Source organism: Lithobates pipiens, unplaced genomic scaffold, assembly GCF_037356315.1.
Source record: "Lithobates pipiens isolate NorthernLeopardFrog02 unplaced genomic scaffold, aLitPip1_a1.2 Scaffold_30, whole genome shotgun sequence".
Classification (NCBI taxonomy): Eukaryota; Metazoa; Chordata; class Amphibia; order Anura; family Ranidae; genus Lithobates; species Lithobates pipiens.
Window position 1 is genome coordinate 27,001,273 of NW_027507791.1, and position 288,358 is coordinate 27,289,630.

At 54.7% G+C, this 288,358-nt stretch overlaps 8 protein-coding genes across 8 annotated transcripts in view; 6 read left to right on the forward strand and 2 right to left on the reverse strand.

The window, feature by feature from the left end:
* The window catches only part of RUSC1 (RUN and SH3 domain containing 1), a gene marked incomplete in the record, with an annotated part of 26,313 nt that extends 24,933 nt beyond the window's left edge, over positions 1 to 1,380 (forward strand). Inside the window, 1 exon segment of the mRNA XM_077463794.1 lies at positions 717 to 1,380. Coding sequence (XP_077319920.1) covers positions 717 to 885 — 169 coding nt within the window.
* Positions 1,381 to 15,896: 14,516 nt separating this feature from the next.
* Positions 15,897 to 130,701, reverse strand: ASH1L (ASH1 like histone lysine methyltransferase). Its single transcript, XM_077463795.1, is given in 29 exon segments — positions 15,897 to 17,701; positions 19,695 to 19,969; positions 20,064 to 20,104; positions 20,751 to 20,917; positions 21,006 to 21,178; positions 29,037 to 29,175; positions 30,551 to 30,641; positions 30,717 to 30,803; positions 31,457 to 31,705; positions 31,783 to 31,915; positions 32,918 to 32,972; positions 34,801 to 34,953; positions 35,035 to 35,183; positions 36,253 to 36,347; positions 43,912 to 44,070; positions 51,386 to 51,494; positions 52,997 to 53,143; positions 53,813 to 54,019; positions 54,099 to 54,207; positions 56,495 to 56,540; positions 56,627 to 56,700; positions 70,820 to 70,914; positions 72,461 to 72,558; positions 72,560 to 72,647; positions 80,355 to 80,997; positions 85,876 to 85,959; positions 89,075 to 92,954; positions 114,292 to 114,594; positions 130,418 to 130,701. Coding segments are annotated over 28 exon segments (7,941 nt in total). The 5' UTR covers positions 130,418 to 130,701; the 3' UTR covers positions 15,897 to 17,609.
* Positions 130,702 to 138,220: 7,519 nt separating this feature from the next.
* DAP3 (death associated protein 3) lies at positions 138,221 to 154,334 on the forward strand. The gene is made up of 13 exons (XM_077463796.1): positions 138,221 to 138,340; positions 141,884 to 141,921; positions 143,088 to 143,192; positions 145,987 to 146,088; positions 146,170 to 146,278; positions 151,348 to 151,440; positions 151,827 to 151,957; positions 152,563 to 152,643; positions 153,063 to 153,221; positions 153,305 to 153,364; positions 153,471 to 153,560; positions 153,811 to 153,928; positions 154,009 to 154,334. Exons 2-13 carry the CDS (start codon positions 141,886 to 141,888, stop codon positions 154,092 to 154,094), a joined length of 1,170 nt encoding a protein of 389 aa, XP_077319922.1. The 5' UTR covers positions 138,221 to 138,340; positions 141,884 to 141,885; the 3' UTR covers positions 154,095 to 154,334.
* Positions 154,335 to 158,493: 4,159 nt separating this feature from the next.
* Positions 158,494 to 176,784, forward strand: MSTO1 (misato mitochondrial distribution and morphology regulator 1). Its single transcript, XM_077463797.1, has 14 exons — positions 158,494 to 158,653; positions 159,577 to 159,694; positions 168,155 to 168,221; positions 168,308 to 168,368; positions 169,882 to 169,918; positions 170,375 to 170,501; positions 170,576 to 170,693; positions 170,761 to 170,895; positions 171,525 to 171,677; positions 172,024 to 172,155; positions 172,868 to 173,046; positions 173,139 to 173,243; positions 173,376 to 173,491; positions 176,479 to 176,784. The coding sequence occupies exons 1-14, from the start codon at positions 158,570 to 158,572 to the stop codon at positions 176,697 to 176,699; spliced, it is 1,653 nt and encodes a 550-aa protein (XP_077319923.1). The 5' UTR covers positions 158,494 to 158,569; the 3' UTR covers positions 176,700 to 176,784.
* Positions 176,785 to 183,600: 6,816 nt separating this feature from the next.
* Positions 183,601 to 224,626, reverse strand: LOC143942490 (GON-4-like protein). Its single transcript, XM_077463798.1, is given in 43 exon segments — positions 183,601 to 184,120; positions 194,435 to 194,485; positions 194,487 to 194,537; positions 194,723 to 194,801; positions 194,803 to 195,137; positions 195,140 to 195,183; positions 195,265 to 195,303; positions 195,306 to 195,318; positions 195,395 to 195,435; positions 195,438 to 195,507; positions 195,885 to 196,001; positions 197,440 to 197,583; positions 197,871 to 198,014; positions 198,214 to 198,411; positions 198,800 to 198,846; positions 198,849 to 198,980; positions 199,080 to 199,152; positions 199,154 to 199,321; positions 200,743 to 201,075; positions 201,077 to 201,162; positions 201,165 to 202,152; positions 202,798 to 202,914; positions 204,024 to 204,174; positions 204,257 to 204,401; positions 204,694 to 204,862; positions 205,006 to 205,035; positions 205,037 to 205,093; positions 205,173 to 205,232; positions 205,234 to 205,387; positions 205,765 to 205,865; positions 206,873 to 206,913; positions 208,020 to 208,127; positions 209,029 to 209,221; positions 209,298 to 209,462; positions 209,605 to 209,715; positions 210,286 to 210,381; positions 210,480 to 210,530; positions 211,736 to 211,786; positions 212,109 to 212,183; positions 214,774 to 214,961; positions 215,861 to 215,959; positions 221,027 to 222,957; positions 224,501 to 224,626. Coding segments are annotated over 42 exon segments (7,320 nt in total). The 5' UTR covers positions 222,888 to 222,957; positions 224,501 to 224,626; the 3' UTR covers positions 183,601 to 183,976.
* Positions 224,627 to 234,719: 10,093 nt separating this feature from the next.
* SYT11 (synaptotagmin 11) lies at positions 234,720 to 255,836 on the forward strand. Its single transcript, XM_077463799.1, has 4 exons — positions 234,720 to 234,883; positions 240,601 to 241,427; positions 244,408 to 244,531; positions 251,155 to 255,836. Exons 1-4 carry the CDS (start codon positions 234,751 to 234,753, stop codon positions 251,463 to 251,465), a joined length of 1,395 nt encoding a protein of 464 aa, XP_077319925.1. The 5' UTR covers positions 234,720 to 234,750; the 3' UTR covers positions 251,466 to 255,836.
* Positions 255,837 to 262,330: 6,494 nt separating this feature from the next.
* RIT1 (Ras like without CAAX 1) lies at positions 262,331 to 272,629 on the forward strand. The gene is made up of 5 exons (XM_077463800.1): positions 262,331 to 262,494; positions 264,346 to 264,402; positions 264,712 to 264,785; positions 265,895 to 266,086; positions 272,057 to 272,629. The coding sequence occupies exons 1-5, from the start codon at positions 262,389 to 262,391 to the stop codon at positions 272,288 to 272,290; spliced, it is 663 nt and encodes a 220-aa protein (XP_077319926.1). The 5' UTR covers positions 262,331 to 262,388; the 3' UTR covers positions 272,291 to 272,629.
* A 13,417-nt stretch (positions 272,630 to 286,046) lies between these two features.
* The window catches only part of IGSF8 (immunoglobulin superfamily member 8), a gene marked incomplete in the record, with an annotated part of 6,092 nt that continues 3,780 nt past the window's right edge, over positions 286,047 to 288,358 (forward strand). The window contains 1 exon segment of the mRNA XM_077463801.1: positions 286,047 to 286,282. Within this exon segment, the coding sequence (XP_077319927.1) occupies positions 286,222 to 286,282 (61 nt within the window).

Here is a 288,358-nt window from a genome sequence, read left to right on the forward strand (position 1 = left end):
TAGTAACTCTCAGCTCTGCTGATCCCCCTGCCCCCCGGTCCCCACTCATCTTGCACTATAGTGTTCTCATGTTGCACACCACGTGTGCCGTCTGTTATGTGCTTTGCTCCGGTCTGGACCCCGCTGACCTTCCCGCTGCTCCACACTGCACACCAGACACTCCCAGGATATACACACATGAACCGGAAGTGACTGCTGATGAAGCCTTTTTGGTTCGCTTGTTGGTATCCCAGTGCATCCTGGGATATCTCATACTTCCAAAACAAAGTGAAGGTATGGCAGAATAAAAGCTCCTCAAATGCTGCAGGCGCTGTTAGCAAGCGTTGTCATAGACTTCTATGGAGGCTTTGAAGTACCAAGAAAGTGACACGGAGGACATTTGTGTGTGACCAGGACTGTAAGAGAACCATTTGTTTTGATTGGAGGAGCTTTGATTGGCATTCGGAGTGCTTTATAGAAGCCGCATCCAATGCCACATTCTAAAGCAAATGTGAATGAGCCCTCAGAGGCATTTTTACCGCTGGCCTTCAATTCGTTGGTTTTAGTTGGGGGTTCCCCAGGACCTAAACATTATTTCAAGGGTTCCTCTGGGGGTAAAGAGGGTTGAGGAAGGCTGGTATAGCCTTGTGGGTGGAGTTCTGAGTAGTCCTTTGATGAGGTAACAGGGTGATGTCATACCTGGGCGAAGTCATGAGTCTGACCTTTTCTCTCCGCAGGTCCCTCCGCGCTCTCTGCGATCACGCCGCCTCCGGGGAAGCTCAGCTGAGCTTTAGGAAAGGAGACATCTTGCAGTTACTGGGCACGATGGATGAAGACTGGATCCGCTGCAAGCGAGGGAGCGATACGGGTCTGGTGCCGGTGGGGTACACCTCACTAATCCTGTGATTGGCGCTTCTTCCGAGGGGGCGGGACATGGAAAACCCCCCCAATTGTCTCTTATCCCGAGTCCCTTCCACAGTATTTTGCACCTCTTATTCCCCCCCCCCACCCTTGCCAATGCCTCAATATCCTTCTAGCACTATAGTAATCCACGTGTAAAAAAAGTGCAAGCTCTTCAGCCACACGTGGGCAGCCATTGCCTCTGGGAAGGAAATCCTCCTGGTGACGATGTCTTTGGAGAATGGAAGTGCCCCGGGGCAATGTATAGATAAAGAGCTCTGCGCTCTCCAGAGACCTTTCACTACAAGACGCTTGTACCTTATGGGACGTATTACGTTCTGATGGAAGTATAGAAATATATATGGAATATATGATGTGTGATGCCGTGTCCTCCTAGTCGTGGTCACATGTTCTATGATGTGATTATATAGAAGATGACCTCCTGTATTGTATGTATCACATATGGAAAATGTCTGGAGTCAATAAAAGGTGCTTGAGAAACGAGAGCGTCCTCCGAGTCTCCGGGGCGCCCCCTGGAGGAACAGGACCATCAGAGATGTATTTGCCCCCCTGGGTTGCCCTGTACTTACCTCGCGTCTCTTCAGCCTCCAAACTGATCGATTTCCCTCAATGGTTACTGAGCTCTGCGATTTGTGTCGTCATTTAGAATGCGGGAGAGACGGGAACTCACGTCAGATGATCCCTCAAGGGGCAAATACAAGTAACAAACACAATTCTAATCATTTTAACCACTTTCAGCCCCCGGACCAATTTGCTGGTCAAAGACCAGACCACTTTTTGCGATTCGGCACTGCGTCGCTATAACTGACAATTGCGCGGTCGTGCGACGTGGCTCCCAAACAAAATTGACGTCCTTTTTTTCCCACAAATAGAGCTTTCTTTTGGTGGTATTTGATCGCCCCTGTGGTTTTTATTTTTTGCGTTATAAACAAAAATAGAGCGACAATTTTGAAAAAAACGCATTATTTTTTACTTTTTGTTATAATAAATATCCCCCAAAAATATATAAAAAAACATTTTTTTCCCTCAGTTTAGGCCGATACGTATTCTTCTACATATTTTTGGTAAAAAAAATCGCAATAAGCGATTATTGATTGGTTTGCGCAAAAGTTATAGCGTTTACAAAATAGGGGATAGTTTTATAGCATTTTTATTAATAATTTTTTATTATTTTTTTTACTAGTAATGGCGGCGATCAGCGATTTTTATTGTGACTGCGACATTGTGGGGGACCCATCGGACATTTTTGACACATTTTTGGGACCATTGTCATTTATACAGTAATCACTGCTATATAAATGCAGTGATTCCTGTGTAAATGACACTGGCAGTGAAAGGGTTAACCAGTGGGTGGCAGTGTAGGGGTTAAGTGTTCCTAGGGGCGTGTTACTAACTGTGGGGGGGTTGGGCTTTCATTTAGTGTACACTGATCTCTGCTCCAATCACATGGAGCAGAGATCAGCGTCACTAGTTGCTAGGCAGAATGGGAAAATGTTGTTTATACAGCATTTCCTCCATTCGGCCGCTCCGTGAGACGATCGCGGGGATGCCCGCGGCGATCGAGTCCGCGGGTCCCGCGACCGGACTCACGGGGGTCCCGACCACCGCTGTGCCACCCCATGGCACAGCGGCAACGAATATTGGACGTACATGTACGCCAATATGCCTGCCCGTGCCATTCTGTCGACGTACATCGCCGTGCGCTGGTCGGGAAGTGGTTAAACTGAATATTCAGATATTTGGAAGACTCCATGACCGCTTCTGTTTATAGGCCAGTCATGTTTTCTATCCACAAAACCCTGAGAAGGTGATAAGTGACCCCCACGTGGCCCTCAGGCCAACTCCACCACCCCCCCCCCCCCCCCCCAATGTAGTGCACACAAGATAACTGCCTTCCATCCCCCTTTCTTTGTCTTATGTCCCATCTAATCAGCGGCTTCAGAAAGGGAAAGTACATAGATCTTCAGGGTTAGATACAATAATCTTGGACTGGGGGGGGGGTGGGGCAGTAGGTTTAGCCTTAGTTAGAATTTTGCCGGAACTTCCACTTTAAAGCTACAACCATTTGTTCCAAATGTTCTATGACTGGGTATGCTGGGTAGAGTAAGGGTTATCCTCCAGTGGCCAATGTTTTTTTGGTCAGTGTCCAGTCCTCCTGTAGGTGGTAGTATAACCTGAAGGGGGAAACTTCTCGATGGACAGGAAAGAACATTCATTTCTAGACACAGAAGTGTATCTAAGGCCAAACCTGACTGGACTGCAGGACACCGATATCTATACAGGTCTGGCTAACAGCTGCACTATGAGTGGCGTCTGGAGTCGGCGGACACTTAGTGGAGGATATCCCAGGATAGAGGCACCAAGCATTATAGAGTATATTATGGGGAAGGGGGCACCACACATACCTGGTGGAGGATATCTCAAGAAGGGGGCACCACACATACCTGCTGGAGGATATCTCAAGAAGGGGGCACCACACACACACTCAGTGGAGGATCTCTCAGAAAGGGGTCACCACACACTCTCGGTGGAGGATATCTTGGGAAGGGAACACCACACACACTCGGTGGAGGATATCTCTGGAAGGGAACAACACACACACGGAGAAGGATATCTCGGGAAGGGGACACCACATAAACTAAATGGAGGATATCTCGGGAAGGGGACACCACATAAACTAAATGGAGGATATCTCGGGAAGGGGACACCGCACACACTCGGCGGAGGATATCTCGGGAAGAGGACACCACACATACCTGGTGGAGGATATCTCAAGAAGGGGGCACCACACACACTCAGTGGAGGATCTCTCAGAAAGGGGTCACCACACACTCTCGGTGGAGGATATCTCTGGAAGGGGACACCAAACACACTTGGTGGAGGATATCTCGGGAAGGGGACACACAAATTTAATGGAGGATATCTCGGGAAGGGTATACCACGCACATACACACTCAGTGGAGGATATCTCGAGAAGGGGACACCGCACACACTTGGTGGAGGATATTTCAGGAAGGGGACACCACACACACACTCAGTGGAGGATCTCTCAGAAAGGGGTCACCACACACTCTCGGTGGAGGATATCTCTGGAAGGGGACACCAAACACACTTGGTGGAGGATATCTCGGGAAGGGGACACACAAATTTAATGGAGGATATCTCGGGAAGGGTATACCACGCACATACACACTCAGTGGAGGATATCTCGAGAAGGGGACACCGCACACACTTGGTGGAGGATATTTCGAGATAGAGAAACCACACTCGGGGGCGGATGTCCTGGTAAGGAGGCACCACACAAATTCCCATCAAATATATAGCGGGAGGATTCATCTGTGAATTACTTTGTTCCTGATGAAGTTCAGAGCTAAACTACAGAGAAGATACCTGAGGTCACCTCTAACCTCATCGCCTTGACATCGTTTTATGTTATGTTCCTTTTTTTTTTTTTTTTTTTTTTAGCACTGCACAAACTCATTAATGGTGGCTTAGCAGATAAAAAGGAATTTATGGTGGTTTATAGTCGTGGGTTCAAACCCCCTTATTGCTGTTTTTACACTCAGTGTTGGTGTGATCCAAAACTAATAGAATAAAAGACTGGCCACCCAAGTTGAGGAGATGGCTGGGAGTTAAGTGGTCCTGATGGTGAGATAGTACAGTAAGTCCATACCATTCCATTATCACTTTATAATCCCACTAGTCCTCATCCTGGATTATTAGGAGTGTGAACACACCAGAGGTAAGTGCTCAGCTATGTGAGAAGGTGCTCGGAGTTCAAGCCTTTCCTTTACCACGTGTCTCCAACCAATCAATCTCCTGGGCAAGCTCTGTGAGTTAAAACTGATTCCTTACTGCTTTATAAGTCCACCAGTCCTTGTCCTGGAGAACTTAGAAGGTAAACACACCATAGTAGTATAGCTGTGAGGTAAGTGTTCTGGATGGTGAGTTCAAACCATCCTTCTGTTGCTTTATAATTCCACCTGTTCTTGTCCTGGAGAAGTAGGAAGAGAGCCCAATGCAGTGGTGACGATGAGATGGTCTCCTGAGTTCAAACTGAATCTTTAACACTTTATAATTCCACCAGGAATTGTCCTGGAGATATAGGAGGGCAATAACCTCACGCTACATGAACAGGAGATGGCCTGAAGGTAAGTGCTTTGGTTGGTGCCCATGGTATGTGAGTTTGAATCATACCTTTAAGACCACCAGTCCTTGTCCTGGAGAAATAGGAGCTCAATGCACTGTGAATGGTGGAAAAGGCAGTAAATGCTGAGGAGGTGCCATGAGTTCATTCCCACCCCAGGATGCGCCATCTTTATTACACCCAGATCTAGGACTCCAGAAGGAGATCTCAGTACCTCATGCGTCTTTATCTGATAAATGGTCCTGCGCGGCTCCAAAACATTTCACTTGGTCCTTTGTGATGTTATCTTTCGGTAATAAAAGCTTTGGGTGACATTTCCGTAGTGTGCTGGCCAATATGTGCATTTATCGGGAGAACCCGGCACAAACCATCCTGTTTCCTGCTATGGGAGACGTAGAAATCTTATCCCTGCTATAAAGGGAGGAGAACCAAAGAACAAGCAAGGACCCTGAGAAAGGCGGTTCCTTTCATAAAAAAAGTCCAATGAGTGTACAACACATCACCCATCCTGACACCCGGGGGCGCCATTTGCTCCAATCACAACTCATCTCCATACTGAAAGCTGATTCTCCACAGACCCGAAGATCTTCCCGCACACCTCTCCTCCATCAAACATCATCCACCAATCACACGCCGACTTCCTGACGTCATTACCAATTACATTCCCATCAAATATATGGAGGGGGGATCCATTCGTGAATTATTTTCTTCCTGATGAAGATCAGAGCTGAATTAGAGAAGAAGATTCCTGCAGCTGGTGGTTTCTAGTCATGGGTTCAATCAATTTTATTGCTGGTTTCACACTGAGGATTGGAGAGATTCAGAACGAAGAAAGTAAGTTGGTAGGCTACCCGAGTGGAGAAGATGGCTGGGAGGTAAGTGCTCTGGATGGTATGGTGGCACGATACGTTTAAGCCGTTTGTTTACTAAGTTATTCCACCAGTCCTTATACTGGAGAAATAGGAAGTCAAGCTCACCATACTCTATGACGGAGTAGATGGGAGGGAAGTACTCTAGATACTGAGAAGTTACAATGAGCTTCAAACATTCATTTACCACTTTATAAGTCCACCAGTCTATGTTCTGGACAATTAAGAGGAGGGGCATCCTGCTGGTGGAGATGGCTAGGAGGTAAGTGCTCTGGATAGGCACATGGTGTTGTGAGTTCTAACCATTTATTTACCTCTTTATATTTCAACTAATCCTTGCCCTGGAGAAATAGAAGGACAAACATACAATACTATGTGAGGTAAGTGTTCTAGATAGTGAGAAGGTATGTGAGCTTGTACCATTCATTTTCCACTTTGGGAGTTCACCAATTAGTGTTCTGGAGAGATAAGATGGTGAACACCCAGCAACCTAGTAGAGAAGCACATGTCTCAGAGGTAAGTGCGCTGGCTGTTGAAAAATTTTCATGGGTTCGAACTATTGCTTTAAAATTTTGAAAATCCTTTTCACGGAGAAAGAGCAAACCCCCCAATATAAGGAGCCAATGGCCGAGAGGCAAGAGTTGAGAAAGTTCAACCCTCTTCTTCAGCACTTTGTATCTCCACCAGAAATAGCAGGACAAATAGACCATATGATATAGGAGTGGATGGTCTGGAGGTAAGTGTGCCGGATGGTGGGCACTATCTCAGAGTTCAAAACTTTTGTTTTCCTCTTTATAATTCCACCAGTCCTTGGTCTGGAGAAATAGAGTTGAGTTGAGTTGAGTTGAGTTGAGTTGAGTTGAGTTGAGTTGAGTTGAGTTGAGTTGAGTTGAGTTGAGTTGAGTTGAGTTGAGTTGAGTTGAGTTGAGTTGAGTTGAGTTGAGTTGAGTTGAGTTGAGTTGAGTTGAGTTGAGTTGAGTTGAGTTGAGTTGAGTTGAGTTGAGTTGAGTTGAGTTTTGCAGTTGGCTTTGTGGTAAGTGCTCCAGCTGCTGCACTGGCATCATGAGTTCAAACTATGCCGTTGCCTGTTTATAATTCCACTATTCTTGGTCCTGGAGAAATAAGAGGACACATGGCACAGGGAGAGGTGGAGATAGCTGAGAGTTAAGTGCACAGGGTGCTGAGAAGGTGCCAACCATTCCACCCCACTTTGTGCCATTTTTATTACACCCGAATGAAGGAGTTCTCAGCAACTGATAACCCGGCACAAACCTTCCTGCTATGGGAGACGGAAATCTTATACCCACTATAAAGGAAGGAGAACCGAAGAACAAGCTGCCTTAGGAAAGGCCATTCCTTTTACAATAGAGTCCTATGAACATTCAACACATCACCCATCATGACACCTGGGGGCGCCATCTCCTCCAATCACAACTCATCTTCATACTAAGAGATGCTTCTCCACAGACCTGAAGATCTCCCCTCTCCTACATCACACATCATCCACCAACTTCCTGCCCTCATTACCAAATACATTCCAATCAAATATATGGTGGGAGATCCATCTGTGAATTATTTTCCTCCGATCAGAACCGAATTAGAGAGAAGAAGATTCCTGCCCTGAGCTGTGACCTCATCACCTTAACGGGATTTAGTTTTTTTTTTTAAGCACCTGGACCTCGTCTCAGAAGTGGCTCAGCAGGTTAGTGGAGGAGGTTGGTGAGTTGTAGTCTTGGGTTCAATCTTCCTTATTTCTGGTTTTACATCGAGCATTGGAGAGATTCAGAACTAACAGAGTGATTGGTGGACGGCTCAATGGAAGAGATGGCTGAGAGGTAAGTTATTGGGATAGAGAGCAGAATTTTGGGAGTTCAAACTATTCCAATACTATGTTATAATCCCACCCGTCATAGCGGAGAAATAGGACAAACACTCCATACTCTGTAAGGAGCAGATGGGAGTCAAGTACTCTAGATATTGAGAAGGTAAAGGTTTCAACCGATCTTTTACAGCTTTATAATTCCATCAGTCCATGATTCTGGAGAATAAGAGTAAGCTACCTGATAGTGGAGATGGCTAGGAGGTAAGTGCTCTGGATAAAGAGGAGGTCTTGTGAGTTCAAACCATTCCTTTACTGCTTTAAAAGTCTGCCAGGCCTTATCTTGGAGAAATAAGGGGATGAGCAAATCACTGAGAGGTAAGTGCGCAGAAAGATGAGAAGGTTCTGTGAGCTCAAGACTTTCTTTTTTATAACTTCTCCAATATATGTCCTGAAGAACTAGGAGGATGAACAGCCCCCAACCAACGGTAGTAGTTGATGGCTGAGAGGTAAGTGCTCTGGATAGGAAGCAGGCTCTGTGAGTTCAAATCATTTCTTTACCACTTTATACATCCACCAGTCCTTGTCCTGGAGAAATAGGAGGACAAGCACGGCATGTCATGGCACGTAAGGAGTGTTTGGCTTGATGGTAAGTGTGCTGGCTGGTGACCAGGTGCTGTGGGTTCAAAGCTCTCCTTTACTGCTTTGTAATTCCACCAATCTTTGTCCTGGAGAAATAGAAGGACGAACACAACCTTAGGTGTGAGGAGGAGATGGCTCAGAGGACTAATAGCCCACAGTGTGTGCTGATGGTACAATGGGGCTGAGAGTTCAAATCCCTGAGTGCTCACCTAGTGACCCTGAACAGGTCGTCTCACCTCCAGTGTCCCCAGCAGTGCTGCCTGGAATAGATGGTGACACCACAGAAGGTTGTGGTGGACACCAGAAAAGGAACCTGCCAGCTGGTAATGTAGATACAACATGTGTGTGACAGGTGGTGTCTTATCAATTCAAAAGTGTCAGTTTTTTTATTGGTACATTTAAAAAAATAAAACTTGTAATTCTTACACCACCTTCTGGTGGTACTTGGACACAATCTCCTACACCTGCTGGCCCTCAGTGTTGCTGACTGGCACAGTGCTCCAGGTCACAGGCCAGGGGTCATCATGTTGTATGGCACTCTTGGTCGCGGGTCGGGGATGGCTTGGGAGGGGGAGGTGGGCCTGTTCTGGGTTGCTGGGGGATGGGGGCTTGGGGATTTGAACTCACAGCTCTGAGATCCACAGGCAGAGTTCTTACCTCAGAGCCATCTCCTCCTCCTCTCACAGATGAGTTCGTCCATCATACTTCAAAAGTTCTCTATTCAACATAAAAAAAAAATGACACATCACCATCCTCAGAAGGTAAATGTCGGGAATTGTAAGGAGAACATTATCTTGGGTCACTTACTATCTCCTCTGCGTCTAGGCAGATATGTAATAACGTCATTTTGATGCAACCAGCTCAGGCTACGTGGCCAGGCCTCAGGTACTCACATGCAGTTGGTAGCCAATGAGGGTCTAACGGCCAGAGGTGACCAAGGTCACTGTAGATGGGCAATAAGAACAGACCAGAGATTGGAGCTCCATGTGGCTCTTTTGCAAAGTAGGGGTAGTAGTTGGACGGTGGTGGGAAAGAGAACGCAACACCCTGCAGATGATATCATGACTCAGTCCCTCGATATTTACCCACTTCCATAGTAAAGCGGACAGAATCAGCCAATTCAAAGGCATTAAGTGGAAAAAAAAAATAACAAGGAAGTTCCACCGGATCAGCCTACATCAGAGCGAGTCTTCAGACACATGGCGAGCACGAAGGCAATGGCAGCGGCTCTGCATGTGAAAGGCGATCCATGGCTAACTTGTTACCAGAATAGGGACCGGAAAACACCTAATGCACAACCCAGTGTCTGAAGATGACCTCCAGTATAACCTCCAATGTCCAGTCCAGGGCTGAGGATACACTGATCTGGACAGGTGCCACCTACAGACCAGCTCTGACACTGATGGAATGAGAAATCTTGAAGGAAACTTTGAAGAAGAATCAAAGAAAAAGAAAATGGTTGGACTAATCCTAAGAAAACTATAAAACGAATCAATCAGCGCTGAACACAACACATAAGTGAAAAATTAAACAATTAATTAAAAAATGCAGCTCGAATACTATAGGTCAAAATACCAAATCCCACATTACAAAGTAAAAGCAACAGTACAGCGCATAAATAAATAATCTAAGTGAAATGAAAAAGTGACACTCTATTAGTGCATCAAAATACAAAAGTCCATAAATTTAAAGAACAATAAATGGAGCTGATGAAGTCCCGCCTACTTTCGGGGACGCAACGCGTACGGACCACGTGACCTAAGCTGTGACGTCACCCGCGGGCTGCTATACTGATCCATGCATGGACGTTGTGATACATTTGTTTTCATGCCCAGCACTCAGCACTGGAGATCAGTGCACCAGAATGTGAGTGTATCTCTTTTACTTCTGTTTTAAATAAATTTGTGGAAACAGAGAGCACTAGATTTTGTTTTTTTTTCATGTTTTTTATGGAATCATATTAAATTGAGGATACTGAAAAGGATTCCATCTTTGAGCACTACCGCTATATCTACTGAATGCTGTGAGTTACCCATGATGGGAACATGCGTTTTCTGACCTGTCTGTTAAATCAGGGGTCCATATTTTGAGGTGAGAGTCCATCTTGACTATTGGTGAAGGAATCACATCATCACTTATTTTTGTCGATTGAAGGCACATTGCACCAGTGGATCTCTTTTCTGACATCTCCATTTATTGTTCTTTAAATTTATGGACTTTTGTATTTTGATGCACTAATAGAGTGTCACTTTTTCATTTCACTTAGATAATTTATTTATGCGCTGTACTGTTACTAATCCTAAGAAAAGACATCCGTCCTCCTGGGGCACCAGCCGTATGCCGAGTAGAGGAGGGGTTTATTGTGTCTGGTAGCGGTCAAACCCCTCAGTGGGCCGCAGTAAAACCTAACGCTATAGTAATCTCAGTCAAGTGTCTCAACCCGACATTCACAGCGCAAAATCTGAAACCTTTCACAGCCCTTCCAGCCCATTACTAAAATCTCCAGATTTCCCAACATTGGGGTTTGTAAACGTGAAAATCATTTCAAGAAACAGAAGTGTAAAGGAGGCCAAACCAGGCAGGACTGAAGCACTAAGAGCCCACAGGGGTATGATACACCGGCTAGAGGGGACGTGGGCACCTGGAGGGGGCAGACACTTGGTGGAGGAGACCCCAGGAAGAAGGCACTACACACACACACTGGGGAAAATATCCCAGAAAAAGGGGGCATTATACAAACTTGGTAAAGGATATCCTAACAAGGCACCAGACACTTGGTGGAGGATATCCGTGGAAGGGGGCACCACGTATACTTAGTGGAGGACATTTCAGGAGGGGGGGGGACACCAGAAACACTTTGTGGAAGGTATCACAGGAAGGAGGCCACATATGCTTGGTGGAGGATATTGAGGGAACGATTGAGGTAATCCTGCGAAGACTCTATGCACTCTGTAGAGGATATTTCGGGAAGGGGCACCACACACACTCAGTGGAGGACACTGCAGGAAGGAGAAGACACCACAAACACTTTGTGGAAGGTATCACAGGAAGGAGGCCACATATGCTTGGTGGAGGATATTGAGGGAACGATTGAGGTAATCCTGCGAAGACTCTATGCACTCTGTAGAGGATATTTCGGGAAGGGGCACCACACACACTCAGTGGAGGACACTGCAGGAAGGAGAAGACACCACAAACACTTTGTGGAAGGTATCACAGGAAGGAGGCCACATATGCTTGGTGGAGGATATTCAGGGAACGATTGAGGTAATCCTGCGAAGACTCTATGCACTCTGTAGAGGATATTTCGGGAAGGGGCACCACACACACTCAGTGGAGGACACTGCAGGAAGGAGAAGACACCACAAACACTTTGTGGAAGGTATCACAGGAAGGAGGCCACATATGCTTGGTGGAGGATATTGAGGGAACGATTGAGGTAATCCTGCGAAGACTCTATGCACTCTGTAGAGGATATTTCGGGAAGGGGCACCACACACACTCAGTGGAGGACACTGCGGGAAGGAGAAGACACCACAAACACTTTGTGGAAGGTATCACAGGAAGGAGGCCACATATGCTTGGTGGAGGATATTCAGGGAACGATTGAGGTAATCCTGCGAAGACTCTATGCACTCTGTAGAGGATATTTCGGGAAGGGGCACCACACACACTCAGTGGAGGACACTGCAGGAAGGAGAAGACACCACAAACACTTTGTGGAAGGTATCACAGGAAGGAGGCCACATATGCTTGGTGGAGGATATTCAGGGAACGATTGAGGTAATCCTGCGAAGACTCTATGCACTCTGTAGAGGATATTTCGGGAAGGGGCACCACACACACTCAGTGGAGGACACTGCGGGAAGGAGAAGACACCACAAACACTTTGTGGAAGGTATCACAGGAAGGAGGCCACATATGCTTGGTGGAGGATATTGAGGGAACGATTGAGGTAATCCTGCGAAGACTCTATGCACTCTGTAGAGGATATTTCGGGAAGGGGCACCACACACACTCAGTGGAGGACACTGCGGGAAGGAGAAGACACCACAAACACTTTGTGGAAGGTATCACAGGAAGGAGGCCACATATGCTTGGTGGAGGATATTCAGGGAACGATTGAGGTAATCCTGCGAAGACTCTATGCACTCTGTAGAGGATATTTCGGGAAGGGGCACCACACACACTCAGTGGAGGACACTGCAGGAAGGAGAAGACACCACAAACACTTTGTGGAAGGTATCACAGGAAGGAGGCCACATATGCTTGGTGGAGGATATTGAGGGAACGATTGAGGTAATCCTGCGAAGACTCTATGCACTCTGTAGAGGATATTTCGGGAAGGGGCACCACACACACTCAGTGGAGGACACTGCAGGAAGGAGCAGACACCACAAACACTTTGTGGAAGATATCACAGGAAGGAGGCTACACATTCTTGCTGGAGGATATTCAGGGAAAGCGGAACCATTGAGGTAATCCTGTGAAGAAGACACCACACCCTTGGTGGAGGATATCACTGAAAGGAGGATACACATGCTTGGTGGAGGATATTGAGGGAAGGGGCACCACACACACACACACACACACACACACACACACACACACACAGTGGAGTATATTCCAGGAAAGGAGCGCCATACACATTCAGTGGAGAACATTACATAAAGGGAGTGGGCACCACATAACACTTTGTGGAAGATATTACAGGAAGGAGGCTACACATGCTTGGTGGATGATGTCTTGGGAAGGGGGCACCATATACACTCTGTGGAGGATATCTCGAGAAGGGGACATCACCCACTGGGTGGTGGATCTCTTGAGAAGGGGACACCACACACACTCGGTGATGGATATCTTGGGAAGGGCACACAACACACCCACACACTCGGTGGAGGATATCTCTGGAAGGGTTCTCCACACACAGTGGAGGATAATATGGCAAAGGGGTACCGATATCTCAGGAAGGGATCACCGCACACACTTGGTGGAGGATATCTCAGGAAGGGGTCACAACACAGTTGGTGGAAGATATCATTGGAAGGGGGGCACCACACAGACTCTGTGAAGGATATGGGAAGGGGGTACCGATATCTCCGGAAGGGGTCACCACACACACTTGGTGGAGGATATCATGGGAATGGGGCACCACACAGACTCTGTGAAGGATATGGGAAGGGGGGTACCGATATCTCAGGAAGGGGTCACCACACACACTTGGTGGAGGATATCATGGGAATGGGGCACCACACAGACTCGGTGGAGGCTAACATGGCAAGGGGGTACTGATATATCAAGTAGGGGTCACAACACACACTCAGTGGAGGATATCTCGCAAAGGGGTCACCACACACACTTGCTGGAGGTTATCATGGGAAGGGGGTACCACACACACTCGGTGGAAGATATCTCCGGAAGGGGTCACCACACACACACTCGGTGGATGTCTTGAGAAGGGGGCACCATATACACTGGGTGGAGGATATTTCGGGAAGGGGTCACCTCACATACTTGGTGGAGGATATCTCGGGAAGTGGACACCTCACACACGCGGTGGAGGATTTCTCGGGAAGGGGTCACCACACACACTAGGTGAATATCTCGGGAAGGGGGCACCATATACACTGGGTGGAGGATATTTCGGGAAAAGGTCACCTCACATACTTGGTGGAGGATATCTCGGGAAGTGGACACCTCACACACGCGGTGGAGGATTTCTCAGGAAGGGGACACCACACACACTAGGTGGATATCTCGGGAAGGGGACACCACACACACTGGGTGGAGGATATCTCGGGAAGTGGACACCACACACACACTTGGTGGAGGATATTTCGGGAAGGGGACACCACACATACACTCGGTGGAGGATATCTCGGGAAGGGGACACCACACACACACTTGTTGGAGGAGATCTCGGGAAGGGGGTACTACACACACATTTAGAAGATATCTAAGGAAGGAGTCACCACACCGACTCGGTGGAGGATATCATGGGAAAGGGGTACCGATATCTCAGGAAGGGGTCACCACACACACATCGTAGAAGATATCTCGGGAAGGGGGCACCTCACACACTCGGTGGATGATGTCTTGGTAAGGGGACATCACACACTGGGTGGAGGATATCTCGGGAAGGGGGCACCACACACACTCAGTGGAAGATATCTCAGGAAGGGGGCACCTCACACACTTGGTAGAGGATTTCTCGGGAAGGGGGTCACCACAAACACTCGGTGGATGATGTCTCGGGAAGGGGGACACCACACACACTTGGTGGTGGATATCTCGGGAAGGGGAAATCACACACACTGGGTGGAGGATATTTCAGGAATGGGACACCACACACACACTCGGTGGTGGATATCCTGGGAAGGGGACACCACACACACACACACACACGGTGGAGGATATCTCGGGTGGAGAATATCACGGGAAGGGGACACTAGACACACACTTGGTGGAGGATATCTCGGGAAGGGGACACAACGCACACTCGGTGGAGGATATCTCGGGAAGGGGACACCACACACACACTCGGTGGAGGATATCTCAAGAAGGGGACACCACACACACACTTGGTGGAGGATATCTCGGGAAGGGGACACCACACACACACTTGGTGAAGATATCTCGGGAAGGGGACACCACACACACTCGGTGGAGGATATCTCGGGAAGGGGACACCACACACACTCGCTTAGTGGAGGATATCTCGGGAAGGGGACACCACACACACACTTAGTGGAGGATATCTCAGGAAGGGGACACCACACACACACTTAGTGGAGGATATCTCGGGAAAGGGACACCACACACACTTAGTGGAGGATATCTCGGGAAAGGGACACCACACACACTCGGTGAGGGATATCTCGGGAAGGGGACATCACACACACTCATGGAGGATATCTCGAGAAGGGGACACCACACACACTCATGGAGGATATCTCGGGAAGGGGACACCACACACACACTTAGTGGAGGATATCTCGGGAAAGGGACATCACACACACACTTGGAGGATATCTCGGGAAAGGGACACCACACACACTCGGTGAGGGATATCTCGGGAAGGGGACACCACACACACTCTGTGAGGGATATCTCGGGAAGGGGACACCACACACACTCTGTGAGGGATATCTCGGGAAGGGGACACCACACACACTCGGTGAGGGATATCTGGCGAAGGGGACACCACAAGCACTCTGTGAGGGATATCTCGGGAAGGGGACACCACACACACTCGGTGAGGGATATCTCGGGAAGGGGACACCACACACACTCGGTGGAGGATATCTCGGGAAGGGGACACCACACACACTCACTTAGTGGAGGATATCTCGGGAAGGGGACACCACACACACTCATGGAGGATATCTCGGGAAGGGGACACCACACACACTCTGTGAGGGATGTCTCGGGAAGGGGGTCACCACAAGCATACAGGTGGCATCGGAGATGTGAGGTATTAGTGGAACAAAGGAGCAGACAAGAAGCGAGGCGTGCCGAGTAGGAAAACCAGGACTTTTTCTGTTTAATACTAGATTCTCAGGAGCTGAGACTGCAGAGTACATCCATTGCTAGAATCGGGAATACAGAGATTTACAGAGATTAACATCAAAACAATCCACTAAGGTTATGTCTTCTCCTCTCTTTGTAAAAATGAAAGAAATTAGCAGCAAATTACAGAACCCGATGGGGCCGGGCACGCCACTCTGTAGTGCTTCTAGACTGTAGAAACCTTTTTGCTTCCATTATTATTATTATCATCATTATAAAACAACAAAAATGACATTTCTACACCGGTAAGAAAAACAAAAAAACAAAACAAAAAAAAAAACCTCAGAAAACACAGGCACACACACACACGGAGGAATATATATATATATTTATATCGCTGCTCGCTCGGAATCCTGTGATTGTCAGTCGGAGCCTTGTCGTCGTCGTCTTCTCGTATAATGACTCGATTACAATAAATTCATTTCCCTTTATTATTATTATTACTTTGCCGTGAAAATGACGCGGAAGTGGGCGAGCCGCGGAAAGTATCACATACTCCACACCGGCTTAGAAGTAAGAAAATATTCAAAACACTTCTCTGGCTTTTTTTTTTTTTTTTTAATAAAATATTCTTATTATTATTTTTTTCTTCTTCTTCTTTTTTATACTGAAAGGAATTTCATAATTTTTTTTTTCTGTGTCGGGAGCTGGCGGCCGGGACGACAGAACGCGGAGCTGTATATACGTCAGACGCGGCTCCGCGGAGCCCACATGTATAGTATTGCTTTACACCCACGCTTATATACTCATGTATATATATAATATATGTATATATACACACCCCTTACTTGGCACATTATTAAACAAATCTCTTTTTTTTTTTTTTTCTTTTCTTTTTTTTTTTTTTTATAAGGACATTAAAACCGACAAAACAAAATCCTTAGGCTTTGCTTGAGTTTTGTAACCTCCGTTGGCCAGGACGTCCTTGTTCCCGGGCGCTGGGGGGGGGGGGTTATGAGGACCCTGAGGGTCCGTCTTGGGGGGATGGGGGTAGTGTGGACTCTCATCCAGGTGAGGGCGCTCTCTATTGTGTGAATTGTTCCGGTAAAGTGCCTCTTGTCCGATATTGGGGGGAAATAAATATAGGCGGATCTGATGGGATGGGTTTGGCTGAGCTGCCATAGAAGTGCCTTTTATCATCTACCCTTCCCCCGAGGGAACATGGCCGCCCTGCAATGAGGGAGCGCTCAGAGGGAGTCCAGCTTCCACCCTGTACATCCCAATTGGACGCCGAGGTTCCAGTTTGTGGTGGCACGGGTATTCCTTCATCCAATCGGGAAAGGATCCCCCCTTCCTGCGGTTCTCCGGGATGGCCGCCATGTTTTTCGGAGAGGAAAGTGCTGTTTCCGGGCAAAGTGCGTTAAAGGACTGGACAGGAGGGAGGGAGGGGGGCGCACGGATCATCATGGAAGGGCAGCAGAGACGTCCAGCGATGAGACGGGAGGAAGTGACCACACAGCACAGGAAGCCGCCATGACAGGGCCTGCAGGGCTCCGCCCACAATGCTTGCAACGCACGCACAGTGCACGATGGGCTCCGCAACGTTTTCTGCTCCTTCTGGGTGATGGTAAGTGAAGTGCTACGGCAGACAAGGAGCCCCCCGCAGGGTCCACAGCGATGTCCTGCGGCCTCCTCTATATTCCGCACACAACAGGCCCCGCCCTCACTTCCTGAAGACGCATTCGGGTAGGTTGAGCGTGCGTCTCCTCAGCTTCCTGCAGGGACCCTCCTCCAGAAGATACGTCACATCGATGGCTGTAGAGAGAGAGCAGGCATGTCAGGAACACCCAGAGTGGTCACAACCCCTCCCCCAAGACTACGGGGCCCCCCCGAGCCTGACCACCAACAATCCCCAGGGGCCACACCACTGAATCCGCACACCGGCCATCTCACCTGTACGCATTAATCCCCCCCCTTCACTCCAGTTTATATGTCAGCCCCCTCCCCTTACTCCTATATATATATATATATGTCGCTCCCCCCCTTACTCCTATATATATATATATATATATATATATATATATATGTCACCCCCCCCTTACTCCTATATATGCCACCCCCCCTCACACCTGTATATATCTCAGACCCCCCTTCACACCTGTATATATGTCAGCCCCCCCTTCACACCTGTATACATGTCAGCCCCTCCTTAACTCCTGTATATATGTCAGCCCCCTCACACCTGTATATATGTCAGCCCCCCTTAACTCCTGTATACATGTCAGCCCCCTCACACCTGTATATATGTCAGCCCCTCCTTAACTCCTGTATACATGTCAGCCCCCCCATTACTCCTGTATATATGCAAGCCCCCCCCCCTCGACCTGTATAAATGTCAGCACCCCCACTGCTATATATAGGTCAGCCCCCCCACCTGTATATATGTCAGCCCCCTCCCCTTACTCCTATATATATATGTCGCCCCCCCCCTTACTCCTATATATGTCACCCCCCCTCACACCTGTATATATGTCAGCCCCCCCTTCACACCTGTATACATGTCAGCCCCTCCTTAACTCCTGTATACATGTCAGCCCCCCCATTACTCCTGTATATATGCAAGCCCACCCCCTCTACCTGTATAAATGTCAGCACCCCCACTGCTATATATAGGTCAGCCCCCCCACCTGTATATATGTCAGCTCCCCTCACATCTGTATATATGTCAGCCCCCCCTCACACCTGTATATATGTCAGCTCCCCTCACATCTGTATATATGTCAGCCCCCCCTTCACACCTGTATATATGTCAGCTCCCCTCACATCTGTATATATGTCAGCCTCCCCACCTCTATATATATATGTCAGCCCCCCACACTCCTGTATATATGTCAGCCGCCCCCCTCACACCTGTATATATGCAAGCCCCCCCAGACCTGTATAAAATGTCAGCGCCCCTACTGCGACCCCCACCTCACTCATATATATGTCACCCCCCCTATATATCTGTCAGCCTCCCACATACACAAATTTGTAAACACACAAAGCTCTGGTCCCTCCCCTCCCAGCCCCTACTTATAAAGGAGATCCTCCTCCCTAATCCCAGCTCTCGTTTCCACAAAGCTGACCTGTTGCTGAGACACAGAGGAACTGCAGCTGATCACAGTACAGGCAGCTCACACGAGGGGTGCACATACACATAGTAGCCAGAGGTGGAAGTAAAGAGCTCGATGTCTGAACTCAATGACACAGAGCAGCAGAAACCGCGGAGATCGTTTGTGTACTGCACAACACGGCTCCCCTTCACCCGCTCCTGCCTTCTTCTGGCCCGGGCGGGCCCCTCACCCTCCAGGGCCCCTTACAATTGTATCGGCTGCCCCCCCACATGGTAGCACTGGGCACCACCCATCTGAGCAGAAATTGCCAATAAGATGAAGACGCAGCAAGTTCAGCTTGGTGAGATTCACCAACGTGCATATTATTGCATATATTGATTCTTATACATCACCCCTCCCCCTGCTGTTGCACTACCTGATCTGGAGACCCCCCCCCCACTGTATAAGGGTGCCGGCATCTCAATACTCATCCGGAATTCACCTGTGCAGGTTGCATGGAAACTCCTCCCTCCCGATCTACAGGGAAAGTGAAGAGCGGCCTCAGCCTGAGCTCCTGTCGTGCATCAGGGGGCGTGGCTTGGGGAGGAGCTCAGGGCAGAGTTTTCATACAACCTGCAGATGCCCTGATGTTGATGACATCACTTATATTGGGTCGGGTGAGAAGTGGCCTCTGATTGGTTGCCGGCACTCACCGTTCTTGCTGGGTAGTTTGTCCAGCAGGTGGAGGAGGATCCGGTTGAGCTTGTTTCTTTTGGCTTGCTGTCTCTCGAGGGAGCAGAGACGTAGCGGGGGGCTTTCACTCTCCACTGCCGCGCTATCTCCACCCTCCAGCTGCATGGAGCCCACCTCAGAGTCCTCCTGTACTGCCGGGTCATGGTTCACCATCAGCTCTTCCATTAAGGGCATGGGGTCCTCCTGCTGGAGATCCGCGTTGGGGGGTTTGGGCCGTTCTGACTTCCATGATGACCTATTGATAAACGGCACACAACGCGGGGTCTGGTAAAGGGATGTATTAGCAGGGTGAGAACATGAATGCAGATCAGTGAGGAGAGCGTGCTCACCTGCCGCCGTTCCTCTTGTAATTATCTGGCACATAGTGAGGCTGCAAAACAAGATGGAGGAGGTTTACAATGCAGGAGTCACGGGGCCCCACCCCATTCCATACCACAACCTTTCATTTCTTCAGAGGGTGCGGGGAAGAGTGAGAGCACCTGTCAGGTTTCTACTTCCTCCTGTCCCTGTGAAACCCTTACAAGAAATGAGGGTGTCACCAGGACAGGAAATCACATTGTATGAAGTTCTATCCTTCATTTCCTGTCCTAACAGGAAGTGAGGGGAACGCTCCCTGAAAGTAGTTCAAAAGGAAAGATAGAGCTGGCAACTCCGAAAATGTACAGGGATATCTTTATTGCTTACATGATGTAGAGTATACAAAAGTGCTAATGATCTCAGTTGTGATCAAGGCTACTTGCCGAAACGCGTTAGCCCCTTTTTTAAACTGTACATCATGTAAGAAATAAAGATATTCCTTTGGATTTCGGAGTTGCCAGCTCTATCTTTCCTTTTTGACTACCATCGATGGCTGGAGGACATTTGAGCCAGATCACCTGTTTTTGGATTCCATCTTTGACTCACAAGTGCTTCCCAGTTGTGAACACTGCATCTGTTTCTCCCTTCCCCGCTCCATCAGATATTTAGCCTAGAGTTCTGTCCCAACCCCCCGGTGTCGGAGGATAGGCGCTACTTACAGAGAAGTCTCTTTTCGGGGCCATCTTCTTGGAGAAGTGGTCGAAGGCGTAGCTCTTAGTGCAGACCGGGTAGCGGTTCCGGTGGATTTTGTAGAATAAGTGCGCCGATTTGTCGAGCCGGTAGTCACAGATATAAACGTCTTGCTCCTTCACTCCCTTCGGCCGGCCTGCCGAGAAGACACAGAGGGGGGTTGTAAATAGAAACCATATGATGTGCGTCCCGTACATCAGACCCCGCCATGGGGAGACACTCACCTTTGCAGTACGTATACAGGTCCAGCACGCAGCATGTCCCCACCACGGCCTCCAGCGGGATGATCTCATACAGCGGCATGCGGAAAAGCTCATTGTGGTAAAACTTGCGCGATGGCGCGTGGTGCGTCTCGTGGGGCCGAAAATAATGGTGACCGAAGGCGAATCGTTCACCCCTGTGGAGGAAGAAGAAGAACCATGATGCAGATATAGGGAGATAATGGGAAGACTTTTGCCTAGAGAGCATTCAAGGACACCGGAATTCAGATACTGTTGGGTTATACTGTCGTCTACAGGGGGATTGGTAAACTGGAAATCTGTAGGCCAGCCCCAGGAAAATGCCCCCTCCTCCCAGCATGCCTCAGTTTGTAGTAAGCATTGCCAACTGCATGAAGGCACACAGAGAGACGAGGGATCTGAGTCCCTCAATCGTCTCCAAGAAAAGGAACTTTTACCATAATAAACTTTCTTTCTGGTCCATTGATGGACACAGGAATTCAGATCCAGTATGGATGTCCAAAAGTAGTCCAAGGATGGACAACAATGACTAACAGGCCCAGAAAGGACCGGGGACCAAGCCAAGGCCCAAATCTGAACCGGATGAGGCCGAACCCCCGACCATATAGGAGAACCGCCAACATGACCAGCGAAGAACACGGAGGATCAACGTGAAGTTCAGACCAGGACACCACCACCAAGGGAGAATGGATCCAGAGAGAGGGATCCCACCATGAATCAGAACCCACCAAAAACAGGCAGGTTAACGTTTTCCCAGAACATGATGAGGTCAAGAAAAGGGGCCAAGTCCTTGGAAGGAACTAAACAAAAAGTAAACAGAAGGGAAGGACCTGAGATCCCTCAGTAAACAAGACTTGTCAAGGAAACTCCGGAATCAGAGCCGGGGTTATTATATTGTCTATGAAAAATAAAAAATATCTGCACTATGATGACAACAATAACATACAGCAGCTAAGCACTATAACCCAGATAGTAGGCACATTAGCAAATTGTTTTTCATATAATAAAATATTTTCAGAAACCATGCATTGGACTGCGTTAAATCACACTTGTTTAATAATAGAAGTAAATAGAACAAACGTGGTTAAAACATAGCCAAAGTTTGGTAACTGGAACGAACAGTCAGACAAGCCAGAAAGTCAGGAAGCCAAAGATCAGCATAGTGGAACAGTAAGCAGGATCTGGAGCCAGAAGGAATGTCAGCCAAGCAAGTCTTTAACAGGAACGCAGGAGATAATCTCTGCGATTTTGACCAAGGCGAAGACAGAGATCATCTGGACTGGACGGCTTAAGTAGGCAGGACTGATGAGCAGGATATCATCAACAGGTGAGTCACAGTGGAGAGACGGGAGCTGGCAAATAGCCGACAACTGAGAGGCCAGCTCAGAAGAAGGAAGGGCTGAGCCCAGCCCTGACAAATATTTTATGTTGGTTGAAATGGATGGACTTGTGTATGTACCACAACAGCCTCGTAGGAGTGGAATTTGACTCCCGATTCTGACAAGGAACTCAAAAATGTGATCACAAGAAGTCAAAAAGACTGAAGAGATAATAAGCACCCCTCAAAGGGGGCAGAAAATGGGATGGAGACCCAAGGATGATGACAATGCACCCTTTCCAAAGCTCGGAAGTACTACTGAGGTTAATGCAGAGTAATCCAGTTGAAGGCCGGTACAGACCATCCTGACCTCTAGCCACAGGTTTAGGAATACTCCTGATCCCCCGGGTCAAGTTCTGTCCTAGTGCCAGGATATCTGTGGAGGGGGGCTAGAATATTCTGAATGTCAATAGCCAAATGATAAGCTGGGGTCTCCAATGACAAACTTTACCCGCAAGGCCATAGGTGCACCAAAGGGTGTGGGCTCTCCTTCATGACTAGAGGTCACCTGCAGAGGAACCTGATCCCTAATTTCCTTGCAGTGAGACCAAGACTCATGGTATCTTCCAGCACAGATGCCAGGCCACCTCTCCTGAAGTAGAATGTACTCCCATTCTTCTTGGTGGGTGTCCAAGACAGTGAAACCGAGGAGATCCCTCCAGAGTGGGGCCCCACCTGTGCTGGGGTACCAGAAAGCAGTGTCAAAAATTATTGTCCACCAGGAAGAAACCTCTGAAAGGCAGAAGACTGGAAATCCAGGAGATCTCTCCAGAGTGGGGCCCCAAGGCGCAGAGGGCACCACCTGATCTGGGGTACCAGAAAGCAGTCTCGAAAATGACTGTCCACCAGGAGGAAGCCTCTGAATGGGAGAAGACGCCTTACCTGAGGAAACACACAAGGGACTCCCTGGTTCGTGACGACACACACAACGGACGGCTCAGGAACTGAACCTAGAACAGCGGAGAATAGGGCGGAGGTGGATTAGGAAGAGATAGAAGAAGGGAAGACCCCTCTATGGGAAGAGGTCCTCAATGCAGAATGATGACAGGAACAAACCTTTCCACTGAGAGTCTACTAGGATCCACAATGCCTTCTCTCTGTATTTTTGGTCCTCTGAGTGTCCCACAAGAGGGACACCAGTATAGTCACTGGGTTACACAGGAGTCAATACTCTGGGATGTATCAGGTGTGTGTGAGCAACACTGTGGCTGTGCATCTCTCTCTCCAGAGGAGGAAAAGTCAATTTTGGTCTCAGTTTAGGTCAGAGGATACCGCTGGAGATGGAGGACACTGGGGGGGGGTATCCAGCAAAACCGAGGGTCTACGAAGCCGTAGGGAAGAGCAGTTTTCTAAAGGAGGAGAGTACTGGCCGGGGTGGGGTCCAACTCCAGAAGCCGAACTGACACTTTGGCGCAAGGGGTCAACGGATGAGAGGAGCCCAAGTGGACAAGGGCAGGTGTCATAATCAGTGAGGTACCATAGGGAAGAGCAGGGAGCAACTGAAGTGAGTAGCAGAGGCCAGGAGATACCCTACGAGTCTAATGGAGAGCTTTTCTGCTCCCCGAAGGGCAAACTACCCAAGAACCCGCACAGATGCGCGAACAGTCCCTCACCTGTAGAAATGGGGACACAACTTCATAATGAAAGTTTGCCAGAAGGCTTAGCCTGCCTCTGACTACAAGCCCAATGGGCTGCCTGGGGGCTGGGCTCTAAGGACGTACATTGATGGGGCTGAACTGACCCCTCCCTACAGCTCCTACATTGAAGAATATGGACTGCCCTCCTGTGGAATCCTCAATCGGTATCAGATGTAGAACCAAAGAGAAGACGCCCCTTGAAGGCCAAGCCAATCAGATCTTCTCTGGTTTCAGCATCCCAGCATGATAACCAGAGAGCTCTGCGCATCTGTATGGACAGCTAACCCATGTGGGACCTAATGTGAGGGTTCTATTCCAGTATACACCCAAAACTCCTTTCTACTGCCCTCAATCTCCCCAAAATCTCCCATTTCCTTGCCGCTGTAATCTGACTTCCTGTTAGAGGGTGACTACGTTCGTTCTCCATGGTCCCACTGTATGTACAAATGTCGCCACACTCTCCTGCTTGCTCCTGATATGGACTATGAGATGTGTAGGGTCCATAGAGCAGAGCACATGACTGTAACGAATGTACACTGCCCGCTCTACACAAGGGCAAAGGAGAAGTTTGGTAGCTCACAGAGGACATTGCAAATTACATTTGCTCCAAGGGTCTGCACTTGCAGTGGAAAGATCGTTTTTGAGGCATGTAACCTATTCTGCTGCGGATTGATAGACTGAGGCTGGAGCCAGTATAGGACAAGGGCAGAACCTGCCAGAAGAACTCTAACTGCCTTGTTAGTAGAATTCTTAAAAGGTAAGTACACCCTCTATCTACCTAGGTGGAGTAGAGTATAGACTGCAGTTTACCAAACTTCCTCACAATGGGGAACCATTGCAGCACTCTCTCAGGTGAGGCCCCTGCACAGAGGAAGACCTCGGAGGGCTCGGTAGTGGTAGCCATGGATGGAGAAGTTGGCCAGGTCATATGCAATGACTTCATAAGGTCTGAAATGAGGCCCTGCAAATCAGAGGTGCCGGCAGGAGGCTGCAACTCTAGAGGGACCCTGAATCTGAGATGGGCACAGCCTCCGGTGGCCTGGCCTGTTCTCAGCGCTCTGGAGGGTCGGAGGTAGACTGTGCAGCAGATGCGCTTGGTGGCTACTACAGCCTTCATGGTCAGTATTTGGAGAAAATGGCCAGAAAGTCTTAGGTAGTGGTAGAGACGCCTAACCACTGGGAAGGTAGATGGGCTTCACCCAGCTGGAGATGAAGTGACTCCGGTCATACAGACCCCATAGCTACAAAGTCCCCCTAATCCAGGTGTCTGCTTCCTCAGAGGTTAGAGACCCCAAAACAGTCAGGAGAGTGGGTTGGGGTCACCTATAGCAGCGTGACTGTCCCCTATATGCAGAAATGTTGTGTCTGCCTTGCAGTGATGTCACTGAGTGCGGGACAAGGCTTCAGATCATCTCAAACCCAGCCTGCTGGTACAGATGAGAGTTGGGTGGCTGGAGGTGATCAGGTAAGGTGGGGGGGGCAGGAACAGACTAGAGATGGAATTCAAAGTGATGCTTTTCAAAGCAGGAGCAGCAGTGAGATGGCGCCTCCCCTGCGCTCAATGAGACGGCGCCTCCCCTGCGCTCAATGAGACGGCGCCTCCTCTACCCTCGGTGAGAAGGCACCTCCCCTACGCTCAACGAGAGGGAGCCTACCCTATGCTCAACGAGATGGTGCCTCCCCCGCGCTCAATGAGATGGCGTCTCCTTTACCCTCGGTGAGATGAGATGGTGCCTTCCCTACGCTCAACGAGAGGGTGCCTCCCCTGCGCTCAATAAGATGGCGCCTCTCCTACGCTCAATGAGATGGCGCCTCCCCTGCGCTCAATGTGATGTTGCCTCCCCTGCGCTCAATGAGATGGCGCCTCCCCTGCGCTCAATTAGATGGAGCCTCCCCTGCACTCAACGAGAGGGTGCCTCACCTACGCTCAATGAGATGGCGCCTCCCCAACGCTCAATGTCAGGGTGCTTTGCTTTCTCTATGCTCAATCCTTGGTGAGATGGCGCCTCCCTTACACTCAATGAGATGGCGCCTCCCCTGTGCTCAATGAGATGGTGCCTCCCCTGTGCTCAATGAGATGGTGCCTCCCCTGTGCTCAATGAGATGGCACCTCCTCTACCCTCGGTGAGATGGAGCCTCCCCTACGCTCAACCAGAGGGTGCCTCACCTACGCTCAATGAGATGGCACCTCCCCAACGCTCAATTTCAGGGTGCTTTGCTTTCTCTATGCTCAATGAATGGCGCCTCCTCCCCTACACTCAATGAGATGCCGCCTCCTCCTCTACCCTCGGTGACATGGCGCCTCCTCCTCTACCCTCGGTGACATGGCGCCTCCTCCTCTACCCTCGGTGATGCCGCCTCCTCTACCCTCGGTGACATGGCGCCTCCTCCTCTACCCTCGGTGACATGGCGCCTCCTCCTCTACCCTCGGTGAGATGGTGCCTCCTCTACGGTGAGATGGTGTCTCCTCTATGGTGAGATGGTGCCTCCTCCTCTACCCTCGGTGAGATGCCGCCTCCTCCTCTACCCTCGGTGACATGGCGCCTCCTCCTCTACCCTCGGTGACATGGCGCCTCCTCCTCTACCCTCGGTGATGCCGCCTCCTCTACCCTCGGTGACATGGCGCCTCCTCCTCTACCCTCGGTGACATGGCGCCTCCTCCTCTACCCTCGGTGAGATGGTGCCTCCTCTACGGTGAGATGGTGTCTCCTCTATGGTGAGATGGTGCCTCCTCCTCTACCCTCGGTGAGATGGCGCCTCCTCCTCTACCCTCAGTGAGATGGTGCCTCCTGTACGGTGAGAGGGTGTCTCCTCTACGGTGAGATGGTGCCTCCTCTACGGTGAGATGGTGCCTCCTCTACGGTGAGATGGTGCCTCCTCTACGGTGAGATGGTGCCTCCTCTACGGTGAGATGGCGCCTCCTCCTCTACCCTCAGTGAGATGGTGCCTCCTGTACGGTGAGAGGGTGTCTCCTCTACGGTGAGATGGTGCCTCCTCTACGGTGAGATGGTGCCTCCTCTACGGTGAGATGGTGCCTCCTCTACGGTGAGATGGTGCCTCCTCTACGGTGAGATGGTGCCTCCTCTACGGTGAGATGGTGCCTCCTCTACGGTGAGATCCCCTACAGTGAGATGGTGCCTCCTCCTCTACCCTCAGTGAGATGGTGTCTCCTCTATGGTGAGATGGTGCCTCCTCTACGGTGAGATGGTGCCTCCTCTACGGTGAGATGGTGCCTCCTCTACGGTGAGATGGTGCCTCCTCCTCTACCCTCAGTGAGATGGTGTCTCCTCTACGGTGAGATGGTGCCTCCTCTACGGTGAGATGGTGCCTCCTCTACGGTGAGATGGTGCCTCCTCTACGGTGAGATGGTGCCTCCTCTACGGTGAGATGGTGCCTCCTCTACGGTGAGATGGTGCCTCCTCTACGGTGAGATGGTGCCTCCTCTACAGTGAGATGGTGCCTCCTCTACAGTGAGATGGTGCCTCCTCTACAGTGAGATGGTGCCTCCTCCTCTACCCTCAGTGAGATGGTGCCTCCTCTACGGTGAGATGGTGTCTCCTCTACGGTGAGATGGTGCCTCCTCTACGGTGAGATGGTGCCTCCTCTACAGTGAGATGGTGCCTCCTCTACGGTGAGATGGTGCCTCCTCTACAGTGAGATGGTGCCTCCTCTACGGTGAGATGGTGCCTCCTCTACGGTGAGATGGTGCCTCCTCTACAGTGAGATGGTGCCTCCTCTACAGTGAGATGGTGCCTCCTCCTCTACCCTCAGTGAGATGGTGTCTCCTCTATGGTGAGATGGTGCCTCCTCTACAGTGAGATGGTGCCTCCTCTACGGTGAGATGGTGCCTCCTCTACGGTGAGATGGTGCCTCCTCTACAGTGAGATGGTGCCTCCTCTACAGTGAGATGGTGCCTCCTCCTCTACCCTCAGTGAGATGGTGCCTCCTCTACGGTGAGATGGTGTCTCCTCTACGGTGAGATGGTGCCTCCTCTACGGTGAGATGGTGCCTCCTCTACGGTGAGATGGTGCCTCCTCTACGGTGAGATGGTGCCTCCTCTACGGTGAGATGGTGTCTCCTCTACAGTGAGATGGTGCCTCCTCTACGGTGAGATGGTGCCTCCTCTACGGTGAGATGGTGCCTCCTCTACGGTGAGATGGTGTCTCCTCTACAGTGAGATGGTGCCTCCTCCTCTACCCTCAGTGAGATGGTGCCTCCTCTACGGTGAGATGGTGTCTCCTCTACAGTGAGATGGTGCCTCCTCTACGGTGAGATGGTGCCTCCTCTACGGTGAGATGGTGCCTCCTCTACAGTGAGATGGTGCCTCCTCTACGGTGAGATGGTGCCTCCTCTACGGTGAGATGGTGCCTCCTCTACGGTGAGATGGTGCCTCCTCTACGGTGAGATGGTGTCTCCTCTACGGTGAGATGGTGCCTCCTCTACGGTGAGATGGTGTCTCCTCTACGGTGAGATGGTCTACACATCAGACTCCACCCAGCTGATGAGGACAGTCCCCAAGCCCCTTAGTGGTAACGCCCAGTGGTGCAAATAATGAGCTGGCTCAAAGTGCCATGAGTCTTCAGAGACTTACTACTACTCTCAGGTCTGTACAATGCAGAGCCCCCGGGGCCCAGAAGTCACAATCCAGCATGGCCTCATAATCCTCCAGGCCAGCTACGGCCTCCAAAGTAAGGCTTAGGAAAGAGCGGCCTGGAGACCAGCCCAAGCAGCGATAGGTAGTGAGGAATTGTGATTTAAGTTAATGGAATCCAAGGAAAATCGCAGAAATAAGGAGAGCAAAGATTGGATAGACTTTCCCCACCTCCTAGGACACCAGCAAGGCATGCTGGGTAAGGGCGGGGTTATCCTGGGGCTGGCCGTTTGCCAATACTGGTGGTAAAACCCGATAGAATGCAAGTTCCGGTGTCCCTCAATGGAGCAGGAATGTAATCTATAAGACCCGGCGCCCCCCACAGGCAGATCACAGGACAGCAGACTTACTTCTCGTTCTTCCACAGCTTCTCTATGCGGAAGATGTCGAGTTTATCGCGGTTGATGTGAGATAAGAGCCGGTAGGATTGTCTCACCGGCTGTCCGTCTGGCGTCCGCCGGCTGTCCCTCATGAGATACACGCAGTCTCCTGGGAAGACAAACATAATGGAGGAGATGTGTCAGAGCCGTGAGAATTAACACCCCTCCCCCGCTCTGTTTGCCCATTGGGCCCCTCGGAATACCGGCTACTTTCAAGGATTGGGGATCAGGTGACCTCTTTACTACCCCCCCAGGGTGCAGCCAATCGCCAGGTCCAAACACTGGGGGGGGGGGTAAGGGTGGAAGGTCAGTGGGGATTTGGCAAGGTGAGGTAAGTATACACGTGTGGGAAGAGACCCGGTCATATCGTCCTGAAGAGGCGAACGGATTTCTTTAAAACCATCAAATCAGGAGAGGGAGTGAGAGCGGGCACCCAAAGTGCCAAATGTGCCAGTTAAGGGGGCGGGGAAAACAAGCGTAACTTCCCCTTTTGGGTGAAGTTGCGATTTAATGTTACCCCGGCTTCATCGTCCAGTCAGACTGACAGCATTCCTCTTACCCCAGGGGGTGACCACCTATGGGCCCCCATCTTTCTAATGAAGACAGGGGTGACCTAGGAAGCACGTGGCTGGAATACACCCCCCTCAGCCGTGCCAGCTGGTGGGAACCGGCACTAAACTGGTCTGGCAGGGTGGAGGTTTCCAGCAGGTTTATACTGCCCCTCTATGGCCACCCACAGCAATTACTTAGGGCTGCCCTCACTGCAGGTGGTGGGGAAGATGGCACTACTCTGGTTGGTCTGAGGGATCCTGATGTCACCTAAGTGGACCAATAGCAGTTGGCAGGGATAATGGGGTTAAGTTGATTGGCTAGAGGGATTCTGATGTCACCTAGGTGGGCCAATAGCAGTTGGCGGGGAAGGGGAAGCTTTGCTGTGATCCTGAAATGCCCGCTACACACTGTTCTGTGCTGGTCAGAGGATGGTGTGTGGCAATAGTCTGCAGAGGGCCCCCCGTGTCTGCAGGACGGTGTGTGTGGCAATAGTCTGCAGAGGGCCCCCCGTGTCTGCAGGACGGTGTGTGGCAATAGTCTGCAGAGGGCCCCCCGTGTCTGCAGGACGGTGTGTGTGGCAATAGTCTGCAGAGGTCCCCCCGTGTCTGCAGGACGGTGTGTGTGGCAATAGTCTGTAGAGGGCCCCCCGTGTCTGCAGGACGGTGTGTGTGGCAATAGTCTGCAGAGGGCCCCCCGTGTCTGCAGGACGGTGTGTGTGGCAATAGTCTGTAGAGGGCCCCCCGTGTCTGCAGGACGGTGTGTGACAATAGTCTGCAGAGGGCCCCCCGTGTCTGCAGGACGGTGTGTGTGGCAATAGTCTGCAGAGGGCCCCCCGTGTCTGCAGGACGGTGTGTGTGGCAATAGTCTGCAGAGGGCCCCCCGTGTCTGCAGGACGGTGTGCAGAGGCGGCGGACTCTTGGGAGGAGGCGTACCTTGTCGGAGGAGCAGATCGTCGCGCAGGAGGCAGATGAAATAGATGAATCCCGGCTGGGCGTAGTGAGGACACGGGATCATGGGAACTTCCTGCAATAGAACATTCCGGGGTCACTCACCGCACATGGAGGGACCTCCCCCAACAATAAAACCCCGCCTCCTTACCCGATCCACCGGCCGCGGGTCACACTGCTCACACAGGTAATGCTCCACGTCTGACGTCATCCCCATACAGTCACAGTGCTGCCAGACCTGCGGGGGGCGCCACACACCAATGTCAGGGGTGCTACAAACTGAGACCCCCCCCAACAATGAGACCCCCAAAATAAAAAGACCCCCCCAACGAGACTCCCAGCAATGACATCCCCCCAACAATACCTCCCCAATAAGACCCCCCTCACCCTAACAATGAAACAATGAGACTCCAACAATGAGATCCCGTCCCCCAACAATGAGATTCCCCCAACAACATAAGACCCCCCAGTGAGACTCCCCCAACCATGAGCTCCCCCAACAATGAGATATCCCCAACAATGAGATCCCCTCAACGAGACTCTCCAACAACACCCCCAACAATGAGATCCCCCCGAGACTCTCCGAGACCCCCAACAATGAGACCCTCCAACAATGAAACCACCCCCCCCCGAGACTCCAACAATGAAACTCCTCCCAACAAGAGCCCCCAACAATGAGATATCCCCCCAACGAGACGCCAACAATGAGATCCCCTCAACGAGACTCTCCAACGAGACCCCCAACAATGAGACCCTCCAACATTGAGACCCTCCAACAATGAAACCACCCCCCCCCCCCGAGACTCCAACAATGAAACTCCTCCCAACGAGAGCCCCCAACAAGGAGACCCCCCCCCCAACAACGAGACCCCCCCATTGGTGACCACTCACCATACATTTCTCGCACTGAATCATCAGCCCCTCGTCCTTGTAGAGGCCGCAGATGCAGCGAATGATGTCATCCTCCTTCTCATGTCCGCCATCTTTATCACACAAGGAGGTCTCACAGCTGTCCGCCTCGCTCGCCGTCTCCCCCATGATCTCATCGATCTGCGCCGAGGACTCGTGCCGGGCGCTGTAATACGCCTTCCTCAGCCGGCACACATCCCGGCCAATGGCGGACTTCCTCCCGTGGTATTTCTGGAAGGGAAGCAGAGCCGTGATTTCCCGACTCCGTCATTATATGGAGATAACGGAGGAGGGGCGGCGGCACTTACCTCGGCATTGCGGAAAACCTTCAACATGTCCGTATCGAAGGCTTCCACCGTCTTATAATGACCGCTGAGGATCTGCTTCTCAATGGTCAGCAAGTCCAGGGGGTCCCCCACCTTCTCATAGTAATACGGGTTCCTGGGGGGACAAACAGGAGACGTGACCCCAACATTCTACAGTGACCCCATCCCCCCACCGTGTACACAGTGACCCCATCCCCCCACCGTGTACACAGTGACCCCAAGTCCAGGGGGTCCCCCACCTTCTCATAGTAATACGGGTTCCTGGGGGGACAAACAGGAGACGTGACCCCAACATTCTACAGTGACCCCACCCCCCCACCGTGTACAGAGTGACCCCATCCCCCCACCGTGTACAGAGTGACCCCACCCCCCCACCGTGTACACAGTGACCCCATCCCCCCACCGTGTACACAGTGACCCCAAGTCCAGGGGGTCCCCCACCTTCTCATAGTAATACGGGTTCCTGGGGGGACAAACAGGAGACGTGACCCCAACATTCTACAGTGACCCCATCCCCCCACCGTGTACAGAGTGACCCCACCCCCCCACCGTGTACACAGTGACCCCATCCCCCCACCGTGTACACAGTGACCCCAAGTCCAGGGGGTCCCCCACCTTCTCATAGTAATACGGGTTCCTGGGGGGACAAACAGGAGACGTGACCCCAACATTCTACAGTGACCCCATCCCCCCACCGTGTACACAGTGACCCCATCCCCCCACCGTGTACAGAGTGACCCCACCCCCCCACCGTGTACAGAGTGACCCCACCCCCCCACCGTGTACAGAGTGACCCCATGCCCCCACTGTGTACAGAGTGACCCCACCCCCCCACCGTGTACAGAGTGACCCCATCCCCCCACCGTGTACAGAGTGACCCCACCCCCCCACCGTGTACAGAGTGACCCCATCCCCCCACCGTGTACAGAGTGACCCCATCCCCCCACCGTGTACAGAGTGACCCCATCCCCCCACCGTGTACACAGTGACCCCATCCCCCCACCGTGTACAGAGTGACCCCATCCCCCCACCGTGTACACAGTGACCCCATCCCCCCACCGTGTACAGAGTGACCCCAAATCCAGGGGGTTCCCCACCTTCTCATAGTAGTACTTACTTTTTCTTGGGTGGAAGACTGATTAGGGGGGCTGCCAGGGTCCTGTTCATGGAATCTGAAAGGGAAGGACATCTGTGTTACACACAAAGTACAGTGCCTGGAAAAAGTATTCATACCCCTTGACATCATCACATTTTGTTACAACTAAAACCATAAATGTATTTTATTGGGATTTTATGTGATGGACCAACACAAAGTGTCACATAATTGTGAAGTGGAAGGAAAATGATAAATGATACAAATAAATCTGTGTAAAGTGTGGGGGAGGGGCATTTGTATGGCGCCCCCCGGAGTCAATACTTTGTAGAACCCCCTTTCTCTACAAGTCTTTTTGGGGGTGTCTCTACCAGCTTTGCCCATCTAGAGAGGACATTTCTGCCCATTCTTCTTCTTTGTAAAATATCTCAAGCTCTGTCAGATTGGATGGAGAGCGTCTGTGATCAGCAATTTTCAAGTCTTGCCACAGATTCTCAATGGGATTTAGGTCTGGACTGTGACTGGGCCATTCTAACACATGAATATGCTTTGATGTAAACCATTCCATTGTAGCTCTGGCTGGATGTTTCGGGTCGTTGTCCTGCTGGAAGGGGAACCTCCGCCCCGGTCTCAAGTCTTCTGCCGACTCTAACAGGTCTTCTTCTAAGATTGTCCTGTATTTGTCTCCATCCATCTTCCCATCAACTCTGACCAGCTTCCCTGTCCCTGCTGAAGAAAACCATCCCCACCACATGATGCTGCCACCACCATGTCTCACGGTGGGGATGGTGTGTTCGGGGGATGGGCGGTGTTAGTTTCCCCCACACATAGCGTTTTGCTTTTAGGCCATAAATGTTGAATTTTGGTCTCCTCTGACCAGATCACCTTCTTCCACATGTTTGCTGCCCCCTCCCCCACATGGCTTCTCACAAACTACAAACAGGACTTCTTATGACTTTCTTCCTCCAATGTCTTTCTTCTTGTCACTCTTCCATAAAGGGCAGATTTGTGGAGAGACGACTAATAGTTGTCCTGTGGACAGATTCTCCCCCCTGAGCTGTGGATCTCTGCAGCTCCTCCAGAGTTACCATGGACCTCTTGGCTCTTCTCTGATGAATGCTCTCCTTGCCCGGCCCGGTCAGTTTAGGTGGACGGCCATGTCTTGGTAGGTTGGCGGTTGTGCCATACTCTTTCCATTTTCCGATGATGGATTGAACAGAGCTCCGTGAGATGATCAAAACTTGGGAGATTTTATTATAACCCAACCCTGCTTTATACTTCTCCACAACTTCATCCCTGACCTGTCTGGTGTGTTCCTTGGCCTTCATGATGCTGTTTGTTCACTAAGGTTCTCTAACAAACCTCTGCGGGCTTCACAGAACAGCTGTATTTATACTGAGATTACATGACACACAGGTGGACTCTATTTACTAATTAGGTGACTTCTGAAGGCAATTGATACCCCTAACTAGAATCTAGAGGAACCAGAGTAAAGGGGGCGCCATACAAATGCCCCTCCCCCCCACTTTTCACATATTTATTTGTATCATTTTCCTTCCACTTCACAATTATGTGACACTTTGTGTTGTTGGTCCATCACATAAAATCCCAGGCTGGGGGCGGGTTCTGGATCTATCAAATCCCAGGCTGGGGGCGGGTTCTGGATCTATCAAATCCCAGGCTGGGGGCGGGTTCTGGAGCTATCAAATCCCAGGCTGGGGGCGGGTTCTGGATCTATCAAATCCCAGGCTGGGGGCGGGTTCTGGAGCTATCAAATCCCAGGCTGGGGGCGGGTTCTGGATCTATCAAATCCCAGGCTGGGGGCGGGTTCTGGATCAGTGAAGGCCCAGGCTGTGGTGTCTGGCAGGTGAAATGTGAGGGACGTGGATCATCAATAAGGAAGTCACCTTTACAGCAGAGGATTCCATCGCAGATCTCCTTGAAGATCTGTGCCAGGCGGGCGGCCCGTGCCACCTCGATGTTCTCCTCCGCCGCAGCCAGCCGGCGGGTGCGCACCGACCGCGACGTCTGCAGAGCAGCAAACTGGGTCATGAAGACATCTGGAAAACATGGCGGACAGGAGAGATGAGAGGAGCTCCGGAGGACACGGCTGCCATAACAGGACTCCCCGGCGCCCTCACCAGCTTTGATGTTCCCATCGTCTCGGCACACTCCGTTCCAGCGGGTATACAGCGACGCCGCACTCAGCTCATTCTTCACCTCCTCGTGCCGCCGCCGCGTTTTCTCCCAATTCCGGATCAGGAAGACTCTGTGCTTCAACACAAAGTTCCTGCAAACATGGGGGGTCATCAATATGTGACAGCAGAGACCAAGAGACAGCCTGAGACAGTCAGAGACTAAGAGACAGCAGAGACCAAGAGACAGCCTGAGACAGTCAGAGACTAAGAGACAGCAGAGACCAAGAGACAGCAGGACAGGCAGAGGCCGAGAGACAGCCTGAGACAGGCAGAGAATAAGAGACAGCAGGAAAGGCAGAGACCGAGAGACAGCAGGAAAGGCAGAGACCGAGAGACAGCAGGAAAGGCAGAGACCGAGAGACAAGCAGAGACCAAGAGACAGCCTGAGACAGTCAGAGACTAAGAGACAGCAGGACAGGCAGAGACTAAGGCAGCAGGACAGGCAGAGAATAAGAGACAGCAGGACAGGCAGAGACTAAGGCAGCAGGACAGGCAGAGACCAAGAGACAAGCAGAGACCGAGAGACAGCCTGAGACAGGCAGAGAATAAGAGACAGCAGGACAGGCAGAGACCGAGAGACAGCAGGAAAGGCAGAGACCGAGAGACAGTAGGACAGGCAGAGACCGAGAGACAGCAGGAAAGGCAGAGACTAAGAGACAGATGGACAGGCAGAGATTAAGAGACAGCAGGACAGGCAGAGGCCGAGAGACAGCACAACGAATGGCAGAGACTAAGTGAAGTGACAGAGAGTGAGGGGGGCACAGTACAGGGTATGGGTGAAGGGGCACGGTACAGAGGGTGAGGGGGGGCACAGTACAGAGGGTGAGGGGCACAGTACAGAGGGTGAGGGGGGTATGGGTGAAGGGGGCACAGTACAGAGGATGAAGGGGGCACAGTAAGGAGGGTGAGCGGGGCACAGTACAGGGTATGGGTGAGCGGGGCACAGTACAGGGTATGGGTGAGCGGGGCACAGTACAGGGTATGGGTGAAGGGGGGCACAGTACAGAGGGTGAGCGGGGCACAGTACAGAGGGTGAAGGGGGCACAGTACAGAGGGTGAAGGGGGCACAGTACAGAGGGTGAAGGCATACAGTACAGGGGGTGAGCGGGGCACAGTACAGAGGGTGAAGCGGGCACAGTACGGCATGTGGAAGGTGTATACCTCTCCCTGTTGGACATGGGTTTCATGTGGAGTTGGGAGCCGAGTCTGTTGGATGCCCCGACACTATCGCTGCGATCCTCGCTGTGGTGACCCCTCTACAGACAGAAAATTGCATTTATTTTACACATCACTTGATAAGTACAGTTGGGGTAAAAAGTGCGCCCCCCCCGAGAATCGGTAATATACGGGATGTACAAGTGATCAGCAAATCAGATTTCTTTTCTTTCTATTTTAATAATTTTATTAGAATTTTATGCAAAAAAAAAAAAAGGTACAACTCTTACACAAAGAGATTCCTATTCTGTAACTGGAGGTGATAACAGAACGTCCCAATCATAATACAAACCAATGAAATGCCCCCCTGTTCAGAAGTCTGCACCCCTTAAACCTGTGTATTGCCCCCTGTATCACCAAATGACAGAGGTCAGTCTTCTGTAATAGAAGTCTATGAGGAATTCTTGCCAGTGATGGAGCTGCCCATTGGTCTTGGCACAAGGTCTCCAGGTCATGCCAAGTCTTTGGTGGTCTTGTATGAGATCTCCCCAGAGCGGCTCAATGATATGAAGGTCAGGAGATGGCAACTCCAGAACCTTCACCTTCTTCTGCTGTAAACACTGGAGGGTCAGCTTGGCCTTGTGCTTCGGGTCATTATCCTGCTAGAGGGTCAGCTTGGCCTTGTGCTTCGGGTCATTATCCTGCTGGAGGGTCAGCTTGGCCTTGTGCTTCGGGTCATTGTCCTGCTAGAGGGTCAGCTTGGCCTTGTGCTTTGGGTCATTGTCCTGCTAGAGGGTCAGCTTGGCCTTGGGTCATTGTCCTGCTAGAGGGTCAGCTTGGTCTTGTGCTTCGGGCCATTGTCCTGGTAGAGGGTCAGCTTGGCCTTGTGCTTTGGGTCATTGTCCTGGTAGAGGGTCAGCTTGGCCTTGTGCTTTGGGTCATTATCCTGGTAGAGGGTAAGCTTGGCCTTGTGCTTTGGGCCATTGTCCTGCTGGAGGGTCAGCTTGGCCTTGTGCTTCGAGTCATTGTCCTGCTGGAGGGTCAGCTTGGCCTTGTGCTTTGGGTCATTGTCCTGGTAGAGGGTCAGCTTGGCCTTGTGCTTTGGGTCATTGTCCTGCTAGAGGGTCAGCTTGGCCTTGGGTCATTGCCCTGCTAGAGGGTCAGCTTGGTCTTGTGCTTCGGGCCATTGTCCTGGTAGAGGGTCAGCTTGGCCTTGTGCTTTGGGTCATTGTCCTGGTAGAGGGTCAGCTTGGCCTTGGGCGTTGGGTCATTGTCCTGCTAGAGGGTCAGCTTGGCCTTGTGCTTTGGGTCATTATCCTGGTAGAGGGTCAGCTTGGCCTTGTGCTTTGGGCCATTGTCCTGCTGGAGGGTCAGCTTGGCCTTGTGCTTCGAGTCATTGTCCTGCTGGAGGGTCAGCTTGGCCTTGTGCTTCGAGTAATTGTCCTGCTGGAGGGTCAGCTTGGCCTTGTGCTTTGGGTCATTGTCCTGCTAGAGGGTCAGCTTGGTCTTGTGCTTCGAGTCATTATCCTGGTAGAGGGTCAGCTTGGCCTTGTGCTTTGGGTCATTGTCCTGCTAGAGGGTCAGCTTGGCCTTGGGCGTTGGGTCATTGTCCTGCTAGAGGGTCAGCTTGGTCTTGTGCTTCGGGCCATTGTCCTGGTAGAGGGTCAGCTTGGCCTTGTGCTTTGGGTCATTGTCCTGCTAAAGGGTCAGCTTGGCCTTGGGTGTTGGGTCATTGTCCTGCTAGAGGGTCAGCTTGGCCTTGTGCTTTGGGTCATTATCCTGGTAGAGGGTCAGCTTGGCCTTGTGCTTTGGGCCATTGTCCTGCTGGAGGGTCAGCTTGGCCTTGTGCTTCGAGTAATTGTCCTGCTGGAGGGTCAGCTTGGCCTTGTGCTTTGGGTCATTGTCCTGCTAGAGGGTCAGCTTGGCCTTGTGCTTCGGGTCATTGTCCTGCTAGAGGGTCAGCTTGGCCTTGTGCTTTGGGTCATTGTCCTGGTAGAGGGTCAGCTTGGCCTTGTGCTTCGGGTCATTGTCCTGCTAGAGGGTCAGCTTGGCCTTGTGCTTTGGGTCATTGTCCTGCTAGAGGGTCAGCTTGGCCTTGGGTCATTGTCCTGCTAGAGGGTCAGCTTGGTCTTGTGCTTCGGGCCATTGTCCTGGTAGAGGGTCAGCTTGGCCTTGTGCTTTGGGTCATTGTCCTGGTAGAGGGTCAGCTTGGCCTTGGGTCATTGTCCTGCTAGAGGGTCAGCTTGGCCTTGTGCTTTGGGTCATTATCCTGGTAGAGGGTCAGCTTGGCCTTGTGCTTCGAGTCATTGTCCTGCTGGAGGGTCAGCTTGGCCTTGTGCTTCGAGTAATTGTCCTGCTGGAGGGTCAGCTTGGCCTTGTGCTTTGGGTCATTGTCCTGCTAGAGGGTCAGCTTGGTCTTGTGCTTCGAGTCATTATCCTGGTAGAGGGTCAGCTTGGCCTTGTGCTTTGGGTCATTGTCCTGCTAGAGGGTCAGCTTGGTCTTGTGCTTCGGGCCATTGTCCTGGTAGAGGGTCAGCTTGGCCTTGTGCTTTGGGTCATTGTCCTGCTAGAGGGTCAGCTTGGCCTTGGGTGTTGGGTCATTGTCCTGCTAGAGGGTCAGCTTGGCCTTGTGCTTTGGGTCATTATCCTGGTAGAGGGTCAGCTTGGCCTTGTGCTTTGGGCCATTGTCCTGGTAGAGGGTCAGCTTGGCCTTGTGCTTTGGGCCATTGTCCTGCTGGAGGGTCAGCTTGGCCTTGTGCTTTGGGCCATTGTCCTGCTGGAGGGTCAGCTTGGCCTTGTGCTTTGGGTCATTGTCCTGCTAGAGGGTCAGCTTGGCCTTGTGCTTTGGGTCATTGTCCTGGTAGAGGGTCAGCTTGGCCTTGTGCTTCGGGTCATTGTCCTGCTAGAGGGTCAGCTTGGCCTTGTGCTTTGGGTCATTGTCCTGCTAGAGGGTCAGCTTGGCCTTGTGCTTTGGGTCATTGTCCTGCTAGAGGGTCAGCTTGGCCTTGGGTCATTGTCCTGCTAGAGGGTCAGCTTGGTCTTGTGCTTCGGGCCATTGTCCTGGTAGAGGGTCAGCTTGGCCTTGTGCTTTGGGCCATTGTCCTGGTAGAGGGTCAGCTTGGCCTTGGGTCATTGTCCTGCTAGAGGGTCAGCTTGGCCTTGTGCTTCGGGTCATTATCCTGGTAGAGGGTCAGCTTGGCCTTGTGCTTTGGGCCATTGTCCTGCTGGAGGGTCAGCTTGGCCTTGTGCTTCGAGTCATTGTCCTGCTGGAGGGTCAGCTTGGCCTTGTGCTTCGAGTAATTGTCCTGCTGGAGGGTCAGCTTGGCCTTGTGCTTTGGGTCATTGTCCTGCTAGAGGGTCAGCTTGGTCTTGTGCTTCGAGTCATTATCCTGGTAGAGGGTCAGCTTGGCCTTGTGCTTTGGGTCATTGTCCTGCTAGAGGGTCAGCTTGGCCTTGGGTCATTGTCCTGCTAGAGGGTCAGCTTGGTCTTGTGCTTCGGGCCATTGTCCTGGTAGAGGGTCAGCTTGGCCTTGTGCTTTGGGTCATTGTCCTGCTAGAGGGTCAGCTTGGCCTTGGGTGTTGGGTCATTGTCCTGCTAGAGGGTCAGCTTGGCCTTGTGCTTTGGGTCATTATCCTGGTAGAGGGTCAGCTTGGCCTTGTGCTTTGGGCCATTGTCCTGCTGGAGGGTCAGCTTGGCCTTGGGCGTCGGGTCATTGTCCTGCTGGAGGGTCAGCTTGGCCTTGTGCTTCGAGTAATTGTCCTACTGGAGGGTCAGCTTGGCCTTGTGCTTTGGGTCATTGTCCTGCTAGAGGGTCAGCTTGGTCTTGTGCTTCGGGCCACTGTCCTGGTAGAGGGTCAGCTTGGCCTTGTGCTTTGGGTCATTGTCCTGCTAGAGGGTCAGCTTGGCCTTGTGCTTTGGGCCATTGTCCTGCTGGAGGGTCAGCTTGGTCTTGTGCTTCGAGTCATTATCCTGGTAGAGGGTCAGCTTGGCCTTGTGCTTCGAGTCATTATCCTGGTAGAGGGTCAGCTTGGCCTTGTGCTTCGAGTCATTGTCCTGGTAGAGGGTCAGCTTGGCCTTGTGCTTCGAGCCATTGTCCTGCTAGAGGGTCAGCTTGGCCTTGTGCTTTGGGTCATTGTCCTGCTAGAGGGTCAGCTTGGCCTTGTGCTTTGGGTCATTGTCCTTCTGGAGGGTCAGCTTGGCCTTGGGTCATTGTCCTGCTAGAGGGTCAGCTTGGTCTTGTGCTTCGAGTCATTGTCCTGCTGGAGGGTCAGCTTGGCCTTGTGCTTTGGGTCATTGTCCTGGTAGAGGGTCAGCTTGGCCTTGTGCTTCGAGTCATTGTTCTGCTAGAGGGTCAGCTTGGTCTTGTGCTTCGAGTCATTGTCCTGCTGGAGGGTCAGCTTGGCCTTGTGCTTCGAGTCATTGTCCTGGTAGAGGGTCAGCTTGGCCTTGTGCTTTGGGTCATTGTCCTGCTAGAGGGTCAGCTTGGCCTTGGGTGTTGGGTCATTGTCCTGCTAGATGGTCAGCTTGGCCTTGTGCTTTGGGTCATTATCCTGGTAGAGGGTCAGCTTGGCCTTGTGCTTTGGGCCATTGTCCTGCTGGAGGGTCAGCTTGGTCTTGTGCTTCGAGTCATTATCCTGGTAGAGGGTCAGCTTGGCCTTGTGCTTCGAGTCATTATCCTGGTAGAGGGTCAGCTTGGCCTTGTGCTTCGAGTCATTGTCCTGGTAGAGGGTCAGCTTGGCCTTGTGCTTCGAGCCATTGTCCTGCTAGAGGGTCAGCTTGGCCTTGTGCTTTGGGTCATTGTCCTGCTAGAGGGTCAGCTTGGCCTTGTGCTTTGGGTCATTGTCCTTCTGGAGGGTCAGCTTGGCCTTGGGTCATTGTCCTGCTAGAGGGTCAGCTTGGTCTTGTGCTTCGAGTCATTGTCCTGCTGGAGGGTCAGCTTGGCCTTGTGCTTTGGGTCATTGTCCTGGTAGAGGGTCAGCTTGGCCTTGTGCTTCGAGTCATTGTCCTGCTGGAGGGTCAGCTTGGCCTTGTGCTTCGAGTCATTGTCCTGGTAGAGGGTCAGCTTGGCCTTGTGCTTTGGGTCATTGTCCTGCTGGAGGGTCAGCTTGGCCTTGTGCTTCGGGTCATTGTCCTGCTGGAGGGTCAGCTTGGCCTTGTGCTTCGGGTCATTGTCCTGCTGGAGGGTCAGCTTGGCCTTGTGCTTCGGGTCATTGTCCTGGTAGAGGGTCAGCTTGGCCTTGTGCTTCGAGTCATTGTCCTGCTAGAGGGTCAGCTTGGCCTTGTGCTTCGAGTCATTGTCCTGCTGGAGGGTCAGCTTGGCCTTGTGCTTTGGGTCATTGTCCTGCTAGAGGGTCAGCTTGGCCTTGTGCTTTGGGTCATTGTCCTGCTAGAGGGTCAGCTTGGCCTTGTGCTTCGGGTCATTGTCCTGCTAGAGGGTCAGCTTGGCCTTGTGCTTCGAGTCATTGTCCTGCTGGAGGGTCAGCTTGGCCTTGTGCTTTGGGTCATTGTCCTGCTAGAGGGTCAGCTTGGCCTTGTGCTTTGGGTCATTGTCCTGCTAGAGGGTCAGCTTGGCCTTGTGCTTTGGGTCATTGTCCTGCTAGAGGGTCAGCTTGGCCTTGTGCTTCGGGTCATTGTCCTGCTAGAGGGTCAGCTTGGCCTTGTGCTTCGAGTCATAGTCCTGCTGGAGGGTCGGCTTGGCCTTGTGCTTCGGGTCATTGTCCTGCTGGAGGGTCAGCTTGGCCTTGTGCTTTGGGTCATTGTCCTGCTAGAGGGTCAGCTTGACCTTGTGCTTCGAGTCATTGTCCTGCTGGAGGGTCAGCTTGGCCTTGTGCTTCGGGTCATTGTCCTGGTAGAGGGTCAGCTTGGCCTTGTGCTTCGAGTCATTGTCCTGCTAGAGGGTCAGCTTGGCCTTGTGCTTCGGGTCATTGTCCTGCTAGAGGGTCAGCTTGGCCTTGTGCTTTGGGTCATTGTCCTGCTAGAGGGTCAGCTTGGCCTTGTGCTTTGTGTCATTGTCCTGCTAGAGGGTCAGCTTGGCCTTGGGCGTTGGGTCATTGTCCAGCTAGAGGGTCAGCTTGGCCTTGTGCTTCGGGCCATTGTCCTGCTGGAGGGTCAGCTTGGCCTTGGGCGTTTGGTCATTGTTCTGCTGGAGGGTCAGCTTGGCGTCGGGTCATTGTCCTGCTGGAGGGTCAGCTTGGCCTTGTGCTTCGAGTCATAGTCCTGCTGGAGGGTCGGCTTGGCCTTGTGCTTCGGGTCATTGTCCTGCTGGAGGGTCAGCTTGGCCTTGTGCTTTGGGTCATTGTCCTGCTAGAGGGTCAGCTTGACCTTGTGCTTCGAGTCATTGTCCTGCTGGAGGGTCAGCTTGGCCTTGTGCTTCGGGTCATTGTCCTGGTAGAGGGTCAGCTTGGCCTTGTGCTTCGAGTCATTGTCCTGCTAGAGGGTCAGCTTGGCCTTGTGCTTTGGGTCATTGTCCTGCTAGAGGGTCAGCTTGGCCTTGTGCTTTGGGTCATTGTCCTGCTAGAGGGTCAGCTTGGCCTTGTGCTTTGGGTCATTGTCCTGCTAGAGGGTCAGCTTGGCCTTGTGCTTCGGGTCATTGTCCTGCTAGAGGGTCAGCTTGGCCTTGGGCGTTGGGTCATTGTCCAGCTAGAGGGTCAGCTTGGCCTTGTGCTTCGGGCCATTGTCCTGATGGAGGGTCAGCTTGGCCTTGGGCGTTTGGTCATTGTTCTGCTGGAGGGTCAGCTTGGCGTCGGGTCATTGTCCTGCTGGAGGGTCAGCTTGGCCTTGTGCTTAGGGTCATTATCCTGCGTGAAAGTCCAAGAGCCTCCCATGCTCAGCTTTCCTGCAGAAGAACGCAAATTGTCTGCCAGTATTTTCTGATAACATTCTGCATTCATCTTTCATCCGATTCCACAATATTTCCCCCCTCCCCGTGTCTTTAGAGCCCCTCCCATAAAACATCAGTGAGCCACCACCATGCTTCACAGTGGGGATGGTATTCTTCCTCTCCATACATAGCGCTGATGGTCTGGTCACTCCAGATTACAGCTGGGAGGCGTCAAGGTACTGTCGGCCATATTGAAATGGGGCTTTTTTGTGGTATTGGCGCAGTAAAGGATTCTTTCTGGCAACTCCACCATGCAGCAAATTTTTGTTCAAATATCATCATATTGCCGCCGCACCCTTTTCCAGAGCAGCCGATATTTCTCCCGAGGGCATCTGTGGGGTTTTCTTTGTATCCCAAACAATTCTTCTGCCAGGTGTGGCTGCAACTTTTCTTGGTCTACCTGACCTTGGCTTGGTATCAAGAGATCCCCGAATTTCACACTTCTTAATAAACGACACAACAGTACTGACTCTCATACTGACTCACATCAGTGTTTCCATCTATGTAACTTTACCTTGTTATGCAGATCTTTTGACAGTTCTTTTCTGCTCCCCCTGGCTCAGCCTGCTTAGTGCATCCACGTGAAAGCCAACATACTGACTATTTACACACAGACACCACAGATGTGGGAGGGGGATGGGGGAGGGGGTGTTCATCATCGGGGACATTTGTTTTTTTCTTTGTGGTATCATTAGGAATAAAAATGGAACCGAACATCTCTGTCATAATAAATCTTCTTATCCCCCTGAACTGTATTCTGCCCCCATCCCCCCCCGGCCCTCACCCTTCTCTTCAGCCGGTGCTTGGACTTCCGCTTCTCCTTGGAGCGCCCCAGCCTGCGGTGAGGAATCTGATGGCCGCCTTTGTTGGTCAGTCCGTTCATTCGCTGGCTCTTCCCACCGATGATCCCCCGACATCGATCAAAGCCGCACTTACACAATTGCTGCCAGGAGAGGAAGAGACACGTTAGATGTACACACAGAACTAGGAGACCAAACATGGCTGCCACTTACCTAGGGGTACATAGAGGACATGGCTACCACCCACCTAGGGGTACATAAAGGACATGGCTACCACCTACCAGAGGATACAGAGGGAGGACACGGCTACCACCTACCTAGGGGTACATAGAGGACACGGCTACCACCTACCTAGGGGTACATAGAGGACACGGCTACCACCTACCAGAGGATACAGAGGGAGGACATGGCTACCACCTACCTAGGGGTACATAGAGGACACGGCTACCACCTACCAGAGGATACAGAGGGAGGACACGAATACCACCTATCAGGAGATACAGAGGGAGGACAAGGCTACCACCTACCAGAGGATACAGAGGGAGGACACGGCTACCACCTACCTAGGGGTACATAGAGGACACGGCTACCACCTACCAGAGGATACAGAGGGAGGACACGGCTACCACCTACCTAGGGGTACATAGAGGACACGGCTACCACCTACCAGAGGATACAGAGGGAGGACACGGCTACCACCTACCAGAGGATACAGAGGGAGGACACGGCTACCACCTACCTAGGGGTACATAGAGGACACGGCTACCACCTACCAGAGGATACAGAGGGAGGACACGGCTACCACCTACCAGAGGATACAGAGGGAGGACACGGCTACCACCTACCTAGGGGTACATAGAGGACACGGCTACCACCTACCAGAGGATACAGAGGGAGGACACGGCTACCACCTACCTAGGGGTACATAGAGGACACGGCTACCACCTACCTAGGGGTACATAAAGGACATGGCTACCACCTACCTAGGGGTACATAAAGGACATGGCTACCACCTACCTAGGGGTACATAGAGGACAGGGCTACCACCTATCAGGGGATAGAGGGAGGACACGGCTACCACCTATCAGGGGATAGAGGGAGGACACGGCTACCACCTATCAGAGGATACAGAGGGAGGACACGGCTACCACCTATCAGAGGATACAGAGGGAGGACACGGCTACCACCTATCAGATGATACATAGGGAGGACACGGCTACCACCTATCAGGGGATAGAGGGAGGACACGGCTACTACCTATCAGGGGATAGAGGGAGGGCACGGCTACCACCTATCAGGGGATACAGGGGGAGGACACGGCTACCACCTATCAGGGGATAGAGGGAGGGCACGGCTACCACCTATCAGGGGATACAGGGGGAGGACACGGCTACCACCTATCAGGGGATAGAGGGAGGACACGGCTACCACCTATCAGGAGATACAGAGGGAGGACACGGCTACCACCTACCTAGGGGTACATAGAGGACACGGCTACCACCTACCTAGGGGTACATAGAGGACACGGCTACCACCTACCAGAGGGTACAGAGGGAGGACACGGCTACCACCTACCTAGGGGTACATAGAGGACACGGCTACCACCTACCTAGGGGTACATAAAGGACATGGCTACCACCTACCTAGGGGTACATAGAGGACAGGGCTACCACCTATCAGGGGATACAGAGGGAGAACACGGATACCACCTATCAGGAGATACAGAGGGAGGACACGGCTACCACCTATCAGAGGAAGGACACGGCTACCACCTACCAGAGAATACAGAGGGAGGACACGGCTACCACCTATCAGAGGATACAGAGGGAGGACACGGCTACCACCTATCAGAGGATACAGAGGGAGGACACGGCTACCACCTATCAAAGGATACAGAGGAAGGACACGGCTACCACCTATCAGGGGATACAGAGGGAGAACACGGATACCACCTATCAGGAGATACAGAGGGAGGACACGGCTACCACCTATCAGAGGAAGGACACGGCTACCACCTACCAGAGAATACAGAGGGAGGACACGGCTACCACCTATCAGAGGATACAGAGGGAGGACACGGCTACCACCTATCAGAGGATACAGAGGGAGGACACGGCTACCACCTATCAGAGGATACAGAGGGAGGGCACGGCTACCACCTACCAGAGAATACAGAGGGAGGACACGGCTACCACCTATCAGAGGATACAGAGGGAGGACACGGCTACCACCTATCAGAGGATACAGAGGGAGGACACGGCTACCACCTATCAGAGGATACAGAGGGAGGACACGGCTACCACCTATCAGAGGATACAGAGGGAGGACACGGCTACCTCCTATCAGAGGATACAGAGGGAGGACACGGCTACCACCTATCAGAGGATACAGAGGGAGGACACGGCTACCACCTATCAGGGGATAGAGGGAGGACAGGGCTACCATCTATCAGGAGATACAGAGGGAGGACACGGCTACCACCTATCAGGGGATAGAGGGAGGACACGGCTACCACCTATCAGGAGATACAGAGGGAGGACACGGCTACCACCTACCTAGGGGTACATAGAGGACACGGCTACCACCTACCTAGGGGTACATAGAGGACACGGCTACCACCTATCAGGGGATAGAGGGAGGACACGGCTACCACCTATCAGGAGATACAGAGGGAGGACACGGCTACCACCTACCTAGGGGTACATAGAGGACACGGCTACCACCTACCTAGGGGTACATAGAGGACACGGCTACCACCTACCAGAGGGTACAGAGGGAGAACACGGCTACCACCTACCTAGGGGTACATAGAGGACACGGCTACCACCTACCTAGGGGTACATAAAGGACATGGCTACCACCTACCTAGGGGTACATAGAGGACAGGGCTACCACCTATCAGGGGATACAGAGGGAGAACACGGATACCACCTATCAGGAGATACAGAGGGAGGACACGGCTACCACCTATCAGAGGAAGGACACGGCTACCACCTACCAGAGAATACAGAGGGAGGACACGGCTACCACCTATCAGAGGATACAGAGGGAGGACACGGCTACCACCTATCAGAGGATACAGAGGGAGGACACGGCTACCACCTATCAGAGGATACAGAGGGAGGACACGGATACCTCCTATCAGAGGATACAGAGGAAGGACACGGATACCACCTATCAGGGGATAGAGGGAGGACAGGGCTACCACCTATCAGGGGATAGAGGGAGGACACGGCTACCACCTATCAGGGGATACAGGGGGAGGACACGGCTACCACCTATCAGAGGATACAGAGGGAGGACACGGCTACCACCTATCAGGGGATACAGAGGGAGGACACGGCTACCACCTACCAGAGGATAGAGGGAGGACACGGCTACCACCTATCAGGGGATACAGAGGGAGGACACGGCTACCACCTACCAGAGGATAGAGGGAGGACACGGCTACCACCTATCAGAGGATACAGAGGGAGGACACGGCTACTACCTATCAGAGGATACAGATGAAGGACACGGATACCACCTATCAGGAGATACAGAGGGAGGACACGGCTACTACCTATCAGAGAATACAGAGGGAGGACACGGCTACCACCTATCAGGAGATACAGAGGGAGGACACGGCTACTACCTATCAGAGGATACAGATGAAGGACACGGCTACCACCTATCAGGAGATACAGAGGGAGGACACGGCTACTACCTATCAGAGGATACAGATGAAGGACACGGATACCACCTATCAGGGGATACAGAGGGAGGACACGGCTACTACCTATCAGGAGATACAGAGGGAGGACACGGCTACCACCTATCAGGAGATACAGAGGGAGGACACGGCTACCACCTATCAGAGGATACAGAGGGAGGACACGGCTACTACCTATCAGAGGATACAGATGAAGGACACGGCTACCACCTATCAGGAGATACAGAGGGAGGGCACGGCTACCACCTACCAGAGAATACAGAGGGAGGACACGGCTACCACCTACCTAGGGGTACATAGAGGACACGGCTACCACCTACCTAGGGGTACATAGAGGACATGGCTACCACCTACCTAGGGGTACATAAAGGACATGGCTACCACCTACCTAGGGGTACATAGAGGACAGGGCTACCACCTATCAGGGGATACAGAGGGAGAACACGGATACCACCTATCAGGAGATACAGAGGGAGGACACGGCTACCACCTATCAGAGGAAGGACACGGCTACCACCTACCAGAGAATACAGAGGGAGGACACGGCTACCACCTATCAGAGGATACAGAGGGAGGACACGGCTACCACCTATCAGAGGATACAGAGGGAGGACACGGCTACCACCTATCAGAGGATACAGAGGGAGGGCACGGATACCTCCTATCAGAGGATACAGAGGAAGGACACGGATACCACCTATCAGAGGATACAGAGGAAGGACACGGATACCACCTATCAGGGGATAGAGGGAGGACAGGGCTACCACCTATCAGGGGATAGAGGGAGGACACGGCTACCACCTATCAGGGGATACAGGGGGAGGACACGGCTACCACCTATCAGAGGATACAGAGGGAGGACACGGCTACCACCTATCAGGGGATACAGAGGGAGGACACGGCTACCACCTACCAGAGGATAGAGGGAGGACACGGCTACCACCTATCAGGGGATACAGAGGGAGGACACGGCTACCACCTACCAGAGGATAGAGGGAGGACACGGCTACCACCTATCAGAGGATACAGAGGGAGGACACGGCTACTACCTATCAGAGGATACAGATGAAGGACACGGATACCACCTATCAGGAGATACAGAGGGAGGACACGGCTACTACCTATCAGAGAATACAGAGGGAGGACACGGCTACCACCTATCAGGAGATACAGAGGGAGGACACGGCTACTACCTATCAGGAGATACAGAGGGAGGACACGGCTACTACCTATCAGAGGATACAGATGAAGGACACGGCTACCACCTATCAGGAGATACAGAGGGAGGACACGGCTACTACCTATCAGAGGATACAGATGAAGGACACGGATACCACCTATCAGGGGATACAGAGGGAGGACACGGCTACTACCTATCAGGAGATACAGAGGGAGGACACGGCTACTACCTATCAGGAGATACAGAGGGAGGACACGGCTACCACCTATCAGGAGATACAGAGGGAGGACACGGCTACTACCTATCAGGAGATACAGAGGGAGGACACGGCTACTACCTATCAGGAGATACAGAGGGAGGACACGGCTACTACCTATCAGGAGATACAGAGGGAGGACACGGCTACTACCTATCAGGAGATACAGAGGGAGGACACGGCTACTACCTATCAGAGGATACAGATGAAGGACACGGCTACCACCTATCAGGAGATACAGAGGGAGGACACGGCTACTACCTATCAGAGGATACAGATGAAGGACACGGATACCACCTATCAGGGGATACAGAGGGAGGACACGGCTACTACCTATCAGGAGATACAGAGGGAGGACACGGCTACCACCTATCAGGAGATACAGAGGGAGGACACGGCTACCACCTATCAGAGGATACAGAGGGAGGACACGGCTACTACCTATCAGAGGATACAGATGAAGGACACGGCTACCACCTATCAGGAGATACAGAGGGAGGGCACGGCTACCACCTACCAGAGAATACAGAGGGAGGACACGGCTACCACCTACCTAGGGGTACATAGAGGACACGGCTACCACCTACCTAGGGGTACATAGAGGACATGGCTACCACCTACCTAGGGGTACATAAAGGACATGGCTACCACCTACCTAGGGGTACATAGAGGACAGGGCTACCACCTATCAGGGGATACAGAGGGAGAACACGGATACCACCTATCAGGAGATACAGAGGGAGGACACGGCTACCACCTATCAGAGGAAGGACACGGCTACCACCTACCAGAGAATACAGAGGGAGGACACGGCTACCACCTATCAGAGGATACAGAGGGAGGACACGGCTACCACCTATCAGAGGATACAGAGGGAGGACACGGCTACCACCTATCAGAGGATACAGAGGGAGGACACGGATACCTCCTATCAGAGGATACAGAGGAAGGACACGGATACCACCTATCAGGGGATAGAGGGAGGACAGGGCTACCACCTATCAGGGGATAGAGGGAGGACACGGCTACCACCTATCAGGGGATACAGGGGGAGGACACGGCTACCACCTATCAGAGGATACAGAGGGAGGACACGGCTACCACCTATCAGGGGATACAGAGGGAGGACACGGCTACCACCTACCAGAGGATAGAGGGAGGACACGGCTACCACCTATCAGGGGATACAGAGGGAGGACACGGCTACCACCTACCAGAGGATAGAGGGAGGACACGGCTACCACCTATCAGAGGATACAGAGGGAGGACACGGCTACTACCTATCAGAGGATACAGATGAAGGACACGGATACCACCTATCAGGAGATACAGAGGGAGGACACGGCTACTACCTATCAGAGAATACAGAGGGAGGACACGGCTACTACCTATCAGGAGATACAGAGGGAGGACACGGCTACTACCTATCAGAGGATACAGATGAAGGACACGGCTACCACCTATCAGGAGATACAGAGGGAGGACACGGCTACTACCTATCAGAGGATACAGATGAAGGACACGGATACCACCTATCAGGGGATACAGAGGGAGGACACGGCTACTACCTATCAGGAGATACAGAGGGAGGACACGGCTACTACCTATCAGGAGATACAGAGGGAGGACACGGCTACCACCTATCAGGAGATACAGAGGGAGGACACGGCTACTACCTATCAGGAGATACAGAGGGAGGACACGGCTACTACCTATCAGAGGATACAGATGAAGGACACGGCTACCACCTATCAGGAGATACAGAGGGAGGACACGGCTACTACCTATCAGAGGATACAGATGAAGGACACGGATACCACCTATCAGGGGATACAGAGGGAGGACACGGCTACTACCTATCAGGAGATACAGAGGGAGGACACGGCTACTACCTATCAGGAGATACAGAGGGAGGACACGGCTACCACCTATCAGGAGATACAGAGGGAGGACACGGCTACTACCTATCAGGAGATACAGAGGGAGGACACGGCTACTACCTATCAGGAGATACAGAGGGAGGACACGGCTACTACCTATCAGGAGATACAGAGGGAGGACACGGCTACTACCTATCAGGAGATACAGAGGGAGGACACGGCTACCACCTATCAGAGGATACAGATGAAGGACACGGCTACCACCTATCAGGAGATACAGAGGGAGGACACGGCTACCACCTATCAGAGGATACAGATGAAGGACACGGATACCACCTATCAGGAGATACAGAGGGAGGACACGGCTACTACCTATAGAGTGACTGTCCATGGCTGGCAGTACAGAACGGTGTCACGCAGAATGACTCACCTGCTGCTCGGTGTTGAATGAGTGGAAGTTGTAGTCGTAGGTCAGCTCAGTTCCCGCTGGCATGTCCTTCAAGGCATAAAGACCGATGCGGTACACCCCATTCACCGACCTGGCCACAAGACAGTAATGTCAACACATGAGACAGACCTGGCAGTAGGGGGCGCTGCATTATACAGGGGGAGACGGACCCGGCAGTAGAGGGCGCTGCATTATACAGGAGGAGACGGACCCGGCAGTAGGGGGCGCTGCATTATACAGGAGGAGACGGACCCGGCAGTAGGGGGCGCTGCATTATACAGGAGGAGAGGGACCCGGCAGTAGGGGGCGCTGCATCATACAGGAGGAGATGGACCCGGCAGTAGGGGGCGCTGCATCATACAGGAGGAGATGGACCCGGCAGTAGGGGGCGCTGCATTATACAGGAGGAGAGGGACACGGCAGTAGGGGGCGCTGCATTATACAGGAGAGGGACCCGGCAGTAGGGGGCGCTGAATTATACAGGAGGAGATGGACGTGGCAGTAGGGGCCTCTGCATTATACAGGGGGAGACAGACCCGGCAGTAGGGGGCGCTGCATTATACAGGAGGAGAGGGACCCGGCAGTAGGGGGCGCTGCATTATACAGGAGGAGACGGACCCGGCAGTAGGGGGCGCTGCATTATACAGGAGGAGATGGACGCGGCAGTAGGGGGCGCTGCATTATACAGGAGGAGATGGACGTGGCAGTAGGGGCCTCTGCATTATACAGGGGGAGACAGACCCGGCAGTAGGGGGCGCTGCATTATACAGGAGGAGAGGGACCCGGCATTAGGGGGCGCTGCATTATACAGGAGGAGATGGACGCGGCAGTAGGGAGCGCTGCATTATACAGGAGGAGACGGACCCGGCAGTAGGGGGCGCTGCATTATACAGGAGGAGACGGACCCGGCAGTAGGGGGCGCTGCATTATACAGGAGGAGAGGGACCCGGCAGTAGGGGGCGCTGCATCATACAGGAGGAGATGGACCCGGCAGTAGGGGGCGCTGCATCATACAGGAGGAGATGGACCCGGCAGTAGGGGGCGCTGCATTATACAGGAGGAGAGGGACACGGCAGTAGGGGGCGCTGCATTATACAGGAGAGGGACCCGGCAGTAGGGGGCGCTGAATTATACAGGAGGAGATGGACGTGGCAGTAGGGGCCTCTGCATTATACAGGGGGAGACAGACCCGGCAGTAGGGGGCGCTGCATCATACAGGAGGAGATGGACCCGGCAGTAGGGGGCGCTGCATCATACAGGAGGAGATGGACCCGGCAGTAGGGGGCGCTGCATTATACAGGAGGAGAGGGACCCGGCAGTAGGGGGCGCTGCATTATACAGGAGGAGAGGGACACGGCAGTAGGGGGCGCTGCATTATACAGGAGAGGGACCCGGCAGTAGGGGGCGCTGAATTATACAGGAGGAGATGGACGTGGCAGTAGGGGCCTCTGCATTATACAGGGGGAGACAGACCCGGCAGTAGGGGGCGCTGCATTATACAGGAGGAGAGGGACCCGGCATTAGGGGGCGCTGCATTATACAGGAGGAGAGGGACCCGGCAGTAGGGGGCGCTGCACTATAAAGGGGTCTCACCATTTCTGCATCTCACAGTTGGGGTCACAGCTGTGGTTGATGAAGCGCGCCTCGTTGCCCATCCTGTAACTGTCGATCACCATTCCAGAGTCCAGGCTGAGGCAGTAATGATCGTTGTGGTTGTGATATTGTTCAATCATCCGATTCCTACAGAGGACAGGAATTATTCCCACCAGACTCCTCCTACCACCGAGCTACAGACACGCCCACCATACTACAGAGGACAGGAATTATTCCCACCAGACTCCTCCTACCACCGAGCTACAGACACGCCCACCATACTACAGAGGACAGGAATTATTCCCACCAGACTCCTCCTACCACCGAGCTACAGACACGCCCACCATACTACAGAGGACAGGAATTATTCCCACCAGACTCCTCCTACCACCGAGCTACAGACACGCCCACCGAGCCACACACACACCGAGCCACGCCCACCGAGCTACAGACACGCCCACCGAGCCACACACACACACCGAGCCAAAGACACGCCCATCGAGTTACAGACACGCCCACCGAGCCACACACACACCGAGCCACGCCCACCGAGCCACACACACACACCGAGCCACACACACACCGAGCCACGTCCACCGAGCCAAAGACACACCCACCAAGCCACAGACATGCCCAGCAAGCCACACCCACCATGCCAAAGACACACCCACCGTGCCACAGACCCACCTTTCTGAATAGTGCACACAATTCTTCCACCCACACCAAGACAGTCCTATCCAATCCCGCCCACAAAGTCCCTCCCCTTTCATCCGGCCAATCACAGCTCTCCCCTGACACACATGACATGGGACTTACCTGAACTCTTGCTCGCTCACCACTTCCCCCAGGTACTCGATGATGAACTGCGAGGCTCTGAGTGGCTGCTTTGTGCGGATGCCCCACCCCTTCCCCTCGGCCCGAAACCGCTCCAGGCATTGGACCCACTCGTGTCTCTGGATTCGCTGGTTGCTGCACCGCTCCCCGCAGGGACACGTATTCGGGGAACACTCAGCAAATATCATCCTATAAAGAGAAGCCAAACCGTCAGCCTGGGGCGCCCACCAATCCCCATCCTCCCTGGGATACTGCACGGCATGCTCACCGATTCAGGCAATCCTCCACACAGCCCCAGTCCACCAGACTGTCCGACCTCCTACAGTTACATGTGGTGGCCTCATATCCCGACAGCGGCTTCACATCCACATACACATCTATGGAGAGAGAGAGAGAGAGGGCGCTACTGAGGGGGGTCCACCATAACAAGAGAGGGCGCTACAGACACTGCGGGGGGTCCACCAGACTGTCCGACCTCCTACAGTTACATGTGGTGGCCTCATATCCCGACAGCGGCTTCACATCCACATACACATCTATGGAGAGAGAGAGAGAGAGAGGGCGCTACTGAGGGGGGTCCACCATAACAAGAGAGGGCGCTACAGACACTGCGGGGGGTCCACCAGACTGTCCGACCTCCTACAGTTACATGTGGTGGCCTCATATCCCGACAGCGGCTTCACATCCACATACACATCTATGGAGAGAGAGAGAGAGAGAGGGCGCTACTGAGGGGGGTCCACCATAACAAGAGAGGGCGCTACAGACACTGCGGGGGGTCCACCAGACTGTCCGACCTCCTACAGTTACATGTGGTGGCCTCATATCCCGACAGCGGCTTCACATCCACATACACATCTATGGAGAGAGAGAGAGAGAGAGGGCGCTACTGAGGGGGGTCCACCATAACAAGAGAGGGCGCTACAGACACTGCGGGGGGTCCACCAGACTGTCCGACCTCCTACAGTTACATGTGGTGGCCTCATATCCCGACAGCGGCTTCACATCCACATACACATCTATGGAGAGAGAGAGAGAGGGCGCTACTGAGGGGGGTCCACCATAACAAGAGAGGGCGCTACAGACACTGCGGGGGGTCCACCAGACTGTCCGACCTCCTACAGTTACATGTGGTGGCCTCATATCCCGACAGCGGCTTCACATCCACATACACATCTATGGAGAGAGAGAGAGAGGGCGCTACTGAGGGGGGTCCACCATAACAAGAGAGGGCGCTACAGACACTGCGGGGGGTCCACCATAACAAGAGAGGGAGCTACTGAGGGGGTCCACCATAACAAGAGAGGGCGCTAATGAGGGGGGTCCACCATAACAAGAGAGGGCGCTACTGAGGGGGGTCCACCATAACAAGAGAGGGCGCTACTGAGGGGGTTCCACCATAACAAGAGAGGGCGCTACTGAGGGGGGTCCACCATAACAAGAGAGGGCGCTACTGAGGGGGGTCCACCATAACAAGAGAGGGCGCTACTGAGGGGGGTCCACCATAACAAGAGAGGGCGCTACTGAGAGGGGTCCACCATAACAAGAGAGGGCGCTACTGAGGGGGGTCCACCATAACAAGAGAGGGCGCTACTGAGGGGGGTCCACCATAACAAGAGAGGGCGCTACAGACACTGCGGGGGGTCCACCAGACTGTCCGACCTCCTACAGTTACATGTGGTGGCCTCATATCCCGACAGCGGCTTCACATCCACATACACATCTATGGAGAGAGAGAGAGAGGGCGCTACTGAGGGGGGTCCACCATAACAAGAGAGGGCGCTACAGACACTGCGGGGGGTCCACCATAACAAGAGAGGGAGCTACTGAGGGGGTCCACCATAACAAGAGAGGGCGCTAATGAGGGGGGTCCACCATAACAAGAGAGGGCGCTACTGAGGGGGGTCCACCATAACAAGAGAGGGCGCTACTGAGGGGGTTCCACCATAACAAGAGAGGGCGCTACTGAGGGGGGTCCACCATAACAAGAGAGGGCGCTACTGAGGGGGGTCCACCATAACAAGAGAGGGCGCTACTGAGGGGGGTCCACCATAACAAGAGAGGGCGCTACTGAGAGGGGTCCACCATAACAAGAGAGGGCGCTACTGAGGGGGGTCCACCATAACAAGAGAGGGCGCTACTGAGGGGGGTCCACCATAACAAGAGAGGGCGCTACTGAGGGGGGTCCACCATAACAAGAGAGGGCGCTACTGAGGGGGGTCCACCATAACAAGAGAGGGCGCTACTGAGGGGGGTCCACCATAACAAGAGAGGGCGCTACTGAGGGGGGTCCACCATAACAAGAGAGGGCGCTACTGAGGGGGGTCCACCATAACAAGAGAGGGCGCTACTGAGGGGGGTCCACCATAACAAGAGAGGGCGCTACTGAGGGGGGTCCACCATAACAAGAGAGGGCGCTACTGAGGGGGGTCCACCATAACAAGAGAGGGGGCTACAGAGGGGGGTCCACCATAACAAGAGAGGGCGCTACTGAGGGGGTTCCACCATAACAAGAGAGGGCGCTACTGAGGGGGGTCCACCATAACAAGAGAGGGCGCTACTGAGGGGGGTCCACCATAACAAGAGAGGGCGCTACTGAGGGGGGTCCACCATAACAAGAGAGGGCGCTGCAGACACCGCTTGTCCATTCCTCGGGTCACTTACTGCATCGGATCTTCTTGTAAAGGGGAACATCCGGCTTCTTATACAACTAGAAGAGAAAAGAGAAGATCTGTCATTCCATCCCCCGCACTACACACCCCAATGTGGGCGTGTACCCCAGGAGAGGGCGCTTACCTGGTTGTGTTTCCACTGCCACAGGATGTCATATGGAAGCTGAAAGTCACTCCTCTTATGTCTCAGATACTTCCCTGCAAGAGACACAGACATGAGATCCGCCCCATTGTGGGAGGGGCAGAGACACAGACATGAGATCCGCCCCATTGTGGGAGGGGCAGAGACACAGACATGAGATCCGCCCCATTGTGGGAGGGGCAGAGACACAAACTACTGGAGGAAATCCCCTATTGTGGGAGGGGCAGAGACACAAACTACTGGGGGAAATCTGCCCATTGTGGGAGGGGCAGACACAAACTACTGGGGGAAATCTGCCCATTGTGGGAGGGGCAGACACAACTACTGGGGGAAATCTGCCCATTGTGGGAGGGGCAGAGACACAACTACTGGGGGAATCTCCCCATTGTGGGAGGGGCAGAGACACAAACTACTGGGGGAATCTCCCCATTGTGGGAGGGGTCACTATTGCCAGTCTGGCTGTGATTAGGAAGGTTGGGGAGAAGGTTTGTGCGGAGTTCCTCCCGGGGGGGGGAGGGGGGGGCAGATTGAACATTTGATGGGGTACAATGGGGGAGGGGAAGACATTTGTGAAGTCGGAGTTGCTGGTTATGTAAGGAGAAGGGGGCGGGTCAAGGAGGGGGCGGGGTGTGTCTGGAATGACATCACTGGAGGAAACAAAGGCTTCATTGAGCGGGGGTGGCGGCAGCCAGAGAAGACGGAACGTTCCTCTCCGGAGAGATCGGGAAACCGTCCCAAAATAGACACTGAAATCCTACACTACAGTGTGTACTACACCTCACCTCCCCCGGGGCTGTACTACACTTCACCTCCCCCAGGGCTGTACTACACTTCACCTCCCCCGGGGCTGTACTACACTTCACCTCCCCCGGGGCTGTACTACACTTCACCTCCCCCGGGGCTGTACTACACTTCACCTCCCCCGGGGCTGTACTACACTTCACCTCCCCCGGGGCTGTACTACACCTCACCTCCCCCGGGGCTGTACTACACCTCACCTCCCCCGGGGGGCTGTACTACACCTCACCTCCCCCGGGGCTGTACTACACTTCACCTCCCCCGGGGCTGTACTACACTTCACCTCCCCCGGGGCTGTACTACACTTCACCTCCCCCGGGGCTGTACTACACCTCACCTCCCCCGGGGCTGTACTACACCTCACCTCCCCCGGGGGGCTGTACTACACCTCACCTCCCCCGGGGCTGTACTACACTTCACCTCCCCCGGGGCTGTACTACACTTCACCTCCCCCGGGGCTGTACTACACTTCACCTCCCCCGGGGCTGTACTACACCTCACCTCCCCCGGGGCTGTACTACACCTCACCTCCCCCGGGGCTGTACTACACCTCACCTCCCCCGGGGCTGTACTACACTTCACCTCCCCCGGGGCTGTACTACACCTCACCTCCCCCGGGGCTGTACTACACCTCACCTCCCCCGGGGCTGTACTACACTTCACCTCCCCCGGGGCTGTACTACACTTCACCTCCCCCGGGGCTGTACTACACCTCACCTCCCCCGGGGCTGTACTACACCTCACCTCCCCCGGGGCTGTACTACACCTCACCTCCCCCGGGGCTGTACTACACTTCACCTCCCCCGGGGCTGTACTACACCTCGCCTCCCCCGGGGCTGTACTACACCTCACCTCCCCCGGGGCTGTACTACACTTCACCTCCCCCGGGGCTGTACTACACCTCACCTCCCCCGGGGCTGTACTACACTTCACCTCCCCCGGGGGCTGTACTACACTTCACCTCCCCCGGGGCTGTACTACACCTCACCTCCCCCGGGGCTGTACTACACTTCACCTCCTCCGGGGCTGTACTACACCTCACCTCCCCCGGGGCTGTACTACACTTCACCTCCCCCGGGGCTGTACTACACTTCACCTCCTCCGGGGCTGTACTACACTTCACCTCCTCCGGGGCTGTACTACACCTCACCTCCCCCGGGGGGCTGTACTACACCTCACCTCCCCCGGGGCTGTACTACACTTCACCTCCCCCGGGGCTGTACTACACCTCACCTTCCCCGGGGCTGTACTACACCTCACCTCCCCCGGGGCTGTACTACACTTCACCTCCCCCGGGGCTGTACTACACCTCACCTCCCCCGGGGCTGTACTACACCTCACCTCCCCCGGGGCTGTACTACACTTCACCTCCCCCGGGGGGCTGTACTACACTTCACCTCCCCCGGGGCTGTACTACACTTCACCTCCCCCGGGGCTGTACTACACCTCACCTCCCCCGGGGCTGTACTACACTTCACCTCCTCCGGGGCTGTACTACACCTCACCTCCCCCGGGGGGCTGTACTACACTTCACCTCCCCCGGGGCTGTACTACACCTCACCTCCCCCGGGGCTGTACTACACTTCACCTCCCCCGGGGCTGTACTACACTTCACCTCCTCCGGGGCTGTACTACACTTCACCTCCTCCGGGGCTGTACTACACCTCACCTCCCCCGGGGCTGTACTACACTTCACCTCCCCCGGGGCTGTACTACACCTCACCTCCCCCGGGGCTGTACTACACCTCACCTCCCCCGGGGCTGTACTACACCTCACCTCCCCCGGGGCTGTACTACACTTCACCTCCCCCGGGGCTGTACTACACCTCACCTCCCCCGGGGCTGTACTACACTTCACCTCCCCCGGGGCTGTACTACACCTCACCTCCCCCGGGGCTGTACTACACCTCACCTCCCCCGGGGCTGTACTACACCTCACCTCCCCCGGGGCTGTACTACACTTCACCTCCTCCGGGGCTGTACTACACTTCACCTCCTCCGGGGCTGTACTACACCTCACCTCCCCCGGGGGGCTGTACTACACCTCACCTCCCCCGGGGCTGTACTACACCTCACCTCCCCCGGGGCTGTACTACACTTCACCTCCCCCGGGGCTGTACTACACCTCACCTCCCCCGGGGCTGTACTACACCTCACCTCCCCCGGGGCTGTACTACACTTCACCTCCCCCGGGGCTGTACTACACCTCACCTCCCCGGGGCTGTACTACACTTCACCTCCCCCGGGGGGCTGTACTACACTTCACCTCCCCCGGGGCTGTACTACACCTCACCTCCCCCGGGGCTGTACTACACTTCACCTCCTCCGGGGCTGTACTACACCTCACCTCCCCCGGGGCTGTACTACACTTCACCTCCCCGGGGCTGTACTACACTTCACCTCCTCCGGGGCTGTACTACACTTCACCTCCTCCGGGGCTGTACTACACCTCACCTCCCCCGGGGCTGTACTACACTTCACCTCCCCCGGGGCTGTACTACACCTCACCTCCCCCGGGGCTGTACTACACCTCACCTTCCCCGGGGCTGTACTACACCTCACCTCCCCCGGGGCTGTACTACACTCACCTCCCCCGGGGCTGTACTACACCTCACCTCCCCCGGGGCTGTACTACACCTCACCTCCCCCGGGGCTGTACTACACTTCACCTCCCCCGGGGGCTGTACTACACTTCACCTCCCCCGGGGCTGTACTACACTTCACCTCCCCCGGGGCTGTACTACACCTCACCTCCCCCGGGGCTGTACTACACTTCACCTCCTCCGGGCTGTACTACACCTCACCTCCCCCGGGGGGCTGTACTACACTTCACCTCCCCCGGGGCTGTACTACACCTCACCTCCCCCGGGGCTGTACTACACTTCACCTCCCCCGGGGCTGTACTACACTTCACCTCCTCCGGGGCTGTACTACACTTCACCTCCTCCGGGGCTGTACTACACCTCACCTCCCCCGGGGCTGTACTACACTTCACCTCCCCCGGGGCTGTACTACACCTCACCTCCCCCGGGGCTGTACTACACCTCACCTCCCCCGGGGCTGTACTACACCTCACCTCCCCCGGGGCTGTACTACACCTCACCTCCCCCGGGGCTGTACTACACCTCACCTCCCCCGGGGCTGTACTACACTTCACCTCCCCCGGGGCTGTACTACACCTCACCTCCCCCGGGGCTGTACTACACTTCACCTCCCCCGGGGGGCTGTACTACACTTCACCTCCCCCGGGGCTGTACTACACCTCACCTCCCCCGGGGCTGTACTACACTTCACCTCCTCCGGGGCTGTATTACACCTCACCTCCCCCGGGGGGCTGTACTACACTTCACCTCCCCCGGGGCTGTACTACACCTCACCTCCCCCGGGGCTGTACTACACTTCACCTCCCCGGGGCTGTACTACACTTCACCTCCTCCGGGGCTGTACTACACTTCACCTCCTCCCGGGGCTGTACTACACCTCACCTCCCCCGGGGGGCTGTACTACACCTCACCTCCCCCGGGGCTGTACTACACCTCACCTCCCCCGGGGCTGTACTACACCTCACCTCCCCCGGGGCTGTACTACACTTCACCTCCTCCGGGGCTGTACTACACCTCACCTCCCCCGGGGCTGTACTACACTTCACCTCCCCCGGGGCTGTACTACACTTCACCTCCTCCGGGGCTGTACTACACTTCACCTCCTCCGGGGCTGTACTACACCTCACCTCCCCCGGGGCTGTACTACACTTCACCTCCCCCGGGGCTGTACTACACCTCACCTCCCCCGGGGGGCTGTACTACACTTCACCTCCCCCGGGGCTGTACTACACTTCACCTCCCCCGGGGCTGTACTACACCTCACCTCCCCGGGGCTGTACTACACTTCACCTCCTCCGGGGCTGTACTACACCTCACCTCCCCCGGGCTGTACTACACTTCACCTCCCCCGGGGCTGTACTACACTTCACCTCCCCCGGGGCTGTACTACACCTCACCTCCCCCGGGGCTGTACTACACTTCACCTCCCCCGGGGGCTGTACTACACCTCACCTCCCCCGGGGCTGTACTACACTTCACCTCCCCCGGGGCTGTACTACACCTCACCTCCCCCGGGGCTGTACTACACTTCACCTCCCCCGGGGCTGTACTACACCTCACCTCCCCCGGGGCTGTACTACACTTCACCTCCCCCGGGGCTGTACTACACCTCACCTCCCCCCGGGGCTGTACTACACTTCACCTCCCCCGGGGCTGTACTACACTTCACCTCCCCTGGGGCTGTACTACACCTCACCTCCCCCGGGGCTGTACTACACCTCACCTCCCCCGGGGCTGTACTACACCTCACCTCCCCCGGGGCTGTACTACACCTCACCTCCCCCGGGGCTGTACTACACCTCACCTCCCCCGGGGCTGTACTACACTTCACCTCCCCCGGGGCTGTACTACACCTCACCTCCCCTGGGGCTGTACTACACCTCACCTCCCCCGGGGCTGTACTACACCTCACCTCCCCCGGGGCTGTACTACACCTCACCTCCCCCGGGGCTGTACTACACTTCACCTCCCCCGGGGCTGTACTACACCTCACCTCCCCCGGGGCTGTACTACACTTCACCTCCCCCGGGGCTGTACTACACCTCACCTCCCCCGGGGCTGTACTACACTTCACCTCCTCCGGGGCTGTACTACACCTCACCTCCCCCGGGCTGTACTACACTTCACCTCCCCCGGGGCTGTACTACACTTCACCTCCTCCGGGGCTGTACTACACTTCACCTCCTCCGGGGCTGTACTACACCTCACCTCCCCCGGGGGGCTGTACTACACTTCACCTCCCCCGGGGCTGTACTACACTTCACCTCCCCCGGGGCTGTACTACACCTCACCTCCCCCGGGGCTGTACTACACTTCACCTCCTCCGGGGCTGTACTACACCTCACCTCCCCCGGGGCTGTACTACACTTCACCTCCCCCGGGGCTGTACTACACTTCACCTCCCCCGGGGCTGTACTACACCTCACCTCCCCCGGGGCTGTACTACACTTCACCTCCCCCGGGGCTGTACTACACCTCACCTCCCCCGGGGCTGTACTACACTTCACCTCCCCCGGGGCTGTACTACACTTCACCTCCCCCGGGGCTGTACTACACCTCACCTCCCCCGGGGCTGTACTACACCTCACCTCCCCCGGGGCTGTACTACACTTCACCTCCCCCGGGGCTGTACTACACCTCACCTCCCCGGGGCTGTACTACACTTCACCTCCCCCGGGGCTGTACTACACTTCACCTCCCCCGGGGCTGTACTACACCTCACCTCCCCCGGGGCTGTACTACACCTCACCTCCCCCCGGGGCTGTACTACACCTCACCTCCCCCGGGGCTGTACTACACCTCACCTCCCCCGGGGCTGTACTACACCTCACCTCCCCCGGGGCTGTACTACACTTCACCTCCCCCGGGGCTGTACTACACCTCACCTCCCCCGGGGCTGTACTACACCTCACCTCCCCCGGGGCTGTACTACACCTCACCTCCCCCGGGGCTGTACTACACTTCACCTCCCCCGGGGCTGTACTACACCTCACCTCCCCCGGGGCTGTACTACACTTCACCTCCCCCGGGGCTGTACTACACCTCACCTCCCCCGGGGCTGTACTACACCTCACCTCCCCCGGGGCTGTACTACACCTCACCTCCCCCGGGGCTGTACTACACTTCACCTCCCCCGGGGCTGTACTACACCTCACCTCCCCCGGGCTGTACTACACCTCACCTCCCCGGGGCTGTACTACACCTCACCTCCCCCGGGGCTGTACTACACTTCACCTCCCCCGGGCTGTACTACACCTCACCTCCCCCGGGGCTGTACTACACTTCACCTCCCCCGGGGCTGTACTACACTTCACCTCCCCCGGGGCTGTACTACACTTTACCTCCCCCGATGCCTGTCGTGTAAACAAGAGAGTGAATACAGCACAACCCACAACGTCCTCCTGGACCGCAGGATGGACAACCCCCCCCACACCACGCAGGATGGACAACCCCCCCCACCACGCAGGATGGACAATCCCCCCACACCACGCAGGATGGACAACCCCCCCCACCACGCAGGATGGACAATCCCCCCACACCACGCAGGATGGACAACCCCCCCACACCACGCAGGATGGACAACCCCCCCCACCACGCAGGATGGACAATCCCCCCACACCACGCAGGATGGACAATCCCCCCACCACCACGCAGGATGGACAACCCCCCCACACCACGCAGGATGGACAACCCCCCCCACCACGCAGGATGGACAATCCCCCCCACACCACGCAGGATGGACAACCCCCCCCACCACGCAGGATGGACAATCCCCCCACACCACGCAGGATGGACAACCCCCCCACACCACGCAGGATGGACAACCCCCCCCACCACACAGGATGGACAAGCCCCCCACACCACGCAGGATGGACAACCCCCCCACCACGCAGGATGGACAACCCCCCCCACCACGCAGGATGGACAACCCCCCCCACCACGCAGGATGGACAATCCCCCCACACCACGCAGGATGGACAACCCCCCCACACCACGCAGGATGGACAACCCCCCCCACCACACAGGATGGACAAGCCCCCCACACCACGCAGGATGGACAACCCCCCCCACCACGCAGGATGGACAACCCCCCCCACCACGCAGGATGGACAACCCCCCCCACCACGCAGGATGGACAATCCCCCACACCACGCAGGATGGACAACCCCCCCACACCACGCAGGATGGACAACCCCCCACACCACGCAGGATGGACAACCCCCCCCACCACGCAGGATGGACAACCCCCCCCACCACGCAGGATGGACAACCCCCCACACCACGCAGGATGGACAACCCCCCCACACCACGCAGGATGGACAACCCCCCCCACCACGCAGGATGGACAACCCCCCCACACCACGCAGGATGGACAACCCCCCCACCACACAGGATGGACAAGCCCCCCACACCACGCAGGATGGACAACCCCCCCACCACGCAGGATGGACAACCCCCCCACCACGCAGGATGGACAACCCCCCCACACCACGCAGGATGGACAACCCCCCCACACCACGCAGGATGGACAACCCCCCCACACCACGCAGGATGGACAACCCCCCACACCACGCAGGATGGACAACCCCCCACCACGCAGGATGGACAACCCCCCCACCACGCAGGATGGACAACCCCCCACACCACGCAGGATGGACAACCCCCCACACCACGCAGGATGGACAACCCCCCCCACCACACAGGATGGACAAGCCCCCCACACCACGCAGGATGGACAACCCCCCCACCACGCAGGATGGACAACCCCCCCACCACGCAGGATGGACAACCCCCCCACACCACGCAGGATGGACAACCCCCCCACACCACGCAGGATGGACAACCCCCCACACCACGCAGGATGGACAACCCCCCACCACGCAGGATGGACAACCCCCCCACCACGCAGGATGGACAACCCCCCACACCACGCAGGATGGACAACCCCCCACCACGCAGGATGGACAACCCCCCCACCACGCAGGATGGACAACCCCCCACACCACACAGGATGGACAACCCCCCCACCACGCAGGATGGACAACCCCCCACACCACGCAGGATGGACAACCCCCACACCACGCAGGATGGACAACCCCCGCACACCACGCAGGATGGACAACCCCCACCACGCAGGATGGACAACCCCCCACCACGCAGGATGGACAACCCCCCCACCACGCAGGATGGACAATCCCCCCAACACCACGCAGGATGGACAACCCCTATCACGCAAGATGGAACAACCCCCCACACCACGCAGGATGGAACAACCCCCCCCACCACACAGGATGGACAACCCCCCACACCACGCAGGATGGGATGGAACAACCCCCCCCCACCACACAGGATGGACAACCCCCCACACCACGCAGGATGGACAACCCCCCACACCACGCAGGATGGAACAACCCCCCCCACTACACAGGATGGACAACCCCCCACCACGCAGGATGGGACAACCCCCCACCACGCAGGATGGACAACCCCCCCACACCACGCAGGATGGACAACCCCCACACCACGCAGGATGGACAACCCCCCACACCACGCAGGATGGACAACCCCCCCACACCACGCAGGATGGACAACCCCCCACACCACACAGGATGGACAACTCCCCACCACGCAGGATGGACAACCCCCGCACACCACGCAGGATGGACAACCCCCACCACGCAGGATGGACAACCCCCCACCACGCAGGATGGACAACCCCCCCACCACGCAGGATGGACAATCCCCCACCACGCAGGAACAATTCCCACCACACATGCAGGATGGACAACCCCCTCACACCACGCAGGATGGACAACCCCCTATCACGCAAGATGGAACAACCCCCCACACCACGCAGGATGGAACAACCCCCCCCACCACGCAGGATGGACAACCCCCCCCACCACGCAGGATGGACAACCCCCCCCACCACGCAGGATGGACAACCCCCCCACCACGCAGGATGGACAACCCCCCCCACCACACAGGATGGACAACCCCCCCCACCACGCAGGATGGAACAACCCCCCCCCACCACACAGGATGGACAAGCCCCCCACACCACACAGGATGGACAACCCCCCACACCACGCAGGATGGACAACCCCCCACACCACACAGGATGGACAACCCCCCCACCACGCAGGATGGAACAACCCCCCCCCACCACACAGGATGGACAAGCCCCCCACACCACACAGGATGGACAACCCCCACACCACGCAGGATGGACAACCCCCCCACCACACAGGATGGACAAGCCCCCCACACCACACAGGATGGACAACCCCCCACACCACGCAGGATGGACCACCCCCCCCACCACGCAGGATGGACAACCCCCGCACACCACACAGGATGGAACAACCCCCCCCACCACGCAGGATGGAACAACAACCCCCCCACACCACACAGGATGGAACAACCCCCCCCCACCAACGCAGGATGGAACAACCCCCCCCACACCACACAGGATGGAACAACCCCCCCCCACCACGCAGGATGGACAAGCCCCCACACCACGCAGGATGGAACAACCCCCCCCCACCACACAGGATGGACAAGCCCCCCACACCACACAGGATGGACAACCCCCCACACCACGCAGATGGACAACCCCCCCACCACGCAGGATGGACAACCCCCGCACACCACACAGGATGGAACAACCCCCCCCCACCACGCAGGATGGAACAACCCCCCACACCACACAGGATGGAACAACCCCCCCCACCACGCAGGATGGAACAACCCCCCCACACCACACAGGATGGAACAACCCCCCCCCACCACGCAGGATGGACAAGCCCCCACACCACGCAGGATGGACAACCCCCCCACACCACGCAGGATGGACAAGCCCCCCACACCACACAGGATGGGACAAGCCCCCCACACCACGCAGGATGGACAACCCCCCCCACCACGCAGGATGGAACAACCCCCCCACACCACGCAGGATGGAACAACCCCCCCCCACCACGCAGGATGGACAAGCCCCCACACCACGCAGGATGGGACAACCCCCCCACACCACGCAGGATGGACAACCCCCCCCACACCACGCAAGATGGACAACCCCCCCCACACCACGCAGGATGGACAACCCCCCCACACCACGCAGGATGGACAACCCCCCCACACCACGCAGGATGGACAACCCCCCCACCACGCAGGATGGACCACCCCCCCCACACCACGCAGGATGGACAACCCCCCCACACCACGCAGGATGGAACAACCCCCCCCCCACCACGCAGGATGGACAACCCCCCCACACCACGCAGGATGGACAACCCCCCCACCACGCAGGATGGACAACCCCCCCCACACCACGCAGGATGGACAACCCCCTATCATGCAAGATGGAACAACCCCCCCACACCACGTAGGATGGACAACCCCCCACACCACGCAGGATGGACAACCCCCCACACCACGCAGGATGGACAACCCCCCACACCACGCAGGATGGACAACCCCCCCACACCACGCAGGATGGACAACCCCCCCCACACCACGCAGGATGGACAACCCCCCCACACCACGCAGGATGGACAACCCCCCCACACCACGCAGGATGGACAACCCCCCCACACCACGCAGGATGGACAACCCCCCCCACACCACGCAGGATGGACAACCCCCCCACACCACGCAGGATGGACAACCCCCCCACACCACGCAGGATGGACAACCCCCCCACCACGCAGGATGGACAACCCCCCCCACCACGCAGGATGGAACAACCCCCCCACACCACACAGGAATGGAACAACCCCCCCCACCACGCAGGATGGACAAGCCCCCACACCACGCAGGATGGACAACCCCCCCACACCACGCAGGATGGACAAGCCCCCCACACCACACAGGATGGACAAGCCCCCCACACCACGCAGGATGGACAACCCCCCCCACCACGCAGGATGGAACAACCCCCCACACCACGCAGGATGGAACAACCCCCCCCCACCACGCAGGATGGACAAGCCCCCACACCACGCAGGATGGACAACCCCCCCACACCACGCAGGATGGACAACCCCCCACACCACGCAAGATGGACAACCCCCCCACACCATGCAGGATGGACAACCCCCCCACACCACGCAAGATGGACAACCCCCCCCACACCACGCAGGATGGACAACCCCCCCACACCACGCAGGATGGACAACCCCCCCACACCACGCAGGATGGACAACCCCCCCACCACGCAGGATGGACAACCCCCCCACACCACGCAGGATGGACAACCCCCCCACACCACGCAGGATGGAACAACCCCCCCCACCACGCAGGATGGACAACCCCCCCACACCACGCAGGATGGACAACCCCCCCACCACGCAGGATGGACAACCCCCCCCACACCACGCAGGATGGAACAACCCCCTATCATGCAAGATGGAACAACCCCCCACACCACGTAGGATGGACAACCCCCCACACCACGCAGGATGGACAACCCCCCACACCACGCAGGATGGACAATCCCCCACACCACGCAGGATGGACAACCCCCCCACACCACGCAGGATGGACAACCCCCCCACACCACGCAGGATGGACAACCCCCCCACACCACGCAGGATGGACAACCCCCCCACACCACGCAGGATGGACAACCCCCCCCACACCACGCAGGATGGACAACCCCCCCACACCACGCAGGATGGACAACCCCCCCACACCACGCAGGATGGACAACCCCCCCACACCACGCAGGATGGACAACCCCCCCACCACGCAGGATGGACAACCCCCCCCACACCACGCAGGATGGACAACCCCCTATCATGCATGATGGAACAACCCCCCCACACCACGTAGGATGGACAACCCCCACACCACGCAGGATGGACAACCCCCCACACCACGCAGGATGACAACCCCCCACACCACGCAGGATGGACAACCCCCCCACACCACGCAGGATGGACAACCCCCCCACACCACGCAGGATGGACAACCCCCCCACACCACGCAGGATGGACAACCCCCCACACCACGCAGGATGGACAACCCCCCACCACGCAGGATGGACAACCCCCCACCACGCAGGATGGACAACCCCCCACCTCACGCAGGATGGACAACCCCCCCACACCACGCAGGATGGACAACCCCCCACACCACACAGGATGGACAACCCCCCACCACGCAGGATGGACAACCCCCGCACACCACGCAGGATGGACAACCCCCACCAAGCAGGATGGACAACCCCCCACCACGCAGGATGGACAACCCCCCCACCACGCAGGATGGACAATCCCCCACCACGCAGGAACAATTCCCCCACCACACCATGCAGGACGGACAACCCCCCCACACCACGCAGGATGGACAACCCCCTATCACGCAAGATGGAACAACCCCCCACACCACGCAGGATGGAACAACCCCCCCACCACACAGGATGGACAACCCCCCACACCACGCAGGATGGACAACCCCCCACACCACGCAGGATGGAACAACCCCCCCACTACACAGGATGGACAACCCCCACCACGCAGGATGGACAACCCCCCACCACGCAGGGATGGACAACCCCCCCACACCACGCAGGATGGACAACCCCCCCACACCACGCAGGATGGACAACCCCCCACACCACGCAGGATGGACAACCCCCCACACCACGCAGGATGGACAACCCCCCACACCACGCAGGATGGACAACCCCCCACACCACGCAGGATGGACAACCCCCCCACACCACGCAGGATGGACAACCCCCCCACACCACGCAGGATGGACAACCCCCCCACACCACGCAGGATGGACAACCCCCCCACACCACACAGGATGGACAACCCCCCCACACACCCACGGCAGGTGGACAACCACCCCCACACCACGCAGGATGGACAACCCCCTATCATGCAAGATGGAACAACCCCCCCACACCACGCAGGATGGACAACCCCCTATCATGCAAGATGGAACAACCCCCCCCACACCACGCAGGATGGACAACCCCCTATCATGCAAGATGGAACAACCCCATGCCAGAGATAGTCAGAGGTGAGGAATCTCTTGGATTGGCTCCTCTGTTCCTTGCTCTGACCTCTATCCTGATTTCTGGATCTCCTCCATATTCTCTTACACACCTGCAGTGGGGCCTCAGTACTCAGCAAAACCCACCCCCACCATAGGTAGATGATTGCTCTGATCACTGTATAAATGTTAATGGTCGCAAAAATGTGTCAAAAGTGTCCGATGTGTCCGCCGCAATGTCGCAGTCTCATTAAAAATCGCTGATCGCCGCCATTACTAGTGAAAATAAATAAAAAAAAGGCCATAAATATATCCCCTATCTTGTAGACGGTATAACTTTTGCGCAAACCAAACGCTTTTTTGCGATTTTTTTTTATCAAAAATATGTAGAAGAATACGTATCGGCCTAAAACTGAAGAAATTTGTTTGTTTTTTTGGATATTATAGCAAAAAGTAAAAAATATTGTTTTTTTTCTTGCAAAATTGATGCTCATTTTTTGTATATAGCGCAAAAAAATAAAAAACCGCAGAGGTGATCAAAAGAAATCTCTATTTGTGGGGGAAAAAGGACATCAGTTTTATTTGGGGACAGCGGTGCACGACCGCGCAATTGTCAGTTAAAGCAACGCAGTGCCATATCGCAAAAAATGGCCTGGTCATTAAGGGTAAATCCTTCCGGTGCTAAAGTGGTTAACTACGCCCATTTCTGTATAAATGGCACAAAACTGTCCATTCACAGGACTCTGAAGAGGCGGAAGCCACTCACCAATATGGATGGGGGCCGGCAGCAGACCGTACTCGTGCTCCTTCGGGTTATACTCCAATTTCTCCTTCTTCAGCTGCATCAGACGACTCTTTGGGCTGTGATTGGAGGAGAGGATACAGTGTGAGATCACCACAGGCTATGATCACCCCTACCCCGACCGCCCTTACCCCGACCGCCCCTACCCAGAACCACCCCTACACCGACCGACCCTGCCCAGAACCACCCCTACCCCGACCGCCCCTACCCAGAACCACCCCTACACCGACCGACCCTGCCCAGAACTGTAGACAGGAGGAGAGGATACAGTGTGAGATCACCACAGGCTACGATCACCCCTACCCCGACCCCCCTCCCCCCGACCGCCCCTACCCCGAACCACCCCTACCCAGACCCACCCCTCCCCAGAACCACCCCTACCCAGACCCACCCCTACCCAGACCCACCCCTACCCCGACCATCACTACCCTGACCACCCCTGCCCAGAACTGCAGACAGAAGGAGAGGATACAGTGTGAGATCACCACAGGTTACGATCACCCCTACCGCGACCGCCCTTCCCCCGACCGCCCCTATCCCAAACGCCCTTACCCTGAACGCCCCTACCCCGACCGCCCCTACCCTGACCGCCCCTACCCAGAACCACCCTTACCCAGAACCACCCCTACCCCGACCGCCCCTACCCCGAACACCCTTACCCCGAACGCCCCTACCCCGACCGCCCCTACCCTGACCGCCCCTACCCAGAACCACCCTTACCCAGAACCACCCCTACCCCGACCGCCCCTACCCCGGAACACCCTTACCCCGAACGCCCCTACCCAGAACCACCCTTACCCAGAACCACCCCTACCCGGACCGCCCCTGCCCAGAACTGCAGACAGAAGGAGAGGATACAGTGTGAGATCACCACAGGCTACGATCACCCCTACACCGACCGGCCCTACCCAGAACCACTCCTACCCCAACCCTCCCTACCCAGAAACGCCCCTACCCAGAACCACCCCTACCCCGACCATCTCTACCCAGAAATGCCCCCTACCCAGAACCACCCCTACCCTGACTGCCCCTGCCCAGAACTGCAGACAGGAGAGAGGATACCGTGTGCAAAGTATAGACCCCCCCCCAGTACTGGACAGCACAGCGTACACCCTGATCCTGGGTCAGCACTATATTTATACCCCCCTCCCCTAGTCCTGGACAGCACAGTGTACACCCTGGTCTCAGGTCAGCACCATGTTTACAGCCCCTAATTCTTGACAACACTAAACAGTGGCACAACCGGCTCAACACAATGGAACAGCAAAATGTGCCTTCCTGGGTCTGGATGAGCACAATGTGAACAAATTAAAACCTGGTTCTGGTTCAGGATATCCTTCCAGCTCCAAGACCGCAGAAAAACAACCCCAGTATTGGGGCAGCATTAGAAACCCCTCCCCTATTATTGGGGCAGCATTAGAAACCCCTCCCCTATTATTGGGGCAGCATTAGAAACTCCCCCCCCCAGTTTTGGGGCAGCATTAGAAACCCCTCCCCTATTATTGGGGCAGCATTAGAAACCCCTCCCCTATTATTGGGGCAGCATTAGAAACTCCCCCCCCCCCCAGTTTCGGGGCAGTGGAGGGTTTCCCTCCCTTCACTCACTCGGTGGTTTTATAGACATCGGAGAAGAGTCCGGCCTTCTGGTATTTCTTTTTGGGGGGGCGTGCGATCTTCTTCTCCCGCTGCAGGAGAGGAGCCAGATGACGGGAAAACGCCTCCCACCCGTTCCTGGTGACTCCGGCCGATGTCCCGACCTGTAGAGTCATCGATGAAAGAGATCTCCGCCAGACTGGAAGAGAAGAGAGGAAATGATTGGACGGTGTATAGGAGGAATGATGAAGAGAGGAAATGATTGGACGGTGTATAGGAGGAATGATGAAGAGAGGAAATGATTGGACGGTGTATAGGAGGAATGATGAAGAGAGGAAATGATTGGACGGTGTATAGGAGGAATGATGAAGAGAGGAAATGATTGGGCGGTGTATAGGAGGAATGATGAAGAGAGGAAATGATTGGACGGTGTATAGGAGGAATGATGAAGAGAGGAAATGATTGGATGGTGTATAGGAGGAATGATGAAGAGAGGAAATGATTGGACGGTGTATAGGAGGAATGATGAAGAGAGGAAATGATTGGACGGTGTATAGGAGGAATGATGAAGAGAAGAAATGATTGGACGGTGTATAGGAGGAATGATGAAGAGAGGAAATGATTGGACGGTGTATAGGAGGAATGATGAAGAGAGGAATGATGAAGAGAGGAAATGATTGGATGGTGTATAGGAGGAATGATGAAGAGAGGAAATGATTGGATGGTGTATAGGAGGAATGATGAAGAGAGGAAATGATTGGACGGTGTATAGGAGGAATGATGAAGAGAGGAAATGATTGGATGGTGTATAGGAGGAATGATGAAGAGAGGAAATGATTGGACGGTGTATAGGAGGAATGATGAAGAGAGGAAATGATTGGATGGTGTATAGGAGGAATGATGAAGAGAGGAAATGATTGGACGGTGTATAGGAGGAAAGATGAAGAGAGGAAATGATTGGACGGTGTATAGGAGGAATGATGAAGAGAGGAAATGATTGGATGGTGTATAGGAGGAATGATGAAGAGAGGAAATGATTGGACGGTGTATAGGAGGAATGATGAAGAGAGGAAATGATTGGATGGTGTATAGGAGGAATGATGAAGAGAGGAAATGATTGGACGGTGTATAGGAGGAAAGATGAAGAGAGGAAATGATTGGGCGGTGTATAGGAGGAATGATGAAGAGAGGAATGATGAAGAGAGGAAATGATTGGACGGTGTATAGGAGGAAAGATGAAGAGAGGAAATGATTGGGCGGTGTATAGGAGGAATGATGAAGAGAGGAATGATGAAGAGAGGAAATGATTGGACGGTGTATAGGAGGAAAGATGAAGAGAGGAATGATGAAGAGAGGAAATGATTGGATGGTGTATAGGAGGAATGATGAAGAGAGGAAATGATTGGATGGTGTATAGGAGGAATGATGAAAGAGAGGAAATGATTGGATGGTGTATAGGAGAATGATGAAGAGAGGAAATGATTGACGGTGTATAGGAGGAATGATGAAGAGAGGAATGATGAAGAGAGGAAATGATTGGGCGGTGTATAGGAGGAATGATGAAGAGAGGAAATGATTGGACGGTGTATAGGAGGAATGATGAAGAGAGGAATGATGAAGAGAGGAAATGATTGGGCGGTGTATAGGAGGAAAGATGAAGAGAGGAAATGATTGGACGGTGTATAGGAGGAATGATGAAGAGAGGAATGATGAAGAGAGGAAATGATTGGACGGTGTATAGGAGGAATGATGAAGAGAGGAATGATGAAGAGAGGAAATGATTGGACGGTGTATAGGAGGAATGAATGAAGAGAGGAAATGATTGGGCGGTGTATAGGAGGAATGATGAAGAGAGGAATGATGAAGAGAGGAAATGATTGGACGGTGTATAGGAGGAATGATGAAGAGAGGAAATGATTGGACGGTGTATAGGAGGAAAGATGAAGAGAGGAAATGATTGGGCGGTGTATAGGAGGAATGATGAAGAGAGGAATGATGAAGAGAGGAAATGATTGGACGGTGTATAGGAGGAATGATGAAGAGAGGAAATGATTGGACGGTGTATAGGAGGAATGATGAAGAGAGGAAATGATTGGACGGTGTATAGGAGGAATGATGAAGAGAGGAATGATGAAGAGAGGAAATGATTGGTCGGTGTATAGGAGGAATGATGAAGAGAGGAAATGATTGGACGGTGTATAGGAGGAATGATGAAGAGAGGAAATGATTGGACGGTGTATAGGAGGAATGATGAAGAGAGGAAATGATTGGATGGTGTATAGGAGGAATGAAGAGAGGAATGATGAAGAGAGGAAATGATTGGACGGTGTATAGGAGGAATGATGAAGAGAGGAAATGATTGGATGGTGTATAGGAGGAATGATGAAGAGAGGAATGATGAAGAGAGGAAATGATTGGACGGTGTATAGGAGGAATGATGAAGAGAGGAAATGATTGGACGGTGTATAGGAGGAATGATGAAGAGAAGAGATGATTGGATGGTGTATAGGAGAATGATGAAGAGAGGAAATGATTGGACGGTGTATAGGAGGAATGATGAGAGAGGAATGATGAAGAGAGGAAATGATTGGACGGTGTATAGGAGGAATGATGAAGAGAGGAAATGATTGGGCGGTGTATAGGAGGAATGATGAAGAGAGGAATGATGAAGAGAGGAAATGATTGGGCGGTGTATAGGAGGAAAGATGAAGAGAGGAAATGATTGGACGGTGTATAGGAGGAATGATGAAGAGAGGAATGATGAAGAGAGGAAATGATTGGACGGTGTATAGGAGGAATGATGAAGAGAGGAATGATGAAGAGAGGAAATGATTGGACGGTGTATAGGAGGAATGATGAAGAGAGGAAATGATTGGGCGGTGTATAGGAGGAATGATGAAGAGAGGAATGATGAAGAGAGGAAATGATTGGACGGTGTATAGGAGGAATGATGAAGAGAGGAAATGATTGGGCGGTGTATAGGAGGAATGATGAAGAGAGGAATGATGAAGAGAGGAAATGATTGGACGGTGTATAGGAGGAATGATGAAGAGAGGAAATGATTGGACGGTGTATAGGAGGAAAGATGAAGAGAGGAAATGATTGGGCGGTGTCTAGGAGGAATGATGAAGAGAGGAATGATGAAGAGAGGAAATGAATGGACGGTGTATAGGAGGCATGATGAAGAGAGGAAATGATTGGACGGTGTATAGGAGGAATGATGAAGAGAGGAAATGATTGGACGGTGTATAGGAGGAATGATGAAGAGAGGAAATGATTGGACGGTGTATAGGAGGAATGATGAAGAGAGGAAATGATTGGACGGTGTATAGGAGGAATGATGAAGAGAGGAAATGATTGGACGGTGTATAGGAGGAATGATGAAGAGAGGAATGATGAAGAGAGGAATGATGAAGAGAGGAAATGATTGGGCGGTGTATAGGAGGAATGATGAAGAGAGGAAATGATTGGGCGGTGTATAGGAGGAATGATGAAGAGAGGAACTGATTGGATGGTGTATAGGAGGAAAGATGAAGAGAGGAAAGATGAAGAGAGGAATGATGAAGAGAGGAAATGATTGGATGGTGTATAGGAGGAATGATGAAGAGAGGAAATGATTGGACGGTGTATAGGAGGAATGATGAAGAGAGGAAATGATTGGGCGGTGTATAGGAGGAATGATGAAGAGAGGAAATGATTGGATGGTGTATAGGAGGAAAAGATGAAGAGAGGAAAGATGAAGAGGAATGATGAAGAGAGGAAATGATTGGATGGTGTATAGGAGGAATGATGAAGAGAGGAAATGATTGGATGGTGTATAGAGGAATGATGAAGAGAGGAAATGATTGGGCGGTGTATAGGAGGAATGATGAAGAGAGGAAATGATTGGATGGTGTATAGGAGGAATGATGAAGAGAGGAATGATGAAGAGAGGAAATGATTGGACGGTGTATAGGAGGAATGATGAAGAGAGGAAATGATTGGATGGTGTATAGGAGGAATGATGAAGAGAGGAATGATGAAGAGAGGAAATGATTGGACGGTGTATAGGAGGAAAGATGAAGAGAGGAAATGATTGGACGGTGTATAGGAGGAATGATGAAGAGAGGAAATGATTGGACGGTGTATAGGAGGAATGATGAAGAGAAGAGATGATTGGATGGTGTATAGGAGGAATGATGAAGAGAGGAAATGATTGGACGGTGTATAGGAGGAATGATGAAGAGAGGAATGATGAAGAGAGGAAATGATTGGACGGTGTATAGGAGGAATGATGAAGAGAGGAAATGATTGGGCGGTGTATAGGAGGAATGATGAAGAGAGGAATGATGAAGAGAGGAAATGATTGGACGGTGTATAGGAGGAATGATGAAGAGAAGAGATGATTGGATGGTGTATAGGAGGAATGATGAAGAGAGGAATGATGAAGAGAGGAAATGATTGGACGGTGTATAGGAGGAATGATGAAGAGAAGAGATGATTGGACGGTGTATAGGAGGAAAGATGAAGAGAGGAATGATGAAGAGAGGAAATGATTGGACGGTGTATAGGAGGAATGATGAAGAGAGGAAATGATTGGACGGTGTATAGGAGGAATGATGAAGAGAGGAAATGATTGGACGGTGTATAGGAGGAATGATGAAGAGAGGAATGATGAAGCGAGGAATTGATTGGACGGTGTATAGGAGGAATGATGAAGAGAGGAAATGATTGGACGGTGTATAGGAGGAATGATGAAGAGAGGAAATGATTGGATGGTGTATAGGAGGAATGATGAAGAGAGGAATGATGAAGAGAGGAAATGATTGGATGGTGTATAGGAGGAATGATGAAGAGAGGAATGATGAAGAGAGGAAATGATTGGGCGGTGTATAGGAGGAATGATGAAGAGAGGAAATGATTGGACGGTGTATAGGAGGAATGATGAAGAGAGGAAATGATTGGACGGTGTATAGGAGGAATGATGAAGAGAGGAAATGATTGGATGGTGTATAGGAGGAATGATGAAGAGAGGAAATGATTGGGCGGTGTATAGGAGGAGTGATGAAGAGAGGAATGATGAAGAGAGGAAATGATTGGATGGTGTATAGGAGGAATGATGAAGAGAAGAGATGATTGGATGGTGTATAGGAGGAATGATGAAGAGAAGAGATGATTGGATGGTGTATAGGAGGAATGATGAAGAGAAGAGATGATTGGATGGTGTATAGGAGGAATGATGAAGAGAGGAATGATGAAGAGAGGAAATGATTGGACGGTGTATAGGAGGAATGATGAAGAGAGGAATGATGAAGAGAGGAATGATGAAGAGAAGAGATGATTGGATGGTGTATAGGAGGAATGATGAAGAGAAGAGATGATTGGATGGTGTATAGGAGGAATGATGAAGAGAGGAATGATGAAGAGAGGAAATGATTGGACAGTGTATAGGAGGAAAGATGAAGAGAGGAATGATGAAGAGAAGAGATGATTGGGCGGTGTATAGGAGGAATGATGAAGAGAAGAGATGATTGGATGGTGTATAGGAGGAATGATGGAGAGAGGAATGATGAAGAGAGGAAATGATTGGACGGTGTATAGGAGGAATGATGAAGAGAAGAGATGATTGGACGGTGTATAGGAGGAAAGATGAAGAGAGGAATGATGAAGAGAGGAAATGATTGGGCGGTGTATAGGAGGAATGATGAAGAGAGGAAATGATTGGACGGTGTATAGGAGGAATGATGAAGAGAGGAAATGATTGGTCGGTGTATAGGAGGAATGATGAAGAGAGGAAATGATTGGACGGTGTATAGGAGGAATGATGAAGAGAGGAAATGATTGGACGGTGTATAGGAGGAATGATGAAGAGAGGAATGATGAAGAGAGGAAATGATTGGACGGTGTATAGGAGGAATGATGAAGAGAGGAAATGATTGGATGGTGTATAGGAGGAATGATGAAGAGAGGAAATGATTGGTCGGTGTATAGGAGGAATGATGAAGAGAGGAAATGATTGGATGGTGTATAGGAGGAATGATGAAGAGAGGAAATGATTGGGCGGTGTATAGGAGGAATGATGAAGAGAGGAATGATGAAGAGAGGAAATGATTGGACGGTGTATAGGAGGAATGATGAAGAGAGGAATGATGAAGAGAGGAAATGATTGGATGGTGTATAGGAGGAATGAAGAGAGGAAATGATTGGATGGTGTATAGGAGGAATGATGAAGAGAGGAAATGATTGGTCGGTGTATAGGAGGAATGATGAAGAGAGGAAATGATTGGATGGTGTATAGGAGGAATGAAGAGAGGAAATGATTGGATGGTGTATAGGAGGAATGATGAAGAGAAGAGATGATTGGATGGTGTATAGGAGGAAAGATGAAGAGAGGAATGATGAAGAGAGGAAATGATTGGACGGTGTATAGGAGGAATGATGAAGAGAGGAATGATGAAGAGAGGAAATGATTGGACGGTGTATAGGAGGAATGATGAAGAGAGGAATTGATTGGACGGTGTATAGGAGGAATGATGAAGAGAGGAAATGATTGGACGGTGTATAGGAGGAATGATGAAGAGAGGAAATGATTGGATGGTGTATAGGAGGAATGATGAAGAGAGGAAATGATTGGACGGTGTATAGGAGGAATGATGAAGAGAGGAAATGATTGGACGGTGTATAGGAGGAATGATGAAGAGAGGAAATGATTGGGCGGTGTATAGGAGGAATGATGAAGAGAGGAAATGATTGGACGGTGTATAGGAGGAATGATGAAGAGAGGAAATGATTGGACGGTGTATAGGAGGAATGATGAAGAGAGGAATGATGAAGAGAGGAAATGATTGGACGGTGTATAGGAGGAATGATGAAGAGAGGAAATGATTGGACGGTGTATAGGAGGAATGATGAAGAGAGGAAATGATTGGACGGTGTATAGGAGGAATGATGAAGAGAGGAAATGATTGGACGGTGTATAGGAGGAATGATGAAGAGAGGAAATGATTGGATGGTGTATAGGAGGAATGATGAAGAGAGGAAATGATTGGACGGTGTATAGGAGGAATGATGAAGAGAGGAAATGATTGGACGGTGTATAGGAGGAATGATGAAGAGAGGAAATGATTGGGCGGTGTATAGGAGGAATGATGAAGAGAGGAAATGATTGGACGGTGTATAGGAGGAATGATGAAGAGAGGAAATGATTGGACGGTGTATAGGAGGAATGATGAAGAGAGGAAATGATTGGTCGGTGTATAGGAGGAATGATGAAGAGAGGAAATGATTGGTCGGTGTATAGGAGGAATGATGAAGAGAGGAAATGATTGGTCGGTGTATAGGAGGAATGATGAAGAGAGGAAATGATTGGACGGTGTATAGGAGGAATGATGAAGAGAGGAAATGATTGGATGGTGTATAGGAGGAATGATGAAGAGAGGAAATGATTGGGCGGTGTATAGGAGGAATGATGAAGAGAGGAATGATGAAGAGAGGAAATGATTGGACGGTGTATAGGAGGAATGATGAAGAGAGGAATGATGAAGAGAGGAAATGATTGGATGGTGTATAGGAGGAATGAAGAGAGGAAATGATTGGGCGGTGTATAGGAGGAATGATGAAGAGAAGAGATGATTGGATGGTGTATAGGAGGAAAGATGAAGAGAGGAATGATGAAGAGAGGAAATGATTGGACGGTGTATAGGAGGAATGATGAAGAGAGGAATTGATTGGACGGTGTATAGGAGGAATGATGAAGAGAGGAAATGATTGGACGGTGTATAGGAGGAATGATGAAGAGAGGAAATTATTGGGCGGTGTATAGGAGGAATGATGAAGAGAGGAAATGATTGGAAGGTATATAAGAGGAATATTGAGGACTAGAAGACGCCACCAATCAATGAAGAAGGTGTGGCCTGATCAGCCATACCTCGTGCTGCTCTCCGGGTCTTCATCCAATGACGTCCTCAGACGTTTCCTCATCTGCTTCTCCACACCTAGATGCTTCCTTTTCCACCCCTTGCGGTGCTCAGTGGTCAGAGTCACCCCCTGCACTACGGCCTCGATAATGTCCGTCACGGTGTCTGATCGGGCAGTGCTGTTCTCCTGCTGGCTGACCAGTGGCATGGCCAGTAGGGAGTCTGGAGGATACTTCCTGGGCCTCCCCGGCCTCCTCTTGACAATATTGTTTCCTGTCCGGGACTGTCTCTGCAGCTTCTTGGCCTTCAGGATTTTATTGACGTGGTCCAGGTTCTTCTTAGAGGCCAGGATTGTATCGTAGTTGTACATTCTCCGAGCCTGTTTGTGTATGGCTTCCACCACACTCCTCTTCAGGCTTGGCAGACGACCAGACGAGGAGCTAAGACCGTCTGGAGGAGATTCCATGGCAGGCACTGAAACAAGCAAAGTGTCCGACCTGCTCTGGCCTTTCTCCCGGCAGTGCCCCCTGGCAGGACTGGAGGAGGAGGGGGCAGAGGAGGGGAGGATGTCATCCACATTGCGCTGCAGCATACAATCCACAGACTCTTCCATTGTAGAACTGTGCCGCAGGCTTCGCAATGGGACCCCCATAACTGGAAGAAGACAACAAGGATTAGTAATAATGACCATGGCAATGAGCGTACCACTTCAATGGGCCTACATGCGTTTACACCCTCCAAATCTACACTGCGGCTGTAAAGAAGATATCTCCACAGGTTACTTTACTGCGATGCTGATCTGCCCCGGTACCTCCCACAGCCCCCTCAACTCTGGGTACCAGGTAAATGTGCCCCTCCAACCTGGAAGCACAGGGGGGATTCCACACGTAGTTCTATGTAGAGATTTAGGCCAAGTGTGCTGAATTGTATACTTTTCTTCATTCCCTCCCCCTATTCATCCAATGGGAGCCAAAAAAGGTCCCAACTTGGAGTTTGCACATGGCTGAGGAGCCATGTGACTGGTGCCTGAATGGCCATCACCTACTTGGGGTAAAAGACTGCGATGCTCACACTTTTGATAACTGGCAGTAACTGATTTTCTTCTATAGTCGCAGCTGGATGACTGTTAGGGGGCAGCAAAAGAAACATGAGTATAGTGCCAGTGGGACCCCTGCATGGTATTTGGAGGCCCATTGTCAGGAGTGGCTCACTGCTTTAACCTGATCACAGGCCCTTCAAATCTGTACAGACATGTGATCAGACTGGGAGGGACTGTCTTTACCATCGATGATCAGACTTGGTTGGTGCATGGAGACCTCAGCTGCCAATGTCCCATCATCACTGGGTTACATTGGAGATGACCTCATTTCTTCTGACTCCTGAGTGTCGGACGTCAGAGGTGAGACATACAGAGGACTTGAGGAAGCCAGAGGAGGACACCATATACGGGACGGCCAGAGAAGGTCACTTTACATTGGATGGCCAGAGAAAAAGGTTAATATTTGGAACAGCTCCTACAGGACTACCAGAGAAAAAGATCTTCTCACCCCAGATGGCCAGAGATGAAGGTCACCTCACACTGGACAGCCAGAGAAGGTCACATCACACCAGATGACCAGAGGTCATCACCTCACACAGGAGGATCAGAGAAGAAGGTCAATATAGCTACATCAGATGGCCAAAGAAGGTCACCCAACACTGAACGGCCAGAGAAGGTCACCTTACATCGGATGGCAAGAGAAGGTCAACATTTGGAAAAGCTCACACTGGATAGCCAGAGGTCACCTTACACCGGAGGGCCAGAGAAGGTAGTCACCTCACACCAGACGGCCATAGGAGAAGGTCCCCTCCCACAGCATGGCCAGAGAAGGTCACCTCACACAGCAGGGTCAGAGAAGGTCACCTCACACAGGAGGGTCAGAGAAGGTCACCTCACACAGCAGGGTCAGAGAAGGTCACCTCACACAGCAGGGTCAGAGAAGGTCACCTCACACAGCAGGGCCAGAGAAGGTCACCTCACACAGCAGGGCCAGAGAAGGTCACCTCACACAGCAGGGCCAGAGAAGGTCACCTCACACAGCAGGGCCAGAGGAGGTCACCTCACACAGCAGGGTCAGAGAAGGTCACCTCACACAGCAGGGTCAGAGAAGGTCACCTCACACAGCAGGGCCAGAGAAGGTCACCTCACACAGCAGGGCCAGAGAAGGTCACCTCACACAGCAGGGCCAGAGGAGGTCACCTCACACAGCAGGGTCAGAGAAGGTCACCTCACACAGCAGGACCAGAGAAGGTCACCTCACACAGCAGGGTCAGAGAAGGTCACCTCACACAGCAGGGTCAGAGAAGGTCACCTCACACAGCAGGGTCAGAGAAGGTCACCTCACACAGCAGGGCCAGAGAAGGTCACCTCACACAGTAGGGCCAGAGAAGGTCACCTCACACAGTAGGGCCAGAGAAGGTCACCTCACACCATACGGCCAGAGAAGGTGGTCACCGCACACCTAATGGCCAGAGAAGAAGGTCACCTCACACCTGATCTTTACATTAGATTCCTTAACAAGAGAAGAAGGTCACCTTACACAGGAGGGCCAGAGAAGAAGGTCACCTTACACAGGAGGGCCAGAGAAGAAGGTCACCTTACACAGGAGGGCCAGAGAAGAAGGTCAATAAAGCTCACATCGGATGGCTGGAGAAGGTGGTCAACCAACATTGGACAGGCAGAGAAGGTCACCTCACATAGGATGGCAAGAGAAGTAGGTCAATATTCTGAAAAGCTCACACTGGATAGCCAGAGAAGGTCACCTGACACAGCACGGCCAGAGAAGAAGGTCATCCCACACAGCAGGGCCAGAGAAGGTCACCTCACACCTGATGGTCAGAGAAGAAGGTCACCTCACACCGGACAGCCAGAGAGGCTAGTCACCTCACACCAGACGGCCGTAGAAGATGGTCACCTCACACAGTATGGCCAGGGAAGGAGGTCACCTCACACTGGACGACCAGAGAAGAAGGTCACTTCACATCGGACAGCTAGAGAAGAAGGTCAACTCACACCGGAGGGCCGGAGAAGGTGGTAACCTCACACCGGGCGGCCAGAGAAGGTCACCTCCTACAGCATGGCCAGAGAAGGTCACCTCACCCTGGATGGCCAGATAAAAAAAGGTCACCTCATACCGGATAGCCAGAGAAGGTGGTCACCTTACACCAGACGGCCTGAGAAGGTGGTCACCTTACACAGGACAGCAAGAGAAAAAGGTCACCTTACACAGGACAGCAAGAGAAGAAGGTCACCTCACACTGGACGGTCGGAGAAGGTGGTCAACTCACACCGGACGGCGATAGGAGAAGGTCACCTCCCACAGCATGGCCAGAGAAGGTCACCTCACACAGCAGGGCCAGAGAAGGTCACCTCACACAGCAGGGCCAGAGAAGGTCACCTCACACAGCAGGGCCAGAGAAGGTCACCTCACACAGCAGGGCCAGAGAAGGTCACCTCACACAGCAGGGCCAGAGAAGGTCACCTCACACAACATGGCCAGAGAAGGTCACCTCACACCGGACGGTCGGAGAAGGTGGTCACCTCACACCAGACGGTGATAGGAGAAGGTCACCTCCCACAGCATGGCCAGAGAAGGTCACCTCACATCTGGACAGCCACCTGGAAGGTCACCTCATGCCAGAGAAGGTCACCGCACCCTGGACAGCCAGATAAAAAAGGTCACCTCATACCAGATAGCCAGAGAAGAATGTCACCTCACACCGGATGGCCAGAGAAGAATGTCACCTCACCCAGCACGACCATAGAAGATCCCCTCACACCGGGAGGCCAGAGAAGGTGGCCGCTTCACACAGGACAGCCAAAGAAGATGATCACCTCACACCACATAGCCAGAGAAGAAGGTCACCCAACAATGGACGGCCAGAAAAGGTCACTGCACAATGGATGGCCAGAGAAGAAGGTCACCTCACAACAGATGGCCTGCCATCTGGTCACCTCACACCGGGCGGCCAGAGAAGAAGGTCACCTCACACAGCATGACCAGAGAAGAAGATCACCTCACACCGGACGGCTAAAGAAGGTCACCTCACACTCGATAGCTAGAGAAGAAGGTCACCTCACATAGCACGGCCAGAGAAGATCACCTCACATAACACGGCCAGAGAAGATCACCTCACATAGCACATCAAGACAAGAAGGTCACCTCACGCAGGATGGCCAGAGAAGAACGAATGGCCAGAGAAGGTCACCTCACAATGGATGGCTAGAGAAGAAAGTCACCTCACACCGGGCGGCCAGAGAAGAAGGTCACCTCACACCGGACGGCTAAAGAAGGTCACCTCACACTCGATAGCTAGAGAAGAAGGTCACCTCACATAGCACATCAAGACAAGAAGGTCACCTCACATAGCACGGCCAGAGAAGATCACCTCACATAACACGGCCAGAGAAGATCACCTCACATAGCACATCAAGACAAGAAGGTCACCTCACGCAGGATGGCCAGAGAAGAACGAATGGCCAGAGAAGGTCACCTCACAATGGATGGCTAGAGAAGAAAGTCACCTCACACCGGGCGGCCAGAGAAGAAGGTCACCTCACACAGCATGACCAGAGAAGAAGATCACCTCACACCGGACGGCTAAAGAAGGTCACCTCACACTCGATAGCTAGAGAAGAAGGTCACCTCACATAGCACATCAAGACAAGAAGGTCACCTCACATAGCACGGCCAGAGAAGATCACCTCACATAACACGGCCAGAGAAGAAGATCACCTCACATAGCACATCAAGACAAGAAGGTCACCTCACACCGGGCGGCCAGAGAAGAAGGTCACCTCACACTGCATGACCAGAGAAGAAGATCACCTCACACCGGACGGCTAAAGAAGGTCCCCTCACACTCGATAGCTAGAGAAGAAGGTCACCTCACATAGCACATCAAGACAAGAAGGTCACCTCACATAGCACGGCCAGAGAAGATCACCTCACATAACACGGCCAGAGAAGAAGATCACCTCACATAGCACATCAAGACAAGAAGGTCACCTCACGCAGGATGGCCAGAGAAGAACGAATGGCCAGAGAAGGTCACCTCACAACGGATGGCTAGAGAAGAAAGTCACCTCACACCAGACGGCCAGAGATGAAGGTCAACTCGCACAGCGTGGCCAGAAAAGGTCACTTCACACAGCACAGCCAGAGAAGAAGGTCAGAGTGTCCTCTTATCTGGTCGCACAGATATTCTCAGGTGCAAGAACAAAGCACCGGAAGGAGGTCTAAGATGTCCACACACCAATCCAATCCGACTTCTATTCAGTCCTACTACTATTCATAGTACAGAACCCAATCATTGTGCAATCTAGAGGAGAGATGACAAGGGGGATATCTGTGTCTGGAGTTCCCCCATAACTACTCTTCCCTTTATATAAAAGGCAAAATCAGGACTTGGCCTATGATGAGAAGATGAAGGAGCTGTATGGCCTGGGGCTGCACTACACCTCACCCAACACCAAGAAGATTTCTTCATTACCTGAACATGAAGTGCTCTCAGATGCCGTCCTTCTTCTAGAGGGACTGTAACTGTCTGGAGTCCTCAGACTACTCTCATGGGAAGCTGGAAAATAATGGAGGCACCAATAAGCTCAGTGCGGCATGGAGTTTAGAATAACAGAGAAACCAATCAGCTTAGTGCGGCATAGAGCTCAGAATATTATATATAATTAAAATAAATGTCTGGTAGTATGGCTAAAGGTCAGGGATGAGATGTACATGGTGGATTATACAGGAGATCCTTCCTTGTAGGGACTGATCATTTATGTTGTAGAAGGGACAGGATGAAGGTCAGGGATGGGATGTACATGATGGATCATACAAGAGCTCCTTCCATGTAGGGACTGATCATTGGTGTAGTAGTAGGGACAGGCTCAAGGTAAGGGATGGGATGTACATGGTGGGTCATACAGGAGATCCCTCTTTGAAGGAAATGATCATTGATGTAGTAGTATGAATGGGATGAAGGTCATGGATGGGATGTACATGGTGGATCATAAAGAAGATCCCTCCTGGTAGGCACTGAACGTTGATGTAGTAGTAGGGACAGGATGAAGGTCATGGATGGGATGTACATGGTGGATCTTACAGGAGATCCCTCCTTGTAGGGACTGAGCATTGATGTAGTAGTAGGAATGGGATGAAGGTCATGGGTGGGATGTACATGGTAGATCATACAGAAGATCCCTCCTGGTAGTTACTCTGATTATTGATGTAGTAGTAGGGACGGGATGAAGGTCGTGGATGGGATGTAGATGGTGGGTCATACAGGAGATCCCTCCTGGTAGGGACTGAACATTGATGTAGTAGTAGGGACGGGATGAAGGTCATGGATGGGATGTACATGGTGGATCATACAGAAGATCCTCTTGGTGGGTACTGTGATCATTGATGTAGTAGTAGGGACAGGATGAAGGTCATGGATGGGATGTACATGGTGTATCATACAGAAGATCCTCTTGGTAGGTTCTCTGATCATTGATGTAGTAGTAGGAACGGGATGAAGGTCATGGATGGGATGTACATGGTGTATCATACAGAAGATCCTCTTGGTAGGTTCTCTGATCATTGATGTAGTAGTAGGAACGGGATGAAGGTCATGGATGGGATGTACATGGTGGATCATACAGAAGATCCTCTTGGTAGGTTCTCTGATCATTGATGTAGTAGTAGGGACAGGATGAAGGTCATGGATGGGATGTACATGGTGGATCATACAGAAGATCCTCTTGGCAGGTTCTCTGATCATTGATGTAGTAGTAGGGAGGGGATGAAGGTCATGGGTGGGATGTACATGGTGGATCATACAGAAGATCCTCTTGGTGGGTACTCTGATCATTGATGTAGTAGTAGGGACAGGATGAAGGTCATGGATGGGATGTACATGGTGGATCATACAGAAGATCCTCTTGGTGGGCACTCCGATCATTGATGTAGTAGTAGGGAGGGGATGAAGGTCAGAGATGGGATGTACATGGTGGATCATACAGAAGATCCTCTTGGTAGGTTCTCTGATCATTGATGTAGTAGTAGGGAGGGGATGAAGGTCATGGATGGGATGTACATGGTGGATCATACAGAAGATCCTCTTGGTGGGTACTCTGATCATTGATGTAGTAGTAGGGAGGGGGTGAAGGTCATGGATGGGATGTACATGGTGGATCATACAGAAGATCCTCTTGGTGGGTACTCTGATCATTGATGTAGTAGTAGGGAGGGGGTGAAGGTCATGGATGGGATGTACATGGTGGATCATACAGAAGATCCTCTTGGTGGGTACTCTGATCATTGATGTAGTAGTAGGGAGGGGATGAAGGTCAGAGATGGGATGTACATGGTGGATCATACAGAAGATCCTCTTGGTGGGTACTCTGATCATTGATGTAGTAGTAGGGACAGGATGAAGGTCATGGTTGAGAGATATTTTTGGTCTTCTATTTATAGTGTCTCCTCTCTGCAATGTCACGGCTTCCTCTATGACTGGAGATACAATTCTATCCAGAGATTGCAGGGCTCCTCCCCCCTCATCTGCCAGGACAGCACAGGGACTGCAGACCCTAATCAGCCACCGTGTGATCCGCATCCTCCGATCTCCGGGAAGAGACGGAGAATTCCAACATAACAGAGACATCGGGGTCCAATCACTAAGAGATAAATAACGACTGAAAAATGCGGTAAAATAAAGCATGCAGTAAATTGATTTCCAGTGTGAAATTCACAAAGAATTTTGCGCTCAATAACTCATGCTTGAAATATTCGGTAATTTAACGTACAGTAGCTGGTTGCTAAAGAGCGGGCCGGGAAGTCGGTTGCTGCGTTTTTAACAACTGATGACTCATCTGCTGTCAGCGGTCTTCCTCACTGACAGCTCAATGTAAACCAAAAATGCCGGCAATTAAGAACAGGGTGCCCCCCCAATCCATGAAGGCCCTTATCCGAGCATGTAGTGCATCAGGTCAGAAAGGGGGGGGGGGGAACCGTACCAGGCCACATGCCCTCAACATGGGGTGGTTTGCTTTGGGGCATAGGCTCTGCCTCCTATATTAATGGGGACAAGGACCTCCCCACAACCCTGGCCGGTGGTTGTGGGGGTCTGTAAGCGGTGGGGATTACCGGAATTTGGAAGCCCCATTTAATGAGAGGGCCCCCAGATCCTGGCCCCACCTATATGGGAGCATGCTAAAGGGGGAACCCAGGGTTGAGAGGAAGCCTGTTGTGGCCCCCCTGCCCCCATTCCCCCATGTTGAGAGCATATGGCCTGGTATGGTCCAGGAGGGGAGAGAGCGCTCCCCCCACCCCCACCCTTTCCTGCCCTTCTGGGATACATGATCGGATTAAGGCTCTAGTGTGGAATTATTTTTTTTAAGTTTTCATTGCGGGCATTTTGTTTTTACATTCAGCCGTCAGTGGGGAACCCGGTGTCAGCTGATGAGTCATCGGTTGTTAAGGACACAGCAGCCGGCTCCTTAACCAACTATGGGGGGGACCCCCGCGCTGCATCTCATCAATACCGCATGTGATAATTTATGCAAAGGAGTCACCTTAGTGTGTTGCACGCGGTAATCTATAGTGAATTGACCCCAATGTCTCCGACACCAGGAACCCCACCCTCCATTCAATACATTCGGTCACCCATACGCATTCAGTCACTCATATGCAGAGAACCATCACCTTCTTACCTGCTGAGGATGGTACGGCCTCCTTCCTGGCAGATCGGCTGTCTGTGAAGAAGGCAGGGCCATCGCTTACCGTCTTACCCCCGGGATGGTTGGCAGCCATGGCGCCCCGGCAGTTGCCTATTGCACTTGTGAAGAGGTTGGTGTGCTCATCGCTGCTGGCTGGCTCAGAGCTAGAGGTGAAGCCACTGAGGGACAGACTGGGCGAGCTGTTGGAACAGTCAATCTGTAATGGAGTCTGGAGTCCCAGGGCCAGCAGGCCAGACTCGGGGGCCTCCCTCCGCACCCACTGCTCCTCTCTGCTCAGCAGCCCCTTGGGAGGAGAGAGGTGAGTGCAAGGTAAGTGACACCTGTGCTTGTCTTTGTGTTTGTACCGCTCTGTAATATTGTCCTTCCCCAACCTGTAACGTTTTAATGACTCCAGAACCGTCCTAGAAGAGCCCACCCCAGCCAAGGAGTCCATGGAAAGCTGCTGTGGGTCTGATCGGTGCTCGCGGTGTTTGTGGCGGTGGCGGTGCTTGTGCTCAACCATCCAGCCGTAGGCCATATCCGGTGGGACACTGGGGTAGGTGCCCACGGGGAGGAGGGGGGTGCGGCTGGTGGTCAGGAACGCCTCTTGGCGCAGAAGCTTATGTTTCTTCTTATGGTATTTGGCAGGGTTCAGCAATAAATGCCCCGCGTGCATGTAGGAAGGGGGGTGCAGCGGGGTGGTAAAGGAAGGAGAAGGTGGAGGAGGGTACAGAGTGGGGGGGTACCGTCCATAATAACTTAAGCCAATAGGGGCAGCGGTGATGGGGGAGGGGGAGTAAGGCATGCTGTATGAAGGGTAGAAGCCAGTGCTAGAGAGGGGAAAACCAAGACTGTGAACGAACGGCATCTCCGACATGGAGTCCCGCATCTTGGGGGGCCGCCCCCTCTTCTTTTTTAAATCTGGTTTCCGGATGTAGTGCAAAGGATCCAAGGGGAAGGTTGGGTGGCTGTAGAAGCTGTTGAAATTGAGGCGGAATATAGTAGGGAGCAGATCCCTGGGGATGAAATGGTGGCTCCTATGAGAAACATGGATCTCACTCAAGCGCGTTATGAGCTCCTCCAGCTCGGCCAGGAAGTCCGGGTCCTGCCGGGCACGCAGCTGCGGGTACTTCTTTTTCCGCTTCCGCCTCTTGAGTTTGTCGCAAGTGAGGAAGTCATGACTCCTGTGCTTGCACTTGTGCTTGTGTTTCTCTTTCAGGCTGCTGAGAACTGGCGAGGTCTGAGGCGCCAGAAGGGAAATGTGTTCGAAGGAATGCCGCCTCTTCTTCTGTGCGCAGAACTTCTCCGCCCGGTCCGACGTGCTGTTGTTGTCCGTCCCGATGCCGCTGTCGCTGGGGATGGTCTCGTCGCTGTGAGACTCGCTGATGGGGGAAGACGTTGCTTCCTTTAAGGAAGTGATTTCATGTAAGTGGGAGGGAGAGTTTGGCAGCAACGTTGGGGGTGACAGTTGTCTACAGTCCTTGGAGGCTTTCCTCATGGCGAGGGTCTGAAGGAAGGTACCTTGTCTGGAGTGTGGGTGGGGATATGGCACAGGGCTTGGCTCCACAAAGCTGGCATCACTGCCGATGGGGCTCTGGGCACCACTGGCTCCAGGTGAGAGGGAACTGGCTGGAGAGGGAAGAACCTCAGGCCTGGATATGTTTGGAGATATGACGGGTGCTACAACTTGACCCAACATTGAGTGAGCCTCTTGCTGGCCGGTATTCTCCAAAGCCGGAGAGCATATGGAATTGTTGGTCTCCGACGTGGACTTGGGCTTCCTGCCTCGCCTCTTGCCCATGTAGATTGTGCCTTTCTTGCTGACGTTGATTTGCTGACCTAATTTGGAGGTGAACGTGGCAGCGAGGGTCGATACCGTACCTTGCAGCTTCACCGGAGTCTTCCCCCTGGAGCTTTGCTCGGCCGTGCCAGAGAGAATCTGACTCAGCAGCTTCTTCCGTTTCATAGTCTTCATCTTATTTATCTTTCGGATGATATTTTTCACAAGTTGCCCGTTATTTTTCTTCAGCGATTTCTTATCCCCCTCTGAGCAATTAGCGCCGGCGTCGTCAGCATGGAGCCTGCTGTTCAGATGCTCGTCGTTCTGTTGCTTCTCCTTTTCGCACTCGGTTTGCTTGCGATTATCGGTCACCAAAAAAGGTGCGACGGACAGGACAGGCGGAGTTCGCATGGGTGCAGCGGAATCCCTCCTTGGCCTCCCTCTCTTCCTGGGAAACGCCGGTCGGGGAAGGCTTGTTTTTAGAGACGACATCTCGATCTCCGGCTGGAGAACGGGGGGGCCTTGCTCTTCTTTGGATTGTGATGAGGCTACTTTAAAAGCTGGGATTTTAAGTGCTCTTTTGGGGGGGCCCTCCAGTTGGGGCATATCCTTACTTTTAGGCTTCCCTCTCTTAGGTTTGTAAGCGTTGGAGCCATCAGTGGACATACAAACCATTCTATAATTCCTATGGGAACTGTACAGCTTGTGCGTTTCATTGATGCCTCCTGCATTGGAAAGGTTTGCTTTGGACAAGGACTTGGAAGCTTGACCATGAACTGAGGTTTTCCCGGAAGATTTTTCCGGTGTGCCCCGCTGAGACCGATCACTTCCCAACGATGCCGGCCTTACCACACCATGCTCAGGTGATACTTTCTGGGTGGTTTTGTTGGACACTTTGGTCCACCGGGGCTTTTTGCCTTTCCTTTTCTTAAAATGTTTAGTCTGCGAGTTGGTGCCGCCATGTTGGCTGCCATAAGGCGGTTTTTCCGAGAGGCTGCCCACCTTCACCAACTGTTTTTTCCTAAGTAAACTTGCAAAGCTGACGACAGATGGGTCTGAGCGGTGGCTGCCAGGCTCCACCCTCTGCGTGGGTTTTTTCTCTGGTACAGGGGGAACAGAAGTCCTTAAATTCCCACTGGGGACACGTTTGACCTCTTTGCTGGTCTTTTCATTAGATAAGAAGTCCAAAGAGTTCTGAGGGATTCTATGAGCCCTGTTAGCGGGTAAAGTGTCGGATGTAAACTTGCTTTTGTCGCTTGGCTCATCAATACATTCCACACGCGTTGCGTCAGGAGTTAAGTGCAATGAACTTGAGGGGGATTGGGGACAATTCACATTTGAACTCCTACTGGAGGATGTCAGAGGCGCCGCTGGTGCTGGAGAAGGTAGATTACCTTCTCCGACGGCACTGAAGGGCGACACGGCGGCTGACGCGTCGGATGCACCCCCCTTCCGGTAGTCCAATGAAGTGCAATACACAGGGCAAAGCTTTTCCTGCATCTCCGTATCAGGGACACCTTTCTCAGAGAGGGAACTTTTCTCCACTGGGATGGAAGTCCTGTTGTTAAATTTTTCTCTCTCGCCAGCGGATCCCTCTTTCTTGATACAGAACTTTTCCAAAATGCTGTCCTTGGCCTGCCGTACGTTACCCTTCTCCGAGGCTTGACTGCTCATTCTTTCCTCCGAGCCCCTGGATTTGGAAAGAGAGCTCAGACACTCCGCGGCAGGAGAGTCATCTTTCGGCATTACCCGTTCCTCTAAGGGCGAGCTGACCGGGGAGGAGGACGAGGCCTGCTTTTTGGCTCTGATTTTGGAAGACTTGGAAGGAGGGCATGTTGCAATGAGCTGAGCAAGCTTTTCAGTAACGCTGGCGGCTGTGCCGTTCACCGGGACCCTGTCCTTTGAGTCGGGGTCTTTGTTACTGACAAGTCCAGATGGCGATGCCTTGTTGGGCTCAGCCGCTTCCGAGTGCAAAGGTAAAGAGTTCTTTGTTGCCGGGACCTTCTCCTCCTCGGAACGAAGGTGTAAACGCTCGGCCTTCAGACCGTCCGTACTTGGGTTCTCCGCAGACTTCTTAGACGATCTGGAAGAGTCCTGGAAGAGAAAAAAAAAAAAAACACAAAAAGTCATTTAGAAGAGCAAACCCTCCATCATGCACACCGATATTATCCTCCTACCAACCATTAACCAATCTACAGGCCTGAAGCCCGGGAGTGGGCCCGGCTGAGAGTCACCGCCACGTTCTAAGCACCGAATACAAGTAGATTGTAAGGTTATATCCGGGTGAAGAACATTCATACCAAAAACGTAAAAATATGGCGTATTGGCTACTCCCATACAAAGGATTGTTGGAATAATCATAAGGTGAAGAACGGGGAGCAGATCGCTCTTCCTGGAAGGAGAATCCTACCCACCCGTATTCGGCAGCCAGCTGGATTCGGCCGTACGTGACGGCGTTTGCCAGTTATTTATGGAAATAAACGTGGCACCTTGTTTTATTTTGCAGGCAGGCAGGCAGGGAGGGAGATGGTGGCTGCGGCGTTCCGCTGCTTGTTTTGTGTACGCCAAGAACAAGGGGGGGGGAGAGGGAAAAAAAAAAAAACCCTACGGAGGAATTCAAAGCTTGAGCAGAATTTGCATAATAGCAACCGCTGCCATGGAAAAACTGGGCAGCGTGCCAAGCGTCGTGTCCGCGCCACCAATGCACAACACCCCTCTATAAAACGGATCTGCGCCTTCCCTGTAATTCAATCATTGGCCGCGCCGGCTCTCTCCGCTCTCTCCTATTCAGATGGCCTCGGGGTGAAGCTTTCTCTCTCACAGCTGCTGGACGTCTCCTGGTGGAGAAGGTGAATGACTGGGGGACACGGGGGGCTCTGAAGACTAAGGCTGGATCATGTGCAGCAAAGGGGAAGCTTGGGGCTGTACAGAGACTCACCGGGCCGCCTTCTTCCTCTCCCAAACTGGAGGCAGGAGAAGACCCCTCATCTCCACCTCCATGTGGCAACCCTGAAATGAGCGAGAGCATCGCCCCTCCAAACACTGGACCCCATCCCCCCAAATTACACCGAGACCCCGAGATCAGCGAGAACATCACGTCTCCAAACACTGGACCCCATCACCCAAATTACACCGAGACCCCGAGAGCATCACACCTCCAAACACTGGACCCCATCCCCCCAAATTACACAACCGAGACCCCGAGATGAGCGAGAGCACCACACCTCCTAACACTGGACCCCATCACCCAAATTACACCGAGACCCCGAGATCAGCGAGAACATCACGTCTCCAAACACTGGACCCCATCCCCCCAAATTACACCGAGACCCCGAGATCAGCGAGAACATCACGTCTCCAAACACTGGACCCCATCACCCAAATTACACCGAGACCCCGAGATCAGCGAGAGCATCACACCTCCAAACACTGGACCCCATCCCCCCAAATTACACCGAGACCCCGAGATCAGCGAGAGCATCACGTCTCCAAACACTGGACCCCATCCCCCCAAATTACACCGAGACCCCGAGATCAGCGAGAGCATCACGTCTCCAAACACTGGACCCCATCCCCCCAAATTACACCGAGACCCCGAGATCAGCGAGAGCATCACACCTCCAAACACTGGACCCCATCACCCAAATTACACCGAGACCCCGAGATCAGCGAGAGCATCACGTCTCCAAACACTGGACCCCATCACCCAAATTACACCGAGACCCCGAGATCAGCGAGAGCATCACGTCTCCAAACACTGGACCCCATCACCCAAATTACACCGAGACCCCGAGATCAGCGAGAGCATCACACCTCCAAACACTGGACCCCATCCCCCCAAATTACACCGAGACCCCGAGATCAGCGAGAGCATCACACCTCCAAACACTGGACCCCAAATTACACCGAGACCCCGAGATGAGCGAGAGCATTGCGTCTCCAAACACTGGACCCCATCACCCAAATTACACCGAGACCCCGAGATCAGCGAGAGCATCGCGTCTCCAAACACTGGACCCCAAATTACACCGAGACCCCGAGATGAGCGAGAGCATCGCGTCTCCAAACACTGGACCCCATCACCCAAATTACACCGAGACCCCGAGATCAGCGAGAGCATCACGTCTCCAAACACTGGACCCCATCCCCCCAAATTACACCGAGACCCCGAGATCAGCGAGAGCATCACGTCTCCAAACACTGGACCCCATCCCCCCAAATTACACCGAGACCCCGAGATCAGCGAAAGCATCGCGTCCCCAAACACTGGACCCCATCACCCAAATCACACCGAGACCCCGAGATGAGCGAAAGCATCGCGTCTCCAAACACTGGACCCCATCCCCCCAAATTACACCGAGACCCCGAGATGAGCCAGAGCATCGCGTCTCCAAACACTGTACCCCATCCCCCCAAATTACACCGAGACCCCGAGATCAGCGAGAGCATCACGTCTCCAAACACTGGACCCCATCACCCAAATTACACAACCGAGACCCCGAGATGAGCGAGAGCATCACACCTCCAAACACTGGACCCCATCCCCCAAATTACACAACCGAGACCCCGAGATGAGCGAGAGCATCGCCCCTCCAAACACTGGACCCCATCACCCAAATTACACCGAGACCCCGAGATGAGCCAGAGCATCGCGTCTCCAAACACTGGACCCCATCACCCAAATCACACCGAGACCCCGAGATCAGCGAGAGCATCACACCTCCAAACACTGGACCCCATCACCCCAAATTACACAACCGAGACCCCGAGATGAGCGAGAGCATCACACCTCCTAACACTGGACCCCATCCCCCCAAATTACACAACCGAGACCCCGAGATGAGCGAGAGCATCACACCTCCCAACACTGGACCCCATCCCCCAAATTATACAACCAAGACCCCGAGATGAGCGAGAGCATCACATCTCCTAACACTGGACCCCATCACCCAAATTATACAACCGAAAAAACCCCGAGATGAGCGAGAGCATCGCAACTCCAAACACTGGACCCCATCCCTCCAAATTATACAACCGAGACCCCAAGATGAGCGAGAGCATCGCACCTCCTAACACTGAACCCCATCACACAAATTACACAACCGAGACCCCGAGATGAGCGAGAGCACCACACCTCCTAACACTGGACCCCATCCCCCAAATTATACAACCGAGACCCCAAGATGAGCGAGAGCATCACACCTCCTAACACCGGACCCCATCACCCAAATTATACAACCAAGACCCCGAGATGAGCGAGAGCATCGCACCTCATAACACTAGACCCCATCCCCCCAAATTACACAACCGAGACCCCGAGATGAGCGAGAGCATCGCACCTCCTAACACTGGACCCCATCCCCCAAATTATACAACCGAGACCCCAAGATGAGCGAGAGCATCGCACCTCCTAACACCGGACCCCATCACCCAAATTACACAACCGAGACCCCGAGATCAGCGAGAGCACCGCACCTCCTAACACTGGACCCCATCACCCAAATTACACCGAGACCCTGAGATAAGCGAGAGCATCGCAACCCCTAACACTGGACCCCATCCCCCAAATTATACAACCGAAACCCCGAGATGAGCGAGAGCATCACACCTCCAAACACTGGACCCCATCCCCCAAATTACACAACCGAGACCCCGAGATGAGCGAGAGCATCACACCTCCAAACACTGGACCCCATCCCCCAAATTACACAACCGAGACCCCGAGATGAGCGAGAGCATCACACCTCTGAACACTGGACCCCATCCCCCCAAATTACACAACCGAAACCCCGAGATGAGCGAGAGCATCACACCAAACACTGGACCCCAACCCCCCAAATTACACAACCGAGACCCCGATATGAGCGAGAGCATCACACCTCTGAACACTGGACCCCATCCCCCCAAATTATACAACCGAAACCCCGATATGAGCGAGAGCATCACACCTCCGAACACTGGACCCCATCCCCCCAAATTACACAACCGAGACCCCGAGATGAGCGAGAGCATCACACCAAACACTGGACCCCATCCCCCAAATTACACAACCGAGACGAGCCCAGAGTCGACCCAGTGTTGAACACGGATCATAATACGCATCGAACATGGCTCAATTGTACATGGATCATACACAGATCGTACATGGACGAGGCACAGATCTAACATGCATGGTACACGGATCGTACATGGCTCCTACATGGATGTCACATAGATCCTACACGGAATGTACATGGCTCCTACACAGATTGCACATAGATCCTACATGGATCGTACATGGCTCCTACACGGATTTCACATAGATCCTACATGGATCCTACACAGATCGTACATGGATCAGGCACGGATCTTACATGCATGATACATGGATTGTACATAGATTGTACACAGACTGTACATGGATCAGGCACGGGTCATCTTACATGCATGACACACGGATGAGATGCACAGTAATGACTTATCAGGGAATTATACACAGGAATACATCTTATAGATGGCACACATGTGGGACGTACGGCACATACAACACAGGGGACGACATGTGGAATGTACGGCAGAAGAGGGGGATAAATGCAATTAACATGGTGGTGTTCTCTTCAGTCAGTCATCTGATTGGTTGTTTCCTCCTCAAGTAATGTGAAGCCTCATAAACTGCTGCCTGAATTGCCTGAACTAGGTCAGCTGTTACCATGGAAACCACCTAAAGTTGCAACGAGATACAAACTAATGCTAACATTTCCTCACGGCAACTAAAAATATCATTGTGTCCGCAGGTCACCGAGACCGCCGGCCTCATGTCCCATTATTATCATCTCTACCCCATACCCAATCATCAATCCTATCCAACCACGTGACCCCCGATCTGTACTATCTCCGCCCCATACCCTCCTCCAATACCAGGACCAACCAGAGACCCATACCCAATAATCAACCCTAGAACCCTGAGGAGGCCTGTAATGCTGCACAGTGCTCTGGGTGGTGGTTTGTCTGAGGAGGTCTCTATTTCTGCACAGTGCTCTGGATGGTGGTCTGTCTGAGGAGGCCTGTAATGCTGCACAGTGCTCTGGATGGTGGTCTGTCTGAGGAGGTCTGTAATGCTGCACAGTGCTCTGGACGGTGGTCTGTCTGAGGAGGTCTGTAATGCTGCACAGTGCTCTGGACGGTGGTCTGTCTGAGGAGGTCTGTAATGCTGCACAGTGCTCTGGACGGTGGTCTGTCTGAGGAGGTCTGTAATGCTGCACAGTGCTCTGGACGGTGGTCTAACTGAGGAGGTCTGTAATGCTGCACAGTGCTCTGGACGGTGGTCTGTCTGAGGAGGCCTGTAATGCTGCACAGTGCTCTGGACGGTAGTCTGTCTGAGGAGGTCTGTAATGCTGCACAGTGCTCTGGACGGTGGTCTGTCTGAGGAGGTCTCTATTTCTGCACAGTGCTCTGGATGGTGGTCTGTCTGAGGAGGTCTGTAATGCTGCACAGTGCTCTGGGTGGTGGTTTGTCTGAGGAGGTCTCTATTTCTGCACAGTGCTCTGGACGGTGGTCTGTCTGAGGAGGTCTGTAATGCTGCACAGTGCTCTGGATGGTGGTCTGTCTGAGGAGGTCTGTAATGCTGCACAGTGCTCTGGACGGTGGTCTAACTGAGGAGGTCTGTAATGCTGCACAGTGCTCTGGACGGTGGTCTGTCTGAGGAGGCCTGTAATGCTGCACAGTGCTCTGGATGGTGGTCTGTCTGAGGAGGTCTGTAATGCTGCACAGTGCTCTGGACGGTGGTCTGTCTGAGGAGGTCTGTAATGCTGCACAGTGCTCTGGACGGTGGTCTGTCTGAGGAGGCCTGTAATGCTGCACAGTGCTCTGGACGGTGGTCTGTCTGAGGAGGTCTGTAATGCTGCACAGTGCTCTGGATGGTGGTCTGTCTGAGGAGGTCTGTAATGCTGCACAGTGCTCTGGACGGTGGTCTGTCTGAGGAGGTCTGTAATGCTGCACAGTGCTCTGGACGGTGGTCTGTCTGAGGAGGCCTGCAATGCTGCACAGTGCTCTGGACGGTGGTCTAACTGAGGAGGCCCTTTAGTACTGCACAGTGCTGGATGGTGGTCTCAAGTCTAAGGCATGGTCTGTAATGCACAGTGTCCTGGATGCCGGTGGTCAGAGGAAGCTTGTAATGCACACACAGTGCTCTGGATGGACGGTGGTCTGAGGGGAGGCCTTAGGCCTGTAATTGTAATGTACACACTCACAGGGGGTGCTCTCTGCTCTGGACGGTCGTAAACGTGACTCGCGAGTCGGGAGTGGGGCTCTCTTTGGGACTCTGGGAGGCCTGTAATGCTGGCTGCACAGTCGCTTGCTTGCTTGGAGAGGACGCAGTTTTTGTTGATGAAATTAACAGTGAAACACACATGACCCCCTATCTGTACCATCTCCATTCCATATCCTCCCCCAACAATAGGACCAACCAGAGACCCATAACCAATCCTATCCAACCACATGACCCCCTATCTTTATCATCTCCATTCCATATCCTCCCTCAACACCAGGACCAACCAGAGACCCATAAACAATCCTATCCAATCATGTGACCCCCTATCTGTACCATCTCCACTCCATATCCTCCCCCAACACCAGGACCAACCAGAGACCCATAACCAATCCTATCCAACCACATGACCCCCTATCTGTACCACCTCCACTCCATATCCTTCCCCAACACCAGGACCAACCAGAGACCCATAACCAATTCTATCCAACAACGTGATCCCCTATCTGTACCATCTCCATTCCATATCCTCCCCCAACAATAGGACCAACCTGAGACCCATAACCAATCCTATCCAACCACGCGACCCCCTATCAGTACTATCTCCAGCCTATATCCTCCCCCAACACCAGGACCAACCAGAACACAAAAAAACAATCCTATCCAACCACGTGACCCCCTATCTGTACTATCTCCACTCCATATCCTTCCCCAACACCAGGACCAACCAGAGACGCATAACCAATCCTATCCAACCACATGACCCCCTATCTGTACTATCTCCACTCCATATCCTCCCCCAACACCAGGACCAACCAGAGACCCAAAACCAATGGATATCCAACCACATGACTACTTATCTGTACCATCTCCACTCCATATCCTCCCCCAACACTAGGACCAACCAGAGACCCATAACCAATCCTATCCAACAACGTGATCCCCTATCTGTACCATCTCCACTCCATATCCTCCCCCAACACCAGGACCAACCAGAGACCCATAACCAATCCTATCCAACCACGCAACCCCCTATCTGTATCATCTCCACTCCATATCCTCCCCCAACACTAGGACCAACCAGAGACCCATAACCAATCCTATCCAACCACATGACCCCCTATCTGTACCATCTCCACTCCATATCCTTCCCCAACACCAGGACCAACCAGAGACCCATAACCAATCCTATCCAACCACATGACCCCCTATCTGTACTATCTCCACTCGATATCCTCCCCCAACACTAGGACCAACCAGAGACCCATAACCAATCCTATCCAACCACGCGACCCCCTATCTGTACCATCTCCACTCCATATCCTCCCCCAACACTAGGACCAACCAGAGACCCATAACCAATCCTATCCAACCACGCGAGCCCCTATCTGTACCATCTCTAGTCCATATCCTCCCCCAACACTAGGACCAACCAGAGACCCATAACCAATCGATATCCAACCACATGACTACTTATCTGTACCATCTCCCCTGCATATCCTCCCCCAACACCAGGACCAACCAGAGACCCATGACCAATCCTATCCAACCACATGACTACTTATCTGTACCATCTCTAGTCCATATCCTCCCCCAACACTAGGACCAACCAGAGACCCATAACCAATCGATATCCAACCACATGACTACTTATCTGTACCATCTCCCCTGCATATCCTCCCCCAACACCAGGACCAACCAGAGACCCATGACCAATCATATCCAACCACGCGACCCCCTATCTGTACCATCTCCACTCCATATCCTCCCCCAACACCAGGACCAACCAGAGACCCATGACCAATCCTATCCAACCACGCGACCCCCTATCTGTACCATCTCCACTCCATATCCTCCCCCAACACCAGGACCAACCAGAGACCCATAACCAATCGATATCCAACCACATGACTACTTATCTGTACCATCTCCCCTGCATATCCTCCCCCAACACCAGGACCAACCAGAGACCCATGACCAATCCTATCCAACCACGTGACCCCCTATCTGTACCATCTCCACTCCATATCCTCCCCCAACACCAGGACCAACCAGAGACCCATGACCAATCCTATCCAACCACGCGACCCCCTATCTGTACCATCTCCACTCCATATCCTCCCCCAACACCAGGACCAACCAGAGACCCATAACCAATCGATATCCAACCACATGACTACTTATCTGTACCATCTCCCCTGCATATCCTCCCCCAACACCAGGACCAACCAGAGACCCATGACCAATCCTATCCAACCACGTGACCCCCTATCTGTACCATCTCCACTCCATATCCTCCCCCAACACCGGGACCAACCAGAGACCCATATCCAATCACCAACCCTATCCAACCACGTGACCCCCTATCTGTACCATCTCCACTCCATATCCTTCCCCAACACCAGGACCAACCAGAGACCCATAAAGAATCCTATCCAACCACATGACCCCCTATCTGTACCACCTTCACTCCATATCCTTCCCCAACACCAAGACCAACCAGAGATCCATAACCAATCCTATCCAATCATGTGACCCCCTATCTGTAATATCTTCACTCCATATCCTCCCCCAATACCAGGACCAGAGACCAATAACCAATCCTATCCAACCACGTGACCCCCTATCTGTACTATTTCCACTTCATATCCTCCCCCATCACCAGGACTAACCAGAGACCCATAACCAATCAACAATCCTATTCAACCACGTGACCCCCTATCCGTACCACCTCCACTCCATATCCTTCCCCAACACCAAGACCAACCAGAGACCCATAACCAATCCTATCCAACCACATGACCCCCTATCTGTACTATCTCCACTCCATATCCTCCCCCAACACCAGGACCAACCAGAGACCCAAAACCAATGGATATCCAACCACATGACTACTTATCTGTACCATCTCCACTCCATATCCTCCCCCAACACTAGGACCAACCAGAGACCCATAACCAATCCTATCCAACAACGTGATCCCCTATCTGTACCATCTCCACTCCATATCCTCCCCCAACACCAGGACCAACCAGAGACCCATAACCAATCCTATCCAACCACGCAACCCCCTATCTGTATCATCTCCACTCCATATCCTCCCCCAACACTAGGACCAACCAGAGACCCATAACCAATCCTATCCAACCACATGACCCCCTATCTGTACCATCTCCACTCCATATCCTTCCCCAACACCAGGACCAACCAGAGACCCATAACCAATCCTATCCAACCACATGACCCCCTATCTGTACTATCTCCACTCGATATCCTCCCCCAACACTAGGACCAACCAGAGACCCATAACCAATCCTATCCAACCACGCGACCCCCTATCTGTACCATCTCCACTCCATATCCTCCCCCAACACTAGGACCAACCAGAGACCCATAACCAATCCTATCCAACCACGCGAGCCCCTATCTGTACCATCTCTAGTCCATATCCTCCCCCAACACTAGGACCAACCAGAGACCCATAACCAATCGATATCCAACCACATGACTACTTATCTGTACCATCTCCCCTGCATATCCTCCCCCAACACCAGGACCAACCAGAGACCCATGACCAATCCTATCCAACCACATGACTACTTATCTGTACCATCTCTAGTCCATATCCTCCCCCAACACTAGGACCAACCAGAGACCCATAACCAATCGATATCCAACCACATGACTACTTATCTGTACCATCTCCCCTGCATATCCTCCCCCAACACCAGGACCAACCAGAGACCCATGACCAATCATATCCAACCACGCGACCCCCTATCTGTACCATCTCCACTCCATATCCTCCCCCAACACCAGGACCAACCAGAGACCCATGACCAATCCTATCCAACCACGCGACCCCCTATCTGTACCATCTCCACTCCATATCCTCCCCCAACACCAGGACCAACCAGAGACCCATAACCAATCGATATCCAACCACATGACTACTTATCTGTACCATCTCCCCTGCATATCCTCCCCCAACACCAGGACCAACCAGAGACCCATGACCAATCCTATCCAACCACGTGACCCCCTATCTGTACCATCTCCACTCCATATCCTCCCCCAACACCAGGACCAACCAGAGACCCATGACCAATCCTATCCAACCACGCGACCCCCTATCTGTACCATCTCCACTCCATATCCTCCCCCAACACCAGGACCAACCAGAGACCCATAACCAATCGATATCCAACCACATGACTACTTATCTGTACCATCTCCCCTGCATATCCTCCCCCAACACCAGGACCAACCAGAGACCCATGACCAATCCTATCCAACCACGTGACCCCCTATCTGTACCATCTCCACTCCATATCCTCCCCCAACACCGGGACCAACCAGAGACCCATATCCAATCACCAACCCTATCCAACCACGTGACCCCCTATCTGTACCATCTCCACTCCATATCCTTCCCCAACACCAGGACCAACCAGAGACCCATAAAGAATCCTATCCAACCACATGACCCCCTATCTGTACCACCTTCACTCCATATCCTTCCCCAACACCAAGACCAACCAGAGATCCATAACCAATCCTATCCAATCATGTGACCCCCTATCTGTAATATCTTCACTCCATATCCTCCCCCAATACCAGGACCAGAGACCAATAACCAATCCTATCCAACCACGTGACCCCCTATCTGTACTATTTCCACTTCATATCCTCCCCCATCACCAGGACTAACCAGAGACCCATAACCAATCAACAATCCTATTCAACCACGTGACCCCCTATCCGTACCACCTCCACTCCATATCCTTCCCCAACACCAAGACCAACCAGAGACCCATAACCAATCCTATCCAACCACGTGACCCCCTATCTGTACCACCTCCACTCCATATCCTTCCCCAACACCAGGACCAACCAGAGCACAAATAACCAATCCCATTCAACCACATGACCCCCTATCTGTACCATCGCCCCTCCATATCCTTCCCCAACACTAGGACCAACCAGAGACCCATAACCAATCCTATCCAATCATGTGACCCCCTATCTGTACCATAAATAAAAGATATATATAGAGAAGGATTAATGGTCATGCTTATCTAATTAATAAAAAAGTGCCACATCCCAGTAAAGGATTATTTTAAGAAGAGGGGAAATTGAAGAGAAGGGACTGGAGGGCAACCAACCCCCGGGACTTTAAAGGCACCAGATATATTTAAACACTGTATAAAATCAATGAAAATTTATTATTTGGTGTACAAAAGACATTTTAACAAATACATTGAATAATTACATCCGTTTACATACAAAGTAAAGAGGTGCAAAAATATAGAGGTTGATATATAAGCCTACAGAGATCCATGAGTTACCACATTGGTATATGGTTTGAACTGCATTGTTTCTTTCCTACATGTTTCGCTCTTCAGAGCTTCCTCAGGACAATTACAGCATACAGCAATCAATAGATAACTGAAATTATACAAAGAGATTTGTTTGAAAATATAAATACATGGATATATTCTGTACACAAAAACCCCCGGGGGGGGGCGTAAAACGTGTCTATCCAAAAAGGATGACACATCCAATTAATTTTATCTGGTGGCGGGTTTGCTCACATCAAACCTGTTTGCCTGAAAACGAGCAGAACCGTCACCCTTACAATACTAAAGCACAAGGACATATTTAACATATCAATATTGAATAGAATTCCTTATTTAAAAGGGAGCAGCTAAACCATTCCCTTAAGTAAAAGCTCATAGTTTAGTACATGAAGTACAAGGAAAAATTTCCTATTATGGAGATTGCAGACAAAATTATAATTAAAAAAAATAATTTTGTCTGCAATCTCCATAATAGGAATTTTTTCCTTGTACTTCATGTACTAAACTATGAGCTTTTACTTAAGGGAATGGTTTAGCTGCTCCCTTTTAAATAAGGAATTCTATTCAATATTGATATGTTAAATATGTCCTTGTGCTTTAGTATTGTAAGGGTGACGGTTCTGCTCGTTTTCAGACAAACAGGTTTGATGTGAGCAAACCCGCCACCAGATAAAATTAATTGGATGTGTCATCCTTTTTGGATAGACACGTTTTACGCCCCCCCCGGGGGTTTTTGTGTACAGAATATATCCATGTATTTATATTTTCAAACAAATCTCTTTGTATAATTTCAGTTATCTATTGATTGCTGTATGCTGTAATTGTCCTGAGGAAGCTCTGAAGAGCGAAACATGTAGGAAAGAAACAATGCAGTTCAAACCATATACCAATGTGGTAACTCATGGATCTCTGTAGGCTTATATATCAACCTCTATATTTTTGCACCTCTTTACTTTGTATGTAAACGGATGTAATTATTCAATGTATTTGTTAAAATGTCTTTTGTACACCAAATAATAAATTTTCATTGATTTTATACAGTGTTTAAATATATCTGGTGCCTTTAAAGTCCCGGGGGTTGGTTGCCCTCCAGTCCCTTCTCTTCAATTTCCCCTCTTCTTAAAATAACCCCTATCTGTACCATCTCCACTCCATATCCTTCCCCAACACCAAGACCAACCAGAGACCCATAACCAATCCTATCCAATCATGTGACCCCCTATCTGTACCATCTCCACTCCATATCCTTCCCCAACACCAAGACCAACCAGAGACCCATAACCAATCCTATCCAATCATGTGACCCCCTATCTGTAATATCTTCACTCCATATCCTCCCCCAACACCGGGACCAACCAGAGACCCATAACCAATTTTATCCAATCATGTGACCCCCTATCTGTAATATCTCCACTCCATATCCTCCCCCAACACCAGGACCAACCAGAGACCCATAACTAATTAACAATCCTATCCAACCACGTGACCCGCTATCTGTACCATCTCAACTCCATATCTTCCCCCAACACCAGGACCAAGCAGAGCACAAATAACCAATCCTATCCAACCACAAGACCCCCTATCTGTACCATCGCCCCTCCATATCCTTCCCCAACACCAGGACCAACCAGAGACCCATAACCAATCCTATCCAACCACATGACCCCCTATCTGTACCATCGCCCCTCCATATCCTTCCCCAACACCAGGACCAACCAGAGACCCATAACCAATCCTATCCAACCACATGACCCCCTATCTGTACCATCGCCCCTCCATATCCTTCCCCAACACCAGGACCAACCAGAGACCCATAACCAATCCTATCCAACCACATGACCCCCTATCTGTACTATCTCCACTTAAAATCCTCCCCCAACACCAGGACCAACCAGAGACCCATAACCAATCCTATCCAACCACATGACCCCCTATCTGTACCACCTCCACTCCATATCCTCCCTCAACTCTAGGACCAACCAGAGACCCATGACCAATCCTATCCAACCACATGACTACTTATCTGTACCATCTCCACTCCATATCCTCCCCCAACACCAGGACCAACCAGAGACCCATAACCAATCCTATCCAACCACATGACCCCCTATCTGTACCACCTCCACTCCATATCCTTCCCCAACACCAGGACCAACCAGAGACCCATAACCAATCCTATCCAACCACATGACCCCCTATCTGTACCATCGCCCCTCCATATCCTTCCCCAACACCAGGACCAACCAGAGACCCATAACCAATCCTATCCAACCACATGACCCCCTATCTGTACCATCGCCCCCTCCATATCCTTCCCCAACACCAGGACCAACCAGAGACCCATAACCAATCCTATCCAACCACATGACCCCCTATCTGTACTATCTCCACTTAAAATCCTCCCCCAACACCAGGACCAACCAGAGACCCATAACCAATCCTATCCAACCACATGACCCCCTATCTGTACCATCTCCATTCCATATCCTCCCCAAACACCAGGACCAGAGACCCATAACTAATCCTATCCAACCACATGACCCCCTATCTGTACTATCTTCACCTAAAATCCTCCCCCCCCCCAACACTAGGACCAACCAGAGACCCATAACCAATCCTATCCAATCATGTGACCCCCTATCTGTACCACCTCCACTCCATATCCTTCCCCAACACCAAGACCAACCAGAGACCCATAACCAATTCTATCCAACAACGTGATCCCCTATCTGTACCATCTCCATTCCATATCCTCCCTCAACAATAGGACCAACCTGAGACCCATAACCAATCCTATCCAACCACGCGACCCCCTATCTGTACCATCTCCACTCCATATCCTCCCCCAACAATAGGACCAACCAGAGACCCATAACCAATTCTATCCAACAACGTGATCCCCTATCTGTACCATCTCCATTCCATATCCTCCCCCAACAATAGGACCAACCTGAGACCCATAACCAATCCTATCCAACCACGCGACCCCCTATCTGTACCATCTCCACTCCATATCCTCCCCCAACACCAAGACCAACCAGAGACCCATAACCAATTCTATCCAACAACGTGATCCCCTATCTGTACCATCTCCATTCCATATCCTCCCCCAACAATAGGACCAACCTGAGACCCATAACCAATCCTATCCAACCACGCGACCCCCTATCTGTACCATCTCCATTCCATATCCTCCCCCAACAATAGGACCAACCAGAGACCCATAACCAATCCTATCCAACCACATGACCCCCTATCTGTACCATCTCCACTCCATATCCTCCCCCAACACCGGGACCAACCAGTATGTACAGTGGTGTGAAAAAGTGTTTGCCCCCTTCCTCATTTCCTGTTCCTTTGCATGTTTGTCCCACTTAAGTGTTTCGGAACATCAAACCAATTTAAACAATAGTCAAGGACAACACAAGTAAACACAAAATGCAATTTGTAAATGAAGGTGTTTATTATTAAAGGTGAAAAAAAATCCAAACCATCATGGCCCTGTGTGAAAAAGTGATTGCCCCCCTTGTTAAAACATACTATAACTGTGATTGTCCACACCTGAGTTCAATTTCTCTAGCCACACCCAGGCCTGATTATTGCCACACCTGTTCACAATCAAGGCATCACTTAAATAGGAGCTGCTTGACACAGTAAGGTCCACCAGAAGATCCTTAAAAGCTACACATCATGCCGAGACCCAAAGAAATTCAGGAACAATTGAGAAAGAAAGTAATTGAGATCTATCAGTCTGGAAAGGGTTATAAAGCCATTTCCAAAGCTTTGGGAATCCAGCGAACCACAGTGAGAGCCATTATCCACAAATGGCGAAGACATGGAACAGTGGTGAACCTTCCCAGGAGTGGCCGGCCGCCCAAAATTACCCCAAGAGCGCAGCGACGACTCATCCAAGAGGTCACAAAAGACCCCACAACAACGTCCAAGGAACTGCAGGCCTCACTTGCCTCAGTTAAGGTCAGCGTTCATGCCTCCACCATCAGGAAAAGACTGGGCAAAAATGGCCTGCATGGCAGAGTTCCAAGGAGAAAACCACTGCTGAGCAAAAAGAACATCAAAGCTCGTCTCAATTTCTCCACAACACATCTTGATGATCCCCAAGACTTTTGGGACAACATTCTGTGGACCGATGAGACAAAAGTGGAACTCTTTGGAAGGTGTGTGTCCAAGTATATCTGGCGTAGAAGGAACACTGCATTTCATAAAAAGAACATTATACCAACAGTAAAATATGGTGGTGGTAGTGTGATGGTCTGGGGCTGTTTTGCTGCTTCAGGACCTGGAAGACTTGCCGTGATAAAAGGAACTATGAATTCTGCTGTCTACCAAGAGATCCTGAAGGAGAATGTCCGACCATCTGTTCGTGTACTCAAGCTGAAACCAACTTGGGTTCTGCAGCAGGACAATGATCCTAAACACACCAGCAAGTCCACCACCGAATGGCTGAAGAAAAACAAAATGAAGACTTTGGAGTGGCCTAGCCAAAGTCCTGACCTGAATCCTATTGAGATGTTGTGGTATGACCTTAAAAAGGCCGTTCATGCTCGAAAACCCTCTAATGTAACTGAATTAGGACAATTCTGCAAAGATGAGTGGGCCAAAATTCCTCCAGGACGCTGTAAAAGCCTCATTGCACGTTATCGCAAACGCTTGGTTGCAGTTGTTGCTGCTAAGGGTGGCCCAACCAGTTATTAGGTTTAGGGGGCAATCACTTTTTCACACAGGGCCATGATGGTTTGGATTTTTTTTCACCTTTAATAATAAACACCTTCATTTACAAATTGCATTTTGTGTTTACTTGTGTTGTCCTTGACTATTGTTTAAATTGGTTTGATGTTCCGAAACACTTAAGTGTGACAAACATGCAAAGGAACAGGAAATGAGGAAGGGGGCAAACACTTTTTCACACCACTGTACATGTAAAAAATGAGAATCTGATTGGCTGCTGTGTGAGACTTGGGTCAGGGCAGTCTGCTGTGATTCACTTCCTTCATCCAATAACATAAGTCTGATATTTGGATGTCTTCAAAATGGTCATTATCTCTCATAGACAAATCGATATTCCTATCGCACACGTTCCCGGTATCAATGGCTCATAAGATAACGGGTGCTGCAGGGATTACCAGATGAGTCCTGGAAGCATCAAACAAGTGTACATTTTCGCCAGCACACCATGGATCGACAAATCTTCTTTAATGAAGAGAATCACATCACAAAGGAAAAGTGCAACGTTTCGGAGCCGCGCGGGACCCCTTCACACGTCACGTCATCACATGCCTGACGAAGGGGTCCTGCGCAGCTCCAAAACGTTGCACTTTTCCTTTGTGATGTGATTCTCTTCATTAAACCTTTTGGACGAAAATTTGTTGATCCATGGTGTGCTGGCGAATATGTTCAGTTATCTCCCATAGGGGGCAGCTAAACCCAACGAGAGGACTTGTGACTCGGAGAGTACAGGACACGGGGTCTCTAGTCTGTAACCATGGATTATAAGCAGCTCCCGTCAGGTGATTGGACGCTGGAAACAAAGAGATGCAAGGACATCCCCCCTATATAGCTCCTCCCACTCCCAGCTATAGGGACATCCTCCTATATAACTCCTCCCACTACCAGCTATAGGGACATCTCCCTATATAGCTTCTCCCACTCCCAGCTATGGGGACATCCCCCTATACAACTCCTCCCACTCCCAGATATGGGGAAATCCCCCTATACAACTCCTCCCACTCCCAGATATGGGGAAATCCCCCTATACAACTCCTCCCACTCCCAGCTATGGGGACATCCCCCTATACAACTCCTCCCACTCCCAGCTATGGGGACATCCCCCTATACAACTCCTCCCACTCCCAGATATGGGGAAATCCCCCTATACAACTCCTCCCACTCCCAGCTATGGGGACATCCCCCTATACAACTCCTCCCACTCCCAGCTATGGGGACATCCCCCTATACAACTCCTCCCACTCCCAGCTATGGGTACATCCCCCTATACAACTCCTCCCACTCCCAGCTATGGGGACATCCCCCTATACAACTCCTCCCACTCCCAGCTATGGGGACATCCCCCTATACAACTCCTCCCACTCCCAGCTATGGGGACATCCCCCTATACAACTCCTCCCGATCCCAGCTATGGGGACATCCCCCTATACAACTCCTCCCGATCCCAGCTATGGGGACATCCCCCTATATAGCTTCTCCCACTCCCAGCAAGCCTCAGTTTTGATCATACAGAACAGAGAGGGAGTGACCTATATACTGGACTACAGGAAACCAATTTTACTGGTAAATCACAAATCCTGTTTCCTTAGGTACAGGACACAAGATCTTAGACAACTGGGGTATCCAAAAGCCATCCATCCGAGGGGTGGGCAACGCAGCAAACAAATGCCAACAGTCCCACGTTACACATGGGTCTACAAGGGCTCAAAAGAACTCAGAGAGCAGCCTGGAGCACCTTACTTCTGAAAATTGGCATCAGAGGGGGCATGAACATCCACCTGGCAGAACTTGTGTGAATGGTGGTGACCCTACAAATCGGAGATCGAGATACCAGATACTGAAAAGCCCAACAGATCTGGCAAAGTGCACCTTAATCTGAAAGGAAGACCCTGATCCACTTGGTCCACAACGCACGTTTTTGTTTCCTGGATGAAATGGGGAAAGGGTGGACCCTCCCACTGGGGAGACGCATCATCTCCATTTGAACCAGTGAAGGGTTGGCCTTTCCAATAAGGGAGACTTATAATCTCTATATGTACCGGTGAAGGGTTGGCCCTTCCAATTGGGGAGACTTATAATCTCTATATGTACCGGTGAAGGGTTGGCCCCTCCAATTAGAGAGACTTATAATCTCTATATGTACCGGTGAAGGGTTGGCCCCTCCAATTAGAGAGACTTATAATCTCTATATGTACCGGTGAAGGGTTGGCCCTTCCAATAGGGGAGACTTTTAATCTCTATATGTACCGGTGAAGGGTTGGCCCTTCCAATAGGGGAGACTTTTAATCTCTATATGTACCGGTGAAGGGTTGGCCCTTCCAATTGGGGAGACTTTTAATCTCTATATGTACCGGTGAAGGGTTGGCCCTTCCAATTGGGGAGACTTATAATCTCTATATGTACCGGTGAAGGGTTGGCCCCTCCAATTAGAGAGACTTATAATCTCTATATGTACCGGTGAAGGGTTGGCCCTTCCAATTGGGGAGACTTATAATCTCTATATGTACCGGTGAAGGGTTGGCCCCTCCAATTGGGGAGATTTATAATCTCTATATGTACCGGTGAAGGGTTGGCCTTTCCAATAAGGGAGACTTATAATCTCTATATGTACCGGTGAAGGGTTGGCCCTTCCAATTGGGGAGACTTATAATCTCTATATGTACCGGTGAAGGGTTGGCCCCTCCAATTAGAGAGACTTATAATCTCTATATGTACCGGTGAAGGGTTGGCCCCTCCAATTAGAGAGACTTATAATCTCTATATGTACCGGTGAAGGGTTGGCCCTTCCAATAGGGGAGACTTTTAATCTCTATATGTACCGGTGAAGGGTTGGCCCTTCCAATAGGGGAGACTTTTAATCTCTATATGTACCGGTGAAGGGTTGGCCCTTCCAATTGGGGAGACTTTTAATCTCTATATGTACCGGTGAAGGGTTGGCCCTTCCAATTGGGGAGACTTATAATCTCTATATGTACCGGTGAAGGGTTGGCCCCTCCAATTAGAGAGACTTATAATCTCTATATGTACCGGTGAAGGGTTGGCCCTTCCAATTGGGGAGACTTATAATCTCTATATGTACCGGTGAAGGGTTGGCCCCTCCAATTGGGGAGATTTATAATCTCTATATGTACCGGTGAAGGGTTGGCCCTTCCAATAGGGGAGACTTTTAATCTCTATATGTACCGGTGAAGGGTTGGCCCCTCCAATTGGGGAGATTTATAATCTCTATATGTACTGGTGAAGGGTTGGCCCTTCCAATTGGGGAGACTTATAATCTCTATATGTACTGGTGAAGGGTTGGCCCCTCCAATTAGAGAGACTTATAATCTCTATATGTACCGGTGAAGGGTTGGCCCTTCCAATTGGGGAGATTTATAATCTCTATATGTACCGGTGAAGGGTTGGCCCTTCCAATTGGGGAGACTTATAATCTCTATATGTACCGGTGAAGGGTTGGCCCCTCCAATTAGAGAGACTTATAATCTCTATATGTACCGGTGAAGGGTTGGCCCTTCCAATTGGGGAGATTTATAATCTCTATATGTACCGGTGAAGGGTTGGCCCCTCCAATTAGAGAGACTTATAATCTCTATATGTACCGGTGAAGGGTTGGCCCTTCCAATTGGGGAGATTTATAATCTCTATATGTACCGGTGAAGGGTTGGCCCTTCCAATAGGGGAGACTTTTAATCTCTATATGTACCGGTGAAGGGTTGGCCCCTCCAATTGGGGAGACTTATAATCTCTATATGTACTGGTGAAGGGTTGGCCCTTCCAATTGGGGAGACTTATAATCTCTATATGTACCGGTGAAGGGTTGGCCCTTCCAATTGGGGAGACTTTTAATCTCTATATGTACCGGTGAAGGGTTGGCCCTTCCAATTGGGGAGACTTTTAATCTCTATATGTACCGGTGAAGGGTTGGCCCCTCCAATTGGGGAGACTTTTAATCTCTATATGTACCGGTGAAGGGTTGGCCCCTCCAATTGGGGAGATTTATAATCTCTATATGTACTGGTGAAGGGTTGGCCCTTCCAATTGGGGAGACTTATAATCTCTATATGTACTGGTGAAGGGTTGGCCCCTCCAATTAGAGAGACTTATAATCTCTATATGTACCGGTGAAGGGTTGGCCCTTCCAATTGGGGAGATTTATAATCTCTATATGTACCGGTGAAGGGTTGGCCCTTCCAATTGGGGAGACTTATAATCTCTATATGTACCGGTGAAGGGTTGGCCCCTCCAATTAGAGAGACTTATAATCTCTATATGTACCGGTGAAGGGTTGGCCCTTCCAATTGGGGAGATTTATAATCTCTATATGTACCGGTGAAGGGTTGGCCCCTCCAATTAGAGAGACTTATAATCTCTATATGTACCGGTGAAGGGTTGGCCCTTCCAATTGGGGAGATTTATAATCTCTATATGTACCGGTGAAGGGTTGGCCCTTCCAATAGGGGAGACTTTTAATCTCTATATGTACCGGTGAAGGGTTGGCCCCTCCAATTGGGGAGACTTATAATCTCTATATGTACCGGTGAAGGGTTGGCCCTTCCAATTGGGGAGACTTTTAATCTCTATATGTACCGGTGAAGGGTTGGCCCCTCCAATTGGGGAGACTTATAATCTCTATATGTACCGGTGAAGGGTTGGCCCTTCCAATTGGGGAGACTTTTAATCTCTATATGTACCGGTGAAGGGTTGGCCCTTCCAATTGGGGAGACTTATAATCTCTATATGTACCGGTGAAGGGTTGGCCCTTCCAATAGGGGAGACTTTTAATCTCTATATGTACCGGTGAAGGGTTGGCCCTTCCAATAGGGGAGACTTTTAATCTCTATATGTACCGGTGAAGGGTTGGCCCTTCCAATTGGGGAGACTTATAATCTCTATATGTACCGGTGAAGGGTTGGCCCTTCCAATTGGGGAGACTTTTAATCTCTATATGTACCGGTGAAGGGTTGGCCCTTCCAATTGGAGAGACTTATAATCTCTCCCGGGTGAAGAAAAGTTGGGACCCCCTCGGGTGAAGAGAAGTTGCAGACCCCCCCAGGGTGAAGAGAAGTTGGGGGCTCTTACCCACCTCCTCACCGCTCTCCTCGGTCATCTTGCGGCTCCTCCTCGTCTGCTTGATGCTGGTTCTTATTGCCGGCCGGCACACATAGTTCTCCAGGTTCTTTGGGGGTTTCTTAGTTCGTTTGGCCTGCAGTCCGGTCTTCAGGTGAAGGTTTACCTCGGGTTGGCTGGTGGAGAAGTGTTGCGGGTCCTGGTTGGGGCGGCTCTCCAGGCTTTGCTCCTTGTTGTCGGCAGAGGGGGGGTTCAGTGGCCCTTCAGGATGAGATCCCACTCCTAACATAGCCGCCTTCCTATGGTCCATTCCAGACATCTGCAGGACATGAGAAGGAAGGAGGAGTCAAGGTTATTAATACTTCAACCAATCATTGTGACTGCAAAATGATGGGAAAATGGAGGGTGTACAGGGGGGGAGGGGGCAACTATCTGAACATTGTCACAGAATAAGTCCAGTCCTCTATATAGATTATAAGAAACATGATTGGCTCAAGATGGAGGTTCAATGACTCTCCAACCCCAATATATGACCAAAAGTCTGTGAACCCCTGACCAGCACACATCAGTTGTCCCACTTATAGCACCCCAAAATCTTAACCTTTCACACGGTGGGAGATAGAGAAATACAAAGTAACATTGTTTATAAACGTTGATCAGATGGGACATAAATAAATATGTAGAGTCAGATGTTCCCACTACACACGTTGCATGCTCTATAGTGGTCCATATTGGGCACAGCGGGGATGGTGGGAACCCCTCTTATTGGGCACAGCGGTGATGGTGGGAACCCCTCTTATTGGGCACAGCAGGGATGGTGGGAACCCCTCTTATTGGGCACAGCGGTGATGGTGGGAACCCCTCTTATTGGGCACAGCGGTGATGGTGGGAACCCCTCTTATTGGGCACAGCGGTGATGGTGGGAACCCCTCTTATTGGGCACAGTGGGGATGGTGGGAACCCCACTTATTGGGCACAGCGGGGATGGTTGGAACCCCTCTTATTGGGCACAGTGGGGATGGTGGGAACCCCTCTTATTGGGCACAGCGGGGATGGTTGGAACCCCTCTTATTGGGCACAGCGGTGATGGTGGGAACCCCTCTTATTGGGCACAGCGGTGATGGTGGGAACCCCTCTTATTGGGCACAGTGGGGATGGTGGGAACCCCACTTATTGGGCACAGCGGGGATGGTTGGAACCCCTCTTATTGGGCACAGTGGGGATGGTGGGAACCCCTCTTATTGGGCACAGCGGGGATGGTTGGAACCCCTCTTATTGGGCACAGCGGTGATGGTGGGAACCCCTCTTATTGGGCACAGTGGGGATGGTGGGAACCCCTCTTATTGGGCACAGCGGTGATGGTGGGAACCCCTCTTATTGGGCACAGCGGTGATGGTGGGAACCCCTCTTATTGGGCACAGCGGGGATGGTGGGAACCCCACTTATTGGGCACAGTGGGGATGGTTGGAACCCCTCTTATTGGGCACAGCGGGGATGGTGGGAACCCCACTTATTGGGCACAGTGGGGATGGTGGGAACCCCACTTATTGGGCACAGCGGGGATGGTGGGAACCCCTCTTATTGGGCACAGTGGGGATGGTTGGAACCCCTCTTATTGGGCACAGCGGGGATGGTGGGAACCCCACTTATTGGGCACAGCGGGGATGGTGGGAACCCCACTTATTGGGCACAGTGGGGATGGTGGGAACCCCACTTATTGGGCACAGCGGGGATGGTGGGAACCCCTCTTATTGGGCACAGTGGGGATGGTGGGAACCCCTCTTATTGGGCACAGCGGGGATGGTGGGAACCCCACTTATTGGGCACAGCGGGGATGGTGGGAACCCCACTTATTGGGCACAGTGGGGATGGTGGGAACCCCTCTTATTGGGCACAGTGGGGATGGTGGGAACCCCACTTATTGGGCACAGCGGGGATGGTTGGAACCCCTCTTATTGGGCACAGCGGTGATGGTGGGAACCCCTCTTATTGGGCACAGCGGGGATGATGGGAACCCCTCTTATTGGGCACAGAGGGGATGGTTGGAACCCCTCTTATTGGGCACAGCGGGGATGGTGGGAACCCCACTTATTGGGCACAGCGGGGATGGTGGGAACCCCTCTTATTGGGCACAGCAGGGATGGTGGGAACCCCTCTTATTGGGCACAGCAGGGATGGTGGGAACCCCTCTTATTGGGCACAGCGGGGATGGTGGGAACCCCTCTTATTGGGCACAGCGGGGATGGTGGGAACCCCTTATTGGGCACAGCGGGGATGGTGGGAACCCCTCTTATTGGGCACAGCGGGGATGGTGGGAACCCCTTATTGGGCACAGCGGGGATGGTGGGAACCCCTCTTATTGGGCACAGCAGGGATGGTGGGAACCCCTTATTGGGCACAGCGGGGATGGTGGGAACCCCTCCATTGGCTGCAGCCAAGCACAAATAAGGATCCGGATATTGTACAGCAGAATTCTGTATGCTGCGGTAGTTCAGGTGATTATTTAATAGTTTCTTGAAACAATCGATGCCCCCCACTGAGACCACCGCCTGTGTAAGGGAATTCCACATCCTTGCCGCTCTTACAGTAAAGAACCCTCTACATAGTTTAAGGTTAAACCTCTTTTCTTCTAATTCTAATAAATGGCCACAAGTCTTGTTAAACTCCCTTATGCAAAAGTTTTCTCCCTACTGTGGGGTCACCAGTTCGGAATTTCAATATTGTGGGGTCACCAGTCCGGTATTTATATATTGTGAGGTCACCAGTCCGGTATTTATATATTGTGAGGTCACCAGTCCGGTATTTATATATTGTGGGGTCACCAGTCCGGAATTTCAATATTGTGGGGTCACCAGTCCGGTATTTATATATTGTGAGGTCACCAGTCCGGTATTTATATATTGTGAGGTCACCAGTCCGGTATTTATATATTGTGGGGTCACCAGTCCGGTATTTATATATTGTGGGGTCACCAGTCCGGAATTTCAATATTGTGGGGTCACCAGTCCGGTATTTATATATTGTGAGGTCACCAGTCCGGTATTTATATATTGTGGGGTCACCAGTCCGGAATTTCAATATTGTGGGGTCACCAGTCCGGTATTTATATATTGTGAGGTCACCAGTCCGGTATTTATATATTGTGAGGTCACCAGTCCGGTATTTATATATTGTGGGGTCACCAGTCCGGTATTTATATATTGTGGGGTCACCAGTCCGGAATTTCAATATTGTGGGGTCACCAGTCCGGTATTTATATATTGTGAGGTCACCAGTCCGGTATTTATATATTGTGGGGTCACCAGTCCGGAATTTCAATATTGTGGGGTCACCAGTCCGGTATTTATATATTGTGAGGTCACCAGTCCGGTATTTATATATTGTGGGGTCACGAGTCCAGTATTTGTATATTGTGGGGTCACGAGTTTCCCCCATCCCCATCCTCCAGGTCGTCTATGAACAAATTAAATATAACAGAGTGATGTCACAATAGACAGGACAGATGTATATACAGTGTTTGACAAAAGTAAGTACACCCCTCAGTGACATTCCTTCTCTCTTTCCATGTGACAACACTGAAGAAATGACACTTGTCTACAATGTAAAGTAGTGAGTGTACAGCTTGTATAACAGTGTAAATTTCCTGTCCCCTCAAAATAACTCAACACACAGCCATTAATGTCTAAACCGCTGGCAACAAAAGTCAGTACACCCCTAAGTGAAAATCTGCAGATTGGGCCCAATTAGCCATTTTCCCTCCCCCGGTGTCATGTGACTCGTTAGTGTTACAAGGTCTCAGGTGTGAATGGGGAGCAGGTGTGTTAAATTTGTCGTTATCGCTCTCACTCTCTCATACTGGTCACTGGAAGTACAACATGGCACCTCCTGGCAAAGAACTCTCTGAGGATCTGAAGATAAGAATTGTTGCTCTACATAAAGATGGCCTAGGCTATAAGAAGATTGCCAAGACCCTGAAACTGATCTACAGCACGGTGGCCAAGACCATACAGCGGTATAACAGGACGGGTTCCACTCAGAACAGGCCTCACCATGGTCCACCAAAGAAGTTGAGGTCACGTACTCAGCGTCATATCCAGAGGTTGTCTTTGGGAAATAGACGTATGAGTGCTGCCAGCATTGCTGCAGAGGTTGTAGGGGTGGGGGGGCGGGGTCAGCCTGTCAGTGCTCAGACCATACGCCGCACACTGCATCAAATTGGTCTGCATGGCTGTCCTCCCAGAAGGAAGCCTCTTCTAAAGATGATGCACAAGAAAGACCACAAACAGTTTGCTGAAGACAAGCAGACGAAGGAGATGGATTACTGGAACCATGTCCTGTGGTCTGATGAGACCAAGATAAAGGTATTTGGTGTCAGATGGTGTCAGGCGTGTGTGGGGGCAACCAGGTGAGGAGGACAAAGACAAGTGTGTCTTGTCTACAGTCAGGCATGGTGGTGGGGGTGTCATGGTCTGGGGCTGCATGAGTGCTGCCGGCACTGGGGGGCTACAGATCATTGAGAGGACCATGAATGCCAACATGTACTGTGACATACTGAAGCAGAGCATGACCCCCTCCCTTCAGAGACTGGACCGCAGGGCAGTATTCCAACATGATAACCACCCCAAACACACCTCCAACACCACCACTGCCTTGCTAAAGAAGCTGAGGGTGAAGGTGATGGACTGGCCAAGCATGTCTCCAGACCTAAACCCTATTGATCATCTGTGGGGGATCCTCAGAGGGAAGGTGGAGGAGGGGAAGGTCTCCAACATCCACCAGCTCTGTGATGTCATCATGGGGGAGGGGAAGAGGACTCCAGTGGGGACCTGTGAAGCTCTGCTGACCTCCATGGCCAAGAGGGTGAAGGCAGTGCTGGAAAATAATGGCGGCCACACAAAATATTGACACTTTGGGCCCAATTTGGAGATTTTCACTTAGGGGTGTACTGACTTTTGTTGCCAGCGGTTTAGACATTAATGGCTGTGTGTTGAGTTATTTTGAGGGGACAGGAAATTTACACTGTTATACAAGCTGTACACTCACTACTTTACATTGTAGACAAGTGTCATTTCTTCAGTGTTGTCACATGAAAAGAGAGAAGGAATGTCACCGAGGGGTGTACTTACTTTTGTCACACACTGTATATACAGAGTGATGTCACTATAGACAGGACAGATGATGTCATTCTGCAGAGCCGTGTCCCCGGGTGTTATACGCAGATCCCTGTCCCCCTCCCCTCCCCCATCAGTAGGGCCCCCCCCCCACACTCACATACCGGGGCCCGTCATCCTGGCGGAGGCCTCTCTGTTGTGTTTACACTGAAGACAGCTCTGCTGCTGGAACCCAACCCGCTGCTATACAGAGAGAGGAGGAGGGGGAGGGGAGAGGGGAGGAGGGGGAGGGGAGAGGGGAGGGGAGAGACACCAATCCCAGCAACCATCGCTCTGTCTACTACACCCACCATTAACCCCTCCCCCTTCCTAGTACCATCTGTATACCCCTTCCCTGTATATAGTCACACCGTCCCTCCGTATACTCACACCGTCCCTCCGTATACTCACACCGTCCCTCCGTATACCCACACCGTCCCTCCGTATACCCACACCGTCCCTCCGTATACTCACACCTTCCCTGTATATACTCACACCGTCCCTCCGTATACTCACACCGTCCCTCCGTATACTCACACCGTCCCTCCGTATACTCACACCGTCCCTCCGTATACCCACACCGTCCCTCCGTATACCCACACCGTCCCTCCGTATACCCACACCGTCCCTCCGTATACCCACACCGTCCCTCCGTATACCCACACCGTCCCTCCGTATACTCACACCGTCCCTCCGTATACTCACACCTTCCCTCCGTATACTCACACCGTCCCTCCGTATACCCACACCGTCCCTCCGTATACTCACACCGTCCCTCCGTATACCCACACCGTCCCTCCGTATACCCACACCGTCCCTCCGTATACCCACACCGTCCCTCCGTATACCCACACCGTCCCTCCGTATACCCACACCGTCCCTCCGTATACTCACACCTTCCCTGTATATACTCACACCGTCCCTCCGTATACTCACACCGTCCCTCCGTATACTCACACCGTCCCTCCGTATACTCACACCGTCCCTCCGTATACTCACACCGTCCCTCCGTATACTCACACCGTCCCTCCGTATACTCACACCGTCCCTCCGTATACTCACACCGTCCCTCCGTATACTCACACCGTCCCTCCGTATACTCACACCGTCCCTCCGTATACCCACACCGTCCCTCCGTATACCCACACCGTCCCTCCGTATACCCACACCGTCCCTCCGTATACCCACACCGTCCCTCCGTATACTCACACCTTCCCTCCGTATACCGACACCTTTCCTCCGTATACTCACACCGTCCCTCCGTATACTCACACCTTCCCTCCGTATACCGACACCTTTCCTCCGTATACTCACACCTTCCCTCCGTATACTCACACCTTCCCTCCGTATACCCACACCGTCCCTCCGTATACTCACACCTTCCCTCCGTATACTCACACCTTCCCTGTATATACTCACACCGTCCCTCCGTATACTCACACCGTCCCTCCGTATACCCACACCGTCCCTCCGTATACCCACACCGTCCCTCCGTATACCCACACCGTCCCTCCGTATACCCACACCGTCCCTCCGTATACCCACACCGTCCCTCCGTATACTCACACCGTCCCTCCGTATACCCACACCGTCCCTCCGTATACTCACACCGTCCCTCCGTATACCCACACCGTCCCTCCGTATACCCACACCGTCCCTCCGTATACTCACACCGTCCCTCCGTATACCCACACCGTCCCTCCGTATACCCACACCGTCCCTCCGTATACTCACACCGTCCCTCCGTATACTCACACCTTCCCTCCGTATACCGACACCTTTCCTCCGTATACTCACACCTTCCCTCCGTATACCGACACCTTTCCTCCGTATACTCACACCTTCCCTCCGTATACTCACACCTTCCCTCCGTATACCCACACCGTCCCTCCGTATACTCACACCTTCCCTCCGTATACTCACACCTTCCCTGTATATACTCACACCGTCCCTCCGTATACTCACACCGTCCCTCCGTATACCCACACCGTCCCTCCGTATACCCACACCGTCCCTCCGTATACCCACACCGTCCCTCCGTATACTCACACCGTCCCTCCGTATACCCACACCGTCCCTCCGTATACCCACACCGTCCCTCTGTATACCCACACCGTCCCTCCGTATACAGACACCGTCCCTCCGTATACTCACACCTTCCCTCCGTATACTCACACCGTCCCTCCGTATACCCACACCGTCCCTCCGTATACTCACACCGTCCCTCCGTATACTCACACCTTCCCTCCGTATACTCACACCGTCCCTCCGTATACCCACACCTTCCCTCCGTATACTCACACCTTCCCTCCGTATACCCACACCGTCCCTCCGTATACTCACACCTTCCCTCCGTATACCGGCAACGTCCCTCCGTATACCCACACCGTCCCTCCGTATACCCACACCTTCCCTCCGTATACTAGACACCTTCCCTCCGTATACTGACACCATCCCTCCGTATACTGACACCATCCCTCCGTATAGTGACACCTCCGGATGGCATATAGGGGGAGGTGTAGAAGTGGGTGGGGCTCTGGGTATCCTTTCTCCTAGGAGTTATGCAGAGGGGTCATACGGGGCCCTTCAGACTCGCTGGGATTGTGATTCGGGGACACTTTTCGGTAATCCGGGACTTCACGTGGAATGCTCGGTGTCAAGGGTTCCCCTCAGAATCTCGGTTCTTGGAGTGGGGGTGGGGGGGCACAACATTCTGGGTGAGGTTGGAGAGATTCGGGGGGTCCTGAGAGGGGGAGGGGTGACTGCCGGGGGTCTGGACAAAGGCATGGAGGAATGTCAGGTCCCTGTAGCCACTGTCTGTCAGTCTCTGGGGGTGTGGCTTTTTTCTCTGCCACGCCCCCTGGATATCGATAAGATCAGATTGGTGGGAAAAGGCGGCATGCATGGGATGGAGGTGTCATGTTTCCTATCCTGAGGGGGCGTGTTTAGGGTGGGGGGAGGGGTTTATTGATGTAAATCATGAGAATAATATGAAAATATGTCTTGGTTTGTAGATTTAGTTTTCATTTTGTTTCCATGCCGATGAAAGCGATTATTTATCGGGAACGGATCCCTCTATGACATCATATGAAGGAGAGACGTTACTGGAGGGCTGCAGAGGGTGGGAGGAGACAGACCGGGAACGGATCCCTCTATGACATCATATGAAGGAGAGACGTTACTGGAGGGCTGCAGAGGGTGGGAGGAGACACACCGGGAACGGATCCCTCTATGACATCATATGAAGGAGAGAAGTTACAGGAGGGCTGCACAGGGTGGGAGGAGACAGACCAGGAACGGATCCCTCTATGACATCATATGAAGGAGAGACGTTACTGGAGGACTGCTGAGGGTGGGAGGAGACAGACCGGGAACGGATCCCTCTATGACATCATATGAAGGAGAGATGTTATTGGAGGGCTGCAGAGGGTGGGAGGAGACAGACCGGGAACGAATCCCTCTATGACATCATATGAAGGAGAGAAGTTACAGGAGGGCTGCAGAGGGTGGGAGGAGACAGACCGGGAACGGATCCCTCTATGACATCATATGAAGGAGAGACGTTACTGGAGGGCTGCACAGGGTGGGAGGAGACAGACCGGGAACGGATCCCTCTATGACATCATATGAAGGAGAGACGTTACTGGAGGGCTGCAGAGGGTGGGAGGAGACAGACCGGGAACGGATCCCTCTATGACATCATATGAAGGAGAGACGTTACTGGAGGGCTGCACAGGGTGGGAGGAGACAGACCGGGAACGGATCCCTCTATGACATCATATGAAGGAGCACACACATGGATCTGGATCTTTGATACAATTGTAAGATAACCATGAGATCTCTGCCCCCCCCCCCCCTGTACGATCAGATCGATGGAAATACGATTGTATACAATAATACAGATTAATAAGATATAATCACAGATCATCTAATATCATATAATTAGAGGTCGACTGATATGGGTTTTTCTCTGGCCGATGCCGATATTTAGAAATCATGGCGGCCGATAGCCGATATATGATGCCGATTTTTTTGGGCCGATAGGTTAGGCCAATTTTATTTTATTTATTTATTTTTAATCCCCCTTGATCTAACACACCTTTCCCACTGGGGCGTTTTTTTCAGGTGCTTTTGGGCTAAAAATAGCGCCTGTAAAGTGCCTGCAAAACGGCTCCCCTGCAGTCTGTGTGGAAGCCCCGAGTGCTTTCACACGGTGGCGATGCGCTGGCAGGATCTTAAAAAAAAGTCCTGCAAGCAGCATGTTTGGAGTGGTGTATACCGCTCCTCCACCACTCCTGCCCATTGATATGAATGGGCACCACTGCTGAAGTGCATGCAATGCGATTTGGCAGCGGTGCTTCATGGGCGCATTTAACCTCTTCCTTGGCTGCTAGCTGGGTTATATGCGCCCCACTAGCAGCCAAATAGCACCGCTAAAATGATGGTAAAGAGCCGCTAAAACTTGCGTTTTACCATCAACATCTGCCCACTCCAGTGTGAAAGCGGCCTTCATACGTGATACAGAAAATTTCTTACACTTAAAGCGGAGGTCCACCCTAAAATGGACCTTCCGCTCATCGGAACCCTCCCCCCCTCCGGCGCCACAATTGGCACCTTTCAGGGGGGAGGGGGGTGCAGTTACCTGGATAATCCAGGTAACTGCACCCACTTCTGGGCTAGCTCTCTGCGGAAAGGGGCGTACATTACGCCCCTTTCCGCAAGTGCCCGCCCCTTCCGCAAGTGCCGTGACCGTCCTCATTGCGCAGCGCGGCTCGCGCATGCGCAGTAGGGAACCGGGAAATTAAGCCGAAAGGCTCCATTTCCTGATTCCCATACCCAAGATGGCGGCGGCGGCAGCACTCGAGTGTCGATCTAGAGATCGGCTTCGGGTGCCGACATCGCGGGCGTGCTGGGCGGGTAAGTGTCATTATTTTAAAAGTCAGCAGCTGCAGTATTTGTAGCTGCTGGCTTTTAAAAAAAAAAAAAAAAAACGCGGAGTCCTGGCGGACTCCAGCTTTAAACATTTATTAAACAAAACAAACCTCCAATCAGTTTACTTGTATGTATGATCTAGATTAAAAAAAACAAAAAACCTATATATTAAATAAAAACAGGTAGTCAAAACTTTTGGACAAAAAAAAAAAAAAAATGGGCTAACTTTACTGTTTTTATTTTATTTTTATTTTTTAAATGGTGTATTTTTTTCCCAAAAAAATGCATTTGAAAGACCTCTGTGCAAATGCCGTGTGACATAAAATATTGCAACAACCGCTATTTTATTCCCTAGGATCTCTGCTAAAAAAATATATATATTTTTTGGGGGCTCTAAGTGATTTTCTGGCAGAAAATACAGGATTTTTACTTGTAAGTAACAAGTGTCAGAAAAGATTTAGTCTTTAAATGGTTAAACTGAGAACTTCTACACACAGAGATGACTTCATTCATTCAAGTGTAAACATTGTATCATTTAGTTCTTTTCTTGGCAGAGGCCCAGAGTGGAGGAAAGGGTTGCTATGACGACTCAGACAACTCACACTGACTTCTTACAGAAGTCATTTCAAAGTCCCGCTGTAGAATCGGCTTTTTATTAACACAATCGGCCGATGCCGATTATTTAAAAAACGGCAAATATCGCCCGATATATCGGTCGACCTCTACATATAATCCCCATCTTTCTCATAGAAATCTACAGAGCAGATCCACCTCTGCAGGGAGTCTATTCCACATCCTCACACCTCTTACTGTGAAGAATCCTTTCTGTATGAAATCTCCTTCCTCTAGATGTAAAGAGTGTCCCCTGTGATGACCAGAAGGTGGAGAACTCAACACCAGGTTCACTATATGGACCCCTTATATATTGGAGGTCATATCCCCCCCTTATGTATTCATACATGGAGATCATATCCCCCTTATGTATTTATACATGAGGTCATATCCCCCCTTATGTATTTATACAAGGAGATCATATCCCCCTTATCTATTTATACATGGAGGTCATATCCCCCTTATCTATTTATACATGGAGATCATACCCCCCCTAATGTATTTATACATGGAGATCATATCCCCCCTAATGTATTTATACATGGAGATCATATCCCCCTTATGTATTTATACATGGAGATCATATCCCCCCCCTTATGTATTTATACATGGAGATCATATCCCCCCTTATCTATTTATACATGGAGATCATATCCCCCCTTATCTATTTATACATGGAGATCATACCCCCCCTAATGTATTTATACATGGAGATCATATCCCCCCCTAATGTATTTATACATGGAGATCATATACCCCCTTATCTATTTATACATGGAGATCATATCCCCCCCTAATGTATTTATACATGGAGATCATATCCCCTTCATGTATTTATACATGGAGATCATATCCCCCCCTCATGTCCAATCCCCTGGTGGACGGGGATCGGAACGTCTCTCTCTGGTGGACGGGGATTGGGACGTCTCTCTCTGGTGGACGGGGATCGGGACGTCTCTCTCTGGTGGACGGGGATCGGGACGTCTCTCTCTGGTGGACGGGGATCGGGACGTCTCTCTCTGGTGGACGGGGATTGGACGGTCTCTCTGGTGGACGGGGATTGGACAATCTCTCTCTGGTGGACGGGGATTGGACGATCTCTCTCTGGCGGATGGGGATCGGGACGTCTCTCTCTGGTGGACGGGGATCGGGACGTCTCTCTCTGGTGGACGGGGATCGGGACGTCTCTCTCTGGTGGACGGGGATTGGACGGTCTCTCTGGTGGACGGGGATTGGACAATCTCTCTCTGGTGGACGGGGATTGGACGATCTCTCTCTGGCGGACGGGGATCGGGACGTCTCTCTCTGGTGGACGGGGATCGGGACGTCTCTCTCTGGTGGACGGGGATTGGACGGTCTCTCTGGTGGACGGGGATTGGACAATCTCTCTCTGGTGGACGGGGATTGGACGATCTCTCTCTGGCGGACGGGGATCGGGACGTCTCTCTCTGGTGGACGGGGATCGGGACGTCTCTCTCTGGTGGACGGGGATCGGGACGTCTCTCTCTGGTGGACGGGGATTGGACGGTCTCTCTGGTGGACGGGGATTGGACGAGCTCTCTCTGGTGGACGGGGATTGGACGATCTCTCTCTGGTGGACGGGGATTGGACGAGCTCTCTCTGGTGGACGGGGATTGGACGATCTCTCTCTGGTGGACGGGGATTGGACGATCTCTCTGGTGGACGGGGATTGGACGGTCTCTCTCTGGTGGACGGGGATTGGACGATCTCTCTCTGGTGGACGCGGATTGGACGATCTCTCTCTGGTGGACGGGGATTGGACGATCTCTCTGGTGGACGGGGATTGGACGGTCTCTCTCTGGTGGACGGGGATTGGACGATCTCTCTCTGGTGGACGGGGATTGGACGATCTCTCTCTGGTGGACGCGGATTGGACGCTCTCTCTGGTGGACGCGGATTGGACGAGCTCTCTGGTGGATGGGGATTGGACGATCTCTCTCTGGTGGACGGGGATTGGACGCTCTCTCTGGTGGACGCGGATTGGACGAGCTCTCTGGTGGATGGGGATTGGACGATCTCTCTCTGGTGGACGGGGATTGGACGCTCTCCCTGGTGGACGGGGATTGGACGCTCTCCCTAGTGGACGGGGATTGGACGCTCTCTCTGGTGGACGGGGATTGGACGATCTCTCTGGTGGACGGGGATTGGACGCTCTCTCTGGTGGACGCGGATTGGACGAGCTCTCTGGTGGATGGGGATTGGACGATCTCTCTCTGGTGGACGGGGATTGGACGATCTCTCTCTGGTGGACGGGGATTGGACGAGCTCTCTGGTGGACGGGGATTGGACGATCTCTCTCTGGTGGACGGGGATTGGACGCTCTCTCTGGTGGACGGGGATTGGACGATCTCTCTCTGGTGGACGGGGATTGGACGCTCTCTCTGGTGGATGGGGATTGGACGATCTCTCTCTGGTGGACGGGGATTGGACGCTCTCCCTGGTGGACGGGGATTGGACGCTCTCTCTGGTGGACGGGGATTGGACGATCTCTCTGGTGGACGGGGATCGGAACGTCTCTCTCTGGTGGACGGGGATTGGACGAGCTCTCTGGTGGACGGGGATTGGACGAGCTCTCTGGTGGACGGGGATTGGACGAGCTCTCTGGTGGACGGGGATTGGACGAGCTCTCTGGTGGACGGGGATTGGACGAGCTCTCTCTGGTGGACGGGGATCGGACGATCTCTCTCTGGTGGATGGGGATTGGACGATCTCTCTCTGGTGGATGGGGATTGGACGCTCTCTCTGGTGGACGGGGATTGGACGATCTCTCTGGTGGACGGGGATCGGAACGTCTCTCTCTGGTGGACGGGGATTGGACGAGCTCTCTGGTGGACGGGGATTGGACGATCTCTCTGGTGGACGGGGATCGGAACGTCTCTCTCTGGTGGATGGGGATTGGACGATCTCTCTGGTGGACGGGGATTGGACGATCTCTCTGGTGGACGGGGATCGGAACGTCTCTCTCTGGTGGACGGGGATTGGGACGTCTCTCTCTGGTGGACGGGGATTGGGACGATCTCTCTCTGGTGGACGGGGATTGGACGATCTCTCTGGTGGACGGGGATTGGACGAGCTCTCTCTGGTGGACGGGGATTGGACGAGCTCTCTCTGGTGGACGGGGATTGGACGAGCTCTCTGGTGGACGGGGATTGGACCGTCTCTCTCTGGTGGACGGGGATCGGAACGAGCTCTCTCTGGTGGACGGGGATTGGGACGTCTCTCTCTGGTGGACGGGGATCGGAACGAGCTCTCTCTGGTGGACGGGGATTGGACCGTCTCTCTCTGGTGGACGGGGATTGGACGTCTCTCTCTGGTGGACGGGGATCGGAACGAGCTCTCTCTGGTGGACGGGGATTGGACCGTCTCTCTCTGGTGGACGGGGATTGGACCGTCTCTCTCTGGTGGACGGGGATTGGGACGTCTCTCTCTGGTGGACGGGGATTGGGACGTCTCTCTCTGGTGGACGGGGATTGGGACGTCTCTCTCTGGTGGACGGGGATTGGACCGTCTCTCTCTGGTGGACGGGGATTGGACGAGCTCTCTCTGGTGGACGGGGATTGGACGAGCTCTCTCTGGTGGACGGGGATTGGACGAGCTCTCTCTGGTGGACGGGGATTGGACCGTCTCTCTCTGGTGGACGGGGATTGGACCGTCTCTCTCTGGTGGACGGGGATTGGACCGTCTCTCTCTGGTGGACGGGGATTGGACGATCTCTCTCTGGTGGACGGGGATTGGACCGTCTCTCTCTGGTGGACGGGGATCGGGACGTCTCTCTCTGGTGGACGGGGATTGGACGATCTCTCTCTGGTGGACGGGGATTGGGACGTCTCTCTCTGGTGGACGGGGATTGGGACGTCTCTCTCTGGTGGACGGGGATTGGGACGTCTCTCTCTGGTGGACGGGGATTGGACCGTCTCTCTCTGGTGGACGGGGATTGGGACGTCTCTCTCTGGTGGACGGGGATTGGACCGTCTCTCTCTGGTGGACGGGGATTGGACGATCTCTCTGGTGGACGGGGATTGGGACGTCTCTCTCTGGTGGACGGGGATTGGACCGTCTCTCTCTGGTGGACGGGGATTGGACGATCTCTCTGGTGGACGGGGATCGGGACGTCTCTCTCTGGTGGACGGGGATTGGACGGTCTCTCTGGTGGACGGGGATTGGGACGTCTCTCTCTGGTGGACGGGGATTGGGACGTCTCTCTCTGGTGGACGGGGATTGGACGGTCTCTCTGGTGGACGGGGATTGGGACGTCTCTCTCTGGTGGACGGGGATTGGGACGTCTCTCTCTGGTGGACGGGGATTGGACGGTCTCTCTGGTGGACGGGGATTGGGACGTCTCTCTCTGGTGGACGGGGATCGGGACGTCTCTCTCTGGTGGACGGGGATTGGGACGTCTCTCTCTGGTGGACGGGGATTGGACGGTCTCTCTGGTGGACGGGGATTGGGACGTCTCTCTCTGGTGGACGGGGATTGGGACGTCTCTCTCTGGTGGACGGGGATTGGACGGTCTCTCTGGTGGACGGGGATTGGGACGTCTCTCTCTGGTGGACGGGGATTGGGACGTCTCTCTCTGGTGGACGGGGATTGGACCGTCTCTCTCTGGTGGACGGGGATTGGGACGTCTCTCTCTGGTGGACGGGGATTGGGACGTCTCTCTCTGGTGGACGGGGATCGGGACGTCTCTCTCTGGTGGACGGGGATTGGACGGTCTCTCTGGTGGACGGGGATTGGGACGTCTCTCTCTGGTGGACGGGGATTGGGACGTCTCTCTCTGGTGGACGGGGATTGGACGATCTCTCTCTGGTGGACGAGGATTGGACCGTCTCTCTCTGGTGGACGGGGATTGGACCGTCTCTCTCTGGTGGACGGGGATTGGACCGTCTCTCTCTGGTGGACGGGGATTGGGACGTCTCTCTCTGGTGGACGGGGATCGGAACGAGCTCTCTCTGGTGGACGGGGATTGGACGAGCTCTCTCTGGTGGACGGGGATTGGACGAGCTCTCTCTGGTGGACGGGGATTGGACGAGCTCTCTCTGGTGGACGCGGATTAGACGATCGGATTGGATGTCGGTGTTGTGGGGGGGGGGGGGGGGTCATTCCCCTACACAGGAGGCGGAGCTCAGCACAGCCAATCCCTTTCCTTCTATGTGGCCCCTGGAAACTCCATGGCATTGAGGAGCCAATCAGATTGCTGGTCTCCTGAGGTGAAGTTTGGGGGCGTGGCCTGTCTTGGACGCCCTGAGGTGAGATAATGATCGGAGGGGGCGGGGCTCCGCACTCACAGTGACCAATACAAGGCCCCCCCTCCCCCCACTAACACAATGTCCCAGGACAGCCAGGTATACAGCCCCTCCTACTCACACGCCATGCCCCGCCCCTTCCCATCCTCCCGGGTGCAGCTCCGCCCTCCGGTGGGTCACTTACCGTTTCTCCGCTTCTCTCCTCACATTCCGCGTCACCAGCACTCAGCGGAGCGGCCTCTTCCCGCCAGTGACGTCACAGGGCCCCGCCCACTGCGACGGAGGAAGTGAGGCAGGAAGTGGCTGGAGCGCCATCTTTATTCAGGGAGGAGAGACTGGCAAACCTCGGCTTTATCACGTGACCGGTCCTCAGGGGGCCCAATGTACCCCAAATACCCCTCACCTTCCCTAATGTACCCCAAATACCCCGCGCCTTCCCTAATGTACCCCAAATACCCCTCACCTTCCCTAATGTACCCCAAATACCCCTCACCTTCCCTAATGTAAGGAGGGCAGAGGGATAAATGAGGAGGAAGGAGGATAGAGGGATAAATGAGGAGGAAGGAGGATAGAGGGATAAATGAGGAGGGAGAGAGGGACACATGAGGAGGGACACATGAGGAGGGACAGAGGGACACACGAGGAGGGACACATGAGGAGGGGTAGAGGGACACACGAGGAGGGACAGAGGGACACATGAGGAGGGACAGACGGACACACGAGGAGGGACACATGAGGAGGGGCAGAGACAGAGGGACACATGAGGAGGGATACATGAGGAGGGACACATGAGGAGGGACACACGAGGAGGGATACATGAGGAGGGACAAGTGAGGAGGGACAGAGGGACACACGAGGAGGGACAGAGGGACACACGAGGAGAGACAGAGGGACACATGAGGAGGGACAGACGGACACACGAGGAGGGACACATGAGGAGGGATACATGAGGAGGGACACATGAGGAGGGGCAGAGACAGAGGGACACATGAGGAGGGATACATGAGGAGGGACACATGAGGAGGGACAGAGGGACACATGAGGAAGGGCAGAGACAGAGGGACACATGAGGAGGGGCAGAGGGACAAATGAGGAGGGACACATGAGGAGTGACAGAGGGACAAATGAGGAGGACAGAGGGACAAATGAGGAGGGACAGAGGGACACATGAGGAGGGATACATGAGGAGGGACAGAGGGATATATGAAGAGGGACGCATGAGGAGGGACAGAGGGACACATGAGGAGGGACAGAGGGACACATGAGGAGGGACAGAGGGATAAATGAGGAGAGACAGAGGGACACATGAGGAGGGACAGAAGGATAAACGAGGAGGGACAGAGGGACACATGAGGAGGGACAAATGAGGAGGTACAGAGGGAAACATGATGAGGGATAGAGGGACACATGAGGAGGGACAGAGGGACACACGAGGAGGGATAAATGAGGAGGGACAGCGGGACACATGAGAAGGGATAGAGGGACACATGAGGAGGGATAAATGAGGAGGGATAGAGGGACACATGAGGAGGGACAGAGGGACACATGAGAAGGGACAGAGGGATAAAAGAGGAGAGACAGAGGGATAAATGAGGAGAGACAGAGGGACACATGCGGAGGGACAGAGGGACAAAAGAAGGAGGGACACATGAGGAGGGGCAGGGGGACACATGAGGAGGGACACATGAGGAGGGGCAGAGGGACACATGAGGAGGGATACATGAGGAGGGACAGAGGGACACATGAGGAGGGACAGAGGGACACATGAGGAGGGGCAGAGGGACAGATGAGGAGGGATACATGAAGAGGGACACATGAGGAGGGACAGAGGGACAAATGAGGAGGGACAGAGGGATAAATAAGGAGAGACAGAAGGATAAATGAGGAGGGACACATGAGGAGGGACAGAGGGATAAAAGAGGAGGGACAGAGGGACACATGAGGAGGAACAGAGGGAAAAATAAGGAGAGACAGAGGGACACATGAGGAGGGACAGAGGGACACATGAGGAGGAACAGAGGGATAAATAAGGAGAGACAGAAGGATAAATGAGGAGGGACACATGAGGAGGGACAGAGGGATAAAAGAGGAGGGGCAGAGGGACACATGAAGAGGGACAGAGGGACACATGAGGAGGGACAAATGAGGAGGTACAGAGGGAAACATGATGAGGGATAGAGGGACACATGAGGAGGGATAGAGGGACACATGAGGAGGGACAGAGGGATAAAAGAGGAGGGACAGAGGGACAAATGAGGAGGGACAGAGGGACAAATGAGGAGGACAGAGGGACAAATGAGGAGGGACAGAGGGACAAATGAGGAGGGACAGAGGGACACATGAGGAGGGATACATGAGGAGGGACAGAGGGACACATGAGGAGGGGCAGAGGGACACATGAGGAGGGGCAGAGGGACACATGAGGAGGGGCAGAGGGACACATGAGAAGGGACACATGAGGAGGGACAGAGGGACACAAGGAGGAACAGAGAGAAAAATGAGGAGAGACAGAGGGACACATGAGGAGGAACAGAGGGATAAATAAGGAGAGACAGAAGGATAAATGAGGAGGGACACATGAGGAGGGACAGAGGGATATATGAAGAGGGACGCATGAGGAGGGACAGAGGGACACATGAGGAGGGACAGAGGGACACATGAGGAGGGACAGAGGGATAAATGAGGAGAGACAGAGGGACACATGAGGAGGGACAGAAGGATAAACGAGGAGGGACAGAGGGACACATGAGGAGGGACAAATGAGGAGGTACAGAGGGAAACATGATGAGGGATAGAGGGACACATGAGGAGGGACAGAGGGACACACGAGGAGGGATAAATGAGGAGGGACAGCGGGACACATGAGAAGGGATAGAGGGACACATGAGGAGGGATAAATGAGGAGGGATAGAGGGACACATGAGGAGGGACAGAGGGACACATGAGAAGGGACAGAGGGACAGCGGGACACATGAGGAGGGATAGAGGGACACATGAGGAGGGATAAATGAGGAGGGATAGAGGGACACATGAGGAGGGACAGAGGGACACATGAGAAGGGACAGAGGGATAAATGAGGAGGGACAGAGGGACACATGCGGAGGGACAGAGGGACAAAAGAAGGAGGGACACATGAGGAGGGGCAGAGGGACACATGAGGAGGGGCAGAGGGACACATGAGGAGGGATACATGAGGAGGGACACATGAGGAGGGACAGAGGGACACATGAGGAGGGGCAGAGGGACAGATGAGGAGGGATACATGAGGAGGGACAGAGGGACAAATGAGGAGGGACAGAGGGATAAATAAGGGGAGACAGAAGGATAAATGAGGAGGGACACATGAGGAGGGACAGAGGGATAAAAGAGGAGGGACAGAGGGACACATGAGGAGGGGCAGAGGGACACATGAGGAGGGACAGAGGGACACATGAGGAGGGACAGAGGGATATATGAGGAGGGACACAAGGAGGAACAGAGGGAAAAATGAGGAGAGACAGAGGGACACATGAGGAGGGACAGAGGGACACATGAGGAGGAACAGAGGGATTAATAAGGAGAGACAGAAGGATAAATGAGGAGGGACACATGAGGAGGGACAGAGGGATAAAAGAGGAGGGACAGAGGGACACATGAGGAGGGGCAGAGGGACACATGAAGAGGGACAGAGGGACACATGAGGAGGGACAAATGAGGAGGTACAGAGGGAAACATGATGAGGGATAGAGGGACACATGAGGAGGGATAAATGAGGAGGTACAGAGGGACACATGAGGAGGGATAGAGGGACACATGAGGAGGGACAGAGGGATATATGAGGAGGGACACAAGGAGGAACAGAGGGAAAAATGAGGAGAGACAGAGGGACACATGAGGAGGGACAGAGGGACACATGAGGAGGAACAGAGGGATAAATAAGGAGAGACAGAAGGATAAATGAGGAGGGACAGAGGGATAAAAGAGGAGGGACAGAGGGACACATGAGGAGGGGCAGAGGGACACATGAGGAGGGACAAATGAGGAGGTACAGAGGGAAACATGATGAGGGATAGAGGGACACATGAGGAGGGATAAATGAGGAGGTACAGAGGGACACATGAGGAGGGATAGAGGGACACATGAGGAGGGACAGAGGGATAAAAGAGGAGGGACAGAGGGACACATGCGGAGGGACAGAGGGACAAATGAGGAGAGACACATGAGGAGTGACAGAGGGACAAATGAGGAGGACAGAGGGACACATGAGGAGGGGCAGAGGGACACATGAGGCGGGGCAGAGGGGACACATGAGGAGGGATACATGAGGAGGGACACGTGAGGAGGGATAGAGGGACACATGAGGACACATGAGGAGGGATAAATGAGGAGGGATAGAGGGACACATGGAGGGACAGAGGGATAAAAGAGGAGAGACAGAGGGATAAATGAGGAGGGACAGAGGGACACATGCGGAGGGACAGAGGGACAAAAGAAGGAGAGACACATGAGGAGGGGCAGAGGGACACATGAGGAGGGGCAGAGGGACACATGAGGAGGGATACATGAGGAGGGACAGAGGGACACATGAGGAGGGACAGAGGGACACATGAGGAGGGGCAGAGGGACACATGAGGAGGGACACATGAGGAGGGACAGAGGGACACATGAGGAGGGACAGAGGGACAAATGAGTAGGGACAGAGGGATATATGAGGAGGGACACATGAGGAGGGACAGAGGGACACAAGGAGGAACAGCGGGAAAAATTAGGAGAGACAGAGGGACACATGAGGAGGGACAGAGGGACACATGAGGAGGAACAGAGGGATAAATAAGGAGAGACAGAAGGATAAATGAAGAGGGACGCATGAGGAGGGACAGAGGGACACATGAGGAGGGGCAGAGGGACACATGAGGAGGGACAGAGGGACACATGAGGAGGGACACATGAGGAGGGACAGAGGGACAAATGAAGAGGGACACATGAGGAGGGATAAATGAGGAGGGACAGCGGGACACATGAGGAGGGATATAGGGACACATGAGGAGGGACAGAGGGACACATGAGAAGGGACAGAGGGATAAATGAGGAGGGACACATGCGGAGGGACAGAGGGACAAATGAGGAGGGACACATGAGGAGTGACAGAGGGACAAATGAGGAGGACAGAGGGACAAATGAGGGACAGAGGGACACATGAGGGGGGGCAGAGGGACACATGAGGAGGGAAAAATGAGGAGGGACACATGAGGAGGGGCAGAGGGACACATGAGGAGGGATACATGAGAAGGGACAGAGGGACACATGAGGAGGGACAGAGGGACACATGAGGAGGGACAGAGGGATAAATGAGGAGGGACACATGAGGAGGGACAGAGGGACACAAGGAGGAACAGAGGGACATATGAGGAGGGACAGAGGGATAAATGAGGAGGGACAGAGTGACACACGAGTAGGGACAGAAGGATAAATGAGGAGGGACAGAGGGACACATGAGGAGGGATAGAGGGAAACATGAGGAGGGACAGAGGGACACATGAGGAGGGACAGAGGGACAAATAAAGAGGGACAGAGGGACAAATGAAGAGGGACAGAGGGATAAATGAGGAGGGACAGCGGGACACGAGGAGGGATAGAGGGACATATGAGGAGGGACAGAGGGATAAATGAGGAGAGACAGAGGGACACACGAGGAGGGACAGAGGGATAAATGAGGAGGGACAGAGGGACACATGCGGAGGGACAGAGGGACACATGAGGAGGGGCAGAGGGACACATGAGGAAGGACACATGAGGAGGGACAGAGGCACACATGAGGAGGGGCAGAGGGACACATGAGGAGGGATACATGAGGAGGGACAGAGGGACACATGATGAGGGACAGAGGGATAAATGAGGAGGGACAGAGGGACACATGAGGAGGGACAGAGGGATAAATGAGGAGGGACAGATGAGGAGGGACAGAGGGACACGTGAGGAGGAACAGAGGGATAAATAAGGAGAGACAGAAGGATAAATGAGGAGGGACACATGAGGAGGGACAGAGGGATAAATGAAGAGGGACTCATGAGGAGGGACAGAGGGACACATGAGGAGGGACAGAGGGACACAGGAGGAGGGACAAATGAGGAGGGACAGAGGGACACATGAGGAGGGAAAGAGGGATAAATGAGGAGAGACAGAGGGACACATGAGGAGGGACAGAGGGATAAATGAGGAGGGACAGAGGGACACATGAGGAGGGGCAGAGGGATAAATGAGGAGGGACACATGAGGAGTGACAGAGGGATAAATGAGGAGGGACAGATGGATAAATGAGGAGAGACAGAAAGATAAATGAGGAGGGACAGAGGGACACATGAGGAGGGACAGAGGGACACAGAGGGATAAATGAGGAGAGACAGAAGGATAAATGAGGAGGGACAGAGGGACACATGAGGAGGGATAGAGGGACACATGAGGAGGGACAGAGGGACACAGGAGGAGGGACAGAGGGATAAATGAGGAGAGACAGAGGGATAAATGAGGAGAGACAGAAAGATAAATGAGGAGGGACAGAGGGACACAGGAGGAGGGACAGAGGGACACATGAGGAAGAACAGAGGGATAAATGAGGAGAGACAGAAGGATAAATGAGGAGGGATAGAGGGACACATGAGGAGGGACACAGGAGGAGGGACAGAGGGACACAGGAGGAGGGACAGAGGGACACAGGAGGAAGGACAGAAGGACAAATGAGGAGGAAGGAGGACAGAGGGATAAATGAGGAGGTACAGAGGTACACATGAGGAGGGACAGAGGGATAAATGAGGAGGGACAGATGGATAAATGAGGAGAGACAGAAAGATAAATGAGGAGGGACAGAGGGACACATGAGGAGGGACAGAGGGACACAGAGGGATAAATGAGGAGAGACAGAAGGATAAATGAGGAGGGACAGGGGGACACATGAGGAGGGATAGAGGGACACATGAGAAGGGACAGAGGGACACAGGAGGGACAGAGGGATAAATGAGGAGAGACAGAGGGATAAATGAGGAGAGACAGAAAGATAAATGAGGAGGGACAGAGGGACACATGAGGAGGGACAGAGGGACACATGAGGAGGGACAGAGGGACACATGAGGAGGAACAGAGGGATAAATAAGGAGGGACAGAGGGACACATGAGGAGGGATAGAGGGACACAGGAGGAGGGACAGAGGGACACAGGAGGAGGGACAGAAGGACAAATGAGGAGGGACAGAGGGACACATGAGGAGGGATAGAGGGACACAGGAGGAGGGACAGAGGGACACAGGAGGAGGGACAGAAGGACAAATGAGGAGGGACAGAGGGACACATGAGGAGGGACAGAGGGACACAGGAGGAGGGACAGAGGGACACATGAGGAGGAACAGAGGGATAAATGAGGAGAGACAGAAGGATAAATGAGGAGGGACAGAGGGACACATGAGGAGGGATAGAGGGACACAGGAGGAGGGACAGAGGGACACAGGAGGAGGGACAGAAGGACAAATGAGGAGGGACACATGAGGAGGGACAGAGGGATAAATGAGGAGGGACAGAGGGACACATGAGGAGGGACAGCGGGACACAGGAGGAGGGACAGAAGGATAAATGAGGAGGGACAGAGGGACACATGAGGAGGGACACAGGAGGAGGGACAGAGGGACACAGGAGGAGGGACAGAGGGACACAGGAGGAGGGACAGAAGGACAAATGAGGAGGGACAGAGGGATACATGAGGAGGGACAGAGGGATAAATGAGGAGGGACAGAGGGACACATGAGGAGGGACAGAGGGACATTGCTTCTAATCAGGGACAGTTGGCAGCGATGGACATTGGACACCCTCTAGGATTACTTTCCTCTCTCCCTATATTCTATGGATTGTATTATAGAGGACAGAATTCTGATTGGCTGGTGGAGGAGCATACAGTTCAGATTCATGTTTCTGCGCAATCACGCGTCAGCCCCGCCTCTCCGCTTAGCACGATATGATGACGTATTTACCCTCCCGAGAGGAAGATGGCGGCGGAGTTACTTCCTTTGTGTCACCTGCTAATGACGACATCACTGTGCGCTGACATTTCCAGTGAATCTGACAGTGTGTGAGCGTGAGAGAAGGTGAGAAAAATAGGAAACCGGCCGGAGGGCCCCGAATACCGACCAGAAACCTGATATCAGTGGGGGAGGACCGGGATCGGAGGAGGGAAGTCTGGGGTCAGGGGGGCGGACTGGGGTCAGAGGAGGACCGGGGTCGGAGGAGGCAGGACCGGGGTCTGGGGGGTGGACTGGGGTCAGAGGAGGACCGGGGTCGGAGGAGGGAGGACCGGGGTCTGAGGGGTGGACTGGGGTCAGAGGAGCGTCGGAGGGGAGGACCGGGGTCGGAGGAGGGGAGGACCGGGGTCGGAGGAGGGGAGGACCGGGGGGAGGACCAGGGTCAGAGGGCAGGACCGGGGTCGCGGGGGTTGGAATGGGGTCGGAGGAGGGAGGACCGATGTTTGGGGGGTGGACCGGGGTCGGGGGGGAGGACTGGGGTCGGAGGAGGCAGGACCGGGGTCAGAGGAGGGAGGTCGGGGGGAGGACCAGGGTCAGAGGGCAGGACCGGGGTCGCGGGGTTGGACCGGGGTCGGAGGAGGGAGGACCGATGTTTGGGGGGTGGACCAGGGTCGGGGGGAGGACCAGGGTCGGAGGGCAGGACTGGGGTCGGGGGGGTGGACCGGGGTCAGAGGAGGGAGGAGGGGAGGACCGGGGTCGGGGGGAGGACCGGGGCCGGAGGAGGGGAGGATCGGGGTCGGGGGAGAGAGGGAGGGAGGGAGGACCGGGGGAGAGAGGGAGGGAGGGGGGACTGGGGTCGGGGAGAGAGGGAGGGAGGGAGGGGGGACTGGGGTCGGGGAGAGAGGGAGGGAGGGAGGACCGGGGTCGGGGGAGGGAGGGAGGGAGGACCGGGGTCGAGGGAGGGAGGGGGGACCGGGGTCGGAGGAGGGAGGACTATGAGTCGGAGGGGAGGACGGAGGACTGGGGTAGGACGGTGGACCGGTGGACCGGTGTCGGAGGGGAGGACGGTGGACCGGTGTCGGAGGGGAGGACGGGGGTCAGAGGGGAGGACCGGGGTCGGAGGACGGTGGACCGGGGTCGGAGGATGGAGGAGGGGAGGACCGGGGTCAGGGGGTGGACCGGGGACGTCGGAGGGGAGGCCGGAGGACCAGGGTCGGAGGGGAAGAGGGAGGACCGAGGGGGGAGGACGGTGGATCAGGGAGGGTGTTGGAGGGAAGGAGGGAGGACTGGGGAAGGTGTTGGAGGGGAGGACGGTGGACCAGAGAGGGTGTTGGAGGGGGGGAGGGAGGACCGGGGCCGGCGGGTAGGACCGAGGACCTGTGTTGGGGGAGGCCATATTGGTGATGGAGGGGAGGACGGTGGACCAGGGAGGGTGTTGGACGGGGGGGACTGAAGGACCGGTGTTGAGGGAGGGCATATTGGTGATGGAGGGGACGGAGGATCGGTGTTGGGGGAGGGGATTCTGGTGTCGGAGTGGGAGGGGACGGAGGACCGGTGTTGGGGGAGGGGATTCTGGTGCCGGAGTGGGAGGGGACGGAGGACCGGTGTTGGGGGAGGGGATTCTGGTGTCGGAGTGGGAGGGGACGGAGGACCGGTGTTGGGGGAGGGGATTCTGGTGTCGGAGGGGGAGGGGACGGAGGACCGGTGTTGGGGGAGGGGATTCTGGTGTCGGAGGGGGAGGGGACGGAGGACCGGTGTTGGGGGAGGGGATTCTGGTGTCGGAGGGGGAGGGGACGGAGGACCGGTGTTGGGGGAGGGGATTCTGGTGTCGGAGGGGGAGGGGACGGAGGACCGGTGTTGGGGGAGGGGATTCTGGTGTCGGAGGGGGAGGGGACGGAGGACCGGTGTTGGGGGAGGGGATTCTGGTGCCGGAGTGGGAGGGGACGGAGGACCGGTGTTGGGGGAGGGGATTCTGGTGCCGGAGGGAGAGGGGACGGAGGACCGGTGTTGGGGGAGGGGATTCTGGTGCCGGAGTAGGAGGGGACGGAGGACCGGTGTTGGGGGAGGGGATTCTGGTGCCGGAGTGGGAGGGGACGGAGGACCGGTGTTGGGGGAGGGGATTCTGGTGCCGGAGGGAGAGGGGACGGAGGACCGGTGTTGGGGGAGGGGATTCTGGTGCCGGAGGGAGAGGGGACGGAGGACCGGTGTTGGGGGAGGGGATTCTGGTGCCGGAGTGGGAGGGGACGGAGGACCGGTGTTGGGGGAGGGGATTCTGGTGCCGGAGTGGGAGGGGACGGAGGACCGGTGTTGGGGGAGGGGATTCTGGTGCCGGAGTGGGAGGGGACGGAGGACCGGTGTTGGGGGAGGGGATTCTGGTGCCGGAGTGGGAGGGGACGGAGGACCGGTGTTGGGGGAGGGGATTCTGGTGCCGGAGTGGGAGGGGACGGAGGACCGGTGTTGGGGGAGGGGATTCTGGTGCCGGAGTGGGAGGGGACGGAGGACCGGTGTTGGGGGAGGGGATTCTGGTGCCGGAGTGGGAGGGGACGGAGGACCGGTGTTGGGGGAGGGGATTCTGGTGCCGGAGTGGGAGGGGACGGAGGACCGGTGTTGGGGGAGGGGATTCTGGTGCCGGAGTGGGAGGGGACGGAGGACCGGTGTTGGGGGAGGGGATTCTGGTGCCGGAGTGGGAGGGGACGGAGGACCGGTGTTGGGGGAGGGGATTCTGGTGCCGGAGTGGGAGGGGACGGAGGACCGGTGTTGGGGGAGGGGATTCTGGTGCCGGAGTGGGAGGGGACGGAGGACCGGTGTTGGGGGAGGGGATTCTGGTGCCGGAGTGGGAGGGGACGGAGGACCGGTGTTGGGGGAGGGGATTCTGGTGCCGGAGTGGGAGGGGACGGAGGACCGGTGTTGGGGGAGGGGATTCTGGTGCCGGAGTGGGAGGGGACGGAGGACCGGTGTTGGGGGAGGGGATTCTGGTGCCGGAGTGGGAGGGGACGGAGGACCGGTGTTGGGGGAGGGGATTCTGGTGCCGGAGTGGGAGGGGACGGAGGACCGGTGTTGGGGGAGGGGATTCTGGTGCCGGAGTGGGAGGGGACGGAGGACCGGTGTTGGGGGAGGGGATTCTGGTGCCGGAGTGGGAGGGGACGGAGGACCGGTGTTGGGGGAGGGGATTCTGGTGCCGGAGTGGGAGGGGACGGAGGACCGGTGTTGGGGGAGGGGATTCTGGTGCCGGAGGGGGAGGGGACGGAGGACCGGTGTTGGGGGAGGGGATTCTGGTGCCGGAGGGGGAGGGGACGGAGGACCGGTGTTGGGGGAGGGGATTCTGGTGCCGGAGTGGGAGGGGACGGAGGACCGGTGTTGGGGGAGGGGATTCTGGTGCCGGAGTGGGAGGGGACGGAGGACCGGTGTTGGGGGAGGGGATTCTGGTGCCGGAGGGGGAGGGGACGGAGGACCGGTGTTGGGGGAGGGGATTCTGGTGCCGGAGGGGGAGGGGACGGAGGACCGGTGTTGGGGGAGGGGATTCTGGTGCCGGAGGGGGAGGGGACGGAGGACCGGTGTTGGGGGAGGGGATTCTGGTGCCGGAGGGGGAGGGGACGGAGGACCGGTGTTGGGGGAGGGGATTCTGGTGCCGGAGGGGTGGACTGGTGATTTTTCCTTTGTGTCTTGTAGAGATGTTGGCGAGGTGTCTCCACAGATCCCCCTGGAGGGTGAGTCCGTTATCAGGGAGTATGTGAGAATTATTGGGGGGTGATCAGCACTTTGTCTTTAGTATGTTATAGTGTATGGGGATGAGAAGGGAAGGATAACAAGCGGGACAAAAAATGGGGTACTGGGCGGGGGCTGGGTAGAGGGCAGGTTTCTGTGCACGGGGTGGGGTAGAGTATGGTGTACTGAGTGGGTGTGGTGTAGAGGGCAGGGTATTGGATGGGGGCGGGGTAGAGGACAGGGTATTAGGTGGGGTACTGGGCGGGGTAGAGGAGTGGGGTGATGGGCGGGGTAGAGGAGGGGTGATGGGAGGGGTACAAGAGAGGTGATGGGCGGGGTAGAGGAGGGGGGTGATGGGCGGGGTAGAGGAGGGGGGTAATGGGCGGGGTAGAGGAGGGGGGTGATGGGCGGGGTAGAGGTGAGGTGATGGGCGGGGTAGAGGAGGGGCACTGGGCGGGGTAGAGGAGGGGCACTGGGCGGGGTAGAGGTGAGGTAATGGGCGGGGTAGAGGAGAGGTGCGGGGGTAGAGGAGAAAGGTGATGGGCGGGGTAGAGGAGAGGCGATGGGCGGGGTAGAGGAGGGGCGATGGGCGGGGTAGAGGAGGGGCACTGGGCGAGGAAGAGGAGAGGTAATGGGAGGGGTAGAGGAGAGGTAATGGGCGGGGTAGAGGAGGGGCGATGGGCGGGGTAGAGGAGGGGCGATGGGCGGGGTAGAGGAGGGGCGATGGGCGGGGTAGAGGAGGGGCACTGGGCGAGGAAGAGGAGAGGTAATGGGAGGGGTAGAGGAGAGGTAATGGGCGGGGTAGAGGAGGGGCGATGGGCGGGGTAGAGGAGGGGCGATGGGCGGGGTAGAGGAGGGGCGATGGGCGGGGTAGAGGAGGGGCACTGGGCGGGGTAGAGGAGGGGCGATGGGCGGGGTAGAGGAGGGGCGATGGGCGGGGTAGAGGAGGGGGCGATGGGCGGGGTAGAGGAGGGGCGATGGGCGGGGTAGAGGAGGGGCGATGGGCGGGGTAGAGGATGGGGCGATGGGCGGGGTAGAGGATGGGGCACTGGGCGGGGTAGAGGAGGGGCGATGGGCGGGGTGGAGGAGGGCGATGGGCGGGGTAGAGGAGGGGTAATGGGCGGGGACGATGTAAAGGATTGGTCTGACGTTTGTTTCTTCCCTTCAGTTGGTTTTCTCTCTGGCGGTTCCTCAGAGGGGGTTGTCGGATGCCGCTTCCCCTGTAGAAAGCCCCGCCCACAGACAAATCTTCCGGACCAGTGAGAGCGATCCGGTAAGTGGGAAGACCCCAGTCTGGTCGCCATGGTGAACGGGATGATGGGATTTGGATGATCCGATTGTTTTCAGACACCCTGCAGGCGGCACAGATCACCGTCATCACTGTTCTGATGGGGGGAGGGGGGATTATTATCAGATGACCCGTCCTCAGGTGGCCAAGACCATACAGCGGTATAACAGGACGGGTTCCCCTCAGAACAGGCCTCGCCATGGTCCACCAGAAAAGTTGAGGTCACGTGATCAGCATCATATCCAGAGGTTGTCTTTGGGAAATAGACGTATGAGTGCTGCCAGCATTGCTGCAGAGGTTGTAGGGGTGGGGGGGTCAGCCTGTCAGTGCTCAGACCATACGCCGCACACTGCATCAAATTGGTCTGCATGGCTGTCGTCCCAGAAGGAAGCCTCTTCTAAAGATGATGCACAAGAAAGACCACAAACAGTTTTCTGAAGACAAGCAGACTAAGGAGATGGATTACTGGAACCATGTCCTGTGCTCTGATGAGACCAAGATAAAGGTATTTGGTGTCAGATGGTGTCAGGCGTGTGTGGGGGCAACCAGGTGAGGAGGACAAAGACAAGTGTGTCTTGTCTACAGTCAGGCATGGTGGTGGGGGTGTCATGGTCTGGGGCTGCATGAGTGCTGCCGGCACTGGGGGGCTACAGATCATTGAGGGGACCATGAATGCCAACATGTACTGTGACATACTGAAGCAGAGCATGATCCCCTCCCTTCAGAGACTGGACCGCAGGGCAGTATTCCAACATGATAACCACCCCAAACACACCTCCAACACCACCACTGCCTTGCTAAAGAAGCTGAGGGTAAAGGTGATGGACTGGCCAAGCATGTCTCCAGACCTAAACCCTATTGATCATCTGTGGGGCATCCTCAGAGGGAAGGTGGAGGAGGGGAAGGTCTCCAACATCCACCAGCTCTGTGATGTCATCATGGGGGAGGGGAAGAGGACTCCAGTGGTGACCTCCATGTTGCTTCCCAAGTCCTAGAACACGAGGCCAATGGATCTGGCTATAGGACCCCCCAAGAACTGGGCAACACCAGTCTTGGAGTACATGAGGAATAAATTGCTTTATTTGAGATCTCACAAAAAAACAACCCACCATGATGACAATACAAACTGTAACCAGAAACCTAATTAACGTGAGCCGAAATGAACTAATCCTTTAACCAGACAGGTGACTCGGAGATATGACCTTTCAGGGTAGTCTTGACGTCTCCTAGCTCACCGACTATACAATACACATTATCATAAATATCAACACAGAACTGCTTCACACAATAGCAGAGATAATGGTCTGTGTGATATATGGGGGGTCCTGTGTCAGGGTGCTGGTCTGTGGGATATACATGGGGGGGGGGGCGTCTTGTGTCGGGGTGATGGTCTGTGTGATATACATGGGGGGGGTCCTGTGTCGGGGTGATGGTCTGTGTGATATATGGGGGTGTCCTGTGTCAGGGTGATGGTCTGTGGGATATACATGGGGGGGGGGGGTCCTGTGTCGGGGTGATGGTCTGTGGGATATACATGGGGGGGGGGGGGGTCCTGTGTCGGGGTGATGGTCTGTGGGATATACATGGGGGGGGGGGGTCCTGTGTCGGGGTGATGGTCTGTGGGATATACATGGGGGGTCCTGTGTCGGGGTGATGGTCTGTGGGATATACATGGGGGGTCCTGTGTCGGGGTGATGGTCTGTGGGATATACGGGGGGTCCTGTGTCGGGGTGATGGTCTGTGGGATATACATGGGGGGTCCTGTGTCGGGGTGATGGTCTGTGGGATATATGGGGGGTCCTGTGTCGGGGTGATGGTCTGTGGGATATATGGGGGGTCCTGTGTCGGGGTGATGGTCTGTGGGATATACATGGGGGGTCCTGTGTCGGGGTGATGGTCTGTGGGATATACATGGGGGGTCCTGTGTCGGGGTGATGGTCTGTGGGATATATGGGGGGGGTCCTGTGTGATATATGGGGGGGTCCTGTGTCGGGGTGACGGTCTGTGTGATATATGGGGGGGTCCTGTGTGATATATGGGGGGGGGTCCTGTGTCGGGGTGCCGGTCTGTGTGATATATGGGGGGGTCCTGTGTTGGGGTGATGGTCTGTGTGATATACATGGGGGGGGGTCCTGTGTCGGGGTGATGGTCTGTGTGATATATGGGGGGGTCCTGTGTTGGGGTGACGGTCTGTGTGATATACATGGGGGGGGGGTCCTGTGTCGGGGTGATGGTCTGTGGGATATATGGGGGGGGTCCTGTGTCGGGGTGATGGTCTGTGGGATATATGGGGGGGGGTCCTGTGTGATATATGGGGGGGGTCCTGTGTCGGGGTGACGGTCTGTGTGATATATGGGGGGGTCCTGTGTGATATATGGGGGGGGGTCCTGTGTCGGGGTGACGGTCTGTGTGATATATGGGGGGGTCCTGTGTGATATATGGGGGGGGGTCCTGTGTTGGGGTGATGGTCTGTGTGATATACATGGGGGGGGGGGGTCCTGTGTCGGGGTGATGGTCTGTGGGATATATGGGGGCGGTCCTGTGTCGGGGTGCCGGTCTGTGTGATATATGGGGGGTCCTGTGTGATATATGGGGGGTCCTGTGTCGGGGTGCCGGTCTGTGGGATATATGGGGGGGTCCTGTGTCGGGGTGCCGGTCTGTGGGATATATGGGGGGGTCCTGTTTCGGGGTGATGGTCTGTGTGATATATGGGGGGGTCCTGTGGGATATATGGGGGGGTCCTGTGTCACCACTCCCATAACCTTGCTGTGTTTTCCAGGCCCAGCACATGGAGGACCATGAGGCTCAGTTCTACTCCATCCCTTCCAGCCAGGTGAAGTCCATCTTCCCCCACGGCCTTCCCCCGCGCTTCCAACTACAGGTGAGTCCCGCCTCTAACGGGGTGATCCTATCCGCCCCTCCTCCACTGATCTCTGTATTCACTCTTCCCTCCCCCCCCCAGTGTAAGACCTTCAATGAGACCTCCCTGATGGTGCGCCGGCCCGCCATAGAACTCATCTCCTATCTGAAGAAGACGGACTTCTCCCGACCTGCGGCACGCTACGTCCTCTGTATCCTTCCATGTTCCTGGGTGGGCTTCCTCAGTGTGGGGACTCTCCTGACACGGGGAATGAAGTGATACCCCGATGGTGGGGGTTGGTTGGTTTGGGGACTCTCCTGACACGGGGAATGAAGTGATACCCCGATGATGGGGGTTGGTTGGTTTGGGGTCTCTCCTGACATGGGGAATGAAGTGATACCCCGATGATGGGGGTTGGTTGGTTTGGGGACTCTCCTGACATGGGGAATGAAGTGATACCCGATGATGGGGGTTGGTTGATTTGGGGACTCTCCTGACACGGGGAATGAAGTGATACCCCGATGATGGGGGTTGGTTGGTCTGGGGACTCTCCTGACACGGGGAATGAAGTGATACCCCGATGATGATGGGGGTGGGTTGGTTTGGGGACTCTCCTGACACGGGGAATGAAGTGATACCCCGATGATGGGGGTTGGTTGGTCTGGGGACTCTCCTGACACGGGGAATGAAGTGATACCCCGATGATGACGGTTGGTTGGTCTGGGGACTCTCCTGACACGGGGAATGAAGTGAAACCCGATGATGGGGGTTGGTTGGTTTGGGGACTCTCCTGACACGGGGAATGAAGTGATACCCCGATGATGGGGGTTGGTTGATTTGGGGACTCTCCTGACACGGGGAATGAAGTGATACCCCGATGATGGGGGTTGGTTGGTCTGGGGACTCTCCTGACACGGGGAATGAAGTGATACCCCGATGGTGGGGGTTGGTTGGTCTGGGGACTCTCCTGACACGGGGAATGAAGTGATACCCCGATGATGGGGGGTTGGTTGGTTTGGGGACTCTCCTGACACGGGGAATGAAGTGATACCCCGATGATGATGGGGGTGGGTTGGTCTGGGGACTCTCCTGACACGGGGAATGAAGTGATACCCCGATGATGGGGGTTGGTTGGTTTGGGGACTCTCCTGACACGGGGAATGAAGTGATACCCCGATGATGGGGGTTGGTTGGTTTGGGGACTCTCCTGACACGGGGAATGAAGTGATACCCGATGATGGGGGTTGGTTGGTTTGGGGACTCTCCTGACATGGGGAATGAAGTGATACCCCGATGGTGGGGGTGGGTTGGTTTGGGGACTCTCCTGACACGGGGAATGAAGTGATACCCCGATGATGGGGGTTGGTTGGTTTGGGGACTCTCCTGACACGGGGAATGAAGTGATACCCGATGATGGGGGTTGGTTGATTTGGGGACTCTCCTGACACGGGGAATGAAGTGATACCCCGATGATGGGGGTGGGTTGGTTTGGGGACTCTCCTGACACGGGGAATGAAGTGATACCCCGATGATGACGGTTGGTTGGTTTGGGGACTCTCCTGACACGGGGAATGAAGTGATACCCCGATGATGGGGGTTGGTTGGTTTGGGGACTCTCCTGACACGGGGAATGAAGTGATACCCCGATGATGGGGGTTGGTTGGTTTGGGGACTCTCCTGACACGGGGAATGAAGTGAAACCCGATGATGGGGGTTGGTTGATTTGGGGACTCTCCTGACACGGGGAATGAAGTGAAACCCGATGATGGGGGTTGGTTGGTTTGGGGACTCTCCTGACACGGGGAATGAAGTGATACCCCGATGATGGGGGTTGGTTGGTTTGGGGACTCTCCTGACACGGGGAATGAAGTGATACCCCGATGATGGGGGTTGGTTGGTCTGGGGACTCTCCTGACACGGGGAATGAAGTGATACCCCGATGATGGGGGGTTGGTTGGTTTGGGGACTCTCCTGACATGGGGAATGAAGTGATACCCCGATGATGGGGGTTGGTTGGTTGGTTTGGGGACTCTCCTGACACGGGGAATGAAGTGACACCCCGATGATGGGGGGGTTGGTTGGTTTGGGGACTCTCCTGACACGGGGAATGAAGTGATACCCCGATGATGATGGGGGTGGGTTGGTCTGGGGACTCTCCTGACACGGGGAATGAAGTGATACCCCGATGATGGGGGTTGGTTGGTTTGGGGACTCTCCTGACACGGGGAATGAAGTGATACCCCGATGATGGGGGTTGGTTGGTTGGTTTGGGGACTCTCCTGACATGGGGAATGAAGTGAAACCCGATGATGGGGGTTGGTTGGTTTGGGGACTCTCCTGACACGGGGAATAAAGTGGTACCCCGATGGTGGGGGTTGGTTGGTTTGGGGACTCTCCTGACACGGGGAATGAAGTGATACCCCGATGATGGGGGTTGGTTGGTTGGTTTGGGGACTCTCCTGACATGGGGAATGAAGTGAAACCCGATGATGGGGGTTGGTTGGTTTGGGGACTCTCCTGACACGGGGAATAAAGTGGTACCCCGATGGTGGGGGTTGGTTGGTTTGGGGACTCTCCTGACACGGGGAATGAAGTGATACCCCGATGATGGGGGTTGGTTGGTTGGTTTGGGGACTCTCCTGACATGGGGAATGAAGTGAAACCCGATGATGGGGGTTGGTTGGTTTGGGGACTCTCCTGACACGGGGAATGAAGTGATACCCCGATGGTGGGGGTTGGTTGGTTTGGGGACTCTCCTGACACGGGGAATGAAGTGATACCCCGATGATGGGGGTTGGTTGGTTGGTTTGGGGACTCTCCTGACACGGGGAATGAAGTGATACCCCGATGATGGGGGTTGGTTGGTTTGGGGACTCTCCTGACACGGGGAATGAAGTGATACCCCGATGATGGGGGTTGGTTGGTTTGGGGACTCTCCTGACACGGGGAATGAAGTGATACCCCGATGATGATGGGGGTGGGTTGGTTTGGGGACTCTTCTGACACGGGGAATAAAGTGGTACCCCGATGGTGGGGGTTGGTTGGTTTGGGGACTCTCCTGACACGGGGAATAAAGTGGTACCCCGATGGTGGGGGTTGGTTGGTTTGGGGACTCTCCTGACACGGGGAATGAAGTGATACCCGATGATGGGGGTTGGTTGGTTGGTTTGGGGACTCTCCTGACACGGGGAATAAAGTGGTACCCCGATGGTGGGGGTTGGTTGGTTTGGGGACTCTCCTGACGCGGGGAATGAAGTGATACCCCGATGATGGGGGTTGGTTGGTTTGGGGACTCTCCTGACACGGGGAATGAAGTGATACCCCGATGATGGGGGTTGGTTGGTTGGTTTGGGGACTCTCCTGACATGGGGAATGAAGTGAAACCCGATGATGGGGGTTGGTTGGTTTGGGGACTCTCCTGACACGGGGAATGAAGTGATACCCCGATGGTGGGGGTTGGTTGGTTTGGGGACTCTCCTGACACGGGGAATGAAGTGATACCCCGATGATGGGGGTTGGTTGGTCTGGGGACTCTCCTGACACGGGGAATGAAGTGATACCCCGATGATGGGGGTTGGTTGGTTTGGGGACTCTCCTGACACGGGGAATGAAGTGATACCCCGATGATGGGGGTTGGTTGGTTTGGGGACTCTCCTGACACGGGGAATGAAGTGATACCCCGATGATGGGGGTTGGTTGGTTTGGGGACTCTCCTGACACGGGGAATGAAGTGAAACCCGATGATGGGGGTTGGTTGATTTGGGGACTCTCCTGACACGGGGAATGAAGTGATACCCCGATGGTGGGGGTGGGTTGATTTGGGGACTCTCCTGACACGGGGAATGAAGTGATACCCCGATGGTGGGGGTGGGTTGGTCTGGGGACTCTCCTGACACGGGGAATGAAGTGATACCCCGATGATGGGGGTGGGTTGGTTTGGGGACTCTCCTGACACGGGGAATGAAGTGATACCCCGATGATGGGGGTTGGTTGGTCTGGGGACTCTCCTGACACGGAGAATGAAGTGATACCCCGATGATGGGGGTTGGTTGGTTTGGGGACTCTCCTGACACAGGGAATGAAGTGATACCCCGATGATGGGGGTTGGTTGGTTTGGGGACTCTCCTGACATGGGGAATGAAGTGATACCCCGATGATGGGGGTTGGTTGGTTTGGGGACTCTCCTGACATGGAGAATGAAGTGATACCCCGATGATGGGGGTGGGTTGGTTTGGGGACTCTCCTGACACGGGGAATGAAGTGATACCCCGATGATGGGGGTTGGTTGGTCTGGGGACTCTCCTGACATGGGGAATGAAGTGATACCCCGATGGTGGGGGTTGGTTGGTTTGGGGACTCTCCTGACACGGGGAATGAAGTGATACCCCGATGATGGGGGTTGGTTGGTTGGTTTGGGGACTCTCCTGACACGGGGAATGAAGTGATACCCCGATGATGGGGGTTGGTTGGTTTGGGGACTCTCCTGACACGGGGAATGAAGTGATACCCCCGATGGTGGGGGTTGGTTTGGGGACTCTCCTGACACGGGGAATGAAGTGATACCCCGATGATGGGGGTTGGTTGGTTTGGGGACTCTCCTGACACGGGGAATGAAGTGATACCCCGATGATGGGGGTTGGTTGGTTGGTTTGGGGACTCTCCTGACACGGGGAATGAAGTGATACCCCGATGATGGGGGTGGGTTGGTTTGGGGACTCTCCTGACATGGAGAATGAAGTGATACCCCGATGATGGGGGTTGGTTGGTTTGGGGACTCTCCTGACATGGGGAATGAAGTGATACCCCGATGATGGGGGTTGGTTGGTCTGGGGAATGAAGTGGTACCCCGATGATGATGGGGGTGGGTTGGTTTGGGGAATGAAGTGATATCCCGATGATGGGGGGTTGGTTGGTTTGGGGACTCTCCTGACACGGGGGATGAAGTGATACCCCGATGATGGGGGTTGGTTGGTCTGGGGAATGAAGTGGTACCCCGATGATGATGGGGGTGGGTTGGTTTGGGGAATGAAGTGATACCCCGATGGTGGGGGTTGGTTGGTTTGGGGACTCTCCTGACACGGGGAATGAAGTGATACCCCGATGATGGGGGTTGGTTGGTATGGGGAATGAAGTGATACCCCGATGATGGGGGTGGGTTGGTCTGGGGCAGCACAGGGTGGGTGTGGCTTGTAGGGTCTCTGGGACAAGTCACTCCCCCCAATAGTGCAGTCCCCTCTTTTCCCACAATGCTTCTCTTCCTTAACACTTGGAACCCCCCAGATGGTAAGCCGGGGACGGGGAAGAGTCTGATCTTGTGCCACGTCCTACACTACTGCCACAGCCAGGGCTGGCTCATAGTGCACCTACCTGACGGTAAGTTCTGGGGACCTTCTCTATTCGTATCCGGGAGAGGGCGCCACTCGCCTCCAAAGGGTCCGCAGAAGGAGCTGATCCTTTCATCAAGGGTGCTAGGTGGTTGTTTGCAGGGGGTAATGGGGGTTATGGATCATGCATGCAGGGGGTAATTGGGGTGTGTAGTGAGGGGGAGTTGGTGACTTGCGGGGGGGTTCATCTGTAGCAGAGGTGAGTTGGTGATGCATGTAGTGGGGGGCGGATGTAAGTTGGTGACACGTTGAGGGTGAGGGGTCAGTGGCAGGGGTGGTCGGTGACATGTGTAGGGGTCTGTAGCGGGGGAGGGGGGTAGTCGGGGGTTGTATTGGCGGTGGTTGGTGACAGGCAGTCCCTCTTTCTGCCCCCAGCACACCTCCTGGTGAAGAACTGTAAGGAACTGATGATGTCATCGTATAACACGCAGAGATATGACCAACCACTGGAGGCGTCTCTTTGGCTTAAACACTTCAAAGCTTCTAATGAGCCGTTCCTCTCACAGGTAACTGTCTGTGGGGCTGATTGGTGCAGATTCCTTGTCCTGTCCTGTTGGGAGATGTGGTGGGGGGGCTCCTGTCCTGTTGGGAGATGTGGTGGGGCGGCTCCTGTCCTGTTGGGAGATGTGGGGGGGGGGGGGCTCCTGTCCTGTTGGGAGATGTGGGGGGGGGGGCGGCTCCTGTCCTGTTGGGAGATGTGGGGGGGGGGGCGGCTCCTGTCCTGTTGGGAGATGTGGGGGGGGGGGGGCGGCTCCTGTCCTGTTGGGAGATGTGGGGGGGGGGGGGGCGGCTCCTGTCCTGTTGGGAGATGTGGGGGGGGGGGCGGCTCCTGTCCTGTTGGGAGATGTGGGGGGGGGCGGCTCCTGTCCTGTTGGGAGATGTGGGGGGGGGGGGGCGGCTCCTGTCCTGTTGGGAGATGTGGGGGGGGGGGGGGGCGGCTCCTGTCCTGTTGGGAGATGTGGGGGGGGGCGGCTCCTGTCCTGTTGGGAGATGTGGGGGGGGGCGGCTCCTGTCCTGTTGGGAGATGTGGGGGGGGCGGCTCCTGTCCTGTCGGGATGTGGACCCCGGAATTGGTCCCGCCCCCTGTGATCTGGGTATGTTTGTGTTGCAGATTAGGACCCAACAGCGGTACGCTTGGAGTAAACGGGAGGCCACCGAGGAGGGGACACCACTGGGTGCTCTGGTGGATCAGGTAAGATTGTGTGTGCCGGGGGGACCCCCAGAATCTTGTGACCTCATACACAAGACTGCTTCTCCATTCAGTGGTTCTGCGCAAGGGGCGGTGATGTGTGGGCGGTCCCCTTGGGGGGGGGTTCTAGTGCAATAGAACAATGGGATCCATCTTGTAAAAAGTCTGAGACCGAGCTCATGCAATATTCCTGCAGTTGGAAGGAGGAACTCCTTTTATCTTCACATATTTCTTGAGGGATATTGTTCAGAAATATTAATGTCCCAAGTGAAAGTGCCCCCTCATTCTTGCAATACAAACCACACATATAGAACCGGGGGTAACACGAAGTGGGGGGGGGGGGGGGCGCGTAGTGATGTGTGGGCGCCCCACCCTCAGGGGGGGCTGTGGCATAAGTAGTAACACGGTCTTGTTCTCCTCAGGGGCTGACCCGGGTGAAGACGGCCAGTGACGTGGTGGGCGTGGTGCTGAAGGAGCTGAAGAGACAGAGCGGAGGAGACGCGTTTCGGGTCCTGGTGTCTATAGACGGGGCCAACAGTCTGTGGGGGAGGAGCAGCCTGAAGAAGGAGGACAGGAGCATTGTGAGTGCCCACCCCTGCCCATGTCTGCCCTCCCCTCACCCACACCCACCACACATAACCTTCCTCTCATTTCTCCATCTCAGCTGTCTCCCAAAGAGCTGACACTCGTCCACAACTTCCAGAAGATGCTGAAAAATGATTGGGTAAGACCCCCCCCCCCTACAGCTATTCAGGGGCCGGACATGGGCGGGGTGATGGGAGGAGGCAGATATTTTTCTGTTGGTGTATTATAGATCTTTCTCCCCACAGACAGGGGGCGCTGTTGTCCTGGAGGTCAGCCAGACTGGGTCATTATTCCACTCGAAATCCGCGTATCTGCCGCAGGCGCTCCTGGGGAAGGTGAGTGACGCCCGCCATTGTTCATCCTCCTCTGTGCCCCGGAGGGGTCCCTCCAATCATAGGAGGTACACAAATCCCACCCATAAGGGGTAAAGGGGGGGTACCCAAGGCCCTGGGTGCTGCGATGTTATAATAGAGAGGGCAGGTTCTCTTTTGGGTGTACACTCCCTTCTCGTGTTGGGGGGGGAGGGCGCCATCTGGAAAAGCGGGGGCGGGGAGGTCACTGTTCCTCAATAGTCTCGTATTTCAGGAGGGATTTGATTTCCTGGACCCCTTCATCCCCATCCAAGTGTCCAGATACAGCGAGAAGGAGTTCGAGAGCTGCTTCCGGTACTACGTGGAGAGGAAATGGATCCAGCATGAGAAAGGTGGGTGTGTCCTGCTGGGGATTTGTCATGTGACGGTCATTGTGGAATCTGATTGGACGCCGTGTGTTTTGTGTTTGTAGCGCGGACGGATCGGGGGAAGGAGGAGTTGATGTTCCTGACGAATTTCAACCCGCGGGAGATGGAGAAGCTCTGCGCCTTCCTGTGAGGAGATACGTGGACCGGATGTGCCACCGGGGGCCCACCACATGGGGGCGGTCTCTCCTTTATCCAAGGCGGTTCCTGGTACACCCATGTGACTCCTGGGACTTTCTGGATTGGACGCCATAGTGGGGGAACCTGTGAGACTTTAAATCATGTGGGGACCCCCCCCCCCCAAGAAACTGCCTGTGGGGGGCGGCGGCGCCTACTGCTGCTTTATTATAAATAAAAGTACTTTTTCTATAAAGTGACTCCAGTGTGAGTATCGGGGTGTCCTCCCAAACACGGGGGGGCAATGAGGATGAGGGGGGATGGGACTGATTCTAGCATTGAATTATGGGAACTAAAAAGCGACTTGTCTCTGCGGATCCCCCCCAGGGTGCTCTGGGAGTCCTTTGTCTCTGTGGATCCCCCAGAAGACAGACAGGTCAGAGTAGCATGGGAACCTTTTCTGAAGTTGCAGGGTGCATCATGTCAGTTAAACACTCCTGAGCATCCGCCCCCGCCGCACCCTGTGTGCTCCTGAGCGTCCGCCCCCGCCGCACCCTGCGTGCTCCTGAGCGTCCGCCCCCGCTGCACCCTGCGCGCTCCTGAGCGTCCGCCCCCGCCGCACCCTGCGCGCTCCTGAGCGTCCGCCCCCGCCGCACCCTGCGCGCTCCTGAGCGTCCGCCCCCGCCGCACCCTGCGCGCTCCTGAGCGTCCGCCCCCGCCGCACCCTGCGCGCTCCTGAGCGTCCGCCCCCGCCGCACCCTGCGCGCTCCTGAGCGTCCGCCCCCGCCGCACCCTGCGCGCTCCTGAGCGTCCGCCCCCGCCGCACCCTGCGCGCTCCTGAGCGTCCGCCCCCGCCGCACCCTGCGCGCTCCTGAGCGTCCGCCCCCGCCGCACCCTGCGCGCTCCTGAGCGTCCGCCCCCGCCGCACCCTGCGCGCTCCTGAGCGTCCGCCCCCGCCGCACCCTGCGCGCTCCTGAGCGTCCGCCCCCGCCGCACCCTGCGCGCTCCGGAGCGTCCGCCCCCGCCGCACCCTGCGCGCTCCGGAGCGTCCGCCCCCGCCGCACCCTGCGCGCTCCGGAGCGAATAAGGGGGATCCCTCCACACACAGAAGAATGAGGGGGTCCCTCCACACACAGAAGAATGAGGGGGGTCCCTCCACACACAGAGGAATTAGGGGGATCCCTCCACACACAGAGGAATGAGGGGGATCCCTCCACACACAGAGGAATGAGGGGGGTCCCTCCACACAGAGGAATAAGGGGGGTCCCTCCACACACAGAGGAATTAGGGGGATCCCTCCACACACAGAGGAATGAGGGGGATCCCTCCACACAGAGGAATGAGGGGATCCCTCCACACAGAGGAATGAGGGGATCCCTCCACACAGAAGAATGAGGGGGGTCCCTCCACACAGAGGAATAAGGGTGATCCCTCCACACACAGAGGAATGAGGGGATCCCTCCACACACAGAAGAATGAGGGGGGTCCCTCCACACAGAGGAATGAGGGGATCCCTCCAAACACAGAGGAATGAGGGGGGTCCCTCCACACAGAACTATGAGGGGGGTCCCTCCACACAGAGGAATTAGGGGGATCCCTCCACACACAGAGGAATGAGGGGGTCCCTCCACACACAGAGGAATGAGGGGATCCCTCCACACAGAGGAATGAGGGGATCCTCCACACAGAAGAATGAGGGGGGTCCCTCCACACAGAGGAATAAGGGGGATCCCTCCACACACAGAGGAATGAGGGGATCCCTCCACACACAGAAGAATGAGGGGGTCCCTCCACACAGAAGAATGAGGGGATCCCTCCACACACAGAGGAATGAGGGGATCCCTCCACACACAGGAATGAGGGGGATCCCTCCACACAGAGGAATGAGGGGGTCCCTCCACACAGAGGAATGAGGGGGATCCCTCCACACAGAAGAATGAGGGGGTCCCTCCACACAGAGGAATAAGGGGGATCCCTCCACACACAGAGGAATGAGGGGGTCCCTCCACACACAGAGGAATGAGGGGGTCCCTCCACACACAGAGGAATGAGGGGGATCCCTCCACACAGAGGAATGAGGGGATCCCTCCACACAGAAGAATGAGGGGGGTCCCTCCACACAGAGGAATAAGGGGGATTCCCTCCACACACAGAGGAATGAGGGGATCCCTCCACACACAGAAGAATGAGGGGGTCCCTCCACACAGAGGAATGAGGGGGGTCCCTCCACACAGAAGAATGAGGGGATCCCTCCACACACAGAGGAATGAGGGGATCCCTCCACACACAGGAATGAGGGGGATCCCTCCACACAGAGGAATGAGGGGATCCCTCCACACAGAGGAATGAGGGGATCCCTCCACACAGAAGAATGAGGGGGTCCCTCCACACAGAGGAATAAGGGGGATCCCTCCACACACAGAGGAATTAGGGGGATCCCTCCACACACAGAGGAATGAGGGGGTCCCTCCACACACAGAGGAATGAGGGGATCCCTCCACACACAGGAATGAGGGGGATCCCTCCACACAGAGGAATGAGGGGATCCCTCCACACAGAGGAATGAGGGGATCCCTCCACACAGAAGAATGAGGGGGTCCCTCCACACAGAGGAATAAGGGGGATCCCTCCACACACAGAGGAATGAGGGGATCCCTCCACACACAGAAGAATGAGGGGTCCCTCCACACAGAGGAATGAGGGGATCCCTCCACACACAGAGGAATGAGGGGATCCCTCCACACACAGGAATGAGGGGGATCCCTCCACACAGAGGAATGAGGGGATCCCTCCACACAGAAGAATGAGGGGGTCCCTCCACACAGAGGAATAAGGGGGATCCCTCCACACACAGAGGAATTAGGGGGATCCCTCCACACACAGAGGAATGAGGGGGTCCCTCCACACACAGAGGAATGAGGGGGATCCCTCCACACAGAAGAATGAGGGGGTCCCTCCACACAGAGGAATAAGGGGGATCCCTCCACAGACAGAGGAATGAGGGGATCCCTCCACACACAGAAGAATGAGGGGGTCCCTCCACACAGAGGAATGAGGGGGTCCCTCCACACAGAGGAATGAGGGGATCCCTCCACACACAGGAATGAGGGGGATCCCTCCACACAGAGGAATGAGGGGATCTCTCCACACAGAGGAATGAGGGGATCCCTCCACACAGAAGAATGAGGGGGTCCCTCCACACAGAGGAATAAGGGGGATCCCTCCACACACAGAAGAATGAGGGGGGTCCCTCCACACAGAGGAATAAGGGGGATCCCTCCACACACAGAAGAATGAGGGGGTCCCTCCACACAGAGGAATAAGGGGGATCCCTCCACACACAGAAGAATGAGGGGGTCCCTCCACACACAGGAATGAGGGGGGATCCCTCCACACAGAGGAATGAGGGGATCCCTCCACACACAGAGGAATTAGGGGGATTTCTCCACACAGATGAATGAGGGGGATCCCTCCACACACAGAGGAATGAGGGGGTCCCTCCACACAGAGGAATGCGGGGATCCCTCCACACAGAGAAATGAGGAGATCCCTCCACACAGAGGGATGAGGGGGATCCCTCCACACACAGAGAAATGAGGGGATCCCTCCACACACAGAAGAATGAGGGGGTCCCTCCACACAGAGGAATAAGGGGGATCCCTCCACACACAGAAGAATGAGGGGGTCCCTCCACACACAGGAATGAGGGGGGATCCCTCCACACAGAGGAATGAGGGGGATCCCTCCACACAGAGGAATGAGGGGATCCCTCCACACAGAAGAATGAGGGGGTCCCTCCACACAGAAGAATGAGGGGGTCCCTCCACACAGAGGAATGAGGGGATCCCTCCACACAGAAGAATGAGGAGGATCCCTCCACACAGAGGAATGAGGGGATCCCTCCACACACAGGAATGAGGGGATCCCTCCACACACAGAGGAATTAGGGGGATTTCTCCACACAGATGAATGAGGGGGATCCCTCCACACACAGAGGAATGAGGGGGTCCCTCCACACAGAGGAATGAGGGGATCCCTCCACACAGAGGAATGAGGAGATCCCTCCACACAGAGGAATGAGGGGGATCCCTCCACACAGAGAGGAATGAGGGGATCCCTCCACACAGAGGAATGAGGAGATCCCTCCACACAGAGGAATGAGGGGGATCCCTCCACACAGAGAGGAATGAGGGGATCCCTCCACACAGAGGAATGAGGGGGATCCCTCCACACACAGAGGAATGAGGGGGTCCCTCCACACACAGAGAAATGAGGGGATCCCTCCACACACATAAAGAGGAAAGATAACCAACAATATGGCCGACTTCTGAATGGCGACACTTCCGGGGTACACTTTCTCCCGGAAGTCACGCCTTCCTCCCCGCCCTCTATATAGCTCTGAGTGACAGGTGGCCGACGAATCAGAAGGCAGGCTGCCCGCTGTCATGGTGACAAGCTCCGGTCTTCTGTAGGGGAAGTTGGGATCCGCACATGGGCTCTGTGTGTCGGGAGGTGATCTGCCTCCAGCTGGGGCAATACGCCAACTGTGTGGGGTCACACTGGTGGAACCTACAGGTGAGGGGGAGGGTTCAGATGCAAAGGGGTGGGGTGCGACTGTCTGAGTTGGGGGTGTGTGGGAGGGGTCTGATGCGAAGGGGTGGGGTCAGATTGGCTCAGTGGGGGTTGGTGGGAGGGGTCGACTACGAAGAGGAGGGGTCAAACTGGCCGAGGTGGGCGTGGTCGGATGTAAAGGGGTGGGGTCAGATTGACTGAGTGGGAGGGGTCAAATGTGAAGGGGCGGAGTCAGACTGGCTGAGGTGGGAGGGGTCAGACTTGCTGAGTTGGGGGCGTGGGAGGGGTTGGATGCTTAGGGGCGGGGTCAGACTGGGAAAGTTGGGGGGGTGGGAGGGGTTGGATGCTTAGGGGCGGGGTCAGACTGGGAAAGTTGGGGGGGGTGGGAGGGGTTGGATGCTTAGGGGCGGGGTCAGACTGGGAAAGTTGGGGGGGGGTGGGAGGAGTCAGATGCTTAGGGTTGGGGTCAGACTGTGAAAGTTGGGGGGTGGGAGGAGTCAGATGCTTAGGGGCGGGGTCAGACTGGCTGAGTTGGGGGCGTGGGAAGGGTCAGATGCTTAGGGGTGGGGTCAGACTGGGTAAGTTGGGGGGTGGGAGGAGTCAGATGCTTAGGGTCGGGGTCATACTGACTGAGCTGGGGGCGTGGGAAGGGTCAGATGCTTACGGGTGGGGTCAGACTTTGAAAGTTGGGGTGGGCGGAGTCAGATGCTTAGGGGCGGTGTCAGATTGGCTGAGTGGGGGGTTGGGAAAGGTGAGATGCTCAGGGGTGGGGTCAGACTGGCCGAGTTGGGGGGTGGGAGGGGTCAGACTGAGTCGGGGGTGGGGGGTAAGTTGATTGAACGCAGAGCTGAGTAGTGGGAGTATGGCAGAAGAGCTTACACTCTAATTTGTGCCCCCCTGACCTCCTCTTCCCCATCCCCTTGCAGGCCCAGGGTTGCCGCGGGTCAGAGCCGGAGCTATGCAGCAATGTTCAGTTTCGGGCGGGGATCACCCAGGATGGGGTGGAGACATACATGCCACGCCTCATCATCCTGGATATAAAAGGTAGGTCTCCCCAACTTATGAAAATGTCCGGACAGCCGCACTCCAAAACAGCGGCCGCTATTCATCAAAAAATACAGCAGATCTGACGCGTTTCACACTATCTGTGCTTAATCACATGTATGGCTTCTAAAATAGAGGAGAGGTTCCTTCTACACTGACCCGCCTGGAGTCTCCAATGGGCACTCTTCTGTCCTCCTACTCCTAGACCCACAACCAATGGACACTCTTCTATCCTACTCCTAGACCCACAACCAATGGACACTCTTCTATCCTCCTACTCCTAGACCCACAACCAATGGGCACTTTTCTGTCCTCCTACTCCTAGACCCACAACCAATGGACACTCTTCTGTCCTCCTACTCCTAGACCCACAACCAATGGACACTCTTCTATCCTCCTACTCCTAGACCCAACACCAATGGAGACTCTTCTATCCTCCTACTCCTAGACCCACAACCAATGGGCACTCTTCTGTCCTCCTACTCCTAGACCCACAACCAATGGACACTCTTCTATCCTACTCCTAGACCCACAACCAATGGACACTCTTCTATCCTCCTACTCCTAGACCCAATCTTCACCTCCTCCCTGGGTCAGCTGATAGCTTCCCATGGCTTCCAATACCATCTCTACACTTATTACGTCCAAATCTATTTCTTTACTGCTCAAGTCACCCCCTCCGTCTCCTCATCTAGAAATCAATCAATCTCTCTACCAATCCCTCCACTGGTCTCATTCAGTGTCCTCCACCCCTCTCTACCAATCCCTCCACTGGTCTCATTCAGTGTCCTCCACCCCTCTCTACCAATCCCTCCACTGACCTCCATTCAGTGTCCTCCACCCCTCTCCACCAATCCCTCCACTGACCTCCATTCAGTGTCCTCCACCCCTCTCTACCAATCCCTCCACTGACCTCCATTCAGTGTCCTCCACCCCTCTCTACCAATCCCTCCACTGACCTCCATTCAGTGTCCTCCACCCCTCTCTACCAATCCCTCCACTGACCTCCATTCAGTGTCCTCCACCCCTCTCTACCAATCCCTCCACTGGTCTCCATTCAGTGTCCTCCACCCCTCTCCACCAATCCCTCCACTGACCTCCATTCAGTGTCCTCCACCCCTCTCTACCAATCCCTCCACTGACCTCCATTCAGTGTCCTCCACCCCTCTCTACCAATCCCTCCACTGACCTCCATTCAGTGTCCTCCACTCCTCTCTACCAATCCCTCCACTGGTCTCCATTCAGTGTCCTCCACCCCTCTCTACCAATCCCTCCACTGACCTCCATTCAGTGTCCACCACCCCTCTCTACCAATCCCTCCACTGACCTCCATTCAGTGTCCTCCACCCCTCTCTACCAATCCCTCCACTGGTCTCATTCAGTGTCCTCCACCCCTCTCTACCAATCCCTCCACTGACCTCCATTCAGTGTCCTCCACCCCTCTCCACCAATCCCTCCACTGACCTCCATTCAGTGTCCTCCACCCCTCTCTACCAATCCCTCCACTGACCTCCATTCAGTGTCCTCCACCCCTCTCTACCAATCCCTCCACTGACCTCCATTCAGTGTCCTCCACCCCTCTCTACCAATCCCTCCACTGACCTCCATTCAGTGTCCTCCACCCCTCTCTACCAATCCCTCCACTGGTCTCCATTCAGTGTCCTCCACCCCTCTCCACCAATCCCTCCACTGACCTCCATTCAGTGTCCTCCACCCCTCTCTACCAATCCCTCCACTGACCTCCATTCAGTGTCCTCCACCCCTCTCTACCAATCCCTCCACTGACCTCCATTCAGTGTCCTCCACTCCTCTCTACCAATCCCTCCACTGGTCTCCATTCAGTGTCCTCCACCCCTCTCTACCAATCCCTCCACTGACCTCCATTCAGTGTCCACCACCCCTCTCTACCAATCCCTCCACTGACCTCCATTCAGTGTCCTCCACCCCTCTCTACCAATCCCTCCACTGACCTCCATTCAGTGTCCTCCACCCCTCTCTACCAATCCCTCCACTGACCTCCATTCAGTGTCCTCCACTCCTCTCTACCAATCCCTCCACTGGTCTCCATTCAGTGTCCTCCACCCCTCTCTACCAATCCCTCCACTGACCTCCATTCAGTGTCCTCCACCCCTCTCTACCAATCCCTCCACTGACCTCCATTCAGTGTCCTCCACTCCTCTCTACCAATCCCTCCACTGGTCTCCATTCAGTGTCCTCCACCCCTCTCTGCCAATCCCTCCACTGACCTCCATTCAGTGTCCTCCACCCCTCTCTACCAATCCCTCCACTGACCTCCATTCAGTGTCCTCCACCCCTCTCTACCAATCCCTCCACTGACCTCCATTCAGTGTCCTCCACCCCTCTCTACCAATCCCTCCACTGACCTCCATTCAGTGTCCTCCACCCCTCTCTGCCAATTCCTCCACTGACCTCCATTCAGTGTCCTCCACCCCCCTCTCTACCAATCCCTCCACTGACCTCCATTCAGTGTCCTCCACCCCTCTCTACCAATCCCTCCACTGACCTCCATTCAGTGTTCTCCACCCCTCTCTACCAATCCCTCCACTGACCTCCATTCAGTGTCCTCCACCCCTCTCTACCAATCCCTCCACTGACCTCCATTCAGTGTCCTCCACCCCTCTCTACCAATCCCTCCACTGATCTCCATTCAGTGTCCTCCACCCCTCTCTACCAATCCCTCCACTGACCTCCATTCAGTGTCCTCCACCCCTCTCTACCAATCCCTCCACTGACCTCCATTCAGTGTTCTCCACCCCTCTCTACCAATCCCTCCACTGACCTCCATTCAGTGTCCTCCACCCCTCTCTACCAATCCCTCCACTGACCTCCATTCAGTGTCCTCCACCCCTCTCTACCAATCCCTCCACTGACCTCCATTCAGTGTCCTCCACCCCTCTCTACCAATCCCTCCACTGACCTCCATTCAGTGTCCTCCACCCCTCTCTACCAATCCCTCCACTGACCTCCATTCAGTGTTCTCCACCCCTCTCTGCCAATCCCTCCACTGACCTCCATTCAGTGTCCTCCACCCCTCTCTACCAATCCCTCCACTGACCTCCATTCAGTGCCCTCCATCCCTCTCTACCAATCCCTCCACTGACCTCCATTCAGTGTTCTCCACCCCTCTCTGCCAATCCCTCCACTGGTCTCCATTCAGTGTCCTCCACCCCTCTCTACCAATCCCTCCACTGACCTCCATTCAGTGTCCTCCACCCCTCTCTACCAATCCCTCCACTGACCTCCATTCAGTGTCCTCCACTCCTCTCTACCAATCCCTCCACTGGCCTCCATTCAGTGTCCTCCACCCCTCTCTACCAATCCCTCCACTGACCTCCATTCAGTGTCCTCCACCCCTCTCTACCAATCCCTCCACTGACCTCCATTCAGTGTCCTCCACTCCTCTCTACCAATCCCTCACTGGCCTCCATTCAGTGTCCTCCACCCCTCTCTACCAATCCCTCCACTGACCTCCATTCAGTGTCCTCCACCCCTCTCTACCAATCCCTCCACTGGTCTCATTCAGTGTCCTCCACCCCTCTCTACCAATCCCTCCACTGGTCTCCATTCAGTGTCCTCCACCCCTCTCTACCAATCCCTCCACTGACCTCCATTCAGTGTCCTCCACCCCTCTCTACCAATCCCTCCACTGACCTCCATTCAGTGTCCTCCACCCTTCTCTACCAATCCCTCCACTGACCTCCATTCAGTGTCCTCCACCCCTCTCTACCAATCCCTCCACTGACCTCCATTCAGTGTCCTCCACCCCTCTCTACCAATCCCCCACTGACCTCCATTCAGTGTCCTTCACCCCTCTCTACCAATCCCTCCACTGACCTCCATTCAGTGTCCTTCACCCCTCTCTACCAATCCCTCCACTGACCTCCATTCAGTGTCCTCCACTCCTCCTCTACCAATCCCTCCACTGACCTCCATTCAGTGTCCTCCACCCCTCTCTACCAATCCCTCCACTGACCTCCATTCAGTGTCCTCCACCCCTCTCTACCAATCCCTCCACTGACCTCCATTCAGTGTCCTCCAACCCTCTCCTCCAATCCCTCCACTGACCTCCATTCAGTGTCCTTCACCCCTCTCTACCAATCCCTCCACTGACCTCCATTCAGTGTCCTCCACCCCTCTCTACCAATCCCTCCACTGACCTCCATTCAGTGTCCTCCACCCCTCTCTACCAATCCCTCCACTGACCACCAGTGTCCTCCACCCCTCTCTACCAATCCCTCCACTGACCTCCATTCAGTGTCCTCCACCCCTCTCTGCCAATCCCTCCACTGACCTCCATTCATAGTCCTCCACCCCTCTCTACCAATCCCTCCACTGACCTTCATTCAGTGTCCTCCACCCCTCTCTACCAATCCCTCCACTGACCTCCATTCAGTGTCCTCCACCCCTCTCTACCAATCCCTCCACTGACCTCCATTCAGTGTCCTCCATCCCTCTCTACCAATCCCTCCACTGACCTCCATTCAGTGTCCTCCACCCCTCTCTACCAATCCCTCCACTGACCACCATTCAGTGTCCTCCACCCCCTCTCCACCAATCCCTCCACTGACCTCCATTCAGTGTCCTCCACCCCTCTCTACCAATCCCTCCACTGACCTCCATTCAGTGTCCTCCACCCCTCTCTACCAATCTCTCCACTGACCTCCATTCAGTGTCCTCCACCCCTCTCTACCAATCCCTCCACTGGTCTCCATTCAGTGTCCTCCACCCTCTCTACCAATCCCTCCACTGACCTCCATTCAGTGTCCTCCACCCCTCTCTACCAATCCCTCCACTGACCTCCATTCAGTGTCCTCCACCCCTCTCTACCAATCCCTCCACTGACCTCCATTCAGTGTCCTCCACCCCTCTCTACCAATCCCTCCACTGGTCTCCACTCAGTGTCCTCCACCCCTCTCTACCAATCCCTCCACTGACCTCCATTCAGTGTCCTCCGCCCCTCTCTACCAATCCCTCCACTGACCTCCATTCAGTATCCTCCACCCCTCTCTACCAATCCCTCCACTGACCTCCATTCAGTGTCCTCCACCCCTCTCTACCAATCCCTCCACTGACCTCCATTCAGTGTCCTCCACCCCTCTCTACCAATCCCTCCACTGACCTCCATTCAGTGTCCTCCACCCCTCTCTACCAATCCCTCCACTGGTCTCCATTCAGTGTCCTCCACCCCTCTCTACCAATCCTCAACTGACCTCCATTCAGTGTCCTTCATCCCTCTCTACCAATCCCTCCACTGACCTCCATTCAGTGTCCTCCACTCCTCTCTACCAATCCCTCCACTGACCTCCATTCAGTGTCCTCCACCCCTCTCTACCAATCCTTCCACTGACCTCCATTCAGTGTCCCTCCACCCCTCTCTACCAATCCCTCCACTGGTCTCCATTCAGTGTCCTCCACCCCTCTCTACCAATCCCTCAACTGACCTCCATTCAGTGTCCTCCACCCCTCTCTACCAATCCCTCCACTGGTCTCCATTCAGTGTCCTCCACCCCTCTCTACCAATCCCTCAACTGACCTCCATTCAGTGTCCTTCATCCCTCTCTACCAATCCCTCCACTGACCTCCATTCAGTGTCCTCCACTCCTCTCTACCAATCCCTCCACTGACCTCCATTCAGTGTCCTCCACCCCTCTCTACCAATCCCTCCACTGACCTCCATTCAGTGTCCTCCACCCCTCTCTGCCAATTCCTCCACTGGCCTCCATTCAGTGTCCTCTAGTCCTCTCTACCAATCCCTCCACTGACCTCCACCCCTCTCTACCAATCCCTCCACTGACCTCCATTCAGTGTCCTCCACCCCTCTCTACCAATCCCTCCACTGGCCTCCATTCAGTGTCCTCCACCCCTCTCTACCAATCCCTACACTGACCTCCATTCAGTGTCCTCCACCCCTCTCTACCAATCCCTCCACTGACCTCCATTCAGTGTCCTCCACCCCTCTCTACCAATCCCTCCACTGACCTCCATTCATAGTCCTCCACCCCTCTCTACCAATCCCTCCACTGACCTCCATTCAGTGTCCTCCACCCCTCTCTACCAATCCCTCCACTGGTCTCCACTCAGTGTCCTCCACCCCTCTCTACCAATCCTCCACTGACCTCCATTCAGTGTCCTCCACCCCTCTCTGCCAATCCCTCCACCCCTCTCTGCAATTCCTCCACTGGCCTCCATTCAGTGTCCTCTAGTCCTCTCTACCAATCCCTCCACTGACCTCCACCCCTCTCTACCAATCCCTCCACTGACCTCCATTCAGTGTCCTCCACCCCTCTCTACCAATCCCTCCACTGGCCTCCATTCAGTGTCCTCCACCCCTCTCTACCAATCCCTACACTGACCTCCATTCAGTGTCCTCCACCCCTCTCTACGAATCCCTCCACTGACCTCCATTCAGTGTCCTCCACCCCTCTCTACCAATCCCTCCACTGACCTCCATTCATAGTCCTCCACCCCTCTCTACCAATCCCTCCACTGACCTCCATTCAGTGTCCTCCCACCCCTCTCTACCAATCCCTCCACTGACCTCCATTCAGTGTCCTCCACCCCTCTCTACCAATCCCTCCACTGACCTCCATTCAGTGTCCTCCACCTCTCTCTACCAATCCCTCCACTGGTCTCCATTCAGTGTCCTCCACCCCTCTCTACCAATCCCTCCACTGACCTCCATTCAGTGTCCTCCACCCCTCTCTACCAATCCTCCACTGACCTCCATTCAGTGTCCTCCACCCCTCTCTGCCAATCCCTCACTGGCCTCCATTCAGTGTCCTCCACCCCTCTCTACCAATCCCTCCACTGACCTCCATTCAGTGTCCTCCACCCCTCTCTACCAATCCCTCCACCGGTCTCCATTCAGTGTCCTCCACCCCTCTCTACCAATCCCTCCACTGACCTCCATTCAGTGTCCTCCACTCCTCTCTACCAATCCCTCCACTGGCCTCCATTCAGTGTCCTCCACCCCTCTCTACCAATCCCTCCACTGACCTCCATTCAGTGTCCTCCACCCCTCTCTACCATCCCTCCACTGGTCTCCATTCAGTGTCCTCCACCCCTCTCTACCAATCCTCCACTGGCCTCCATTCAGTGTCCTCCACCCCTCTCTACCAATCCCTCCACTGACCTCCATTCAGTGTCCTCCACCCCTCTCTACCAATCCCTCCACTGACCTCCATTCAGTGTCCTCCACTCCTCTCTACCAATCCCTCCACTGGCCTCCATTCAGTGTCCTCCACCCCTCTCTACCAATCCCTCCACTGACCTCCATTCAGTGTCCTCCACCCCTCTCTACCAATCCCTCCACTGGTCTCCATTCAGTGTCCTCCACCCCTCTCTACCAATCCCTCCACTGACCTCCATTCAGTGTCCTCCACCCCTCTCTACCAATCCCTCCACTGGTCTCCATTCAGTGTCCTCCACTCCTCTCTACCAATCCCTCCACTGACCTCCATTCAGTGTTCTCCACCCCTCTCTGCCAATCCCTCCACTGGCCTCCATTCAGTGTCCTCCACCCCTCTCTGCCAATCCCTCCACTGGCCTCCATTCAGTGTCCTCCACCCCTCTCTACCAATCCCTCCACTGGCCTCCATTCAGTGTCCTCCACCCCTCTCTACCAATCCCTCCACTGACCTCCATTCAGTGTCCTCCACCCCTCTCTACCAATCCCTCCACTGGCCTCCACTCAGTGTCCTCCACCCCTCTCTACCAATCCCTCCATTGATATAAGGAGGAATGAGGATATTGCCTTCGGGCGCAGGGTCTGCAGGCAGCAGTATAGGTCCTCGGGGCTGGGGGTGCCCTCTGGGTCGTCTCCCTCCCCTCCAGTAGCATTGCTATGGGACATCCCATTAAGTTAATACTGAAGGCTCTGTGTCCCGTGATGTACGATAAATAAAATAGGATTTTTATAACGGCTTCCTGTAAAATCCTTTTCTTGGAGTGATGAGGATCACGGGACACAGAGCTCCATAGTAATTAATGGGTTATATGGCCACCTTCAGGTGATGGACACTGGTTACACCCAATCCAGGAAGTTCACTCCCTATATAACCCCTCCCCCTTTCAGGAGCACATCAGTTTTTGTAGCAAAGCAATATACTTAAACCCCATAAAGAGGGGCGAGGCCTCTGTGTCCCATGGTGTACTCCAAGAAAAGGACTTTACAGGTAAGCTGTAATGAAAATCCTATCCTCAATCAGCCCTTCCCCCACAGTTATGACCGTTTCTATCACTTGTCCCTCCCTTCTAGATTGTAAGCTCTCAGGATCAGGACCCTCTTATTCCTCCTGCATTGATTTGTACTGTCTGCCTTCATGTTGTACAGCGCTGCGCAAACTGTTGGCATCATATAAATTCTGTATAATAATAATAATTCAGAGATCCGTGGGGCGGGGCCAGGCTCTGACCAATCATGTATTTTTTTTTTTGCAGATGGCGGGGGCTCGGTCCGGACTCAGGGGGCGGGGTATAAGGAGGAGGAGGAAGCCACCCCGGCCTGGTGAGGGTCAGATTACTGGAATCTTCTCTTCTAGGGCCACAGGGCCCCCCGATGGTCCTTTGAATGTCCCTCTTTGTGTTTTACAGGAGAGGAAAATTGACAACACACAGAGAGGACCAGTGCAGTGCTGGGCCAGCTACACAAGAGGTGATGAACAATGGAGGAGGGGTGTGACCACTCCAGGGATGGGGCGGGGTATTAGAGGGGGTGTGATCACTCCAGGGATGGGGGCATGGTATTAGAGGGTGTGCGATCACTCCAGGGATGGGGGCAGGGTATTAGAGGGGGTGTGATCACTCCAGGGATGGGGGCGGGGTACTAGAAGGGGTGTGATCACTCCAGGGATGGGGGCGGGGCACTAGAAGGGGTGTGATCACTCCAGGGATGGGGGCGGGGTATTAGAGGGGGTGTGACCACTCCAGGGATGGGGGCGTGGTATTAGAGGGGGTGTGATCACTCCAGGGATGGGGGCGGGGTATTAGAGGGGGTGTGATCACTCCAGGGATAGGGGTGGGGTATTAGAGGGGGTGTGATCACTCCAGGGATGAGGACGTGGTATTAGAAGGGGTGTGATCACTCTAGGGATGGGGGCGGGGTATTATAGGGGGTGTGACCACTCCAGGGATGGTGGCGGGGTATTAGAGGGGGTGTGATCACTCCAGGGATGGGGGCGGGGTATTAGAGGGAGTGTGACCACTCCAGGGACGAGGGCGTGGTATTAGAGGGGGTGGGATCACTCCAGGGATGGGGGCAGGGTATTAGAGGGGGTGTGATCACTCCAGGGATGGGGGCTGGGTATTAGAGGGGGTGTGATCACGCCAGGGATGGGGGCGGGGTATTAGAGGGGGTGTGACCACTCCAGGGATGGGGACGGGGTATTAGAGGGGGTGTGACCACTCCAGGGATGGGGGCGGGGTATTAGAGGGTGTGTGACCACTCCAGGGATGAGGGGGTGTGATCACTCCAGGGATGGGGGCGGGGTATTAGAGGGGGTGTGACCACTCCAGGGATGGGGGCGGGGTATTAGAGGGGGTGTGACCACTCCAGGGATGGGGTAGTGGTATTAGAGAGGGTGTGATCACTCCGGGGATGGGGGCGGGGTACTAGAGGGGGTGTGATCGCTCCAAGGATGAGGGTGGGGTACTATAAGGGGTGTGATCACTCTGGGGATGGGGCGGGGTACTAGAGGGGGTGCGATCACTCCAAGGATGAGGGCGGGGTACTAGAAGGGGTGTGATCACTCTGGGGATAGGGGCGGGGTATTAGAGGGGGTGGTGTGATCACTCTGGGGATGGGGGCGGGGTACTAGAAGGGGTGTGATCACTCTGGGGATAGGGGCGGGGTATTAGAGGGGGTGGTGTGATCACTCCGGGGATGGGGGCGGGGTACTAGAGGGGGTGTGATCACTCCAAGGATGAGGGCGGGGTACTAGAAGGGGTGTGATCACTCTGGGGATGGGGGCGGGGTACTAGAAGGAGGTGTGATCACTCCGGGGATGGGGGCGGGGTACTAGAAGGGGGTGTGATCACTCCGGGGATGGGGGCGGGGTACTAGAAGGGGGTGTGATCACTCCGGGGATGGGGGCGGGGTATTAGGATAAGCCGGTCAGGTCCGGTAGCGGATGGGAATACTGAAATGTGAACTGTCTGTGTCTCATCAGGGCGGAGCTTCGAAAGGGGGAGGCAGCAGAGAGAAGGGTGAGTCATCTGTTCTTTGTATATCTCTGGGGGAGGGGAGCAGAAATTCCATTTATAAATTGGTGGATGGGGGGGGGGTGGAGATTTTGCTTATAGGATACAGTGGGGCCCTCGGTGTCAGGTGACATTTATGGGGGTGTGGCCTCGATGTCAGGTGACATATTTATGGGGGTGTGGCTTCTGTCAGGTGACATATTTATGGGGGTGTGGCTTCTGTCAGGTGACATATTTATGGGGGGGTGTCCTTGGTGTCAGGTGACATATTTATGGGGTGTGTCCTCTGTCAGGTGACATATTTATGGGGGGTTGGCCTCTGTCAGGTGAAATATTTATGGGGGCGTGGCCTCGGTGTCAGGTGACATATTTATGGGGGCGTGGCCTCTGTCAGGTGACATATTTATGGGGGTGTGGCCTCTGTCAGGTGACATCATAATGGATTTTTTTCCCTTTTTGTAGGTCTGGCAGGCGGAGGAGCCACTCTGGAGCCTCATCAGCCAATCACACAGGATGGGGTGTGGTCTGACTACCTTTGCACTCAGCTCCACCCCAAGTCTCTGTGTATGCTGAGCCATGGCAGTGGCGGGTGAGTGGGTGGGGGGAGGAGTTAGGGGCTATGGGTGGATTGGTGGGTGGTTTCATGTCGTCTCCTGTGTGCAGGAACATGGGCAGCCTGGAATCGTTCAGCCAAGGCGAGTCGCTCCTCAGGGGCGTGTCTCATCAGGAGGAGGTGGAGGATCGGCTGCGTTTCTTCTCCGAGGAGTGTGACTACCTGCAGGTGGGTGAGGCGGCGGCGTGGGGGAGGGGGAGAGGAACCGGGACTGACTTATCTTCTCCGACTTCAGGGATTCCACATTCTCTGCGACACGCACAGCGGCTTCTCGGGGGCCGGAGCCAAGTTGGCAGAGCTGATACACGATGAGTACCCCGGACGCGGCATTCTGAGCTTCGGAACAAGTCCAGTACTGTCAGAGCATAGGGTGAGTGTGGGGAGGGGGGGAGGACTGGACTGTCACCGGGAAGGGGGAGGAGCACCGGACTGTCGCCAGGGAGAGGGAGGAGCACCGGACTGTCGCCAGGGAGAGGGAGGAGCACCGGACTGTCGCCAGGGAGAGGGAAGAGCACCGGACTGTCGCCAGGGAGAGGGAGGAGCATTGGGCTGTCACCGGGAAGGGGTAGGAGCATCGGGCTGTCCCCACAGGGAGGAGGAGCACCGGAATGTCGCTGGGAAGGGGGAGGGGCATCGGGCTGTCAGGGAGGGGCATCAGGCTGTCTCCGGGAAGGGGGAGGAGCCTCGGGCTGTCACCGGGAAGGGAGAGGAGGAGCATCAATGGCTGTTGCCGGGAAGGGGGAGGAGGGGCATCGGGATGTCGCTGGGAAGGGGGAGGAGGGGCATCAGGCTGTCCCCAGGGGGAGGGGTATCGCGATGTCGCCGGGAAGGGGGAGGAGGGCTGTCGCTGGGAAGGGGGAGGAGTAGGAGGACGAAATGTGAGGGGGGAAAAGGGGGTGGGGGAGGGGGTGAGCCTGTCTTCAGAAAGAGGAGGAGCCCCAAGCAGTCCTCCGGGGAGGGGCATGGAGTCATTTTCTGCTCTTCTTTCCCCCCCTCCAGGACCCGCACACCAGTACCTACCAGCTGATGAACTGTGTGATGTCCCTGGTGGCCCTGACTGGTCATAGTTCCGCCTTCTGTCCATTGACCCTCAACTCCAGTTTAGGGCGGAGACCCGGAGCCCCCGCCGCCTTCCCCCACCTGATCTACAATGTAAGTAGCCAAACCCTTCCCCTCCCCCTAGTCTATGTACCAGGCCCATGACCCTGGTTTCCCCTCCCCCAACTCCATGTACCAGGCCCATGTTCCCCCCCTCACTGTATGTACCAGGCCTGTGTTCCCCCCCTCACTGTATGTACCAGGCCGTGTCCCCTCCCCCCCTACTCTATGTACCAGGCCCATGTCTCCCCTCCCCCAGCTCTATGTACCAGGCCCGTGGCCCCCTCCCCCATTCTATGTACCAGTCTCCGGTCCCCCCTCCCCCGGCTCTATGTACCAGGTCCGTGTCCCCGGTCCCCCCCGGTACACTGTGGCCCACACTGATCACTCTTTCTTGCAGGCCGGTTGGCGATATCACAGCAGTGCAGTTTTGGCGGCGGCTCTGGACACTCTGACTGCTCCATACCGACTCCCCTCCTCCACCCTATCTATGTCACACCTACTGGAGACTCTGAACTTCAGCGGAAGGAAGGTGGGTGTATTGGCACCCATTGTGGGTGGTGGGTGTTGGGGGGTAGAATGGCGCCCAGTGTGGGGGTAGAATGGCGCCCAGTGTGGGTGGTAGAATGGCGCCCAGTGTGGGTGGTGGGGGGTAGAATGGCGCCCAGTGTGGGTGGTGGGGAGTAGAATGGCACCCAGTGTGGGTGGTGGGGGGTAGAATGGCGCCCAGTGTGGGTGGTGGGGGGTAGAATGGCGCCCAGTGTGGGGGTAGAATGGCGCCCAGTGTGGGTGGGGGGGGGGTAGAATGGCGCCCAGTGTGGGTGGTGGGGGGTAGAATGGCGCCCAGTGTGGGTGATGGGGGTAGAATGGCGCCCAGTGTGGGTGGTGGGGGGTAGAATGGCGCCCAGTGTGGGGGGTAGAATGGCGCCCAGTGTGGGTGGTGGGGGGTAGAATGGCGCCCAGTGTGGGTGATGGGGGTAGAATGGCGCCCAGTGTGGGTGGTGGGGGGTAGAATGGCGCCCAGTGTGGGTGGTGGGGGGTAGAATGGCGCCCAGTGTGGGTGATGGGGGTAGAATGGCGCCCAGTGTGGGTGGTGGGGGTAGGATGGCGCCCAGTGTGGGTGGTGGGGGGTAGAATGGCGCCCAGTGTGGGTAGGGGTAGAGTGGAGGGTGGTTCTTGGTGTCAGGTGACATTGCGGTGGGCGGGATGTATTGTGGGTGTCACATGATTTGCTGTCTCTTCAGGTACTGACTGCGTCCTGCTCACTCCCGTTCCCAATTGGCTCCTCCTCTTTCCTCCCGGACGCTCTCCTTCCTCACATGACCTCTCCTCCGTGGCGCTCTCTGTCGGCATGCGCAGACGGCGCTCCGCTCTTCTCCCAGTCGGTGGTGCTGAGAGGAATCCCTAGACGGCAGCAGACCAGGTATGGGATTACGGGATTGGTGTGGGCGGGGTCAATGCCATTGCTGAACTGATGAAACTCCTTTCCTTACCTCTCTTGTGTGCCGCCCTCAGCTCCCTCCCTGCCGGGACTCGGCCGCCGTCCTCTCTCCACGCGTGTGCCAGCGGAGAGGAGGTCCTCCAATGTTACCTGTCCACCGCCTGCCCCTGTGCACTCAGGTCTGTGACTGGGGGGAGGGGTAGAATGATGTTATGGGGGGGAGGGTAGGAGGTGGGATATTTGGATGGGGGGAGGGGAGAGTGCTGGATCATTGCTGAGACTTATTCTGTTGAATTTCCTTCCATGCACAGCGTCTCCCACCTCCTCGGGGCCCCCTGCACGTTGGGCCCCACATTCCCGCAGTTCTTCTCCCGACATATCACCAAAGATGGCGGCACGGAGGAGGAGCCACTGACCGATTCCACAGGTGAGCCGCCATGTTGTGTCTGTGGCTCCTGTAGTCATCATTCAGGTACGGGGCCACACCGACCCTCCCCCATCCCAGCTCAGCACATCCCCCACCTGGGGGCTCATTTTGTCTGTATCAAGAAATTCTGACCTCTCTGGGACCCCCGAGTCTCCCTGATCTCTGACCTCTCTGCCCCCCCCCCCCCCCCGAGTCTCCCTGACCTCTCTGCCCCCCCCCCCCCGAGTCACCCTGACCTCTCCTGATTTATGGTCTATATCAGAATCTTCAGCATTCTATACTTCTGGGTGTGTCATGGCATCATTCCCCCACCATACACTGCCACTCATTCTGGTGACATCTGCACCCCCCCCCCCCTTTTAATACTATGTCCTGGAGGGGGTGGAAGCACAGACATCTGGGGGGGGGGTGGAAGCACAGACTTCTGGAGGGTGGGGGATGGAAGCACAGACATCTGGAGGGTGGGGGATGGAAGCACAGACATCTGGAGGGGGGGTTGGGGGATGGAAGCACAGACATTTGGAGGGGGGGTTGGGGGATGGAAGCACAGACATCGGGGGGGGGGGGGGGGGTTGGAAGCACAGGCATCTGGATGGGGGGTTGGAAGCACAGACATCTGGATGGGGGGGGGGGGGTTGGGGGATGGAAGCACAGACATCTGGATGGGGGGGTGTTGGGGGATGGATGGAAGCACAGACATCTGGATGGGGGGGGGGGGGGGGGTTGGGGGGATGGAAGCACAGACATCTGGATGGGGGGGATGGAAGCACAGACATCTGGATGGGGGGGGGGGGTTGGGGGATGGAAGCACAGACATCTGGATGGGGGGGGGTTGGGGATGGAAGCACAGACATCTGGAGGGGGGTTGGGGGATGGAATCACAGGCATCTGGAGGGGGGGGGGTTGGGGGATGGAAGCACAGGCATCTGGAGGGGGGTTGGGGGACGGAAGCACAGGCATCTGGAGGGGGGGGGGTTGGGGGATGGAAGCACAGGCATCTGGAGGGGGGGGGGGTTGGGGGATGGAAGCACAGACATCTGGAGGGGGGTTGAGGGATGGAAGCACAGGCATCTGGAGGGGGGGTTGGGGGATGGAAGCACAGGCATCTGGAGGGGGGGGGGGGGTTGGGGGATGGAAGCACAGGCATCTGGAGGGGGGTTGGGGGATGGAATCACAGGCATCTGGAGGGGGGGGGGTTGGGGGATGGAAGCACAGACATCTGGAGGGGGGTTGAGGGATGGAAGCACAGGCATCTGGAGGGGGGGGTTGGGGGATGGAAGCACAGGCATCTGGAGGGGGGGGGTTGGGGGATGGAAGCACAGACATCTGGAGGGGGGTTGAGGGATGGAAGCACAGGCATCTGGAGGGGGGGTTGGGGGATGGAAGCACAGGCATCTGGAGGGGGGGGGGGGGTTGGGGGATGGAAGCACAGGCATCTGGAGGGGGGGGGGGGGTTGGGGGATGGAAGCACAGACATCTGGAGGGGGGTTGGGGGATGGAGGCACAGACATCTGGAGGGGGGGGGGGGTTGGGGGATGGAAGCACAGACATCTGGATGGGGGGTTGGGGGATGGAAGCACAGACATCTGGATGGGGGGTTGGGGGATGGAAGCACAGACATCTGGAGGGGGGGTTGGGGGATGGAAGCACAGACATCTGGATGGGGGGTTGGGGGATGGAAGCACAGACATCTGGATGGGGGGTTGGGGGATGGAAGCACAGGCATCTGGAGGGGGGGATTGGGGGATGGAAGCACAGACATCTGGATGGGGGGTTGGGGGATGGAAGCACAGGCATCTGGAGGGGGGGGGGGGTTGGGGGACGGAAGCACAGGCATCTGGAGGGGGGGGTTGGGGGACGGAAGCACAGGCATCTGGAGGGGGGGGATTGGGGGATGGAAGCACAGGCATCTGGAGGGGGGGGGTTGGGGGATGGAAGCACAGGCATCTGGATGGGGGGTTGGGGGATGGAAGCACAGGCATCTGGAGGGGGGGGGGGGGGTTGGAAGCACAGACATCTGGAGGGGGGGGGGGTTGGGGGATGGAAGCACAGACATCTAGAGGGGGGTTGGGGATGGAAGCACAGACATCTGGAGGGGGGGGGTTGGGCATGGAAGCACAGACATCTGGAGGGGGGGGTTGGGGGATGGAAGCACAGACATCTGGATGGGGGGTTGGGGGATGGAAGCACAGACATCTGGAGGGGGGGGTTGGGGGATGGAAGCACAGACATCTGGATGGGGGGTTGGGGGATGGAAGCACAGACATCTGGAGGGGGGGGTTGGGGGATGGAAGCACAGACATCTGGAGGGGGGGTTGGGGGATGGAAGCACAGACATCTGGATGGGGGGTTGGGGGATGGAAGCACAGGCATCTGGAGGGGGGGGATTGGGGGATGGAAGCACAGACATCTGGGAGGGGGGGGGTTTGGGGATGGAAGCACAGGCATCTGGAGGGGGGGGGATTGGGGGATGGAAGCACAGACATCTGGAGGGGGGTTGGGGGATGGAAGCACAGGCATCTGGAGGGGGGGGGTTGGGGGATGGAAGCACAGGCATCTGGAGGGGGGGGTTGGGGGATGGAAGCACAGACATCTGGATGGGGGGTTGGGGGATGGAAGCACAGACATCTGGAGGGGGGTTGGGGGATGGAAGCACAGGCATCTGGAGGGGGGGGGGTTGGGGATGGAAGCACAGGCATCTGTAGGGGGGGGGTTGGGGGATGGAAGCACAGACATCTGGAGGGGGGGGTTGGGGGATGGAAGCACAGGCATCTGGAGGGGGGGGGGTGGAAGCACAGGCATCTGGAGGGGGGGGGGATTGGGGGATGGAAGCACAGGCATCTGGAGGGGGGGGTTGGGGGACGGAAGCACAGACATGGACCCTCCCAGCCGTAGAATGTTGGGGGTTGGGATGGACACGGTCCCGGTTTCCACCTTGGGGAGGAAAATGTTCTGATGATGATTGCGGTGACAATCGTGTTCTTTAGTCGTAGGCGGAGTTCCTGTCATGGCCGCCCTGCAGTCCTCCAGCGCCCTCCAGGCCAGTCTTCGCTCGTTGTGTGATGAGGTCACAAAGATGGACGTCAGACGTTCTTCCAATTTTTCCACGGCCGGCATAGAAGAGGAGGAATTGAAGGAAGCTGTCGATGAGCTGCGCAGCCTCGCTCGGTGCTACCAGATGTACGAAGGTGAGGACAGCGATGACTGACACCTGGCGTACGATCCGCCATCAACACCGCCCAATCTACAACCAGAACCTGACCACCATAGCAAATAAAATATTCAAAGATCAATAGTCTGTCTGTGTCATACTGCTCCTCTACAGGCTGGGTGTGTCCTGTCCCGTTGCTCCTCCCCAGGCTGGGTGTGTCCTGTCCCGTTGCTCCTCCCCAGGCTGGGCGTTTCCTGTCCCGTTGCTCCTCCCCAGGCTGGGCGTGTCCTGTCCCGTTGCTCCTCCCCAGGCTGGGCGTGTCCTGTCCCGTTGCTCCTCCCCAGGCTGGGCGTGTCTGTCCCGTTGCTCCTCCCCAGGCTGGGCGTGTCCTGTCCCGTTGCTCCTCCCCAGGCTGGGCGTGTCCTGTCCCGTTGCTCCTCCTCAGGCTGGGCGTGTCCTGTTCCATTGGTCCTCCCAGGCTTGGCGTGTCCTGTCACGTTGGTCCTCCCCAGGCTTGGTGTGTCTTGTGACGTTGCTCCTCCCCAGGCTGGGCGTGTCTTGTGACGTTGCTCCTCCCCAGGCTGGGCGTGTCCTGTCCCGTTGCTCCTCCCAAGGCTGGGCGTGTCCTGTCCCGTTGCTCCTCCCCAGGCTGGGCGTGTCCTGTGACGTTGGTCTTCTCCAGGCTGGGCGTGTCCTGTCACGTTGGTCCTCTCCAGGCTGGGCGTGTCCTGTCACGTTGGTCCTCTCCAGGCTGGGCGTGTCCTGTCACGTGGTCCTCCCCGGCTGGGCGCGTCCTGTCACGTTGGTCCTGCTCCGGCTGGGTGCGTCCTGTCACGTTGGTCCTCCCCCGGCTGGGCGTGTCCTGTCACGTTGGTCCTCCCCCGGCTGGGCGTGTCCTGTCACGTTGGTCCTCCCCCGGCTGGGCGTGTCTTGTGACGTTGCTCCTCCCCAGGCTGGGCATGTCTTGTGACGTTGGTCTTCTCCAGGCTGGGCGTGTCCTGTCACGTTGGTCCTCCCCCGGCTGGGCGCGTCCTGTCACGTTGGTCCTGCTCCGGCTGGGCGCGTCCTGTCACGTGGGTCCTCCCCGGCTGGGCGTGTCCTGTCACGTTGGTCCTCCCCCGGCTGGGCGTGTCCTGTCACGTTGGTCCTCCCCCGGCTGGGCGTGTCCTGTTCCATTGGTCCTCCCAGGCTTGGCGTGTCCTGTCACGTTGGTCCTCCCCAGGCTTGGTGTGTCTTGTGACGTTGCTCCTCCCCAGGCTGGGCGTGTCTTGTGACGTTGCTCCTCCCCAGGCTGGGCGTGTCCTGTCCCGTTGCTCCTCCCAAGGCTAAGCGTGTCCTGTCCCGTTGCTCCTCCCCAGGCTGGGCGTGTCCTGTGACGTTGGTCTTCTCCAGGCTGGGCGTGTCCTGTCACATTGGTCCTCTCCAGGCTGGGCGTGTCCTGTCACGTTGGTCCTCTCCAGGCTGGGCGTGTCCTGTCACGTTGGTCCTCTCCAGGCTGGGCGTGTCCTGTCCCGTTGCTCCTCCCCAGGCTGGGCGTGTCTTGTGACGTTGCTCCTCCCCAGGCTGGGCGTGTCCTGTCCCGTTGCTCCTCCCCAGGCTGGGCATGTCCTGTCCCGTTGCTCCTCCCCAGGCTGGGCGTGTCTTGTGACGTTGCTCCTCCCCAGGCTGGGCGTGTCCTGTCCCGTTGCTCCTCTACAGGCTGGGCGTGTCCTGTCCCGTTGCTCCTCCCCAGGCTGGGCGTGTCCTGTCCCGTTGCTCCTCCCAGGCTGGGCGTGTCCTGTCCCGTTGCTCCTCCCCAGGCTGGGCGTGTCTTGTGGCGTTGCTCCTCCCCAGGCTGGGCGTGTCTTGTGACGTTGCTCCTCCCCAGGCTGGGCGTGTCCTGTCCCGTTGCTCCTCCCCAGGCTGGGCGTGTCCTGTCCCGGTGCTCCTCCCCAGGCTGGGCGTGTCCTGTCCCGTTGCTCCTCCCCAGGCTGGGCGTGTCTTGTGACGTTGCTCCTCCCCAGGCTGGGCGTGTCCTGTCCCGTTGCTCCTCTACAGGCTGGGCGTGTCCTGTCCCGTTGCTCCTCTACAGGCTGGGCGTGTCCTGTCCCGTTGCTCCTCTACAGGCTGGGCGTGTCCTGTCCCGTTGCTCCTCTACAGGCTGGGTGTGTCCTGTCCCGTTGCTCCTCTACAGGCTGGGCGTGTCCTGTCCCGTTGCTCCTCCCAGGTTGGGCGTGTCCTGTCCCGTTGCTCCTCCCCAGGCTGGGCGTGTCTTGTGACGTTGCTCCTCCCCAGGCTGGGCGTGTCCTGTCCCGTTGCTCCTCCCCAGGCTGGGCGTGTCCTGTCCCGTTGCTCCTCCCCAGGCTGGGCGTGTCCTGTCCCGTTGCTCCTCCCCAGGCTGGGCGTGTCTTGTGACGTTGCTCCTCCCCAGGCTGGGCGTGTCCTGTCCCGTTGCTCCTCTACAGGCTGGGCGTGTCCTGTCCCGTTGCTCCTCTACAGGCTGGGCGTGTCCTGTCCCGTTGCTCCTCTACAGGCTGGGCGTGTCCTGTCCCGTTGCTCCTCCCCAGGTTGGGCGTGTCCTGTCCCGTTGCTCCTCCCCAGGCTGGGCGTGTCCTGTCCCGTTGCTCCTCCCAGGCTGGGCGTGTCCTGTCCCGTTGCGCCTCCCCAGGCTGGGCGTGTCCTGTCCCGTTGCTCCTCAGGCTGGGCGTGTCCTGTCCCGTTGCTCCTCCCCAGGCTGGGCGTGTCCTGTCCCGTTGCTCCTCCCCAGGCTGGGCGTGTCCTGTCCCGTTGCGCCTCCCCAGGCTGGGCGTGTCCTGTCCCGTTGCTCCTCAGGCTGGGCGTGTCCTGTCCCGTTGCTCCTCCCCAGGCTGGGCGTGTCCTGTCACGTTGCTCCTCCCCAGGCTTGGCGTGTCCTGTCACGTTGCTCCTCCCCAGGCTTGGCGTGTCTTGTGACGTTGCTCCTCCCCAGGCTTGGCGTGTCCTGTCCCGTTGTTCCTCCTCAGGCGGGGCGTGTCCTGTCCCGTTGCTCCTCCCCAGGCTGGGCGTGTCCTGTCACGTTGACACGCCTCAAGACCGGGTGTGTTCTGTTGGTCCTCCTCAGGCTGGGCGTGACTCACTTTTTGGTCCTCCTGGGCCTGGGGGCTTCTGGCGCTGTCATGTCCTCATCATTAAGCTGGGTAGGCAGCCCATCCAGAAGAGACTTGGAAGGACAGAGAATTGCTATCAAAGGGATCCAAAGACTGCATTTTTTAATTACACTCGACCTGATACAGAGAGAGTTCCTAAACGGGGGTGAAGGTCCTGCAGACGCAGGTGATTGGCTATTTTCTGTGGGTTGATAATCCAATGTATTTGGTACTATCTGTTCTGAGGACCCCGATGAATGTCCAAAGCATGGGGGATGCATAGAAGATCTTCTATGGTGGGGAACCACCCTACCCCCCCCCACCAGGGGCCAGCAAAGTGAACGCAGGACTTCTTGGTCCGAGGAGACCACATGGAAGTCTTTCCCCTCCAGAAAATAAGTCCACACAAGAAGGACTTCCCTGGAGACCGGGAGACGAGGTCTCTGACAAACACACAAGAAGGACTTCCCTGGAGACGGGGAGACGAGGTCTCTGACATACACACAATGGGCTCATGGGTCAACAGGGTGTGGACCTCCTTAATGGGGGCCTGAGCTGAACAACCCCGCTTGTTGGGTTACCAGCATTTGGATGCCTAGAGAGCCAAATCCAGACAAGGTCTGTGATCAAGATTTCTCAGACGGGTTTGGATTGCCAAAGTCCAGACAATGGACCCTCTTCAGGGGGGTGTGCCGAGTCGTTAACAGCAGAAATGACAAAAAAGGGGCCGGGGCTGTAAGTAGGGTTAGGTCCTTCCTCAGTTTGGAAATAGTAATAACCGCTTATCTTCAGCCTTTTAGATCAAGGTCTCAGAAGAGGATTATTATATACCATAAGGGGTACAACCACATCTGAGGGTAAAGAATTCTCCTGCAGGGGGCAGTAGGAGTTGAAGTAGGATGCCACTCTTTAGGTTGGAATTGGGGGGGGAAGGGTGAAAAGGAGCAGCTGAAAGACATGGCCGATCCAAACGTCCCGGCTGAAGAGCCCCCAAATGTCAGAAAGGGCAATGACTGAAGGGTGCAGCCGGATAAACACCACAGCCTTGTGGATAAGAGTGCGCCCCTTCTTCCACAGGTTGGGGGGGGGTTGTTTATCCATGAACTGGACCGGGTGCTGAAAACATCTCTTCAATCCACTCCTCCACGTTCTGGGTGCTCAGTCTGGAAGGTTTCCGATAACCTCCAATGCTGGACGGTGCCCAGAAAAAGACGGCCCCCCCGCAAGTCAGCATTACGGTCCTCCTTTATTACAAATGACAAGGGAACGGTTCCTACAGCCAGAGGTTTCAGGACCAGGTGAGGGACACCAGAGGAGACTCATTGATGCCGTTCCTCCCTTGAAGAGGTCATTCCAGTGATCCTTATTGTAGGGTCTGAAGAGCACCAGAAGAGCATCTTCTGTCTCAAGGTCCGATCCATTACCATCCTGCTTCACCATTGCTGCCTCTACTGACCTGCCTGTTGAATCCCAGCTCTGAGGGGCAAATACATCTCTGGTGAAGTTCACGTTGCTAAAAGCCAGAATATTATCCGGAGTCCTTCCTTCAAGGCATTAGGAGTGACAAGACACACCCAGGTAAGTGTCCATGGGCTGAATCCTAGCAGTTGGCTTTCAGCACCATCAAGGGTTGGGAATCTTCTTCATTTTTAGGTTTGCACCGATTCCCATGCGGCTCTCCTATATACTCTCCCCCCCCCCGTAACTTCATGGGACCAGAATTCAGCTCTCCTACCACTTTAGAAACCACCTTCTGAACCAATCGGGGACCGTCCCCTGATCACACGGTTGTTTCTTGCCTCTGTCAGTGCCATTACTAAGGCCCCTCTCACACTTGTGCGACTTGGGACTGCAAAGTCGCATGTTAAGTCGTACTCCATGATTTCCAATGAGTACCATTCAGATCTGTGACTTCCAGTCCCTGCACTACTTTGGTCGGACTTTGATGCGAGTTGAGGACCACAGAACTCACACAGGGATTCCCTGAAATCACGTCAAAGTCGCGGTAGCGTGGAAGGGGTCCGCATCCTTTTCCTGGAAAGGGTTTGGATAAGATGTTGTTCAGAACGTCGGCGGTGTAACCCAACGATCGGAATACTTGTGTCCCCCAATGGGTTTTATGTGACCGAAAAACACCCCAACATTTTGATGATGTATGAAATAACCCAACTCCGGAGATGATAGGAAATAACTGAATGGGGGTTGGGGTGCTTTTAGTTTAGTTCGTTGCACCCAACGTCCTGCTCCTGCAGGCGGCAACATCAAAGCCATCGGTCATGAAGTATGGCTGTCCTTCAATGAGCGAGCGAGAAAGTCTTTTTTTATGTGGGGGTGGGGAATATGGATTGACGTTACTTAGGGACATAGCGTGTCAATGCAGACAGAGTGTTGGATCATCACTATTCCTCATTACACAGCATTACCCACCTCCTGGTGGCCCCATATTCCCTCAATTATTCTCCAGTGGAGGAGCAGATGTCAGGTTCTGCAGGGGAGGCGCCATGTTGTCTCATGTCAGTTTCCTGTAGTCACCATGAATGCCCCTAATAACTATTATTCTGGGTTCCTGTGATGACATATTCTGTACTGATGGTGATGATGAAGCACCTCAACCCCATTGCTGGTTTCTTCCAGCAGACGGGTTCCGAGTCCCACAGCAGCTCCTCCAACCTCAGGGCCATGTCCTCATCACCCCACCCCCGACAGGAGAAATACAAGGAGAAATACGAGGAGGAGGAGGAGGAGAAATACGAGGAGGAGGAGGAGGAATACGAGGAGGAGGAGGAGGAATACGAGGAGGAGGAATACGAATACGAGGAGGAGGAATACGAGGAGGAGGAGGAGGAGGAGGAAGCTGCCTGGGGTCCCCCACACAGGTGCTGAACTGTGACCCCAACTAAGGGCCCCATGTGTATTATTTAAGAATTGTATCTGGTGCCGGATTACTGCCCAAATGACAACCTTTTTAATGGAATATACAGGGCAACATATCGAAAATAAAAACGTTATACCCACCTTGCTGGAGGGGCACCAAGCTACTCATCTTCCAACGCAATGGGGGGGGGGGCGCGCAACAAGCTTCCGATCTTCTTGATCTACAACCTCACTGGGGCCCCCCAAGTTTACTACCTTTCTCATCTACAGCCTCTTTGGGGAGCCCCAAGCTTCCCAATCTGCGACTTCTCGGGGGGGCTTGGGGGCCAAGCTTCCCTTCTTCCTGATCTATGGCCGCTCTGGGGGGCCCCAAGCTTCCCATCTTCCTGATCTACGACATCTCTGTGGGGGGGCGCCCGCCCAAGCTTCCCATCTGCCTGATGTACGACCTCTCGGGGGGGGGGGGGGGACAAGATTCCTAATCCACAACCTCTATATGGGGGGGAGGGGCCTGAGCATCTCATCTTCCTAATCTATGACCTCTATGGGGGGGACCCCAAAGCTTCCCATCTTCCTCATCTACAACTTCTCTGGGACACTCTCTCTCTCTTCCCCTCCCCCCACGTGTCCCACCTTCTTCACTTATGACCTCTCTGGCATCTTTTAGAATCTTCAGCATTTTACAATTTCAGATGCCTTCACCCCCCCCCCCCCCCATGCACTGCAATTCTGGTTCCTGGAGGGGGGGGTGGAGCCAGACATCTGGACACTCCCAGCAGTGTTGAATTCTGATGGAAGGGTAAACGTCACAAAATCAGAATGCAGGAATGAAATCTTCGCTCTCTAGATGATCGTCCTCAGTCGTAGATGGAGTCTCTGCGCACGGTGATGAACCGCAGGCGCTGCGACAATTCCTGCATGACTGGTATAGAAAAGACTAATATGCAAGTGCAGGAAAGGAACAAACCCGGATGCAGGAATTATGATCACCCAGAAACCGACAATTTAATGTCACAAATAATATATCCTAAAAACAATCTGTACAAATATCACGTGTCCATGTCATAGTGATCCCCTCAGAGTAGGCGGATCCATTCCTGATCCCCCTCAGAGTGGGCATGTCCATGTCATAGTGATCCCCTCAGAGTGGGCATGTCCATGTCATAGTGATCCCCTCAGAGGGGGGGGTGTCCATGTCATAGTGATCCCCCTCAGAGTGGGTGTGTCCATGTCATAGTGATCCCCTCAGAGGGGGGGGTGTCCATGTCATAGTGATCCCCCTCAGAGTGGGTGTGTCCATGTCATAGTGCTTCTGCCCAGAGTGGGCGTGTCCATACTGTATCGCTCATCCTTATACTAATCCTCCTCAGACTGGGCAGCTTCCGGTTCAGACACAGTCTCCTCCATCACGACAGCATCTTCCTCTTCCTCCTCCTCGTCTGAACTGGTAACACAGCCCGTCTGGAAGAGACTGACCAGTTCCCGGAATCTCTGAGCCACCTGCCGGGAGGAAGAAGAAGAATTAAGGTCACCTTTACACCATGAAAATTTAGGACTTTGGCCATACATAATCCCTCCCACTCCCAGCATGCCTCAGTTCTGTAGCAAGCAATGGCGGGTCATGAGAACAGATGGGATCTACGCCGAAAACAGAATTGGACGTGATCTCAGGGAAGTACAGTCAGGTCCATAAATATTGGGACACGGACACAATTCTAATCTTGTTGGCTCCATACACCACCACAATGGATTTGAAATGAAACCAACAAGATGAGCTTCACCTGAAGACTTCCAGCTTTAATTTGATGTATTTACATCCCCATCAGGTGTAGGAATTACAGCAGTTTGTATATGTGCCTCCCACCAAAAGTAATGGGACAAATGGCTGCTCAGCTGTTCCATGGCCATGTGTGTGTTATTCCCTCATTATCACATTTATAAAAGGAGCAGATAAAAGGTCCAGGAGGAGTTCATTTCAAGTGCCATTTGGAATCTATTGCTGTCAACTCTCAATATGAGATCCAAAGAGCTGTCAGTATCAGTGAAGCCATCATTAGGCTGAAAAAAACCAACCCATCAGAGAGATAGCAAAAATATTAGGTGTGGCCAAATCAACTATTTGGAACATCCTTAAAAAGAAAGAATGCATCGGTGAGCTCAGCGGAACCAAAAGACCCAGAAGACCACAGAAAACAACTTGTGGATGACCGAAGAATTCTTTCCCTGGTATAGAAAACGCCCTTCACAACAGTTGGCCAGATCAAGAACCCTCTCCAGGAGGTAGGTGTATGTGTGTCAAAGTCACCAATCAGGAGAAGACTTCACCAGAGTGAATACAGAGGGGTCACCACAAGATGTAAACCATTGATGTGCCTCAAACACAGGAAGGCCAGATTAGAGTTTACCAAACAACATCTAAAAAAAGCCTTCCCAGTTCTGGAACAACATCCTCTGGACAGAGGAGACCGAGATCAGCTTGTACCAGAGTGATGGGGAGAGAAGAGTATGGAGAAGGAAAGGAGCTGCTTGTGATCCAAAGCACACCACCTCATCAGTGAAGCATGGTGGTGGTAGTGTCATGGCGTGGGCATGTATGGCTGCCAATGTGACTGGTTCTCTTGTATTTATTGATGATGTGACTGCTGACAGAAGCAGCCGGATGAATTCTGAAGTGTTCCGGGGAATATTATCGGCTCATAGTCAGCAAAATGCTTCAGAACTCATTGGACGGAACTTCACAGTGCAGATGGACAATGACCCGAAGCAACCAGTTTTTTTTAAGGGAACGAAGTGGAATGTTATGCAATGGCCAAGTCAATCACCTGACCTGAATCCGATCGAGCGTGCATTTCACTTGCTGAAGACAAAACTGCAGGGAAAATGCCCCAAGAACAGGCAGGAACTGAAGACCGTAGAGGCCTGGCAGAGCATCACCGGGGATGAAGCCCAGCGGTGATGTCTCGGCCTTCCAGACTTCAGCCTGTAATTGACTGCAAAGAATCTGCAACCAAGTATTAAAAAGGGAAAGTTTGCTTTTGGTCCCTTAAAATATGGGAGGCACCTATACAACCATTGTAATTCCTACACCGTTCACCTGATTGGGATGTAAAATACCCTCAAATTAAAGCTGAAAATCTTCAGGTAAAGTACATCATCTTGTTTGTTTTATTTCAAATCCCTTGTGGTGGTGTATGGAGCCAACAAGATTAGAGTTGTGCCCATGTCCCAATATTTATGGGCCTGACTGTATTCTGGAATATTGGGACATCTAACTTATGGATGGCAAACAGAGCAACATCCAGCCAACCAGTCCACGATGACCAACCAAGAAATGCCTGAAGAACATTCTAACTCAAGCCAGCATTACACGAGACCCGAATGTCCACCTGGAAGCCTTCCATATCCAAAATACAGATACCGGAGGCCAAGGAGCAGAAGAACCTGAGAGGAGTTATGACAGGGAAAGGAGGAATCTGCGCTTGGTCATATGACTGAAGAGTTGTCAAATCCAGCTGCTTGTCTTATAGGGACCATCAGGAATGATGAACAAGGAGTCAGACTACTGAAAGGAAGAAGATGAAGCCGACAGAGAAAGTTTTAAGAGTCAATGGAGAGAAATGTTCAGGATCAGGACTGAGCGGGTAGAACAAATGTCCTGGGTAAGAAGACCAAAAAAAAAACACCACATTAGGAAGAAAGGAGGTCGTTGGGCCTCATCTTTGTGTAGCACAGGAATGGGTTCTTTATATGTTAGGGGCGCCAACTTAGACTGGTCAAACTGTGCGGCAATAAGAAGGCAGCCTTGCCAGTAAGGGTAGGCAGGGGAGATTGATTTCGGGTTCAAAGAGATTTTGAAACTTCAATTTTTTTTTTTTTTTATATCAGTTTCTGAAGAAATGGCAGAACCGGGATGAGATCCCAGAGCATCACCGAGGAAGACCCAGGAGGATGGCCTTCATCAGGGAGGGAGAGACCAGCAGTTCCTGAAAAAGAAGCCACTAAGACGGGTATTTTTCTGGAACCCAAAATGAAGCATTCCATACTGGAGAACTTCCTGCGATGGAATGTCCATGTTTCCATGAGTAGAAAATGTCTTGGGTGTCACTGGGAGTAAAGAGTGCCCCCACCACTGGTGTCCGGGGGGGGAGGAATAGTGCCCCCACCACTGGTGTCCGGGGGGGAGGAGGAATAGTGCCCCCACCACTGGTGTCCGGGGGGGGAGGAGGAATAGTGCCTCCACCACTGGTGTCCGGGGGGGAGGAGGAATAGTGCCTCCACCACTGGTGTCCGGGGGGGAGGAGGAATAGTGCCCCCCACCACTGGTGTCCGGGGGGGAGGAGGAATAGTGCCCCCCCACCACTGGTGTCCGGGGGGGAGGAGGAATAGTGCCTCCACCACTGGTGTCCGGGGGGGAGGAGGAATAGTGCCTCCACCACTGGTGTCCGGGGGGAGGGAGGAATAGTGCCTCCACCACTGGTGTCCGGGGGGGAGGAGGAATAGTGCCCCCCCACCACTGGTGTCCGGGGGGAGGAGGAATAGTGCCCCCCCACCACTGGTGTCCGGGGGGGAGGAGGAATAGTGCCCCCCCACCACTGGTGTCCGGGGGGGAGGAGGAATAGTGCCCCCCACCACTGGTGTCCGGGGGGGAGGAGGAATAGTGCCCCCCCACCACTGGTGTCCGGGGGGAGGAGGAATAGTGCCCCCCCACCACTGGTGTCCGGGGGGGAGGAGGAATAGTGCCCCCCCACCACTGGTGTCCGGGGGGGAGGAGGAATAGTGCCCCCCCACCACTGGTGTCCGGGGGGGAGGAGGAATAGTGCCCCCCCACCACTGGTGTCCGGGGGGAGGAGGAATAGTGCCCCCCCACCACTGGTGTCCGGGGGGAGGAGGAATAGTGCCCCCACCACTGGTGTCCGGCGGGAGGAATAGTGCCCCCACCACTGGTGTCCGGGCGGGGAGGAATAGTGCCCCCACCACTGGTGTCCGGCGGGGAGGAATAGTGCCCCCACCACTGGTGTCCGGGGGGAGGAATAGTGCCCCCACCACTGGTGTCCGGGGGGGAGGAATAGTGCCCCCACCACTGGTGTCCGGGGGGAGGAATAGTGCCCCCACCACTGGTGTCCGGGGGGGGAGGAATAGTGCCCCCACCACTGGTGTCCGGGGGGGAGGAATAGTGCCCCCACCACTGGTGTCCGGGGGGGAGGAATAGTGCCCCCACCACTGGTGTCCGGGGGGGGGGAGGAATAGTGCCCCCACCACTGGTGTCCGGGGGGGAGGAGGAATAGTGCCCCCACCACTGGTGTCCGGGGGGGAGGAGGAATAGTGCCCCCACCACTGGTGTCCGGGGGGAGGAGAATAGTGCCCCCACCACTGGTGTCCGGGGGGGAGGGAGGAATACTGCCCCCACCACTGGTGTCCGGGGGGGGAGAATACTGCCCCACCACTGTGTCCAGGGGGAGGAATACTGCCCCCACCACTGGTGTCCGGGGGGGGAGGAATACTGCCCCCACCACTGGTGTCCGGGGGGGAGGAATACTGCCCCCACCACTGGTGTCCGGGGGGGGGGGAGGAATACTGCCCCCACCACTGGTGTCCGGGGGGGGGGGGGGAGGAATACTGCCCCCACCACTGGTGTCCGGGGGGGGGGGGGGATACTGCCCCCACCACTGGTGTCCGGGGGGGAGTAAAGAGTGCCCCCACCATGTTTCAACTAAGAGCGATCTGCCTTCAAGGCACAATGGTAGACTTTGAAAAGTAGATTTCCTGACTTTTAGGAGCATAAAAGATAACCGGGTCCAACAGGCCCCTGTCCCTCAGCCAGGCTGCTAAAACCAGCAATCAAGAATGCAGGGTGGTTAATCAGTCCGAGGGACTGAAGATCCTGAGAATCTGGGTGGCCCCATAACGTGTCTGCCAGGACCTGACAAAGACCGAGGGCCATGTTCTTGGAGCAGGGGAAGGGAAGGGGAAGGGAAGGGGGTCACCGCTCCAGGTGGATGTGTGGATACAAGACTTTCCTCAGAAGTGGAACACCGGGTGCAAACTAAGCCTATAGCAAAAAAGGGAAGTTCTGGACAGCCGCACTCCAGAATAAAGCCTCTATTGTAAAAAATCCAACAGATAAAAGCTACAGCAAAAATATGGGACAAACGGCTGACGCATTTCACACTTTTACATGTGAAACTCGTCCGTTTGTCCTATTACGATTTTCCCAACCAGAATAAGATTGGCTTCTCGAGTTTCTTCCTGGCTGATGTAATCCAGTGGCGTGATGTCGTCCAGTGAAATCCTGGTCAGATGACTTTGCTGGAGTTTCTAGGCGGCATACTTCCCAGGTCTGCCATATCGCTAATTGCCCTGAGAATATTGATGATGAAGACTAAATCCAATGAAAAGTCCTTGTATGGAGACGATATCTTGGAGTCTAGGACCAGGCAGGCTGGAATCCTTTGTGAAAACCATTGCAAGGAAATATTTTCACAATTCCAGTGCAGAACGTGTGACCCACCATGCCGGGACAAGCCTGGTTTTGGTGTTGGGTGTACATGACAATCAGAGGCTGTGCCAGCTTGTCCCACACGGCCGGAATAGAGTTGCAAGGGCATGGAGTGGAACTGGGCATATGGAACTGCCTCGAATGAGAGCACTACTAGGCCCAAGACCTTCCTGTAAAAGTGGAGGATTAGCCGACTCCTGGACTGTAGAGTCCAAACATGAGAGCCGGGAGTCCCAAGTTTTTCCAGGGAGGGAAAACCTCAGAGAGGGCTGTATCCAGGATCAAACCCAGGTCCAATCGATGAGATGGTTCTAGCACAGACTTAAAGTGGTTGTAAACCCTTACAAACCACTTTGACCTACAGGGTGAGCCTAGATTAAGACTTACCTGTAGGCCCAAGAAATATCTCCTAAACCTACACGGTTTAGGAGATATTTGCTGAAAGACAGGCACCGCTGTCTACCGCGCATGCACCATAGGACAGCGGTGCGCATGCACCATAGGACAGCGGTGCGCATGCGCACTGAGCGCGCCGCAGTTAACGGCGATATGCCGCGCATATCCCATGTGCATGCGCAGGAGTGACATCATTGCGGCTCTGACGAATGACAGCACCGGAGCAGCGAGACCCACCAAGAGATGGATGCTCTGGACTACAGGGGACAGCGGTGACATCACTGGCTCCTGTGTCAGGTAAGTGACACATAATGGACTACTATGCGATGTGATGCGATGCGATGCATAGTAGTCCATTATGCTTTACCTTTGCAGGAAATCAGAGAGGAAACCCATCAGGGTTTACTTCCTCTTTAAGATCCATCCAAATCTCTCTCTTTTGTCTGCGCAGTCTATTGGCCGAGAGTCAACTGTTCCCTCAGAAGATAGATCTGGATATTCCACTATGGGGATGCCCCGAGGGCAAAGAACGACAAGAACAGGGGCTAGCACCTCAGTAAAGAGTCAATGTGCAGTGGACAGGCCAAATGAGGAGAAGGGGAGGGGGCAACACATTAGTAATGTAGCAGGACCACTGCAAAGGCAGGTAGTGATTAACCTGGAAAGAAGACATTGGTTGGCACCGATAGCCACAGAGGCCAGGTGACCTCCAGCATGAAGGTGTCTGACCTGGTGAACTCCATGTGGAATTTTCTGCCCAGAGAAAGAGAACCTTAGATGTGAGGTGGATCTAAAGCTAGAATGTGACCAGATACTCCAAGTTGTGAGTCTCTGCCAATTTCAAACAGTTCAGGATGATGGTTTGTAAGGTCTAGATCAGGGGTCTCAAACTTCCTAAACAAAGGGCGAGTTTACTGTCCTTCAGACTTTAGGGGCCGAACTGTGGGCAGTGGAAGTGAAAAATGTCTTGGGGGTCACTGGGAGTAAAGAGTGCCCCCACCACTGGAGTCCGGGGGGAGGAATAGTGCCCCCACCACTGGAGTCCGGGGGAGAATAGTGCCCCCACCACTGGAGTCCGGGGGGAGGAATAGTGCCCCCACCACTGGAGTCCGGGGGAGGAATAGTGCCCCCACCACTGGAGTCCGGGGGAGGAATAGTGCCCCCACCACTGGAGTCCGGGGGGAGGAAATAGTGCCCCCACACTGGAGTCCGGGGGAGGAATAGTGCCCCCACCACTGGAGTCCGGGGGGAGGAATAGTGCCCCCCCACCACTGGAGTCCGGGGGGAGGAATAGTGCCCCCCCACCACTGGTGTCGAGGGGGGGGGGGAGTAGTGCCGAGGGGGGAGGAATAGTGCCCCCACCACTGGTGTCGAGGGGGGGGGAATAGTGCCCCCACCACTGGTGTCGAGGGGGGGGGAGGGAATAGTGCCGAGGGGGAGGAATAGTGCCCCCACCACTGGTGTCGAGGGGGGGGGGGGAATAGTGCCCCCACACTGGAGTCCGGGGGGAGGAATAGTGCCCCCACCACTGGAGTCCGGGGGGAGGAATAGTGCCCCCACCACTGGAGTCCGGGGGGAGGAATAGTGCCCCCCCACCACTGGAGTCCGGGGGAGGGAATAGTGCCCCCCCACCACTGGAGTCCGGGGGGAGGAATAGTGCCCCCCCACCACTGGAGTCCGGGGGGAGGAATAGTGCCCCCCCACCACTGGTGTCGAGGGGGGGGGGGGGGGGGGAGTAGTGCCGAGGGGGGAGGAATAGTGCCCCCACCACTGGTGTCGAGGGGGGGGGAATAGTGCCCCCACCACTGGTGTCGAGGGGGGGGGGGAATAGTGCCGAGGGGGAGGAATAGTGCCCCCACCACTGGTGTCGAGGGGGGGGGGGAATAGTGCCCCCACCACTGGAGTCCGGGGGGAGGAATAGTGCCCCCACCACTGGAGTCCGGGGGGAGGAATAGTGCCCCCACCACTGGAGTCCGGGGGGAGGAATAGTGCCCCCCCACACTGGTGTCGGGGGGGGGGGGGGGAATAGTGCCCCCACTACTGGTGTCGAGGGGGGGGGGGGGGAGTAGTGCCGAGGGGGGAGGAATAGTGCCCCCACCACTGGTGTCGAGGGGGGGGGGGAATAGTGCCCCACCACTGGTGTCGAGGGGGGGGAATAGTGCCGAGGGGGGAGGAATAGTGCCCCCACCACTGGTGTCGAGGGGGGGGGAATAGTGCCCCCACCACTGGTGTCGAGGGGGGAGGGGAATAGTGCCGAGGGGGGAGGAATAGTGCCCCCACCACTGGTGTCGAGGGGGGGGGGGAATAGTGCCCCCACCACTGGAGTCCGGGGGAGGATAGTGCCCCCACCACTGGAGTCCGGGGGGAGGAATAGTGCCCCCACCACTGGAGTCCGGGGGGAGGAATAGTGCCCCCCCACCACTGGTGTCGGGGGGGGGGGGGGAATAGTGCCCCCCACTACTGGTGTCGAGGGGGGGGGGGGGATAGTGCCGAGGGGGGAGGAATAGTGCCCCCACCACTGGTGTCGAGGGGGGGGGGGGAATAGTGCCCCCACCACTGGTGTCGAGGGGGGGGGGAATAGTGCCGAGGGGGGCGGAATAGTGCCCCCACCACTGGTGTCGAGGGGGGGGGGGGGGGGAATAGTGCCCCCACCACTGGTATCGAGGGGGGGGGGGGGAATAGTGCCCCCACCACTGGTTTCAGGGGGAGGAAAGAGTGCATTATCTTTGGTATTGGGGGGAAGAAATGGTGCCCCATTGTTGGGGTCAGTGGAAGGAATAGTACCGTATAAAAGGCAAGCAAAGGACTGTATCCAACCTCAGTTTGGAGACTGCTAGTTCAGATGGTCGGGTGCTACATGGTCTCCTGCAGCAGAGGGTTGTCCAGATACCCCACAAAATGTCCTGGGAGCCCAGCAAGGCCAGCCCATTGGTGAACTCTTGAGGAAGGGCAGCCCCACACATGAAAGCACTTGAGACCCACAGCAAAGGAATCACCGAAGTGCTAAAAAGATACAAGTACACATCCTGGATGTCCACAAAGGTCAGAAGTCCCCCAATGAAGGGATATGGCAGAGCTGGGTAGGTATGGTGGAGATTCTGGGCCCCAATGAAGGGATTTGGGAGGCCTGGTAGGTATGGTTCATTCTGGGCTCCAATGACCTGGGAGGTATGGTAGCGTTTCCGGGCCCCAGTGAAGGGATGTGGCAGAGCTGGGTAGGTATGGGGGGGGGGGGGGGGGGGGAGTATCCGGGCCCCAGTGAAGGGATATGGCAGAGCTGGGTAGGTATGGGGGAGTATCCGGCCCCAGTGAAGGGATATGGCAGAGCTGGGTAGGTATGGGGGAGTATCCGGCCCCAGTGAAGGGATTTGGCAGAGCTGGGTAGGTATGGGGGGGAGTATCCGGGCCCCAGTGAAGGGATATGGCAGAGCTGGGTAGGTATGGGGGAGTATCCGGGCCCCAGTGAAGGGATTTGGCAGAGCGGGGTAGGTATGGGGGAGTTTCCGTGCCCCAATGAAGGGATATGGCAGAGCTGGGTACGGTATGGTGGAGTTTCCGGCCCCAATGAAGGGATATGGCAGAGCGGGTAGGTATGGGGGAGTTTCCGGGCCCCTGTGAAGGGATTGGCAGAGCTGGGTAGGTATGGGGGGGAGTTCTGGGCCCCAGTGAAGGGCTATGGCAGAGCTGGGTAGGTTTGGGGAGTTTCTGGGCCCCAGTGAAGGGATTTGGCAGAGCTGGGTAGGTATGGGGGAGTTTCCGGGCCCCAGTGAAGGGATATGGCAGAGCTGGGTAGGTATGGGGGAGTTTCCGGGCCCAGTGAAGGGATTTGGAAGAGCTGGGTAGGGTATGGTGGAGTTCCGGGCCCAGTGAAGGGATATGGCAGAGCTGGGTAGGTATGGGGGAGTTTCCGGGCCCCAGGTGAAGGGATTTGGCAGAGCTGGGTAGGTATGGGGGAGGTTTCCGGCGGCCCCATGTGAAGGGATTTGGAAGAGCTGGGTAGGTATGGGGGAGTATCCGGGCCCCTGTGAAGGGATTTGGAAGAGCTGGGTAGGTATGGGGAGTATCCGGGCCCCTGTGAAGGGATTGGAAGAGCTGGGTAGGTATGGGGGGAGTATCCGGGCCCCAGTGAAGGGATTTGGCAGAGCTGGGTAGGTATGGGGGAGTATCCGGGCCCCTGTGAAGGGATTTGGAAGAGCTGGGTAGGTATGGGGGAGTATCCGGGCCCCAGTGAAGGGATCTGGCAGAGCTGGGTAGGTATGGGGGAGTATCCGGGCCCCAGTGAAGGGATTTGGCAGAGCTGGGTAGGTATGGGGGAGTATCCGGGCCCCTGTGAAGGGATTTGGAAGAGCTGGGTAGGTATGGGGGGAGTATCCGGGCCCCAGTGAAGGGATTTGGCAGAGCTGGGTAGGTATGGGGGAGTATCTGGGCCCCTGTGAAGGGATTTGGAAGAGCTGGGTAGGTATGGGGGGAGTTTCTGGGCCCCAGTGAGGGGATATGGCAGAGCTGGGTAGGTATGGCGGAGTTTCCGGGCCCCAGAGAAGGGGTTTGGCAGAGCTGGGTAGGTATGGGGGAGTTTCCGGGCCCCAGTGAGGGGATTTGGCAGAGCTGGGTAGGTATGGGGGAGTATCTGGGCCCCAGTGAGGGGATTTGGCAGAGCTGGGTAGGTATGGGGGAGTTTCCGGGCCCCAGTGAGGGGATATGGCAGAGCTGGGTAGGGCCTTGAAATAGAAGGTAGAATAGATGCCCCATTTAATGTGATCAGGTTGGAGTAGAGCCCCTGGAAAGGTTCTACCATGGGTGCTGGGGGCTCCTTTCTCCCAGGGGGGCCATAGGCAGGGTGGAAGACACGGAGGGGGCTGAGAGCGGGTTGGGATAACAGACGGGTAACCTTCAGTCATGGCACGGAGTGGGAGGAGTCTCACCTCAGAGGGGCTCTTGTTGCCGAGTTGCTCGGAGACGGCATCGAACGTCTGGGTCATGCGCTCCTCGCTCCTGGCACATGGTGAGGATGACTCGATCCGCCTCCTGCAGAGACACGGGACATCAGAGGACAATCATCGGAGTCATTCACTATGGGGTATGTTCTGCAGGATCACATAGCAACCAGATTTCAGGCGGGACAGCAGCGGTTGGTTGCTATGGATTACTGCAGCTCACCCGAAACATAAATTAAATGGACACACTTTGCTGTCAGCCAATCAGAAAGTCACCTGATGCAGCACCTGCCACCTACCTGGTCCACCAATGACCTTCTCTCCGCTGGAGCTGAGGCGAATATTTTTGGCACACGGTGAGCGTCTGCTCCTCCTGGTCGGCAGATTGGAGGGCGGAGCTCTCATCGTGGGGGTTCGGCTCGCAGAGCGGCGGTGGTGTGGGGCAGCGAGTGGCGCCCTCTGCTGGAGTCCCGGGATTTTCCACACTATTTGGTGCAGGGACCAAATGGGACTGTGGGAGCGCTCACTCTCTTTTTCGGTTGGGGTAGGGGCGGATCCTTCGAGTGTGAGGTCTTCGTGCCCCTCGCAGGGCAGAGCGCCCACCGTCCTTGGCTTGAGTCCGCGGCTTGCTGGCGCCGTCTGTGATGCCTCGCGCATGCAGGGAGGAACGAGATTTGTGGGCGGTTCCAGTGTTGTCCTGTCCTCCCCCGAGCTCTTCAGCAGAGACTTCCCGTCACCTGGATCAGAAGACACGGCATGAGGTGACACGGCCGAGGAGAAGGGACCGCGGGGGAGGGGGAGACGCTTGCCTGACCTACCTGCTGAGCTCTGACGAAACGCGTCTGCCGATCTCTGGAGCGATTGTCACAGGCCTGAGTACAGAACACAGACGTCAGACAGACAGACGGACAGCCATAGGGACCTCATAACAGAGTCACAACCACCTACCTTAGTGCTACAGGGACCACACAGCCGCCTCTTACATCGCTCAGCCTCTGCTCCGCCCCTCCGTCATGACAAGAACACGGGCAGTCCTTCCCGCCCTCCAGCCAATCCACATCCTGCAATCACATACACGCCCCCAAATCAGACCCCAGGGAATGTAGGACCCCAATATCAGGAGCACAGCTATGGAGACCCCGGACTCCCCCCACCTTGTTCTGGGGACCCCAATATCAGCACAGCTATGAGACCCGGACTCCTCCCCCTTGTCCTGGGGACCCCAATATCAGGAGCACAGCTATCAGACCCGGACCCCTTCCCCCTCACCTTATCCAGGGGTCCCCAATATCAGGAGCGCAGCTATCAGACCCCGGACTCTTCCCCCTCACCTTGTCCTGGGGACCCCAATATCAGGAGCACAGGCTATCAGACCCCGGACCCCTCCCCTCACCTTGTCCTGGCTCTGGCCCTCACCTTGTCCTGGCTCTGGCCCTCACTTGTCCTGGCTCTGGCTCGCCTCCTTCCTCCTCTTGTTCCTCTGTGTTGGGGGCACTTTGTTTGGCTCCTCCTCCTCCTCCACTTCCGGTAACGTCACTTCTTCAAATCCATCAAACTACAGAAAACACTTTACTTTATAAACCGACAGACTCCTCCCACTATCACAGACCCCTCCCACTACTGCTGTGTCACCTTCCTCCTCCCACTTTGATCATAGACCCCTCCCACTACTGCTGTCACCTTCCTCCTCCCACTATGATCACAGACCCTCCCACTACTGCTGTGTCACCTTCCCCTTCCCGCTATCACAGACCCCTCCCACTATTATTCTGTCACCTTCGCCCTCCCGCTATTATCACAGACCCCTCCCACTACAATACACAGACCCCTCCCACTACTATTCTGTCACCTTTCCCCCCTCCCACTGCTATTTTCCCACTGCTATTTTGTCACCTTCCCCCTCCTGCTAGGATCACAGACCCCTCCCACTACTATTCTGTCACCTTCCCCCTCCCACTATGATCACAGACCCCTCCCACTACTATTCTGTCACCTTCCTCCTCCTCCCGCTATGATCACAAACCCCTCCCACTACTATTCTGTCACCTTCTCCTCCTCCCGCTATGATCACAGACCCCTCCCACTACTATTGTCACCTTCCTCCTCCTCCCGCTATGCTCACAGACCCCTCCCACTACTATTCTGTCACCTTCCTCCTCCTCCCGCTATGATCACAGACCCCTCCCACTACTATTCTGTCACCTTCCCCCTCCCCACTGCTATTTTGTCACCTTCCCCCTCCTGCTAGGATCACAGACCCCTCCCACTACTATTCTGTCACCTTCCCCCTCCCACTATGATCACAGACCCCTCCCACTACTATTCTGTCACCTTCCTCCTCCTCCCGCTATGATCACAAACCCCTCCCACTACTATTCTGTCACCTTCCTCCTCCTCCCGCTATGATCACAAACCCCTCCCACTACTATTGTCACCTTCCTCCTCCTCCCGCTATGCTCACAGACCCCTCCCACTACTATTCTGTCACCTTCCTCCTCCTCCCGCTATGATCACAGACCCCTCCCACTACTATTGTCACCTTCCTCCTCCTCCCGCTATGATCACAGACCCCTCCCACTACTATTCTGTCACCTTCCTCCTCCTCCCGCTATGATCACAGACCCCTCCCACTACTATTGTCACCTTCCTCCTCCTCCTGCTATGATCACAGACCCCTCCCACTACTATTCTGTCACCTTCCTCCTCCTCCCGCTATGATCACAAACCCCTCCCACTACTATTGTCACCTTCCTCCTCCTCCCGCTATGATCACAGACCCCTCCACTACTATTCTGTCACCTTCCTCCTCCCGCTATGATCACAGACCCCTCCCACTACTATTGTCACCTTCCTCCTCCTCCCGCTATGATCACAGACCCCTCCCACTACTATTGTCACCTTCCTCCTCCTCCCGCTATGATCACACCTCAGAGTTGTCACCCATATAAGGCTCGTCTTCCCTCACCGGTCACCTACAATAAGTCTCTACTTACCTTGTACTCCTTTTCCTCCGTCCAATTCATAACCTCGAAATCCTCCATACGGCTGGCGGGAGGTCTCAGCTGATCGAAGAAAAGTGAGAACTCCTCCTGGAGGTGATGGTGGCCCTTCAGCAACTGAAACATCTGAGTCTTCAGCTGGAGAGAGATGACAGCAGAGAGAGAGATGACTGCGCAGCGACAGCAGAGGGGGAGGGGCCTGCGCAGCGACAGCAGAGGGGGCCTGCTCAGCGACAGCAGAGGGGGAGGGGCCTGCGCAGCAACAGCAGAGGGGGAGAGGCCTGCGCAACGACAGCAGAGGGGGGCTGCGCAGCGACAGCAGAGGGGGAGGGGCCTGCGCAGCGACAGCAGAGGGGGGCTGCGCAGCGACAGCAGAGGGGAGGACGGTGACAGGTGTGATGAGGTTTCCTTGGTAAAGTACCAACCTTCCCAATCTCCTGCAGGGGGCACTCTGCACAGCTCTGCAGCAGTTTGATGATCTTCTGGTGATGAGCGGGGTTCTCCTTAAAACAAATCTCTAACTGGCGCAGGAATCGGCGGCTCTTCTCAAACGCTTGCTGTTCTTCAAACTGGAAATAATGGGAGTGGCTTATAATAGTTACACCAACCAATCATCAGTTCATACAGTACATGCTGGCTCCACCTTCATCAGAGAGACTTATTATGGGGAGATGCTGCGGGGATAATATTGGGGGGACACTGTGTGCAGTGAGAACATTGTGGGGGGGGGGGGACACTGCGGGGGGGGGGGGGGACGATGTCGCTCACCAGGCCGCACTCTAGCGCTTGTTCCGGGAGAAGGAAGGCAGCGAAGTCTTTGAGGAGCTGAGGCCAATCCTGGAGGAGATGTTGGAGACGTTCATACAGATCCACCGCCGTCCTCTTACTGCTCCGCGTCTCGTACTCATAGATGATGTTCAGGAACTGTTCATATGTCCCGGGGACCGGCTGCAGAGCCTCCCGTACCTAAGAGAGGGGACACACCCGTCATCTCAACCCGATAAGAGGGGGTACACTGTCCACACACAACATGGCACCTCAAATTCGCTATATCAGAGCTTCTCACCAAAGTCAGGGGCCTCATACGAGGGGTCTCCACCCAATCAGGGGCCTCATATACGAGGGGTCTCCACCCAATCAGGGGCCTCACACGAGGGGTCTCCACCCAATCAGGGCCTCACACGAGGGGTCTCCACCCAATCAGGGGCCTCACACGAGGGGTCTCCACCCAATCAGGGGCCTCACACGAGGGGTCTCCACCCAATCAGGGGCCTCATACGAGGGGTCTCCACCCAATCAGGGGCCTCACACGAGGGGTCTGGTATAAGGGGGTCTCACTAGTTTTGGGTCTCACCCTGTTGAGGTAGGAGCGAGCATACGCCATGTCCTTCTGCTCCCTCAGGGGTCCTTTAGGAGGATCTTCTCATCATAGAGGAGGAGCAGTTTGGAGGAGTCCTTGCTGGCTCGTGTGCGCCCTCTTCTGTTCCGGACACGATGGGCGCTGGGGCCCTTGGAGCCCACTCGTCTCCTCTCTCCTAGAAAACATGGTAGCATGATGGCTCCGCCCCAGTAAGAATCTGACCAATCCACATTTACCTCCCCCAATATCAGACACTGTGTACAGAACTACTCACCAGCAGGGGTGACATTGGTCTCCACAGGGGCCGGGGAAGGGACCCGAAGGTGAGAGGCGTCCAGTTTTTCCCCCCTCCTCCCCCGTCTCATCTGTCATCTCCTCTGCTTTGTGTGATGACACCTCGGCTACGTCCTCCTCTTCCTCCTCCTCTGTGTTCTCCTCCTGGGAGTTCTCCTCCGAATCCGCCTCCTGGCTCAGCCGTCTCTCCGAGGCCAACCACGTCAGCTTCTCCATGGTCTCCTGACAACGCACAGCCGTCATTACCCTCCCGAGGACAAAACTACTGTGTACACCAACACACCGAGTATACACCACACTATACTCACCACGCCAGCTTCTCCATGACAACACACAGCCGAGATTACCACCCTACAGACCTGACCCGGCACCAGGGACACCCACCACCCTACAGACCCGACCCGGCACCAGGGACACCCACCACCCTACAGACCCGACCCGGCACCAGGGACACCCACCACCCTACAGACCCGGCACACCCACCACCCTACAGACCCGACCCGGCACCAGGGACACCCACCACCCTACAGACCCGACCCGGCAACAGGGACACCCACCACCCTACAGACCCGACCCAGCACCAGGGACACCCACCACCCTACAGACCCGGCACACCCACCACCCTACAGACCCGACCCGGCACCAGGGACACCCACCACCCTACAGACCCGACCCGGCACCAGGGACACCCACCACCCTACAGACCCGACCCAGCACCAGGGACACCCACCACCCTACAGACCCGACCCAGCACCAGGGACACCCACCACCCTACAGACCCGACCCAGCACCAGGGACACCCACCACCCTACAGACCCGACCCAGCACCAGGGACACCCACCACCCTACAGACCCGACCCAGCACCAAGGACACCCACCACCCTACAGACCCGGCAACAGGGACCCCCACCACCCTACAGACCCGACCCGGCAACAGGGACCCCCACCACCCTACAGACCCGACCCGGCAACAGGGACCCCCACCACCCTACAGACCCGACCCGGCAACAGGGACCCCCACCACCCTACAGACCCGACCCGGCCCCAGGGACACCCACCACCCTACAGACCCGACCCAGCACCAGGACACCCACCACCCTACAGACCCGGCCCCAGGGACACCCACCACCCTACAGACCTGACCCAGCACCAGGGACACCCACCACCCTACAGACCCAGCACCAGGGACACCCACCACCCTACAGACCCAGCACCAGGGACACCCACCACCCTACAGACCCGACCTGGCCCCAGTGACACTCCACCCTACAGACCTGACCCGGCACCAGGGACACCCACCACCCTACAGACCCGACACCAGTGACACCCACCACCCTACAGACCCGACACCAGTGACACCCACCACCCTACAGACCCGGCACCAGTGACACCCACCACCCTACAGACCCGACACCAGTGACACCCACCACCCTACAGACCCGACACCAGTGACACCCACCACCCTACAGACCCGACACCAGTGACACCCACCACCCTACAGACCCGACACCAGTGACACCCACCACCCTACAGACCCGACACCAGGGACACTCCACCCTACAGACCCGACCCGGCCCCAGGGACACACCAACCTATTACCTGACACCAGACACACACCCGACCTGGCCCAGCACCAGTCTTACCTGCAGCTCTGGAACAGACAGAACGGACTCCTCAGACGCAGAGGACATCTCATCCTCATCCTGGGTCAGGTCATCAAAGTCCTCTTCTTCCTCTTCCTCTGCACCGTCTTTGTCATTGGTCAGGTCCTGTCCACCTGGAGGACTAGAAGATTCTTTTGGGGCCCCGGAGGGACTGTTGACCTCTGCGTCCCCGTCAGTGGAGGGTGATGCGTTCTTTGGAGAGTCTGCAGCCCCTCCTCCGCTCTCCTGCTTTTGGGGCTCGCTGTCGTCCTCTGGCTCTTCCATTTCCTCCTGTTTTAGGTCTTTTTCCTCCTTCAGGGAAACCTCAGAATTTCTGCCCCTCCCCGGAGTGCGACTGCCCCCCACCTGCAGTAAAAGGTGCACCCTCAGCACTGGGGCTACTCTGCGGATCCACCGTGACTTGTCATCGTTTTCAGTCACATGATCTGTGACATCAGAGGAGCGTTCTGATTCTTCAGGAGGTTTGTCCTCCGACGGCTCCCCAGCACCCTCCGATCCCCCGCCATCTTTGTTCTGTGCCCCATCAGGGCTCCCTTCCCCCGCACACTCCGGTTCGTCCTCCATTTGAACCATCGGATTGTCCTCTTCCTTCTTGATAGACTCATCTGTCTCCAGTGTGGGGCTGCACTGCCCCCCACCAATGCCAGATCCCAAAAATACAGTCTTCTGGACCTGCTTGTAGGGGGGCGTTATCACCGATTGGCTGAGAGGCATGTGGGTGGAATTAAGAAGGACGGTGGTGACCGGAACTCCGGTGCCGATTGGCTGAAGGACTCTGCACGGTGAGCCCAGACTTACCAGCTTCAACGATCCATTAGGCACGGCGAGGAGGACGGGACCCGAGTGCACCAGGGGAGCCGGCTTGATGCCCACCATACGGGGAACCGTCTTGATCTTAGGGATGCCGCCCAGCAGGGACTTCCTGATTCGCTGGTTTGCCGTGGCGGGCATAATCATCCTGGTCTGAGGTACGGAGATGTGAGCGGCAGCAGCGCCTGCGGGTTTGGCACACAGCATCCTTTTATTAGAGATGGGGGTGCAAATCTCAGGCCCCTTACGGCCAAGCGGGACCCCGATGGGCTGAATATTGACGATTCCTTGAATGGGGACGGCGGGCTGCATGAGGGGCGGCACCTGGCTAATGATCCTGATGGGGACAGTCTGGGGGGGCGCAGGTTTAGCCAGTAATTTGGGGGCACAGTTGGTGCTGGCAGGAGGACGGATCAGGAGCGGCTTCAGTACAGACCTCTTCTGGCGCCACAATCTGCGATAGAAACGCCTGGAAAGAGGTTTGAGGGTCATGGACACGGCGGGGGGGAGGAGCAGAGGGTATCCGGAGTTGCTGGATTCTGTGTTTTTCATGTAGGCCTCAACGCTGCTCAGACTGGCCTATGAGAAGAGGAGGATGGAGAGGACAGGGTGAGATGCACCGAACCGCAGACATGGCAGTACCCGGGTACAGTACCCGTGTACACATAGAACAACTTCCCCCACCAAACATCCAATTCTACTATTTTAATACAACCATTTCGTTTTTTGGAAACCCCTCAAAACCCAGTGAGGTCGTCACTGCCATTCTGAGGGTCTTTATTTTATAATAGGTTCGAATTTGGTGGGAGGGACCAGTGGGCTTGGGTAAATCTTGCCTATATAAATATATAACACATTCCTGACATCCCTTTAGACGTGCATGTCCCTTCCTGCTGATGCTCATCTCCCAAAGATGCTCCTCTAAAGCAATACCAGGGATGTGTTCTTTCACATAACACTCAGCGATTGCCGCCAGCCAGAAAGTCAACAGCTGTGAGAGGCGGACCCCCGACTGTACAGAGCAGGAGAGGGGCTGCACCGCTTCTGTCCAAGACTTACCCCCCCCCCCCCTTTATATGAAGTCATAAACAGCTCTAGAAACTCACCAATCAGAGAGCTCAGATGAGGAGAGAAGGACCCCGGAAACCTCCCATATAGCTATGCACCAATCAGGGAATCCACAAGACCCCAGAAATGTCTCACAGGCGTTACACGGCACAATACCTTTATCCAGAACGGTAGTCTGAGTTTCTCCCTCTCCACTGGGGGGCGCATATCCTGAGGGGGGACATCCTCACAGCACCTGCTCAGTGGTGGCAACATCCGGGTCTTCTTGTAATACTGCCAGAAAAGAAAACACAAAGCGGTCAAGAGGGGCGGAGCAGAGCGGGACAAGGGGAACTCCACCATATGTCATGGATTCCCACCTACCAGTGTGACCCCCCCCCCCCCCCCCCTATATATCATCTCTATTGCTGGAATCCCACCCACCAGTGTGACCCCCCCCCATATATCATCTCTATTCCTGGAATCCACTGAATGATATCTCTATACCCATCATGACAGAGGACCCAGAGATGAGATCTCTATACCCCATCATGACAGAGGACCCAGAGAGGAGATCTCTATACCCCATCATGACAGAGGACTCAGAGATGAGATCTCTATACCCCATCATGACAGAGGGCCCAGAGAGGAGATCTCTATACCCCATCATGACAGAGGGCCCAGAGAGGAGATCTCTATACCCCATCATGACAGAGGGCCCAGAGATGAGATCTCTATACCCCATCATGACAGAGGGCCCAGAGAGGAGATCTCTATACCCCATCATGACAGAGGGCCCAGAGAGGAGATCTCTATACCCCATCATGACAGAGGGCCCAGAGATGAGATCTCTATACCCCATCATGACAGAGGGCCCAGAGAGGAGATCTCTATACCCCATCATGACAGAGGGCCCAGAGAGGAGATCTCTATACCCCATCATGACAGAGGGCCCAGAGATGAGATCTCTATACCCCATCATTACAGGGGACCCAGAGATGAGATCTCTATACCCCATCATGACAGAGGGCCCAGAAATGAGATCTCTATACCCCATCATGACAGGGGACCCAGAGATGAGATCTCTATACCCCATCATGACAGAGGGCCCAGAGATGAGATCTCTATACCCCATCATGACAGAGGGCCCAGAGATGAGATCTATACCCCATCATGACAGAGGGCCCAGAGAGGAGATCTCTATACCCCATCATGACAGAGGGCCCAGAGAGGAGATCTCTATACCCCATCATGACAGAGGGCCCAGAGAGGAGATCTCTATACCCCATCATGACAGAGGGCCCAGAGAGGAGATCTCTATACCCCATCATGACAGAGGGCCCAGAGATGAGATCTCTATACCCCATGGCAGCCGGCCTTGCGATCTGCCCTCTTCACCTCACCTTGATGACATTGTCCGCTGACTTCTTCATGGTCAGGTTCTTGATCCGCACGGTCAGTTGATGAGCCGTTTTGGCCGTTAGGAGAAATTTGCTGATCAGCTGTTTGGAGAATTCAGTTCCTTCAAAGTGCTTTAAGCCAAGAGCCAGCAAACTGCGAGGAGAGGACGACAATGACATGCATCCATCCGTACCATTGAAGGGGGGGGGGGGGGGAGTCCTCATCAGGGACTTACCTGTCCTCAGCTTTGGTGAAGTAGACCCTGTCCCTGGGCCCCCGGGCCTTCATGGAGCACACAGGCAGCAGCTCAGGATACATGAAGACAGGCCGTGTAGCTATAACCCAGGCCATGTGCTTGGGTAAATCCGACACCTCGTTACCTGCGGGGGTGGGGAGAAACCACACAGAATGAGGAGACCACATATATACAGAGACCACATGACCGACAACTAATCAACAGGTTCAAGGAAGGTGGAGCAGAGGGTTACAGTCCCCTCCCACATACACAAGATGAGGAGGAGCATTGGGGCGGAGTAGTCGTCCCCATCCATCCATCCATCCTCCAAGGGCTTCAATGAGCGATGATGGAATAAGTTGGTTTATAGGACAGAGATCTTCCGCTGCTCTCAGGGAACTCCGCCATTACCTGGTGAGCCAATAACCATCACCTACCGTTCTTTCTGGCTTGTTTGGGGGGTTCGGGGTCCTCTGGAACTTGGCTATGTACCAAGGGGATCAGCTGCAGCGCCTCCCGCAGGTTGCAGGGGTTGAACGCGCTTTGGAATCCAGGAGTTTGCTGATGGGATAGAGAGGAGCTCTCTGCAAAGCTGGACAATTCCACCTGAGAAGGGGGGGGAAGAGAACAATGCGTTTACATTCCAGAAATTGGCCCCCCACATACAATACACACCCTGGGGGGGCACATGACCTTCCTCACAGTCCCCCCCACACACACACACACACACAATAGAGAGGAGCCATTACCAGGTACATTTGTGCAGTCTCGGCTTCCATGGCTCAGCCCCGGGTTCCGGAAGGTCAGGAGATGGAGCTGCGTCAGGAGCTGGATGTGCTGCCGGACAGAAGAAGGGTCAGTAGGCCGGACACCACAATGACGGGAGATTGGGGGAGGGGAGCAGTAAGGGCCTCACCTGTTGCATCTGCTGCTGCAGCCTTTTCCTCTGCATTACATCCAGCGTCAGGACTGGGGGGGGCTCTGGGTGCCGGGGGCTTTGGTACGTCGGGGTCTCTCACAGGTTTGTCATCATCTGCCTTCATCATGGATTTCTTCATACGCAGATACTCCAGCTGCGCCCTCACCGTGCGATGCTGCTCCGTCAGCAGGTTAGCCAGAGGCTCCTCAAACCTGCAGAATGGAGGGTTAGAATATGAAGAGGGGCCGAAGAGGGCCAAGGGGGCCGCACAGAGGGACTGAAGGGGGCCGAAGAGGGCCAAGAGAGCCATGGGGCTGCAGAGGGCATGCCTGTAATGTCCCTGCATAAAAACAGATACGTTAAGAGATTGGGCTCCTGCAACAGAAAAGACTTACACTTAACATTGTGGACACCTGTAGGGGCTGTGTGGCCCCCCCAATCAGCACAACTCAAGTGAGGTGGGGGGACAACCAGCACCCCGAGTTCCTCTACCTCCTATCCCAAACAGGTGCAGCGGGGTCTGTAGCTGTCCTGCCCCGTATTCAGGAGGGGGGGGGGTGACCAGACTCTGGTCAGGGGTTTATCTCACCTGATGGCTTGTGGGGTGTTGAAATCTGGGAAAGGGTCAGAACTACTGTCCTCATCTGGCCCCTCGTCATCCAAATGCGAGATCCCCATCTCATCCTGAAACTAGAGAAAGAGTGTGAGACCAACCGTTCCCCCCCCCCCCCCCCCCCCAAAATAGAATATCGGGATCCAACACCTGAGGCGGGGCCGACCCAGAGATCCAACGTCTGAGGCGGGGCCGACCCAGAGATCCAACGTCTGAGGCGGGGCCGACCCAGAGATCCAACGTCTCTGAGGCGGGGCCGACCCAGAGAAGAGTGCTGGGATCCAACACCTGAGGCGGGGCCGACCCAGAGATCCAACACCTCTGAGGCGGGGCCGACCCAGAGATCCAACACCTCTGAGGCGGGGCCGACCCAGAGATCCAAACACCTCTGAGGCGGGGCCGACCCAGAGATCCAACACCTCTGAGGCGGGGCCGACCCAGAGATCCAACACCTCTGAGGCGGGGCCGACCCAGAGATCCAACACCTCTGAGGCGGGGGCCGACCCAGAGATCCAACACCTCTGAGGTGGGGGCCGACCCAGAGATCCAACACCTCTGAGGCGGGGCCGACCCAGAGAAGAGTGCTGGGATACAAAAACCTGAGGCGGGGCCGACCCAGAGATCCAACGTCTCTGAAGCGGGGCCGACCCAGAGATCCAACGTCTCTGAGGCGGGGCCGACCCAGAGATCCAACGTCTCTGAGGCGGGGCCGACCCAGAGATCCAACGTCTCTGAGGCGGGCCGACCCAGAGATCCAACGTCTCTGAGGCGGGGCCGACCCAGAGATCCAACGTCTCTGAGGCGGGGCCGACCCAGAGATCCAACGTCTCTGAGGCGGGGCCGACCCAGAGATCCAACGTCTCTGAGGCGGGGCCGACCCAGAGATCCAACACCTCTGAGGCGGGGCCGACCCAGAGATCCAACACCTCTGAGGCGGGGCCGACCCAGAGATCCAACACCTCTGAGGCGGGGACGACCCAGAGATCCAAACACCTTTGAGGCAGGGCCCGACCCAGAGATCCAAACACCTTTGAGGCAGGGCCAAACCAGAGAAGAGTGCCAGGATACAACACAGCATACTCACAGTCTCAAAGAGTTCCTCCATCAACTCGTTGACCTCCTTTTCTGGAAATCACAAAGAAAACAAAGTCAATACCGCACAAACACACCCCTTGTCAGATTACATGCTCCGCCCAATGCTAGATTGGACACGCCCCACCAGATTAGACTCCCCACGCTCTGCCAGATTAGAAATTGCCCCCCACCAGATTAGACATGCTACCCAGATTACACACGCCCCCTGCCATATTAGACCTCCATCACACCCTGCACCCCCTGGCACCTTACATCTCCCCAGGCTCTTTAAAAAGACGTACACAAATAACCACGCTCAGGTGACGCAGTCCTCAACCACTTGCTGACCACCTACCGCATAGTTACTGTGGTAGGTTGCCACTCTGCACAAAATCATGTATGTGATTTTGTGCAAAAGCCACTGGGGGGGGGAAATGGGGGAGCGCGCTCGTGCTGCTGGAGGTGAGATTTCATTCCGATTGGACACAGAAGAGCCAATCAGCAGGTCCACCGGAGGCGATGTCTGCCGGACAACTGTGATCGCTCCCCACAGAGATAGAAGGGCGGTGTGCCGATGTAAACAAGGCAGACCGCCGCCCTGTCAGGCACGGACACTGATCTTGTGTGTTCCTGCTAATCAGGAACACGGATCACTGTGTCCATTCAGTGATCCCCCCCCCACGATAAGTAAGCACACCCAGGAACACACTTAATCCTTTGATCACCCCTGGTGTTAGCCCCTTCCCAACCAGTGTCATCAGTACAGTGACAGTGCATATTTTTAGCATTTTATTAGTATCACTGGTCCACAAAAGTGTCAGTTGGTGTGCGATTTGTCTGCAGAAACCCGCTAAAAATCACTGACCATTACTAATTAAAAATAATTTAATAAAAATGCCATAAATCCATCCCAAAGTTTGTAGAGGTGATAACTTTTTGGCAAACCAATCAATATACGCTTATTGGGATTATCAACCAAAGGAGGTAAAATTTGTGAACAGTGTCACACGATCGCGCAATTGTCAGTTAAAGTAACAGTGTCTATTCGCAAAAATGGCCTGGTCGTGAAGGGGGGGGGGGGAATAAAACCTTTCCGGGGGGCTGAAGGCCTTAAATCTCATTCCTGATACCCCACCAATCACACTCCAAGGACTTACTGGTGATCCGGACGGCTCGATCGTTGCGCAGGTCCTCCGTATCCGGCTCATCCCAGTCCTCCAGAATATTGTACTCCGGATCATCATCTTCATCATCATCCCCTTCATCTGGAAGAGAGGAGAGCACATCATAGGGCTCACCTGACATCAGCACTGGACTGGGTTGGGGGGTCTTCTATGAAATCAGCACTGGACTGGGTTGGGGGGTCTTCTCTGAAATCAGCACTGGACTGGGTTGGGGGGTTCTTATGTGAAATCAGTACTGGACTGGGTTGGGGGGTCTTCTCTGAAATCAGCACTGGACTGGGTTGGGGGGTTCTTATGTGAAATCAGCACTGGACTGGGTTGGGGGGTCTTCTCTGAAATCAGCACTGGACTGGGTTGGGGGGTTCTTATGTGAAATCAGCACTGGACTGGGTTGGGGGGGTTCTTCTCTGAAATCAGCACTGGACTGGGTTGGGGGGTCTTCTCTGAAATCAGCACTGGACTGGGTTGGGGGGTCTTCTCTGAAATCAGCACTGGACTGGGTTGGGGGGGTCTTCTCTGAAATCAGCACTGGACTGGGTTGGGGGGTTCTTATGTGAAATCAGTACTGACTGGGTTGGGGGGTCTTCTCTGAAATCAGCACTGGACTGGGTTGGGGGGTTCTTCTCTGAAATCAGCACTGGACTGGGTTGGGGGGTTCTTCTCTGAAATCAGCACTGGACTGGGTTGGGGGGTTCTTCTCTGAAATCAGCACTGGACTGGGTTGGGGGGTTCTTATGTGAAATCAGCACTGGACTGGGTTGGGGGGTTCTTATGTGAAATCAGCACTGGACTGGGTTGGGGGGTTCTTCTCTGAAATCAGCACTGGACTGGGTTGGGGGGGGGGGGTTCTTATGTGAAATCAGCACTGGACTGGGCTGGGGGGGGGGGTTCTTATCTAATATTAGCACAGAAATGGATTGGGGGGGGTCTTGTTTCTCTTTTGCTTCCTGCACGCTGATGAACATCTTCAGTCTCCACTCACCTTCATTTCCCACATCGTCCTGCATAAGGCTGCGCAGCCACACCTTCCAGTACTCGTCATCGGCTGTGCTGAGGTCATACATGTCTGGTGTGATGTCAGGGGCATGTAGCTCCGCCTCCAGCCGCCCGATAGGCACGTTCTTCAGAGGACGCTTGGAACGAGTACGGAAGGCGATGAGGCTCTCGTCTAAGGTCTGCAAGGAGAGAAGGGGGCGTCACACATTGTCCAAGCTCCACCCCCCATCATGTGACATAGGGAGCGCCCCTCACCTGGAAGGAATCCATACTGACAAGATGTCGCTCCAACTCCTCATCCACCGCATGCAGCTTCTCCATAAAGGCGAAGTCCGGGGCGTGCTTCACCTTAGGTGGTGGTGGGGGGCCCATAGGGACCGACTCAAAGCAGATATGCCTCGCACTAGAGAGTGAAGCATTCTGGGGGAGAAAACAGTCATTGTGCATTAAATGTCACGGACATCTCATTGTATGTGTACCCACAAATCATACCTCACCCCTCCCCCTTCCCACAAATCATACCTCACCCCTCCCCACAAATCACAACGCACCCCTCCATTACCTGACCCTCAGCCACTTCCTCCTCCTGAGACTCCGACAAATGCTGCGCTCTCAGGCGTTTGTGTCCGCGGGGCGAGGATGCCGTACTCTCCACATCACTCTCCAGCAGACTCTAACAAACCAAAAGATTGAAGAGCAAATTACCCAGCATGCAATGCCCTGTAATAGTCTTCCTGCAGTAGTTTGTGTCTCTGCCCCTCCCACAATGGGGAGATTTCCTCCAGTAGTTTGTGTCTCTGCCCCTCCCACAATGGGGAGATTTCCCACAGTAGTTTGTCTCTCTGCCCCTCCCACAATGGGGAGATTTCCCGCAGTAGTTTGTCTGCCCCTCCCACAATGGGGAGATTTCCCGCATTAGTTTGTGTCTCTGCCCCTCCCACAATGGGGAGATTTCCTCCAGTAGTTTGTGTCTCTGCCCCTCCCACAATGGGGAGATTTCCTCCAGTAGTTTGTGTCTCTGCCCCTCCCACAATGGGGAGATTTCCCTGCAGTAGTTTGTGTCTCTGCCCCTCCCACAATGGGGAGATTTCCCGCATTAGTTTGTGTCTCTGCCCCTCCCACAATGGGGAGATACCCCCCAGTAGTTTGTGTCTCTGCCCCTCCCACAATGCTGGGATTGGGTATATAGTGGGGTAGAGGGAGGAGTCCCCTCTGGAGGGTGTGGCCTGTTCACAGCACTCACCTCCTCGGCCGTCTCATCCTCCTCTTCCTCATCAGGTTGGTATTCTTCATCAGAGGAATCTTCTTCCTCCAGGGGAATGTCTACAAACTGGGGGGCCTGCCAGAGATAGGAGAGAAGTGTGTGATGGAAGCTGTGGAGGGAGACGGAATGGGGGAGGGGAGACGGCATGGGGGAGGACAATGTTAAACTCTTACCTGAACTTTGTTGGCTTTCTTGATTGGAGAAAGATTCCAGGTGGGTATGACCTGAAGGGAAGCGCATGTTATATACACCCTCCGCGTACCCCGACCCCTCCCATACACCCTCCGCGTACCCCGACCCCTCCCATACACCCTCCGCGTACCCCGACCCCCTCCCATACACCCTCCGCGTACCCCGACCCCCTCCCATACACCCTCCGCGTACCCCGACCCCTCCCATACACCCTCCGCGTACCCCGACCCCTCCCATACACCCTCCGCGTACCCCGACCCCCTCCCATACACCCTCCGCGTACCCCGACCCCCTCCCATACACCCTCCGCGTACCCCGACCCCTCCCATACACCCTCCGCGTACCCCGACCCCTCCCATACACCCTCCGCGTACCCCGACCCCTCCCATACACCCTCCGCTTACCCCGACCCCTCCCATACACCCTCCGCTTACCCCGACCCCTCCCATACACCCTCCGCTTACCCCGACCCCTCCCATACACCCTCCGCTTACCCCGACCCCTCCCATACACCCTCGGCGTACCCCGACCCCTCCCATACACCCTCCGCTTACCCCGACCCCTCCCATACACCCTCGGCGTACCCCAACCCCTCCCATACACCCTCGGCGTACCCCAACCCCTCCCATACACCCTCCGCTTACCCCAACCCCTCCCATACACCCTCCGCTTACCCCAACCCCTCCCATACACCCTCCGCTTACCCCAACCCCTCCCATACACCCTCGGCGTACCCCAACCCCTCCCATACACCCTCTGCGTACCCCAACCCCTCCCATACACCCTCTGCGTACCCAACCCCTCCCATACACCCTCTGCGTACCCCAACCCCTCCCATACACCCTCCACTTACCCCAACCCCTCCTATACACCCTCCACGCACCCCAACCCCTCCTATACACCCTCCGCGTACCCCAACCCCTCCCATACACCCCCAACCCCTCCCATACACCCTCCGCTTACCCCAACCCCTCCCATACACCCTCGGCGTACCCCAACCCCTCCCATACACCCTCTGCGTACCCCAACCCCTCCCATACACCCTCTGCATACCCCAACCCCTCCCATACACCCTCTGCATACCCCAACCCCTCCCATACACCCTCTGCGTACCCCAACCCCTCCCATACACCCTCCACTTACCCCAACCCCTCCTATACACCCTCCACGCACCCCAACCCCTCCTATACACCCTCCACGCACCCCAACCCCTCCTATACACCCTCCATGCACTCACCACTCCTTTCTCCACCACCTCCTTCAATTTGGATCGGGTCATTTTTGGTTCCTGGGAAACAAAACGGATAAGAATTTTTATCTCTTAAACATATAAAAAAAACTTTGTTAGTATGCGCAGTGACAAAGCGATGGCGGATTGCTGGAAGTAATGTGTACCGGGAGAACGGGGGTGAACTACTCCAGGGGGTACAGGAAGGGGGTGGGATCCCGGTACACAGGAGGGGGGGGGGTAATCATAGAAGGATGTACAGGAAGGGGGTGGAGAGAACTTCCTGGTACACAGGAAGGGGTACAGGAAGGGGAGGGGAGATTTTCTGGTACACTGGAAGGGGGTGCGGGGTAATCCTGCTACACAGGGAGGGAATACTTACAAAGAGAGGCAGACCTTCCGTCTCGTTAATGGCGGCTTTCATCATGGCCACGACATGCTCATTGGTGATCACTTCCTGCAGAGACACAACCAGACATGGTGGACCAAAGTCTAAAACACTTCCCACCGAGGTGCGTCAGATGTCCCCCCCCCCCCACACCCTCTTGCCATATGTAGGTGTAGACATTGCTCCCTGGATCCACTATGACAACCCCGCTCCCCAAAGCACATGTCCCCCATGACTGAGGCTCCTCAGGACCCATCACACTTCTGCCATATATACAGTTGTGGTAAAAGTTGCCCCACCCCCCTTTGAATAATTGGGAAAATACAGGATGTACGAGTGAGCAGAAAAACACATTTCTTGTAACTGGAGGTGATAACAGAACGTCCCAATCATAATACAAACCAATGAAATTCCCCCCTGTTCAGAAGTCTGCACCCCTTAAAGTGGAAGTAAACCCATGGATTTAAACAGTTAAAAAAAAAAAAAAAAAAGGCATGCTGGGAATGCTAACTGCACATTGGCTGTGCTCTCAGCCAAACTATCAAACCATCCAATGGCTGGTGTCATAACGAATCACATGTGCAGCACCATAGCAGTTGAAGATTAAACAGAGGCAAAGATGGCGGCTTCCTTGGCTGAAACTGATAGGGGAGTTTACTTCCACCAATGACAGTGGCCAGTCTTCTGTAATAGAAGTCTATGAGGAATTCTTTCAGGTGGTAGAGTCACCCATTGGTCTTGGCACAATGCCTCCAGGTAATGCCAAGTCTTTGGTGGTCTTGTATGAGGTCATTAGATGGCCACTTTAGAACCTTCACCTTCGTCTGCTGTAACTACTGGAGGATCAGCTTGGCCTTGTGCTTCGGGTCATTATCCTGCTAGAGGGTCAGCTTGGCCTTGTGCTTCGAGTCATTATCCTGGTAGAGGGTCAGCTTGGCCTTGTGCTTCGGGTCATTGTCCTGCTGGAGGGTCAGCTTGGCCTTGTGCTTTGGGTCATTGTCCTGCTGGAGGGTCAGCTTGGCCTTGTGCTTCGAGTCATTGTCCTGCTAGAGGGTCAGCTTGGCCTTGTGCTTCGGGTCATTGTCCTGCTAGAGGGTCAGCTTAGCCTTGTGCTTCGAGTCATTGTCCTGCTAGAGGGTCAGCTTGGCCTTGTGCTTCGGGTCATTGTCCTGGTAGAGGGTCAGCTTGGCCTTGTGCTTCGGGTCATTGTCCTGGTAGAGGGTCAGCTTGGCCTTGTGCTTCGGGTCATTGTCCTGCTAGAGGGTCAGCTTAGCCTTGTGCTTCGAGTCATTGTCCTGCTAGAGGGTCAGCTTGGCCTTGTGCTTCGGGTCATTGTCCTGGTAGAGGGTCAGCTTGGCCTTGTGCTTCGGGTCATTGTCCTGCTAGAGGGTCAGCTTAGCCTTGTGCTTCGAGTCATTGTCCTGCTAGAGGGTCAGCTTGGCCTTGTGCTTCGGGTCATTGTCCTGGTAGAGGGTCAGCTTGGCCTTGTGCTTCGGGTCATTGTCCTGGTAGAGGGTCAGCTTGGCCTTGTGCTTCGGGTCATTGTCCTGGTAGAGGGTCAGCTTGGCCTTGTGCTTCGGGTCATTGTCCTGGTAGAGGGTCAGCTTGGCCTTGTGCTTCGGGTCATTGTTCTGCTGGAGGGTCAGCTTGGCCTTGTGCTTCGGGTCATTGTCCTGCTGGAGGGTCAGCTTGGCCTTGTGCTTCGGGTCATTGTCCTGCTGGAGGGTCAGCTTGGCCTTGTGCTTCGGGTCATTGTCCTGCTGGAGGGTCAGCTTGGCCTTGTGCTTCGGGTCATTGTCCAGCTGAAAAGTCCAAGAGCCTCCCATGTGCAGCTTTCCTGCAAAAGAAAGCAAATTGTCTACCAGTATTTTCTGATAACATTCTGCATTCATCTTCCATCAATTTTCACAGGGAAAGATTGTGCTTCTTGGAACAACCACACCGTCTTTTTCCAGAGCAGCCTATATTTCTCCTGAGGTCATCTGTGGTGTCTTCTTTGTATTGCGAACAATTCTTTTGGCAGTTGAGGCTGCAATCCTTCTTGGTCTTCCTGACCTTAGCTTGTTATCAAGAGATGCCCAAATTTTCCACTTCCTAATAAGTGATTGAACAGTGCTGATTGGCATATTCAAGGCTTTTGATATCTTTTTATATCCTTTTCCATCTTTATAAAGTTCCATCACCTTGTTACGCAGGTCTTTTGACAGTTCTTTTCTGCTCCCTATGGCTCAGTATATCAACGTGAGTGCTGACAAAACTCATTGACTATTTATACACAGACGACAACAGATATGGGAAATGGCCTCCTGTGCGAGTCACCGGAGGGCTTCATCAGGGACATTTTTACATGTCCCCCGCCAACCCTGAGGCACCTAACACCCCCCCCCCCAACCTTAGGATCCATGACCTTTGCACCAATGTACATTGCAGTGATTATAAAGGGGGGGGGGGGTAAATGTCATGTAGGATATCACAGGAGCAGGAGGGAACCCTGCAGTGATTATATGGAAGGGAGGGGTCACTCACATGTAGCATATCACAGGTGCAGGAGGGAACCCTGCTGTGATTATACAGAAGCGAGGGGTCACTCACATGTAGTATATCACAGGAGCAGGAGGGAACCCTGCTGTGATTATATGGAAGGGAGGGGGTCACTCACATGTAGTATATTGCGGACATTGACCACAGTGAGGTTGTGCTGTTTGGCTCCATCCTCCAGAGCTCTTTCCAGATCGTGGTCCTGGTCACATGATACCGGGGGGGCGTCATCCTCCAGCCTGTTCTCTCTCCTCTTCTTACCTGGAAGCCGCTTCCTCTTCTTCCTCTCATCACCCGACTGCTCCTCATCTGCAACAAGCACAGGACACATTTATGTAGCCTGACTCCCAACATGGACCCACTACAATACGGGGAACAAAAAGGGTCCTTCCCAACATGGGCCCACTACAATACGGGGAACAAAGAGGGTCCCTCCCAACATGGGCCCACTACAATACGGGGAACAAAGAGGGTCCCTCCCAACATGGGCCCACTACAATACGGGGAACAAAAAGGGTCCTTCCCAACATGGGCCCACTACAATACGGGGAACAAAGAGGGTCCCTCCCAACATGGGCCCACTACAATACGGGGAACAAAGAGGGTCCCTCCCAACATGGGCCCACTACAATACGGGGAACAAAGAGGGTCCCTCCCAACATGGGCCCACTACAATACGGGGAACAAAGAGGGTCCCTCCCAACATGGGCCCACTACAATACGGGGAACAAAGAGGGTCCCTCCCAACATGGGCCCACTACAATACGGGGAACAAAGAGGGTCCCTCCCAACATGGGCCCACTACAATACGGGGAACAAAGAGGGTCCCTCCCAACATGGGCCCACTACAATACGGGGAACAAAGAGGGTCCCTCCCAACATGGGCCCACTACAATACGGGGAACAAAGAGGGTCCCTCCCAACATGGGCCCACTACAATACGGGGAACAAAGAGGTTCCCTCCCAACATGGGCCCACTACAATACGGGGAACAAAGAGGTTCCCTCCCAACATGGGCCCACTACAATACGGGGAACAAAGAGGGTCCCTCCCAACATGGGCCCACTACAATACGGGGAACAAAGAGGGTCCCTCCCAACATGGGCCCACTACAATACGGGGAACAAAGTGATACAACTGATAGAGCAGAGGGATAAAGCCACAACATCATGGATACATAAGAGGTCATCGGTGACTCCAGTCCTTACCTATAGGAATGAAGAGCCCTGAATCCTCCTCACCATCTTCCTCCTCTGGAAGATGACCCTTTCTGGGAGTTGAATTAGTACAGGGGGAGGGACAGTCACCTGAAATCAAAGAAGAGAAATTACACGGGAACATGAGTATTGTAAGTACACAAGTGCTGGGAGTGCACGGGGGCTGTATTGAGTATTAGTGTCAGGTAGTACCCGTGTATTGTCCTGTCGGGTACCCGTGTGTTGCATCGTCGGGTACCCATGTATTGTATCGTCGGGCACCCGTGTGTTGTATCGTCGGGCACCCGTGTGTTGTATCGTCGGGCACCCGTGTGTTGTATCGTCGGGCACCCGTGTGTTGTATCGTCGGGCACCCGTGTGTTGTATCGTCGGGCACCCGTGTGTTGTATCGTCGGGCACCCGTGTGGTGTATCGTCGGGCACCCGTGTGGTGTATCGTCGGGCACCCGTGTGTTGTATCGTCGGGTACCCATGTATTGTATTGTTGGGTACCCGTGTGTTGTATCGTCGGGCACCCATGTGTTGTCCTGTCGGGTACCCGTGTATTGTATTGTCGGGTACCCGTGTATTGTATTGTCGGGTACCCGTGTGTTGTATCGTCGGGCACCCGTGTGTTGTATCGTCGGGTACCCGTGTGTTGCATCGTCGGGTACCCGTGTGTTGTCCTGTTGGGTATTAGTGTGAGGAAGCTAGTTGTTCAGTAATTTGGACAGGGTATAATCCCCAATCCTCATTATATTTAATAGGTATGATGCCCGGCGGGTGTGAAGAGGTGACTTGTACATCTTGCGGCATGTATGCATTCCTTAATCATCTAATCGAGGGTGAATACTGCTGTACAAAATGTAAGCGCATCGTTTCCCTGGAAGCCCGGGTTCTGAATCTGGGGAAGCAACTATCGGCACTGAGAAGTCCCTCCATACTAAAGGAGAGTCGGGTGGAGACAAAGAGGTGCCGGCACAGAGGGGGGTGGAGACAAAGAGGTGCCGGCACAGAGGGGGGTGGAGACAAAGAGGTGCCGGCACAGAGGGGGGTGGAGACAAAGAGGTGCCGGCACAGAGGGGGGTGGAGACAAAGAGGTGCCGGCACAGAGGGGGGTGGAGACAAAGAGGTGCCGGCACTAGCAAAGAGTACATGGGTGACAGTCAGGAGGGGTAGAGGGGGGGGGGGGGAAGTGCCAGGCAGGCCGATCCAGGGCTGGAGCTCCATTGGAGTGACATTGGTGATCCCAGTCAGGGACCGGCGCTGCTGGGGCTGAGGGATTCTCCGAGCTGCCGGGGGAAGAACTCCTCCAGAGAGAGTGGGGGGGAGGGAGTGAAAGAAGAGGAAAGGCAGATTCTGGTGGTAGGGGACTCAATTCTTAGGAGGACAGAGAGGCCAATCTGTAGCAAAAAAAACCTGAAGCGCCAAACTGTATGTTGTCTGCCAGGCGCTCGGGTTCGGCACATTATGGATCTGGTGGACAGATTACTGGGAGGGGGTGGGGAAGACACGGCAGTCATGGTGCACCAATGACCGAGTCAGAGGCAGATGGAGTGTCCTAAAGAACGGATTTTAGGGACTTGGGAGCTAAATTGAGGAAAAGGACCTCCAAGGTGGTATTCTCAGGAATACTACCGGTACATGGAGCCACACCAGAAAGGCCGAGGGAGATTAGGGAAGTAAACAAGTGGCTGAAGAGCTGGTGTAGTAAGGAGGGGTTTGGGTTCCTGGAGGACTGGGATGACTTCTCAGTCAATAACCGGCACTATAGAAGGGATGGACTGCACCTAAATCAGGAGGGTGCAGATCAGCTGGACAGGGGGGGGGGGGGGGTGGTTCCAGAGGTAGAGATAGTCAGCACGGAACATATTCTAGAAGGTAGTATTGGGAGCATTAGTGGTAGGTTGACCAAAGCACATAAACCCAAGGTAAGTATAGTAGCAAGTCCTAGTTGCAATCTCGGGAACACCCAATAAGAGGATGATATGCGACCGGTCTAAACTATATGGCATGTTCACCAATGCCAGGAGCCTGGTGGACAAGATGGGTGAACTAGAGATACTGTTGAACGAGGAGGACTTGGATTTTGTGGGAATTTCAGAGACCTGGGTCAACAGCTCTCATGATTGACTGGCAACCATACAAAGGTATTCCCTTTATCACCGGGATAGAGAGGGTAAAAAGGGGGAGGGGTATGCCTATAAATCAAGAATAAAGTACAAGTGAATGTGAGAGATGACATCACTAAGGGATCTAGGAAGGAGGTGGAATCCTTATGGGTAGAGCTCCAAAGGGATGAAGCTAGGGGGAAATAATACTGGGAGTATGCTATAGACCCCCTAACCTGAGGGGGGAGGGGGGAGACGGATCTCCTATCACAAGTTGGATTAGCAGCAAGGATGGGAAGTGTTATCATAATGGGGGATTTTAATTATCCAGACATAGACTGGGGGGGAGGGAACCGCGCGTTCATCTAAGGCTCGCCAGTTCCTAAATGTCTTGCAGGACAATTTCATGGGTCAGATGGTAGACGCACCAACTAGAAATAAAGTGTTACTGGATCTACTGATTACCAACAACACAGATCTGATCACGGATGTGGAAATACGGGGCAATATAGGGAACAGCGATCACATGTCAATTGGCTTCAGTATAAATCACACAAATAGGAAACATAAGGGGAATACAAAGACACCGAATTTCAAAAGAGCCAACTTCCCTAAACTACGAACCTCACTAGAAGATATAATTTGAGATAAAATCTCAGAAACAAAGAACGCGGAGGAGTGATGGGTTTGCTTTAGGAGCATATTAAATAAGGTCGTTGGGAAATGCATCCCATTGGATAATAGTTATAAAGGAGGCGACCAAAAGTCCTGGATGGCTCCACTCCAATGTAAAAATGCAGATAAAAGCAAAGAAGGCCTTCAAAAAAATACAAGGTTGAGGGATCATCATCAGCATTCAGACTTTATAAAGAATGCAACAAGAAATGTAAGGGTGCAATAAAGGGCGGCTAAGATAGAACATGAAAGACACAGAGGAGGAGAGCAAAAAAATCCCAAGAAAAGTATGTAAACAGTAAAAAAAAAAAGGGAGGACAGACCATATTGGCCCCATAAAGAATGATGAAAGACATCTGGTTACAAAGGATGGGGGGATTGGGAAGGTATTGAATTGTTTCTTCTCCTCGGTCTTCACGAGGGAATCGGGGGGGGGGGGGGGGGGCTTCAGTCACCAAAACTGCAGAGTTTATCCTCATGACACATCACAGGAAGCACCTCCACGGTTATCAGAAGACAGAATTAGAATTAGACTTGGGAAACATAACAGTAATAAATCACTGGGACCAGATGGCTTGCACCCGAGGGTACTTAGGGAACTCAGTCAAGTCATTGCCAGGTCATTGTTCCTAATTTTACTGACTGGAATGGTACCAGCTGATTGGAGAAAAGCCAATGTAGCACCAATATTTAAAAATGGTCCAAAATACATCCCTGGGAATTACAGACCAGTCAGCCCAACATCAATAGTATGTAAACTCTCGGAGGGGTTGATAAGGGACTATATACAAGATTTTAGTAATGAGAACGGTATCATTAGCAGTAATCAGCATGGATTCATGAAGAATCGTTCTTGCCAAACCAATCTACTAACCTTCTATGTGGAGGCGAGTTGCCATCTAGATAAAGGAAGGCCCGTAGACGTGGCGTATCTAGATAAAGGAAGGCCCGTAGACGTGGTGTATCTAGATAAAAGAAGGCCTGTAGACGTGGTGTATCTAGATAAAGGAAGGCCCGTAGACGTGGCGTATCTAGATAAAGGAAGGCCCGTAGACGTGGCGTATCTAGATAAAGGAAGGCCCGTAGACGTGGCGTATCTAGATAAAAGAAGGCCCGTAGACGTGGCGTATCTAGATAAAGGAAGGCCCGTAGACGTGGCGTATCTAGATAAAGGAAGGCCCGTAGACGTGGCGTATCTAGATAAAAGAAGGCCTGTAGACGTGGTGTATCTAGATAAAGGAAGGTCCGTAGACGTGGTGTATCTAGATAAAGGAAGGGCCGTAGACATGGTGTATCTAGATAAAGGAAGGCCTGTAGACGTGGTGTATCTGAATAAAGGAAGGCCCGTAGACGTGGTGTATCTAGATAAAGGAAGGCCCGTAGACATGGTGTATCTAGATAAAGGCAGGCCCGTAGACGTGGTGTATCTAGATAAAGGAAGGTCCGTAGACGTGGTGTATCTAGATAAAGGAAGGTCCGTAGAAGTGGTGTATCTAGATAAAGGAAGGCCCATAGACGTGGCATATCTGGATAAAGGAAGGCCCGTAGACGTGGTGTATCTAGATAAAGGAAGGCCCGTAGACGTGGCGTATCTGGATAAAGGAAGGCCCGTAGACGTGGCGTATCTGGATAAAGGAAGGCCCGTACACGTGGTGATCTAGATAAAGGAAGGCCCGTAGACGTTGTACATCTGGATTTTGCACCTCTGGGGGGGGGGGGGGATCTAGGATGGAGAAGGACCTGGGGGTCCTAGTAGATGATAGCAGCAGTTTGGCATTGCTGAGCCTAACAAAGCAAACAGAATATTGGCATTATAAAGGGATCAACTCCAGAGATAAAACGATAATTCTCCCCTTTACAAGACTCTGGTCCGGCCGCACCTGGAGTATACCGTCCAGTTCTGGGCACCAGTCCTCAGGAAGGATGTGCTGGAAATGGAGCGACTACAAAGAAGGGCAACAAAGCTAATAAAGGGTCTGGAGGATATTAGATATGAGGAAAGGTTATGAGCTCTGAACTTATTCTCTCTGGAGAAGAGACGCCTGAGAGGGTATATGAATTCATTATATAAATACCGGACTGGGGACCCCACAATATATAACTACCGGACTGGTGACCCCACAATAGGGAGAAAACCTTGAACTATGTAGAGGGTTCTTTACTGTAAGAGCAGCAAGGATGTGGAATTCCCTTCCACAGGCGGTGGTCTCAGGAGGGGGCATCGATCATTTCAAGAAACTATTAGATAAGCACCTGAACGACCGCAACATACAGGATATACAATGTAATACTGACATATAATCACACACATGGGTTAGACTTGAGTCTTTTATCAACCTCACCTATGTAACCATGTGTGTATTACACGGAACATGGGCTGGGACAACACTCACCATCCAGTCTGTTGGGCTTCTTTTCATGCTTGGCCACAGATTGCTGCTGTGAATCTCCTGGAGAAACTTTACTATGGGTAGGTGTGCCAAGAGTGTCTGCCAATCTTCCTTCATTACTCTGATCACAAACCGTCACAGTGCTATCAGTGATAGGACCAGGCTGAGGAGCTTCATTCTGCTGTTTCACCGACCTTCGCCCACCTTTCTGAGACTTGGTGGATCTCTGAGGCGATCTGGTGTTGGGCCTCAGTTGAACAGAGTCAGTTCTCAGAGGAGATCTGGTGGTGGGCCTCAGATGAGCAGAATCAGATCTCGGAGGAGATCTGGTGGTGGGCCTCAGATGAGCAAAATCAGTTCTCGGAGGAGATCTGGTGGTGGGCCTCAGATGAGCAAAATCAGTTCTCGGAGGAGATCTAGTGGTGGGCCTCAGATGAGCAAAATCAGATCTCGGAGGAGATCTGGTGGTGGGCCTCAGATGAGCAAAATCAGATCTCGGAGGAGATCTGGTGGTGGGCCTCAGATGAGCGGAATCGGTTCTCGGAGGAGATCTGGTGGTGGGCCTCAGCTGAGTGGAATCAGTTCTTGGAGGAGATCTGTTGGTGGGGTTCAGCTGAGCTGAATCGGTTCTCGGAGGAGATCTGTTGGTGGGGTTCAGCTGAGCAGAGTCGGTTCTCGGAGGAGATCTGGTGGTGGGCCTCAGCTGAGTGGAATCAGTTCTTGGAGGAGATCTGTTGGTGGGGTTCAGCTGAGCAGTCTCGGTTCTCGGAGGAGATCTGGTGGTGGGGTTCAGCTGAGCAGAGTCGGTTCTCGGAGGAGATCTGGTGGTGGGCCTCAGCTGAGTGGAATCAGTTCTTGGAGGAGATCTGTTGGTGGGGTTCAGCTGAGCAGTCTCGGTTCTCGGAGGAGATCTGGTGGTGGGGTTCAGCTGAGCAGAGTCGGTTCTCGGAGGAGATCTGGTGGTGGGCCTCAGTGGAACAGAGTCAGTAATATGAGCAGACTGACCAGAAACAGTTGTTGGGGAGGTTGTGGCGATCAGTCTAGATTGACAGGTTTCAGTTTTGGTGGCAGGTCTCAATGGATTGGTATCAGAGGATTTGGTGGTGGGTGTTGACTGACTGGTCAAAGAGGAATCAGTGTTATTTCTCCGTTGGATGCTACTAGTTGGAGAACATCCAATTGTGGGTCTTAAGAGACTGGTATCAACTCTTCGAGTGGATTGGGTTGGAGGTCTAGCCTGGTCTGCCTCGGTTCTCATAGGAGTCTGGATGGATGAGGAGGCGGCATCGTCCCGTTGGGGGAGTTTCTGTACATTGGGGTCACTTCCATCCCCAGCATTCTGTACACCAAGCTTCTCATCTGACTGCTGGGGGGTGGACGGGCTGTGTGGACAGTCTGAGGACTTACACTCAGAGAGGTCGTTGTGGCCTCCAGGTGGTTCAGTCCTCAAAGTTTTATTTACAAGTGGAGAGTGTTCCTTCCTTGTGGCCGGGGGATTAGGCCATCCTTCCCTTTGCATGGTGGCAAGAGGACCTGTCCTTGGTCCTCCTGGAAGGGCAAGCAAGTCTCTTCCAGACTGTGTGCGGGGAGCTCCAGGAACGGTCTTTGGAGTCCTTTGAAAAGGAATGGGAGGTTTCAGTACTTCAGCTATCAGCACATGTTTTCCTTCAGATACATTGCCAGGCAGTGGGCGAGGGGCCCTGTGACTGGCAGGGAAGGTCCCAGAGATGGGCGCCGAGGCATTTCTGTATCTGGCTGGTTTCTGTGGTGAGGTGGGAACCTCCGACCTGCAAGACATCTGACACTGGACACGTGGCGGATCCTTTATTCCACCTCCTGCTGGTCTGCCTACCGACCTTTCCATTGGCCAAAACTACTAAGAGGACCTGTAGTGCGCTCCTGTCCAGGATGGTGGAACACGGGACACGCCCACCCTGCAGAGGAAGAGAACAGACACCTATCAGGACAGAACTACCAGTGTCCTACAAACCATTCCAACCACGCGGCCAACCCCCCTCCGAGCCGTCCCAACCACGCGGCCAACCCCCCTCCGAGCCGCCCCAACCACGCCGCCAACCCCCCTCCGAGCCGCCCCAACCACGCCGCCAACCCCCCTCCGAGCCGTCCCAACAACGCGGCCAACCCCCCTCCGAGCCGTCTCAACCACGCCGCCAACCCCCCTCCGAGCCGTCTCAACCACGCCGCCAACCCCCCTCCGAACTGTCCCAACCACGCGGCCAACCCCCTCCGAGCCGTCCCAACCACGCCGCCAACCCCGCCGCCAACCCCCTCCGAGCCGTCCCAACCACGCCTCCAACCCCCCTCCGAGCCGCCCCAACCACGCCGCCAACCCCCCTCAGAGCCGCCCCAACCACGCCGCCAACCCCCCTCAGAGCCGCCCCAACCACGCCTCCAACCCCCCTCAGAGCCGCCCCAACCACGCCGCCAACCCCCCTCCGAGCCGCCCCAACCACGCCGCCAACCCCCCTCCGAGCCGCCCCAACCACGCCGCCAACCCCCCTCCGAGCCGCCCCAACCACGCCGCCAACCCCCCTCCGAGCCGTCTCAACCACGCCGCCAACCCCCCTCCGAGCCGCCCCAACCACGCCGCCAACCCCCCTCCGAGCCGTCTCAACCACGCCGCCAACCCCCCTCCGAACTGTCCCAACCACGCGGCCAACCCCCTCCGAGCCGTCCCAACCACGCCGCCAACCCCCTCCGAGCCGTCCCAACCACGCCGCCAACCCCCTCCGAGCCGTCCCAACCACGCCTCCAACCCCCTCCGAGCCGTCCCAACCACGCCTCCAACCCCCCTCCGAGCCGCCCCAACCACGCCTCCAACCCCCCTCAGAGCCGCCCCAACCACGCCTCCAACCCCCCTCAGAGCCGCCCCAACCACGCCTCCAACCCCCCTCCGAGCCGCCCCAACCACGCCGCCAACCCCCCTCCGAACCGTCCCAACCACGCCGCCAACCCCCCTCCGAACCGCCCCAACCACGCCGCCAACCCCCCTCCAAACCGCCCCAACCACGCCGCCAACCCCCCTCCGAGCTGTCCCAACCACGCCGCCAACCCCCCTCCGAGCCGTCCCAACCACGCCGCCAACCCCCCTCCGAGCCGTCCCAACCACGCCGCCAACCCCCCTCCGAGCCGTCCCAACCACGCGGCCGCGGGGCTGTTGTCAGGGGTAACAGTCAGGTGGGGGGGGGGCGGTAGACCTCACATTAGGGGGAGGGGTAACAGTCAGGTGTGTGGGGGAAGGGCCATTGTCAGGGGTAACAGTCAGGTGGGGGGAGGGGCTGTTGTCAGGGGTAACAGTCTCTGGTGGGGGGGAGGGGCTGTTGTCAGGGGTAACAGTCTCTGGTGGGGTCGGTAGACCTCACATTAGGGAGGAGGGGTAACAGGTGTGTGGGGGAGGGGCCATTGTCAGGGGGTAACTGTCTCCGGTGGGGTATGGGAGAATGCGGTGGGCCTCACATCTCCGGTCTCTCCGGTTTCCCGCTACCTGGCCGCCGCCATTTTCTTTCTCTGATCAATCCTCCGCCCTCAGCCCCGCCCACCGGAGTTCCCGCCTCGCGCCTGCGCAGTGCCCTCCTCTCCCGGGGTCGCTCAGACACGGTGGGACGGAATTTAGAAGGGGTGGGCGGAGTGAGGGCGGGGTTTGGCGGTTCGGGGGAGTATATCTAGGGGCCGATGATTCAACTTGCCGCTCCTTTTAAAGTCTAACATTTACACGGAGCTCCACGGCCTGTATTTCACCAAATAATCTCCGTTTACTGTTAAAAATACGTGAAAAATGCAAAACTCCGCTGGGTGTAAAAAGATGTCCGCTTGCCGCCTTCTCTCTGTATCCTTAATGTAGAAGAGTGAGGGGTGTAGAAAGATGGCGACGATGGAACGTCACTTCCGTTACGCATTTCTGACAAAGGTCACGTGACCTGTGATGACGAACCTCTTTGTTATGTTATCTGTGTGTTCTATAGAGAATGGGGGGCGGGGCTCATCTAGATCCCATGTCTTCCACTATTCAATCCCTTCCCCTAGTACAAGCCCCTCCCATACAATGAGTAAGCACTCTCTGACCCCCCCACATGAAGTCTGTGTACAGTGACAGTGCACATTAATATCACTGGTCCCCACAAAGTGTGTGATTGTACACTGGAGGGGGGGGGGGGGCACAATGGGGGGCGCTGATAGGATGGGTGACTGATGGGGACAGGATCCCCTATGGATAGGTGTAGAGTCAGTTTAGGACATCTACCCGGGCGCTGGATAACCATGTCCCTGCACATGCACAGATCGTTCGGAGGCATTATTCAACAATCAGCAAAGTACAGAGGCGGAGTCTAATGTTGGCGCCTGCCTCGCCCTCTGTGTGCCAGACTTCACCGATGACATCACAGGCAGAGGACGGGGATCAAAACTTCACTGATGACATCATAAGCAGAGAACGGGGATCAAAACTTCACCGATGACATCATAGGCAGAGGACGGGGGATCAAGACTTCACCGATGACATCACAGGCAGAGGACGGGGATCAAAACGTCACCGATGACATCATAGGCAGAGGACGGGGATTGAGACTTCACCGATGACATCACAGGCAGAGGACGGGGATCAAAACGTCACCGATGACATCATAGGCAGAGGACGGGGATCGAGAGTTCACCGATGACATCACAGGCAGAGGACAGGGGATCGAGAGTTCACAGATTACATCACAGGCAGAGGATGGGGGATCGAGACTTCACCAATGACATCACAGGCCGAGGACGGGGATCAAAACTTCACCGATGACATCACAGGCAGAGGACGGGGGATCGAGAGTTCACCGATGACATCATAGGCAGAGGACGGGGGATCAAGACTTCACCGATGACATCACAGGCAGAGGACGGGGATCAAAACGTCACCAATGACATCATAGGCAGAGGACGGGGGATCGAGACTTTACCGATGACATCACAGACAGAGGACGGGGATTTAGACTTCACCGATGACATCACAGACAGAGGACGGGGAATCGAGACTTCACCGATGACATCACAGGCAGAGGATGGGGATCGAGACGTCACAATGACATCATAGGCAGAGGACGAGCGATTGAGACTTCACTGATGGTGTCACAGGGAGAGGACGGGGGATCGACACGTCACCGATGACATCAGAGGCAGAGGATGGGGATCGAGACTTCACCGATGACATCACAGGCAGAGGACGGGGATTGAGACTTCACCGATGACATCATAGGCAGAGGACGGGGGATCGAGACTTCACCGATGACATCATAGGCAGAGGACGGGGGAACGAGACTTCACCGATGACATCACAGACAGAGGACGGGGCATCGAGACTTCACCGATGACATCACAGGCAGAGGATGGGGATCGAGACGTCACCGATGACATCACAGACAGAGGACGAGCGATTGAGACTTTACTGATGACGTCACAGGGAGAGGACGGGGGATCGACACGTCACCGATGACATCACAGGCAGAGGACGGGGATTGAGACTTCACCGATGACATCATAGGCAGAGGACGGGGGATCGAGACTTCACCGATGACATCATAGGCAGAGGACGAGCGATTGAGACTTCACTGATGGTGTCACAGGGAGAGGACGGGGGATCGACACGTCACCGATGACATCAGAGGCAGAGGATGGGGATCGAGACTTCACCGATGACATCACAGGCAGAGGACGGGGATTGAAACTTCACCGATGACATCATAGGCAGAGGACGGGGGATCGAGACTTCACCGATGACATCATAGGCAGAGGACGGGGGATCGAGACTTCACCGATGACATCACAGACAGAGGACGGGGCATCGAGACTTCAACGATGACATGACAGATAGAGGACGGGGATTGAGACTTCACCGATGACATCACAGGCAGAGGATGGGGATCGAGACGTCACCGATGACATCACAGACAGAGGACGAGCGATTGAGACTTTACTGATGACGTCACAGGGAGAGGACGGGGGATCGACACGTCACTGATGACATCACAGGCAGATGACGGGGATTGAGACTTCACCGATAACATCATAGGCAGAGGACGGGGGATCGAGACTTCACCGATGACATCATAGGCAGAGGACGGGGGATCGAGACTTCACCGATGACATCACAGACAGAGGACGGGGGATCGAGACTTCACCAATGACATCATAGGCAGAGGACGGGGGATCGAGACTTCACCGATGACATCATAGGCAGAGGACGGGGGATCGAGACTTCACCGATGACATCATAGGCAGAGGACGGGGGATCGAGACTTCACCGATGACATCACAGACAGAGGACGGGCATCGAGACTTCACCAATGACATCACAGACAGAGGACGGGGGATCGAGACTTCACCGATGACACCACAGGCAGAGGATGGGGATCAAGACGTCACCGATGACATCATAGGCAGAGGACGAGCGATTGAGACTTCACTGATGACGTCACAGGGAGAGGACGGGGGATCGACACGTCACCGATGACATCAGAGGCAGAGAACGGGGATTGAGACTTCACCGATGACATCATAGGCAGAGAACGGGGATTGAGACTTCACTGATGACATCACAGGCAGAGGACGGGGGATCGAGAGTTCACCAATGACATCACAGGCAGAGGACGGGGGATCGAGACTTCACCGATGACATCACAGGCAGAGGACGGGGGATCGAGACTTCACCGATGACATTACAGGCAGAGGACGGGGATCAAAACGTCACCGATGACATCATAGGCAGAGGACGGGGATTGAGACTTCACCGATGACATCACAGGCAGAGGACAGGGGATCGAGACTTCACCGATGACATCACAGGCAGAGGATGGGGATCGAGACGTCACCGATGACATCACAGACAGAGGACGAGCGATTGAGACTTTACTGATGACGTCACAGGGAGAGGACGGGGGATCGACACGTCACTGATGACATCACAGGCAGATGACGGGGATTGAGACTTCACCGATAACATCATAGGCAGAGGACGGGGGATCGAGACTTCACCGATGACATCATAGGCAGAGGACGGGGGATCGAGACTTCACCGATGACATCACAGACAGAGGACGGGGGATCGAGACTTCACCAATGACATCATAGGCAGAGGACGGGGGATCGAGACTTCACCGATGACATCATAGGCAGAGGACGGGGGATCGAGACTTCACCGATGACATCATAGGCAGAGGACGGGGGATCGAGACTTCACCGATGACATCACAGACAGAGGACGGGCATCGAGACTTCACCAATGACATCACAGACAGAGGACGGGGGATCGAGACTTCACCGATGACACCACAGGCAGAGGATGGGGATCAAGACGTCACCGATGACATCATAGGCAGAGGACGAGCGATTGAGACTTCACTGATGACGTCACAGGGAGAGGACGGGGGATCGACACGTCACCGATGACATCAGAGGCAGAGAACGGGGATTGAGACTTCACCGATGACATCATAGGCAGAGAACGGGGATTGAGACTTCACTGATGACATCACAGGCAGAGGACGGGGGATCGAGAGTTCACCAATGACATCACAGGCAGAGGACGGGGGATCGAGACTTCACCGATGACATCACAGGCAGAGGACGGGGGATCGAGACTTCACCGATGACATTACAGGCAGAGGACGGGGATCAAAACGTCACCGATGACATCATAGGCAGAGGACGGGGATTGAGACTTCACCGATGACATCACAGGCAGAGGACAGGGGATCGAGACTTCACCGATGACATCACAGGCAGAGGACGGGGGATCGAGACTTCACCGATGTCATCATAGGCAGAGGACGGGGGATTGAGACTTCACCGATGACATCATAGGCAGAGGACGGGGGATCGAGACTTTACCGATGACATCATAGGCAGAGGACGGGGGATCGAGACTTCACCGATGACATCACAGACAGAGGACGGGGGATCGAGACTTCACCGATGACATCACAGACAGAGGACGGGGGATCGAGACTTCACCGATGACATCACAGGCAGAGGATGGAGATCGAGACGTCACCGATGACATCACAGGCAGAGGATGGGGATCGAGACGTCACAATGACATCATAGGCAGAGGACGAGCGATTGAGACTTCACTGATGGTGTCACAGGGAGAGGACGGGGGATCGACACGTCACGATGACATCAGAGGCAGAGGATGGGGATCGAGACGTCACCAATGACATCATAGGCAGAGGACGGGGATTGAGACTTCACCGATGACATCATAGGCAGAGGACGGGGGATCGAGACTTCACCGATGACATCACAGACAGAGGACAGGGCATCGAGACTTCACCGATGACATCACAGACAGAGGACGGGGGATCGAGACTTCACCGATGACATCACAGGCAGAGGATGGGGATCGAGACGTCACCGATGACATCATAGACAGAGGACGAGCGATTGAGACTTTACTGATGACGTCACAGGGAGAGGACGGGGGATCGACACGTCACCGATGACATCAGAGGCAGAGGATGGGGATCGAGACTTCACCGATGACATCACAGGCAGAGGACGGGGATTGAGACTTCACCGATGACATCATAGGCAGAGGACGGGGGATCGAGACTTCACCGATGACATCATAGGCAGAGGACGGGGGATCGAGACTTCACCGATGACATCACAGACAGAGGACGGGCATCGAGACTTCACCAATGACATCACAGACAGAGGACGGGGGATCGAGACTTCACCGATGACACCACAGGCAGAGGATGGGGATCAAGACGTCACAGATGACATCATAGGCAGAGGACGAGCAATTGAGACTTCACTGATGACGTCACAGGGAGAGGACGGGGGATCGACACGTCACCGATGACATCAGAGGCAGAGGTATGCCTGTGATGTCATTGGTGACGTCTCGATCCCCCGTCCTCTGCCTGTGATGTCATCGGTGAAGTCTCGATCCCCTGTCCTCTGCCTGTGATGTCATTGGTGACGTCTCGATCCCCCGTCCTCTGCCTGTGATGTCATCAGTGAAGTCTCGATCCCCCGTCCTCTGCCTATGATGTCATCGGTGAAGTCTCGCACACAGAGAGAGCGAGGCAGAAGCTGACGATCAGACTCCGCCTCTGTACTTGTCTCCGAACTGCATGTGCAGTGGTGACATCACACCAGCTGATCGTTGGAGGCCTGATCCAATGATCTGCAATAATCGGAGGACCTCTATAAATCGCTGATCGCCGTTATTACTAGTATAAAATAATAAATAAATAACACTTCCAGTATCTATCCCATAGTCTGTGGACCGATCGATATTCACTGATTGGGATTTGTAGCAGAGTACAGATTGGAATAAATTGATGCAGAAATACGATTTTTTTAACATTTTTTATTGGATGTTTTATAGCAGAAAGTAAAATATATATTATTATTATTATTGTTTTTTTTTTTTTTCAGAATTATCGCTGTTTTTTTCTTTATAGAGCAAAAAGTAAAAACCGCAGAAGAAATCCCACAAAGAAATCCCTATTCGTGGGAAAGGACCTCAATGATATTTGTGTACAGCGCACGACCGAGCAATTGTCAGTTATCCAGTCCCTGTGCCCCCCCAGTCCATGTGCCCCCCTCCAGTCTCTGTGCCCCCTCCGGTCCATGTGCCCCCCTCCGGTCCCTGTGCCCCCCTCCGGTCCCTGTGCCCCCCTCCGGTCCCTGTGCCCCCTTCAGTCCATGTGCCCCCCTCCAGTCTCTGTGCCCCCTCCAGTCCATGTGCCCCCCTCCGGTCCCTGTGCCCCCCTCCGGTCTCTGTGCCCCCTCTCCGGTCCCTGTGCCCCCCTCCGGTCTCTGTGCCCCACTCCGGTCTCTGTGCCCCACTCCGGTCCCTGTGCCCCCCTCCGGTCCCTGTGCCCTCCTCCAGTCTCTGTGCCCCACTCCGGTCCCTGTGCCCCACTCCGGTCCCTGTGCCCCACTCCAGTCCATGTGCCCCCCTCCGGTCCCTGTGCCCCCCTCCGGTCTCTGTGCCCCCTCTCCGGTCCCTGTGCCCCCCTCCGGTCTCTGTGCCCCACTCCGGTCCCTGTGCCCCACTCCGGTCCCTGTGCCCCCCTCCGGTCCCTGTGCCCTCCTCCAGTCTCTGTGCCCCACTCCGGTCCCTGTGCCCCACTCCGGTCCCTGTGCCCCCCTCCGGTCTCTGTGCCCCACTCCGGTCCCTGTGTCCCACTCCGGTCCCTGTGCCCCCCTCCGGTCCCTGTGCCCCCCTCCAGTCTCTGTGCCCCACTCCGGTCCCTGTGCCCCACTCCGGTCCCTGTGCCCCCCTCCGGTCCCTGTGCCCTCCTCCAGTCTCTGTGGCCCTCCTCCAGTCTCTGTGCCCCCCTCCAGTCCCTGTGCCCCCCTCCAGTCCCTGTGCCCCCATCCGGTCCCTGTGCCCCCCTCCAGTCTATGTGCCCCCTCCGGTCTCTGTGCCCCCTCCGGTCTCTGTGGCCCTCTTCCAGTCTCTGTGGCCCTCCTCCAGTCTCTGTGGCCCCCTCCAGTCTCTGTGGCCTGCCTCCAGTCTCTGTGCCCCCCTCCAATCTCTGTGGCCCCCTCCAGTCTCTGTGCCCCCTCCAATCTCTGTGGCCCCCCTCCAATCTCTGTGGCCCTCCTCCAGTCTCTGTGGCCCCTCCAATCTCTGTGGCCCTCCTCCAGTCTCTGTGGCCCCCTCCAATATCTGTGCCCCCCTCCAGTCTCTGTGGCCCTTCTCCAATCTCTGTGGCCCCCCTCCAATCTCTGTGGCCCTCCTCCAGTCTCTGTGGCCCCCTCCAATATCTGTGCCCCCCTCCAGTCTCTGTGGCCCTTCTCCAGTCTCTGTGGCCCTCCTCCAGTCTCTGTGGCCCCCTCCAGTCTCTGTGTCCCCCTTCAATCTCTGTGGCCCCCTCCAGTCTCTGTGGCCCTCTTCCAGTCTCTGTGGCCCTCCTCCAGTCTCTGTGGCCCTCCTCCAGTTTCTGTGTCCCCCTCCAATCTCTGTGGCCCCCTCCAGTCTCTGTGCCCCCCTCCAATCTCTGTGCCCCCTCCAATCTCTGTAGCCCCCCTCCAATCTCTGTGGCCCTCCTCCAGTCTCTGTGGCCCTCCTCCAATTACTGTGGCCCTCCTCCAGGCTTGGTGGCCCTCCTTCCAGTCTGTGTGGCCCTTCTCCAGTCTCTGTGGCCCCCTCCAATCTCTGTGGCCCCCTTCAGATTCTGTGGCTCCATCCAATCTCTGTGGCCCCCCTCCAGTCTCTGTGGCCCCCTCCAATCTCTGTGGCCCCCCTCCAGTCTCTGTGGCCCCGTCCAGTCTCTGTGGCCCTCCTCCAGTCTCTGTGGCCCCTCCAATCTCTGTGGCCCTCCTCCAGTCTTTGTGGCCCCCTCCAGTCTCTGTGGCCCCCCTCCAGTCTCTATGGCATCTCACCAGTCCCTGTGGCCCCCCTCCAGTCCCTGTGCCCCCCTCCGGTCCCTGCGCCCCCCTCTGGTCTCTGTGCCCCCCTCCGGTCCCTGTGCCCCCCTCCGGTCTCTGTGGCCCTCCTCCAGTCTCTGTGGCCCTCCTCCAGTCTCTGTGGCCCCCCTCCAGTCTCTTTCCCCCCTCCAGTCCATGTGCCCCCCTCCGGTCCATGTGCCCCCCTCCGGTCCCTGTGCCCCCCTGCGGTCCCTGTGCCCCCCTCCGGTCTCTGTGCCCCCCTCCGCTCCCTGTGCCCCCCTCCGGTCCCTGTGCCCCCCTCCGGTCTCTGTGGCCCTCCTCCAGTCTCTGTGCCCCCCCCAGTCCCTGTGCCCCCCCTCCAGTCCCTGTGCCCCCATCCGGTCCCTGTGCCCCCTCCAGTCTATGTGCCCCCTCCGGTCTCTGTGGCCCTCTTCCAGTCTCTGTGGCCCTCCTCCAGTCTCTGTGGCCCTCCTCCAGTCTCTGTGGCCCTCCTCCAGTCTCTGTGGCCCCCCTCCAGTCTCTGTGGCCCCCCTCCAGTCTCTGTGGCCCCCTCCAGTCTCTGTGGCCTGCCTCCAGTCTCTGTGCCCCCCTCCAATCTCTGTGGCCCCCCTCCCGTCTCTGTGGCCTGCCTCCAGTCTCTGTGCCCCCTCCAATCTCTGTGGCCCCCCTCCAATCTCTGTGGCCCTCCTCCAGTCTCTGTGGCCCCTCCAATCTCTGTGGCCCCCTCCAATATCTGTGGCCCCCTCCAGTCTCTGTGGCCCTTCTCCAGTCTCTGTGGCCCTCCTCCAGTCTCTGTGGCCCCCTCCAGTCTCTGTGGCCCCCTCCAGTCTCTGTGGCCCTCCTCCAGTCTCTGTGACCCCTCCAGTCTCTGTGTCCCCCTTCAATCTCTGTGGCCCCCTCCAGTCTCTGTGGCCCTCTTCCAGTCTCTGTGGCCCTCCTCCAGTCTCTGTGGCCCTCCTCCAGTTTCTGTGTCCCCCTCCAATCTCTGTGGCCCCCTCCAGTCTCTGTGGCCTGCCTCCAGTCTCTGTGCCCCCCTCCAATCTCTGTAGCCCCCCTCCAATATCTGTGGCCCTCCTCCAGTCTCTGTGGTCCTCCTCCAGTCTCTGTGGCCCCCTCCAATCTCTGTGGCCCTCCTCCAGTCTTGGTGGCCCTCCTTCCAGTCTCTGTGGCCCTTCTCCAGTCTCTGTGGCCCCCTCCAATCTCTGTGGCCCCCTCCAGATTCTGTGGCTCCATCCAATCTCTGTGGCCCCCCTCCAGTCTCTGTGGCCCCCCTCCAGTCTCTGTGGCCCCGTCCAGTCTCTGTGGCCCTCCTCCAGTCTCTGTGGCCCCCTCCAATCTCTGTGGCCCTCCTCCAGTCTCTGTGGCCCCTCCAATCTCTGTGGCCCTCCTCCAGTCTTTGTGGCCCCCTCCAGTCTCTGTGGCCCCCTCCAGTCTCTATGGCATCTATCCAGTCCCTGTGGCCCCCCTCCAGTCTCTGTGGCCCCCTCCAGTCCCTGTGGCCCTCCTCCAGTCCCTTTGCCCCCCTCCAATCTCTGTGGCCCTCCTCCAGTCTCTGTGGCCCCTCCAGTCTCCGTGGCCCTCCTCCAGTCTTTGTGGCCCCCTCCAATCTCTGTGGCCCCCTCCAGTCCTTGTGGCCCCCCTCCAGTCTCTGTGGCCATCCTCCAGTCTCTGTGGCTCCTCCAGTCTCCGTGGCCCTCCTCCAGTCTTTGTGGCCCCCCCTCCAGTCCCTGTGGCCCCCCTCCAGTCTCTGTGGCCCCCCTCCAGTCCCTGTGGCCCCCCTCCAGTCCCTTTGCCCCCCTCCAATCTCTTTGGCCCTCCTCCAGTCTCTGTGGCCCCTCCAGTCTCCGTGGCCCTCCTCCAGTCTTTGTGGCCCCCCTCCAGTTCCTGTGGCCCCCCCTCCAGTCTCTGTGGCCCCCCTTCAGTCCCTGTGGCCCCCCTCCAGTCCCTGTGGCCCCCCTTCAGTCCCTGTGGCCCCCCTCCAGTCCCTGTGGACCCCCTCCAGTCCCTGTGGCCCCCCTCCAGTCCCTGTGGACCCCCTCCAGTCCCTGTGGCCCCCCTCCAGTCCCTGTGGACCCCCTCCAGTCCCTGTGGCCCCCCTCCAGTCCCTGTGGACCCCCTCCAGTCTCTTTGCCCCCCTCCAATCTCTGTGACATTTTCTATAGTTAGAAAATGACCTCTCCCCCTCCATCTATCTACACCCTGAGCGGTGGCCGTCGGCCGGAGACGCCTTGTGTCTGGGTCTGCAGGGTGTAGCAAGATGGCGGCGGATGCTCGTGCGTTCGGCATTTTCCGGCAATGGGAGAGGCCGGCGTTCGGAGTCTATGGGCGGGGCCAGGGCTTGCATCAGGACCAACACCCGGATCAGCATCATCTGCGGCATCATCAGGAATGAAGTGACGAGAGGAGAGGAGAGGAGAGCCATGGAGGAGATCAGCGGCCTCACCCCCAGCTTCGGTAAGAGGGGGCCCCCGGGGGCCACACCCTGTGCTACACCACCCAGGGGCCACACACCTCCCCCAGGGGCCACACACTGCTCTACACCCCACCCAGGAGCCACACACTGCTCTACATCCCACCCAGGGGCCACACACTGCTCTACACCCCACCCAGGGGCCACACACTGCTCTACATCCCACCCAGGGGCCACACACTGCTCTACATCCCACCCAGGGGCCACACACTGCTCTACATCCCACCCAGGGGCCACACACTGCTCTACACCCCACCCAGGGGCCACACACTGCTCTACACCCCACCCAGGAGCCACACACTGCTCTACATCCCACCCAGGGGCCACACACTGCTCTACATCCCACCCAGGGGCCACACACTGCTCTACATCCCACCCAGGGGCCACACACTGCTCTACACCCCACCCAGGGGCCACACAATGCTCTACACCCCACCCAGGGGCCACACACTGCTCTACACCCCACCCAAGGGCCCCTCATTCTGTGCTGGCTCTGGTTTGTGGCCTCAGCTGTACAGCTCAGTTCTTGGCCTAGAGCCAGCTTGGGGCCCCTGAGGGATGTCTGTCTTAGATCTGTGTTGATGATGTGAAGGTCCAGGGGCCCTGGCTTTGTACATTGGGATGTTATGGGGACAGTCAGGGGCCAATATACTGTCAGTATGGGGCCCCAGGGAGTGATAGGTATGCTGTGTCTGCCCATGACATCATAATTTCCTAATCACATGACTCCACCCCAGAGGGCCCCACTCTGATCACATGACTCCACCCCAGAGGGCCCCACTCTGGAGAGATCAATCCACCGTCAAGTGAGGAGGGGAGGTCGGAGTGTGAAGGTAGTCTATCTACAGAGGGGTCAGTCCATCCTGATGTGAGGAGGGGAGGTCGGAGTGTGAAGGTAGTCTATGTACAGAGGGGTTAGTCCATCCTGATGTGAGGAGGGGAGGTGGGAGTGTGAAGGTAGTCTATGTACAGAGAGGTCAGTCCACCCTGATGTGAGGAGGGGAGGTTGGAGTGTCGGGGTAGTCTATGTACAGAGGGGTCAGTCCATCCTGATGTGAGGAGGGGAGGTCGGAGTGTGAAGGTAGTCTATGTACAGAGGGGTCAGTTCCCTCTGATGTGAGGAGGGGAGGTCGGAGTGTGAAGGTAGTCTATGTACAGAGGGGTCAGTCCACCCTGATGTGAGGAGGGGAGGTCGGAGTGTGAGGGTAGTCTATGTACAGAGGGGTCAGTCCACCCTGATGTGAGGAGGGGAGGTCGGAGTGTGAAGGTAGTCTATGTACAGAGGGGTCAGTCCACCCTGATGTGAGGAGGGGAGGTCGGAGTGTGAAGGTAGTCTATGTACAGATGGGTCAGTCCACCCTGATGTGAGGAGGGGAGGTCGGAGTGTGAAGGTAGTCTATGTACAGAGGGGTCAGTCCACCCTGATGTGAGGAGGGGAGGTCGGAGTGTGAAGGTAGTCTATGTATAGAGGGGTCAGTCCACCCTGATGTGAGGAGGGGAGGTTGGAGTGTGAGGGTAGTCTATGTACAGAGGGGTCAGTCCACCCTGATGTGAGGAGGGGAGGTCGGAGTGTGAAGGTAGTCTATGTACAGATGGGTCAGTCCACCCTGATGTGAGGAGGGGAGGTTGGAGTGTGAGGGTAGTCTATGTACAGAGGGGTCAGTCCACCCTGATGTGAGGAGGGGAGGTCGGAGTGTGAAGGTAGTCTATGTACAGAAGGGTCAGTCCATCCTGATGTGAGGAGGGGAGGTCAGAGTGTCAGGGTAGTCTATGTACAGAAGGGTCAGTCCACCCTGATGTGAGGAGGGGAGGTCGGAGTGTGAAGGTAGTCTATGTACAGAGGGGTCAGTCCACCCTGATGTGAGGAGGGGAGGTCGGAGTGTGAAGGTAGTCTATGTACAGAGGGGTCAGTCCATCCTGATGTGAGGAGGGGAGGTCGGAGTGTCAGGGTAGTCTATGTACAGAGGGGTCAGTCCACCCTGATGTGAGGAGGGGAGGTTGGAGTGTGAAGGTAGTCTATGTACAGAGGGGTCAGTCCATCCTGATGGGAGGAGGGGAGGTGGGAGTGTGAAGGTAGTCTATGTACAGAGGGGTCAGTCCACCCTGATGTGAGGAGGGGAGGTCGGAGTGTGAGGGTAGTCTATGTACAGAGGGGTCAGTCCACCCTGATGTGAGGAGGGGAGGTCGGAGTGTGAGGGTAGTCTATGTACAGAGGGGTCAGTCCACCCTGATGTGAGGAGGGGAGGTCGGAGTGTGAGGGTAGTCTATGTACAGAGGGGTCAGTCCACCCTGATGTGAGGAGGGGAGGTCGGAGTGTGAGGGTAGTCTATGTACAGAGGGGTCAGTCCACCCTGATGTGAGGAGGGGAGGTCGGAGTGTGAGGGTAGTCTATGTACAGAGGGGTCAGTCCACCCTGATGTGAGGAGGGGAGGTCGGAGTGTCAGGGTAGTCTATGTACAGATGGGTCTGTCCACCCTGATGTGAGGAGGGGAGGTCGTAGTGTGAAGGTAGTCTATGTACAGAGAGGTCAGTCCACCCTGATGTGAGGAGGGGAGGTCGGAGTGTCAGGGTAGTCTATGTACAGATGGGTCTGTCCACCCTGATGTGAGGAGGGGAGGTCGTAGTGTGAAGGTAGTCTATGTACAGAGGGGTCAGTCCACCCTGATGTGAGGAGGGGAGGTTTGGAGTGTCAGGGTAGTCTATGTACAGAGGGGTTAGTCCATCCTGATGTGAGGAGGGGAGGTGGGAGTGTGAAGGTAGTCTATGTACAGAGGGGTCAGTCCACCCTGATGTGAGGAGGGGAGGTCGGAGTGTGAAGGTAGTCTATGTATAGAGGGGTCAGTCCACCCTGATGTGAGGAGGGGAGGTCGGAGTGTGAAGGTAGTCTATGTATAGAGGGGTCAGTCCACCCTGATGTGAGGAGGGGAGGTTTGGAGTGTCAGGGTAGTCTATGTACAGAGGGGTTAGTCCATCCTGATGTGAGGAGGGGAGGTGGGAGTGTGAAGGTAGTCTATGTACAGAGGGGTCAGTCCATCCTGATGTGAGGAGGGGAGGTCGGAGTGTGAAGGTAGTCTATGTATAGAGGGGTCAGTCCACCCTGATGTGAGGAGGGGAGGTCGGATTGTGAAGGTAGTCTATGTACAGAGAGGTCAGTCCATCCTGATGTGAGGAGGGGAGGTCGGAGTGTGAAGGTAGTCTATGTACAGAGGGGTCAGTCCACCCTGATGTGAGGAGGGGAGGTCGGAGTGTGAAGGTAGTCTATGTACAGAGGGGTCAGTCCACCCAGATGTGAGGAGGGGAGGTCGGAGTGTGAAGGTAGTCTATGTACAGAGGGGTCAGTCCACCCTGATGTGAGGAGGGGAGGTTGGAGTGTGAAGGTAGTCTATGTATAGAGGGGTCAGTCCACCCTGATGTGAGGAGGGGAGGTCGGAGTGTGCAGGTAGTCTATGTACAGAGGGGTCAGTCCATCCTGATGTGAGGAGGGGAGGTCGGAGTGTGAAGGTAGTCTATGTATAGAGGGGTCAGTCCACCCTGATGTGAGGAGGGGAGGTGGGAGTGTGAAGGTAGTCTATGTACAGAGGGGTCAGTCCATCCTGATGTGAGGAGGGGAGGTTGGAGTGTCAGGGTAGTCTATGTACAGAGGGGTCAGTCCACCCTGATGTGAGGAGGGGAGGTCGGAGTGTGAAGGTAGTCTATGTACAGAGGGGTTAGTCCATCCTGATGTGAGGAGGGGAGGTGGGAGTGTGAAGGTAGTCTATGTACAGAGGGGTCAGTCCACCCTGATGTGAGGAGGGGAGGTCGGAGTGTGCAGGTAGTCTATGTACAGAGGGGTCAGTCCATCCTGATGTGAGGAGGGGAGGTCGGAGTGTGAAGGTAGTCTATGTATAGAGGGGTCAGTCCACCCTGATGTGAGGAGGGGAGGTCGGAGTGTGAAGGTAGTCTATGTACAGAGGGGTCAGTCCATCCTGATGTGAGGAGGGGAGGTCGGAGTGTGAAGGTAGTCTATGTATAGAGGGGTCAGTCCACCCTGATGTGAGGAGGGGAGGTCGGAGTGTGAAGGTAGTCTATGTATAGAGGGGTCAGTCCACCCTGATGTGAAGAGGGGAGGTTGGAGTGTGAGGGTAGTCTATGTACAGAGGGGTCAGTCCACCCTGATGTGAGGAGGGGAGGTCGGAGTGTGAAGGTAGTCTATGTACAGAGGGGTCAGTCCACCCTGATGTGAGGAGGGGAGGTCGGAGTGTGAAGGTAGTCTATGTATAGAGGGGTCAGTCCACCCTGATGTGAGGAGGGGAGGTTGGAGTGTGAGGGTAGTCTATGTACAGAGGGGTCAGTCCACCCTGATGTGAGGAGGGGAGGTCGGAGTGTGAAGGTAGTCTATGTACAGAAGGGTCAGTCCATCCTGATGTGAGGAGGGGAGGTCAGAGTGTCAGGGTAGTCTATGTACAGAAGGGTCAGTCCACCCTGATGTGAGGAGGGGAGGTCGGAGTGTGAAGGTAGTCTATGTACAGATGGGTCAGTCCATCCTGATGTGAGGAGGGGAGGTCGGAGTGTGGAGGTAGTCTATGTACAGAGGGGTCAGTCCATCCTGATGTGAGGAGGGGAGGTCGGAGTGTCAGGGTAGTCTATGTACAGAGGGGTCAGTCCACCCTGATGTGAGGAGGGGAGGTCGGAGTGTGAAGGTAGTCTATGTATAGAGGGGTCAGTCCACCCTGATGTGAGGAGGGAAGGTTGGAGTGTGAGGGTAGTCTATGTACAGAGGGGTCAGTCCACCCTGATGTGAGGAGGGGAGGTCAGAGTGTGAAGGTAGTCTATGTACAGAGGGGTCAGTCCACCCTGATGTGAGGAGGGGAGGTCGGAGTGTCAGGGTAGTCTATGTACAGAGAGGTCAGTCCACCCTGATGTAAGGAGGGGAGGTTGGAGTGTCGGGGTAGTCTATGTACAGAGGGGTCAGTCCATCCTGATGTGAGGAGGGGAGGTCGAAGTGTGAGGGTAGTCTATATACAGAGGGGTCAGTCTATCCTGATGTGAGGAGGGGAGGTCGGAGTGTGAAGGTAGTCTATATACAGAGGGGTCAGTCCACCCTGATGTGAGGAGGGGAGGTCGGAGTGTGAAGGTAGTCTATGTACAGAGGGGTCAGTCCACCCTGATGTGAGGAGGGGAGGTCGGAGTGTGAAGGTAGTCTATGTACAGAGGGGTCAGTCCACCCTGATGTGAGGAGGGGAGGTCGGAGTGTGAAGGTAGTCTATGTACAGAGGGGTCAGTCCACCCTGATGTGAGGAGGGGAGGTCGGAGTGTGAAGGTAGTCTATGTACAGAGGGGTCAGTCCATCCTGATGTGAGGAGGGGAGGTCGGAGTGTCAGGGTAGTCTATGTACAGATGGGTCTGTCCACCCTGATGTGAGGAGGGGAGGTTGGAGTGTCAGGGTAGTCTATGTACAGAGGGGTCAGTCCACCCTGATGTGAGGAGGGGAGGTCGGAGTGTCAGGGTAGACTATGTACAGAGGGGTCAGTCCATCCTGATGTGAGGAGGGGAGGTCGGAGTGTCAGGGTAGTCTATGTACAGAGGGGTCAGTCCACCCTGATGTGAGGAGGGGAGGTCAGTGTTTAGAGAGGTCAGTGTACCGGCTATGGTTATGGTGTTTCCTGATTCTGTAGTCTTTGATCACATAGTCAGCAATGACCCTTCTCCATTTTTCTTGCAGATATGTCGCCCATTGCGGCCGGCTTCCTTGGGGCCGCCATCCTGGTGGTGTCGGTCTCGGTCACCATTTTTATTTGGAGTTGTTGTGTCAGCCGGACGGAGAAGAAACACAAGAATCCTCCATATAAGTTCATCCACATGCTGAAGGGGATCAGTATCTACCCCGAGACGCTGAGCAATAAGAAGAAACACCTGAACATCCGCAAAGATAAACAAGTCGTAGATGCCGAGAACCCGCGGGCAGGAAGTGTCTTGCTGGACAATGTCGAGGTGGGTCTGATGACCTCAGAGAAAGGTCCGAATGGCCTGGCCACCGCTACCCCCGTCAACCAGCTGCCCATTACTATGAACTATGGGGAGGAAGTAAGTCCAAGTCAAAGTCTGACCTCCAGCGGCAGTAAGACTTCATCTCCATCCTCTCCAGATGAAGAGGTGACCCTCGGGACACTGACCCTTTCTGTAGATTATAACTTCCCGAAGAAAGCTCTGGTGGTCACAATACAGGAGGCCCACAATCTACCAGTGATGGATGAACAGTCCCATGGTTCTGACCCGTACATCAAGATGACCATCCTGCCAGACAAGAAACATCGGGTGAAGACTCGGGTTCTGAGGAAGACCCTCAATCCCATCTTTGATGAAACCTTCACGTTTTATGGTATCCCCTACAGCCAGCTCCAGGACCTTGTCCTTCACTTCCTTGTCTTGAGCTTTGACCGCTTCTCTCGAGATGATGTCATTGGAGAGGTGATGGTGCCACTGGTTGGTGTGGACCCCAGCACTGGCAAGGTGCAGCTAACCAGGGAGATCTCCAAAAGGAACATTCAGGTAAGTCTTTGTACATGGAGTCTATTAAAAGATCCCCACATGTGTTGTAAGATTCTTGAAGCCCATCTTCAGGAATATGGTGGGTTTTTCACCTCTGGGGCAAGAATGCCAGATCACTCCTGATCCCCATATGTCTCATGAGATCCTAGAAGCCCATATTCAGGAGTATGGGGGGGGGGGGGGGTTCACCTCTGGGCCAACAGCCCAGATCACTCCTGATCCACATATGTCTTATGAGATCTTGAAGCCCATCTTCAGGAACATGGGGGAGTTCTTCATCTCCAGGTCAACGTGATGCCAGATCACTCCTGATCCCCATATGTCTCATGAGATCCTAGAAGCCCATATTCAGGAATATGGGGGGGGGGTTCACATCTGGGCCAACAGCCCAGATCACTCCTGATCCCCATATGTCTCATGAGATCCTAGAAGCCCATATTCAGGAATATGGGGGGGGGGGGGGTTCACCTCTGGGCCAACAGCCCAGATCACTCCTGATCCCCATATGTCTCATGAGATCCTAGAAGCCTATATTCAGGAATATGGGGGGGGGGTTCACCTCTGGGCCAACAGCCCAGATCACTCCTGATCCACATATGTCTTATGAGATCTTGAAGCCCATCTTCAGGAACATGGGGTAGTTCTTCATCTCCAGGTCAACGTGATGCCATATCACTCCTGATCCCCATATGTCTCATGAGATCCTAGAAGCCCATATTCAGGAATATGGGGGGGGGGGTTCACCTCTGGGCCAACAGCCCAGATCACTCCTGATCCCCATATGTCTTATGAGATCTTGAAGCCCATCTTCAGGAACATGGGGGAGTTCTTAATCTCCAGGTCAACGTGATGCCAGATCACTCCTGATTCCCACAGCCTTAAAGTGGAATTCAAGTCAATATTGAACGAAGCTTAAAACTTCTGGCACACCCCTTCTAATTCCTATTCTAACTACGCTGTAGACGCTATTCTCAGGGCGCTCCGGTCCAGTCACATGATCTCTCCAGTGAGTGGTCTCAGGAGAGATCAACAAAAACAGCTGAATTGCCTGGGCAGTGACGTCACCCATAGGCTTACTATGGGGCATTCGCTGTCGGCTGTCTCTCCTCTCCTCTGAAGCCACCGCTGGGTGTCAATCATGTGACTGGACCAGAGTGTCCTGAGAATAGGTAAGTATAAGCATCTAGTGGTAGTTAGAGGTGGAGAAATTAAGCCAGCAACTGGATTATTCCTTGTTCTCATCCTTTATTTGGTTACATCATATACACAGGATCAATGCTGACATGTTTCAGCCTTACTCATAGCAATGATGCTACGGTATGACTAAGGCTGTAATAGATGAAAGGGGTCAGTATTGATCCTGTGCATATATAATGTAGCCAAAGAAAGGATAATACCAAGGAGTTCTTGAGTTGTCGGCTTAATTTCTGCTTTGGACATTTGAACAGGGGAGTGGGGATGCTCCAGCCTGAGCACCAAATCTCAGCAAGTATTTTCCAGTTATTTGGTTAAGCTTGGGTATCTTCTGCTAGAAGTTAGAAGGGGGTGGGAGCCGTTTTAAGCCTAGTGAGATATAGATTGTAGTTGCACTTTAAAGCCCATCTTCAGGAACATGGGGGGGGGTTCTTCATCTCCAGGTAACACAACGCCAGATCACTCCTGAGCCCCACATGTCTAGTGAGATCCTTCAAGCCCAACCTCAGGAACATGGGGGGGGGGGGGGGTTCTTCTTCTCTAGGTTAACACAACGCCAGATCACTCCTGAGCCCCACATGTCTAGTGAGATCCTTCAAGCCCAACCTCAGGAACATGGGGGGGGGGGGGTTCTTCTTCTCTAGGTTAACACAACGCCAGATCACTCCTGAGCCCCACATGTCTAGTGAGAACCTTGAAACCTTGAAGCCCATCTTCAGGGACATGGGTTCTTCATCTCCAGGTCAACACAATGCCAGATCACTCCTGAGCCATACATGTCTAGTCAGAACCTTGAAGACCATCTTCAGGAACATGGGTTCTTCATCTCTAGGTTAACACAATGCCAGATCACTCCAGAGCCATACATGTCTAGTCAGAACCTTGAAGACCATCTTCAGGAACATGGGTTCTTCATCTCTAGGTTAACACAATGCCAGATCACTCCAGAGCCATACATGTCTAGTGAGAACCTTGAAGACCATCTTCAGGAACATGGGTTCTTCATCTCCAGGTCAACACAATGCCAGATCACTCCAGAGCCATACATGTCTAGTTAGATCCTCGAAGTCCATCTTCAGGAACATGGGTTCTTCATCTCTAGGTTAACACAATGCCAGATCACTCCAGAGCCATACATGTCTAGTGAGATCCTTGAAGTCCATCTTCAGGAATGGGGGGGGGGGGTTCTTCATGTCCAGGTCAGCAATGACATCGCTAAATCACACGTGTCGCAAGAGATCCTTGAAGCCCATCTTATGAATCTCCGGGATCGGCTTCCCTATTATTACATACACAGCCAGCTGCGTTTTGTCACTTGTCCGAGTCATAGGGGTTCACAGACTTTTGCAGGTTTTGGTCATTCTGACAATTGATAGGTGTCAGCTGTTAAAGGGTTTCCTCAATATCTAATCTATGTCACTTTATTATCCTGTCACCTTATATTTAGGTCTTGTCTAAGTCATGGTAATTCCTCACAGCCCTCTATCCTTCTCTACGAGATACCCGGCTCTAGTCAGCAAAACCTCCATCGCCAAGTGATCCAACCCCCACTAGAAGTCCCTCCTCCTAGGTCATCTCCTGTCAGCAGTTACAGCTCACATTTTGGGTCAAAGCCTCTTAAACCATTTTTTCGTACTGTGGAAATATTTTAGTCACGTTGGGGATGGTTGATCGTTGAGTGTAACTGGTTAGCACAGAATTCAGTAGCCAGATAACAAGCCTCGGTGGACCTTGCGGGTTGGTCAGGCTGTTGCCACCATTGTAATTGCAGTCCTTCTCTCCACAGAAGTGCATGAGTCGGGGCGAGTTGCAGGTATCACTCTCTTACCAGCCCGTGGCACAGAGGATGACCGTTGTTGTGCTGAAGGCCAAACACCTTCCGAGGGTGGACATCACCGGACTGTCAGGTAGCAGCTATTAATCCATTCTAGGGCAGAGTCAATGTACTTACCTTCTACTCCCTGCACTCCGGCCAATCAGACAACTGCAAGGTTAAAGGGAACCCACTGGGAGGAGCCATTTCTGGCAATTTAAAGGTGCAGAATCCAGGTGTTTGAGATGATCCAAGATGAGAGTTCAGAATTTTCCCATTTCACTGGCAGCATGCTTGTTCCAGGTCAGCAGCTTGTTAGGTAGTAGTACCATGATCCCAGCTCTGGCCTGGTCTACACCTTTCATTATGAGTCAGCAATGATGTCACCCATTTTTATCCCCTCCCCCCAAATAACAATGGTAGGACAGGATACAGCAGATCATATAAAGGCGGCTTCTTCTGGCTGGGAATAAAGGGACATTTATGAGGAGAAGATGGTTACACTGCAAGGGAGAAGTATGTGGCACTGTGAGGGAGAGGTATGTGGCGATGTGAGGGAGAAGTATGTGGCACTGTAATAAGAAGTATGTGGCACTGTGAGTGAGAAGTATGTGGCACTGTGAGTGAGAAGTATGTGGCACTGTGAGGGAGAAGTATGTGGCTCTGTAAGAAGAAGTATGTGGCGATGTGAGGGAGAAGTATATGGCGATGTGAGGGAGAAGTATGTGGCACTGTGAGGGAGAAGTATGTGGGGATGTGAAGGAGAAGTATGTGGCACTGTGAGGGAGAAGTATGTGGCACTGTGAGGGAGAAGTATGTGGCTCTGTAAGCAGAAGTATGTGGCGATGTGAGGGAGAAGTATATGGCGATGTGAGGGAGAAGTATGTGGCACTGTGAGGGAGAAGTATGTGGCACTGTGAGGGAGAAGTATGTGGCGATGTGAAGGAGAAGTATGTGGCACTGTGAGGGAGAAGTATGTGGCGCTGTGAGGGAGAAGTATGTGGCGCTGTGAGGGAGAAGTATGTGGCGATGTGAAGGAGAAGTATGTGGCACTGTGAGGGAGAAGTATGTGGCGCTGTGAGGGAGAAGTATGTGGCGCTGTGAAGGAGAAGTATGTGGCACTGTGAGGGAGAAGTATGTGGCACTGTGAGGGAGAAGTATGTGGCACTGTGAAAGAGAGGTATGTGGCGATGTGAGGGAGAAGTATGTGGCACTGTGAGGGAGAAGTATGTGGCGATGTGAAGGAGAAGTATGTGGTACTGTGAGGGAGAAGTATGTGGCGCTGTGAGGGAGAAGTATGTGGCGCTGTGAAGGAAAAGTATGTGGCGATGTGAAGGAGAAGTATGTGGCACTGTGAGGGAGAAGTATGTGGCGCTGTGAGGGAGAAGTATGTGGCACTGTGAGGGAGAAGTATGTGGCACTGTGAGGGAGAAGTATGTGGGGATGTGAAGGAGAAGTATGTGGCGCTGTGAAGGAAAAGTATGTGGCACTGTGAGGGAGAAGTATGTGGCGCTGTGAGGGAGAAATATGTGGCGCTGTGAAGGAAAAGTATGTGGCACTGTGAGAGAGAAGTATGTGGCGCTGTGAAGGAAAAGTATGTGGCACTGTGAGAGAGAAGTATGTGGCGCTGTGAGGGAGAAGTATGTGGCACTGTGAAGGAGAAGTATGTGGCACTGTGAGGGAGAAGTATGTAGCGCTGTGAAGGAGAAGTATGTGGCACTGTGAGGGAGAAGTATGTGGCGCTGTGAAGGAGAAGTATGTAGCACTGTGAGGGAGAAGTATGTGGCGCTGTGAAGGAGAAGTATGTGGCGCTGTGAGGGAGAAATATGTGGCGCTGTGAGGGAGAAGTATGTGGCACTGTGAGGGAGAAGTATGTGGCACTGTGAGGGAGAAATATGTGGCGCTGTGAGGGAGAAGTATGTGGGGATGTGAAGGAGAAGTATGTGGCGCTGTGAAGGAAAAGTATGTGGCGCTGTGAGGGAGAAGTATGTGGCGCTGTGAAGGAGAAGTATGTGGCGCTGTGAAGGAGAAGTATGTGGCACTGTGAGGGAGAAGTATGTGGCGCTGTGAGGGAGAAGTATGTGGCGCTGTGAAAGAGAAGTATGTGGCACTGTGAAGGAGAAGTATGTGGCGCTGTGAAGGAGAAGTATGTGGCACTGTGAGGGAGAAGTATGTGGTACTGTGAAAGAGAAGTATGTGGCACTGTGAAGGATAAGTATGTGGCACTGTGAGGGAGAAGTATGTGGCGCTGTGAAGGAGAAGTATGTAGCACTGTGAGGGAGAAGTATGTGGCGCTGTGAAGGAGAAGTATGTGGCACTGTGAGGGAGAAGTATGTGGCACTGTGAGGGAGAAATATGTGGCGCTGTGAGGGAGAAGTATGTGGCACTGTGAGGGAGAAGTATATGGCACTGTGAGGGAGAATGTGAAGGAGAAGTATGTGGCACTGTGAAGGAGAAGTATGTGGCACTGTGAAAGAGAAGTATGTGGCACTGTGAGGGAGAAGTATGTGGCACTGTGAAAGAGAAGTATGTGGCACTGTGAAAGAGAAGTATGTGGCACTGTGAGGGAGAAGTATTTGGCACTGTGAGGGAGAAGTATGTGGCGATGTGAAGGAGAAGTATGTGGCACTGTGAGGGAGAAGTATGTGGCACTGTGAGGGAGAAGTATGTGGCGCTGTGAGGGAGAAGTATGTGGCACTGTGAGGGAGAAGTATGTGGCGATGTGAATGAGAAGTATGTGGCACTGTGAGGGAGAAGTATGTGGCACTGTGAGGGAGAAGTATGTGGCACTGTGAGGGAGAAGTATGTGGCGATGTGAAGGAGAAGTATGTGGCGCTGTGAGGGAGAAGTATGTGGCGCTGTGAGGGAGAAGTATGTGGCACTGTGAGGGAGAAGTATGTGGCGCTGTGAAGGAGAAGTATGTGGCGCTGTGTGAAGGAGAAGTATGTGGCACTGTGAGGAAGAAGTATGTGGCACTGTGAGGAAGAAGTATGCGGCACTGTGAGGGAGAAGTATGTGGCACTGTGAGGGAGAAGTATGCGGCACTGTGAAGGAGAAGTATGTGAGGGAGAAGTATGTGGCACTTTGAGGGAGAAGTATGTGAAGGAGAAGTATGTGGCACTTTGAGGGAGAATGTGAAGGAGAAGTATGTGAGGGAGAAGTATGTGAAGGAGAAGTATGTGGCACTGTGAAGGAGAAGTATGTGGCACTTTGAGGGAGAATGTGAGGGAGAAGTATGTGAAGGAGAAGTATGTGGCGCTGTGAAGGAGAAGTATGTGGCACTTTGAGGGAGAATATGAGGGAGAAGTATGTGAAGGAGAAGTATGTGAAGGAGAAGTATGTAGGGGGGAAGTATGTGAAGGAGAAGTATGTGAGGGAGAAGTATGTGAAGGAGAAGTATGTGGCGCTGTGAAGGAGAAGTATGTGGCACTTTGAGGGAGAATGTGAAGGAGAAGTATGTGAAGGAGAAGTATGTGAAGGAGAAGTATGTGAAGGAGAAGTATGTGAGGGAGAAGTATGTGAAGGAGAAGTATGTGGCGCTGTGAAGGAGAAGTATGTGGCACTTTGAGGGAGAATGTGAAGGAGAAGTATGTGAAGGAGAAGTATGTGAAGGAGAAGTATGTGGCTGCGAAAGAGAAGTATGTGGCACTTTGAGGGAGAATGTGAAGGAGAAGTATGTGAAGGAGAAGTATGTGAAGGAGAAGTGTGTGAGGGTGAAGTATGTGAGGGAGAAGTATGTGAAGGAGAAGTATGTGGCTGTGAAAGAGAAGTATGTGGCACTTTGAGGGAGAATGTGAAGGAGAAGTATGTGAAGGAGAAGTATGTGAAGGAGAAGTATGTGAAGGAGAAGTATGTGAGGGTGAAGTATGTGAAGGAGAAGTATGTGAGGGAGAAGTATGTGAAGGAGAAGTGTGTGAGGGAGAAGTATGTGAAGGAGAAGTGTGTGAGGGAGAAGTGTGTGAGGGAGAAGTGTGTGGCACTGTCAAGGAGAAGTATGTGGCACTGTGAAGGAGAAGTATGTGGCACTTTGAGGGAGAACGTGAAGGAGAAGTATGTGAAGGAGAAGTATGTGAAGGAGAAGTATGTGAGGGTGAAGTATGTGAAGGAGAAGTATGTGAGGGAGAAGTATGTGAGGGAGAAGTGTGTGAGGGAGAAGTGTGTGGCACTGTCAAGGAGAAGTATGTGGCACTGTGAAGGAGAAGTACGTGGCACTTTGAGGGAGAATGTGAAGGAGAAGTATGTGAAGGAGAAGTACGTGGCACTTTGAGGGAGAACGTGAAGGAGAAGTATGTGAGGGAGAAGTATGTGAGGGAGAAGTATGTGAGGGAGAAGTGTGTGAGGGAGAAGTGTGTGAGGGAGAAGTGTGTGGCACTGTGAAGGAGAAGTACGTGGCACTTTGAGGGAGAACGTGAAGGAGAAGTATGTGAAGGAGAAGTATATGAGGGAGAAGTATGTGGCACTTTGAGGGAGAAGTATGTGAGGGAGAAGTATGTGAAGGAGAAGTATGTGAAGGAGAAGTGTGTGAGGGTGAAGTATGTGAGGGTGAAGTATGTGAGGGTGAAGTATGTGAAGGAGAAGTATGTGAGGGTGAAGTATGTGAAGGAGAAGTATGTGAGGGTGAAGTATGTGAAGGAGAAGTATGTGAAGGAGAAGTATGTGAGGGTGAAGTATGTGAAGGAGAAGTATGTGAGGGTGAAGTATGTGAGGGTGAAGTATGTGAAGGAGAAGTATGTGAAGGAGAAGTATGTGAGGGTGAAGTATGTGAAGGAGAAGTATGTGAGGGTGAAGTATGTGAAGGAGAAGTATGTGAAGGATAAGTATGTGAGGGTGAAGTATGTGAAGGAGAAGTATGTGAAGGATAAGTATGTGAGGGTGAAGTATGTGAAGGAGAAGTATGTGAAGGATAAGTATGTGAGGGTGAAGTATGTGAAGGAGAAGTATGTGAAGGAGAAGTATGTGAGGGTGAAGTATGTGAAGGAGAAGTATGTGAAGGAGAAGTATGTGAGGGTGAAGTATGTGAAGGAGAAGTATGTGAGGGTGAAGTATGTGAAGGAGAAGTGTGTGATGGAGAAGTATGTGAGGGTGAAGTATGTGAAGGAGAAGTATGTGATGGAGAAGTATGTGAGGGTGAAGTATGTGAAGGAGAAGTATGTGAAGGAGAAGTATGTGAGGGTGAAGTATGTGAAGGAGAAGTATGTGAAGGAGAAGTATGTGAGGGTGAAGTATGTGAGGGTGAAGTATGTGAAGGAAAAGTATGTGAAGGAGAAGTATGTAGGGGGGAAGTATGTGAAGGAGAAGTATGTGAGGGTGAAGTACGTGAGGGTGAAGTATGTGAGGGTGAAGTATGTGAAGGAGAAGTATGTGAAGGAGAAGTATGTGAAGGAGAAGTATGTGAGGGTGAAGTATGTGAAGGAGAAGTATGTGAAGGAGAAGTATGTGAGGGTGAAGTATGTGAGGGTGAAGTATGTGAAGGAGAAGTATGTGAAGGAGAAGTATGTGAGGGTGAAGTATGTGAAGGAGAAGTATGTGAAGGAGAAGTATGTGAGGGTGAAGTATGTGAGGGTGAAGTATGTGAAGGAAAAGTATGTGAAGGAGAAGTATGTAGGGGGGAAGTATGTGAAGGAGAAGTATGTGAGGGTGAAGTACGTGAGGGTGAAGTATGTGAGGGTGAAGTATGTGAAGGAAAAGTATGTGAAGGAGAAGTATGTGAGGGTGAAGTATGTGAAGGAGAAGTATGTGAAGGAGAAGTATGTGAGGGTGAAGTATGTGAGGGTGAAGTATGTGAAGGAGAAGTATGTGAAGGAGAAGTATGTGAGGGTGAAGTACGTGAGGGTGAAGTATGTGAAGGAGAAGTATGTGAAGGAGAAGTATGTGAAGGAGAAGTATGTAGGGGGAAGTATGTGAAGGAGAAGTATGTGAGGGTGAAGTATGTGAAGGAGAAGTATGTGAAGGAGAAGTATGTGAGGGTGAAGTATGTGAAGGAGAAGTATGTGAAGGAGAAGTATGTGAGGGTGAAGTATGTGAAGGAGAAGTATGTGAAGGAGAAGTATGTGAAGGAGAAGTATGTAGGGGGGAAGTATGTGAAGGAGAAGTATGTGAGGGTGAAGTATGTGAAGGAGAAGTATGTGAAGGAGAAGTATGTGAAGGAGAAGTATGTGAGGGTGAAGTATGTGAAGGAGAAGTATGTGAAGGAGAAGTATGTGAGGGTGAAGTATGTGAAGGAGAAGTATGTGAAGGGTGAAGTATGTGAAGGAGAAGTATGTGAAAGAGAAGTATGTGAAGGAGAAGTATGTGAGGGGGAAGTATGTGAAGGAGAAGTATGTGAGGGTGAAGTATGTGAAGAAGTGTGTGATGGAGAAGTATGTGGCACTGTCAAGGAGAAGTATGTGGCACTGTCAAGGAGAAGTATGTGGCACTGAGAAGTGGTCACCAGAATGAATGATGTTATTTGCGGTGTGTAGCTGGGTTTGGGATTGGTGTGGTGGAGTCTGTGGCAGTAGGAGACTTGTGGATCTCCTTCAGGGTGGAGAATCAGGAAAAGTTTCCTCACACTGGTCTGTGGGTGGAAAGCTGACATTCCCATCACATACTTTTTGTCTGGAGTTCCACTTTAGCATGTTGAGGTCCCCCGTAACTTCCCTGGAAGACATTACATTTGTATGCAGATGGTTGAACATTACAGTCCCTGAACAGTCTAACGTGTGAGTGTCTCCTCCACAGATCCGTACGTCAAGGTGAACGTTTACTATGGACGGAAACGCATCGCCAAGAAGAAGACTCACGTCAAGAAGTGCACGCTCAGCCCCGTCTTCAATGAGTCTTTCATCTACGACATCCCCTCCGAACTCCTCCCAGACATCAGCATTGAGTTCCTGGTCATCGACTTTGACCGCACCACCAAGAACCAAGTGGTGGGCCGCCTCATCCTGGGGGCGCACAGCGTGACGGCCAACGGCATGGAACATTGGAGGGAGGTGTGCGATAACCCACGAAAGCTGGTTGCCAAGTGGCACGGCTTGACCGAATACTAGCGGGCGGCGGAGTCTTCTCCGAGCGGGGCAGAAAAGCAGGGTGGAAGGGAGAACACGGTGGATGGAAGGAAGGTGGGCAGGAGATTGTCCATGTTTGTGTAATCCTGTATAACCCCCCCCAGTGACCCGGCACCTCCTACATCCCGTATGGAAGGGCTGCCCAACGCTGAAGGGGTTGACCCTCGTTTTAGTGGTAGATCAAACTTTTCTAGACTTCTGATGTTTTGCAGGACACTATAACACTAACTCAAGCACCAGAGAAGGTGATGGCATTCGTTCTTCTCTATGGACTATATTCCTGTGTTTGCATGTGTGGACAGGCCATGTTTGTCTGTCTGTCCGGACGCCCTGTGCATGTCATCCCCGGGGGAGGGCTCTGAGGCCAGTGGAGGCCATTGGGCGCCTTTCCCTTTGTACTAGCAGGGTGATGCCTCCCCCAGTGTTTCCTGCTTTGTGTCTTATTTATATTTCTATATATATATGAGCTCAAAGGAAAAGCAGCGTGGCGATCGATGTCTAAGATGGCTGGTTGGAGGCTCTCGTGTCAGAGGACGCTCCCAGCGACGCTTTTCAGCAATAGCCCTGTCCCGTATTTACCAGCTCATTAATCATACTAACTGAACCCTCGGCCGGTCCACCGAGCCAATCTCCGGAACTGTGACCGGAACTCACACCATGCCATGGATGTTCCCAAGGAATGGGGGTGTGGAAGAATTCGGGAGGGTGTGGCTTGTTTAGCAGGGGACGTCCTAAACACACCTCACGCCTCAGAGGAGCCGATGAATGGCCATCTTTATATAGGCTGAGGGATCCATTGTAACTGGTGTCAGGTTGTAAGATCAGGACATATCTGGGATTCAGGGAATATGATGGACCACGGCAGGGAAGAGCAATGAAGGTCAGACCAAGGAGCATCCCTCCTAATAATGTCACCTAACAGATCCCACTTCCCTCATTGGATGCTTCATTGTGCGAATGTTCAACATATCCCATCTAGTTACAGGATCCCTCCATAATCTCATAGAGATCACTTCAGTCATTCCATTCCCCGAGGCTCAGAGTAACAGATCCAGTACACAGCCAACAGATCAGAGAGATCAATTACCAATGAGATCACCCGTAATCCCTCACACCGACTGTAATCCCTCACACCAGTCGTAATCCCCTACACCAGTCGTAATCCCCCCACACCAATCCCTCTGTAATCCCCCATACTGATCCCTCTGTAATCCCTCACACCAATCATAATCCCTCACACCAATCGTAATCCCCCAACACCAATCGTAATCCCCCACACCAGTCGTAATCCCCCCACACCAATCCCTCTGTAATCCCCCATACTGATCCCTCTGTAATCCCTCACACCAATCATAATCCCTCACACCAATCGTAATCCCCCAACACCAATCGTAATCCCCCACACCAGTCGTAATCCCCCCACACCAATCCCTCTGTAATCCCCCATACTGATCCCTCTGTAATCCCCAACGCCAATCGTAATCCTCCACACCAATGCCTCTGTAATCTCCTCACACCGATCAGATCTCTCTGTAATCTCTTCACACCGATCAGATCTCTCTGTAATCTCCTCACACCGATCAGATCTCTCTGTAATCTCTTCACACCGATCAGATCGCTCTGTAATCTCCTCACACCGATCAGATCTCTCTATAATCCTCTCACACCGATCAGATCTCTCTATAATCCTCTCACACCGATCAGATCTCTCTATAATCCTCTCACACCGATCAGATCTCTCTATAATCCTCTCACACCGATCAGATCTCTCTATAATCCTCTCACACTAATCAGATCTCTCTGTAATCTCCTCACACCGATCAGATCTCTCTGTAATCCTCTCACACCGATCAGATCTCTCTATAATCCTCTCACACCGATCAGATCTCTCTGTAATCTCCTCACACTAATCAGATCTCTCTGTAATCCTCTCACACCGATCAGATCTCTCTATAATCCTCTCACACTAATCAGATCTCTCTGTAATCTCCTCACACCGATCAGATCTCTCTGTAATCTCCTCACACCGATCAGATCTCTCTGTAATCTCCTCACACCGATCAGATCTCTCTGTAATCCCCTCACACCGATCAGATCTCTCTGTAATCTCCTCACACCGATCAGATCTCTCTGTAATCTCCTCACACTAATCAGATCTCTCTATAATCCCCTCACACGATCAGATCTCTCTATAATCCTCTCACACCAATCAGATCTCTCTATAATCCCCTCACACCGATCAGATCTCTCTGTAATCTCCTCACACCGATCAGATCTCTCTGTAATCTCCTCACACCGATCAGATCTCTCTGTAATCTCCTCACACCGATCAGATCTCTCTGTAATCCCCTCACACCGATCAGATCTCTCTGTAATCCCCTCACACCGATCAGATCTCTCTGTAATCCTCTCACACCGATCAGATCTCTCTATAATCCTCTCACACCGATCAGATCTCTCTATAATCCTCTCACACCGATCAGATCTCTCTGTAATCCCCTCACACCGATCAGATCTCTCTGTAATCCCCTCACACCGATCAGATCTCTCTGTAATCTCCTCACACCGATCAGATCTCTCTGTAATCTCTTCACACCGATCAGATCTCTCTATAATCCTCTCACACCGATCAGATCTCTCTATAATCCCCTCACACCGATCAGATCTCTCTGTAATCTCCTCACACTGATCAGATCTCTCTGTAATCTCCTCACACTAATCAGATCTCTCTGTAATCCTCTCACACCGATCAGATCTCTCTGTAATCTCCTCACACCGATCAGATCTCTCTGTAATCTCCTCACACCGATCAGATCTCTCTGTAATCTCCTCACACCGATCAAATCTCTCTGTAATCTCCTCACACCGATCAGATCTCTCTGTAATCTCTTCACACCAATCAGATCTCTCTGTAATCTCCTCACACCGATCAGATCTCTCTGTAATCCCCTCACACCGATCAGATCTCTCTGTAATCTCCTCACACCGATCAAATCTCTCTGTAATCTCCTCACACCGATCAGATCTCTCTGTAATCTCTTCACACCGATCAGATCTCTCTGTAATCCTCTCACACCGATCAGATCTCTCTGTAATCCCCTCACACCGATCAGATCTCTCTGTAATCTCCTCACACCGATCAGATCTCTCTGTAATCTCCTCACACCGATCAGATCTCTCTGTAATCTCCTCACACCGATCAGATCTCTCTGTAATCTCCTCACACCGATCAGATCTCTCTGTAATCCCCTCACACCGATCAGATCTCTCTATAATCCTCTCACACCGATCAGATCTCTCTATAATCCCCTCACACCGATCAGATCTCTCTGTAATCTCCTCACACCGATCAGATCTCTCTGTAATCCTCTCACACCGATCAGATCTCTCTGTAATCTCCTCACACCGATCAGATCTCTCTGTAATCTCCTCACACCGATCAGATCTCTCTGTAATCTCCTCACACCGATCAGATCTCTCTGTAATCTCCTCACACCGATCAGATCTCTCTGTAATCTCCTCACACCAATCAGATCTCTCTGTAATCCCCTCACACTGATCAGATCTCTCTGTAATCTCCTCACACCGATCAGATCTCTCTGTAATCTCCTCACACCGATCAGATCTCTCTGTAATCCCCTCACACCGATCAGATCTCTCTGTAATCCCCTCACACCGATCAGATCTCTCTGTAATCTCCTCACACCGATCAGATCTCTCTGTAATCTCCTCACACCGATCAGATCTCTCTGTAATCTCCTCACACCGATCAGATCTCTCTGTAATCCCCTCACACCGATCAGATCTCTCTGTAATCCTCTCACACCGATCAGATCTCTCTGTAATCCCCTCACACCGATCAGATCTCTCTGTAATCCTCTCACACCGATCAGATCTCTCTGTAATCTCCTCACACTAATCAGATCTCTCTGTAATCCCCTCACACCGATCAGATCTCTCTATAATCCTCTCACACCGATCAGATCTCTCTGTAATCTCCTCACACCGATCAGATCTCTCTGTAATCCCCTCACACTGATCAGATCTCTGGGATCTGTGCCATGTAGATTATTCTGGTGTGATGTCTGTGCCAAGCTGGGTGTGGCCCCTCCTGTGTGCGGTCCCCGGGGGCCCCGGTCTATTATGCAGTCAGTGGAGATGTGTGCAGGGAGGGGAGATCATCCTGGAATCCTGCAATATTCTGCTATTATGGGAGATCCAGCGGGATCCTACCTCCCCCTCCCCCGTTCTTGTGATATAAACACTATGCGTACCTCTGTGCAGCACTACTATGTACTATGCTAACTTACCTTTCCTGGATTTGTTTACTCACAATAAAAACTGATTCACTTGTGTGGAGTCTGGTGTGATCTGTCCCCGACCACATGACACCATCTGACCACATGACACCACCTGACCGCAGTCACGATCAAAGGGGTAAACGCCTTCATCTGATCTTCTATAACCTTAAAGCGGGAGTCCGCCGTTTTTTTTTTTTTTTTAAAGCCAGCAGCTACAAATACAGCAGCTGCTGACTTTTAAAATAATGACACTTACCCGCCCAGCACGCCCGCGATGTCGGCACCCGAAGCCGATCTCTCGATCGTCTCTCGGGTGCTGCCGCCGCCATCTTGGGTATGGGAATCAGGAAGTGGAGCCTTTCGGCTTCATTTCCCGGTTCCCTACTGCGCATGCGCGAATCGCGCTGCGCGAATAAGGATGGACCCGCTGCCTCTGGGATCTGTGTGTTTCCCAGCAGGCAGCGGGGGACTTTCGGAAAGGGGCGTAGATCTACGCCCCTTTCTGCGGAGAGCTATCCCGGAAGTGGGTGCAGTTACCTGGATTATCCAGGTAACTGCACCCCCCTCCCCCCTGAAAGGTGCCAATTGTGGCGCCGGAGGGGGGGAGGGTTCCAATGAGTGGAAGGTCCACTTTAGGGTGGACCTCCGCTTTAAAATTAACTTTATTTGTCATGCAATAGGATCGGTCATTAACAGTATGTGACAAAAGTAAGTACACCCCTCAGTGACATTTCTTGTCTCTTTTCATGTGACAACACTGAAGAAATGACACTTGTCTACAATGTAAAGTAGTGAGTGTACAGCTTGTATAACAGTGTAAATTTCCTGTCCCCTCAAAATAACTCAACACACAGCCATTAATGTCTAAACCGCTGGCAACAAAAGTCAGGACACCCCTAAGTGAGAATTTCCAAATTGGGCCCAATTAGCCATTTTCCCTCCCCCTGGTGTCATGTGACTCGTTAGTGTTACAAGGTCTCAGGTGTGAATGGGGAGCAGGTGTGTTAAATTTGTCGTTATCGCTCTCACTCTCTCATACTGGTCACTGGAAGTACAACATGGCACCTCATGGCAAAGAACTCTCTGAGGATCTGAAGATAAGAATTGTTGCTCTACATAAAGATGGCCTAGGCTATAAGAGGATTGCCAAGACCCTGAGACTGAGCTACAGCATGGTGGCCAAGACCATACAGCGGTATAACAGGACAGGTTCCCCTCAGAACAGGCCTCGCCATGGTCCACCAAAGAAGTTGAGGTCACGTGCTCAGCGTCATATCCAGAGGTTGTCTTTGGGAAATAGACGTATGAGTGCTGCCAGCATTGCTGCAGAGGTTGTAGGGGTGGGGGGGTCAGCCTGTCAGTGCTCAGACCATACGCCGCACACTGCATCACATTGGCCTGCATGGCTGTCCTCCCAGAAGGAAGCCTCTTCTAAAGATGATGCACAAGAAAGACCAAAAACAGTTTTCTGAAGACAAGCAGACTAAGGACATGGATTACTGGAACCATGTCCTGTGGTCTGATGAGACCAAGATAAAGGTATTTGGTGTCAGATGGTGACAAGCGTGTGTGGGGGCAACCAGGTGAGGAGGACAAAGACAAGTGTGTCTTGTCTACAGTCAGGCATGGGGGTGGGGTGTCATGGTCTGGGGCTGAATGAGTGCTGCCGGCACTGGGGGGCAACAGATCATTGAGGGGACCATGAATGCCAACATGTACTGTGACATACTAATGCAGAGCATGACCCCCTCCCTTCAGAGACTGGACCGCAGGGCAGTATTCCAACATGATAACCACCCCAAACACACCTCCAACACCACCACTGCCTTGCTAAAGAAGCTGAGGGTGAAGGTGATGGACTGGCCAAGCATGTCTCCAGACCTAAACCCTATTGATCATCTGTGGGGGATCCTCAGAGGGAAGGTGGAGGAGGGGAAGGTCTCCAACATCCACCAGCTCCGTGATGTCATCATGGGGGGAGGGGAAGAGGACTCCAGTGGTGACCTGTGAAGCTCTGCTGATGTCCAAGAGGGTGAAGGCAGTGCTGGAAAATAATGGCGGCCACACAAAATATTGACACTTTGGGCCCAATTTGGACATTTTCACTTAGGGGTGTACTGAATCAGAATCCATAGTCTTTTTTTTTTTTCTTCAGTGTTGTCACATGAAAAGATTTACACAAATGTCACTGAGGGGTGTACTTACTTTTGTCACATACTGTGTGTATTATTATTACACAAGATTTATATATATCGCTGCACTATGCACTTAAAGTGGTGTTGCCACCAAAAAAATAAAAAGTTTAAAATTAAAAAAAAAACATATATAAAATTTGGAAATTCTTTTTTTTTTTACTCACCTCTAAATGCCTGTTGCTAGGGGGTCCCTCGTAATCTGCCTTCTTCCTTGCCCAGGCTGGTGACATCACTTTCCCTCGCACCGCGCAGTCACCTGGGACCTGTCACGTGTCCCAGGTGACTGTACAGCGTATCACGGCATCCTGCGCCGCTCGCGCATGCGCAGTGACAGGCGGGTGCCCACAGAACGCATGACGGCGCCGTGAGCGGGGAATGAGGGGGGGGGGGCTTCGTTCCCCCGCATCGCTGGACCCCGGGACAGGTAAGTGTCCGATTATTAAAAGTCAGCATCTGCAGTATTTGTAGCTGCTGACTTTAATTTTTTTTTTTTAGGGGGCACCCCACTTTAATGATCTGCTGAACCTGCAGCAAAAAAACAAAAAAAACAAATTGTTATGTAAAGTGATGTGCCTATAAATCCAACCCCAGAATATAATAATAGAGAAGTGGCTCAGATAACGTGAATATAGATATGTGATAAAATATAAATGTTGATAGAAAAGTGATCTATAAAGTGCTCCGGTGTATAGAAGTCGGTGATTCTCTGACCTCTCTGTGTCCTTATTACAGAGATAATAAAGGTGAATTGATCAGTCAATATAACGATCCTCAGCGGTGATTACACTCCGGTGCTCCCCCCAGGTAATGTCCGCTCACCTCAGAGCGCGTGACCTCAGAATGTCTTGTTTTGGACACTTCCTGTCCGATCAGAGCCGGATGACCTCACTTCCTGTTTAATCAGAGCCCGGGGACCTCACTTCCTGTCTAATCAGAGTTGGGTGACCCCACTTCCTGTCTAATCAGAGCTGGGGTGAACTCACTTCCTGTCTAATCAGAGCTGGGGTGAACTCACTTCCTGTCTAATCAGAGCTGGGGTGAACTCACTTCCTGTCTAATCAGAGCCCGGGGACCTCACTTCCTATCCAATCAGAGCCTGGGGACCTCACTTCCTGTCTAATCAGAGCCGGGTGACTTCACTTCCTGTCTAATCAGAGCCCGGGGACCTCACTTCCTGTCTAATCAGAGTTGGGTGACCCCACTTCCTGTCTAATCAGAGCCTGGGTGAACTCACTTCCTGTCTAATCAGAGCCCGGGGACCTCACTTCCTATCCAATCAGAGCCTGGGGACCTCACTTCCTGTCTAATCAGAGCCGGGTGACCACACTTCCTGTCTAATCAGAGCCGGGTGACCTCACTTCCTGTCTAATCAGAGCCGGGTGACCTCACTTCCTGTCTAATCAGAACCGGGGGACCCCACTTCCTGTCTAATCAGAGCCGGGTGACCTCACTTCCTGTCCAATCAGAGCCAGGTGACCTCACTTCCTGTCCAATCAGAGCCGGGTGACATAATTTCCTGTCCAATCAGAGCCCGGGGACCTCACTTCCTCTCTAATCAGAGCCCAGGGACCTAACTTCCTGTCTAATCAGAACCAGTTGACCACACCCCTCCCCCACCATAGGTGACCACACCAATTAGAGCCCGGGGACCTCACTTCCTGTCTAATCAGAGCCTGGGGACCCCACTTCCTGTCCAATCAGAGCTGGGTGATGTCATTTCCTGTCCAATCAGAGCCCGGGGACCTCACTTCCTGTCTAATCAGAGCGCGGGGACCTCACTTCCTGTCTAATCAGAACCAGATGACCCCACTTCCTGTCTAATCAGAGCCCGGGGACCTCACTTCCTATCCAATCAGAGCCCGGGGACCTCACTTCCTGTCTAATCAGAACCAGGGGACCCCACTTCCTGTCTAATCAGAACCAGGGGACCCCACTTCCTGTCTAATCAGAGCCGGATGACCTCACTTCCTATCCAATCAGAGCCCGGGGACCTCACTTCCTGTCTAATCAGAGCTTGTGACCCCACTTCCTGTCTAATCAGAACCAGGTGACCTAATTTCTGTCTAATCAGACCCCGGGGACCCCACTTCCTGTCCAATCAGAACCGGGTGACGTCTCTTCCTGTCCAATCAGAGCCGGGGACCTCACTTCCTGTCTAATCAGAACCAGGGGAACCCACTTCCTGTCTAATCAGAACCAGGTGACCCCACTTCCTGTCTAATCAGAACCAGGTGACCCCACTTCCTGTCTAATCAGAGCTGGGTGACCTCACTTCCTGTCTAATCAGAGCCGGGTGACCTCACTTCCTGTCTAATCAGAACCAGGAGAACCCACTTCCTGTCTAATCAGAACCAGGTGACCCCACTTCCTGTCTAATCAGAGCCGGGTGACCTCACTTCCTATCCAATCAGAGCCCGGGGATCTCACTTCCTGTCTAATCAGAACCAGGTGACCCCACTTCCTGTCTAATCAGAGCCCGGGGACCCCACTTCCTGTCCAATCAGAGCTGGGTGATGTCATTTCCTGTCCAATCAGAGCCCGGGGACCTCACTTCCTGTCTAATCAGAGCGCGGGGACCTCACTTCCTGTCTAATCAGAACCAGATGACCCCACTTCCTGTCTAATCAGAGCCGGGTGACCTCACTTCCTATCCAATCAAAGCCTGGGGAGCTCACTTCCTGTCTAATCAGAACCAGGGGACCCCACTTCCTGTCTAATCAGAACCAGGGGACCCCACTTCCTGTCTAATCAGAGCCGGGTGACCTCACTTCCTATCCAATCAGAGCCCGGGGACCTCACTTCCTGTCTAATCAGAGCTTGTGACCCCACTTCCTGTCTAATCAGAACCAGGTGAACTCATTTCTGTCTAATCAGACCCCGGGGACCCCACTTCCTGTCCAATCAGAGCCGGGTGACGTCTCTTCCTGTCCAATCAGAGCCGGGGACCTCACTTCCTTTCTAATCAGAACCAGGGGAACCCACTTCCTGTCTAATCAGAAACAGGTGACCCCACTTCCTGTCTAATCAGAACCAGGTGACCCCACTTCCTGTCTAATCAGAGCCGGGTGACCTCAATTCCTATCCAATCAGAGCCCGGGGACCTCACTTCCTGTCTAATCAGAGCTGGGTGACCCCACTTCCTGTCTAATCAGAACCAGGTGACCCCACTTCCAGTCTAATCAGAGCCCGGGGACCCCACTTCCTGTTCAATCAGAGCCGGGTGATGTCATTTCCTGTCCAATCAGAGCCCGGGAACCTCACTTCCTGTCTAATCAGAGCGCGGGGACCTCACTTCCTGTCTTATCAGAACCAGGTGACCCCACTTCCTGTCTAATAAGAGCCGGGTGACCTCACTTCCTATCCAATCAGAGCCCGGGACTTCACTTCCTGTCTAATCAGAACCAGGGGACCCCACTTCCTGTCTAATCAGAGCCAGGTGACCTCACTTCCTATCCAATCAGAGCCCGGGGACCTCACTTCCTGTCTAATCAGAGCTTGTGACCCCACTTCCTGTCTAATCAGAACCAGGTGACCTAATTTCTGTCTAATCAGACCCCGGGGACCCCACTTCCTGTCCAATCAGAGCCGGGTGACGTCTCTTCCTGTCTAATCAGAACCAGGTGACCCCACTTCCTGTCTAATCAGAACCAGGGGACCCCACTTCCTGTCCAATCAGAGCCAGGGACCTCACTTCCTGTCTAATCAGAACCAGGTGACCCCACTTCCTGTCTAATCAGAACCAGGTGACCCCACTTCCTGTCTAATCAGAGCCCGGGTACCCCACCTCCTGTCCAATCAGAGCCCGGGACCTCACTTCCTATCTAATCAGAGCGCGGGGACCTCACTTCCTGTCTAATCAGAACCAGGTGACCCCACTTCCTGTCTAATCAGAGCGGGGTGACCTCACTTCCTATCCAAGCAGAGCCCGGGGACCTCACTTCCTGTCTAATCAGAACCAGGGGACCCCACTTCCTGTTTAATCAGAACCAGGTGACCCCACTTCCTGTCTAATCAGAACCAGGTGACCCCACGTCCTGTCTAATCAGAACCAGGGGACCCCACTTCCTGTTTAATCAGAACCAGGTGACCTCACTTCCTGTCCAAGCAGAGCCGGGTGACCTCACTTCCTGGCCAATCAGAGCCTGGGGACCGCCTCCTGAGGGAAGGGGCGGAGTCGTCCTGAAGACGGTGGAGTGGGTTGTACAGCCGGGGAAGGCTCCGCCCACTCTCCTGTCATCTAGAACTGGAACCTGATTGGTCGCTCACTCAGGCCGGGAGGATGACGTCACTCGCGCTCTTCTCGCCTCTCCGGTCACCATGGTGAGAGGGTGGGCGGGGCCGATGACGTGTGCCGGGCTCCGCCTATCAGGAAGGGGTTCCTGGCCGCCATCTTGTGTATCGGGAAGGTGATGGAGCCGGGCGGGCGGCCCTCGTGTGGGGGAGGGGGAGGAGGACCGGCGGGGTCCCGGGAGTACAAACTCGTCATGTTGGGGGCCGGAGGAGTGGGGAAGAGCGGTAAGTACCCCGCCCCCACCTGTCATGTGACCCCTTGAGAGACTGGGGGGAGGGGATCGGTTACTAGGGGTAACGGGGAGGAGGGGATCAGTTACTAGGGGTAACGGGGGAGGAGGAGAATCGGTTACTAGGGGTAACTTGGGGAGGAGGAGATCGGTTACTAGGGGTAACGGGGGGAGGAGAGATCGGTTACTAGGGGTAACGGGGGGAGGAGGAGATCGGTTACTAGGGGTAACGGGGGGGAGGAGGGGATCGGTTACTAGGAGTAACGGGGGGAGGAGGGGATCGGTTACTAGGAGTAACGGGGGGAGGAGGGGATCGGTTACTAGGGGTAACGGGGAAGGAGGGGATCGGTTACTAGGAGTAACGGGGGGAGGAGGGGATCGGTTACTAGGGGTAACGGGGAAGGAGGGGATCGGTTACTAGGGGTAACGGGGAAGGAGGGGATCGGTTACTAGGGGTAACGGGGGAGGAGGAGATCGGTTACTAGGGGTAACGGGGGGGAGGAGGGGATCGGTTACTAGGGGTAACGGGGAAGGAGGGGATCGGTTACTAGGGGTAACGGGGGAGGAGGAGATCGGTTACTAGGGGTAACGGGGGGGAGGAGGGGATCGGTTACTAGGGGTAACGGGGAAGGAGGGGATCGGTTACTAGGGGTAACTTGGGGAGGAGGGGATCGGTTACTAGGGGTAACGGGGGGAGGAGGAGATCGGTTACTAGGGGTAACGGGGAAGGAGGGGATCGGTTACTAGGGGTAACGGGGGAGGAGGAGATCGGTTACTAGGGGTAACGGGGGGGAGGAGGGGATCGGTTACTAGGGGTAAGGGGGAAGGAGGGGATCGGTTACTAGGGGTAACGGGGAAGGAGGGGATCGGTTACTAGGGGTAACGGGGGGGAGGAGGGATCGGTTACTAGGGGTAACGGGGAAGGAGGGGATCGGTTACTAGGGGTAACTTGGGGAGGAGGGGATCGGTTACTAGGGGTAACGGGGGGAGGAGGAGATCGGTTACTAGGGGTAACGGGGAAGGAGGGGATCGGTTACTAGGGGTAACGGGGGAGGAGGAGATCGGTTACTAGGGGTAACGGGGGGGAGGAGGGGATCGGTTACTAGGGGTAAGGGGGAAGGAGGGGATTGGTTACTAGGGGTAACGGGGGAGGAGGAGATCGGTTACTAGGGGTAACGGGGGGGAGGAGGGGATCGGTTACTAGGGGTAACGGGGGGAGGAGGGGATTGGTTACTAGGAGTAACGGGGGGGAGGAGGGGATCGGTTACTAGGAGTAACGGGGGGAGGAGGGGATTGGTTACTAGGAGTAACGGGGGGGAGGAGGGGATCGGTTACTAGGAGTAACGGGGGGAGGAGGGGATCGGTTACTAGGGGTAACGGGGAAGGAGGGGATCGGTTACTAGGGGTAACGGGGGAGGAGGAGATCGGTTACTAGGGGTAACGGGGGGGAGGAGGAGATCGGTTACTAGGGGTAACGGGGGGGAGGAGGGGATCGGTTACTAGGGGTAACGGGGGGGAGGAGGGGATTGGTTACTAGGAGTAACGGGGGGGAGGAGGGGATCGGTTACTAGGAGTAACGGGGGGAGGAGGGGATCGGTTACTAGGGGTAACGGGGAAGGAGGGGATCGGTTACTAGGGGTAACGGGGGGAGGAGGGGAATGGTTACTAGGGGTAACGGGGGGAGGAGGAGATCGGTTACTAGGGGTAACGGGGGGGAGGAGGGGATCGGTTACTAGGGGTAACGGGGGGAGGGGATCGGTTACTAGGGGTAACGGGGAGGAGGGGGCGGTTACTTCGCGCCCCCCCCCCCCCACCAGTACTGAGTGTGATATTTGTGTCCCCTCAGCTATGACAATGCAGTTCATCAGTCATCGCTTCCCCGAGGACCACGACCCCACCATAGGTGAGCACACCCCTCCCCCCCATCATCCCCTCCCCCCACCATAGGTGAGCACACCCCCTCCCCCCATCATCCCCTCCCACCACCATAGGTGAGCACACCCCCCATCATCCCCTCCCCCCACCATAGGTGAGCACACCCCTCCCCCCATCATCCCCTCCCCCCACCATAGGTGACCACATGCCTCCCCTCCCCCACGATAGGTGAGCACACCCCTCCTCCATCATCCCCTCCCCCACCATAGGTGACCACACCCCTCCCCCACCATCCCTCCCCTCCCCCACGGTAGGTGACCGTACATTTCTCTTGCAGAGGATGCCTATAAGATCCGGATTCGGATCGATGACGAGCCCGCTAACCTGGACATCCTGGACACTGCTGGTCAGGTGGGTGGAGGAGGATCTAGGGGAGGAGCTTACAGTATTCCATAGCAACCAATCAGAATTCATCACTTCCTTGGCTGACTGCAGAGTCATCGCTATGGATACCAGCACCTTATCAGTGGAGATTTCTGAGCATGGGGTGGAGGGAGGAGTTGGGATGTGATGGATTGGGAGGAGTCAGAGGTGGGGTGATGACATAGGGGGGGAGTCGGAGGTGGGGCGATGACACGGGGGGGGGAGAGTCGGAGGTGGGGCGATGACACGGGGGGGGGGAGAGTCGGAGGTGGGGCGATGACACGGGGGGGGGAGAGTCGGAGGTGGGGCGATGACACGGGGGGGGGGGGGGAGAGTCGGAGGTGGGGCGATGACACGGGGGGGGGGAGTCGGAGGTGGGGCGATGACACGGGGGGGGGGAGTCGGAGGTGGGGCGATGACACGGGGGGGGGGGGAGTCGGAGGTGGGGCGATGACACGGGGGGGGGGAGTCGGAGGTGGGGCGATGACACGGGGGGGGAGTCGGAGGTGGGGCGATGACACGGGGGGGGAGTCGGAGGTGGGGCGATGACACGGGGGGGGGGAGTCGGAGGTGGGGCGATGACACGGGGGGGGGGAGTCGGAGGTGGGGCGATGACACGGGGGGGGGGGAGTCGGAGGTGGGGCGATGACACGGGGGGGGGAGTCGGAGGTGGGGCGATGACACGGGGGGGGGGAGTCGGAGGTGGGGCGATGACACGGGGGGGGGGGAGTCGGAGGTGGGGCGATGACACGGGGGGGGGGGAGTCGGAGGTGGGGCGATGACACGGGGGGGGGGGAGTCGGAGGTGGGGCGATGACACGGGGGGGGGGAGTCGGAGGTGGGGCGATGACACGGGGGGGGGGAGTCGGAGGTGGGGCGATGACCACGGGGGGGTGGGAGTCGGAGGTGGGGCGATGACACGGGGGGGGGGGGAGTCGGAGGTGGGGCGATGACACGGGGGGGGAGTCGGAGGTGGGGCGATGACACGGGGGGGGGGAGTCGGAGGTGGGGCGATGACACGGGGGGGGGGAGTCGGAGGTGGGGCGATGGCACGGGGGAGGGGCTAGGTTTGTGATGTCACTGTCTCTCTCTCGGTAGGCGGAGTTCACCGCCATGCGGGATCAGTACATGAGGGCCGGAGAGGGATTCATTATCTGTTACTCCATCACCGATCGCCGGAGCTTCCATGAAGCGCGAGAATTCAAGCAGCTGATCTACCGCGTGCGGCGGACGGACGACACCCCCGTGGTGCTGGTGGGGAACAAGTCTGATTTGTCCCGTCTGCGCCAGGTGAGGAAATATCCCGGGACAACCTGATCTGAGGGGTGACATTGGTATCGGGGGGGTGACATTGGGTATCGGGGGGGTGACATTGGTATCGAGGGGGAGGTGACATTGGTATCGGGGGGGAGGTGACATTGGTATCGGGGGGAGGGGGAGGTGACATTGGTATCGGGAGGGGGAGGTGACATTGGTATCGGGGGGGGGGAAGGGGGTGACATTGGTATCGGGGGGGAAGGGGGTGACATTGGTATCGGGGGGGAAGGGGGTGACATTGGTATCGGGGGGGGGAAGGGGGGTGAACATTGGTATCGGGGGGGAAGGGGGTGACATTGGTATCGGGGGGGTATCGGGGGGAAGGGGTGACATTGGTATCGGGGGGGGGGGGAAGTGACATTGGTATCGGGGGGGGAAGGGGGTGACATTGGTATCGGGGGGGGGGGGGGGAAGTGACATTGGTATCGGGGGGGGGGGGGGGTTGACATTGGTATCGGGGGGAGGGGGAGGTGACATTGTTATCGGTGGGTGACATTGTTATCGGTGGGTGACATTGGTATCGGGGGGAGGGGGAGGTGACATTGGTATCGGGGGGGAGGGGGAGGTGACATTGGTATCGGGGGGGAAGGGGGTGACATTGGTATCGAGGGGGAGGTGACATTGGTATCGGGGGGGAAGGGGGTGACATTGGTATCGGGGGGAGGGGGAGGTGACATTGGTATCGGGGGGGAAGGGGGTGACATTGGTATCGGGGGGTAAGGGGGTGACATTGGTATCGGCAGGGGGAAGGGGGTGACATTGGTATCGGGGGGGAAGGGGGTGACATTGGTATCAGGGGAGGTGACATTGGTATCGGGGGGGAAGGGGGTGACATTGGTATCAGGGGAGGTGACATTGGTATCGGGGGGGGGGGGGGGAGGGGGAGGTGACATTAGTATCGGAGGGGAGGTGACATTGGTATCGGGGGGTGACATTGGTATCGGGGGGAGGTGACATTGGTATCGGGGGGTGACATTGGTATCGGGGGGAGGGGGAGGTGACATTGGTATCGGTGGGTGACATTGGTATCGGGGGGAGGGGGAGGTGACATTGGTATCGGTGGGTGACATTGGTATCAGGGGGGAGGGGGAGGTGACATTGGTATCGGGGGGAGGTGACATTGGTATCGGGGGGAGGTGACATTGGTATCGGGGGGGAGGGGGAGGTGACATTGGTATCGGGGGAAGGGGGTGACATTGGTATCGAGGGGGAGGTGACATTGGTATCGGGGGGGAAGGGGGTGACATTGGTATCGGGGGAGGGGGAGGTGACATTGGTATCGGGGGGGAAGGGGGTGACATTGGTATCGGGGGGGAAGGGGGTGACATTGGTATCGGGGGGAGGGGGTGACATTGGTATCGGGGGGTAAGGGGGTGACATTGGTATCGGCAGGGGGAAGGGGGTGACATTGGTATCAGGGGAGGTGACATTGGTATCGGGGGGGGGGGGGAGGGGGAGGTGACATTAGTATCGGAGGGGAGGTGACATTGGTATCGGGGGGAGGGGGAGGTGACATTGGTATCGGGGGAGGTGACATTGGTATCGGGGGAGGTGACATTGGTATCGGGGGGTGAAATTGGTATCGGGGGGAGGTGACATTGGTATCGGGGGGTGACATTGGTATCGGGGGGAGGGGGAGGTGACATTGGTATCGGGGGAGGTGACATTGGTATCGGGGGGGGGGGGGAAGAGGGGTGACATTGGTATCGGGGGGGGGGGGGGGGGAGGTGACATTGGTATCGGGGGGGGGGGAGTGACATTGGTATCGGGGGGGAAGAAGGTGACATTGGTATCGGGGGGAGGGGGAGGTGACATTGGTATCGGGGGGAAGGGGGTGACATTGGTATCGGGGGGGAAGGGGGTGACATTGGTATCGGGGGGGAAGGGGGTGACATTGGTATCGGGGGGTAAGGGGGTGACATTGGTATCGGCAGGGGGAAGGGGGTGACATTGGTATCAGGGGAGGTGACATTGGTATCGGGGGGGGGGGGGGGGAGGTGACATTAGTATCGGAGGGGAGGTGACATTGGTATCGGGGGGTGACATTGGTATCGGGGGGGAGGTGACATTGGTATCGGGGGAGGTGACATTGGTATCGGGGGTGAAATTGGTATCGGGGGGAGGTGACATTGGTATCGGGGGTGACATTGGTATCGGGGGGAGGGGGAGGTGACATTGGTATGGGGGGGGGGGGAAGAGGGTGACATTGGTATCGGGGGGGGGAGGTGACATTGGTATCGGGGGGGGGGAGGTGACATTGGTATCGGGGGGGGGGAGGTGACATTGGTATCGGGGGGGGAGGTGACATTGGTATCGGGGGGGGGGGAGGTGACATTGGTATCAGGGGGAGGGGGAGGTGACATTGGTATCAGGGGAGGTGACATTGGTATCGGGGGGGAAGAAGGTGACATTGGTATCAGGGGGGAGGGGGAGGTGACATTGGTATCAGGGGAGGTGACATTGGTATCAGGGGAGGTGACATTGGTATCAGGGGAGGTGACATTGGTATCGGGGGGAGGGGAAGGTGACATTGGTATCGGGGGAGGTGACATTGGTATCGGGGGGAGGGGGAGGTGACATTGGTATCGGGGGGTGACATTGGTATCGGGGGAGGGGGGTGAGGAGTCTTTATGGGTGGAACTTTATAGGGATGAAATACATTTGGGGGGTACACTATAGACCCCCCAACATTGGGGGACCCGTCTACTTTCACAGAGATGGTGGGGAGGCGGAGCAATCCTGAGATTGGGTGGAATGCGGGAGAATTTCGGGTCACATGGAGCCCCCCAACCAGGGAGAACGCTCGCTGTGCCCACTGATTGTGGAAGTCGGGGGGATAGTTAGGTGACGGAGATCCATAAATTATAGAAGGACTTCTGAGGACAACTTCACAGAGCATCCCGGCTCCTCCTCTTCTCGGCTCCTCCCGCCGGCGCTCCCGGCTCCTCCTCTTCTCGGCTCCCCTCGCCGGCGCTCCCGGCTCCTCCTCTTCTCGGCTCCCCCCGCCGGTGCTCCTGGCTCCTCCTCTTCTCGGCTCCCCCCGCCGGTGCTCCCGGCTCCTCCTCTTTCTCGGCTCCCCTCGCCGGCGCTCCCGGCTCCTCCTCTTCTCGGCTCCCCCCGCCGGTGCTCCTGGCTCCTCCTCTTCTCGGCTCCCCCCGCCGGTGCTCCTGGCTCCTCCTCTTCTCGGCTCCCCCCGCCGGCGCTCCCGGCTCCTCCTCTTCTCGGCTCCCCCCGCCGGTGCTCCCGGCTCCTCCTCTTCTCGGCTCCCCCCGCCGGTGCTCCCGGCTCCTCCTCTTCTCGGCTCCCCCCGCCGGTGCTCCCGGCTCCTCCTCTTCTCGGCTCCTCCCGCCGGCGCTCCCGGCTCCTCCTCTTCTCGGCTCCCCCCCCCCCCCCCCCCGCTGGCGCTCCCGGCTCCTCCTCTTCTCGGCTCCCCTGCCGGCGCTCCCGGCTCCTCCTCTTCTCGGCTCCCCTGCCGGCGCTCCCGGCTCCTCCTCTTCTCGGCTCCCCTCGCCGGCACTCCCGGCTCCTCCTCTTCTCGGCTTCCCCCCGCCGGCGCTCCCCGCTCCTCCTCTTCTCGGCTCCTCCTCTTCTCGGCTCCCCCGCTGGCGCTCCCGGCTCCTCCTCTTCTCGGCTCCCCCCGCCGGCGCTCCCGGCTCCTCCTCTTCTCGGCTCCCCCCGCCGGCGCTCCCGGCTCCTCCTCTTCTCGGCTCCCCCCGCCGGTGCTCCCGGCTCCTCCTCTTCTCGGCTCCCCCCGCCGGCGCTCCCGGCTCCTCCTCTTCCTCGGCTCCCCCCGCCGGTGCTCCCGGCTCCTCCTCTTCTCGGCTCCCCCCGCCGGTGCTCCCGGCTCCTCCTCTTCTCGGCTCCTCCCGCCGGCGCTCCCGGCTCCTCCTCTTCTCGGCTCCCCCCCCGCTGGCGCTCCCGGCTCCTCCACTTCTCGGCTCCCCTGCCGGCGCTCCCGGCTCCTCCTCTTCTCGGCTCCCCTGCCGGCGCTCCCGGCTCCTCCTCTTCTCGGCTCCCCTTGCCGGCACTCCCGGCTCCTCCTCTTCTCGGCTTCCCCCCGCCGGCGCTCCCGGCTCCTCCTCTTCTCGGCTCCTCCCGCCGGCGCTCCCGGCTCCTCCTCTTCTCGGCTCCCCCCCCCCCCCGCTGGCGCTCCCGGCTCCTCCACTTCTCGGCTCCCTGCCGGCGCTCCGGGCTCCTCCACTTCTCGGCTCCCCTGCCGGCGCTCCGGGCTCCTCCTCTTCTCGGCTTCCCCCCGCCGGTGCTCCCGGCTCCTCCTCTTCTCGGCTTCCCCCCGCCGGTGCTCCCGGCTCCTCCTCTTCTCGGCTTCCCCCCGCCGGTGCTCCCGGCTCCTCCTCTTCTCGGCTCCCCCCGCCGGCGCTCCCGGCTCCTCCTCTTCTCGGCTCCCCCCGCCGGCGCTCCCGGCTCCTCCTCTTCTCGGCTCCCCCCGCCGGCGCTCCCGGCTCCTCCTCTTCTCGGCTCCCCCCCCCGCCGGCGCTCCTGGCTCCTCCCTTTTTCTCTGGTCCGCTGCCGGTGCTCTGGACTCCTGGCTTTTCCTCTTATCAGCTCCCCTGCCGGCGCTCCCGGCTGCTTCTCTTCTCGGCTCCCCCCGCCGGCGCTCCCGGCTCCTCTCCTTCTCGGCTTCCCCCGCCGGCGCTCCTGGCTTCTCCCTTTTTCTCTGGGCCGCTGCCGGTGCCCTGGACTCCTGGCTTTTCCTCTTCTCAGCTCCCCTGCCGGCGCTCCTTGGGTTCACCCGAGAGTCCTCGGCGAACTCGGTCAGGTTATATACAGACACCCGCGAGTCCCCAGAGAACGCGGTCAGGTTATATACAGACACCCGCGAGTCCTCAGAGAACTCGGTCAGGTTATATACAGACACCCGAGAGTCCCCAGAGAACTCGGTCAGGTTATATACAGACACCCGAGAGTCCCCAGAGAACTGGGTCAGGTTATATACAGACACCCGAGAGTCCCCAGAGAACTCGGTTCAGGTTATATACAGACACCCGAGAGTCCTCAGAGAACTCGGTCAGGTTATATACAGACACCCGAGAGTCCTCAGAGAACTGGGTCAGGTTATATACAGACACCCGAGAGTCCTCAGAGAACTCGGTCAGGTTATATGCAGACACCCGAGAGTCCTCAGAGAACTCGGTCAGGTTATATACAGACACCCGAGAGTCCTCAGAGAACTCGGTCAGGTTATATGCAGACACCCGAGAGTCCTCAGAGAACTCAGTCAGGTTATATACAGACACCCACGAGTCCTCAGAGAACTCGGTCAGGTTATATACAGACACCCACGAGTCCTCAGAGAACTCGGTCAGGTTATATACAGACACCCACGAGTCCTCAGAGAACTCGGTCAGGTTATATACAGACACCCGAGAGTCCTCAGAGAACTCGGTCAGGTTATATACAGACACCCACGAGTCCTCAGAGAACTCGGTCAGGTTATATACAGACACCCGAGAGTCCTCAGAGAACTCGGTCAGGTTATATACAGACACCCGAGAGTCCTCAGAGAACTCGGTCAGGTTATATACAGACACCCACGAGTCCTCAGAGAACTCGGTCAGGTTATAAACAGACACCCGAGAGTCCTCAGAGAACTCGGTCAGGTTATATACAGACACCCGAGAGTCCTCAGAGAACTCGGTCAGGTTATATACAGACACCCGAGAGTCCTCAGAGAACTCAGTCAGGTTATATACAGACACCCGAGAGTCCTCAGAGAACTCAGTCAGGTTATATACAGACACCCGAGAGTCCTCAGAGAACTCGGTCAGGTTATATACAGACACCCACGAGTCCTCAGAGAACTCGGTCAGGTTATATACAGACACCCGAGAGTCCTCAGAGAACTCGGTCAGGTTATATACAGACACCCGAGAGTCCTCAGAGAACTCAGTCAGGTTATAAGTCAGATGTTTGTTGTGTTTGCAGGTGTCGAAGGAGGAAGGCGTGTCCCTGGCGCGGGAATTCAGCTGTCTGTTCTTCGAGACGTCGGCGGCGTTCCGGTACTACATTGATGATGTTTTCCATGCGTTGGTGCGGGAGATCCGCAGGAAGGAGCGGGAGGCCGCGCTGGCCAATGAGCGCAAACTGAAACCCAAGACTTCGGTGTGGAGGCGCCTGAAATCCCCCTTCCGGAAGAAGAAGAAAGACTCTGTGACCTGAGTGGGGGGAGGGCGGCTCATGGAGCACGGGGTCTATGTGCGGGGAGGCCAGCGGGTGTGGCAGGAAGTGCTGGGTGTATATATCTCTATGTATGTATTTGTCAGGCTGCACCCCTCTGATCAGGAGGGTCAGTTACTAACTGCACAGTATAGGCGGAGTCTCTAATCCCTCTACTAACAGTCACTGCCTGGGGCGTGGCCAGAGTCCTGGGTGGAGCTAACAATTGCGCCCCCTGTAGCCGGGCCCCGGGGGCAGTTCTGGAGACATTGGAGGAATTTTGCACAAATTTGTACATTTTTGTTTTTTTTTATATGTGACAATAACACTGATTCTGACAAACCTGCGTCTGTGTCCTTCTTGTGTGCCTGGGGTGAGATGGATCGGTGTATACTGTCTGGGGGGGAGGACTTCGGTGAGATGGATCGGTGTATACTGTCTGGGGGGGAGGACTTCGGTGAGATGGATCGGTGTATACTGTCTGGGAGGAGGACTTCGGTGAGATGGATCGGTGTATACTGTCTGGGGGGAGGAGGACTTCGGTGAGATGGATCGGTGTATACTGTCTGGGAGGAGGAGGACTTCGGTGAGATGGATCGGTGTATACTGTCTGGGGGCGGGGCTTCCATGAGATCGATCGGTGTATACTGTCTGGGGGGAGGACTTCGGTGAGATGGATCGGTGTATACTGTCTGGGGGGAGGACTTCGGTGAGATGGATCGGTGTATACTGTCTGGGGGGAGGACTTCGGTGAGATGGATCGGTGTATACTGTCTGGGGGGAGGAGGACTTCGGTGAGATGGATCGGTGTATACTGTCTGGGAGGAGGAGGACTTCGGTGAGATGGATCGGTGTATACTGTCTGGGAGGAGGACTTCGGTGAGATGGATCGGTGTATACTGTCTGGGAGGAGGAGGACTTCGGTGAGATGGATCGGTGTATACTGTCTGGGGGGAGGAGGACTTCGGTGAGATGGATCGGTGTATACTGTCTGGGAGGAGGAGGACTTCGGTGAGATGGATCGGTGTATACTGTCTGGGGGGAGGACTTTGGTGAGATGGATCGGTGTATACTGTCTGGGGGGAGGACTTCGGTGAGATGGATCGGTGTATACTGTCTGGGGGGAGGACTTCGGTGAGATGGATCGGTGTATACTGTCTGGGGGGAGGACTTCGGTGAGATGGATCGGTGTATACTGTCTGGGGGGAGGACTTCGGTGAGATGGATCGGTGTATACTGTCTGGGGGGAGGACTTCGGTGAGATGGATCGGTGTATACTGTCTGGGAGGAGGAGGACTTCGGTGAGATGGATCGGTGTATACTGTCTGGGGGGAGGACTTTGGTGAGATGGATCGGTGTATACTGTCTGGGGGGAGGACTTCGGTGAGATGGATCGGTGTATACTGTCTGGGAGGAGGACTTCGGTGAGATGGATCGGTGTATACTGTCTGGGGGAGGAGGACTTCGGTGAGATGGATCGGTGTATACTGTCTGGGGGGGGGAGGACTTCGGTGAGATGGATCGGTGTATACTGTCTGGGGGAGGAGGACTTCGGTGAGATGGATCGGTGTATACTGTCTGGGGGGGGGAGGACTTCGGTGAGATGGATCGGTGTATACTGTCTGGGGGGAGGAGGACTTCGGTGAGATGGATCGGTGTATACTGTCTGGGGGGAGGAGGACTTCGGTGAGATGGATCGGTGTATACTGTCTGGGGGGAGGACTTCGGTGAGATGGATCGGTGTATACTGTCTGGGGGGAGGAGGACTTCGGTGAGATGGATCGGTGTATACTGTCTGGGGGGAGGACTTCGGTGAGATGGATCGGTGTATACTGTCTGGGAGGAGGACTTCGGTGAGATGGATCGGTGTATACTGTCTGGGGGAGGACTTCGGTGAGATGGATCGGTGTATACTGTCTGGGGAGGAGGACTTCGGTGAGATGGATCGGTGTATACTGTCTGGGGGGAGGACTTCGGTGAGATGGATCGGTGTATACTGTCTGGGGGGGAGGACTTCGGTGAGATGGATCGGTGTATACTGTCTGGGGGAGGAGGACTTCGGTGAGATGGATCGGTGTATACTGTCTGGGGGAGGAGGACTTCGGTGAGATGGATCGGTGTATACTGTCTGGGAGGAGGAGGACTTCGGTGAGATGGATCGGTGTATACTGTCTGGGGGGAGGAGGACTTCGGTGAGATGGATCGGTGTATACTGTCTGGGGGGAGGACTTCGGTGAGATGGATCGGTGTATACTGTCTGGGGAGGAGGACTTCGGTGAGATGGATCGGTGTATACTGTCTGGGGGGAGGAGGACTTCGGTGAGATGGATCGGTGTATACTGTCTGGGAGGAGGACTTCGGTGAGATGGATCGGTGTATACTGTCTGGGGGAGGAGGACTTCGGTGAGATGGATCGGTGTATACTGTCTGGGGGGAGGACTTCGGTGAGATGGATCGGTGTATACTGTCTGGGGGGAGGAGGACTTCGGTGAGATGGATCGGTGTATACTGTCTGGGGGGAGGACTTCGGTGAGATGGATCGGTGTATACTGTCTGGGGGGAGGAGGACTTCGGTGAGATGGATCGGTGTATACTGTCTGGGAGGAGGACTTCGGTGAGATGGATCGGTGTATACTGTCTGGGGGGAGGACTTCGGTGAGATGGATCGGTGTATACTGTCTGGGGGGAGGACTTCGGTGAGATGGATCGGTGTATACTGTCTGGGGGGGGGGAGGACTTCGGTGAGATGGATCGGTGTATACTGTCTGGGGGGAGGAGGACTTCGGTGAGATGGATCGGTGTATACTGTCTGGGGGGAGGACTTCGGTGAGATGGATCGGTGTATACTGTCTGGGGAGGAGGACTTCGGTGAGATGGATCGGTGTATACTGTCTGGGGGGAGGACTTCGGTGAGATGGATCGGTGTATACTGTCTGGGAGGAGGACTTCGGTGAGATGGATCGGTGTATACTGTCTGGGGGGAGGAGGACTTCGGTGAGATGGATCGGTGTATACTGTCTGGGGGGAGGGGGACTTCGGTGAGATGGATCGGTGTATACTGTCTGGGGGGGAGGAGGATTTCGGTGAGATGGATCGGTGTATACTGTCTGGGGGGAGGAGGACTTCGGTGAGATGGATCGGTGTATACTGTCTGGGGGGAGGACTTCGGTGAGATGGATCGGTGTATACTGTCTGGGGGGAGGAGGACTTCGGTGAGATGGATCGGTGTATACTGTCTGGGGGGAGGAGGACTTCGGTGAGATGGATCGGTGTATACTGTCTGGGGGGAGGAGGACTTCGGTGAGATGGATCGGTGTATACTGTCTGGGGGGAGGAGGACTTCGGTGAGATGGATCGGTGTATACTGTCTGGGGGGAGGACTTCGGTGAGATGGATCGGTGTATACTGTCTGGGAGGAGGACTTCGGTGAGATGGATCGGTGTATACTGTCTGGGGGGAGGACTTCGGTGAGATGGATCGGTGTATACTGTCTGGGGGGAGGACTTCGGTGAGATGGATCGGTGTATACTGTCTGGGGGAGGAGGACTTCGGTGAGATGGATCGGTGTATACTGTCTGGGAGGAGGACTTCGGTGAGATGGATCGGTGTATACTGTCTGGGAGGAGGAGGACTTCGGTGAGATGGATCGGTGTATACTGTCTGGGGGGAGGACTTCGGTGAGATGGATCGGTGTATACTGTCTGGGAGGAGGACTTCGGTGAGATGGATCGGTGTATACTGTCTGGGGGAGGACTTCGGTGAGATGGATCGGTGTATACTGTCTGGGAGGAGGAGGACTTCGGTGAGATGGATCGGTGTATACTGTCTGGGGGGAGGACTTCGGTGAGATGGATCGGTGTATACTGTCTGGGGGGGAGGACTTCGGTGAGATGGATCGGTGTATACTGTCTGGGGGAGGACTTCGGTGAGATGGATCGGTGTATACTGTCTGGGGGGAGGACTTCGGTGAGATGGATCGGTGTATACTGTCTGGGGGGGGAGGACTTCGGTGAGATGGATCGGTGTATACTGTCTGGGGGGAGGAGGACTTCGGTGAGATGGATCGGTGTATACTGTCTGGGGGAGGAGGACTTCGGTGAGATGGATCGGTGTATACTGTCTGGGGGGAGGACTTCGGTGAGATGGATCGGTGTATACTGTCTGGGGGGAGGACTTCGGTGAGATGGATCGGTGTATACTGTCTGGGGGGAGGAGGACTTCGGTGAGATGGATCGGTGTATACTGTCTGGGGGGGGGAGGACTTCGGTGAGATGGATCGGTGTATACTGTCTGGGGGGGAGGAGGATTTCGGTGAGATGGATCGGTGTATACTGTCTGGGAGGAGGACTTCGGTGAGATGGATCGGTGTATACTGTCTGGGGGGGGAGGACTTCGGTGAGATGGATCGGTGTATACTGTCTGGGGGGAGGACTTCGATGAGATGGATCGGTGTATACTGTCTGGGGGGAGGACTTCGGTGAGATGGATCGGTGTATACTGTCTGGGAGGAGGACTTCGGTGAGATGGATCGGTGTATACTGTCTGGGGGGAGGAGGACTTCGGTGAGATGGATCGGTGTATACTGTCTGGGGGGAGGACTTCGGAGAGATGGATCGGTGTATACTGTCTGGGAGGAGGACTTCGGTTAGATGGATCGGTGTATACTGTCTGGGGGAGGACTTCGGTGAGATGGATCGGTGTATACTGTCTGGGGGGAGGACTTCGGTGAGATGGATCGGTGTATACTGTCTGGGGGAGGACTTCGGTGAGATGGATCGGTGTATACTGTCTGGGGGGGAGGACTTCGGTGAGATGGATCGGTGTATACTGTCTGGGGGGGAGGACTTCGGTGAGATGGATCGGTGTATACTGTCTGGGGGAGGACTTCGGTGAGATGGATCGGTGTATACTGTCTGGGGGGGAGGACTTCGGTGAGATGGATCGGTGTATACTGTCTGGGGGGAGGACTTCGGTGAGATGGATCGGTGTATACTGTCTGGGGGGAGGAGGACTTCGGTGAGATGGATCGGTGTATACTGTCTGGGGGGAGGACTTCGGTGAGATGGATCGGTGTATACTGTCTGGGGAGGAGGACTTCGTGAGATGGATCGGTGTATACTGTCTGGGGAGGAGGACTTCGTGAGATGGATCGGTGTATACTGTCTGGGGGGGAGGACTTCGGTGAGAGGGATCGGTGTATACTGTCTGGGGGGAGGAGGACTTCGGTGAGATGGATCGGTGTATACTGTCTGGGAGGAGGAGGACTTCGGTGAGATGGATCGGTGTATACTGTCTGGGGGGAGGACTTCGGTGAGATGGATCGGTGTATACTGTCTGGGGGGAGGACTTCGGTGAGATGGATCGGTGTATACTGTCTGGGGGGAGGACTTCGGTGAGATGGATCGGTGTATACTGTCTGGGGGGGAGGACTTCGGTGAGATGGATCGGTGTATACTGTCTGGGGGAGGACTTCGGTGAGATGGATCGGTGTATACTGTCTGGGGGGAGGAGGACTTCGGTGAGATGGATCGGTGTATACTGTCTGGGGGAGGACTTCGGTGAGATGGATCGGTGTATACTGTCTGGGGGGAGGAGGACTTCGGTGAGATGGATCGGTGTATACTGTCTGGGGGGAGGAGGACTTCGGTGAGATGGATCGGTGTATACTGTCTGGGGGGAGGACTTCGGTGAGATGGATCGGTGTATACTGTCTGGGAGGAGGACTTCGGTGAGATGGATCGGTGTATACTGTCTGGGGGGAGGAGGACTTCGGTGAGATGGATCGGTGTATACTGTCTGGGGAGGAGGACTTCGTGAGATGGATCGGTGTATACTGTCTGGGAGGAGGAGGACTTCGGTGAGATGGATCGGTGTATACTGTCTGGGGGGGGAGGACTTCGGTGAGATGGATCGGTGTATACTGTCTGGGGGGGGAGGACTTCGGTGAGATGGATCGGTGTATACTGTCTGGGGAGGAGGACTTCGGTGAGATGGATCGGTGTATACTGTCTGGGGGGAGGACTTCGGTGAGATGGATCGGTGTATACTGTCTGGGGGGAGGACTTCGGTGAGATGGATCGGTGTATACTGTCTGGGAGGAGGACTTCGGTGAGATGGATCGGTGTATACTGTCTGGGGGGAGGACTTCGGTGAGATGGATCGGTGTATACTGTCTGGGAGGAGGACTTCGGTGAGATGGATCGGTGTATACTGTCTGGGGGGAGGAGGACTTCGGTGAGATGGATCGGTGTATACTGTCTGGGGGGAGGAGGACTTCGGTGAGATGGATCGGTGTATACTGTCTGGGGGGAGGAGGACTTCGGTGAGATGGATCGGTGTATACTGTCTGGGGGGGGGAGGACTTCGGTGAGATGGATCGGTGTATACTGTCTGGGGGGAGGAGGACTTCGGTGAGATGGATCGGTGTATACTGTCTGGGGGGGAGGACTTCGGTGAGATGGATCGGTGTATACTGTCTGGGGGGAGGAGGACTTCGGTGAGATGGATCGGTGTATACTGTCTGGGGAGGAGGACTTCGGTGAGATGGATCGGTGTATACTGTCTGGGGGGGAGGACTTCGGTGAGATGGATCGGTGTATACTGTCTGGGGGGAGGAGGACTTCGGTGAGATGGATCGGTGTATACTGTCTGGGGGGAGGAGGACTTCGGTGAGATGGATCGGTGTATACTGTCTGGGGGGGAGGACTTCGGTGAGATCGATCGGTGTATACTGTCTGGGGGGGGGAGGACTTCGGTGAGATGGATCGGTGTATACTGTCTGGGAGGAGGAGGACTTCGGTGAGATGGATCGGTGTATACTGTCTGGGGGGAGGAGGACTTCGGTGAGATGGATCGGTGTATACTGTCTGGGGGGGAGGACTTCGGTGAGATCGATCGGTGTATACTGTCTGGGGGGGGAGGACTTCGGTGAGATGGATCGGTGTATACTGTCTGGGGGGGGGAGGACTTCGGTGAGATGGATCGGTGTATACTGTCTGGGGGGAGGAGGACTTCGGTGAGATGGATCGGTGTATACTGTCTGGGAGGAGGACTTCGGTGAGATGGATCGGTGTATACTGTCTGGGGGGAGGACTTCGGTGAGATGGATCGGTGTATACTGTCTGGGGGGAGGACTTCGGTGAGATGGATCGGTGTATACTGTCTGGGAGGAGGACTTCGGTGAGATGGATCGGTGTATACTGTCTGGGGGGAGGAGGACTTCGGTGAGATGGATCGGTGTATACTGTCTGGGGGGAGGACTTCGGTGAGATGGATCGGTGTATACTGTCTGGGGGGAGGACTTCGGTGAGATCGATCGGTGTATACTGTCTGGGGGGGAGGACTTCGGTGAGATGGATCGGTGTATACTGTCTGGGGGGGAGGACTTCGGTGAGATGGATCGGTGTATACTGTCTGGGAGGAGGACTTCGGTGAGATGGATCGGTGTATACTGTCTGGGGGGAGGAGGACTTCGGTGAGATGGATCGGTGTATACTGTCTGGGGGGAGGACTTCGGTGAGATGGATCGGTGTATACTGTCTGGGGGGAGGACTTCGGTGAGATGGATCGGTGTATACTGTCTGGGAGGAGGACTTCGGTGAGATGGATCGGTGTATACTGTCTGGGGGGGGAGGACTTCGGTGAGATGGATCGGTGTATACTGTCTGGGAGGAGGACTTCGGTGAGATGGATCGGTGTATACTGTCTGGGGGGAGGACTTCGGTGAGATGGATCGGTGTATACTGTCTGGGGGAGGACTTCGGTGAGATGGATCGGTGTATACTGTCTGGGGGGAGGACTTCGGTGAGATGGATCGGTGTATACTGTCTGGGGGGAGGACTTCGGTGAGATGGATCGGTGTTGTCTGGGGGGGAGGACTTCGGTGAGATGGATCGGTGTATACTGTCTGGGAGGAGGACTTCGGTGAGGTACTTCGGTGTGATGGATCGGTGTATACTGTCTGGAGGAGGACTTCGGTGAGATGGATCGGTGTATAACTGTCTGTGGGAGGAGGACTTCGGTGAGATGGATCGGTGTATACTGTCTGGGAGGGAGGACTTCGGGTGAGATGGATCGTACCTTGACAGGAGGACTTCGGTGAGATGGATCGGTGTATACTGTCTGGGGGGAGGAGGACTTCGGTGAGATGGATCGGTGTATACTGTCTGGGGGGAGGAGGACTTCGGTGAGATGGATCGGTGTATACTGTCTGGGGGGAGGAGGACTTCGGTGAGATGGATCGGTGTATACTGTCTGGGGGGAGGAGGACTTCGGTGAGATGGATCGGTGTATACTGTCTGGGGGGGAGGACTTCGGTGAGATCGATCGGTGTATACTGTCTGGGGGGAGGACTTCGGTGAGATGGATCGGTGTATACTGTCTGGGAGGAGGACTTCGGTGAGAGGGATCGGTGTATACTGTCTGGGGGGGGGGGGACTTCGGTGAGATGGATCGGTGTATACTGTCTGGGAGGAGGAGGACTTCGGTGAGATGGATCGGTGTATACTGTCTGGGGGGAGGAGGACTTCGGTGAGATGGATCGGTGTATACTGTCTGGGGGGAGGAGGACTTCGGTGAGATGGATCGGTGTATACTGTCTGGGGGGGGAGGACTTCGGTGAGATGGATCGGTGTATACTGTCTGGGGGGAGGACTTCGGTGAGATGGATCGGTGTATACTGTCTGGGGGGAGGACTTCGGTGAGATGGATCGGTGTATACTGTCTGGGGGGGGGAGGACTTCGGTGAGATGGATCGGTGTATACTGTCTGGGGGGAGGACTTCGGTGAGATGGATCGGTGTATACTGTCTGGGGGGGGAGGACTTCAGTGAGATGGATCGGTGTATACTGTCTGGGGGGAGGACTTCGGTGAGATGGATCGGTGTATACTGTCTGGGAGGAGGACTTCGGTGAGATGGATCGGTGTATACTGTCTGGGAGGAGGAGGACTTCGGTGAGATGGATCGGTGTATACTGTCTGGGGGGAGGAGGACTTCGGTGAGATGGATCGGTGTATACTGTCTGGGAGGAGGACTTCGGTGAGATGGATCGGTGTATACTGTCTGGGGGGGGAGGACTTCGGTGAGATGGATCGGTGTATACTGTCTGGGAGGAGGAGGACTTCGGTGAGATGGATCGGTGTATACTGTCTGGGGGGAGGAGGACTTCGGTGAGATGGATCGGTGTATACTGTCTGGGAGGAGGACTTCGGTGAGATGGATCGGTGTATACTGTCTGGGAGGAGGACTTCGGTGAGATGGATCGGTGTATACTGTCTGGGGGGAGGAGGACTTCGGTGAGATGGATCGGTGTATACTGTCTGGGAGGAGGACTTCGGTGAGATGGATCGGTGTATACTGTCTGGGGGGAGGAGGACTTCGGTGAGATGGATCGGTGTATACTGTCTGGGGGGAGGACTTCGGTGAGATGGATCGGTGTATACTGTCTGGGGGGGGGAGGACTTCGGTGAGATGGATCGGTGTATACTGTCTGGGGGGAGGAGGACTTCGGTGAGATGGATCGGTGTATACTGTCTGGGGGGAGGAGGACTTCGGTGAGATGGATCGGTGTATACTGTCTGGGGGGGAGGACTTCGGTGAGATGGATCGGTGTATACTGTCTGGGAGGAGGACTTCGGTGAGATGGATCGGTGTATACTGTCTGGGGGGAGGAGGACTTCGGTGAGATGGATCGGTGTATACTGTCTGGGGGGAGGAGGACTTCGGTGAGATCGATCGGTGTATACTGTCTGGGAGGAGGACTTCGGTGAGATGGATCGGTGTATACTGTCTGGGGGGGGAGGACTTCGGTGAGATGGATCGGTGTATACTGTCTGGGGGAGGACTTCGGTGAGATGGATCGGTGTATACTGTCTGGGAGGAGGAGGACTTCGGTGAGATGGATCGGTGTATACTGTCTGGGAGGAGGACTTCGGTGAGATGGATCGGTGTATACTGTCTGGGGGAGGACTTCGTGAGATGGATCGGTGTATACTGTCTGGGGGGAGGACTTCGGTGAGATGGATCGGTGTATACTGTCTGGGGGAGGAGGACTTCGATGAGATGGATCGGTGTATACTGTCTGGGGGGAGGACTTCGGTGAGATGGATCGGTGTATACTGTCTGGGGGGAGGACTTCGGTGAGATGGATCGGTGTATACTGTCTGGGGGGAGGAGGACTTTGGTGAGATGGATCGGTGTATACTGTCTGGGGGGAGGAGGACTTCGATGAGATGGATCGGTGTATACTGTCTGGGGGGAGGACTTCGGTGAGATGGATCGGTGTATACTGTCTGGGAGGAGGACTTCGGTGAGATGGATCGGTGTATACTGTCTGGGGGGAGGACTTCGGTGAGATGGATCGGTGTATACTGTCTGGGGGAGGACTTTGGTGAGATGGATCGGTGTATACTGTCTGGGGGGAGGACTTCGGTGAGATGGATCGGTGTATACTGTCTGGGGGGAGGACTTCGGTGAGATGGATCGGTGTATACTGTCTGGGGGGAGGACTTCGGTGAGATGGATCGGTGTATACTGTCTGGGGGGAGGACTTTGGTGAGATGGATCGGTGTATACTGTCTGGGGGGAGGACTTCGGTGAGATGGATCGGTGTATACTGTCTGGGGGGAGGACTTCGGTGAGATGGATCGGTGTATACTGTCTGGGAGGAGGACTTCGGTGAGATGGATCGGTGTATACTGTCTGGGGGGGGGAGGACTTCGGTGAGATGGATCGGTGTATACTGTCTGGGAGGAGGACTTCGGTGAGATGGATCGGTGTATACTGTCTGGGGGGGGAGGACTTCGGTGAGATGGATCGGTGTATACTGTCTGGGGGGAGGACTTCGGTGAGATGGATCGGTGTATACTGTCTGGGGGGAGGACTTCGGTGAGATGGATCGGTGTATACTGTCTGGGGGGAGGACTTCGGTGAGATGGATCGGTGTATACTGTCTGGGAGGAGGACTTCGGTGAGATGGATCGGTGTATACTGTCTGGGGGGGAGGACTTCGGTGAGATGGATCGGTGTATACTGTCTGGGAGGAGGAGGACTTCGGTGAGATGGATCGGTGTATACTGTCTGGGGGGAGGACTTCGGTGAGATGGATCGGTGTATACTGTCTGGGGGGAGGAGGACTTCGGTGAGATGGATCGGTGTATACTGTCTGGGAGGAGGACTTCGGTGAGATGGATCGGTGTATACTGTCTGGGAGGAGGAGGACTTCGGTGAGATGGATCGGTGTATACTGTCTGGGGGGAGGACTTCGGTGAGATGGATCGGTGTATACTGTCTGGGGGGGAGGACTTCGGTGAGATGGATCGGTGTATACTGTCTGGGGGGAGGACTTCGGTGAGATGGATCGGTGTATACTGTCTGGGGGGAGGACTTCGGTGAGATGGATCGGTGTATACTGTCTGGGGGGAGGACTTCGGTGAGATGGATCGGTGTATACTGTCTGGGAGGAGGACTTCGGTGAGATGGATCGGTGTATACTGTCTGGGAGGAGGAGGACTTCGGTGAGATGGATCGGTGTATACTGTCTGGGGGGAGGACTTCGGTGAGATGGATCGGTGTATACTGTCTGGGGGGAGGACTTCGGTGAGATGGATCGGTGTATACTGTCTGGGGGGGGGAGGACTTCGGTGAGATGGATCGGTGTATACTGTCTGGGGGGGGGAGGACTTCGGTGAGATGGATCGGTGTATACTGTCTGGGAGGAGGACTTCGGTGAGATGGATCGGTGTATACTGTCTGGGGGAGGACTTCGGTGAGATGGATCGGTGTATACTGTCTGGGAGGAGGACTTCGGTGAGATGGATCGGTGTATACTGTCTGGGGGGGGAGGACTTCGGTGAGATGGATCGGTGTATACTGTCTGGGAGGAGGACTTCGGTGAGATCGATCGGTGTATACTGTCTGGGGGGAGGAGGACTTCGGTGAGATGGATCGGTGTATACTGTCTGGGGGGAGGACTTCGGTGAGATGGATCGGTGTATACTGTCTGGGGGGAGGACTTCGGTGAGATGGATCGGTGTATACTGTCTGGGGGGAGGACTTCGGTGAGATGGATCGGTGTATACTGTCTGGGGGGGAGGACTTCGGTGAGATGGATCGGTGTATACTGTCTGGGGGGAGGAGGACTTCGGTGAGATGGATCGGTGTATACTGTCTGGGAGGAGGACTTCGGTGAGATGGATCGGTGTATACTGTCTGGGGGGAGGACTTCGGTGAGATGGATCGGTGTATACTGTCTGGGGGAGGACTTCGGTGAGATGGATCGGTGTATACTGTCTGGGGGGAGGACTTCGGTGAGATGGATCGGTGTATACTGTCTGGGGGGAGGACTTCGGTGAGATGGATCGGTGTATACTGTCTGGGGGGGAGGACTTCGGTGAGATGGATCGGTGTATACTGTCTGGGGGGAGGACTTCGGTGAGATGGATCGGTGTATACTGTCTGGGAGGAGGACTTCGGTGAGATGGATCGGTGTATACTGTCTGGGGGGAGGACTTCGGTGAGATGGATCGGTGTATACTGTCTGGGGGAGGAGGACTTCGGTGAGATGGATCGGTGTATACTGTCTGGGAGGAGGACTTCGGTGAGATGGATCGGTGTATACTGTCTGGGGGGAGGAGGACTTCGGTGAGATGGATCGGTGTATACTGTCTGGGGGGCGGAGTTTGGTGCATTGTGGGTGGGGCGGGGAACGTCACGAGATAGTAGGCGCTCTGGGGAGGGTAGAGTTCCGAAATGGGCGTGGTTCTCGGGAAAGGGGCGGCGGTGTAGTGTCACATTTTGCTGCCTATCACAGGATGCTGCGGAAGTGACGTTGCCGGCAGAAAATGCGTACTGCGCATGCGCGATGCGTTCCAACATAGTTTCGGCAATACAGTTCAGCGAAACCATCACATAATGTTACGGAAGTGACGTTACACACAACACAAACACTGGGCCGTGCGTCACACTAATACTTCCCTTGTTACCTAGTAGGTTTTGCATTGCTGGGACTTGTAGTGTCTATCCTGAGCTACATGCTTCAATGTTCAGTGTCCTCATCCTTATCCCCGAGCTTCAATGTTCAGTGTCCTCATCCCTATCCCTGTGCTTCAATGTTCAGTGTCCTCATCCCTATCCCCGGGCTTCAATGTTCAGTGTCCTCATCCTTATCCCTGTGCTTCAATGTTCAGTGTCCTCATCCTTATCCCCGTGCTTCAATGTTCAGTGTCCTCATCCTTATCCCCGTGCTTCAATGTTCAGTGTCCTCATCCCTATCCCCGGGCTTCAATGTTCAGAGTGTCCTCATCCCTATCCCCGAGCTTCAATGTTCAGTGTCCTCATCCCTATCCCCAGGCTTCAATGTTCAGTGTCCTCATCCCTATCCCCGAGCTTCAATGAGGACACTGAACATTGAAGCCCGGGGATAGGGATGAGGATACTGAACATTGAAGCATGTAGCTCAGGATAGGCACTACAAGTCCCAGCAATGCAAAACCTACTAGGTAACAAGGGAAGTATTAGTGTGACGCACGGCCCAGTGTTTGTGTTGTGTGTAACGTCACTTCCGTAACATTATGTGATGGTTTCGCTGAACTGTATTGCCGAAACTATGTTGGAACGCACGGCGCGAGTGTTTGGAACGCATCGCGCATGCGCAGTACGCAATTTCTGGCGGCAACGTCATTTCCGCAGCATCCTGTGATAGGCAGCAAAATGTGACACTACAGCCGTCGCACTGATATATTATAAAGTAGGATATCCGGTGGAAGGGGCGTGGTTGTTGGAAGTCATGTGATCGGGACGTGCGCACGCTGACAGGAAGAGGGCGGTTTTCATTGAATCTCGCTCCCCGCTATGCTCCGCCCCCGGGTGGTCCGATGGGCGGGGAGAGGCGGACACACCCGCATAACGGTATGGGCGGAGCCAACACAGCTCTAGAATGGAGACAGCCCGGACCGTCCGCTTCCCCGCCGTCATCTCCGTCCTCCTCCTCCTCACAGGTGAGCCCTTCCCCCATCCCCCCCATAGGTGGTAGACTCCGTCCTCCCCTCAGTGTCCCCTCAGATATCACCTTCCTATGGGGGCTCCTGAACCACAACCCCGCCCCCTCTCTGCTCTCATTGGATGACAGTTGTAGGATCGAGTTATCCCGCCCCCTTTATATATGTGGGGGAGGTCTTCACATGAGATCCTTGGGGGAGGTTCTGACTGCGCCCCCCCACTACACCAGGGACATCCCCTCCCCCACTACAACCGGGACCCCCCTCCCCCACTACACCCGGGACATCCCCTCCCCCCTACTACACCCGGGACATCCCCCCACTACACCCAGGACATCCCCTCCCCCTACTACACCAGGGACATCCCCCCACTACAACCGGGACCCCCCTCCCCCTACTACACCCGGGACATCCCCCCACTACACCCGGGAAATTCTCCTCCCCTACAATTTGAACATCCCCCCCTCCCCTACACCCGGAACATCCCCCCCTCCCCCTACTTCACCCAGGACATTCTCCTCCCCCAACTACAGAATGTAAATATCCAGATCATCCAGAAAGTATTCCGAGCTTCACTTTTCCACTTTTTCTTATCTTACAAACTCATCCTAAAATAGAATCCATTCATTATTTTCCTCCAACGTCCCCCATAATGACCACATGAGAGAACATAACCATCACAGGCTCCTCCCATCACAGGCTCCTCCCATCACAGGCTCCTCCCATGGACATAACCATCACAGGCTCCTCCCATGTATATAACTATCACAGGCTCCTCCCATGTATATAACTATCACAGGCTCCTCCCATGTATATAACTATCACAGGCTCCTCCCATGTATATAACTATCACAGGCTACTCCCATCACAGGCTCCTCCCATGGACATAACTATCACAGGCTCCTCCCATGTACATAACCATCACAGGCTCCTCCCATGTATATAACTATCACAGGCTACTCCCATCACAGGCTCCTCCCATGGACATAACTATCACAAGCTCCTCCCATCACAGGCTCCTCCCATGTACATAACCATCACAGGCTCCTCCCATGTACATAACCATCACAGGCTCCTCCCATGTACATAACCATCACAGGCTCCTCCCATCACAGGCTCCTCCCATGTGCATAACCATCACAGGCTCCTCCCAGCACAGGCTCCTCCCATGTACATAACTATCACAGACTCCTCCCATGTACATAACTATCACAGGCTCCTCCCATCACAGACTCCTCCCATGTACATAACCATCACAGGCTCCTCCCAGCACAGGCTCCTCCCATGTGCATAACCATCACAGGCTCCTCCCATGTACATAACCATCACAGGCTCCTCCCAGCACAGGCTCCTCCCATGTGCATAACCATCACAGGCTCCTCCCATCACAGACTCCTCCCATGTACATAACCATCACAGGCTCCTCCCATCACAGGCTCCTTCCATGTACATAACCATCACAGGCTCCTCCCATCACAGGCTCCTCCAATGTACATAACCATCACAGACTCCTCCCATGTACATAACCATCACAGGCTCCTCCCATCACAGGCTCCTCCCATGTACATAACCATCACAGGCTCCTCCCATGTACATAACCATCACAGGCTCCTCCCATGTGCATAACCATCACAGGCTCCTCCCATCACAGACTCCTCCCATGTACATAACCATCACAGGCTCCTCCCAGCACAGGCTTCTCCCATGTATATAACTATCAAAGGCTACTCCCATCACAGGCTCCTCCCATGTACATAACTATCACAGGCTCCTCCCATCACAGGCTCCTCCCATGTACATAACTATCACAGGCTCCTCCCATGTACATAACTATCACAGGCTCCTCCCTTGTACATAACTATCACAGGCTCCTCCCATCACAGGCTCCTCCCATGTACATAACTATCACAGGCTCCTCCCATCACAGACTCCTCCCATGTACATAACTATCACAGGCTCCTCCCATCACAGACTCCTCCCATGTACATAACCATCACAGGCTCCTCCCAGCACAGGCTCCTCCCATGTGCATAACCATCACAGGCTCCTCCCATGTACATAACCATCACAGGCTCC

Bases quoted from the DNA above. Each gene is read 5' to 3' on its own strand.
- SYT11 (XM_077463799.1), top strand. From the start codon at position 234,751: ATGGGCGGGGCCAGGGCTTGCATCAGGACCAACACCCGGATCAGCATC. The intron at 241,428-244,407 runs GTAAGTCTTTGT...TTCTCTCCACAG, and splicing joins TCTCCAAAAGGAACATTCAG to AAGTGCATGAGTCGGGGCGA. The intron at 244,532-251,154 runs GCAGCTATTAAT...TCTCCTCCACAG, and splicing joins CATCACCGGACTGTCAGGTA to ATCCGTACGTCAAGGTGAAC.
- RIT1 (XM_077463800.1), top strand. From the start codon at position 262,389: ATGGAGCCGGGCGGGCGGCCCTCGTGTGGGGGAGGGGGAGGAGGACCG. The intron at 264,403-264,711 runs GTGAGCACACCC...TTTCTCTTGCAG, and splicing joins GGACCACGACCCCACCATAG to AGGATGCCTATAAGATCCGG. The intron at 266,087-272,056 runs GTGAGGAAATAT...TTGTGTTTGCAG, and splicing joins ATTTGTCCCGTCTGCGCCAG to GTGTCGAAGGAGGAAGGCGT.
- MSTO1 (XM_077463797.1), top strand. From the start codon at position 158,570: ATGGGCTCTGTGTGTCGGGAGGTGATCTGCCTCCAGCTGGGGCAATAC. The intron at 170,896-171,524 runs GTGAGTGTGGGG...CCCCCCCTCCAG, and splicing joins CAGTACTGTCAGAGCATAGG to GACCCGCACACCAGTACCTA. The intron at 173,244-173,375 runs GTCTGTGACTGG...TTCCATGCACAG, and splicing joins GCCTGCCCCTGTGCACTCAG to CGTCTCCCACCTCCTCGGGG.
- DAP3 (XM_077463796.1), top strand. From the start codon at position 141,886: ATGTTGGCGAGGTGTCTCCACAGATCCCCCTGGAGG. The intron at 146,089-146,169 runs GTGAGTCCCGCC...TCCCCCCCCCAG, and splicing joins CCCCGCGCTTCCAACTACAG to TGTAAGACCTTCAATGAGAC. The intron at 153,365-153,470 runs GTAAGACCCCCC...TTCTCCCCACAG, and splicing joins AGATGCTGAAAAATGATTGG to ACAGGGGGCGCTGTTGTCCT.